The sequence below is a fragment of the Convolutriloba macropyga genome, chromosome 1, assembly GCF_964194025.1.
Source record: "Convolutriloba macropyga chromosome 1, txConMacr16.3, whole genome shotgun sequence".
Lineage (NCBI taxonomy): Eukaryota > Metazoa > Xenacoelomorpha > Acoela > Convolutidae > Convolutriloba > Convolutriloba macropyga.
This window is the reverse complement of record NC_134468.1, coordinates 74779468-75021967: the sequence shown is the minus strand read 5'-3', so window position 1 is coordinate 75021967 and position 242500 is coordinate 74779468. Positions and strand designations below refer to the sequence as shown.

At 36.0% G+C, this 242500-nt stretch overlaps 12 protein-coding genes and 1 long non-coding RNA gene across 13 annotated transcripts in view; 11 read left to right on the top strand and 2 right to left on the bottom strand.

Moving 5' to 3' along the window:
* Window positions 1–16054: 16054 nt before the first annotated feature.
* Window positions 16055–39042, top strand: LOC142342590 (uncharacterized). The gene is made up of 7 exons (XM_075393973.1): window positions 16055–16681; window positions 23403–27057; window positions 28291–28568; window positions 33930–34000; window positions 34240–34643; window positions 37157–37688; window positions 38325–39042. The coding sequence occupies exons 1-7, from the start codon at window positions 16085–16087 to the stop codon at window positions 38869–38871; spliced, it is 6084 nt and encodes a 2027-aa protein (XP_075250088.1). The 5' UTR covers window positions 16055–16084; the 3' UTR covers window positions 38872–39042.
* Window positions 20465–165140, top strand: LOC142342603 (something about silencing protein 10-like). The gene is made up of 3 exons (XM_075393998.1): window positions 20465–20474; window positions 163176–163388; window positions 163586–165140. Exons 2-3 carry the CDS (start codon window positions 163183–163185, stop codon window positions 164904–164906), a joined length of 1527 nt encoding a protein of 508 aa, XP_075250113.1. The 5' UTR covers window positions 20465–20474; window positions 163176–163182; the 3' UTR covers window positions 164907–165140.
* Window positions 54111–67253, top strand: LOC142342581 (uncharacterized). The gene is made up of 6 exons (XM_075393960.1): window positions 54111–54332; window positions 54897–55037; window positions 55374–55652; window positions 56290–56500; window positions 59517–59792; window positions 66064–67253. Exons 1-6 carry the CDS (start codon window positions 54115–54117, stop codon window positions 67003–67005), a joined length of 2067 nt encoding a protein of 688 aa, XP_075250075.1. The 5' UTR covers window positions 54111–54114; the 3' UTR covers window positions 67006–67253.
* LOC142351573 (CWF19-like protein 2) lies at window positions 73282–79409 on the top strand. Its single transcript, XM_075403670.1, has 2 exons — window positions 73282–74317; window positions 78502–79409. Exons 1-2 carry the CDS (start codon window positions 73315–73317, stop codon window positions 79143–79145), a joined length of 1647 nt encoding a protein of 548 aa, XP_075259785.1. The 5' UTR covers window positions 73282–73314; the 3' UTR covers window positions 79146–79409.
* LOC142351565 (CWF19-like protein 2) lies at window positions 82953–83855 on the top strand. The gene has a single exon (XM_075403658.1). It carries the CDS (start codon window positions 83025–83027, stop codon window positions 83589–83591), a length of 567 nt encoding a protein of 188 aa, XP_075259773.1. The 5' UTR covers window positions 82953–83024; the 3' UTR covers window positions 83592–83855.
* LOC142351555 (phosphomevalonate kinase-like) lies at window positions 91473–92583 on the top strand. Its single transcript, XM_075403645.1, has one exon. The coding sequence runs from the start codon at window positions 91624–91626 to the stop codon at window positions 92188–92190; it is 567 nt and encodes a 188-aa protein (XP_075259760.1). The 5' UTR covers window positions 91473–91623; the 3' UTR covers window positions 92191–92583.
* Window positions 134477–136092, top strand: LOC142351547 (citramalyl-CoA lyase, mitochondrial-like). Its single transcript, XM_075403633.1, has 2 exons — window positions 134477–135138; window positions 135447–136092. Exons 1-2 carry the CDS (start codon window positions 134571–134573, stop codon window positions 136046–136048), a joined length of 1170 nt encoding a protein of 389 aa, XP_075259748.1. The 5' UTR covers window positions 134477–134570; the 3' UTR covers window positions 136049–136092.
* LOC142351541 (GTPase Era, mitochondrial-like) lies at window positions 138101–154317 on the top strand. Its single transcript, XM_075403621.1, has 5 exons — window positions 138101–138464; window positions 145452–145724; window positions 152934–153382; window positions 153606–153773; window positions 154118–154317. The coding sequence occupies exons 1-5, from the start codon at window positions 138158–138160 to the stop codon at window positions 154271–154273; spliced, it is 1353 nt and encodes a 450-aa protein (XP_075259736.1). The 5' UTR covers window positions 138101–138157; the 3' UTR covers window positions 154274–154317.
* Window positions 165141–165201: 61 nt separating the features above from the next.
* LOC142342597 (uncharacterized) lies at window positions 165202–176847 on the bottom strand. Its single transcript, XM_075393987.1, has 7 exons — window positions 176485–176847; window positions 176044–176178; window positions 170100–170278; window positions 169417–169718; window positions 168669–168963; window positions 168109–168223; window positions 165202–165471 (listed from the first exon to the last, which is right to left on the bottom strand). The coding sequence occupies exons 1-7, from the start codon at window positions 176845–176847 to the stop codon at window positions 165202–165204; spliced, it is 1659 nt and encodes a 552-aa protein (XP_075250102.1).
* Window positions 176145–176987, top strand: LOC142342609 (uncharacterized). Its single transcript, XR_012759177.1, has 2 exons — window positions 176145–176278; window positions 176520–176987. It is a non-coding gene; the product is annotated as an uncharacterized LOC142342609 (long non-coding RNA).
* Window positions 176988–178032: 1045 nt separating this feature from the next.
* On the top strand, window positions 178033–180506 carry LOC142342571 (uncharacterized). The gene has a single exon (XM_075393948.1). The coding sequence runs from the start codon at window positions 178118–178120 to the stop codon at window positions 180503–180505; it is 2388 nt and encodes a 795-aa protein (XP_075250063.1). The 5' UTR covers window positions 178033–178117; the 3' UTR covers window position 180506.
* A 16907-nt stretch (window positions 180507–197413) lies between these two features.
* On the top strand, window positions 197414–216501 carry LOC142351532 (cilia- and flagella-associated protein 157-like). The gene is made up of 8 exons (XM_075403608.1): window positions 197414–197562; window positions 204264–204528; window positions 204852–205010; window positions 205537–205830; window positions 206693–206879; window positions 211576–211760; window positions 215316–215436; window positions 215983–216501. Exons 2-8 carry the CDS (start codon window positions 204328–204330, stop codon window positions 216480–216482), a joined length of 1647 nt encoding a protein of 548 aa, XP_075259723.1. The 5' UTR covers window positions 197414–197562; window positions 204264–204327; the 3' UTR covers window positions 216483–216501.
* Window positions 216502–219344: 2843 nt separating this feature from the next.
* The window catches only part of LOC142351522 (arylsulfatase J-like), a 33993-nt gene continuing 10837 nt past the window's right edge, over window positions 219345–242500 (bottom strand). The window contains exons 4-10 of the mRNA XM_075403595.1: window positions 234338–234555; window positions 232814–233012; window positions 228874–229035; window positions 228142–228355; window positions 224753–224848; window positions 222942–223066; window positions 219345–219710 (exon numbers count right to left, since the gene is read on the bottom strand). Coding sequence (XP_075259710.1) covers window positions 219544–219710; window positions 222942–223066; window positions 224753–224848; window positions 228142–228355; window positions 228874–229035; window positions 232814–233012; window positions 234338–234555 — 1181 coding nt within the window. The 3' untranslated portion in view covers window positions 219345–219543. The remainder of the gene's footprint in view (window positions 219711–222941; window positions 223067–224752; window positions 224849–228141; window positions 228356–228873; window positions 229036–232813; window positions 233013–234337; window positions 234556–242500) is intronic.

The window sequence follows — 242500 nt, the reverse complement described above, 5'->3', positions numbered from 1 at the left end:
CGCTTTCTAAAAAATTCCTTTAATTTGTTTTTAAAAACCAAGCCATGATTGTAGCCGATAACAGCAAAGATGATATGATACAAAAAATATAATTGATGTATTTGTTATGTGTAGCAAATTCCGAATCTATTCTGCTTTGCATCCCCCCAGCTTAGTAGGCTTATTTTTTTACTCTCCAGTTTCACTTGCTATATTTTGTACATAGTAAGTAACGTGCTGCATAACAACATATAGTTTGTAACTGGGGGCGTAAAAAACACTATGGGCGGTCAAAACAGAATAGATTTCAGATTTTGATGAAATACGTAATAAAATGAAGCCATAGCTGTGCTTGCTTTTAAAGAATGTATAATATTCATATACGTTTTTGTATAAAGTAGTATCCCTAGATGCAATTTTTCTTAGGTAATTATAGGAGGGATATTTGCATTTCATTGTAACAAGAGAGTCTGGGTAGATCAAAAGCGCTTTCTAAAAAATTTCTTTAATTTGTTTTTAAAAACCAAGCCCTGATTGTAGCCGATAACAGCAAAGATGATATGATACAAAAAAAATGATCGATGTATTTGTTATGTGTAGCAAATTCCAAATCTATGCTGCTTTGCATCCCTCCAGCTTAGTAGGCATATTTTTGTTACTCTCCAGGCTCACGTGGTATTTTTTGTACATAGTAACGTGTTGTATAACAACATATAGTTTGTAACTGGGGGCGTAATAAACACTATGGGCGGTCAAAACAGAATAGATTTCAGATTTCGATGAAATACGTAATATATTGAAGCCATAGCTGTGCTTGCTTTTAATGAATGTATAATATTCATATATGTTTTTGTATAAAGTACTATCCCTAAATGCAAATTTTTTAGCTAATTATAGGAGGGATATTTGCATTTCATTGTAACAAGAGAGTCTGGGTAGATCAAAAGCGCTTTCTAAAAAATTTCTTCGATTTGTTTTTAAAAACCAAGCCCTGATTGTAGCCGATAACAGCAAAGATGATATGATACAAAAATATGATTGATGTATTTGTTATGTACAGAAAATTCCGAATCTATTCTGCTTTGCATCCCCCCAGCTTAGTAGGCTTTTTTTTTACTCTCCAGTTTCACTTGCTATTTTTTGTACATAGTAAAGTGCTGCATAACAACATATAGTTTGTAACTGGGGGCGTAAAAAACACTATGGGCGGTCAAAACAGAATAGATTTCAGATTTCGATGAAATACGTAATATATTGAAGCCATAGCTGTGCTTGTTTTTAATGAATGTACAATATTCATATATGTTTTTGTATAAAGTACTATCCCTAATTGCAAACTTTTTAGGTAATTATAGGAGGGATATTTGCATTCCATTGTAACAAGAGAGTCTGGGTAGATCAAAAGAACTTTCTAAAAAATTTCTTAATTTGTTTTTAAAAACCAAGCCCTGATTGTATCCGATAACAGCAAAGATGATATGATACAAAAAATATGGTTGATGTATTTGTTATGGGCAAAAAATTCCGAATCTATTCTGCTTTGCATGCCCCCACAGCTTAGTAGGCTTATTTTTTTGCCCTCCAAGCTCACGTGCATTTTTTGTACACAGTAACGTGCTGCATAACAACATATAGTTTGTAACTGGAGGCGTAAAAAACATTATGGGTGGTCAAAACAGAATAGATTTTAGATTTCGATTAGGTACGTAATATATTGAATCCATAGCTGTGCTTTCTTTTAATGAATGTATAATATTCATATATGTTTTTGTATAAAAAACTATCCCTAAATGCAAATTTTTTAGCTAATTATAGGAGGGATATTTGCATTCCATTGTAACAAGAGAGTCTGGGTAGATCAGAAGCACTTTCTAAAAAATTTCTTTAATTTGTTATTAAAAACCAAGCCCTGATTGTAGCCGATAACAGCAGAAATGATATGATACAAAAAATAAAATTGATGTATTTGTTATGTGCAGAAAATTCCGAATCTATTCTGCTTAGCATCCCCCAGCTTAGTAGGCTTATTTTTTTTACTCTCCAGGCTCACGTGCTATTTTTTGTATATAGTAACGTGCTGTATAACAACATATAGTTTGTAACTGGGGGCGTAAAAAAACACTATGGGCGGTCAAAACAGAATAGGTTTCAGATTTCGATGAAATACGTAATATATTGAAGCCATAGCTGTGCTTGCTTTTAATGAATGTATAATATTCATATATGTTTTTGTATAAAGTACTATCCCTAAACGCCAATTTGTAGGTAATTATAGGAGGGATATTTGCATTTCATTGTAACAAGAGAGTCTGGATAGATCAAAAGCGCTTTCTAAAAAATTTCTCCAATTTGTTTTTAAAAACCAAGCCCTGATTGTAGCCGATAACAGCAAAGATGATATGATACAAAAAATATGATTGATGTATTTGTTATGTGCAGAAAATTCCGAATCTATTCTGTTTTGCATCCCCCCAGCTTTGTAGGCTTATTTTTTTTACTCTCCAGTTTCACTTGCTATTATTTGTACATAGAAATGTGCTGCATAACAACACATAGTTTGTAACTGGGGGCAAAAAAAACACTATGGGCGGTCAAAACTGAATAGATTTCAGATTTCGATGAAATACGTAATATAATGAAGCCATAGCTGTGCTTGCTTTTAAAGAATTTATAATATTCATATACGTTTTTGTATAAAGTAGTGTCCCTAAATGCAATTTTTCTAAAGTAATTATAGGAGGGATATTTGCATTTCATTGTAACAAGAGAGTCTGGGTAGATCAAAAGCGCTTTCTAAAAAATTTCTTTAATTTGTTTTTAAAAACCAAGCCCTGATTGTAGCCGATAACAGCAAAGATGATATGATACAAAAAATATGATTGATGTATTTGTTATGTGTAGCAAATTCCAAGTCTATTCTGCTTTGCATCCCCCCAGCTTAGTAGGCTTATATTTTTTTACTCTCCAGGCTCACGTGCTATTTTTTGTACATAGTAACGTGCTGCATAACAACAATTAGTTTGTAACTGGGGGCGTAAAAAACACTATGGGCGGTCAAAACAGAATAGATTTCAGATTTCGATGAAATACTTAATAAAATGAAGCCATAGCTGTGCTTGCTTTTAAAGAATGTATAATATTCATATACGTTTTTGTATAAAGTACTATCCAATGCAATTTTTCGTAGGTAATTATAGGAGGGATATTTGCATTTCATTGTAACAAGAGAGTCTGGGTAGATCAAAAGCGCTTTCTAAAAAATTTCTTTAATTTGTTTTTAAAAACCAAGCCCTGATTGTAGCCGATAACAGCAAAGATGATATGATACAAAAAATATGATTGATGTATTTGTTATGTGTAGCAAATTCCAAGTCTATTCTGCTTTGCATCCCCCCAGCTTAGTAGGCTTATATTTTTTTACTCTCCAGGCTCACGTGCTATTTTTTGTACATAGTAACGTGCTGCATAACAACAATTAGTTTGTAACTGGGGGCGTAAAAAACACTATGGGCGGTCAAAACAGAATAGATTTCAGATTTCGATGAAATACTTAATAAAATGAAGCCATAGCTGTGCTTGCTTTTAAAGAATGTATAATATTCATATACGTTTTTATATAAAGTAGTATCTCTAAATGCAATTTTTCTTAGGTAATTATAGGAGGGATATTTGCATTTCATTGTAACAAGAGAGTCTGGGTAGATCAAAAGCGCTTTCTAAAAAATTTCTTTAATTTGTTTTTAAAAACCAAGCCCTGATTGTAGCCGATAACAGCAAAGATGATATGATACAAAAAATATGATCGATGTATTTGTTATGTGTAGCAAATTCCAAATCTATTCTGCTTTGCATCCCCCCAGCTTAGTAGGCATATTTTTTTACTCTCAGGCTCACGTGGTTTTTTTTGTACATAGTAACGTGTTGTATAACAACATATAGTTTGTAACTGGGGGCGTAAAAAACACTGTGGGCGGTCAAAACAGAATAGATTTCAGATTTCGATGAAATACGTAATATATTGAAGCCATAGCTGTGCTTGCTTTTAATGAATGTATAATATTCATATAAGTTTTTGTATAAAGTACTATCCCTAAATGCAAATTTTTTAGGTTATTATAGGAGGGATATTTGCATTTCATTGTAACAAGAGAGTCTGGGTAGATCAAAAGCGCTTTCTAAAAAATTTCTTCAATTTGTTTTTAAAAACCAAGCCCTGATTGTAGCCGATAACAGCAAAGATGATATGATACAAAAAATATGATTGATGTATTTGTTATGTACAGAAAATTCCGAATCTATTCTGCTTTGCATCCCCCCAGCTTAGTAGGCTTATTTTTTTTTACTCTCCAGTTTCACTTGCTATTTTTTGTACATAGTAACGTGCTGCATAACAACATATAGTTTGTAACTGGGGGCGTAAAAAACACTATGGGCGGTCAAAACAGAATAGATTTCAGATTTCGATGAAATACGTAATATATTGAAGCCATAGCTGTGCTTGCTTTTAATGAATGTACAATATTCATATATGTTTTCGTATAAAATACTATCCCTAAATGCAAATTTTTTAGGTAATTATAGGAGGGATATTTGCATTCCATTGTAACAAGAGAGTCCGGGTAGATCAAAAGCACTTTCTAAAAAATTTCTTCAATTTGTTTTTAAAAACCAAGCCCTGATTGTAGCCGATAACAGCAAAGATGGTATGATACAAAAAATTTGATTGATGTATTTGTTATGTGCAGCAAATTCCGAATCTATTCTGCTTTGCATCCCCCCACAGCTTAGTAGGCTTATTATTTTACTCTCCTAGCTCACGTGCTTTTTTTGTACACAGTAACGTGCTGCATAACAACATATAGTTTGTAACTGGAGGCGTAAATACACTATGGGCGGTCAAAACAGAATAGATTTCAGATTTCGATTAGATACGTAATATATTGAATCCATAGCTGTGCTTGCTTTTAATGAATGTATAATATTCATATATGTTTTTGTATAAAGTACTATCCCTAAAGGCAAATTTTTTAGCTAATTATAGGAGGGATATTTGCATTTCATTGTAACAAGAGAGTCTAGGCAGATCAAAAGCTCTTTCTAAAAATTTTCTTTAATTTGTTATTAAAAACCAAGCCCTGATTGTAGCCGATAACAGCAAAAATGATATGATATAAAAAATATGATTGATGTATTTGTTATGTGCAGAAAATTCCGAATCTATTCTGCTTAGCATCCACCCAGCTTAGTAGACTTATTTTTTTACTCTCCAGGCTCACGTGCTATTATTTGTACATAGAAACGTGCTGCATAACAACACATAGTGTGTAACTGGGGGCGTAAAAAACACTATGGGTGGTCAAAACTGAATAGATTTCAGATTTCGATAAAATACGTAATATAATGAAGACATAGCTGTGCTTGCTTTTAATGAATGTACAATATTCATATACTTTTTTGTATAAAGTACTATCCCTAAATGAAAATTTTGTAGGTAATTATAGGAGGGATATTTGCATTTCATTGTAACAAGAGAGTCTGGGTAGATCAAAAGCGCTTTCTAAAAAATTTCTTCAATTTGTTTTTAAAAACCAAGCCCTGATTGTAGCCGATAACAGAAAAGATGATATGATACAAAAAATATGATTGATGTATTTGTTATGTGCAGAAAATTCCGAATCTATTCTGCTTTGCATCCCCCCAGCTTAGTGGGCTATTTTTTTTTACTCTCCAGGCTCACGTGCTTTTTTGTACATAGTAACGTGCTGCATAACAACATATAGTTTGTAACTGGGGGCGTAAAAATCACTATGGGCGGTCAAAACGGAATATATTTTAGATTTCGATGAGATACGTAATATATTGAAGCCATAGCTGTGCTTGCTTTTAATGAATGTATAATATTCATATATGTTTTTGTATAAAGTACTATCCCTAAATGCAAATTTTTTAGGTAATTGTAGCAGGGATATTTGCATTTCATTGTAACAAGAGAGTCTGGGTAGAGTAAAAGCGCTTTCTAAAAAATTTCTTTAATTTGTTTTTAAAAACCAAGCCCTGATTGTAGCCGATAACAGCAAAGATGATATGATACAAAAAATATGATCGATGTATTTGTTATGTGTAGCAAATCCCAAATCTTTTCTGCTTTGCATCCCCCCAGCTTAGTAGGCATATTTTTTTTTACTCTCCAGGCTCACGTGGTATTTTTTGTACATAGTAACGTGTTGTATAACAACATATAGTTTGTAACTGGGGGCGTAAAAAACACTATGGGCGGTCAAAAAAAATAGATTTCAGATTTCGATGAAATACGTAATATAATGAAGACATAGCTGTGCTTGCTTTTAATGAATGTACAATATTCATATACGTTTTTGTATAAAGTACTATCCCTAAATGAAAATTTTGTAGGTAATTATAGGAGGGATATTTGCATTTCATTGTAACAAGAGAGTCTGGGTAGATCAAAAGCGCTTTCTAAAAAATTTCTTCAATTTGTTTTTAAAAACCAAGCCCTGATTGTAGCCGATAACAGAAAAGATGATATGATACAAAAAATATGATTGATGTATTTGTTATGTGCAGAAAATTCCGAATCTATTCTGCTTTGCATCCCCCCAGCTTAGTGGGCTATTTTTTTTTACTCTCCAGGCTCACGTGCTTTTTTGTACATAGTAACGTGCTGCATAACAACATATAGTTTGTAACTGGGGGCGTAAAAATCACTATGGGCGGTCAAAACGGAATATATTTTAGATTTCGATGAGATACGTAATATATTGAAGCCATAGCTGTGCTTGCTTTTAATGAATGTATAATATTCATATATGTTTTTGTATAAAGTACTATCCCTAAATGCAAATTTTTTAGGTAATTGTAGCAGGGATATTTGCATTTCATTGTAATAAGAGAGTCTGGGTAGAGTAAAAGCGCTTTCTAAAAAATTTCTTTAATTTGTTTTTAAAAACCAAGCCCTGATTGTAGCCGATAACAGCAAAGATGATATGATACAAAAAATATGATCGATGTATTTGTTATGTGTAGCAAATCCCAAATCTTTTCTGCTTTGCATCCCCCCAGCTTAGTAGGCATATTTTTTTTTACTCTCCAGGCTCACGTGGTATTTTTTGTACATAGTAACGTGTTGTATAACAACATATAGTTTGTAACTGGGGGCGAAAAAAACACTATGGGCGGTAAAAACAAAATAGATTTCAGATTTCGATGAAATACGTAATATATTGAAGCCATAACTGTGCTTGCTTTTAATGAATGTATAATATTCATATATGTTTTTGTATAAAGTACTATCCCTAAATGCAAATTTTTTAGGTAATTATAGGAGGGATTTTTGCATTTCATTGTAACAAGAGAGTCTGGGTAGATCAAAAGCGCCTCCTAAAAAATTTCTCCAATTGGTTTTCTAAAAACCGAGCCCTGATTGTAGCCGATAACAGCAAAGATGATATGATACAAAAAGTATGATTGATGTATTTGTTATGTGCCGAAAATTCCGAATCTATTCTGCTTTGCATCCCCCCAGCTTAATAGGCTTATTTTTTTTACTCTCCAGGCTCACTTGCTATTTTTTGTACATAGTAACGTGCCGCATAACAACATATAGTTTGTAACTGGGGGCTTAAAAAACACTATGGGCGGTCAAAACAGAAAAGATTTCAGATTTCGATGAAATACTTAATATATTGAAGCCATAGCTGTGCTTGTTTTTAATGAATGTACAACATTCATATATGTTTTTGTATAAAGTAATATCCCTAAATGCAAATTTTTTAGGTATTTATAGGAGGGAAATTTGCATTTCATTGTAACAAGAGTGTCTGAATAGATCAAAACCGCTTTCTAAAAAATTTCTTCACTTTGTTTTTAAAAACCAAGCCCTGATTGTAGCCGATAACAGCAAAAATGATATGATACAAAAAATATGATTGATGTATTTGTTATGTGCAGAAAATTCCGAATCTTTTCTGCTTTGCATCCCCCAGCTTAGTAGGATTATTTTTTTTACTCTCCAGGCTCACCTGCTATTTTTTTTAGATAGTAACGTGCTGCATAACAACATATAGTGTGTAACTGGGGGCGTAAAAAACACTATGGGCGGTCAAAACAGAAAAGATTTCAGATTTCGATGAAATACGTAATATATTGAAGCCATAGCTGTGCTTGCTTTTAATGAATGTATAATGTTCATATATGTTTTTGTATAAAGTACTATCCCTAATTGCAATTTTTCTAGGTAATTATAGGAGGGATATTTGCATTTAATTGTAACAAGAGAGGCTGTGTAGATCAAAAGCGCTTTCTAAAAATTTTTTTCAATTTGTTTTTAAAAACCAAGCCCTGATTGTAGCCGATAACAGCAAAGATGATATGACACAAACAATATGATTGATGTATTTGTTATGTGCAGAAAATTCCGAATCTATTCTGCTTGGCATCCCTCAGCTTAGTAGGCTTATATTTTTTTACTCTCCAGGCTCACGTGCTATTTTTTGTACATAGTAACGTGCTGCATAACAACATTTAGTTTGTAACTGGGGGCGTAAAAAACACTATGGGCGGTCAAAACAGAATAGATTTCAGATTTCGATGAAATACGTAATATATTGAAGCCATAGCTGTGCTTGCTTTTAATGAATGTATAATATTCATATATACTTTTGTATAAAGTACTATCCCTAAATGCAAATTTTTTAGGTAATTATAGGAGGGATATTTGCATTTCCTTGTAACAAGAGAGTCTGGGTAGATCAAAAGCGGTTTCTAAAAAATTTCTATAATTTATTTTTAAAAACCAAGCCCTGATTGTAGCCGATAACAGCAAAGATGATATGATACAAAAAATATGATTGATGTATTTGTTATGCGCAGCAAATTCCGAATATATTCTGCTTTGCATCCCACCAGCTTAGTAGGCTCATAATTTCTTACTCTCCAGGCTCACGTGCTATTTTTTGTACATAGTAACGTGCTGCATAACAACATTTAATTTGTAACTTGTGGCGTAAAAACACTAAGGGCGGTCAAAACAGAATACATTTCAGATTTTGATGAAATACGTAGTAAATTGAAGCCATAGCTGTGCTTGCTTTTAAAGAATGTATAATATTCATATATGTTTTTGTATAAAGTAGTATCCCTAAATGCAAATTTTTAGGCAGCTATAGAAGGGATATTTGCATTTTATTGTAACAATCGAGTCTAGGTAGATCAGAAGCGCTTTCTAAAAAATTTCTTTAATTTGTTTTTGAAAACGAAGCCCTGATTGTACCCGATAACAGCTAAGATGATATGATACAAAAATATGAGTTATGTTTTTGTTATGTGCAGCAAATTCCGGATCTATTCTGCTTTGCTTCCCCCCAGCTTAGTAGGCTTATATTTTTACGCCCCAGGCTCACGTGCTATTTTTTGTACATAGTAATGTGCTGCATAACATTATTTAATTTGTAACTTGTGGCGTAAAAACACTATGGGCGGTCAAAACAGAATACATTTCAGATTTTGATGAAATACGTAATAAATTGAAGCCATAGCTGTGCTTGCTTTTAAAGAATGTATAATATTCATATACGTTTTTGTATAAAGTAGTATCCCTAAATGCAATTTTTCTTAGATAATTATAGGAGGGATATTTGCATTTCATTTTAACAAGAGAGTCTGGGTAGATCAAAAGCGCTTTCTAAAAAATATCTTTAATTTGTTTTTAAAAACCAAGCCCTGATTGTAGCCGATAACAGCAAAGATGATATGATACAAAAAATATGATTGATGTATTTGTTATGTGTAGCAAATTCCGAATCTATTCTGCTTTGCATCCCCCCAGCTTAATAGGCTTATTTTTTTTACTCTCCAGGCTCACTTGCTATTTTTTGTACATAGTAACGTGCCGCATAACAACATATAGTTTGTAACTGGGGGCGTAAAAAACACTATGGGCGGTCAAAACAGAATAGATTTCAGATTTCGATGAAATACGTAATATATTGAAGCCTTAGCTGTGCTTGCTTTTAATGAATGTACAATGTTCATATATATTGTTGTATAAAGTAGTATCCCTAAATGCAATTTTTCTTAGATAATTATAGGAGGGATATTTGCATTTCATTTTAACAAGAGAGTCTGGGTAGATCAAAAGCGCTTTCTAAAAAATTTCTTTAATTTGTTTTTAAAAACCAAGCCCTGATTGTAGCCGATAACAGAAAAGATGATATGATACAAAAAATATGATTGATGTATTTGTTATGTGCAGAAAATTCCGAATCTATTCTGCTTTGCGTCCCCCCAGCTTAGTAGGCTTATTTTTTTTACTCTCCAGGCTCACTTGGTATTTTTTGTACATAGTAACGTGTTGTATAACAACATATAGTTTGTAACTGGGGGCGTAAAAAACACTATGGGTGGTCAAAACAGAATAGATTTCAGATTTCGATGAAATACGTAATTTATTGAAGCCATAGCTGTGCTTGCTTTTAAAGAATGTATAATATTCATATATGTTTTTGTATAAAGTAGTATCCCTAAATGCAATTTTTTTAGGCAGCTATAGGAGGAATATTTGCATTTCATTGTAACAATCGATTCTAGGTAGATCAGAAGCGCTTTCTAAAAAATTTCTTTAATTTGTTATTAAAAACCAAGCCCTGATTGTAGCCGATAACAGAAAAGATGATATGATACAAAAAATATGATTGATGTATTTGTTATGTGCAGAAAATTCCGAATCTATTCTGCTTTGCGTCCCCCCAGCTTAGTAGGCTTATTTTTTTACTCTCCAGGCTCACGTGGTATTTTTTGTACATAGTACCGTGCTGCATAACAACATACAGTTTGTAACGGGGGGCGCAAAAAACACTATGGGCAATCAAAACTGAATAGATCTCAGATTGCGATGAAATACGTAATAAATGGAAGCCATTGCTGTGCTTGCTTTTAATGAATGTATATTATTCGTATATGTTTTTTTATAAAGTAGTATCCCTAAGAGCAAATTTTTAGGTAATTGTAAGAGGATATTTGCCTCTCATTGTAACAAGAGAGTCTAGACAGATCAAAAGCGTTTTTTGAAAAATTTCATTAATTTGTTATTAAAAACCAAGCGCTTATTGTAGCCGATAACAGCAAAGATGATATGATACAAAAAATAAAATTGATGTGTTTGTTATGTGCAGAAAATTCCGGATCTATTCTGTTTTGCCTCCCCCAGCTTAGTAGGCTTATATTTTTACGCCCCAGGCTCAAGTGCTATTTTTTAACATAGTACCGTGCTGCATAACAACATACAGTTTGTAGCGGGGGGCGCAAAAAACACTATGGGCGGTCAAAACAAAATAGATCTCAGATTTCGATGAAATACGTAATAAATGGAAGCCATTGCTCTGCTTGCTTTAAATGAATGTATAATATTCATATATGTTTTTGCATAAAGTAGTATCCCTAAAAGCAAATTTTTGTAAGATTTTTGTAACAGGTAATTGTAAGAGGATATTTGGATTTCTTTGTAAGAAGAGAGTCTAGGCAGATCAAAAACGCTTTCTAAAAAAATTTTATTAACTTGTTTTTAAAAACCAAGCCCTGACTGTCGCCGATAACAGCAAAGATGATATGGTACAAAAAGTGTGATTGATATATTTGTTATATGCAGCAAATTCCGGATCCATTCTGCTTTGCTTCCCACCCAGCTTAGTAGGCCTATATTTTTTACACCCCAGGCACACGTGCAATTTTTTTACATAGTAATTTGCTGCATAACAACATATAGTTTGTAACTTGGGGTGTAAAAATCAATATTGGCGGTCAAAACGGAATAGATCTCAGATTTTGATGAAATACGTAATAAATTGAAGCCATAGCTGTGCTTGCTTTTAATAAGTGCATAATATTAATATATGTTTTTGTAAAAACTTACTTAACTATTACAGTAAGTTCACACATTTATGAGCAAACAAACCTATGCATAGCTGTAACACAAATAAACATGTGTTACAAAATGCTTATGTAAAGTTTAGGCAAAAAGTGTGAACTATACTGAAATTACTTCTGCAGGCTTTACTCCAAAGTCAACTCTTCTACTTCTACATTTTTGTGCAGCTGCAAATTTTCACAGAAAGTCGATTGATAGCTTTTAAGGCTGAGCTATCAAAAAGTCATTTTCCTTCGTATTGGAAAAAAAGAAGCTATCCCCGGCTCCAAAGATGAAGAGCAAGCAGATGTAAAAAATACCGAACTATGAGCGTTCTATGCACTACATAAAAAATCTCGAAAAAATTATCTTCAACAAAATTTATGACACAGTGAAAGTGGCGCTGCACAAAGCACAGACTGGTTTCTATTACACAGATCAGTATTATTGCAGATATTGGTTATCTAAAATGTTTTTGAACAAATCTGTTGGTTAGGAAGAAGAATTTTAGTAATTTATATGGGTTTCAAAAGGCTTTCGATAGTTTTCCAATAGATTTACTACTACAACAAGATGAAATGCTAGGTGTTGGTGGTATTTTCTTGAGACAATTTGCCAGCTACGTAAAAGAACAAAATATTTAAAGCTTAACGATTGTAAAAACTGTGCCACGGACAAGTGGGGTACCGCAAAGTCCTCAAGTGTGTCCTTTTTCTGTTCACCATCATTTTTAATGCTTTACCTGGACAAGGTTCTAAACATGAAAACTTTGGTTCAAGCCGACGAGTTTGAGCCACGAACAGTGAAAAGATGCAATATGAAAAAAAAAAACAAAATTGGTGTTTGAACAATGAAAAGACATTAAACAAAAATATGAACTACCTCCTATCAAACTAAGATCAAGACAAAACATAGATAGGCCTGAACAACAAAATTTTAGAAAACCTAAGTGAACAGAAAGACGTTGGCGTTATATACAGGAAACCTAATGTGAAGTATGTGCTCTAAGGCACTGAAAAACTAAGAAACAACGGTCTCTACGAAACAAACTGCACAAATTAATACATATGCTGGGTATGTCGTTACAATAGTTACATTTGCAACTCAAGCCTTGTTCGCTAACAATGCAGAAACAAAGCAGATTGTGAGAGTTCAAAAGAAAGTTACGTGTTAGATTGTATGTAACTAAAATGAACTAAAAAGAACAGATATAACAGCTCAATGTGCTTCCTTTCTACTATTATATAGAGTTAGTTGATCTACTTTTGATTTTCTCTCTGTAAATTAAAATATCAACATTCTGATTGGCAAAAATCAAACTTGTGGTGATCAGTCAAATACCAGGCTCACCGAGCAAATAATTATAAGCCAAAAATTCAAACAAAGCAGATTAAAAATTCTGAACAATTCCAGAAAGCTGTTATATTGTATAATTCTAAGTTTAAGAACGAACTTTTTTGCTGTAAATAGCATCATTTAGTTGGCAACTTTAATCTTAGAGTGTTTTCAACCAAAATGCAATATAACAACACACCGACACTCAAGTATTAGTCTGAGGTGTGAGTTGGCTTGTTTGAGAAAAATTTTACCGCATTATATATGCAAAATTCCAAAAAACTGTCGGAAAACAGTCCCTGAAAAAATCAAAACCAAAAATTTTCAGCAAAAAGTTTGAAAAGTGGAAATCAAACTTTTCACGTTTTCAAAATTTTGATTTAAACAAGTGGATCAGTTCCATGAGCTCAAAAAATTTAATCTTTTTATGGTTTGCTGATATATTCCTTTTTGGTTGAAAACACTTTTAGAGTACATTTTATGACCTGACAATGCTAGTTATAGCAAAAACCTTCGTTTTTAAATCAGTATTAGACAAATTGAATTTTAATTTTTTAATGTCCACTAAGCGGGTTCACTATATATAGCCGAACAAAATGCAGTTCTGAAGTGTTCTTAGAATTGAAAACTGTTTAGAGCATCTTGAAAATTCTGGCGGCAAATTCTTCTTTTGAGATGCAAAAAATTTTATTATTGAAGAAAAATGGGGTATCCTAACTCACATAACAGCGAATAAAGGCTTGAATCTAAACCCTTACGCCTACAATCAAGTGTATAACGTCAGGTACCTAATACACCATAGCAGTTGGTTGAGATGACAAGGTGGTTTTAGTTATTTGGCCCGACACTTTTATTGATACCCTTTAAAACTACTGATCAAACAAAAAAACCTTTTCACCTTAAATAAAGCTCTGCACTTACTTACAACTGGAATCCTGATAATTCAGTACCAAAGCAGTTCATCTCACGAAGACAACAGTGATTCACGTAGTGTCTGAAGCAGTACAGAGACCTGCTTTAGGAGGTGTCACAAGACTCGCAAACCTTGGCAGTTGTGTGGAAGCACGCAGGTTATTAAACAACGATAGTGGTAAACGGAAAGTAGGTAAGAAACAGCGAAAAGCCAGACAAAAGCGTCATGCTAAGGAAGCCAGCCGGTTACTTACAGAGGCGTTGTCCGTACTTCTTGTGAATTTCCTGTGAGAGATGCAGATGTCTGCTCCAATAGTGCCGGTTGTTTGGATGTATTTTGTTCAACGAAAAATTGAAAAAAGGAAAGCATGTTAAAACACGCAGAATGTTTCGAAAAACTCCTGAATGCAACTTTGAGAATTTTTTTTTCTGGACACTGTTTGAATAACCATTTGATTTTGATTCCCCATTTTTTAAACTTTTGTGTTTTAAAATGAACGTTGTTTCTAAGCACGCAGTGCATAATTTCCAGCTAAGACTGTTAAAAGAAGAACGAAAGAATGCGAGAGAAAAAACGTGCTAAAGCAAAAGGGAACGTCGAAAAAGCAGGTTAAAGTTAATCGAAAACATCGATCGCATATGGCCGTTAGCGATTGTTTTCAATTAAAGCACAAAATGTCAATTCCAAAAGAAAAAACGAAAATTAAAAATACTTTGCAAACTGGATAATCTTTGGAAGAGACAAGATTAACAACTTCGTGGACAAACGGGTTTGCGATCTCAACACTCGATGTTACCTAAATACTGGTTTTTTTCAACGAAATGTTTTTTTAATAACCAGCGCATCCAGTCGAGGACAATTTAAACTTGATTCAATTTTTGGTGGAAGTGGATAAGCTTGTCCAATCACTGCGCGAAAACAGAATTTCCGTTAAAAACTGTGCCAAAGCAAGTCTGCGACCAAGTGTTTTGCTAAAATTGCGTCAGAAACGCTTTCAGACCGCGGCCTTGTAAAGGTAAATAAATACCTCAAGAAAAACAACATTTTAGCGACTTTCTGAGAGGTTACACGAAGAAAACATTGAAACATCCACACTTGTTGCACGCAAAAAACTTTAGCCAATTGTGTTTGATGACAACAAACAGATAGTCCCGGTAGACGTAAAATGTTTATACACGAATGTGTCTGTTTCCGAAGTGACAGAAATAGCTCTAAGATGCCACTATTCAAATACAACGCCCCAGGCATAGAAAGATCGACATTAAAACCTTTGTTTAATGGCCGTGACAAAGGTGCAGTTCAATTTTAACAATAAGTGATCATGCCGATTAGACGGCCTGGCAATGGGCGCATCTTTGGCGTTCATATTAGCAAACATTTGGATGAAAGCGTGCGAGGATACATTAAAGGAAGGAATTAAAGTTTAGGAGCAGGTTTCAAGAAAGTTTCCAGTGAGAAATAACCCGATTTTTCAACCCGAGTTTCCAGTGAGAAATAACCCGAAATAACCCGAAATCAGTCTGGAATAGTAGAGAAATTGATGATGAAGGATGCAGAAATTTGTTTTATGCGAAAAACAATAAAGATTATTCAATAATGGGCATAGTATGTAGTTCTGTAATTACTGCAACGAATTACCCGAAACCGAACTTACGGTAGGGAGAATTTTTGCGCAATATTTTGACAATAGTGTATGTACCACGAAATCAACCAGCGAAGTTCTGTTCTCTTGGCACTATTCAGAAATCAACTCCTGTACTTGGACCTTTTTGTGCCACTGCAATCCGGTACAGAAGGTCAATTTAGTCAACCAATGAAGGGATGCTAACCCTAGTGCCGTGACACAAGGCTAAACTACTACTACTAAGCGGCGGGGGGGGATTAGAATTGATCCGAAATTTCTATAACCTTACATATTGTTTTAAGGCGCTTGTTTGATGCGTTCAAAGCGGGTTGAACGGCCGCTGAGCCGACATTTATCGCCTCCTGATATAGAAGAAGTTGGTTTTGTACCTGTGCTCGATCAGCGAGGAAATTCGGAAAATTCTCAAAGTTTGTCATCGAAAATGCAATCCGTAGCGAAAGTCGAAGAAGCAGACATTATCGAAGTTCTGCGAGCGCCTGAGGATCAAAAAGAAAGGAGAGGTGAGAAAGGAAAATCGAAGCGTCTGGTGGGCCCTCTAGTGCAAAATGACGGCAAGTTGATTCGACCAGCATCCAGGGGCTCCAGTCAGGCGACCACTATTAGCTTGGGAAATGATGGTGCGTTGAGTGATTTCACATCTGCAAAACGACGAAATTCAAACTCGGGCCTTATCAATGAAGTGCATTCACAAATGGCACCTCCTGAAGTTAATACCACCACTATCACGAATTTTGCGGTTCCAAATTTGCATTCTTCTCAAGCTTTGATGCAGGCAACATCAAACGGCGGGGATTTTCCTAGGTCGTTTCCAGAAGGACGGAACATCATTATTAACACCAATGTTTTTACTTCAAGCTCTCCCGCAACTCCAGATGTTACAAGATCGCAGGTTAGCAACAATCTATACATAATACTGGTTCATTCGTAGTAGCGCATTTAATTGCTTTCGAACAAAGTTCGACTCAATTATTGTAGTCGTGCGTTTCTCTTTATAGATCCGAAGCTGTTAGCTGAGCGTAGCTGTATTGCGTGGGCTTTTTTACAACTCGAAGAGGAGTTTTGGTTTTTTGAGTTCTTTTGTACTATTTGTACAAACGCCTTTTGACCTAAAATAAAAGTAAATAAAATAGCCGTGTGAACTATTTTTTTTTTAGCGAGAGAAGTGTTTTTTTATGCACTGTGTTCAGTGATTGACTTTTCGACTTTGAAAAGTGTTTTAGAGGGAATGGAGGGATAACGGTTTTAAGCCGTTTTTTTGTCCATTTGGCTCAATTTTGTTTCTTTTACTTCGGTTTTTTGTTGAAATAATGGTTGATAGATGCTTCATCAATATGTAACACGCTGAAATTGATACCACAGTGTTTTTGAGAGCCTAATAATGCGTTTCAAGTGCAGAATCGGCAATTTTTGGATATTTGATAGGACTTTCTGTAAAGAATCAGTGTATATGGCAACGCGTCTTTAATAATTCATTCATTCAATGCTTCTTTTGAGGGGTTTTTTTAAAAATGAAATTCTAACATACCAATCCGTTTTTCGCGGTTTTTGTCCATTTTTTGTGAGTTTTTTTTGGATTTCGGTTTTAATTACTAGAAAAGCTCTTTCTGTGCATCGTAAGTGATCTGAGTTGCGGGTTGTTAGTAATTGACTGTGTTGACTTGCGTTAAGTCTTTGAAATTCATTGAAAATCAATTGATTTTTAATATTAGTTTGACAATATTTTCAGCAATTTAATGTGTCGAAAATTTGTACTGTCTCAAATTTTTTATTTGGTAGGAGGATGTCTATGCTATTTTGCCGAGCCTCGAATGCTAAATTTTTAAAAGGGCTTTTTAAAAATTAACTTTCCTTTAACTTAGAAAAATTGTAACCTGTTATTTTTCGATGTGGCTGTATTCTCCTTTTTCTTACATGTTTCATTCTAGCCTCCTAACAAGTATGGATCTACTTGCTCTGTCTTCAATAGTTGTAGCTTTTTGAAAAATGTTTCAATTTTTTCATTTGCAATTGAGTTCATACAATATATAGCAGCACTGAGAATTTGTTGGAATTTCAAAATTTTGTCTGCTTTTTTTGGTATGTGGCTAGTTTTGGTAGTAAACGATTTTATACCTTGAGTTATATTGTTTCGTTTGTCTTTTTCATGGATTATTTGGATTTTGATGGTTGACTTAATGTTGTCTCCCAAGAAGATAATTTTATAAGTATTTTCTTATCCCTCTTAGAATGCAGTGACATAAAAAATTTTCTTGCTCGAAATTTTCTTGCAGTGACGCAAAGTGTTTTCTTGCTTCCTCATTTTAGTTTTTTGAATACTTTGTTCAAGTTTCTAGGATTATTAGCTGCCTTATACTTTCACACTGTCTTTTTGGTCGCAGTGTTAATTGCAAAGTTCTATGTTTTTAAGACTGCTATCGAGAGTTTTTAATGACAATCTGTATCCGGGTAAAGTTCTTGAGCCTCTCGGTGTTTGCTCATCCTGAGAAGTCGAGTTTTTTAAACTCCTAAAGATTAGTTTTTGTAATACAAATTTTTTGCCGTATTAAGAGTTACAGTGAGTCTTTACTCTCAAAATTATATCTTAGGAGTTCACTCTTTGCGGCTTTGTTTGTATAGTTTTTGGTTGATGTTGTAACTTTCATTGAATGTTTCGATTGATAACTTTTTTGACAATCCGTGACTTATCTTATCACTAAATAATATGCTCTGAAAAAACTCGCACGGTATTATTGTACTTGCAATCTAAATAAAACAAATTTAATTTCAATTAAAATGAGGCGAAAGGAACTCATACGTGTAAAGCTCCCTAATGAAAAGGATTCTGAAGAATTAATTTTAAAAAGCTTGAATAATTTATTGAATGTTTTATAGCTTTTTCAGTGGGGTCAATATATTTTTTTTCAACTTATAGCTGTTTCTATTTTATTTCGGAAATGTGTTTGGTGTCAATAGGAATGTATGTAGTTTTCAAACCGAAATACGTGCAGTCATTGTTTCACTTCCGAATAAATCCTCGTCCAGTGAAGATGAACTTTGTTTTGTTAAGGCGGCTGGAACTGTTATCACGGAATACTGAACATCCTTAAATAGTTAATCGTTTCGTGAAGGAAATTTTTCCTTTGTGCCAAAGAAAGCAAAAATTTATCCCCTGTATAAGGATCGAGGTCGAATAGAGGAAAACATTACTAGGCCGATTTGTCTATGAAATGTTAGCAGTAAAATTTATCAGCAGGCTGTGTTAACAAAAGTTCATAACCGGGAAGTTAGTTATCGGTATTTCAAGAAAATTGTGTTCCGGAAAAATACCTATGCTGAAATAATGCATAAACAGATATAACTGAAAGAATAAGCACAGGGAAAGCTGAAACGTTTAATTTTTCATCTTTCTAAAGAAGTCGTTGGATTCACTAGATCATCAAATTTTGCTTAATAAACTGAAACGTTACGGTATCTGTCAAAATTGCTGTGGATGGTTTGGAAGCTTGCCATCTAACACAACCCAAAAAGAGTTATTATAGCCAGAATGAGTTCTAATTCTCTACAGAAAATTTATGGCGTTTGCCTGGTCTCAATACTTGGAGCATTTGTTTTATCATTTAATAAAAGTTTGCGATGAACTTTGTGTAATGATCTCCTTACTTGAGTGTTTTTGCGAAACGCAATTTTCTTGAAATACTGACAACTATTTTTGCGGTTATGAACTTTTGTAAACATAGCCTGCCGATAATTCACTGCAAACATTTAATAGAGAAATTGACCTATTTTTCTTTTTTCGTGTAATCGACTTCCGTATTTATACAGGGGATAAATTTTCTCTTTCTTTCGAACAAAGGAAAAATTTTTATTAAATTTTGGAATAAAATTTTGATTAATATACTGTTAAGTTGCGGTATCCGTCAAAATTGCTGGAGGTGGTTTGGAAGATTGCTATCTAATACAACCCAAAACAAGTTATTATAGCCAAACTGAGTTTTATTTCTCTACATGAATTTTATGGCGTTTGCCAGGTCTCCATATTTGGACCACTTGCTTTTAATTTATAAATCATTGAATAAGTGTGCGATGAAGTTTGTATCTATTTTTCGATAATAATGCAAACTTTTTTTGGATTCGTCTGTTCAAAACCATTCATTCAAAGTGAAGTGCACAATGTAGCAAGTTTGTTAAATGCTAATAAACTTAAGCTCTATGTTAACAACTATTCAGTTGAATGTAAATGCAAGTGCGTCCAATGAGCAGTTTTGCCTTGCATCGGACTTAGTTAATTTTGAAGGAACGTTTAAATGTCTAATCGTAATTTTTGGTTTAAAGCTATCATAATCTAATGTATTTGTTTTTAGAGCAAGTCTTGGGCAACGTGCTGATCTCAAATTAGACATTTTGCTTTATGGTACCATTTAATAAACGGAGTTCAAATCTAAATTATCAGGTTGTGATTTACGGGTGCTCTAATTTTACTTTTGTGACTCCAGTTCAGCTCCAGACATTCCATAGCGTACTGTTGAAACGTTATGTTCGGAGCGATGATGTAATTGGGACAAACAAGTGTCTTCAGTTGACTTTTTTTTTGAATTACGTATACTTCAGTCGCCCAAATTTGTTAGCAAATCATTGAACAATTTACTTGCTGAAGAGTATCTCAACAATGGTCCCTGTTTCCTCAGTTGTTTCTCTTATTAAATTTTGAAATTTTACGGAAAATTGTTGCGGCGTTTTTGTAAAAGGCACCGTGATTCAACTTCTGTTGCAAAAATTTTTTTTTCCAATCCTTATGATGTTTTTAATTGCTTTTTCATCTTCAAGGATATCACTTTTAAAATAAAAGAAATTCGCTTTAGTGAGGCATGATATTCTGTCAAAGTTTGGAAAACGCAGGGAGTTGTAAGTTTTTTTAGTAAAAATTTTTATAAAGTCTTGTTAGTGACTGTTAGGTTGTTGACGTTTTGCGTGATCTAATTTAACCAGTGGAACTCAGGTATAAGTCTAATAGAAAGTGCTTCAATTTTTTCAATTTAAATCAACAGTGGTCTATAATGATATAGTGATTTACATTATTTGAAGTAACTTAGTAAAGTTATACCCCGTGAGTTCCTTAAATCTCCTCACCTCGATTGGACGAGGATATGATAGAATCGAGCCCAGCATCGACGGTTCGAGGACAATTCTTTTGACTTTGTGATTACATTCTTTTTTTTGTACATGAATAATTTTCAATATAAATTGCGCAATGTGAAGCATTTATTCTTTTCCTGGTTGATTTTAATGAGAAATTTATGCTTGGATATTTTAACTGTTTCTGCGACTTTTACGTTCTGCTCTTTTCGGCTTTGACTTCTAAAATTGTCTTTCGGTTCACAATTTTGATCAACAGAACTCAATTGGAACGCAATTTAATATTAATTGTCAATTGAGAAGTGCACAGAATTTAGAAGTGCACAGAATTTAGAAGTGCACAGAATTTGGTTTTTCCTTGCTTTCAATCTTAACAGTCTCTAATAACCTCTAACGAGGAACGTCATTTGTTAACTTGACCTGTCCCAGCGAGCTACCTCCTGCACCTCTTGTCAACTTAGGCTATAGTAGAGTTGAAATCCCCATTATTCTTTTGTGAGTATTTGTTTCAACGTTAGTCGGTAACCATCTGTTCTTGTTATTGACCAATGTTAAATTTGAAACAACCACAAAATTTGAAACAATTATTGCTGTCATGTTTTTTTCTTTTTCACAAAAGTTTTTGCTTAACCATTTTTCGTTTTGATTTAAATTTCTGCACTATTCGACATCTGCATGATCTAAATGAGTATTGTTCACAATTTTCAACAGCAGAACTTAATTGATTGAATTAGGCTATGATATAGTCGATCTCCCCATCAGTCGTTGGAGAGCAATTCATTGGGCCATGGTCTATTACGTTCTGTTCTTAACTTTAACTCTAAGTTTTAATTACGAAGTTATTGTAGTGTGTTTGCTTTTATTGCAAAATTTGTTCTCGACCATTTTGTTTTTGCTATTGACCCGTTATGTTTAGCACTGTTTAATTGCTCTGAAACGAAGTTTGTAGCAATTATATTAGTCCTGTCGGTCTTTTTTATGCGATTTTTCGCTTGACCGGTTTTTGGTCCGGCCCATTTGACTTTTCGTCCTCATAAACGGCATAAACAAGTGGGCATTAATTGCTCTTAAAGAGTCTGTGAGCTCACTAGTCTCCAAGTATGCGATTCACAGAAACTATTTTGGAGACATACTTGTGGTGTGAAGTGCGGTTCTCAGAGGTTGACACCCCCACCCACAGCCCCCTCTCACATCACACCCCCCCTAATACTCACCCCTGCACATCGTTCATGCCGTAACGGCCCCGTGCAGCCAAAAAACCACCTCCCACCGTTGCCCCCCCCATGTTGCACTCCCTACCCCCACTGTTGCCTCACCACCATCAGCCCCCCCCCCCCCCCCGTGGACCCTCCTCCGCTGCGCTCACCTCACAGCCCTCAACCGTGGCTAGCTACTGACGAAGCCAACCGCTCGCCGGTCGTTTAAGAGCAATTCGCCAGACGTTAGTCGTTATGTTTGGGGTTTGCATGATTTGATTTTTCTTCTCATTCACGGTTTTAACCTTCAGAAATCAATTGGTGGCAACTTATTAATTACTACAAAGTCAGGAGAAAAGTGCGCGATAATTGGTTTCTTTTCGCTTTAATTTTAACAGTGCTCTTGTAATCTACATCCTTTGAAGCCCCGTAGTGAACTTAGTCCTCCCCTGGAATCTCTCTCCTTACCCTTACCCCCATCAAACGTTCGAGAATTCTTTTTCTATGGTCTTGTTTCTTGTAGATAAGCAATGTAGGTTTTAAATGCGAAGTTTGAAACAATTTATTGTCGTGTATCTTTTCAATGCCAAATTTTGGCTTGATCACTTTGACTCCAAGGGACTTTTACGTCTTTCATTTTTTTTTAGTTTTGTGTGATTAATTGCTCTTGAACGAAGTTCATAGAATTTATTGCAAACGTGTGTGTCTTTTTAATACAAAATTTTCGCTTGACGGTGTTGACTTTTCGAGTGACTTTTACGCCTTTGACTTTTTGCGTTTCGCGTGATCTAAAATTTTCTCAATCACAATTTCAAGCAGCTGAACTCAATTGGCGGCAATTTAATACTAATAGTGAAATGGAAAGTGCGCCGAAACTGGAGCCATTTGCACTTTAAATCTTAATTGTGGTATTTTTTAACCTCTGATGTGGTTATTTGAAACCCAGTATTGAACTTCTTAGTCCCATTTAGGCTCCCCCTCCCCCCGTACTGAGCAGGCTGCAATTAATTAGAGCTCCCACTAGTTGTTCGAGCAATTCTTCCGTCGTTTAGTCGGTTATGTTCTTAATTGCTATCGAATTTACAATCTTGAGCAAGTGGGCTCAACTGGTCGCCGAATTCTAAAACTTGAATTTTTGATTGTTTGTTATTTGAAATAAAACTTTAAAAACTATATTTGTATCAAATTCAATTGTTTTCTCCGATTCAATGAAAATAGCCGTTATTCGATTGTGTCCGTAGAACTGTGATCTGATGTGCTCACTGTTTTTACTCTCATTGAGCTTTTCACTTTTTAATTTAGACGCCTCACGATGTCTTCTCTATCCCTCAATGTAACACGTGTCAATGCAGCAGACGCAAAATGATCGACCAAGAGACGCAATGCTCAATTCTGGATGCTCAATCTCCTCTCCGACCCAAAATGGCCTCAATTGGTATCATGACAGAAGCTCCAGAACCTCAGATTGTTAATCTTGTTTCGAGTGGGGATTCAAGCGTCGCTGCACGTAAACAAACTACTACTGATCTGAGCAAGAAGACCTTTATGGAGAGTGAAGATGGGGAGGCAGATCAGACCATCGATTTCTTTGATGCTCTTTTGCCATCATCAGACGATGAACCCGAAGATGATCACCCGGGGATCCGAAATGTGACAGATGAAATGACGTATGATACAGCTGTGATTGATTCTACTGGTTTTGGTGAAAAAGTTCAGAGTGGTCAACAAAACAATGAAAAGGGGAGTGACGCAAATGAAGACAATTGCTCGGAAAATGGCGACTTGGAAGGAACGGATTTTGCTCCATTCAGAGTTAACAAAGAATTGTTCCCATGTGAGATTGCAGAGACGAGAAGTTTGGCGACTCATGATATGTCAAATTATATTTCGATTAAACCTACCACTCCGGTTAAAGATGTGATCAAGATGCTTTCGGAGACTCGAACGCGACAAGAAGCGATGGAATTATCGGTTGACAAAGTTGCTCGAACTATGTGCAATGAACCATCAGATCCAAAACCTTCAACTTCAAATGAGCCCGTTTCTACTCCGAAGCGCATGAATAATAAGGAATTGCGTGAGCGAATAAGCCAGCCTGTCATTATGTCTCCGAGGATCGACTATGAAAGTTTGGATGATCACGCAAAGGGTAGCTTTATTTCTTGTTCGCAGAAATCGAACGCAAGCAGCTCAAGTATCTCGCGACCAATTCGTTCGGCCACTAAGCGACACCGAGCGCGTATCATGTCATCCTCAAGCAATGATGAAAATAGTGACGGAGAAAAATTGTCAGAACTTAAGCGAAAGCGATGTGAGAGAAACTCACCAGCAGCGATTGACTACAAAAGGAAGAAACATTCAAGGGTCGATGATTCTAGAGAGGGTTCGGACACCGAATTTGACATGAGGCTGGTTAAGCCTCTTAAATTTACATCTAAGAAACGCATTAGTCTTGATTCAAACGTTGAGGGCGATGACGATGGTAGTCCACAAAATAAAAGTAAATTAAGCGCATTTGCAATGACAGGAGATTCTTTAATATCAGATGAAAGCGAGGGCAATACAGTACCAAGTCAATCTATCTTTAAAGCTTGTAAATCGCCCGCTTCGTCATCTAAGAAGAAATCTGCCACTGCTCCGAACTTGGACGAATTTTTTGAGGATGATAACGAGCCGCTAGGGCATCGAACATGGTCGAAGAAGTTGATATGCTCGGATGATTCAACTACAGAAGACGACGACGTGCCATTGGACGAAATTGGAGATCGTTGCACGTTGGAGGAACTCACATTGAACAAACCTCTAAAAGAGTTCAAGAAAGTCAAGCGCGGTAAAAGAAACTCAAAACCACCCGACAAAAATGTGGAAGCCGGTGTTCAGAGAAGTCCGAGTCCAGCGTCTACTGTGACTTTATCTTCGGGTGGAGAATCCGATGACAATGATAGAAGTCAAGTAAAGATAGTTCGGCTTCCCGAAGCCCTAAAAAGATCGACAATGCTTCTCAATAACGATCCGACAGTGTCTGGTGGCTCGCGACAAACAAAGCTTAATTTTCCAGCTGCTGTAAAAAGCGAGGGGTTGAGTTTCAAGCGCCAAGGTATTCCTAATGTTAAAAAGCACTACACGAGCAAAGTTACGAAGTACGAGAACTCAGAGAATGATTCTTATGATGATTCGTCGTCTTCCGATGACGAAGAATTGGAGATGTTACTGAGAACGTCAGCATCACGGTCAAGTAAATCCACTTCCAGCTCTGTTGCTTCTAAGTCAAAAACCACTTCTACCAAATCTAAGACGAACAATAAAATTAAGGACTATAAAGGGAAACAGACGAAGCGCAACAAGTCGGGATCTGAGTCTGACGAGAGTCTGAGTGACAGCGATGCCGAACTAGCTAGAAGGCAGAAAAGAAGAAGAGCTCTACAAGAGAATAGAAAGCAGAGGTTTAGAAAACAAGCTGCCATGGCTGATGATGAGGTTGCCGAGGTTTTGTCCCAGGAATCACGACGATCATTTAGAAAGTCTAACCACATATTGACAGATGCCGAACTGAACAAGCAGACTAGGAAAGCCTGTAAAGAAGAGAAAGATCGAGTTGCTAGGTTGAACAGGCGTGATCAAAGATGGACTCATGAGTTTGAAATAGTTGAAGATGCTAAAGTCTATACCAAAGTCTGGCTCGAGAAAATTACGAAAGACGGGGTTGACGAACCCTTAGTTGAAGTTCAACCGATTGTGGCATCGAAATTAAAAGAACATCAGATTGAGGGTGTGCAATTTTTGTACAACTGTACCGTTGAATCGGTTCAGCGATCCCTGAAATCGGAAGGTACAGGATGCATTTTGGCACATTGTATGGGTTTGGGTAAAACATTTCAAGTAATCGCATTTCTCGATGCGGTTCTCACGTCTCAAAACTTGGATCATTTTCAACGAGCAATTATTATAGCCCCATGTAGCACTCTGTTCAATTGGAAGAAAGAGTTCAGCAAGTGGCTGGGAAAAGGGAAATCAAAGAGCTTCGAAGTTTTGAATATCGATAACTACAAAAAGGAGAGCAAAGAGAAACAGATTCGTAAGCTAGAACATTGGAGCGAAGCTCCCGGTGTGTTAATTGTTGGTTATGAGATGTTTACAAATTTGGTCAAAAGTAGTGTTGACGAATCAAGCGATGACTCGAAAACGAACAATGCTCCAAAACCTAAAAGTAAAAAGTCGCTTAATCTGACCGCCGAACAGAAAAGGTTGATTCATCGAATCCTGGTTGACCCAGGAGCAGATTTCGTAATTTGTGATGAAGGTCATGAGCTGAAGAATGAGAAGACAGCCAAATCAATACACATCAATATGGTCAAAACTCAGCGACGGATCAGTTTGACCGGAACTCCATTGCAGAATAACCTTAAAGAGTACTACGTCATGGGAAATTTCGTGAAGCCTTATCTATTGGGTAACAAAAAAGAATTTAGCAATCGATTCACTACACCCATTACAAAAGGTCAAAAAAGCAATGCATTGCCGTATGAAGTTAAATTGATGCAAAAGAGGACGCACGTTTTGCACAAGCAACTTTCAGAATGTGTTCACAGACGTGATTTTTCCTACATTAAACAGCTATTACCGAGCAAGTTTGAATATACTGTGGAAATCAAGCTTGGCGATCTGCAAGTCGAAATGTACCGCAAGTTTCTAAAGATGTATGTCCTGGCCGGAACCCAAGAAAACCCTGAAGTTGATGATATAGAAGAGTACCAAATAACAAAAAATGCGGTTCGTAATATGTTTCGAAATAAGAACATGTTAACCAAAATTATTTGCCATCCAATTGCCACAACCAGAAGTCTGTGCAAGAAGGATGAGTTCGAGACTAATGCGGAAGGAGCAAAAGAGAATCCGAAACCTCAGGACATCGAGGATGAGCTGGGTACAATGGCCGATATATTTGAACGGAGTTTGGGTGAGCTTTTTTTCTGTAGAATTTTCTATGTCACAGCCCAACTATGTGCGCATCAACTGACTTTAAGGGAACGCTAAGGGAATCAATTGCGCATCAGGTACTTTGTCATAAGTTTGTCATAGACTACCATAATTTCGTGACGTTTCATCTTCAGAATCGGGATAAGCTGCTGAATCTAGAGGTCATTAAGTCATTGAGCAGTTCACTTGGAGCTGAAATAGTTGAGGAGACATAAATTCATGGCGTGAAGAGCGTTTCTTAGTGTTTGACCTTGACCCCCCTCCCGCCCCCTCCATTACTCCTCTCACTCACCCCCCCCCCCCCCCCCCCCCTTAGCCCCACCCCCTTCCTCGAATAGACCCCACCAAACTATATTGGCGTAAATTAAAGGTGTAAACGGAATTTTTGGTGGTCTAGATACCCTTCCCCCTTTCACAATTCTTCCTTTCTTGGCGCGACCTGACCTCACTTGGGTGCCTCCCCATCTCTCACCCTTAAGCTACCGACTACCACAAAGCCAACTCGATTCGTCCGACGCTATTGGTTTGTTTTGCGTATTTTGAAGAATCTAGAAGAAGCAAAAGAAAGCAGAGTTTAACGAAGCAGAGAACTGATTACGTGCTCTCAAACAAAGTTTGCAATTTATGTCAGTATTTTTTTGTTCTACTCATTTTTTCTGACCGTCTTTTCGTCTTAAAAGAGGATGAAGAAGTAAAGGCTGAGAGCAGAATGTAGCTGAACAGTTTTATAAGTCTGCGGTTCATCGATGCTTCTGAGAGGCTTAAAATAATGCTCTGCAGGGAAATTCATGGGAACTTGGCTCCTCCTCCACATTCCACCAAATTTGGCGGTATATTCATGAATGCAAAGTGTAAAGGTCTATTTTTTACCCCTCCCCACTTTTGGTCCCTTTTTTGCGCCCACCCCCATTTTTTGCTGACCCCTCACCTAGTCAGGCTAGCCTGCCTAAGCTTCTGGTATCTGCAGCAAGTAAATCCAGCCCCTCGACAGTCTTTTTTAGAGCGATTCGTCAGGCCTTACTTGGTTGTTTTGGCAGTTGAAATCAGATGAAGTAGTTCGGTTAATAAAATTAAAAACGGACTTATTTATTCGAGTTTACATTTTCCTTTATTTTTTTTTGCGAATTGATTTGAGTCCTTTGACTTAATAGATCACTCATTTTTCTGTAGCTAATACTTAACTCAGAAAGGTTTAATAATGTTTTTGTTTTAGCGGAAGCAGGAAAAGCAGATGAAAACACGGAAGAGTCTTCGGAACCGAATGCTAAAGAATGGAGAGGCTACCTGGAGACTGTGCTGGCTGATCAATTGACCCCTGGCGCTATATTTGACATTGAACAGAGTGGCAAGTTTCTGCTGCTGTGTGAAATTGTCAAGAGGTCCAATGCTCTGGGAGACAAAGTGCTCGTGTTCAGTCAGTCACTGGTTGTTCTTGATCTGATCGAGGAAATGTTTGCCATGTTTGTCAAAGCTCAAAGAGAAAAATGGAATGTATGTTGATTTTCACCAAAATCGAACTCGCGTAATTTCTACGACGAAATTTTTCTGAAACAGTTGCTTCGGTATCATACGTTTATAGACTTCAAACTTGATTTTTGATCTTAAGTGCCGAGCTCCATTTGAAACGTAATTGTTCCCAAACTTCATAAAAATTTGTATTACGTTTTTTAACCAATTTTGGTCAGACCGTTATTTTTGTCGAGAAACGGAGTAGATTGTTGAAGAAATATTCAAATTTTTTGAAATCTTTTTCGAGGAATTTTTGAAGTCTAAAGTTTACTTAAGAAGACTACTTTAATTAAAGACTCGAGTTTACGTGAAGATTACTAAAATTTTGTGGCCTGACTTATCAATTGTGCTGAAGTGCCCGAATTTGATACTCGATACCTGTATAATAGTAGAATAAATATACTTACGCGATATCTAATACTGAAAAATACTTCTAAAGAATTGTTGAAAAAAATACAAAAAAACAGTTTAAGTAAATGTTACATGTAACCTAAAATATTTGAAAAAAGGTGAAAGTTTTACAAAGATTGTCTCAAGTTTCTATGTAAAATTCTATTTTCGTTGAAGTGTGCTTATGCTAATCGGATAATGTATGTTTAATAACGTTTTTTGTTGGTATGGAGTTAAGGTTGAGACCAAAATTTGTTGATCTCATTTGTAATAATTTTTTTATATCACCTTTATTTTTCGTGGTGTAAAAATTCTTCAAAAAACTAGACTCAACGGCTTTTTATAGCGGTGAAACTGTAATCTGAGCGTAGCGACGCTACGTTTTTGCGACGCTACAAGTAGTATTGGTATTAAGAGGTTTTTAAGCTTTAAGGAAGTTTCTTCATGTCTCTAATTTTGACTTTTATTTTCGAACGTCTGTTTTTGAACGTTGAATTTTGTTTTCGTACATCAGACTTTAACAGTAGCGTAGTTTAATGTATGATATTTAGGAACTGCTGATTCAAGGTGAAAAGGTCATTTTGAGAATTTTTGATCCCATACAAGTACCTGCTACCTATCGGAACTATGACGCACCAAGCTCTTCGCACCATGCACCTACCGTCATCTATCTACCACCCCCACCTACCCACATCTCGAACTAAAAAATAATAGTTTAATTGATCTCAAACGAGCAATTATATTAGTCCCGTGGTTTTTTTTGAAGTTTTGCTCTTGACGGAATTTGCGTCTTCAGATCGGGATGAACAAGTAAAGCCCTCAGGACATTTGGGGCTGTTAGAGCCATGCGCCTCACCCACCAGTCTCTGAGAATGTGAAACAACAAAAATGTTTTGGGGAAAGGATTTTATGGCGTTAAGGGCTTTTAGCTGGTTGTGTTTAACTTTTTTGTTTTTGTTTGATATTTCTGAAATAGGTAGTGCTAGTTAAGAGTTTTTTCTAGCACGTTTCTTCAAGTTGTTTCTGGAAGTCTACCGGCTATGGTTTTTTGTAGTCAGCCGGTCTCCTTTTTTCTACAATTGGTCCAGAACATTCTTCTGCTTGACTTTTTCATTGCGTTTCTTATGCTTGATTTCTTCTTTTGGCGTGATCTAAAAATTCTCCGAAAAATTCTCGAAAAATTCTCCAAGATACAAGCCTTCTGAATTAAATGCCACCCCTGACGTGAAAAGATTTTGATTTTGCTGACCTATCTCACTCAACAAAGTAATTGCGGAGGTTTTAAAGCTAAAAGTTTTAAAAGTTTACTTAAAAAGAATTTTAAAAGTTTACTTAAAAAAGTTTTTAAGTTTCAAGTTTTTTTAATTTAAAATTTTAAATTTATTTAAAAAAAAATAGTGCAGTTTTTAAGACGCGTTGATAACTTTTCCAACTAATCTTTTTTTTATCTGTATTTTGAGGCGCTCAATTTTTTTTGCAGCTATTCCTGGAATATGTCAGATATGTAAGTGTCAAAAATGTATGGCAAAACTTCATATTAGATATTATAGTGTTTTCAAGATTTTTATGCAGCTGTGACTCATCATCAAAATTATATGAGGCCAAAATAATTTGTTTGATTATTCATAACTAATCTTTTTCAAGTATAATCATTAAAAGTAGGCTTTTAATTTTCCTTAGGATTCTGTGGACTAACAATTATATGAACTAACAATCGAAAGCCAATCTCTTGGTATTAGGAGAATTAACTTTAACTTAGAATTAGTTTCTGTTTTATGTTGTCGCGAAGCGATAATGAGACTTACTGGGCTCTTCGTGCTTTTTTAAATTCGCTGTCTCCTCAATTTTGTACAACCAGTTGATCAGGTGCCAAAAGATTAACTCTGACTTTTTGATTACTTTTAGCACTTCACAGACGCGTTTGTGTGAGTGAGTGATTTGTTGCCCTATTGGTAATCGTTTGACAAAAATTCGAAAGAAAAATTATTGTTTTTAACAAAAAAAAATGTTGTTTTGAAATTAAAATGAAAATCAAAATTAGAGTTTGGATTTGATTAGTTCGCAACTTTTTTTATGTTTGGACCCAGTAATTTTTTTAAAATAAAAGCCTCTTTTTCGCGACTGTTTTCGCGCTGAGATCTGCTGGCTATACTTGTATGTTTTCTCTATTGGTTAGAAGTTACAGTGATACGTTAGAAGCTAGTGACAAAGACAAAATTCGTAAATAACAACAGCAGGTAGGAGTTGTTAGATGGCAGCTGCAAATGGAGAAAAATTTAGCTCGTTAATCTGATTAAGAAGAGTTTGTTTTTTTGACAACGAATTGTCAGCTCATTGTTTTGTGTTCCTTTTTTGTTCCAAATTATGGAAATCAATGTGACTCAAATTAAGCATAGATTTCGAGATTTTTTGTCATTTTGAACGAAAATTGTTTTAAAAGCAGCAAAGCAATGTTTCGTCTATTTTTTTGCCTTTTCTGGGCTTCTTACTTTAAAGTCAAGATTTCTGTTGCAACCATATGAGGTCACGATCACTTCAAATTTGTCCTTTGTTCAATAATTCTCTAATTTTGACTTAATTGCGGTTTTTGCTCCAAGTATAGCGAGTTTTTTGTTCATTCGGGTGATTCTTTTTTTGGTGAGATTTAACTGACCTCACTCTTAAAAATGACTTTCATCAGTATTAAAATGTGCTTAATCCAATTGATAGAAAATTGTCAATTGAGTTCGTCGCTCAACTAAGGTTATTTAAGTGCTTCTAATAGAAGCAGCGATATGTTATAGAAATTATTAATCAAACTATAACAGCTCAGCTTTTTGTAAAAAGAAAAATTCTCTTTTCGTGTGTTTTTATCGTTTTGATGCTGTATACCTGCGAAGCTATCGCGACTATTTTCTGAAGATTTGCCAGCTGTTCAATTTTAGTCTTCACCATGTTTAATGGTTTTCGCTGTCTACTTCTTCTAATTGGATAGTACCTGTTTAAGCACGCTGCTAGTTGTAATTTTTTAGTTGTTGAAATATAAATTATTTCAGGAATATAAATTATGTTATAGAAAATACTGTCATTTTTGTTTTTCCGTGTTACAGAGCAAGCTTTTTGCTGGACTTCAATCTCGACAAAATATTTTTAATCCAAACGCATCGGTTAAGCTTTTGTCAAATCGGAACAAGTAGTCTGATATGGGAAATGGAAAAAAATCTTAATATGGGAAATGGAAAAAAAATGTAAATCGTGGGAATAATTAATTTCTTTCTCAACATAAGATCTAGCAATGACGGGATAGCAAGCCGACTCCAAAAAAATATGAAAGCGATTGTTCAACTTTCTCGTGTAATAAGAGGAAAACAATGTTTTGTAGACTATTGTTATTTATGTTTTTTCAAATTTCAGTAAAATTTTGACTGGACCATTGCCTTCGCACATTACTGGTCCTCTGCCTTGTTAATAGTTGGAGAGCGACAGCTGAGGATATTATTCGGCTTCTCTTGTTTTCTTTACAATTCAAAGAATTTGAATTGTATTGGGGCGCTGTCTTTTTTAAGATTGTTCTTACATTTGCGTGATTTTTGATTTAAAATTGGAGTGATGATTTTGATCACGGCGAAACAGGAAGTTGAGCAAAACAGTGCATGGTTTTGCGGCGTAAAGTTTTTTCTCTCTAATTCTAAAGTAAACTTGGACATTGATGTTTAGTGTTTTTTCAATTTTCTTTATCTGTTTTTTTTTCTAAATGGTTTTTTATTTCTTTCATAGTCCATTCTAGGTCTTTTTTTTGTTTAGTCAAAGTCAATTTCAATTGTAGGTCAGGACTTGTCCTGCTATGTTTTTTTATTTTGTCATCAGGATTTTTGTTAGGACGATATGACGTGTCAAATCGAACTGCGTGCGTGACGTCATTTTGCAATCTTTATGGCGAGCGGTTTGTTCATTCGCGTGATTAAATTTTTGGTCACACATGACTCACCTCACTCTCACAAATGACTTCCTCACTCTGAAATTAACTTTGTTGGTTTAATTCAGAGAGATAAGATCAAGTGAGTGCGTGTCACTCTTATTGAAAAATATTTGAGGGCAGCTAATGGAAGCGGCATTAACTCAAACAGATTCTTATTCAAAATATAATATCTCAGCCTTTAGTAAAAAAAAAAGTCTATTTTTTGGTTCGTTTGTTCTACTATCTTTTCCAGACTGCAGATCTACGAAGCTATTGCGACTATAAGCAATCTGCCAGCTATGTTTATTTTTCATGCTCTGATGTCCTTTATGATGTCATGAAAAGTGCGCTGAAAGAATTTATTATATTGTGAGATCTTTAATTTTTGAAGGCAGCAAAATTTGAAGCGAAGCAATGATGTTTTCTTTCCATTTCATCCTCAAGGCTTTCTTTTCATTATGCTGATATCTGCAGCATTTTGCTCAAGATTTTGTATCATTCACCTAGGTAGGAGTTGGAAGCAGCATTACTCAATACTCATTACTTCAATGAAAGTTTTTAGTTTAAAATGTTTTGAAGTTAAGTGTCGTAAGGAAACGTTTTTTTTTCTATTTTATTTATGTTACTCTGTGATGTGCTGTGTTTGTGGTTGTAAAACTAGAAACTCAATCATTTCTGATTTAAATGTTGAAAATTTTGTTCCAAAAAAATTTCTAATGAACAAGAAACCATATCCCTTTTGTGAGTATCAGAACTACTGGTTGCTTAGCAATTATCAGAAGTTCTGTTTTGTAGCTAATTGTTTTCAGAAATAATCAAAATTACTTTTTGGTGGTATCAAAAGATGCCAATGATTCATTACAATAGAACTACAAAAAAGCTGTAAATTTGCTACCAAATTGAGCAAAGGTTTGAATATTTTCGCGCACATTTTCAGTGGCCAGGTTTAATCGTACAGCTAGGTTTTAGAGAGTTTTAATTGTCCTTTTTGCGTCAATGTGGCTGATATGTTTTAGAAAGAAGAGTGCGGAGTGAATGGCCTCGAAGCAGGAGATTGCAAGTGGACAAAAGGAGTGAATTATCTCAGGTCTGTTTGTTCATGGTGTGACTGTAGCGTATATCGAGTTCTGTATGATGATAAGATAAATTCAAAAGTATAGGGAAAACAGGTTTTGCCTGTTTTTGATTCCAGATCTACAATGTTTTTAGTTCCAAAAAATTGATTGAATGAATTGCTCTTAAACTATATTCTGATTTATTCCAAAAAATATCTCGTTGTGGTCTGCGATATCATTTTTGAGTTGTTTTTTACGTTGGTTTGTTCAGACTTGATGGCTCAACTCCAACGGACGAACGGAAGCGTCGATGCAAAGATTTCAACAATCCAGAGAACAACTTCAAGCTTATGATTATTTCCACGCGAGCAGGCTCGTTGGGAATCAATTTACACGCTGCTAATCGGGTCATCGTATTTGACGCATCGTGGAATCCGACTCATGATATTCAGGCCATGTTTAGGGTTTATCGAATGGGTCAGCAAAAGCAGACCTTCGTGTACAGATTTATTGGGCAAGGAACTATCGAACAGAAGGTGTACTACCGGCAGATCTTGAAGGTGTCTTTAGCTGAGAGAGTGGTGGATAAGAACTCCAAGGAGAGACACTTCACTGACGATGACATCGGAGAGCTGTATCGTTTCAACCCATCATCGGAAGAGAGTCCATTGCAAGGTTGGTTGTTCTTTTTAATAGCCGCACAGCGATAGCTGGGGCTATTATTGGCCTTCTCTTGGTTTTTTTACAATTCAAAGAATTTGAATTGTATTGGGGCGCTGTCTTTTTTTTTAAGATCTGTTCACACATTTTCATGATTTTTGAAGTCAAATTGGAGTAGTCATTTTGGTCACGCCGAAACAGGAAGTGGAGCGAAAAAGCGAGTGGTTTTGCGGCGTGAAATTTTTTCGCTTTAAATTTAAAGTAGAGTGAGAAAACGGTGTTTGAACAAAAATTCGCTTTCTCGCTAGTGGTTTTTTGTTCACATGCGGCAATTTCAATTTGATTTTTACTGTTTTTTCGATTTTTTGAATCGGATTTTTTTTCTAAATGGTTTTTCCAATCCATTCATAGTCCGTTCTAGGTGTAGTTTTCTGTTTAGTCAATGAAAATTCTTTGAATTGTACGTCAGGACTTGTCCTGCTATGTTTTCTTATTTCGTCGTCATGATTTTTGTTACGACCATATGAAGTCACAGCCACTTTTTGTTCATTCGTTCATGCAATTTCAACTGAATTGCATGCGTGACGTCATTTTTCGCTCTTAGTGGAGCGAGTTTTTTTGTTCATTCGCGTGATTAAATTTTTGGTCACACTTGACTTACCTCACTCTCAAAAATGACTTCCTCACTTTGAAATTGACTTTTATTTACTTTAATTCAAAGAGATAAGGTCAAATGGGTGTGTGTCACTCTAAATGAAGGTTATTTGAGATCAGCTAATAGAGGCAGCAATAACTTATACAGATTTTTAATCAAAATATAACAGATCAGCCTTCAATGAAAAGACAAATTTTTTTGGTCTGTCTTACTGTTTTTTTTAGACTGCCGATCTACGAATCTATTGCGGCTATTTTGTTAGATTGGAATATTTAGATTGTCACTTTTTCTATTGGTCTTGGGGTTCATTGGTACTTCGCGGGTATTTTTTTTAAAGATAAGATAATTAAATACGAGCACGAAATATTCAGAATTGGCACGGAATTTGAATTGTATTGGGGCAATGTCTTTAAGACACTTTTTCACACATTTTCATGATTTTTGAAGTCAAATTGAATTAAATATTTCGGTCACGCCGAAACAGGAAGTGCAGCGAAAAAGCGAGTGGTTTTGCGGCGTGAAGTTTTTTTACTCTAATTTTAAAGTAGTGAGAAAATGGTGTTTGAACAAAAATTCGCTTTCTCCCCATTGGTTTTTATCGCTTTGTCGCAAATCGACTTCGATTTTTTGGATCTATTCTGTCCCCCCCCCCCCCCCCAGTGTTATCACCCCCAGTTACAAATTATATGTTGTTATATAGCACGTCACTATGCAAGAAAATAGCACGTGCGCCTGGGTGTCATGAAAGATTCATGCTCACTAAGCGGGGGGGGGGGGGGGGGGGGGGGGCGAAACAGAATAGATCCGGTTTTTTTTATCGGATTTTTTCCTAAATCGTTTTTCCAATCGATTAATAGTCCATTATAGGTCTAGTTTTCTGTTTAATCAATAAAAATTCTTTGAATTGTTTCAGGACTTGTCCTGCTATGTTTTATTTCGTCGTCAAGATTTTTGCTACGACCATATGACGTCACAATCACTTAAAATCTGCCTTTTGTTCATGAGTTCATGCAATCTCAACTGAATTGCGTGTGACGTCATTTTTCACTCTCAGAGAGTGGTGAGTGTTTTTTGTTCATTTGCGTGATTGTTTTGTCACACGTGACATTTCACTCTCTACTTTGACTTCCTCACTCTGAAACTGAATTCAACGAGATAAGGTCAGTGAGTGAGTGTCAATCTAATTGAAGGTTATTTGAAAGCAGCTAATAGGAGCAGCAATAAAATAAACAAATTCTTAATCAAAACATAACATCTCTTTGGTCTTTTTTGGTCTGCTTCTTTTAAGATCATTTTCAGACTGCAGATCTACAAATCTATTGCTACAAAGCTATTGCAGATTTACAAAGCTGCAGATCTACAAAGCTATTGCGGCTAATTTAATCGAAATATTCTTATATCTGTAATAATTCTGAACTTATTGAATGTGTTTATGGCAACCGCTCCAAATAATCGATCTGCCATAATTTTGTGTTTTGTTCTGTCATGTGTATTACTGTTTTGTGTTCTGCAAAGTATATTATTGTCTTGTGCTGCCATTATGAGAGGGTGATCTGAAAAGAGGAACTTGATGTCCTCGTTGATCATCGTTGATTTATTGTATTTATGCGAAAAAGCTAACTAAATCTCTCTCTCTCTCTCTCTCTCTCTCTCTCTCTCTCTCTCTCACACACACACACAGCTATGTTTCTATACGGCTGCAGAAATGAGAAGTGTATCTGCTAGTACAGTAGAATCCAGAGAGTTTTAAGCCATCTTGAATATCTTTTTTTGAATAGGAGTCAATTCTCACTGACCTCTGCCCAATGAGAGGTCTGCTTTAGCTTTCTTGATTAACCGCGTATTCGGTTTCAACCTAGTGTTTTTATTGCAGGTGTACCAGAGGATGGTGTTCTAGCCGATTTGGTGTACAAACACAAGGATAAATGGATAGGAAACTTCTACCAGCACGACTCCCTCTTAAAAGATGATGACAACGAGGATCTCACGGAAAATGAAAAATTGGCAGCTTGGGAAGAGTATGAAAAAGAAAGGGAACGAATGAGGTCACCTCCACCGCAGGGTATTCCACCTGCTAACTTAATACCTAATCTGCCCCATTTGTTGCCTCTCAGTGGCTTGAACCCAGCTCAAATTCCACCCAATGTTGCTCCTGGACAAGTACCTACCTTCAGTGACGCACCGGAAAGCATGGTCTCAAACTTTTCGTCCTTTATGTCTGGGCTTTTTTCGCGTGGAGCAACAGCACCTAACATTAACTCAACGACAATTCCTCTGCCGATAGACTTGTCTTTGGGTTTTTCGAATAATTCGGTTATTCGTCCAAATCCGACAAGTTCGAATCCAATGGTTCCAGCTGTTTCCGCAATTTCAAGTTTAGCAGGCACAGCTGCATCAACTACACAGTAGGTTTAGTTCAAGATATGCTGAACCATATACATCCTAGTTGCTGTCAAACGACAGTTGTGACAATTAATTGAGTCCTGTCTGTCTTTTTAATTGGTATTTGATTGAAAAGTTTAAAACAGTTATTGTAATGGTGTCGGATGAACATTAGACATTAACAATTAGAGGTCTTAAGTTTGTTTCTAATGTACAGTAATATGTCCCCTCTAGTAGAATCTTGAGCTCTTGAAAGCCCCCCCCCCCCCCCGCCCCCAACATATCCCAGCCCTACCACCCTGCTACCCTGAACCAACACCTTTTAAGTAACTATTGGTTGCGCTTATTTGCATCAGTATATGAATAACAATCAGGTTGAAACCCAATGAAAATAGTTTTACTAGTCCATTTGAATAAAATGAACGGTGGCCGATGAAATCTAATGCCTTCATATCGTGCGCCCTAATTATCCCTGCGAAGTGAGTTTTCAATCTACCACCTCTCCCCATCATAATAAAGCGAGCTACAATATCGAAGCGACCTCGTTCTCTGAGAGCAGCCGCTTATGTTTCCCTTTGGTGGTTCAGGAGAAATTTTGACTGAAAGAAAGTTTGTGACATTTGATACTATTTAAGTGACATTGTTTGTTTTTGGTCCAGAAACATGCGGGGTGCACCGTTGAGCCGAAGCAATTCACCGGAAATATCCGAAGTTCGCAGCTTAACTGAAGAGGAATTAGCAAACAGAACATCGACAGGGCGTCAAGCTAACTCGAGTTCAAGCGCACCGTCATCAAATTCTGACAAAGCACAACAGAACAAGCAGGCAAATAAATTATCAACTTCTAGCTCAAATTCGTCAGTTAAGAACCCAGTTAATGTGCCGCCTCCAAACCGTGATCTGAGCAGCAAAAGTAACGTATCATCGGAACCGTCAGAAGCTGTGAAATTGGTCACTTTGCCTCAAAGGGCTACTCATTCAATTGCGACCAAAACTGATATTCAGAGAGTTGAAACTGTAATCAAAAGTCAAGTTTTTCAAGCCAAGAAACAAGAAATGAGCGTATTTGAAATCAATCAGTTACTGGTCAAATACATGGACGAAAATAGAGATAAGATTAGATACAAGGAGGATTTGATTCGGTACAAAAGAGATGCTATGCCGTATGTTGACAAGTTTCGAAAAAGTGCTAACAATACCAAATAACTACTTTGAGTGCGTTTCCCTAGAACAGAGTGGACAAATTAGATTAGTGCTTTGGTTGCTATCTATTTATTATTCAGTACATTTGTGTTTTCTGGTGCAGTAGTAATTCTATTTTGCTAAATCGATTTTTAGATCTAAAAATTAACTCCATAAATAAAGTATTTCTTTATGTTCACCTGTATTGTGAGATTTTAGCTTCGCTGGGCGCCTATCAAATATCTAGTAGTAGCAGTAACACGGCGTAATAATAGACATACTATTGGTTTTTAATAGCCGCCCTCATCTATTCAGCCGGCTATTATAGCGCTCCTATTTTTTACAATTCAAAGAATTTGAATTGTATTGGGGCGCTGTCTTTTTTTTTAAGATCTGTTCACACATTTTCATGGTTTTTGAAGTCAAATTGGAGTAGTGATTTTGGTCACGCCGAAACAGGAAAAGGAGCGAAAAAGCGAGTGGTTTTGCGGCGTGAATTTTGTTCGCTCTAATTTTAAAGTAGAGAGAAAACGGTGTTTGAACAAAAATTCTGTTTCTCGGTAGTGGTTTTTTGTTCACATGCGGCAATTTCACTCTGATTTTTTGCTGTTTTTTCGATTTTTTGGATCGGATTTTTTTTCCAATTGGTTTTCCCGATCATTCACAGCTCATTCTAGGCCTAGCTTTTTGTTTGAATTAAATTTTCAATTGTCGCTAGTGGTTTTTTTGTTCACATGCGGCATTTTGACATTGATTTTCTGTTTATTTCTTATTTTTTTGTTCTGATTTTTTTAAAATGGTTTTTTACCAATTCACTCATAGTCCATTCTAGGTCTAGTTTTTCTGTTTAGTCAATGGAAATTCTTTGAATTGTACGTGAGGACTTGTCCTGCTATGTTTTTTTTACTTCGTCGAATAAAAAAATGTTTCGCTTTACCTCATTTTGCCGCCTTTTCAACATTTTGCGTGAAATCTTTTTGACTTCTCTAGGCTAGTTTCTCTCTTCTCTCATTCTGCTAAAAGTGATTTGAACATCAGTTGCTCAGCAAAGCAATTCAAAATGAACAGAGTTAGTACAAAAATGGATGTCAGAAATAGAAACGGGATAAACCCATGAAGCCCAATTTTAGATGCCCGCTATTTGAATGTCGTTCCTATAAGTCTTATTTACCATCTCTAATGCTTATTGTTATTGATAGGAGCACCTGTAGCCTCTCTCTAAGAAACAGAAGTATGTTCAACTACGGAATGCCTTCAAAATAAATCGGACTTAAAAAAATGTTTTTGTACAAAAATCTTTCTTTTTCAATATCTTCTGTTATTTCAATCTCAATCTTGCTTATTGGAATCAACGGCGGCTATTTTCCGGCAATCTGCCGGGTATGTTTGCTATAGCTGCGAAGCTGTAAGCTGAGCGGAGCTACATTGCGGTGCTCCTGGTTTTTACGACTCGAAGAGCGAGTATTGGTTCTCTTAAGGTTTTTACGACTCGAAGAGTAGTACTGGTTGTAAGTTTTTTCTACCGGAAGTACTATTTTTTCTGAGCGAGAAAAGTATTTTGATCATGGGTTTCAATCAGTGAATGACTTTTTGTCTATGGAAAGTGTTTTTTGAGAAGAATACAGCATATAGATAACGATTTTTAGCCGTTTTTTCGTCCAATTGGCCCAATTTTTGCATAATTTAGTTTTTTGTAAAATTAGTTTTTAATAGAAGCTGTATCAATATATCAACCTGCAATTGATGCCACAGTGGTTTAGAGAGTACAATTCTAAATGAGCACATATTTTCCAATTTTTTTAATTTGTGGGTCTATATTAATTTCTTCATTTTTGGATCTTGGAGCGATCTTTTTTTCAAAAATCAGTGCATATGATAATTTACCTTCGATATTTCATGCACTGAATGCATCCTTATAGGGTGAGTTGTCAGGGATCTTTTTTCACTATTTATTAATAGCCGCACAGCGATAGCTGGGGCTATTATTGGCCTTCTCTTGGTTTTTTTTTATTTCGTCGTCATGATTTTTACGACCATATGACGTCACAGCCACTTTTTGTTCATTCGTTCATGCAATTTCAACTGAATTGCATGTGTGACGTCATTTTTCGCTCTTAGTGGAGCGAGGTTTTTTGTTCATGTGCGTGATTAAATTTTTAGTCACACTTGACTTACCTCACTCTCAAAAATGACTTCCTCGCTTTAAAATTGACTTTTATTTACTTTAATTCAAAGAGATAAGGTCAAATGGGTGTATGTCACTCTAAATGAAGGTTATTTGAGATCAGCTAATAGAGGCAGCAAAAACTTATACAGATTTTTAATCAAAATATAACAGATCAGCCTTCAATGAAAAGAAGAATTTTCTTGGTCTGTCTTTTTTACTGTTTTTTTTAGACTGCCGATCTACATATCGATTGCGGCTTTTTTCTGGCAATCTGCCAGCTATGTTTGAATAATTTTGTGCCGTTCAAATTTTTGAAATTCTGCAAAATCTTTTAAATGCTATTTTAAATATTTTTGATAATTTTATCAAAATATTTTTTCGTTTCCAATCTTTGAACTTTTTTTCTACATTTGAATCTATACAGGAGAATATCTATATAAATTCATGCTAACAAAGGTAATGAAATTGTTTTTTTATTTTTATTTCAAACTTTAAAAAATCAAGCACTGTTTGTTTTTAATTGCTCTTAAACGAAGTTTATTGCAATTATATTAGTCCTGTTGGTCTTTGTTTTTTGTAATCAAAAACGGGATAAACAGGTACCGCCCAGCGGGCATTAAGTGTCTTTCAGCTCACTAGTCTCCAAGTATGCGATTCACAAACTGTTTTAGATTTTTATTTTTTGGTGTGATGGGCGGTTCTTAGAAGTTGACCCCCTTACCCAAATCAGCCCCCCCCCCCCCCCCCACTTCACCCCTGCACATCGTTCAGGGCGGCAGGGCCCCGTGCAAGCCAATAACCCCCGACCACCTTTGCTGCCCCTAACCCCCCACCACTGTTGCCCCCACACCCCATCAGCCCCCGATGGTGCACCCCCGCTGCGCTCACCTCACGCTCCATCATATAAGCCAACGTAAGCCTCACTGAACCGTGGCTAGCTACTGATGAAGCCAACCGGTCGTTTGAGAGCAATGCGCCCAACTTGAGTCGGTTATGTCTTCATGGTTTTGTTTCTGTCCTTATTCTCCAAATTCTAGCATGCATCAGTCTCATTGTCCTGAGACCTATAGTTCTAATCAGCTCCGCTTTTATCAGTTGTTAAGAAATAATGATTTTAGCCTTTTTCTGGGATTTTTATTGTTTTGCAATTGATTTCATTTGACATAGTGTAGAACTGAGAATTTTCATGAAATGCCGGTTAAACGTTTTGACTTCTAATTTTTTTTAAATTGTTTTGGGTCTTAATTTTTATTTCAAACGTTTTTCACTTCATTTTGTTTCTTTCGTCTTTTTGGCAATTAATTTGAAAATTTCTCGAATATTTTGCTGATTATTAGTCTTGCAATCTTTGGCCCATTGTATGGTTTTATGGAATTTATTAATAACTGCATTAAAGCCTCATGCTTCTTCTTTTCACTGTTTAGAATGCATTTTTTTGCTTGTCTCTTTAGGCAATTTGTTTTAAAACATTGAGAAAATATACCCATGCTTTTCCTCATTTTTTCACTTCAAAAAGAGATGTTTGAGCTCATTAAGGCTCGGCTAATATTTTTTTGTGGTTGGAAAACTTGCTTTCATTGCATTAAAGAACGTTTTGCGTTTGTATATGTTTGTGTACTACTTGAATATAAAATGAATTTCTAGTTTTTTATGTAAGTTTTTTCTGGAAATTTTTCTTTTTCTTTGTTTTAAGACTGTTTTTTTCTCGGCATTGACGCCTTCTGCAAGGAGCTATTAGCTATTTGGTAAGCCAGCTTTTTCGGAGGATAACAGTTGAAGTAGTTTCTGGCTCTTTTCCGGCTATCTTTTACCGGATTTACTATTGGTTCAGACGGCGTTTTGGTCTAAAAGCGAAGAAAAATTGCCGAGTGAACTACTTTTTGTGAGCGAGAATTTTTTTTCATGCGCTTCAACCAGTTGATAATTTTGTGAATATGAAGTGTTTTTTGATAGAATGCCGCTATAGAATGCCGAGTTTAATAGTATGTTTTGTATTCTAATTGAGCTTATATTTTGCAGTTTTATTCATGTGGCTTTTTAAAGTTAATTTTATTTTGATCTTGAAGCAATCTTTTTTCAAAAATTAGTGCTTTTGGCAATTTACCTTTGATGTTTAATGCATTGAATGCCTCCTTATAACTTGAGGTGTCAGGGATCTTTTTGTAAAATTATTTGAGGTTCAATAATGAAATCATTTTCCTAAATGCTATTTTGAAAGTTCTTTTGGCAATTTTATTGCAAAATTTTTTTGTTTGAATTGTTTGAACTATGTTTCTACCTGTTGATATATACAGAAAGATAGATATATGATTTTACGCTAATAAGAGAAATTTAGTTGTTTTCCTATTTCATGTTTTTTGTTTTTAAAAAAATTTGACTTTCGAAAATCAAGAACAAGTGTTCTTTTTTTAACGTTTTTCCGTCATTATTTTTTTTGCCAGTCTATCATTTTCTTGAGACATATATTTCTAATCAGTTATGCTTTTGTCAGTTGATAAAAAATAGTGATTTTAACCATTTTTAGGTTTTTGTTTGCAATTGATTTCATTAGAGAATTTGCTTGAAAAGCCGTTCAAATAATTTTTCTTCTTGTTATTTTCTAAGAATATTTTTTGAGACTTAGTTTTGGTTTTAAACGTTTTTTGCCTACATTTTGTGTTCCTTTTGTCTTTTTGGTGATTAATTTGATAATTTTATCGACTATTTTGCTGATTTAGTGTTTTTGCAATTTTTGGCCCATTGTGTTGGTTTTTTTTCGAATTTTTGGTAATTGCATTAAAGCGCTATGCCTGTAAGTTCTTTTTACTACAATGGATGCAAGTTTCTTTTGCTACAAAGTGTTCTCTTTCTATGCAATTTGACAAAAACTTGAGAAAGTTTATACAATTTTCTCATTTCTTTTCTTCAAAACTAGAGATATTTTGTGAGGTCATTAAGGCTTGGCTAATATTTTGTGGTTGGATTAATAGTTTTGTTTTAATTGCATGAGACAACGTTTTTCGTTTGTATGTCTACTTGTACATCATGAAAAAAATCGAAATTTCCTTTTTTTTTCATTTTGTCTGACAATTTTTCTCTTGTTCTTTGACTCTTCGGGCTATATTTTTGTATCGTCGTCTGACACTCTTTTTCGTTTTACATTTGTCCATGCAGCAAAGCGGAAAGTCAGGTTTTCTGAATTAGTTCTCTCTTTCGCAGCAACGGCATTTGCGTGCGTGACGTCAATTCTCACTCTCTCTCTCTCTCTTTAGCTAACGTTTTTAGCTCATTTGCGTGATTAGATTTTGATCATACGTGACTTACCTCACTCAATAAAATGACTTTTGAACTTCAGAGCCTAAGTTAAATTTGAATTAGTTTAAGGTCAAAGGAACTCATATGTGTAATAAAGATCCCTAATGAAAAGAATTCTCCGCAATAAATTTTCACAAGGATTATTACTTTATCGGTGAATTTTTTTCACATAGCTTTTTTAGCGTCGTCGATAACATTTCAACTCATATCTGTATCAATTTCTATCTCTATTATACGGCCCGCAAGTCAATTCTTTCGCATGTGATCTGGCAATCTGTCCGCTATGTTTTAGCGCATTTTGAAAAATAGTTCAACCCCCCTCTCGTTCAAATTAAAGTATAGTGTTAATTGCTATTAAACAATGGTAATTTTGGACAACACTAATTTCAATAAATCTGCAGTAAGGTTATAAGAGAAATCTTTTCCCTCTTTTGTTGTGTAGTTCTCTTATCTCAGAAAATAGGATGGAGGACAGAATTAGATTAACAAGCCTTTTTAATCGCCTCGTCAACTCAAGCGGCTTTTATTTAGACAGAAGTTAACTTAGTTCGCTTTGCATTTTCACAGTAACATAAGTGGAACAATCAAGATTGGCGGCACTCAATTTACGGCAATTTTAAATTTACGGAGATTTTTGTAAAAAAAAATGCGAAAAATTGCTGTCAAAATCAGATTCTTATCTAAAGCGCAGAAAAATTGGCCAATAAAACAATTTGTGCGAGGTTATTGTAACTGAGTGATACGTTAGAGCAAATATAATTGATTTGAATACTTAAAGTATCAAGCATTTAGCAAAATTAACTGACTGTTCTATAATTACCCACCAAATTAGACCCGTTATTAATGCTTTGAAAAATGCTGGTTCCTATCTGTAAAGACTTCAAAAGAATTTTTCATCTATTATTTTAGCTTTCGTTTCTGTTCGAATTTTGTTTCTTCTTAGCAAGAGTTTTACACGTTCGTGTAATGCATTCTTGCACGTTCGTGTCAATATACTAGTTGGATTCCGTTAAATTTTCTTCATTTTGTCTAAGCTATTAAGCTATTTGGTAATTGAATCATTTTCTTTAACGTGGAGGTGCATTTAGTTTTGGACCATACTCAAAAACGTTGTTTTTGTGTATTATGTCCTAAAATAGGTGATAGTTTATTATTTACTCTCCAAAGAAGTAGCAATTATGTTAATCCTGTTAGTCTTATTTTATTTTTTGCAAGAGCATTTTTTTAGGTCTGAACCATTTGACTTTTCGTCCTCAAAAAGGGGATAAACAGGTAGCGCTCAGTAGGCATTAAGTTGTCTTAGAGCCTTTCAGCTTACTAGTCTCCAATTAAGCGATTCACAGAAGCTGTTTTGGAGACGCATGTTGTGAAGGGTACTTCTTAGAGGTTGACCTCCTACAACTCCCAGCACACATCAGCCCCCCCCCCGCCACTTCAACCTCCTTCCAATCCCCACCCCTTTACATCGTTCAGGCCGGAAGGGCCCCGTGCAACCAAAGACCCTCTCCCAGCTTTGCTGCTCCACCCCCATCAGCGCCCCTCCGGTTCACCCTCTCCCCCCACCCCCCCCCCCCCGAAATGCGATAGAAAATGCTGTCAAAATCAAATTCTTGTTATCTAAAGAGCAGAAATTTTGCCAATAAGACAATTTGTGCGAGGTTATTGTAAATGAGTGACACAGTAAAGCAAATTTTATTGATTTGACAACTTTACGTATTAATCATTAGCATAATTGACTGACTGTCTTATAATTACCCGCCAAATTAGACCCGTTACTAATGCTTTGAAAAATGCTGGTTCCTATCTATAAAGGCTTCAATACAATTTCTTGTCAATTGTTTTAGCTTTTGTTTCTTTTCAAATTTTGTTTTTTCTTAGCAAGAGTTTTAAACGTTCGTTTAATGCATTCTTACTCGTTCGTGTAACGCATTCTTACACGTTCGCGTCACTATACTAGTTGGATTCCGTTAAATTTTCTTCATTTTGTCTAAGCTATTTGGAAATTGAATAATTTCTTTAACGTGGAGGTGCATTTATTTCTGGACCATATTCAAAATCGTTGTTTTTGTGTTTTATGTCCTAATATAGGTGATAGTTTATTATTTGCTCTCAAAAGAAGTCTGTAGCAATAATTCTAGTCCTGTTTGTCTTTTTTAATTTTGCAAGAGCAATTTTTAGGTCTGACCCATCTGACTGTTCGTCCTCAAAAAGGGGATAAACAGGTAGTGACCAGCCGGCAATAAGTTCTCTTAGAGCCTTTCAGCTTACTAGTATCCAAGTATGCAATTTACAGAAGCTGTTTTGGAGACTTATACTTATTGTGTGAGGGATGCTTCTTAGAGATTGACCCCCACAACTCCCCCACCACACACACACACACACATCAGCCCTCCTCACTTCAAACCGAACACCCTCCTCCCAAATCCGCACCCCTGCACTTCGTTCAGGCGGGAAGGGCGTCGTGCAGCCAAAGACCCCCTCCCACCTTTGCCGCCCCCACCCCGGTTCACCCCCACCTGCTGAGCTCACTTCAGGCTCCTTCAATTAAGCTCAAGCTAGCCTCACTAAACCGTGGCTAGCTGCTGACGAAGCCAACTGACCGCCGTTCGTTTGAAAGAAATTCGGCCGACGTTAGTCGGTTATGTTTACAATAGTAATTTTTACTTTTATTCAATCTGCTGCCTGTTACATTTCTAATGTAGGCAGAAGTCAAGCACTGCAACTGCTGGTAGTTTTATTCAAGAATCACAAATAGGCTAATTTTAGGTTACTAAGATGAAGTTGATTTATCTCTCTTGCGTGAAATTACTGTATTTAGTAGCAATATTTTACAGTTTATTGATTGTAACAATTATGGTAGTGCTGTAGGTAATTACGACTTGAAGAGGAGTATTGCTTTTTTACATGTTTTACGACTCGAAGAGAAGAGGAGTATTAAGGTTCTACAGATTCTGACGCAAAATTGTTCATGACTTGAACTTCTGTTTTAGAGCGTTGACTTCTGTTGTCGAACATTGGACTTTAACCGTCGCGTAGCTACTAATTCATAGAGATTGTGAATTATTAGTAAAACTCAATGTGAAATGGTCATTATGCGAAGTTTTCTTCCGATAAAAGCCTCTTCTCCCTATTCAATTTACAGACACCACGCCCCTACCCCTAAACTAAAAGCCGTTGCCTAATTTTTGAAAACCATGTCTTCAATTTCAATAGGCTATTGTTTTTGTTATTTTGATAGAGTTGGTTTTTGGTTTCTGATTTTAGGTAGGGTTGTGTTTGCAATTATATTGCGCGACTCTTCAAGTTGTTTCCGGTATTCGATCGACTCTTTTTTTAAGCTGAAGTAAGATTGTTCATGACTTGAATTCTGACTTCTTTTTCGAACTTTTACCTTCGTTTTTGAACATTGACTTCTTGTTTCGAATATTGGACTTTAACAGTAGCTTAGTTTGTAATATACAGTAATTAGGAACTATGGTTATATTCAAGGTGAAAAGGTTATTTTAAGATTTTTGATCCCATATAAGTCCCTCGCACCTATCCAAAGTACGGGCCAACCGCCTTCCCGCTCCCCACCTACGCCCCATCTATCCCCATACCCAGACTGCTGGTAAATTTCAAGGCCAAAAAAGGTAAATTTGAGCAGTTTTGGTCGCATAACAGTCCCCGCCCTATGCAAACTATAGAAAACTTCCTATCTCACCCACCCTCCACGCCGACTACTACCCATCTACCCACCCCAAAACTTAACCCACCCCCAATTTAACCTCCCCTTACTTCCTTCACCCACAAGCCTCCCCACAACGAACACTCCCCACAACCCTCGTTTGAGAGCAATTCGCCCGACGTTGGTCGGCTATGTTTTGTATAACTCCCAATTAGCTCAGATTAAACTATTATCATTTGACGCATTGACGCTTAAAACCTAATTATGTCGAAAATGGACAATCTTTGATCTGCAGTCAGCAAGTAGTTTTCTCTGATATATGCGACCATCAGTCAGCCATGGTCTTTAATTTAAAGTTCTCTAGTTCCCAGTTATACTCTAAAGAAGCTTGTATTAATTCGTGGGCGCTCAAACGGTTATTCTTTTGGCGCTATGAATGAGGTCGATTGTTCGTTTCCGATAAACAATGGAGGTTTGAAATGTAATTCTTTTTTCCTCATGAAATGTTATTCCTTTTTTGTTAAGAATCTATAATTTTTCTCGCGGTTGCTACGAATCAGGTCATGATAATTAAAAGAAATCTTAAACAACAATGCATCTCCATATGATTAAGCGGGCAGAATTGAGATTAATAAAAATCTGCTGTTCAGTCTGCACATCAATTCAAGGTAAAAGGCGCGTAAGGTAGCAATTAGTTGAGTCGATCCATAAACAATAACGTCTCTAAGTCAAATTTGTAGTTAATATATAACGGCTGCCAGAACAACTTCAATTGAATTAAATCTACATCCCTGTTTTCGTAGATTACTTTTGGAAGATCCACACAATGCATTTTTTGGTATTATGTGGATTTTCTTTGTTATGCAATTTTTTAAAATTCCTGTGCTATTTATCAAGTTGCTCAGTTTCATGATGAAAGTGACCAGACCCTTATATATGTGCGCAAAATTGAAGCTGAGTTGTTTTTGATCATTAAGAGGCAGGCAAACTCAGAAAAGATATCCAAACGAAATAAACTGATAAAAATTACAAGTAATTATTTTTTGTATTTTTAGCAGATAGGTTTCTATACCTTAGAACAATTTCAAATTTCTGCTCGGTTGCAGTAAATTGAATAGATTTTTAACTTCCCCATAAAATTGGTTCATTAAGATTTTCTCGTAGTAGTGGCTGTGCCTACTTTTTCATTGAGTCTGCGGTGCCCTTTCTTGCCTAGCCTTCTGTTTCAGAATTTTTGAAAATTTTTGAAAATGCGCTTGGCTATTTGGAGCTTTAAATTGTTTTTTGCACTTCATTAATTGCTCTCGATCGAAGTTTGAAGCAATTATTTCTGTCGTGTGGCTTTTATGCAACAATTTTGCTTGACAGTTTTGTTATGGAGTGTTGTTTCGCTTAGTGATTAATTGCTCTCCAAAGAAGTTTGTAGCACTAATATTAGTACTGTTTGTCCTTTTAAGCAATTTTTTGCTTGACTGATTTTTCGTCGGACCCATTTGACTTTTCGTCCTCAAAAACGGGATAAACAATTACAGCCCAGCGGGCATTAAGTTCTCTTAGAGCTTTTCAGCTCACTAGTCTCCAAGTATGCGATTCACATGCTGTTTTGAAGACCTAGACCTATACTTATGCTGTGAAGGGCGGTTCTCTGAAGTTAAACCCCCTTCCCCTGATCAGCTCAGCTCCCCCCTCCCCCCACTTCACCCCCCATCCCTAAGGGCTCCGTGCATCCAAAGACGCACTCCAACCGCTCCCCCCACGGTGCACCCCCTCCCCCCACCAGCTGGGTTCACCTCGAGCATCTTGAATCAAGCTAAAGCTAGCCTCACTAATCCTTGGCTTGCTACTGACGAAGCCAAGTGGTCGTTTGAGAGGAGTTCGCCCGACGTTAGTCGGTGATGTTTTGACATTCCCTTGCAGAAAACGATGTAAATTGGTAAAGCCCTGGGGCATTAAGGCCCGGTGTAGTTCTTTTAGGAATTTTGTATGCTCTAATTTTATTGTTCACTGAAATTGGCGAGGAAGCAGAGTATAGTGGTAGAACGGAAAATTGAGTTGGTTTGACCCCCTCCTCGACTTGGCTACCCCGTCCTCTTTTTCTGCCCTCTAATCCTATATGCGGTTGTGCTCTATAACGTTAAGTGAGCTTCGATCAAAGCCAACTTTTTTAAACAATAATCGGTTTTGTTTATCTTGTTTTTTAATGCATTATTTTTTATTGTGCACCTCCCCCGCACTTTTGCACTAGTTCTCTCACAAAGACACCATTATGTCTTGTGGTTCTTAAAAGCAAGCAACAATCATTTGAATTAGATATATTGTCTTTATTATCAACGTTTGTTTTCTCCCTGAGCGTTGTTTTGTTGATGCCAGCGGCAGTTTGCTAATAATTTTTTAACCCACTTTTTTTGGCCACAAGCAATATTTGTTTGACTGTTTTCCAATTTTACAGCTTCCTTCGCCAACTTGTACACTTGCACTGTTTGTTGCGCGTGTTGGGTTTTCCACAGTTTTTCCCGCGAGGAACGTTTTTATAGTGAGAATGAAGTCTTGCTGCTATTTTGAGTTGTATATGGCAACTGCCAAGACAAAGGCTTCTCGTAGCAGTCCCCTGAGCTAATCACAAAGAGGACGAAATCAAAGGTGTTCCAAGTGTTATCAAAATTTTGCAGTTCCTGAGAAAATATGGAGTCTTATTGGCTCGAAACGATTAAATAATGTTACTGCTCCCTCCAAGTTTTAGATTTGTTAATTTTCAATTAAAGTTCCATAGAATTGCGAATTGAAGTAAAAGATTGAAACGCCATGTGGTTTTTGCCGAAGTGTCTCACTGCCCAAAAAATTTGCTGTTAAATGTTTTATAAAAAATTGGGTCGTGGAAAATTTTGGAACAAAAAATAAACTCTAAACAACCGGAATGTTTTTTTTTGGAAAAGCTTTGAATTTAAATACTTTGGGCAGCACTACGCTAAGAGAAACCCTGAGTTTTTCTCATAGGTTTTTTTTCGTTTTCTATTAAATAAGTGAACAAAGAACAATAATTCTAACTCGAATTAAATTTCAACAGCAGTTATAATTTCAAGTATGTTCCTCCTACATAGAACTGCAAATTCAAATAAAAGATTGAAACGCCATGTGGGTTTTGCCGAAGTGTCTCACTGCCCAAAAAATTTGCTTTCAAATGTTTTTTTTTCAAAAATTTGAGTCGTGGAAGGTTTTGGGTGAACAAAAAAATAAACTTTAAACAGCCGGAATGTTTTTTTTTGCAAGAGCTTTGAATTTAATTTTTTTTGGGCAGCACTACGGTATGAGAAACCCTGAGTCTTTTTCTAGGTTTTTCTCGTTTTCTATTAAATTAGTGAACAAAGAACAATAATTTTAACTCGAGTTAAAATCTCAACACCAGTAATATTTTTTAAGCTTACTCATAATGAAACATTAGGGCAGTGCTACGCTCCGAGCAAAAAACCAAATGTTATTTTCAGCTTGTTGTTTTTTACATTAAATTTGAGAAATAAGGACTAAATTGAATTTCTTGGGCTCACTGATCTGATGAAATTCTTTGACACTGTTAATTGGCAATTTATTTAACAAGCAGTTTATTTTAGAACAGAAGTTTCGATTATATATTCAATTCATTTTCGGCCTCTAAATGAAACTATTAGAAACACTGATGTCTCTAAAATATGTCCGTTTTTGTGCAACAAAAAGGACATGCTAAACTTTGCCAGTTTCTCTAGACAGTATGAGTTAAGTCCCGTCAAGTAGGTTCCTCATACTTTCTCTGCGAGCTATTTTTGCTGAGCTTTTTTTACTTGTCAAACAAAAGTGTTTTTCTTTACCTTAGTGCACGGTTTGTTCAACGTTTTGTATGAAATCTGTTTGAGTTCTCTGAGGTAGTTTCATCTTTCTCTAATTTTGCTCAAAATGATTCTAAGATGCAGTTGCTCAGCAAAGCAATCAACGTTGAACAGGCAGTATCGAAGAGCGAAAGCAAAAAATATAAGATAAATAGATAAATACCAGATTTTGGTGCCGAGTATTTGAACTATGTTCTGACTATCAAATATGTGGAAACAGGAGAATGGTTTTTTGCCTATTTTTTGAGCTTTTGATGCAATGACCCAGGTCGAATTAAAATCCAGCATTATCAACAGAGCCGCATCGCCTACTTAAATTGTCCTTATCATAATGATCATAGAAACAAACTGTCATTGCAAACATTTTTGTTTTAATCAATTGGTGCCGAACTTTTGCATCTAGTCACCTTATTTACTAGGCGCCAGGCAATTGAGAAATAAGTTACGTGCTGCATGAGATAACAAATTTTATTCATTGAAGGGTGATCGAGTCAACTTTGATGACCTGGGCGACCAAAAGTTGTGTAATAACATTTGATCGAAATCCAAAGTCATTTTTACATATGATTTTTTATATCTGCGAAGCTGCAAGCTGAGCGGAGTTATATGCGGTGCTCTTGGTTTTTTACACCTCGAAGAGGAGTATTGGTTTTCTATCGGTTCTTTTTTTGTTTTTGTTTTTACAGGAAATGGTTTCATGCGGCATTTTGACTCAAAGGCAAAAATGATGAAAACTGTCATGCTTAACAGGTGTTTGCTACGCGAGAGAAGTTTTTTTGATCATACGCTGCGTTCATTGAATGACTTTTTGACTTTTTTGGATTGTTTTTGGTAGAACGGCGCATATAAATAACCGTTTTAAGTTGTTTTTTCGTCCATTTGGCTTCATTTTGTTTTGTAATTTGGATATTTGTTGAAATAATTTTTGACCGATGCTGCAATTATATATAAGTTTCTGCCAGAAGGTTTTATGCCAGAAGGTTTTGCATAGCGTAATACTTCTTGTGTAAAATTGGCACATATTTCTCTAAGTGTAAAATTGGCACATATTTCTCATGTGTATAGTTGAATTTTGGATTTTGTTTATTAATTTCTTCATTTTTGGATCTTTGAGCGGACTTTTTTCTAAGCAATCAAAGTAAATGACGACGTTCGTTTGGCAATGCTTGCTTTGAAAAAATTCTTTTGAACATGAAGTATATTTTTATAAAATTGTACACATACTAATCAGTTTTTTGAAACTTTTGTCCAAAATTCTTTGAAGAGCAAGATGTCTAATTTCGTGTTGTTAAACATTCATTTGTTTTTGTCTTTTAATCTTTGACTTTCAATGAACATTTATTTCATAATTAGAAGTTATATAAATTTTTGCAAAATAATTTTAATGTTTTGACAGTTCTTTGCAAAGTATTCTATTTTCCCGGAGTCTCCGTAATCTTTTTTCACTATTTTTTTGTAAGAAAGTATGTTGACTTTCTAATGTTTTTCGGTCATGATTGCCGAATAAATATTTGAACTTATTTTTTGATCGATAAGTTTTTTGATTAAGTTATCGCTGAATGTTTTATTAATTTATCGCTGAATATTTTTAATTGCTCTTGAACGAAGTTCATAGCAATTATTGTAAACGTGTGTGTCTTTTTTATGCAAAATTTTTGCTGGACGGTTTTGACTTTTCGAGTGACTTTAACGCCCTTGACTTGCGTTTCGCTTGATATAAAATTTGCTCTCAATCACAATTTCAAGCAGCTGAACTCAATTGGCGGCAATTTAATACTAAAAGTCAAATGAAAATTGTGCCGAAACTGATGCCATTTTTCATTTTAAATCTTAATAGTGGTATATGTTAACCTCTAATGTTGTTATTTGAAGCCCACTGTTGAACTCATTTAGGCTCCCCCCCCCCCCCCCCCCGACTGAAGGAGGCTGCAATTGATTAGAGCTCCCACTAGTCGTTCGAGAGCAATTCTTCCGACGTACAGTCGGTTATGTTTTTACATAGCTTTTTTGAGCGGCGTCGATAATTTCAACTTTTATCTCTGTCTGTTTCTATCTCTATACGGCAAACAAATCAATTCTTTCGCAGCTTTTCCGGCAATCTGCCGATTATGTTTTGATTTTAGACAAGATATTTTTTAATTTGTCCTCTGGGTCATAAATTTGTCAGTTTCATTCGGAGCTCGGAAGATTTGCATTGGAGTTTTCATTTATTTAAGTGCAGACTAATTTTTTTCATTTGGAGTAGTCATCCGCTTAAATGCTTAAATTTTTCAGACTATGTGATGCACAACCAGTCTTCGTCGACGGTGGTGGGCACGGGTGCCAGCGGGGGTAGTGGAGGGGCCTCTTCCTGTGCATGGCACGAGTTGGAGAGTGACCCTGGAGTGTTCACGCTTCTCATGGAGAGGCTCGGGGTACAGGGTGTGCAAGTTGATGAGATCTATGACATCGATGGAGATTTTCCAAGTGGAACAGTATATGGCTTTATATTCCTGTTCAGGTTCGTGTTAACTTGGCTACAATTTTTTTCGATTGCCACAGAAAAGGATTACTGAATGATTTTTTCCTTGTACTGAAATTCAGTAAGGAAATTAGTCGTTATTAGAAATGTAGAAACAAACTGAGTATAATTAAAAGTGGGCTCGAGAACTTCACGAGAGCTATTCAGGCTCTTACATAAAGCCTTCCCTTTCAGGAAAACGCTTAGCTGCTAATCGACGAAAACGAGATGTACTTGGGATTTGAGTCTGGTTTGGCTCGGCAAATTTTCTATATTTTTACAGTAGGAGTTTAGTGAAAAGTACAAATTTTTATTAAAAGGCTTTTTCTGCAAAAGTGTCTGAGTCAAAGTGGTTTGAGATTAGCTGGACTAATTTTAAGTACATTAAACTTTTCTACCAATTTGCTATCTCGAGTCACGGTTCTATTTTCTTTTACTAAGGTTTGTAATTTAACAGTTACCAACTTGTAACTTACATGTATATTACTAGTTACCCTTGTCCATACAAGTTGGTTATAACAGAATGAAAGTGATGCTATGTCTAGTTTGTTTCTTTTGTGACAGGTGGTCTCCTTCTGGTCAAACGCGGATGTCAAGGAGACAAGCTTACCACTTCAACTACGTCAAAGACCTCTCAGAGCTAGAGTCAGTCTATTTTGCTCACCAAGTCAAAGAGAACTCTTGTGCCACTCATGCATTGCTCAGGTTGGTAACTTTGACCACGTTCTCCCATAATATCTTAAGGTTTTCTATAAACTCGTGTTCAGATAGAATGTGCTTCGTTTTTCACTGGTACAAAAATATTTTTGTTCTCAATTGGTTATATAAACTTGTGCGCCTGAAAAAATTACATTTGAAAAAAAATGGCGTAAAAAAGTTTTACGAGTGGAGTTTCCAAAAGATTTAGAGTACGGAAACCTGAGAGAACTGTACCGTTATTTGCCAATTACACCCACATTAACAAGGCGTTCAGATTTTGTAAGCATCAAATGTACAATGAAGTATCGCGATCTCATAAAAAGTTGAGAATAAATGTTTCAGCATAATCATGAATTGTATGTCGAAGATGGAGGTTGGAGATCTGTTGAGTCAGATCCACTCCGAGACAAAGAGTCTGTCCCACTACCAAAGAGGAGTGTATTTCGGACAGCACCCCAAGCTGGAGCAATACCACAACAGCTTCGCCAACAAGAACATCTCATCTGAACAGAGGCTGCAAGGCAAGATGATGAGTCTGTACGCACCCGAGTTGGAAGCTGTGTCCTCAACCTCAACCGTGGATCAGTTTCATTACATATCTTTTGTGCCAATCAACAACAGGTGAGGACGTGGCGTGATAGCCGAGAGGTAAAGTGTGTGATTCACACGCCAATGATTGAGAGTTCAATCCCCTGCCTCCGTGAAGCTGTCTGTGTAAGGATGAGCTCTTACTTAACCATAGCTTCAGGTTGACCATAACCTGACCAATGTTGGCTGCAATGATGGTACCACGTGAAAGTTTCAGACGCAAAAAAAGTGGCCAAAGTCACCAAAAAAGAGCAATGCTGCTCATAAAAAGAACAGTCTGAAATGTGGGGAATAATAAGAAAAAAGGGCAGCGGAGAACAGGCTACTGTAGACCTAATGCTGTTTCGCTGCGATTACGCAGGAAACAAAATTATTAGTTATTATTAAGCATTAATAGCGCACCCAGGTTATATTTAGCTAAATATGAAAACTGTAGATATAAAAATGGTCCAAAAATGGTTGAAATGTGAAGATTTTCCGATTGTGGTGCCATGGCACGCATGATTGCAATTATACCAAATTTCAATGTATGACCATTAGTTAAATAAATATAGACAGTAACTCGCCAACAATTAAAATTATTGACGAGAAGTTGATGAAATATTTGGGCCTTAATTTCAGTTCTCATTGATGTATTAAGATGTACTAAAGCTGATAAGTTTCACAATAGGTTGTACGAGCTTGATGGGTTGAAGCCGCACCCTATCAATCATGGAACATGGACAGAGAGTAGCAATGGCGGAGGAAGTGGATGGGTGGACAAATTCCGCCAAGTGATTCGCGAGAGAGTGCAGACATTTGACTCTGAAGTGTGTTTTAACTTACTCTGTGTCATTCCAGACAGAAGAACTCAAATCAGAAGCAAAATACAATACCTCGAGGTAAGCATTTTTCAATTTTTCAAGGGCGAGATTTCTTGCTGCAACGACGTACCAAAGGTTGATAATTATTTTTCAGATGCATGTTTTTACGTGTCTTTTGTTAACATCTGTGGCCAAATTTATAAAGTAATTTTGTTCGCATCGAAGCAGTAACTGGAGACGGGCTCAGTTGAAAAGAAAAATGAAACTTATTTGAGTAGTAGGGAGAAAGTGGTGTCTGGAGTTTTTGTGCGCATCTGACTTCTTTTTCGGTATAATTTAAAATCTTAACATCAAATTCTGCATAGTTGGTTTTCGATAATTGATGCCAATTTAAAGTTTTTTTTTGTATTTGAAAAAGAGAATTCTTTTTTGCAATACTGGACATTGTTTTACAGCCGCAAAGTGATAGCTGGGGCTATTATTGACCCTCTCTTGGTGTTTCATTTCGTCGTCAAGATTTTTTACGACCACATGACGCGAGATGGGACATTAGGGAAAACTCGATTAGGCGAATGACATTTTTGTAGCCATTAGGCAAAAATACTGAACTTAAGTTTTGTTGAAATTAGGCTAATACAAATTAAAACACCTCAAAGAGATACTTCAAACTCCTTCGATAAATCCACTCTTATTAAGTTGTCAAGTGTCCCTAACAGTCGTCTGTAAATGCAAAAAAATTGTTAAAATTGCATACAAAATGTATGTGTCATAACGGCCCATGGTTTTGTTTTCTAGAACTGACAGGGAAAGAATGGAGAATGTTTAAAATACTTATCAATAGCTTTATTTTAAATAATTTAGAGCCACTAATGCAAAAAACACAAAAATTATGGGAGTTCGTGGTAAAGTACATGTTACAAAATGATCAAAATTTTAAAATTCTTTTCTTTTTTGATAGTTTTTACGCCCTTAATAGCCGCGAAGAGGTAGGGGCTATTATTGGGGACATCTTGGTTTTTTGCAATCCAAAGGATCTGGATTGTTTTAGTGTGCTGTCTTTTTTAAGGTGTGTTCACGCTTTTTTCGGCTTTTTCACTTCAGTGAGAATTCAGATTATGGTGGTGATTTTAGTCACGCTGAAGTACTAAAGGGAGAGAGTTTTAGAGTCGGTTTCGGGTGTGATTTTGTTCAAACTGCCTTTAAAGTGGAGTCAGAAATTTGTGTTTGAACAAATTTTCAATTTTTGAGATGGAGTTTTTTTCACGTGCGTCAATTTGACTTCACTTTCAAATTTTTTCCCTTGATTAGGATACAAATGTGTTCTAATTGCGCCTAGTTGAAATTGATAGAATTCTTCAAGGGGCAGTTGAAACTTTTTATGACCTGAACATTTTTTTTGTCAAAAAACATTAAAGAGTATTTGATGTTGCCCACTTTCAAAAATTGTTTCTGTTGTCTTATCACTTATTATCATCAATGACAGGTCTCATTGGCTGATAATGAGGTGGAAAGGAACCTAATTAATTTGCCTAGTTAATAGCTTATTAGTTTTCATTTCTTTGACTCTTATTTTTAAAAAAATATGAGTTAATTTTTGAGTATTGTTATACTTTGTAATATTTGTTTTATTATTGTTTATTCTCGTCAATAACAGGCCTCATAGGTTGGTAATAGGGGTAATTTAGTCGATTAAATTGTTTGTGTTCAAAGCTGATGTCTTCTATGTCTTTGACATCAACTGTTTTCAAGAATATTATAGAATTTTTAAATTTTGCGAGTTTTTTCTGTTAACTTTTTAAAATCTTACATCTTTGTCTTGTATTGAACTTATTGCTGTCTTATCACTTAACCTCATTAATTTTAGGTCATTTGCGTGACTTACTCAAAAAAATAGCTTTTGATCTTACTTGACGAACTTTTAATTTTTTTAACATTTACTGGTTAAAGATCAATAGTGTGCTTCTAAGTAGTGCCAAACGTATATGCACTAATTCTCTTTTTATGTCTTATAAAAATGACAGTCCGAATCTAACCCAAAAAGTCCAGTGGTCTGTTGGTTTGGTGGTCAGTCTGTCTATCTTATTTCTTTAGTTGTTTTGTTCCACTGAAGGCCACAAGCGTCTATCGCGGCTATTTTCCGGCAATCCGCCGGATTTTTTAGAAGTTATTTCTTATAGTAACTTACTTGCATTATATTACCCAGCAGATGTTGCAGTACCTCCTTCAAGTGTTTAAATTGGTATTCGCCTGAGTTCCACAAAACCTTAGTTCAGAATTTTCGCCTAATGACTACAAAATTCCTTTCGCCTAATCGAGTTTTCGCTTAATATCCTAAACCCCCATGTGACGTCACAATCTGCTTTTGCTCTTTCATGCAATTACAATTGAATGGCATGACGCCATTTTTCACTGTCAGTTGAACGAGTTTTGTTAATTCGCGCGATGAATTTTTTTGTCACGCATTGACTTACCTCTCGAAAATGACGTCCTCACTCCGAAATTGACTTTTCTTTACTTCAATTCAAAGAGGTAAGGGCAAATGAGTGTGTTTCACTCTAATTGAGTGTTATTTGAGAGCAGCTAATAGAAGCAGCAAAAGTTGAACAGAGTCTCAATCAAAATATATCATTTCAGCATTCAAAAAGTTTCTGTTTTGTCTGTTTCTTTTATTATCTTTTTTGAGACTGCTGCTCTACGAATCTTTTGCGGCTATTTTCTGGCAATATGCAGCTATATCGTGCTTTTATCTGCTCTCGGACAAAGTTTGAAGCCATTATTAAAACACGCACGTCCAATTTGTAAAATGCCGAGAATCGGAAGTGTCAGAAGTCAAAATACCAGAAGTTGCTATATTCATAGCGACAGGTTGACTTTCATTGATATTCTTCATTTAAAACGTGCAAGTTGCGTGTTTTAAGCAAGGTTAGGTAACTCAGCATAAGTCACTTTAAAATTTGGGCTTATCTCGATCCTATACGTGGTTTTAGATAAATTCCTGAACTTGTAAACGTGTGTGTTTTTATGCGTGTCACACTATTTGTGTGGCTGTGAGATTGTGTATACTACTTCAGCCGAAGTATTCCATTTCATTTAGGCAAATAAAGAAAATATGATGGAAATCACTCGCCAATTAGTTCGCAAATTTCATCCTTCGTTGACCACCGCCGATGACACAAGAATCCTATCACAGCTCAGGTGTATGTCACCTACCTCAGGCACCCTAATGCAGAAAGGCTTCTTCGACCTCCAGAAAAAGATCACCTGGTTCAAGACTTATCCGGACTTCCTGGCTTCTCCTTTGATCTCTAACCAGGAGAAGCAGCTGTACTTCGAAGTTCGATCCAATCTAGAGTCTCCCCGCTCCGATTTGGTGAGCATTTGAAAATTGTTTTCAGTATTTAGTTGGTGTTAAGAGTTGATGTTGAATTAAATTTTAAATTTGAGCCTCACGACATTGTTTCGAAGGGAATTTTCAGCTTCTTTGTTTAGTTTGATTCTTTTTTATCACCTTTTTTTTATCAGATAACATTTTTGAAAGCACTTCTCCAATTAATAGTTATGTTACTATGGAATTTATCAAGATGTTCTGTATTTCATTTAGTTTATTGTTTCAGGACGATAAAAAATAGCTTGCTGAGCTCTTTTTCCTGTTCAAAAACTTTTTTGACACGCTTGAGATCCATGTCGATGTTCGAATATTATGTAGCGCCTAAACTTTTGACTGGTCTTGCGCTTATTGAGTTGTTTTTTAACCTGAAAGACCTGTGTTTTTTGTTTGATTACTAGTTGATTTCCTAAAAGTTTATTGGCCACGTGATGATGATAATGATGATGATGGTTTATATCATAAAAATTCTTTCCGATTTTACTCATTTCAAAGTTAAGTGGAACAAATTAACTTTTGTGGTCATGGCATATGGTAGTAGATAAGAAATGCAAAACAAGGGCTTTTGCAAAATCCAACGGTCCTGGTATCAGTTTTTCTCGATGGAAATATATATCGGGACACACATTTTTGGAGCAAAAATTTAGAGGGTTTGCGTACTTATTTATGAAAGTAACTCGGAAAAATGACCATTCAAATATTATTCATGTCTACTCTTTTGAAGCCAGCTTATCACAGTAGCAGCAATTTGATAAGGATAGCAAATTTTTTTTAATAGCCGCACAGCGATAGCTGGGGCTATTATTGGCCTTCTCTTGGTTTTTTTACAATTCAAAGAATTTGAATTGTATTGGGGCGCTGTCTTTTTTTTTCAAGATCTGTTCACACATTTTCATGACTTTTGAAGTCAAATTGGAGCAGTGATTTTGGTCACGCCGAAACAGGAAGTGGAGCGAAAAAGCGAGTGGTTTTGCGGCGTGAAATTTTTTTGCTCTAAATTTAAAGTAGAGTGAGAAAACGGTGTTTGAACAAAAATTCGCTTTCTCGCTAGTGGTTTTTGTTCACATGCGGCAATTTCACTTTGATTTTTACTGTTTTTTCGAATTTTTTGGATCGGATTTTTTTCTAAATGGTTTTTCCAATCCATTCATAGACCGTTTTAGGTCTACTTTTTTTTGTTCAATGAGAATTCTTTGAATTGTACGTCAGGACTTGTCCTGCCATGTTTTTTTATTTCGTCGTCATGATTTTTGTTACGACCATATGACGTCACAGCCACTTTTTGTTCATTAGTTCATGCAATTTCAACTGAATTGCATGTGTGACGTCATTTTTCGCTCTTAGTGGAGCGAGTTTTTTTGTTCATGCGCGTGATTAAATTTTTGGTCACACTTGACTTACCTCACTCTCAAAAATGACTTCCTCACTTTGAAATTAACTTTTATTTACTTTAATTCAAAGAGATAAGGTCAAATGGGTGTGTGTCACTCCAAATGAAGGTTGTTTGAGATCAGCTAATAGAGGCAGCAATAACTAATACAGATTTTTAATCCAATTATAACAGATCAGCCTCCAATGAAAAGACGAATTTTTTTGGTCTGTCTTTTTTACTGTTTTTTTTTTTAGACTGCCGATCTACGAATCTATTGCGGCTATTTTCTGGCAATCTGCCAGCTATGTTTAAAATTTTTTTCGTTTCATAAGCCAACGCTTGGTGACAATTTGTCTCATCAGGGGCATTGTAAAATAGACTTAAGAGCAAAGTTGGATCATTCTGTTCGAGTTTTCAATTTTGTTGCCTTGATTTCTGAAACCAGTATTCATAAACAAGTAATTCTGAAACATCTATTTTTAGTGCTCTAAAAGTAGCAGCAGAAATTGTGCTCACTTTAAATATTGGTAATAAAAATTCTCGAACTCTAAAAACCGGAAAGTTATTTTTTGAACATTTTGCCGATTTTTTTCAGTTCTGAGAATAATTATTAACCGTTATTCTGTACGGAATTCCTTACTTTCTTATAGCTTGGCATCACCAGAATTTGGTAACTAGTTTATTTTAACCAGCAGAAGACGAATTTGCAAAAATGCTTTCCAAATCATGTTGCCTTAAAATAAAATATCGCTGACATGTTTTAAGTTAACATTCTTAAAAAACTTTTGATTCTGAGGTTACTTAAAGTCGAGATTTTATTGCATGAGTTTCCAGAGGACCATTCTAGATCCATTTAGCGGTTTTATTGTTCCAACCCCCACTTTAGTGGGGAGGGAGGAACTATATACTCAACTGGTTTTTTTTTGTTCAGTCAGATTTGGCCGATCGATATATTCATCGTAGAGAATTGTGAGTGGTATCATTAAAAAGCCCGTCCAGCGTAGAATACGGAATTAAAAAGATTTTTTCGATTTCTGTTTTTTACAGGGAGTTATCGAGGTTTAAAGTTTTGTGAACATTCGACTGTTTTTGTTCACATTTTCAGTAATTTTTGCTAAAATTTGGCACAATTTCGCTAATAAATTCAAAATAAGTCAAAATTTTTAACGTTAAAGTGTTGCTGTTACCATTAGAGATAGAGAAACGTTGCTGAATTGTTTGATTGAAGATTTTTTTTGGCTAAAATTTTTGATAAAATTTTCAAAATTCAAACTTTTTTCATCAAAAATGGCACAAAATATGCTTTTTTTGGTCCACTTTGTTAAAGTTTGCCAGACTTAGTGACCTAGAATCCTTAACACAGAATCCTTAATTTCAGAAAAAGCACTAGTTGCAACTGGGCGCCGTATGAACGTCTTCTGGAATTACAACTTTTCCGTTTTATGCAGATTTAACTCGATAATTATACAAAATGCATCGTTGTTTTTTTTAATATTTGAAGAATTCCACTCAACAATTGATCTAATTCGCAAAAACTTGGAACACTTGATCGGTTTGCTGGGCGCGCGACAAAATCAGGGAGAGCTTCGATGTTATCATGGGTTCTTAGAATCAGAGACTTTTTAGTTTTTATTTTGATGCTGCCTTTTTTCAAAATATTTTGCTATTGTTTCTTTAATGTTAATTACTGACATTTTTTATTCACGGCTCCGTTAATGACAGCTCCAATTTACGCAAATTTGAGGCGAAATGTAGATACAGTTTGTTTTCAGAGACCCAACGGGTTTTTATGGCTTTGAGGAAGAGTTTTAGTAAAATTTAACTGAATTCTTGTCTTTTGCCTTCAATTGTTATTCTTTTAGTAGTCTGATTTTCAAGTTTAACGACTCAAAGATCTAAATTTCTTCCTCAAGAGGTGCAAGTGGACCTTTTATATTCATTCGGTTGTTACCTAATGTCTCTTATGTTATTGATTGTATTTGTTTTACGGAAATTTCTGTGATTTTTGAACTTGTCAATTTTTTGTATTATTTTAGTCAACATTTTGCTTATTCGCATTAAGTAGAGGTCAACTTTTGGTGGCCGATTGTTTGAACAGAAGGTTTTCTTGTTTTTGGTAGTACGAGTTTTCATACAAAATTTTCTGATTTTTGTGCATAATTGCCCATTTTTGCTGTTGTTTTTGTTTCTTTTGTAAATTGTCACATTATTTGACAATCTAACTGAAAAAGCTTTAAAGCATTTGAAACTGAACATACATATTGTTTTTCATGGTTTGAGGGGCTGCGACACCGTTCTCTTAGAGAAATTGTTGGTAGAGTTTATTTTTGCCCTTTATTTGTTGCTAATTTTTGTTGTCATATGCCAATTATTGTGTAATTAAAGGTCTCAGTGGCCAACTATAGATAAACAAATGAACCTAATAGCTGATATCGGTAAATAGCTCATGTTTGTTTTGACTTTCGAATCAAATTTCTAAAAAAAAGTAATAGTATTCTTCAAATTATCCCTTTTTTTCTTGTTTGCAATTTTTTTCATATTTGCAATTTTACTTAGTTGTATCATTTTCGTAAATTAGCTTCATTATTTAGAGCTCATCTAAGTTTTTGTTCAATCAAACAATAATTTTTCTGTTGTTTAAACGTTTTAAATGATAACTTCAGGGCTTAGACAATTTGTTTCAGAAGAATTTTGTGAAGTTTGGATACTTTTTAGTTTTTGTGATTTTTTGTTGTCATTTTGTGATATTCGTTTGACAAAAAGACATTCTGATGATAAAAGGAAATATTATCTTGTAAATTTAATATCTCCAAAACTGTGGTTTCGTAAAGTTGTTTGTGAAACTTATTAGTTCAGCTTGTATTTAATGTTATTTTATAGTCCTTTGATTTGGTCTCATTAATAACAGTCGCAATCAGTTTTGCGAGTAGTTGCAAGACAAACTGTTTACTCTTTTGGTCGAAATTTTTTGTTTGATTTTTGAAAACATTTGTTAAAACAGAGATTTTTGATATCTAATTTTTGTTAAATTGTAGCTAAGCATCTCTATATAATACAATTCACGTTATTTATCTTTTGAAATACAATTTGCTCTTCATAGCGGTTGTATTTTCTTCAAATGGTCTTTCTTCTTGGAACAACCAGCTTTCTTAAAACCAATTTTCGTGATTTTTGCATATTTGCAACTTTTTTTGTATGTTTTTGTTTTCTTTTCACAGTATCACAATAATGGGCGTCATTTGATTTGCAAATGTTGTCACCTGCAAAAAATGCGAACGATGATCTTTATTGTTTTGAGTGATCAGCTTCAGCTTATTATTTAATTGATTGGGGGACATCGTTTTCGTGCATAATTCTTTGTATAAATTTTTCGTTTTTGCCTGTGTTTGTCGTTATTTTTATAGTCGAATGACATATCCTGGATAATGAAAGGCCTCAGTCGCTCATTTTTGAGGTATAAAAGACTCTCTCAATGATTTCGTTTGATGCGTATTGTTTCTAATCAGTTCGAATTTAATTCTTTTTTTAAGAAAGCAATGTTTTAGTAAACGCATTGAGGAAAAGTCCCTTATTTTGTTCCAAAAAAGTACCGGTTAATCTTCTTTGTATAAATTTTATCTGATGCCATTTTGATTTGGTTATTAGTGGTTTTCAAAAATGGACCAGGAGTTTTGGTCGCAATTAATATTGGTAACATTGATTTTATTGCCGTCTTTTCTGGTAGTCATATTATGGTAGCCACAGGTCTCATAGGCCCTCTAGAGTAGATTGTTTTATTCTTTTAGTAGTTTGTTGAACGATATCTTGATATGTTAATTTTTTTAATCTCATTTGGTAGACAATTAAGTGAAAACTGTAGATGTGCGGGGTCGGAACTTAATGTGCGAACGCACATTGCCGGGCCTCCTTGTTTCTTAAATGATCAATAACATCGGGATTGAGTTAGAGCGCATTCAATTTGTCATCAGTTACTGTTTCAACGGTTACTGCGTACCTTTGAAAGAAATTAGTTTGCGTTGAAAAGAGTGGTTTTTAATAGGCACCCTCATCTTCTCAGCTGGCTATTATTGCGCCGTTAATTTTATTTTTCAAAGGACTGTTTACACATTTGGCGAATAAGTCAAATTGGTGTAGAACGAAACATGAAATTGAGTGAAAAAGAGAGTAGTTTTGCGGCGTGAATTTTTTCGCCACATTTATTGTAAAGTGGAGTGAGAACACGGTATTTGAAGAAGTTTTTTTGTTTTTGAGAGCTAAATTTTGTTTACATGTGACAATTTAACTCTTAGTGTTTTTTGTTTTGAGATTTTATCATGGTGTTTTTTAGCAAATGGTTTTTAAATCGTTTCCAAGTGAATGAAAGGTTTTGTTTTTTGGTTTTGTCAATAAAAATTTCGAATAAAAATTTGTTTCGCTTTACCTCATTTCTTTGTCGCTTTTTTGGCATTTTGCTTGGAATCTTTTTCGCTTCTCTAGTTTAGTTTCATGCTTCGCTCAGTGTGTTCAAAGTGTTGTTAAATGGCAGTTGCTCAGCAATGGAATTTTGAGTGAACGAAGTCATGGAAAACGAAATCAAATATAGAAACGGGATAAACCAATAAAGCCCAATTTTAGATGCCTGCTACTTGAACTTTGTTCTCAGAGGTCTTAATTTCATCTCTAATGCTTATTGGTATTGATGCTGACACTTGTATCCTCTCATTGAGGAAAGGAGTATTTGTAACTACGAAATGAAATAAAAAATATCGCACTTTTATTAAACTTTTTTCGTTCAACTTTTTTTGTTCAAATTAACGGCGGCTTTTTTACGACAATCTGACGGTTTTGTTTTGTGGTAGCAAAAGTTAATTGATTTTGCACCAGATGAAAATTTTGTTTTTGTAGTCGGATACTGAGAATAAGCCAAGTGTGGAAGTCGGTCATGTCAAAATCGATCACTCTGATGCATCACGTGGAACAACTCCGAGTCAAGGACCAACTGATCCAAATGCATGCAAATCTGGCAGTCCCTTGATTAGTCCCTCGGACATAAGCGACAACTTGCCACTGAGCAGCTTGCAAAGAGAAGTGAAACGAGAAGCTCGCGGTTCCAGTCCTTCAGTCGAATTTGATTCGTCATCGGCTCACTCTGTTCACACAAACCTTTTAGCTTTAAACGGTGCCTCCAACTGTAAAATGGAACAGCTATTCGTCGACACCCAAACTCAAAGCAATGGCTCTGAGACACACAAAGATGGATCTGGTCATTTCTTCCTAGCTGCACCTAAGATTCGTCAGCTTATAGAGCTCATAGACGAAGAGGTTGAAAATTGCAAAAATAATTTAAAGGAAGAAATTGCAAGACGGCAGAAGTATGTAATTGATCAAAAACGTCGTAGTCACAATTATCAGCAATTTATTCAGAAGTACTTTGCCTATGCGTTAAAGTATGGTTTGATTGACATTGAAAAGTCTTCGGGCATGTACAGAATTAAGCAGAAAAGCAGCTCTAGTGATAGTAGTGATGCCTCTGCAATGAAGAATGATTCTTGTTTGAACAAGGAAAGAGATTCAGGTACTAAAAGTCAGAATTCATTGGCACAGAACACGGTGGTCAATGGAAGCGTAAATTCGCACAGTTCGTCGTCAACAAGTGTCACTAACAATTCATCCGCCAAGCAACAGTCCAAAGCGACCGTGACGTCAGGCGCTGTGACATCATCAAACGGAAGTACAGTGACCTCTACGAATAATTCTACAATGAATAGCACAGCTACTGTGCGGTCCGCTTCGAGTCCCGTTTTTTCAGAAAATAGGCGGAAAAGTAAAGTGCCCAAAAGAAGATAAATTTAATTTGAGAATTTACAATGTGTGATGAAATAGACATTCGCAATTTTATTTTTGCCATATACTGGTTCGTTTCGAAGTGTTATGTTGATGCAATCGATTGTTTGTTTCCTCAGTTTGTCAAAATTTTCAAATATATATCTTTTATACTGGCTATTTATATGTCTCTTAATGATTTGTCAAATTGATTACGAAATTTATCCTTCTCTCGTAGCAGTAGTCATTATTAATAAAATCTTCATCATAAATTGTGTTTGTTATTTCCTTGTGAAGTCCAGAGATAGCTGAAAACGACAGCCCTTTGAAGGTCCGCTTCAAATTGTCATGAATCATGTCATCCTGGGAGACGACAGGAAACAGTGGACTTTTAGTGCAAAAGTTAAAGCTCAAGCTCAGAGAAGGGGGTCCTTTGCACGGAGCGAACTGTTTTTGTTCAACAAAATGTCACAACGGGTAGATTTGTCGCTTTTTATCGCAATCAATAGCTCTACAATTAAGTTTATATCAATTATTCGAGAATTAGGATCGGGATGGGGCTTCATTTTTTCGTTTCCGTCGACGTTTTTCGTTTCCGTCGGCCCCCATCAGCCCACTGGTGCACCCCCCGCTGCGCTCATCTCACGCGCCTTCAATGAAGTTAATGCTAGCCTCACTAAACCGTGAATAGCTACTAACGAAGCCAACCGGTCGTTTGAGAGCAATGCGCCCAGCGTTAGTCGGTTATGTTCTTAATCTCTTTTTCGAGATTTTAAGGTAGACCGATCTGACATTAATGCAGTGAGCTTTTATTCTCATGACCTGTTTTTATTTAGGAGTTTCAAACTGCATTTAATAATCCGCATTTATTGAAACAAATTTGCAAAACAACTGTCTTAGAATACAATCCAAGAATTTTGACTTAAGAAATGTTTGTCTAGCAGACTCACCTCCCAAAGTAGTTTCAAACATGAAGAAAAGCCAACTGTGCAGTGGACAAAAATCACGAATCTTTGAAAACGTGTTCCGACAGATTCTTTATTTTAGCTGCGAAGCTGTAAGCTGAGCGAAGCTATATTGCGGTGCTCTTGGTTTTTTACAATTCAAAGAATTTGAATTGTATTGGGGCGCTGTCTTTTTCTTAAGATCTGTTCACACATTTTCATGTTTTTTGAAGTCAAATTGGAGTAGTGTTTTTGGTCACGCCGAAACAGGAAGTGGAGCGAAAAAGCGAGTGATTTTGCGGCGTGAAATTTTTCTCTCTAAATTTAAAGTGGAGTGAGAAAACGGTGTTTGAACAAAAATTCGCTTTCTCGCTAGTGGTTTTTTGTTCACATGCGGCAATTTCACTTCGATGCTTACACTTTTTTTCGATTTTTTGGATCGGATTTTTTCTCTAATTGGTTATCACAATCCATTCATAGTCCGTTCATGGTCTAGTTTTCTGTTTAGTCAATGAAAATTCTTTGAATTGTACATCGGGACTTGTCCTGCTATGTTTTTTTGTTTCGTCGTCTGACGCTTTTTACATTCGTTTTACATTTGTTCACACAGCAAAGCTGAAAAAGTCAAATTTTCTGAATTACTTTTTCCTCTCACTAACGGCATTTGCGCGCGTGACGTCATTTCTCACTCGCTTTAGCGAAAGTTTTTAGGTTATTTGCGTAATTAGATTTTGATCATACGTGACTTACCTCACTCAATAAAATGACTTTTGCACTTTAAAACTTAAGTTTAATTTGAATTTGTTTAAGGTCAAAGGAACTCATGTGCAGTAAAGGTCCCTAATAGGAGGCTTCTGCGGAATGAATTTTAACAAGCTTTATTAATTTATCGCTGAATGTTTTTTACCTAGTTTTTTTAGCGGCTGCGATTTTTTCAATTTAGATCTGTATCTGTTTCTATCTATTATATGGCACGCAGGTCTATACTTTCGCAGCTATTCCGGCAATTTGCCGGCTATGTTAAACAAAAAGTACACATTAAAAACTGTGAATCACTAGAACTGAGCATTGTTAGAAAATAATACTGAATTGCAATAAAATTTTCTATTCTTTACTTCAAACAAATTTTTTTTCGCTTCGCATAATTTTCTGGTTTTTCGACATTTTGTGTTACTTTTTAATTGCTCTCAAACGAATCTTGTAGCAATTAAATTAGTCCTGTCGGTCTTTTTTTTGCGATTTTTCGCTTGACCGATTTTTCGTCTGACGCTTTTCGTCCTCAAAAACGGGATAAACAGGTAGAGCCCAGCGGGCATTAAGTGCTCTTAGAGCCTTTCAGCTCAAACTGTTTTGGAGACTTATAATTATGGTGTGAAGAGCGGTTGTTAGAGTTTGAAGACCCACCCAACTGTTGACCCCCCAACTATTTCCCCCACCCCCCCACCGCGCTGTTGCCCCTACCCAACTGTTGCCACCCCCATCAGCACCTCCCCCCCATGGGCAGTTACTGAAGAACAACCGGTCGCTAAAAACACGCAAATTTATACAAATTTTCCCAATTTTTTTCAGGCTTTTTGAAAATTTTTGTCATTTTTGTAAAACTTTTGTCAATTTTTTGAGTTACATCAACCCTAGATGTCAAGGAACACACTCTATGGTTTGATAGTAGGTTACTTCACAGTTTCTAGTGGTAATAGAATGGTTTCAATTTTTCAACTTTGCGAATTTTTGCAATTTTTTGAAAAAACTTGCAAATTTTTTCAAGGTTTTTGAAAATTTTTGTCGGTTTGTAGGTTTATCCGGCCTCAAGAGCCAAGAAGCCTCCTCTAGGGTTTAATAATAGGATACTATATACTTTCTAGACGTAATGGAATTTTTTTTCAGGATTTTAACATCACGAATTTTATCATTTTTTTTGAAAAAATTAGCGTTTTTTATTTTTTTTCAACATTTATTGTCATTATTCAAGATTTTTCAGCCTCAGGGTTCAGAAAACCTGCTTAATGTTTAGATAATATGTGGCTACATAGTTTTTAGTGGTAATGGAATGGTTTTCAACTTTTTAATATCACAATTTTATCGGTTTGTTTATATAAAACTTGCAATTTTTTCAATTTTTGACAATTTGTTATTTTATAGGTTGATGTAGCCTCTGGAGCCAAGGAACCTCCTCTAGTGTTTGGTAATAAGTTATTACATAGTTTCTAGATGCAATGGAGTGTTTTCAAACATTTTAACATTTAACGAATTTTAGCATTTTTTTGAAAAATTTTCTGCAATCTTTTTTTTTGAAATTGTCATTTTTTGAGGTTTTTCAAGCCTCAAGAGCCAAGAAGCCTCCTTCGAGGTTTGATACTAAGCTGCTGCTTAGTTTCTAGAGTTAATAGAATGGTTATCATTATTTTAATGACTCGAGTTTTAGAAATTTTTTGATAACTTTTAATTTGAAAAATTTTTGAAAATTTATCATGTTCCAAGGATATGGATCTTTATGAGCCAGTGAAACTGTTTAAGGCTGGAAGTAGGCATACTAGATGGTATCTTGAGACGATGGAATGGTGTTCTGAAGATATTATTATCACGAGTTTTGCAAGATTTTGTTAAAATTTGCAATTGTATAAAATTTTTGAATATTTTTGTCCTTTTCTGAGTTTAACGATCATTACTGGTCAACGAAGCTTTTCAAGTCTTGCAGATGGATTACATGAAAAAAATCCAGAGACAAAAAAAACGTTTTTGAACTTGTTCTTTGCTGCGAAATGTGGAAACTTTTCTTTGGCATTTTGCGCTTTAAATTTTTTTCTTTATGATTTAGCTACAAGTTCAGAAAACTTGAAGTTTTTGAGTCGAATCTCATCATGGAAAAAATTCCTAGCTCTTTCTCGCTCTCTCTGTGTTAACTGGAGTTTGTTTTCTTCTCCTTCTCGCTCATGTTTAATCTCTCTCTCTCTCTCTCTCTCTCCTTAATTCTTTTGTTGATGCGGCTGTTATATTGCATCGTCTATTACCCTAATCTCAGGCCCCTTCAATCAAGCTAAATCTATCCTCACTAAACATTGGCTAGGTACTGACGAAGCCAACCGTTTGAGAGCAATCCGCTCGACGTTAGTCGGTTATGTTTTTGACTTTTGTAGGCTAGTTTCATTCTCCTCAAATAAGTGCTTTTAAACAGCAGTTGCTCAGCTAAACAATCTCAAAGGAAAATAGTCAGTATCGAAGATCGAAATGAAAATTAGACCTCAATTTTGCTGCTATTGATAAGCACTAATAGTTAGTGTTAAGCTCTAAGCTTAGGGACTTTTTTGCAAAAAGTCGTTTCATTCATATATTCGTACTTGCTTTCATATTTCATCAGACTTTCTTTCAAACAGTGAGCTACAGCGTGGTATGCATTGAACAAATCGAGCAAACTTGATGGAAAAAATTTTTAAAAGCCTTTAGGCAAGGCTCTGGGAAAAATTTAGAGAAGCCCAGGAATTTTTCGTTTAATTTGCAAATCAGTACAGGATTGACGTTTATACGAGAAGAACTGATGCAAATATAATATTTTGGGCTATTTCATACGGATATACTATTCAAAATCAATCAGAACGAGGTAGGTTTTTTGTTATTGTGAAAAAATGAATAATCAAACTGCCTAAATCTGATACCTAAAGCAGCAAAATGTAACTAAATAAGTTCCTCAAAATGTAATAAAATTAGATCCAGGAATCCTGCGACAATTCTAGCTGACTCGGGCGCCCTCGGTTCTAAGCTTTAATTGGTTTAGGCTTCCGTGAACTCTATACTAACATATAGAAGCAAGCGCGATAAGCCCTAAAAGTCCTGTTTTGGACGCGCGTTATTTACATGCCATTTTTTCGAAATAACAAAGCCGGTCTTAGTTACTGTTTTAATGTTTATTGGTATTGTTATCAATTTTTAATGTTATCACTAAGAAACAGGGATGTGCCTTTTCACGAATTCCAATTGAAAATGCAGTATTTTGGAAATAATTCAGTTTTTCCTGTGCTTGTTTCAATCCCGACTGGGGTCATGGGAATCAATGGCCGTTTTTTCGGCAATCTGCTGGTTATGCTTCATTAGTTATCAAATAAGCAAACAACTTACTGAACACTGGGAATGACAGATACACAAACAAACAAAGAAAATTAAAAACCACCAAAATTCTTTCAAAAAGATTAAACATATTGAAAGTGCTGTTTTCTTTGTTTTCGCTGCCAATCATTTTTGCTGTATACTTCACTTTAAGCTATGAAATGGGCACTGGTTTTGAACTATTGTTCTTCACTATCTTTTTCTGAGATCTTTTTCTGATATTCAAGAAATAATTTGTCTCAAAAAAGGCGATACCTAATACAATCTAATTTTTGGATTTTAAACCAAACTTGTTGATACGTTTAAAATGACTTTGGATATTCAACCTCACAACCATTGCTTACCCTCGATTAACGTTTGAAGCAATTTATGTTTTTATGACACGAAGAGAATTATTGGTATTGTACAGATTTTTTGAACCAAGTTTGGTTACGACGAACTCTTGACTTTTTTCGAATATTGACATCAGTTTTTAAATGTTGGGCAGTAACGTTTAGTTTACTCAGTTTGCTTCCGGTGTTTAGGGGTTAGTAAATTCCTATAATATTCAATGTAAAAGGTCACGAGATGTTTTTACCCCCTTTCTTACCTCCCCGGCTCCCCGAGCCACCTACCCCTTCTCTTCACGTACCACCAACCTAACCCCCCTTTTCCTCGCCTACACCCCCGCACTGTTGTTTAATTATAACTCCACGCCCTACCACAAGCCGCCTGGATCCCTCTCCAGCCGGGTTGAATAAAATCGAGGCACCTTCCCCACAAGTCCTTCGGAAGGAAGTGCTCTACTCAAACTAGATTTTCATCAGCCTTATTGGTCTTTTCTCCCAATCTTTCGACAACAATTTGCCCGACTACTTATTATTTGACTGCTCTCAAACAAAATTTATATTTCCATTAATTGAGATGATTTGTTTTGAATCCAAGCCGAGCAAAAATTGTTTTTACCATGGACCATCTTTTCGGCAATTTTTGGCTTCCGAAAGATTTTTTAACGTGAGAGCAAAAATAGTTGAGTTATGCGGCCCTGCTTCCCGTCCCAGAGCACTTGTTCAAAAATTTGAGATGTGAGGGAGGGGTGGAGAGGCGAGGCACAAAAGGAAAACCTATTATGTTAAGCCTCCTGTTTTCTGGGAGGTTGAAGGACCAATCTCTGCACTCAACTGTCATCTTCCCCCCCCCCCCCCCCCCAAATGTACAACACAGTTTGTAATAAAATCTATAAAAATCTTTTGACGCCCATAAGTTTTTTGTGTTGGAACTCGTCTCATAACTTTTTTATTTTTCAGAGAAAATGGGTAAAAAAGACAAAAAGAAAAAGAAAAGCAAGGGTAAAAAGAAATCCCGAAAGAATAGTGGCAGCGAGAGCAGTTCGGGGAGCGAAGAGGATCTGTGGGTAGAAAAACCAACCGTTGTGATAAGTCAAGACAACGAGAAATTTAAAATAGATCCTTTTGATCAAATGTTTTCCCAGCATGCCTCTGGTCGAAAAGAGCTGAGCGAGAAAAATAAAAAGTCTCAAAATGCTGATAATATGGAAAAGAGGCGTGAAGAGACGTTTGAAACTGAACTCGAGTCAACAATAACTAGTAGAGAACTCAATCCTTATTGGAAAGATGGCGGTAAAGGTCTTCCGGCTGAAATTTGCCCTGGTAAGATGATGGCGAAAACAGAATTGGACGAGGAACGGCACTCTTTTGAAAAAACCGTTTGTGACAGTGACGATTCCAACAGTGATTTTGACTATGATTCGAACTACAAAAGCAAACCGAAAGAATTAGCAGCTAAACAGATAGCAACAGCAGATCTGAACAAACTCAACGCTGAACTTTTGAAAGCAGAGCTGATGGGCGACAGCTCAAAGATTGCGGACCTTAAAGAGCGCATTGAAGAAGCAAGGAGGTCCGAAAAAGAAAGTTCTCAGGTTATGCTGACCAAAATTGGGCCTTCTGGTGCTGCATTCCCAGTTATAAAGGGTTCCAGGTCTTCAGATTATGGTCACAAGAAACGCCGAGGGAAGATTGAAACGCACGATAAAGATGGAAAACGTGTGCGATATTCTGGTGAGGATGACAATCAGTCGATAAATGAGATGCTTGTCCGGGAGAAGTCACAAACGGCATCCAATCAGAATAAAGCATTGATGAAGTTTATGGGTGGCAGAGGGCGCGGATTTGAGACTCTAGATGACATGTTTGTGAGTGCGAAGGCCCAGAAGAAGTCAGCAGGTGTCGAAGAGAGAATGCTAGAAGAGGATGCTAAGAGTGAACAGAGAAAAGCTCTACAGACTATGGATGGTAAGTTTTGAATTCTTAAGGCTATTTTATACATGATGTGAAGAAGCAAAATTCGAGATAGGTCATTTGTGCAGCAATCGGGGTAAGTTAGCATATAATGGTAGCTGTTTTTAGGAAATATTCCGACGTTTTGGCTTGTTTCTTGCAATATTTTTTTGTAATTCTTGCAAGTTACTTATTATTTTCATTTGTGATCAGTATGTTACGCATTTTTCAGCATGCAAACTCTTGGCAACGTTTTTTTCTAAATGAAGTCTTGACCGTGAGTTTCCCAAATAATAGTGATAAATATACATCACTTCGCGAAAATACATGACTTATCTCGCACCAAATAATGACATCTGCAGTTAGCAATTTTCTGTTACGAGTAGTAAATAGAGCTTTTGCTTGAAATTTGTAGAATTTAATCATGCCTACATTATGCTTACACAATCATGAAACAAGTTTTGCGAGTTTATTAGCTTTCTGACCAAACTGAACAGATTGCTTCACGTTGAACTAAATTTAAGGCTTTTACGTAAAACTGGCAAAATTATAATTTTTCCTTGGGTACATTTGTCATTTTTTAGACTTTTGAGAAATTAAGTTTTTTGTGGGCAATTCATATAACATTTAAGAGTAACAGAAATCAGAGGTTTACTGAAAATTCTCTTCAAAAACGGGTTTTTCAATGTTATTTTGCTATTCGAGCGTTTATTGCATTTCGAATCGCAACAGTGTTACGAACACCAAAAGAACAAAGCAGCTTAACCGTCTTTTTCGTGTAAAAATTGAAAACGATATCGAAATCTAGTTTTTCACGCTTCGGCGCAGGTTAAATGTTTTGATAAAAATAACGCTTAAATACCGAAAACCTTTGAGTTCCGAAAAATTTTGTTTCTTTTATTCATATTGTGAGTTGTAATTTTGTTCGTTTCTGATTATTTCTACCCTCTTTTCTAATTTAAGGTTACTTTATGCCGGCGTGACTTCTCGAAACAATTTTGGTCCGTCTATATATTTTGCGAGATGCATAAGTGGTATCACTAAAATAAGACGGAGAAACAAATGATTATTGATTTCCTGAGATTTTTCAACTTATTTGTTTTGACAAAAAGTTGCAGATATTCAATTGCTATTAAACGAAGTTTGTAGTAATTATATCAGCCCTGTGGTCTTTCGTCCCTCATTCGGGATCCACAGATAACAATCGGACGTAGCTAAGCTGCTTTCTTGGACCTTAACTAGTGTACAATTCATCAAGGCTGCTCAGAAGTCAATTTAATGGTGTGAAGTGGAGTTTTTGGCGATATGGATCCGCTTCCTCCGCTGCTACAGTTGCACTCATAACACCCTCCCCTCGCCTATTTTACAACCCTAATCCTTATGCTACACTCGATTACCTCACACCACCACTCTACGCACGCCCATCCTTACCCGCACCTATCCTTGGCCTCTAAACCGCAGCTTTTTCGACTACCTCGCTTTACCGTCTCTCATTTAGGCTTACACTAGCCTTCCAAAGCTAAGGTTATCTGCTACCGAAGAGATTTCTTCGGCAGTCGTTTTAGAGAAATTCTCCGGAAATTAGTTGATGTTTAAGACATCGACATTGGAATTTTTGACATTTTATAAAAAAATTTATGAACATTTTGAATTTTCATTTGACTTGGAAATTGTTAGTCTTTTTTATTAATAGCAGCCGCTAGTCTCTCATTTATTTAGACTCCATCTTTTTTATAATTCGAATAATTTGAATTGTATTGGTGCGCTGTGTTTTTTCTCTTTCTCACTTTTTTCTACCCTCGTCAGTCAGAAGTCTATTTGATGTACTGATTCTATCACGCTGAAGTGGGAAGAGCAGCGTGATAAGCGAGTCGTTTTAAGACGTGAAATTGGTTCAAAGTGCTCTTAGAATGAAGTAAGCAAATAGTACACCTATTTTCGTTTTTTAGATTTTTTAACGTGCGGCAATTTGACTTGTTTTTCGCTTTATTTTCTACACGAATAGTTTTCAAGGGCAATATATGTACTCTAATAATGCATAATTGAAGTTGTTTAAACTCTTCAAAAGGCAACTACTGATTTTCAAAGGCTTTGACGCTTATCGTCTTCATCAAAATAAAATCGATTTTTTGGAGTTTGCATGTTTTCATACCGTTTTGTTCTGTTATTTGGTCTCATCAATGTTGGATCTGAGTTGCTGTCGCTTGAGGCATGTTCAAATTACTTTTTTAATTTCCGTTGAAATTGACTACAATTGTTTTTGAAAAAAGTATTAATGATTTTTTGGGTTTTGCCATTTTTTCTGTCTTTTAGTGTTAATCTGGACAGCTCTAAGTGACTCTCTTTAGGCTACCAATTTGTTTGACTTATAGGTTTTTTCATATCTTACGGCTTTCACTACTTCGGCACCAATTGCTTTCAAAATATTAGTTTTTCCGACTTTTTTGTTGTTCTGTCACTTATTCTCATTAATGATAGGTCTCATAGGCCCCTTTAATAAGACGTATTTCAATATATCTATTTTTTTAATTTCAAAACTTCTGATTTTGGGTTGTCTTCAAAAATGAGTTTTTTTTCAATTTTGCAAGTTCTTGTTGCTATTTTGTCGTCACTTAGTCTAAATAATGACAGATCTCTATGCTTTCAAATGGGTCGTTTTTGAATCCATGTGATAGTTCGTCTTCATGTCTAGCAGTTTTCACGAATTTGAAACAACTTGTTTAAATAAAATTAGTGATGTTGTAATTGTTTTTTTGTTCTCCTGTTTGGTTGGTCGCATTAACGAAAGGTCTGATTTGCATTCTAATTATGCGTAATTGAATCCAGGTAATGTTTTCAGTTTATTGCTAATTGGCTTAGACAAAATTTGTTTTCGACAATTTTTAAACTCTTGATTATTTGCTGCATTTGTTAATACTTTTGTTGCGTGGTCCTCGGATTGGTTTCATTTAAATTGATAATTTATTTGTGTGGATGGATTGGACAATAGACGTTAAGGAGATCGAGTTTCATTGACTTCTTTAATGACGTTCGCAACAACCATTTTTCCTAGTGTGTTTTATGTCCTTCTACTTTGTCTTCGTGGTCTTTGCTGTCCAAACTTGCATTTTGCAACGGTTTTTTGAGGTTGAAGTCGTCAGGAACGATATCTTCGATAACCTTTTTTTTAAGAAATGAAAATTGTTTTCTATTTTTGTAGTGTTCTGTTTACTTTCGTGGACGTGTTGTTTTTTGACTTTCTTATTTCGGTGGCTGTTCTTTAAAGGAGGTTTATATTGCTTACTGCTTCATTTTGTTGAAGTGTTGTTCAGGATTGATCCTGCTATGTTTATAAATTTGTTTTACGGTTCGATCGTTTTTCTTTTTCCATAAGTCCCAACTTTCACGTTTGACTCGTGACTTAACTCACTCGCCATTTCAACAGAATGGATTTTAAATTTTTCACTTTTTGAATTACGCAGTGTAGTGAATGCTGTTAAGGTAAAAATTGCAAAAGCAAAACAAATTGGATTAATCGATAAAGCCCATTCATTTAGTCATAGTGCATTAAGTTAATCAAAGTCAGAGCGATATCTTGCCGCCATTACTATTAAGCTTGATAGCCTTTGGTTTAGAAGCTAAATTGAGTATATTTCTGCTATCGAACCGAAAATGTACACCAAATTTAAACACTTTTTAGCACTTAGAAACAATCTCATTTTTTACTCCTTGTTTATCTGTTTCAATCCCGATGTGCGTCAAGCGTGTCAACGGTGATTGTTTTCGGACAATTTGGCGCATATGTTTAAACTGTTTCTATTGAAATTAAAGTTTTGTGAAAAAGTGCTTTATCGAAGACAAAATGAAGGTATCTTTAACAGAATCGTCGCATTAAAAAATTTCCAAGCTTTTTCTTGTGATAAGAATTGAGAGGGAGTTTGTTTTCCTGAATTTTACTTTTCTTGAGCTGTTAGAAACCATATGTTTTTGGAAAACATTGTCTATTTCTAGCATTTTTAAACCGGACATTTCTAAACTGGCCTTTATTTGTCTTAGTTGTTATTAGTTTTTGTGTCGTACATTAATTTTCATCGTCGAATTAACTTTGACTGTCCTATAAGTCAGCTGCAGAAACTTCCGAGGAAGTCTGATTGTGACAATGCTTGGTAATTTTCTTCGAAACGTAAAAGGGGGATAATAATGATGATTGATTGTTCCAGAATGCTACCTTTGCTTCAACAGCTCAGCGTGTAAACAGCGACTAGTGGTCAAGTCAAATGAATACTGCTACATATCAATGCCTTACGACACAGCTCTTGTCAAGAATCACTGTCTAATATGCCCTGTGCTTCACTACAACTGCAGTACCCTTTTGGACGAGGAGGTTTTTGACACAATTGAATCTGAGAAACAATTTTTAGTGGAGCGGTTTGCTAAGTTGAAAAAACGTGTATTATTTGTAGAGACATTTCGTAATACAAAGAAGTTTTTTCACATGTATATTGAATGCATTCCAATGGGTAGAAGTGCGTTCTCGGAGGCGCCAATGTTTTTCAAAAAGGCAATAATGGAATCGGAAGAAGAGTGGAGTATGAACAAGAAGTTGGTGGATTTGAAGAACAACGATGTTCGTCGGACTATTCCGAAAGGCTTGTCATACTTTACAGTTCAGTTTGGTCTCGACCCTGGAGGGTTCGCTCATGTGATCGAAGATGCCACACTTTTTCCGAGGTACTTTGCGAGGCAGGTCGTTGGAGGAATACTAGACTTGGACGACTTCGTTATTCACAGGCCCAAAGCGCTGAGTAAAGAGCAGCAGTTAGAAAACGTGGACCGTTTCAAAAAAGATGTTCTGAACTCGTAAAGTGTTTGGTAAGACATCGTAACGCTGTGTGGGTTCTGCTCGGATCAGTGGCCGGAAATTGTTGCTTGTCTTCTGAATATAGAAGGTGTTCAGCCTGCTGGCTATCATTGGATTTCCTTAGTCGCAATATTGGAATCCTAGTATTTAGCAGATGCCTCGAGAAATGTTTTTGCAACTCTTCATTATTTGAGTAATCTGCAACTGAACATATTGAATTCACTAATATACAAATGTCAGTCTACGACAATTTAAAATATTAACGTATTTTTTTTCTCTCTGAAGTTTCAGTCTTATCCATCATGAGCATAGAGATACGGTTCGTGCGAACATTGTTTTTTTTGTGCTAGAATAGTTAATAAATTTGCCAATTTGTATCAAATTGAAACTAGGTAAAAGCGCAACCGGCAGTTTCGTGCTCCGCGATTTTCTCATAATAGTTGCGCTGCTTCGGTTTTTATTTGTTTACTCGACGTCGGTAATGAGTATTTGGTTCTTTTGATGACGTTAAGACGTGTAAAATTTTTGAAAACGTTTTTAAGGATGAAAATATAGCTGATCAAGTTGCTATTTTAGTCTTTTTGCCTATTTTGCAGTATATCAATTGCAAAGATTGTCATTGATCTGATTTTTTTTGGAGAGCGCCTCTTTAAAGTGGTCTGGATTTCATGTCCTGTTTTTTTTGAAATTTACATCTAACAAGTTTAAAGTTGAACAATTAAAAAGTTTAATAAACGAATTAAGAACAATTTTAAAATTTCATTCATGTGATCATTGACATAGTTATATAATATAATTATATCATATTATATTTCATATTAAATTTTAATCATAATGAATTAAACTAGTGTACAATTCATCAAGGCTGCTCAGAAGTCAATTTAATGGTGTGAAGTGGAGTTTTTGGCGATATGGATCCGCTTCCTCCGCTGCTACAGTTGCACTCATAACACCCTCCCCTCGCCTATTTTACAACCCTAATCCTTATGCTACACTCGATTACCTCACACCACCACTCTACGCACGCCCATCCTTACCCGCACCTATCCTTGGCCTCTAAACCGCAGCTTTTTCGACTACCTCGCTTTACCGTCTCTCATTTAGGCTTACACTAGCCTTCCAAAGCTAAGGTTATCTGCTACCGAAGAGATTTCTTCGGCAGTCGTTTTAGAGAAATTCTCCGGAAATTAGTTGATGTTTAAGACATCGACATTGGAATTTTTGACATTTTATAAAAAAATTTATGAACATTTTGAATTTTCATTTGACTTGGAAATTGTTAGTCTTTTTTATTAATAGCAGCCGCTAGTCTCTCATTTATTTAGACTCCATCTTTTTTATAATTCGAATAATTTGAATTGTATTGGTGCGCTGTGTTTTTTCTCTTTCTCACTTTTTTCTACCCTCGTCAGTCAGAAGTCTATTTGATGTACTGATTCTATCACGCTGAAGTGGGAAGAGCAGCGTGATAAGCGAGTCGTTTTAAGACGTGAAATTGGTTCAAAGTGCTCTTAGAATGAAGTAAGCAAATAGTACACCTATTTTCGTTTTTTAGATTTTTTAACGTGCGGCAATTTGACTTGTTTTTCGCTTTATTTTCTACACGAATAGTTTTCAAGGGTAATATATGTACTCTAATAATGCATAATTGAAGTTGTTTAAACTCTTCAAAAGGCAACTACTGATTTTCAAAGGCTTTGACGCTTATCGTCTTCATCAAAATAAAATCGATTTTTTGGAGTTTGCATGTTTTCATACCGTTTTGTTCTGTTATTTGGTCTCATCAATGTTGGATCTGAGTTGCTGTCGCTTGAGGCATGTTCAAATTACTTTTTTAATTTCCGTTGAAATTGACTACAATTGTTTTTGAAAAAAGTATTAATGATTTTTTGGGTTTTGCCATTTTTTCTGTCTTTTAGTGTTAATCTGGACAGCTCTAAGTGACTCTCTTTAGGCTACCAATTTGTTTGACTTATAGGTTTTTTCATATCTTACGGCTTTCACTACTTCGGCACCAATTGCTTTCAAAATATTAGTTTTTCCGACTTTTTTGTTGTTCTATCACTTATTCTCATTAATGATAGGTCTCATAGGCCCCTTTAATAAGACGTATTTCAATATATCTATTTTTTTAATTTCAAAACTTCTGATTTTGGGTTGTCTTCAAAAATGAGTTTTTTTTCAATTTTGCAAGTTCTTGTTGCTATTTTGTCGTCACTTAGTCTAAATAATGACAGATCTCTATGCTTTCAAATGGGTCGTTTTTGAATCCATGTGATAGTTCGTCTTCATGTCTAGCAGTTTTCACGAATTTGAAACAACTTGTTTAAATAAAATTAGTGATGTTGTAATTGTTTTTTTGTTCTCCTGTTTGGTTGGTCGCATTAACGAAAGGTCTGATTTGCATTCTAATTATGCGTAATTGAATCCAGGTAATGTTTTCAGTTTATTGCTAATTGGCTTAGACAAAATTTGTTTTCGACAATTTTTAAACTCTTGATTATTTGCTGCATTTGTTAATACTTTTGTTGCGCGGTCCTCGGATTGGTTTCATTTAAATTGATAATTTATTTGTGTGGATGGATTGGACAATAGACGTTAAGGAGATCGAGTTTCATTGACTTCTTTAATGACGTTCGCAACAACCATTTTTCCTAGTGTGTTTTATGTCCTTCTACTTTGTCTTCGTGGTCTTTGCTGTCCAAACTTGCATTTTGCAACGGTTTTTTGAGGTTGAAGTCGTCAGGAACGATATCTTCGATAACCTTTTTTTTAAGAAATGAAAATTGTTTTCTATTTTTGTAGTGTTCTGTTTACTTTCGTGGACGTGTTGTTTTTTGACTTTCTTATTTCGGTGGCTGTTCTTTAAAGGAGGTTTATATTGCTTACTGCTTCATTTTGTTGAAGTGTTGTTCAGGATTGATCCTGCTATGTTTATAAATTTGTTTTACGGTTCGATCGTTTTTCTTTTTCCATAAGTCCCAACTTTCACGTTTGACTCGTGACTTAACTCACTCGCCATTTCAACAGAATGGATTTTAAATTTTTCACTTTTTGAATTACGCAGTGTAGTGAATGCTGTTAAGGTAAAAATTGCAAAAGCAAAACAAATTGGATTAATCGATAAAGCCCATTCATTTAGTCATAGTGCATTAAGTTAATCAAAGTCAGAGCGATATCTTGCCGCCATTACTATTAAGCTTGATAGCCTTTGGTTTAGAAGCTAAATTGAGTATATTTCTGCTATCGAACCGAAAATGTACACCAAATTTAAACACTTTTTAGCACTTAGAAACAATCTCATTTTTTACTCCTTGTTTATCTGTTTCAATCCCGATGTGCGTCAAGCGTGTCAACGGTGATTGTTTTCGGACAATTTGGCGCATATGTTTAAACTGTTTCTATTGAAATTAAAGTTTTGTGAAAAAGTGCTTTATCGAAGACAAAATGAAGGTATCTTTAACAGAATCGTCGCATTAAAAAATTTCCAAGCTTTTTCTTGTGATAAGAATTGAGAGGGAGTTTGTTTTCCTGAATTTTACTTTTCTTGAGCTGTTAGAAACCATATGTTTTTGGAAAACATTGTCTATTTCTAGCATTTTTAAACCGGACATTTCTAAACTGGCCTTTATTTGTCTTAGTTGTTATTAGTTTTTGTGTCGTACATTAATTTTCATCGTCGAATTAACTTTGACTGTCCTATAAGTCAGCTGCAGAAACTTCCGAGGAAGTCTGATTGTGACAATGCTTGGTAATTTTCTTCGAAACGTAAAAGGGGGATAATAATGATGATTGATTGTTCCAGAATGCTACCTTTGCTTCAACAGCTCAGCGTGTAAACAGCGACTAGTGGTCAAGTCAAATGAATACTGCTACATATCAATGCCTTACGACACAGCTCTTGTCAAGAATCACTGTCTAATATGCCCTGTGCTTCACTACAACTGCAGTACCCTTTTGGACGAGGAGGTTTTTGACACAATTGAATCTGAGAAACAATTTTTAGTGGAGCGGTTTGCTAAGTTGAAAAAACGTGTATTATTTGTAGAGACATTTCGTAATACAAAGAAGTTTTTTCACATGTATATTGAATGCATTCCAATGGGTAGAAGTGCGTTCTCGGAGGCGCCAATGTTTTTCAAAAAGGCAATAATGGAATCGGAAGAAGAGTGGAGTATGAACAAGAAGTTGGTGGATTTGAAGAACAACGATGTTCGTCGGACTATTCCGAAAGGCTTGTCATACTTTACAGTTCAGTTTGGTCTCGACCCTGGAGGGTTCGCTCATGTGATCGAAGATGCCACACTTTTTCCGAGGTACTTTGCGAGGCAGGTCGTTGGAGGAATACTAGACTTGGACGACTTCGTTATTCACAGGCCCAAAGCGCTGAGTAAAGAGCAGCAGTTAGAAAACGTGGACCGTTTCAAAAAAGATGTTCTGAACTCGTAAAGTGTTTGGTAAGACATCGTAACGCTGTGTGGGTTCTGCTCGGATCAGTGGCCGGAAATTGTTGCTTGTCTTCTGAATATAGAAGGTGTTCAGCCTGCTGGCTATCATTGGATTTCCTTAGTCGCAATATTGGAATCCTAGTATTTAGCAGATGCCTCGAGAAATGTTTTTGCAACTCTTCATTATTTGAGTAATCTGCAACTGAACATATTGAATTCACTAATATACAAATGTCAGTCTACGACAATTTAAAATATTAACGTATTTTTTTTCTCTCTGAAGTTTCAGTCTTATCCATCATGAGCATAGAGATACGGTTCGTGCGAACATTGTTTTTTTTGTGCTAGAATAGTTAATAAATTTGCCAATTTGTATCAAATTGAAACTATGTAAAAGCGCAACCGGCAGTTTCGTGCTCCGCGATTTTCTCATAATAGTTGCGCTGCTTCGGTTTTTATTTGTTTACTCGACGTCGGTAATGAGTATTTGGTTCTTTTGATGACGTTAAGACGTGTAAAATTTTTGAAAACGTTTTTAAGGATGAAAATATAGCTGATCAAGTTGCTATTTTAGTCTTTTTGCCTATTTTGCAGTATATCAATTGCAAAGATTGTCATTGATCTGATTTTTTTTGGAGAGCGCCTCTTTAAAGTGGTCTGGATTTCATGTCCTGTTTTTTTTGAAATTTACATCTAACAAGTTTAAAGTTGAACAATTAAAAAGTTTAATAAACGAATTAAGAACAATTTTAAAATTTCATTCATGTGATCATTGACATAGTTATATAATATAATTATATCATATTATATTTCATATTAAATTTTAATCATAATGAAAATTTTGCTTTACATTCATTTAATAGAAAAGTTTGACATTTGTCGATTCTTTTTTAAGAAAAACCAAGTTTTGATTGCGATCAGTTAGATAAATAAATCTGCCAATCACACCCTTTTACTTTAACTTTTATTTTAAATTGCATTGATCCTTAAAATAAAAGTACTTATTAAGTTTGTAAAGGTAATAATACATATTGCTGTATCTAGGTTGATGGAGATCTGCTAAAATTTTTAGTTGCGCAGGCATTGAGTGACCATGGCGGAATCAACAATATGAACGAATGGACGAAATTTGAACATCTACGAAAATTAAATTCACGATAATTAAATGCAAGCAGAGGGAAAAAAGCTTCGAATTAAGAAGGAGCTGTTTTTTTTAAATTTTCTCACTCCACAGAATTCCACGCAAATAGATATTTTAGTTTGACTTCTTAAAAACAAAAGGTGGATTAATAAAACCAAATTTGTCGTATTTGGTTAATTTAGTGAGTAACAAATTGGAAATATGAGAGGAGCGTCATTATTGCACTGCTTGATCATATAACACTCCATCTTAATTACGGGATTGTAACTCAATTTGTGAATCCAAAGTAAAATCAAGATTTTAAGGTTGCCTGGCGATGTTATTGGCGAATGAGGCAAAAAGTAGCTGCTCCAGTGCATTTGAAACGACAAATTGTTTTAACTATTATTACTAAATCTCAATAAGAATTTAGCAGGAGAATTGACTGACATCTTTAAAAACGTGCTAAATAATATAAGGGTAATTTTAAATTTATTGTTTTTTACTTTTACAATTTCAATTATAATTTTTAGCGAGAGTGGAAAACGAAAGCATCATATGGTAATTTTTACAGCTGTTTTTATTTCTTTTTTAATGTCATATTTTTGTCAACTTGGAACAAGCTTGAAAGCAATAAATGGTTGATTTTACGTCACTTTTACTGCTTTAAGGTCGTTGTTAGCTTTGAATATTAACATCAAAAATTTTAATTCAATTTTTTGTCTTATTCAGGTGTTTTTGCTCTTAGAAATTTGTTTAGACAGAATTTAACAGGATTTTTAGTTATGACAATTATGAGAATTTCTGTCCTCTTGAAGTTGAATGTGAGATCTTATGATAGGAGGAACCGATAACGAGAAAGATTTTCCATTTGTGGATCTGTTATCCTGAGATATGAAAAGCTGAAACATTTCAAAAAATATGGGAAAGTTGCAATTCAATAGAAAATTGGTTGAAGTTTTGTTAAAATGAGTAAGAAAACAGCAAGAAACTGGCAGGAACGTATTTCCAGATCAATCGTGGAAACGCAAAAGAGGCCTCCTATTATATCAGTAAGATTGACTCAGAAGTGTTTAGGGGTATCGTTTTCACAAACTGGGAAAAAATGAGCTACAATTGGCTGGTTTTATGCAAGCAGACAGAGTTGCATCAAAACTGTTCAGCAATCACTGAGTAAAATTGAAATCAAAATTGTCATTGTGAGCAATTAACTTTTTCTGGGCAAATTTGGGAAAATTTGTTTGAGAGTTGCTAAAAAATGGAACGGAAATATTCAGATTTGACCGAAAGTTGGCAAATTATTGAACCTCGATATATTCTCGAAAGCGGTAACTGCAAAAGTTGTCCAACTAGATAATTCTAGGTTTAACGGGCTTTCTGCTAACGTGACCTTACTGACATCTTTATGTAGTATTGTAGAGGTGCTGGAAATGAAGGTTTCATTAATCCGGAAATCCAGCGATCATATCTACTTGCCTTAATTACCATCACTACCAGTACGTGCTAAACAAATAGTAATGCGCGTAGACTGACAACGTTTTGACTTTAACACTTTGCCCTTCTAAATAATAGACAGGCCACGATTTAGCAATAGATAATCTTGACTAGAACTGCGACGGCAAATACGCCTTCTTTCAAATAGGCTGCCTGATGTTTAATTAATTTCCCGATCTACTTGATGTTTGCAAAATTCTCCGAGTTCAATGAAGAAGCAGATTGCTTCGGGAGATTAAACAATAGATTACCATAAAAGCACCTTCGAAACCACAAATTGCAGCTGTTTTTTAAGAGAGGAAAAGCCGTTCACTGTAAAATAAAATTTGCGCGCATGTAAAATCAATAATTAATGCTTTTAGTTTTTAAAAATATTTAGAAGATTCAAAAAATATTCCTTGGCATAAAGTAGAGTTAAATCTCTCATAGTTTCCGGTCAATATGAGAATTAGAAATGATCTCACTATGAAGGTGTGATGTGCATCCCTTAGGCCCGAAACTGAGCTGAAAATTATTCCAAGTGAAGTAGGACGGAATAGATTTTTTGAAACTCGGAGCGGTGGTAGACAACGGTCTTTTATCTCTTAATACCGAATATTGTCAACAACTGTTTTGAAGACCAAGAACGCGAAACAGACAGCTCAAGCCGATTGAACTGGTAATTAGTAAGCGTGTATACATTTTTGTTGACTTTTATTAAATTTTTTAGCCCCCCCCCCCCCCCAGCATTTACTTTAAATACATACGTATGGCACAAACAGGTCTTCGTCATATATCCTTGCCGTTGATTTGCTATATCTTTTATCAAGTTAGACTGGCATTAATAGATAGATCTCGTAACGTGTTATCTGTAATAAGCCCGGCCTAATTTGATATTAACTTCAATTTTCGGTTGGGCAACAAAAAATCCCTGGTAAGCATGTAGTTCCTCGCCACTGAAGTGCGTCGGAACAATTATATGCCATGCTTGTTTCTGTCTGGTAACTTATAGTATCAACCTCATTATGTCTTTTTAACAGTACGTTAGAATAAATTTGTCAATATTGGAGACAATTGCTCATTGGTTCTTAATGTAATTAAAATAAAGTTGCTAATTTTTCCACTTGTGAACTGTCTCTGCGTCCTGAATTGAATGACATGATTAGTGTCATGTTAATTTAGAGAAAAGCGATAACTGTGAGCAACGTGTTTCCTTTGTGTTATACCATTGTGTCGCTCTGATTATGCTGTTAGTTTATAGGTTTCATTTTCGAAAGCTGTTTTCGGATAGCTTGATTTAGCTTTCGTTCGCATTTTGTTACAAATTTCTTTTGCTCTGCAACGTAAAATGCCGAAGGAAGTGTTCTTCCCTTTGTTTCTCGCTTTTTTCATAAAAAATATCACCCTTTTCTTCCTTGGTAAAACTTCAGAGCTGCAATGGTAATGTGAAACGTAGTCTCATTAAGAGTCTATCTAGTTAAGCTGCCTACTGAGTGCGATCTGACAACAGAGCTAGAAATAAAATCTCTCAATTTGATGTTTTCTTGGTTAAAACCAATTACTACTTTGATATTTGAGAGAAAACTTCGCACGATGAGACCATGCAATTGAAGTTGCGTCATTTAATGAGTGTTCAGGGCCAATAGAATTTGATTCGAAATTGGTTGCATGTTAATAAATGATTACCATTCGGATATTTGTTAGTTGCTAGTATGATAGCTAGACTTTTTAAAAAAATTGCGAGTTTCAGGTTTTGAATGGCATTTTTCTCATGAGCTGTAGAATGTAATTTTTGACATCGATGGCTTCAAGCGGTAGATCTGAAGCGAGAACGAAATGGTTCGGGGGGTCCGAATACAAAGACTACTTAGCTCACGCAATCCTCTTAAGTGCTTACAAAGAAGTCGCATTATTTTCTGAAAACGAAAATCACGATCATACGGAGAGAATTGCCGAGGCGCAGCTCTCGACTTGTCTTTCAGAATCTGTCAAATCAAAACTGATTAGAAAAAGCCGATCGAAAGATGAAAATTCACCTGTGAAACCTGCTGTAAGCATGCACAAAATAGAGGAGAGAGTAGAGATTATGTTGAACAATTTAATTGAATTATTAGGATGCAAAAATTCGGCGGAGGCGAAAAAATTTCTCTCAGAAACTGTCCAATTTAACAAAGCTGCTGCCAAAACGCTTCAAACTTTGAATGAGCAAGAGGCTGATATTCACAGAAAGTTTGCAAAAATGTCCGAAGAAATTAACGAAGAACTTGCGCAAGCTCAGCTGTCATTCGAAGAACAGAGACTTAATGCAAAGTTAGAAGCCGATATAGTTTTGAAGCGATCAGAGGCTTTGGAGTTGAGATCGCAACTATTGGAACTGGAAATCTTATCAGAGTTATACAGTGAAGAAAAAGTGAAAGCGCTTGAGCAAGTTTCAAATCATTTAGAACGAGAAATCAGAAGTGCAGAGGGGGAGTTGAAAACTCTTGAACAAAACTTAGCCCAGTACAAGGCACTGGGTCCTGAGTTTCATGCCATTGTGAGTGAGTATCGTAATGTGAAAAAAGTAATTGAGAGTAATGAGTTTGTTTTGTACAATTTGAATGATTCTGACTATGCTGCTACTTAAGCAGTTGTCAATCGATTTTCTCTTTGAAAACATGTTTTGCAATGTATGATTTAGATTAATTTACACTACATTTTTACTTAAAACTTTCTTACTTTGTAACTAAGAAATACCAAACAAAGCGTGTTCGCATTTTCACCCATATTGCTTTCATCCCTCAATCTTATAAACCCGATTCATTCACGCTTCTATCAGTTCACCCCGATTGTAATTCTTTATACAGTTGGTGCACTTAAGATTCAAAATTAGGATGAGGTGGTAATTAGGTTTAATTAAATTGGGGTGAAAATAAATAGAATCTAATCAAAGTATCCCTCGTTTAAATTTTGAACAAGAGTTCGAAGAATTTAGCTCTTACATTTTTGCTGGAAAAAAGGGGGGTCATTGGAATTTAGCAGGAAGTGCATGTGTATTGCTGGGCATTTGAGCACTTTTTGATCGCCTCTTTTCTGTGAGGGGGTTGAATTGTTGCCTTGGACGAAGAGCACCGTAATCTCTTAGAAGAACATGCTCACTGAAACGAATATTTGGTCTGTCTACGGGTCGAATGAAGTGGTTCATATCACGTTCCGATTTGTCAGGTAGTTCTTCTGCTACTTTTTTGAATGCTCTTCGAATTCTCTCTCGCTCCAAGAAGTCGTAATAGTGCTTGCCTGGTTTGGGTACAACCAGATTTGCCATAGCGTTACTTTCTGTAACGATATATGTGCGAATTAGAATTATTTCAATGGTTGTTTTGAAATTCCTGCTGTAAACGTTCAGCGCGTTTCTTTTACCGTGTGCTCGTTTGAAGTTTGAAACTGTGTGAGTAAAAATGGGTTTGACAAAGGGCTTAAGAATTGTTCCACCATCCAGTTATTGCTAAAAAGAAGCTTTAATAAAGATTTTTGGAAACATTGGGCAAAGAGTTTCTCCTAATTTTTCGATCCATAGTTGGAAGTGTATACTAGATTGTGAAGTGCTTACTTACTGCTTGTATGACGTTAAAAAGATGTACGTCAATTGCTCTATGACTTTTGACTGAAGTGTACGCCTTTTTGCTCCCTGCCTCTGTAAATAGCTTTTCCACAATGCTCCCACTGTCTTCCTGCCGTTTTGACGTCACATATGGCAAACTGTCCTCTTCTAGAGCAAATTGATGTGGGGCTAGAGAAAGTAGGAGGAGATTTTACCGAACATGCATTCTCATTATAATGCAGTGACTCCTTCAGAAAGGCTTTTCAGTTTTGTTCTGCGTTTGGACTTGTTGTCTGAAAATGTTGGAGTGATAGTGCGCCATGTGTTGCAATTCTGTTGTTTGTTTCTGTGCTGCTATTACTGCTGGGATCTCGACTGGCATCGTTGAATGTAGACTGTGGAAAAGTTACTGGAGTTTAAATGTTGAGCAAAATTTTAGGGGATTTGTTAAAGCGATTTCTCTATCAAAGCAGTCAATCAGTTTTCCGATTGGAATTGGAAAATTTTTCTTTGTAGTTTCTTAAAGCCTGATCTTTAAAGTCCTATGTTTACTCAACTTTTCCTTTTTGCGACTAAACAATGCAGCTCTATTAGTAATGGCGGCGCAAGTAATGCTCGAGCTTATCTTGTGCTGTTAAGTTGGTTTTTAAAATAAAATTTTACAAGCTGCTGTTCTTTGAACAGAACAATCCGCGGAAATGTTCAAATCTCTGCGATCACAAGTATTTCTGTCGTACTGCAATTTACTTAACCTGATGTTTTTTCATGCAAGGACTTTTTAAAAAGTTATTCAATTGAGCTTTTGGAAAAACTTTTCTGGTTTTTTAACTGCTGCTTTTTAAACCTAGTCTTATAGACTATTTTTTGTGGCATTTTGTAGCAAGCTAAGTTCTTTGGTGTCTAGTTGCAATCGATTAATATGGTTATGTGACAAAAATTTTAGTCAAACATCCTCTGTAAACTACGTGTAAACTGTACATGATTCCCTATGTGACATATTCTCAGTAAAATCAATCCCTGTTCAGCCAGTAAATAGCGACAATGATGTGAATGTGGTTGACAGATTTTGTGTGCAAAACCATTCGAGGCTGCTGGTTTCTGAATAAATTATAATTTTATTAAAGCTTCACGAACAAAATTTTTGAATATTTTAACAATTTCTTCGAAGTTCAGCTTAAGGATACTTTTACTATTTGTTCATGTTAACTGTTTTGTACAAAAAAATTTAAAAACATCAATTTTTAATTGAAGAACTTCACACATAAAATGAACACAACGTAATGACAAACTAAATGACCTCTTAAAATCGAAAAAGACCAGTAAACCGAAACTTAATCTCAGAAATTAAGAACAACGTTTTCTCAATCGTACGTTTTTGAAACTAATAGAGCTAATCAAAGTTGGCTCAATCAAAAGACAAAAGACCGCATTTTTCGATTTTTTTAAAAGTTGTAGTCTACTCGTCATTAGTTTTGATGTGGTACCATTCTATTGAGTGAAGTGATAATTCTAATTCGTATAATAAAATACGAGGAACCCTATACAACAATTTTCGATTTTATTCGATTTACAGCACGTTCTAACTTTTGCGATTATCAAGCTGATGAAATGAGCGACTGCATGAGCAACGTTATTTGGCTGATAAGTGATGGTTAAGTTACAATGCGAAGGGGTGCGAGTAAATGTATAATCAGTTGCTGTTTGCTTAAAAGTTTTCTTGATTGGTTTTAGATTTGAAATAGTTTGTCTTTCAAAGATAATCCTGGCGTCTTTATAGAGCGACAACTTAGATTGGTTTCTCCCATGGTACTGGAGAGATTAAGTGTTCCAATCAAATCTGGACGTCTTTAATTAGCCAACATGCCAAAGTTCATCGTAGTTTTGAGTGGGAAACGGAAATGTGGCAAGGATTATCTGAAAGACTCATTGGTCAGCTATTACTCAAATTCTTCTGTTTTGACCTTATCAGCGCCCTTGAAAAAGCAGTATGCTATAGACCATGGACTAGACTACGAACTGCTTCTTGGTAGCTCGGATTACAAGGAACGATACCGAGAAGATATGATCAGATGGGGAGAGCAGAAACGATCGGAGGACCCTTCATTTTTTTGTGATTTAGTCGTTAATACCATACCTGCGAAAGATCGTCATGATGAAACAAATATCTGGATTGTATCCGATGCCAGAAGGCCTTCTGATATTGATTATTTTGTGAGAAATTATGGACGTGAGAAGTGCATCTTGATTCGTGTCAGTGCCTCTCATGAAACGAGGATGTCGAGAGGTTTTGAGTTTCAACCGGGTATTGATGACGCAGATTCAGAGTGTGCGTTGGACAGCTTTGCTAATTGGGATTTGCTGTTTAGTAATAACGATCAAAATGATTTTGAGAATAGTTGGGCTGAGTTGACGAGTCTGGTTTCTTGAGTTCGGATGCAACGTTCTATTGTTTGTAACAGCAAAGCATAGAGTGAACGATTTATGATCGGCAAGGAATTGACCAGCCTTGGGAGACAACTGAGCGTGTATTTGCGGCAAAGTTTCATACTAATTGTCAAGTTTAACTGTTCATCCATGCACTCATTTTGGCGAATTTATTTGATCTTCGGCAAGCTTCATCGTACACCCAACTTCATTAATTCGAGATTTTTTGATGCTGTCAGCCCACAGAAGTGTCATCTTCTTCTTCGTGTGCACTCTACTGTTATTGAACAGCTATCTGTGAACATAAAACTGCAAATCTGAACTCATTCTTCTAGAGTATTATTATTCATTTGCTGGAACGGTTTGAAAACAAAGGGAATATGTTCTTAACACCCAGGGTGCTTTAAATTGGTATGCAACAGGGCAACTGGCAAGATTTTTGAAGTCAAATGGGAGTAGTGATTTTGGTCACGCCGAAAGAAGTCAAGCGAAAAAGCGAGTGGTTTTGCGGCGTGAATTTTCCCACTCTAATTTTAAAGTAGAGTTAGAAAACGGTGTTTAAACAAAAATTCGCTTTCTCGCTAGTGGTTTTTTGTGCACTTGCGGCAATTTCACTTCGATTTTTACTGTTTTTGCGATTTCTCGGATCGGATTTTTTTCTAAATGGTTTTCCTAATCCATTCATTGTTCAATCTAGTACTAGTTTTTTTGTTTGAACCAAATCTCTTGCGCCATTTTGACCTTGATTTTCAGTTTTTAAAAAAATTTTTCCTGATTTTTTAAATGGTTTTCCTAATTCACTAATAGTCCGTTCTAAGTTTAGTTTTTGTTTAGTCAATGAAAATTTTTTGAATTGTACGTCAGGACTATTTCTTCTATGTCTTTTAATTCGTCGTCTCCATCAATGATTTTTGCGACCTGACCTCCTGGAATTGACTTCTTCAATTTCAGCGATTTCTGCTGCTTTGCAGTTAAAATTGGTCTGCGTCACGTCATTTGTTCTGCTATTAGGTCGATTGCGTGACCTACCTCACTCAAAAGGTTGACTTCTGAACCCGCTTAATCAACTTTAAATTGTATGAGCCTTTACTAGTTAAAGGTCAGTAGTGTGCATCTGAGTAGTACCAAACGTATATACCTAATTCTTGAGTATTAGAGTCTTGAGTTTTTGATTTTTAATATTAATTTTGAAAAACCTCCATTAGGGTTTTTTTCTAATAAAGCGTATGTCTCATTATCTTATTTCTTTAGTAGCTAGAAGGCCACAAAAGCGTCTATCGCGGCTATTTTCCGGCAATCTGACGGCTATGGTCTGAATATATCAAAAAGTATTTTGGTAACGAAAATGGCTGGACGGTGTAGCTTAAGTATAAAGATACCTGAACAGATCCTTAAGTTGATAAGTTTTTGATTTCATCTTTTTGATTTCTTTTGAAATTAGCCTTTTCAGTTATCAGAAAAATGTGTAGAAAATAACTAGTGGAAACGCTCTATATTCAAGACTCATCCCCCTCTATTTCGAAAGTTTATCTTGCAAGATTCTGACAGAATCTTGAAAGATAACAATTTTTCTGCCTGAATCTTGCAACAACAATTTTTCTCCCAGATTCTTGCACGATGAACATTCAGTCTACCAGAATCGTACAAGATAGTTTATTTTCTGCCAGAGTCTTACACGATAACTATTTTTTCTTTTTCCTACTTCCAAAGACACGCCGAAACTGTCCTAAAGAGCTCTGAAAAAACTCAAAACATTGAATATTTCAATGTACAGATACCTTGCGCATGGACAAGGGCAAACAAGAGAAAAAAAACATTGGAAAATTATCATTCGGAGACCTCAGAAAAGATGTATTTCATATGTATTTCAAAATTTCAACTTTTGCATTGCTCTTTTTTTCTTGATTTTGAAATGGTTTGAAAATGGGTTGTTTGGTTTGAAGCTGTTTTAAGTGGGCTTGAGGACGAATCCTTGCTGCATTAATAACATATGTTTGCACTAGTTGTCTTTTATCTCTGTGTCTTTTTTCTGTGGTCGTTGCATGTCCTTTTCTGACCGAATCAGAATCTCATGTTTATGCTACAATTGTCTTCTGTCTTTGGGTGTCTTCTGCTGTCCTTGCCTTCTGGCTCCGAATGAGAAATCATTTGTTCCAAGTAGTTGTCTTCTACCTTTGATTGTCTTCTCCTGTCGTGGCTTGGCTTTTTGATCGAAATAGGATTGATTGTGTTTGCTGAGTTGTCATTTGTCTTAAGCTTTATTCTGTGGTCGTTGCATCGACATTCTTCTCTCGATTGAATTGTTTTTTATTAGCTTTTTTTTACCTTCGAGTGTCTTCACTTGTCGCTGAATCATCGTTTTATCATCGGAGAAGCGTTTTTTGTAGTTACCGATATTGTCATCTGTGTTTGGGTTTATTCTGTGAACAGTGCATCTTCAATCGCGTTTTGATTCAATTCTTTGGGTTTGTTTGCATTGGTTCTCTTCTATTTTCGGGTTTCTTCTCTGGTCGTCGCATTTTCAGTTTATAAAACCAGTCTTCATTGTTTTTGCTGTAGTTGTCTACCTTCGGGTGTCTTCTGTTATCCTTGCATTCTCGTTCCGCTGTAGCGGTCTTCTATCTTTGGTTATTTTCTTGTTAATTTTTCTTTGTTCTTTTTTCGAATCAAAAGCGAGCAGTCTCTTAATATCGGGTTAATAAAATTAGCTGCATTTCTGATTCAATACTTTCCTTCAGATACAAGTAACAAACACACTGAAAAAAATCAAGATAACGAACTGACCCGAAAAAATCAAAATAACAAAATTAACCTGACAGTGCAAATATGCCAAATTTTGTGGGAGGAAATTCTCGCTAGTTTGCCAAGCATACGAAAAACAATTCAAAACAATTTAAATTTGACCCTGCAGTGCAAATTTTCAGGGTAAAGTTGAGACCTTTCGAGTACAAGCAACAAACGACCCAATAATAAGTAGTCTTCAATCAAATAATCAATTATTATTTTAAAACGATAAAAGTGTTTTTCCTCAAACATTTTGATTTTCTCCAGATGGTAATGTTTTTAGCTTCAATTTTTGTTATTGTTTTCATTTTTTCAATAACTTAGGGGAATATTAGCAGCGATATTAACCAGATCACGATAAAGAGGTACTTTATGAACAAGTAAACAATAAACAATTGTTTTGAAACAGAAAAAAACGAATAATTACTTTCAACAGTTGACTTTTCTCCAATTATATAAATTGTTTTCTTAGTTTTTTTTTCATTCTTTTGTTTTCTGTATCATAAGATCATTTAAATCTCATTCTATAGTAAATGTCAATAGCTTAAGAGAAATTTAATCAAACAAAGAGGTTTTAAGTATGGCATAATGAAACTTGAAAAGAAATCTGATTGTAAATTTTGAAAGGCTGCGTAATAAATGTAAGAAAGAGGGCAAGCACTGTTCTTGCTATCTTCATTTTGATTGAACGTTGTCTCTCGTTTGTTCCTTTTGAAAATGATTGTCAAGCAATTTGCGCGGCCCTAAATAGCGACATCCCACAAACCATTGAAGCAGTTCGTTCCTTCCCGCATCGTTTGACACCTGCTTTGAGCAACTAAACCAATCACAGCTACTTCAAAGTTTTCGGCCCACAGGGATTCTGCATAACCACAGATCCTAGCAGCAGTTTTCATTGGATGTCGGGGCCCTAACCAGGGCTTGGTTGGATGAACACTCACGTCGATGCCGAGGCACACTATGCAATGGGTAAATCAACATCTTTCGAGTCATGTAATTTTGCTCGCTTTCGAGGTCTGCATTGTGTTGAAAAGCTAAACGTGTGCAGAAGTGGGTCCCGTTCAATTTCAAGCTCAAGTAGTTTAACCAAATTGCTATCACCAACAATGACAATTGATAGTCGGCACAGAAAATACTTGATTGGCTCAAAAAAGCTGGCGCTGAGACGCATCTCAGACCCTCAAAGTAACGCTGAAAAACAAAAAAATTTTTAAAAAGCCGGACCTGTCAGTGTAGCTTACAGAAAGAGCTTCTAATTGAAATTGGATTGATTTTGACGCCAAAAAATACATTAAATAATTCTGCTCAAAACCTTTCCGATTTAAGCTTACAAGAATTTGATTTTTGTTTTTTGTTCTTTAAAACCTGGTTTTTCATAAATAATTATGACGGGAAAAGCCCAAGGATGAAACCAAATAGTTTGTTGCCCCAGGTTCTTCGATTCTCCGCAATAAATTTTTGGAAAGTCGTGATCCTTCGAGTGCAAGCGAACAAGGACACAATGAACAGGTAGTCTAAAATCAAGTGATCAATTAACAATTATTTGAAAACGAGATTTTGCCTCAAACAGTTAACTTTTCTCAGTTAGATAATTTGTTTTCGTTTTTTTTTTCAGTTTCAAATTTTTATTTTTTTGACTAAATAATTTAAAGGGAATATTAGTAGTGATATTCAACAGAACACGATAAAGGAGTACTTTATGAACAAGAAAACAATAAACAATTATTTTAAGCGGAGAAACAAATAACTTCTTTCAAAAGTTGACTTTTCTCCAATTAGATAAATTGTTTTTTTTTGTTCTGTTCAGTTTTTATCATTTTTTTCATTTTTGTGTTTTCTGTTTCATAAGATCGTTTAAGTCTCATTATATAGTAAATGTCAATAACTTAAGAGATTTTATCAAACAAAGAGGTTTTAAGAATGGCATAATAAAACTTGAAAAGAAATCTTATTGTAAATTTTGAAAGGCTGCGTAATAAATGTAAAAAGGTCAAGCACTCTCTCCTTGCTATCTTCATTTTGATTGAACGTTGTTTCTCGTTTGTGCCTTTAGAAAATGATTAGATAGTACTTTTTTGACAACTGCAGTTGAGCAACTAAATCAATCAAGGCTACTTCAAAGTTTTTGTTCCTAGGACATTGCGCATAATCAAAGATCCCAGCAGCAGATTTTGTTGGATGTCTTGGCCCTTAGCACGGCTTGGTTGGATGAACACTCACGTCGATGCCGAGGAACACTATGCAATGGTTAACTCAACTTCTGAGTCAAGTTTTTTTCTCGCATTCCAGGTCTGCATAGTTTTGAAATGCTAAACGTTTGAAGAAGTGGATCCCGTTCAATTTCAAGCTCAAGCAGTTTAACCAAATTGCCATCTCCAACAATTACATTAGAAAGTCGGAACAGAGAAGAAGCTGTTTTAAGTGGGCTTGAGGACGAATCCTTGCTGCATTAATAACATATGTTTGCACTAGTTGTCTTTTATCTCTGTGTCTTTTTGCTGTGGTCGTTATATGTTCTTTTCTGACCGAATCAGAATCGCATGTTTATGCTACAATTGTCTTCTGTCTTTGGGTGTCTTCTGCTGTCCTTGCCTTGTGGCTCCGAATGAGAAATCATTTGTTCCATGTAGTTGTCTTCTACCTTTGATTGTCTTCTCCTGTCGTGGCTTAGCTTTTTGATCGAAATAGGATTTATTGTGTTTGCTGAGTTGTCATTTGTCTTAAGCTTTATTCTGTGGTCGTTGCATCGACATTCTTCTCTCGAATGAATTGTTATTTATTAGCTTTTTTTAAGCTTCGAGTGTCTTCACTTGTCGCTGAATCATCGTTTTATCATCGGAGAAGCGTTTTTTCTAGTTACCGATATTGTCATCTGTGTTTGGGTTTATTCTGTGAACAGTGCATCTTCAATCGCGTTTTGATTCAATTCTTTGGGTTTGTTTGCATTGGTTCTCTTCTATTTTCGGGTTTCTTCTCTGGTCGTCGCATTTTCAGTTTATCAAACCAGTCTTCATTGTTTTTGCTGTAGTTGTCTACCTTCGGGTGTCTTCTGTTATCCTTGCATTCTCGTTCCGCTGTAGCGGTCTTCTATCTTTGGTTATTTTCTTGTTAATTTTTCTTTGTTCTTTTTTTGAATCAAAAGCGAGCAGTCTCTTAATATCGGGTTAATAAAATTAGCTGCATTTCTGATTCAATACTTTCCTTCAGATACAAGTAACAAACACACTGAAAAAAATCAAGATAACGAACTGACCCGAAAAAATCAAAATAACAAAAATTAACCTGACAGTGCAAATATGCCAATTTTTGTGGGAGGAAATTCTCGCTAATTTGCCAAGCATACGAAAAACAATTCAAAACAACAATTTATATTTGACCCTGCAGTGCAAATTTTCAGGGTAAAGTCGAGACCTTTCGAGTACAAGCAACAAACGACCCAATAATAAGTAGTCTTCAATCAAATAATCAATTATTATTTTAAAACGATAAAAATGTTTTTCCTCAAACATTTTGATTTTCTCCAGATGGTAATTTTTTTTAGCTTCAATTTTTGTTATTGTTTTCATTTTTTCAATAACTTCGGGGAATATTAGCAGCGATATTAACCAGATCACGATAAAGAGGTACTTTATGAACAAGTAAACAATAAACAATTGTTTTGAAACAGAAAAAAACGAATAATTACTTTCAACAGTTGACTTTTCTCCAATTATATAAATTGTTTTCTCCTTAGTTTTTATTTTTTTTCATTCTTTTGTTTTCTGTATCATAAGATCATTTAAATCTCATTATATAGTAAATGTCAATAGCTTAAGAGAAATTTAATCAAACAAAGAGGTTTTAAGTATGGCATAATGAAACTTGAAAAGAAATCTGATTGTAAATTTTGAAAGGCTGCGTAATAAATGTAAGAAAGAGGGCAAGCACTGTTCTTGCTATCTTCATTTTGATTGAACGTTGTCTCTCGTTTGTTCCTTTTGAAAATGATTGTCAAGCAATTTGCGCGGCCCTAAATAGCGACATCCCACAAACCATTGAAGCAGTTCGTTCCTTCCCGCATCGTTTGACACCTGCTTTGAGCAACTAAACCAATCACAGCTACTTCAAAGTTTTCGGCCCACAGGGATTCTGCATAACCACAGATCCTAGCAGCAGTTTTCATTGGATGTCGGGGCCCTAACCAGGGCTTGGTTGGATGAACACTCACGTCGATGCCGAGGCACACTATGCAATGGGTAAATCAACATCTTTCGAGTCATGTAATTTTGCTCGCTTTCGAGGTCTGCATTGTGTTGAAAAGCTAAACGTGTGCAGAAGTGGGTCCCGTTCAATTTCAAGCTCAAGTAGTTTAACCAAATTGCTATCACCAACAATGACAATTGATAGTCGGCACAGAAAATACTTGATTGGCTCAAAAAAGCTGGCGCTGAAACGCATCTCAGACCCTCAAAGTAACGCTGAAAAACAAAAACTTTTAAAAAGCCGGACCTGTCAGTGTAGCTTACAGAAAGAGCTTCTAATTGAGATTGATTGATTTTGACGCCAAAAAATACATTAAATATTTCTGCTCAAAACCTTTCCGATTTAAGCTTACAAGAATTTGATTTTTGTTCTTTAAAACTAGTTTTTTCATAAATAATTATGACGGGAAAAGCCCAAGGATGAAACCAAATAGTTTGTTGCCCCATGTTCTTCGATTCTCCGCAGTAAATTTTTGAAAAGTCGTGATACTTCGAGTGCAAGCGAACAAGGACACAATGAACAGGTAGTCTAAAATCAAGTGATCAATTAACAATTATTTGAAAACGAGATTTTGCCTGAAACAATTAACTTTTCTCAGTTAGATAATTTGTTTTCGTTTTTTTTTCAGTTTCAAATTTTTATTTTTTTGCCTAAAAAATTTAAAGGGAATATTAGAAGTGATATTCAACAGAACACGATAAAGGAGTACTTTATGAACAAGAAAACAATAAACAATTATTTTAAGCGGAGAAACAAATAACTTCTTTCAAAAGTTGACTTTTCTCCAATTAGATAAATTGTTCTTTTTGTTCTGTTCAGTTTTTATCATTTTTTTCATTTTTGTGTTTTCTGTTTCATAAGATCGTTTAAGTCTCATTATATAGTAAATGTCAATAACTTAAGAGAAATTTTATCAAACGAAGAGGTTTTAAGTATGGCATAATATAACTTAAAAAGAAATCTGATTGTAAATTTTGAAAGGCTGCGTAATAAATGTAAAAAGGTCAAGCACTCTCTCCTTGCTATCTTCATTTTGATTGATTGTTGTTTCTCGTTTGTGCCTTTAGAAAATGATTAGATAGTACTTTTTTGACAACTGCAGTTGAGCAACTAAATCAATCAAGGCTACTTCAAAGTTTTTGGTCCTAGGACATTGCGCATAATCACAGATCCCAGCAGCAGATTTTGTTGGATGTCTTGGCCCATAGCACGGCTTGGTTGGATGAACACTCACGTCGATGCCGACGAACACTATGCAATGGGTAACTCAACTTCTGAGTCAAGTTTTTTTCTCGCATTCCAGGTCTGCATAGTTTTGAAATGCTAAACGTTTGAAGAAGTGGATCCCGTTCATTTTCAAGCTCAAGCAGTTTAACCAAATTGCCATCTCCAACAATTACATTAGATAGTCGGAACAGAGCAGAATTGATTGGCAGAAAAAAGCTGGCGCTGAAACGCATCTCAGACCCTTTGAGTAACGCTGAAAACCAAAATCTTTTAAGAAGCCGGACCTGTCAGCGCAGCTTACAGAAAAAGCTGCCAATTGAAATTAGATTGATATTGACGCCAAAAAAATAGACTACCAATTATGCTCAAAACTTTTCCGAATTGATCTTAAAAGAGTTTGGTTTTTATCTTTTAAAATCAGTTTTTTTACAAGTATGACGGGAATTATTTCCAACTCATTTAGCCCAAAAAGCTCAATGATGAAACCAAATAGTTTTTGTTGCCTCAGGATCTTCGGTTCTCTGCAGTAAAATTTTGGAAAGTCGTGATCTTTCGAGAGCAGGCAAACAAAGACACAATAAAAAGAAATTCTAAAATCAGGTAATCAATTAGCAATTGTTTGAATACGAGAGTTTTCCCCGAACAGTTTACTTTTCTCCAGTTTGATATTTTGTCTGTTTTTTTTTCAGTTTCAAATTGTTTACTTTGTTAATAAAGAATCTAAGGGGAATAGGCCATGACCAGGGCCCAACAGAAAAAAATTAGAGAATTTTAATCTCAGTTGAGGAGGTAGGTTAAATTTGTAACCAGATGGGCCCAACTGCTAATTTTATTTGATTTAACAAGCTGCATTTCACCCGCTCAAGTAGGCACAATGAGTGGACCACGAGCAATAGTTGAACCACGAAAATTAATACATTTTGGTTATATCTGATCAAAACTTTTCATTTTGGGTTTTACACAGCAAAATTGAGCATCGGCAAAATCAATTAGACCTTAGGTTGGTAAATCGGGATGGGCAAGTTTTCATTGTAAATTGGTAATTTTTTGGAATAATTCTAGCATTTTGACACCTTGGAGTTTCACATAGGCCTTTAAATTGGGAAAAAACGCTTTTATTGATGATTGTGACTCTGCAAAAAGTGGCACTCCCTTCTCTTGAAACTAAGAAACTTGATAAGGTTCAAAATGAGCAACATTCTCTTTTTAAGCTTCTGTTAAGTCCGATCTTACTGGAATAGTACTAAGGATATCTGTTGAATGATCTTGAACGCTTATTGAATTGGGCTCCATGGGTTGTACCCAACTTGGAGAAGAGGGCTTGAATTTTCGAGCTATTGAGGCGCTTTGTTTAGTAGGACTATGCGATAATTGATTCTCCAAAGACTGATTCGCATGAAAGATGTTGCTCCTTATTTTCAATGAATTTGTTCTCACTGGTGTTGCGGGAGATTCGACTTCCTCCAACTAGAGGTTTTTCATCCATTTTTGGCTATGTTTATACGAGCTTTACAAACGTCATTAAAGCCTGCGACAATCTCATGACCTGAAGTTTCAGCCAAAAATGCTATGACTCCATTTTTTGCAAGACCTTTAGCAACTTCCTTCTTTGGAAACTGTCTGATTTGAGCAAAGTTATCGCTTGGAGACTTTCGTACTTTTTTATACTCAGCCGAGAGTGTGCTTTTACCGTATTCAACGCCAAGAAAACCATTATTGCCACGATTATATTTTGGTTACTCCTCAGCAACAAATTTCTATGTGTAATCTATCGCTTTCAAGCTACTGATTCGTCAAAAGTGGGTACCTTTTCCGTTATTTGACGCCAGCTGAATTCTGACCTCGCAAAATTTTTGCTGGAAAATTGATGGAACTTCAAATTACAATACAGAGTAGAGAGGCAGTCGATGACACCAAGCTCTTTCCTGATTAACAATGTTTTGCTTGAGTCTAACTGCTCGCAGAAAAAAACATACCTATAGTTCTCTCCGGGAAACGTTTTTTTAAACTTGAAGAGGAGCAAAATAAACGTAAAACTTCGAATTAATTGATAATTTCAAGAGCTTTGGAATTCTTTTGTGACAAGTGTGGCGTCCCTGTGGAAGCGCGAACAAAATCAAAGGCTACAGTGTGATCTAAACAAATGATTGCTCACGAATATCGTGGCAAATGTTACACGTCAGAAGGAAATAGTTTTTCTTAATGAATTTAGAAATATGCGTCCCAGACCAACTAAAATAGTCACCGGAATTTGTTCTTTATAGGGCTCATTTGACTTTCGACAATCCTATCTCTCTCGAATGACTAAAGCGTTTGCACTGTCACGTAGGGGTATACATGCTATCGCCACAGAAGCGTTTAACAGCCTCTAATTCAGAAAAGTGTTTTTAGCTTACTTACAAAAAATCAGGAACCGCGTTAAAGCAACTATGCACAATATTCACAATTTAATTGATTTTAGTGTTAAAAGGCACAGTTAAAAGGCAAACCCCTAAAGAAGTCAGGATCCTCTGGAGCACGAAACCAACAAGTCCTCATCCTGTCTTGCTTAGCCCAAAGCAGACAATTGAGGTGCCTTGAAGGTGATCTTAGTGGAAGCAATTTTCCTGTGCCCCTGCTCCTGTGGTATTCTGATGCATTTTTGCCTTCATCCACAGCCGTGTTGATTTTGAGACCTCACAACTAATCTATACCAAGGTGTCTTCAAATTTTTAAAATTGAGCAGAACACAATACTAATAATTTAACGAAGTTTATAACATACGTCGATTATTTGGTTTCTTTAATCTAGCTCAATTTTGTTGCTGCGTCTCAATGCTTCTTCTTAATCTTTCATAATCTTTCAAACTGTCTATGCATGTTTTATTTTTGCCAAGTCGGAAGCGTTCTTGTGATTGTCTCCAAATAGAGGGATATCTATGAATTCTTGCTAATAAATTGTTTTTATAAATCCGATGAAAGTCTTTATTTTTCCAGCCGCGATTTTTGCATCTGTGCTAGCAATAAAATGGATCTCAGTTTCAGCATCTTTGTTTGACATAAGTATGAAAATAATGGGCAGTTTATGAATAGGGAGATTTTTATAAAACTTTGCCGACTAACGTCAAAAATTGCTTTCAAACAACTGTCAGGTGGCTGGGATCGTATGTTTAGGCAGGCTAGCGTTCGCTCGAGTGGGCAAAGGCGGGGACAAGAGGGTAGCGGTAGGGTGGAGAGCGGAGTTGGGTGAAACGTGTGGTTTCAGGGGTGAGCCTGTTTGTGGGTTGGAGTGGGTGGGGGTTAGGTACGAGGGAGCTCAAGTTATAGGAACCACACGCATCACACCATGAATAGATGCTTAACAATTTTTGGCTTGAGATTACCTGTTTGCAAAGCATACGTGTTAAACGCTCGGATAAAATTTTAATTACAATTGAAAGATGAGCAATCATATGAATTGAACACAGCGAAATAATTATGATAACTTCAGTTAATGAAATATTAGAAAAATGTTGGCTGTTGGAGCGTAAGCAAGACCAACAGATTGCCAGAAAATATCCTCAATGGCTTTTATTTGAATTAATTCATTTAGAGTGACAGAAACTTTCCTGACCTCATCATGAGTCATTATGGTTATCATTGAATTGCAGAAAAGTCCTTTTAAGAGCGAGGAAATAAATTAACGTCCTCTTCCGAAAATTGAATCTTCATTGATCGATTAACTTGTATCAATATGATTGAGTAGCTCTCTTCCTTGAACTGCTCTTTCATATGGAACTTCATCGCCGTTCTAAGACAACCTGCCCTTTCTTCATCAGTTCGAACCCTTTCCATTGTTCGATCTAACTGCTTCTTTGGACCGTATTAAGTTCGCTTCTCTGTCCACTAATGATTGGCAGTGGATAGGGCCATTTCACAAAAGCTGTTGCTCCCCAACTTCAGTAGATCAGTCCCTTCATACGTGAGGACTTCGAGAGTTCCTCTTTCCCCTTCATCGCAAACTCAATTTGCTCTGACGCAGCCTATTGATATTCAATCGCTTTTCTTGGGTTTGATTTTCTCATTTCTCCATCCTCATCTCCAATCTCCTTTAATCGTTTTTAATCTTCTGGTCAACCCTATCATCTCTCAGCTTTCACAACTTTTGTTTTGTGCATTTTTGCTTCTTTGCCTTGTATTTTAAATTCTCCCTCTAAGTGAAATTTGGTGTCGTTACCCCTTGTGCATTTGATCAACACCACCTGCCCTCACCCAGCAAAGTTTTAGCCGAATTTCATATCACTGGACTTTTTTCCTATTGATCAACATAACTGCTGTCGAATGCAAACGAAAATACTTGCCTAATTTTCAGGAGTGTCCACGTCCTGCAGAAGGGCGACATTCAGTAGCTTTTCTGTTTCAATTACACGTTTTGAACGTTTTCGATGTTTACTAATGATTGTTTAAAACAAATTCTATCAAAGATGTTGGCGTAACTAATCGGAAAACCCAACCAATTAACAGGTCAAGACTTTCGATTCAAGTTTCTTTAGTAAACCAATTGAGTTGCACTTCTTATCCAACATCCGACCAATAGACCAATACAGAAGTTAGTAGAGACAGGGGTCAGAACACAGAAAACCTAGCTGATAAAATACCGGAAAAAAGCCGCGATAGCTTGGTAGAACTATGGTCTCAAATCGTAAGTATAACAGACTAACGTCAGATAAATTGCTAGAACGACTAGTGGCAGTGTGAGTCTATTACAGCCTGTTTCGGTGGGGCATTAACTAAATTCGCTAAGGAGGGCATCAAATTCAAATGACGTCATTAGAGATTATCATATAGCAATATAAACACTTTTAACATTCGAAGTAAAGTGCCTTCATATTCGGCGCTTTTAATTTGATTTTTAGTAGTGAACTGCCGCTCATCGAGTTCAGCTGCCTGAACTGTTGATGGTGAGAAACTTAGAAACGTCAAAACGCAAAAAGTCACTCGGAAAACGTCGAGCAAAAATTTTGCATAAGAGACGAACACGTTTTCAATCATTGCCTCAAACTGCGCTGGAGAGCTATTAATGACATCTGGATCTACACTAACGAACTAAAATTCTCATCACCAGACCGCCTCAAACACATGTGACTTCTGAAAAAACAGTGGCAGACAAACGTCTGTCAAGACAACCCCAGGCCAAAGTGACCCTTGATCTGACATCACAGTACCAGACCAAAATGACGTCTGTTATGACCGTTTCAGGCCAGAATGAGATCTGAAACTACCGAACTAAAATTTGCATTACCAGACCGCCCCAGATCCCTGTGGCGTCTGAAAAAATTACAGACCGAGTAGACATCTGAGAAACTTTACAATCAATCTGAAAGAATTGATAAGTAGAATCAAGCATTCTTATCTGCAATCTGCTGGCTGTCAGTTCCCAAACTACCTCATTAGAAGTACATGTAGTAGTCTGGGCCTGGGAGCAATGACACGAGGTTTCAGCGTTGGATTATTTGACCCAATTGGCTGAATTGCTCTGCCGAATAATTGGCCTCTCATTCGAAATTACTTATTCGACCAGTGATTTGACGTTGCTACGAACTATCAACCCTCCTCAAACACACTGGTTACTAGTCCTATTACTAGATCAACAGATTACCAGAAAATATCCGCAATAGCTTTTATTTCAGCTTATTCAATTGGTGACACAAGCTTACCTGACCTCATCATGAGTCATTTTGGTTATCATTGAATTAAAAAAAGAAAGAAAAGTCCATTTCATGTCGAGGAAGTAAATGCACGTCATGCACCAAAAATTGATTCCTTCTTCATTGATTGACTTCTTCAATATGATTGAGTAGCTCTCTTCCTTGAACTGCTTTTTCATGTAGAATTTCATCGCCCTTCTAGGGCGTCAAACATTTATTGCGCAGTAATAATCATATTAAAAATGCAGTATAAAGTTTATAAATATTTAATCAATATTTACAATAAATTACACTTTAGTCAAATAAATGCTCTCCTCTTCAGCCCAGGATGAAATTAGTTTTAGCAACTAAAAAATTTTTTTTAGCGTATTTCTATCTTTTATCAGCTTGTTTATATTAGTCATGGGTAACTTTGATCTAATCGTTTCATCAATTGGACATTTTTAGAACATGTGTTTAAAGGTTTCAAACTCTTTTTCACAAGAGTAGCCTAATGGGTGGGTTGTAATGTTCTTCAACCTTTTTTTTGGTTTTTTCAAAATTGTTCACAAATAGCAGATAGATGACGTTTTTATCTAGCGGTGTCAATGTTTTCTTTTCCAAAAGTTTTTGACGAAGGTCATCAATGTGTTTGAAAAATCCTGATCTATTGAGTCACAAAAGCCCCGAATTCTTTCGTCAATTCTTGCATTAACTTGTGAGTGTGCTGTTAGAATTTGATAAATCTTTGCATGCGAATTGTTTGTAATGTTGATAGTCTTATTCACATAATATATACTGCTGCATTCCTTTGTAATTGACAATCTGACCAGCCTTAGTTCTTTTGCAAATTTTAGAAAATCTTTGTAAAGTTTGGATTTGACAATTGTTGTTATATTGTTAATGCTTTTAGCTGTTTTCGTTAGGTCTATCAGTTTACAAGCCAAGATTTGCGTTTTCAAAGTATGAAAGCCAATGCCGATTTTCTTAGTAGAATAGTTAAGAAGATTTTTGTTCCAAGAATATCTTTGTTTATTCCACAAGGATTTAATCATCATCATTTCTATGTCGTCTGTGAAGATCTTTTCAAGTTTTGTATGTCGAAACTGGTGAATCAGCTTACTTCGCTCAAAAGTTGAAATATTAATAGTTCCTGCACGTAATGTCCTGGAGTTTAGGCTATATTTTAAGAGTCTAATTTTGCTAAGTTTGCTTTTGCATGAGCTTCGTTTTCGTTTAATTTAATCACTATTCCTAATGTTTTTTAACTCATCTACCTTTGTTGTTGTTGGATCGTTTACCCCTGTCATATGCACTTTGGTTTTTTGTAAACTGAGTTTAAGTCCAGAAACTTTCAACCTCATCTAAAACTTTTTTGCACGGAGTTTTGGTAAACACTGATGTCATCAGCGAACGCAATGAGTTTTAACTTTTGATTTGTTTTTATCTGAGTGTTTCATCGTATAGCTTGAAGAAGCGGTTCTATATCAATAATGAAGAGAGCAGAGAGTGGACAACCTTGCCTAATACCGATCTCAATTTGAATGAAACTCGAGAGCTGATCATTGACTTTATTAGATGCTTTGGTATCTCTCTGCCAAGTCTATCGAACGCTTTACTGAAACTAATAGAGATCATGCAGTTTGATCTGCCTTATTTTTCGCTAGCCAGACGAGCTAGTAAGATAGCCGTGCTGATACTGCGGTTTTGGGAGGTAAGCAAATTGGTGTTTTTTTTAAAAGAGCATTCAATGGCTTTTTGATTCTAGACGCTAGAACATGTGATAAAATTTTAAGATCGGTATTAAGCAAGCTTATCGGTCTTAAGTTGTCAATAGTAAGAGTGAGTTAAGTTTAGGTAGCATCTTTATAATAGAGACGCAAATCGAACCCAGCACTTTTTCTTTTGCAGCTATTGAATTAAAGAGCTTACTGAGTTCTGGAGCAAAGAAGTCAATGTTTCTTTTGTATACTTCAGATGTTAATCCATCAGATATCGGGGCACTGTGGCTATTAAAGTTTGGAATAGCATATCTATCCTCTTGTTCTTTAAATTCATCTGACTTGAAATGCTTTTTTGATTAACTTATTATATGTTTTAGAAAACTGTTTGATGATTGTTTTGCATCCCTATCTTACAAGGCTTTTGAGCTTCTTTCCCGTTTAGGTTAATATTGGTTTTTGCAAATGAGTCTAATATTTCATCAATATCCTCTGTTACTTTCCCGTTACCGTTTATAATTGCAAAAATGCTCTTGTTAAGGTCTGTTAAAAAGATTTTTGGGAGCTTTTGAGTCTCCACAATTTAGATCTAGATAAAAGTTTTTCATTGAGTGAAATGTTGCCTTCAAGCGTTCGGTTTGGGCTGTTCGAGTGTTATCAATCTCAATGATTTCTTTCAACAAATCTATTTTCTCTTATCTCTGAAGTCAAGATACCTTAGACAATCCCTTAGTTTAGCTTCGAAGTTCGTGTCCTTTATCATTAAAATTTTGAGATACCTTTTCCATTAGTCCCGAAATCTCAAGCGAATTTTTGGATCATGGATAATATATCCTAGTTTCCAGTGCTTCTTTACGTAACTTGGCTGTTGGTTTTTTCTTTGAATGTTTTTAACTGCAGAATGTAATGTTGGCTGAAAGGTGTTATAATGGCTGTGACGCTTTCAACTTAATCGCATTCGTTGCTGAATATGTAGTCAATGCGAGACTCTTCGTTTTTCTTTTTATCGAAATGTGCTTTAAGTCTTTTGTTTTGTTTTTGAAAACATCAAAGCATCCCATTGAAATAAAATAAAGCTGTCGCTATCTTGTTGATATCTTTTCAGTCTGCTGTCTCCCGTACTAACATTACATGTAGCATCAATTGGATCAATTGCCTTAAAATCTCCTCCTATCCACATTGTGAAGTCGTTCATAAAATTTTCAACAATTCGGGCAAAGGATGAAATAATATCTGTACCTGGGTATGAAGGGTTCAGGTTAGTTGTTCCAGAAACCTCTTTTGTTAAATTATTCTTTGTTAAGATCAATGACGCAATTTTTCCCATGACTTCTTTTCTCCAATTATAGGGTACAAGTAAAAGGAGCCCACCTAATTTATCAATCAATGGCTCAAAATTGAACTGTATTTTAAAACGAGTTAAAACGGCTTGATGTTTCGTTCTTTGTCTATCTATTTTTGTTTCTTGAATGGCGATTACACATCTGTTTTGTTTTATTTTGTTCCTGAAATGGGAAACAGGCTCTAACAATTGCAAGTGGGAGCGCAGACCACGACAATTAAAGGTAACAAAAATAGTCATTTTTATATACAATATTTACAAAAAGTCAAATATGTTGATGGGTGGTCTGGCTGTTGATTCTCTGTACGTTGAATGTTTTCATTATTTAAGTATTTATTAATCTTACTTGGTTTGAGCAGAACCTCAAATCTACTAGGCGCCTCAATTGGCGATATGTTTCGTTGCCTTTTTTAGTAGCTCGTCTTCCTTTCTTAACTTGCTTCCAGAACTCCGCTTCATGATTGCGGTAACTCTCGTTTTCGTCTATTCCTAAGTTGTTAGGAGGGGATTTGTGCGGGCTTGGGTTTGAATCCCTCATTGGCGACTCTAGTACATTGGTCTCATATCAACGGCTCGATCCCGGCACTGGCTACTCTAGCTCATCGGGGCAGCTCGATTCCCGCATTGGCGACTCAGGCTCATTGCGGCGGTTCGATTCCCGTACTGGAATATTGCGTTCAATTTTGTTTGAGTGTCTATTCATTTGTGCGCTTTGTGCTATCTTTTTCAATGGCTTCAATCGACATCATTTTTTTTTGGTGGCCAATGGACACTTGTTTATTTGCTCACAATGCGAACACGAGTGCAGTGAAGGCGTGTGAGCATTGAAAGTTATGTCTAGCCAACAGTTTTCGGCCAGTGGCAGACTCGAATGAGCACTCTCGCAGCGCATTTTGGTCTTCTTCGTTTTTAACTTCTAAGAGAATAGACGCATTGCCATTGTAATGTTCTCCTTCAGGCAATTTATTTTTTTGGCGATGCAGTGGCTTTATAGGCTCGACATTTAATGGCAGTTCAAGTTTCTCGATGAGCGTTTCGTCATCTAATAGAAATGGAACCCTGCTCATTCTAAGCATTACTTTCTTTGGAAATCCTTCATAGTCAGCGTGCCAATATTCATCCATCTGCAGTAGGAAACATATTTTGTTTCAATAGATAAAGTCCGTTTATATGTTTACATCATCTGCCGTTTCGATCAGATTGGTATGCAGTTGTTCATCTTTCATAGCTGTTAAGGTCTTTGTCAATGTGATTTTGTGTCAATGTTTTGGCCGAAAGCCAGTGAGAATGCTGCTTATCACCTCACTTGAAGACTTCTGAAAGGTTTCAGCGTTTTTGAAGTGATGTTTTGTGAACGGTGTAATAATTTTCATCTTTAGAGTGCTTGGGTATTGCTTGGAATGCTTGGCTTTGGTATTGCGGCTGATATTGTTGCTGATCCATTTTGGACCGCTACCAGGGAGAAGGCGTTTTAATTGTTAAGTAGATTTGACAATGCACTATTGATTTCAATGAAGTAAAATGAAACAACTCTTTTAAGAAAAGTATCACTCCCAAAGGACGTTCTCACACAAATTGGAGAACTTGCTTGTGGCTTTCTTTTCACACTTTTAGGTACTGATCCAAAAGTGACATTATCAGCGTTTTAATCATAATCACAACAATTGGGCAATTCGCCCTTCTAAGGCAACCTGCCCTTTCTTCATCAGCTCGAACACTTCCATTGTCCGATCTAACTGCTTCTTTGGACTGTATTTATTGGGCTTCTCTTGCACTCGCTAGGGCCATTTCACAAAAACTGTTGCTCCCCAACTTCAGTAGATCAGTTCCTTCATACATGAGGACTTCAAGAGTTCCTCTTCATCGCAAACTTCAACTGCTCTGACGTAGCCAATCGATTTTTTCAATCGATTTTCTTAAAAAACTCTTAAATTGTGCCAGGATTTGGCAACTGACGTCCAATCGTGATATCATTCTTGTCATGAGATGCCGAAATTGATCCCATGAAACTTTAATTGGTTAAACAGAAAAAAACGGATAAAAGAAAATCGTTCAGAAAACCTTGAACTTAAGTCTACTGTAAGTGACACGATCATTTGAATGCAGCTAATTTATTTTGCTAAGTACACTTTTTCATTTTAACTTCTGTGTGGAACACTTTTGAAAAGTAATTTTTTTAGTGCAACTAAAAAGAAATGCGTCACATTAAGAGTGTTATCCTTTAAAAAAGTCTCACCTGGCAACCATTTGCCGCCGAGCAGCAGCAATGAGCATTCTTGTCCTTATATAAACCTAAATCTGCTTTATATTGGTCTTTCGGTTTATCATTTTTTACCAAATGATCAATCGAGTGGGAATTCGAGTTCACCATCAACTTATCGGTTCAAGACCTTTTTATTTTTGAGTCTTCCCTTTCTTATTCTCCCTGAATTTTTTTTTCAATTGAGTCACCAATAATTTAGTGTTTTTATCTTCTGGTCAACCCTATCATCTCTCAGCTTTCACAACTTTTGTTTTGTGCATTTTTGCTTCTTTGCCTTGTACTTCAAATTCTCCCTCTGAGTGAAATTTGGTGTCGTTTTTCCTAGTGCTTTCGATCAACACCATTTTGCCCTCGTCCAGCAAAGTTTTAGCCGAATTTCTTATCCCTGGACTTTTTTCTGTTGATCACCATATCTGCTGTCGAATGCGAACAGACACGCCAAGTCGTGAGGAATCTCCACGTCCGTTCTGCCAAACGTTAACATTCGGTCGCTTTTTTTCCATTACTCGTTCTGAACATTTTCGATGTTTACTAATATTTTTTTCCAATTTTTATCGAAGATATAGATGTAACCATTTGAAAACCCTAGAAATTTAACAGCCCAGCTTTTTTGGTTCAGGTTTCTTTAGCAGACCACCACCAATTGAGGTGCACTTCTTGTATTTTCAAATTGAGAGCAACTCAGCAAGAACCAAGAAGGCTTTCTTATTCGGTACTTATCAATTCTAAATTGAATATATCGAAATATCGGACAATATAGAAGACAGAAGTCAATGTAGTCGACAGAATTTAAAACCGAAAACGTAGCTGATAAATTACCAGAAAATAGCCGCGATTGCTTGGTAGAGCTGTGGTCTCAAAGCTAGTGTCAAATATAACAGACTGATGTCGGACAAATTGTTCTAAAACGGTTAGTGGCAGTCCAAACTGATTGCAGCCTGCTTCTGTGGGGGGGGGGGGGGGGTTAACTAATTGCACGAAGGAGGGCATCAAATTCAAACGATGTCATTAGAAGTGTCAATCATAACAGACTGATGTCAGATAAATTGCTCTGAATCGATTAGTGGCAGTGGGAATCTATTGCAGCCTGCTTCTGTGGGGGTTAACCAATTGCGCTAAGGAGGGCATCAAATTCAAATGATGTCATTATAGATTATTATATAACACTATAAACATTAACCTTTAAAGTAAAAATGCCTCCATTCTCGGCGCTTTTCATTCGACTTATAGTAGTGAACTGCCGCCAATTGAGTTCAGCTGCTTGAATTGTTGGAGGAGATGTGTTTAGTTTGCTCAAAACGCAAAAAGTTAGAGCAAAATTCACCCGGAAAACAGTCGAGCGAATTTTTTGCATAACAAAGACAAAAACGTTTACAATCATGGCCTCAAACTGCGTTAGAGAGCTTTTAATGACCTCTGCAGTTTCACTACCTAAATAAAATTCTCATAACCATACCGCCTCAAAGCCATGTGACTTGAAAAAACAGTCGCACACCAACGTCTGATAAGACAACCCCAGGCTAAAATGATCCTTGATCTGACATCACCGTACCAGACCAAAATGACGTCTGTTATCACCATTTCAGGCCAAAATGTGCATTGAAAGTACACCACCGAACTGAAATATGCTTTACCAGACCGCTCCAGATCCCTGTGACTTCTGAAGAAATTACAGAACGAATTGACGTCTGAGGAATCTCCTCGTCCGTCCTGCAGAAGGGTAAAATTTGGTAGCTTTTCTTTTTCTATTACTCCTTCTGAACGTTTTCGCTGTTTACTAATGTTTTTTTACCAATTTTTATCAAAGATATAGATGTAACCATTTGCAAACCCCAGAAAATTAACAGCCCAGCTTTTTTTGGTTCAGGTTTCTTTAGCAGACCACCACCAATTGAGGTGCACTTCTTGTATTTTCAAATTGAGAGCAACTCAGCAAGAAACAAGAAGGCTTTCTGATTCGGTAGGTATCAATTCAAACTTGAAAATATCGGACAATATAGAAGACAGAAGTCAATGTAGACGACAGAAGTCAAAACAGGGAAAACGTAGCTGATAAGTTACCGGAAAGTAGCCGCGATTGCTTGGTAGAGCTGTGGTCTCAAAGCTATTGTCAAATATAACAGTCTGATGTCGGATAAATTGTTCTAAAACGGTTAGTGGCAGTGCAAACTGAGTGGAGCCTGCTTCAGTGGGGGGTTAACTAATTGCACGAAGGAGGGCATCAAATTCAAACGATGTCATTAGAAAAGTCAAATATAACCGACTGATGTTGGATAAATATCTCTAAAACGATTAGTGGCAGTGCGAATCTATTGTAGCCTGCTTCTGTGGGGGTTAAATAATTGCGCTATGCCTGCTTCTGTGGGGTTTAACTGATTGCGCTAAGAAGTGCATCAAATTCAAATGATGTCATTATAGATTATTATACCACTATAAACACTAACGTTTAAAGTAAAAATGCCTCCAATCTCGACGCTTTTCATTCGACTTATAGTAGTGAACTGTCGGCCATTGATTTCAGCTGCTTGAATTGTTGAAGGTGAGAAGTTTAGGTTGCTCAAAACGCAAGTTAGAGCAAAAGTCACTCGGAAAACATTTGAGCGAAATTTTTGCATAACAAAGACGAACACGTTTACAATCATTGCCTCAAACTGCGTTCGAGAGCTTTAAATGACCTCTGCAGCTTCTACCTAACCAAAATTCTCATCACCTAACTGCCTCAAACCCAAGCGTTTAAAGAGAATTTCTCCAATCTGACTTACGGGCACGATTTTTGAAACTCTACACCCTCGGATGGTATCGACACGTAACCGATTCTGAGATGCGCTAAAATTCGAGGTATGACACGAAAACAGTATAATCCCCCCAACCAGAGGACTATTCAGAAAAGTAAAAACAATTCTGAACTCAGGAAATAAGCTTCAAAATGACATAACTTTCCTTAGTTATATCTCCGAATAAAAATTGGCGATTCTCTCCTCTGAGGGTCAAAATGGACGCACTTTGGCATCTCGACGAAAACGCTAAATGTAGCTGTTTGACCACATTTTTTGGAATAATATTTTTATATAATCGTAAGGGGCGTAAAAAAGCGTTACAATGAGCTATACTAATTTTTAGAACAAGGACTAAAGAATTTTTAAAATTATGAACTTTTAATTGTCGTTTTTAACCGATTTTGGTGAAAAGTTTGGCTGTGTGAAATTATAGCAAGCTTTATTATATTATATTATCTAATCAGAACGTCATATAATAAGCAAGATGTTTTGCTATAGAATTCATAGGTTAGAGGACTTTGTAAAAAAACTATTGGCTGAAGATTCGCAAATTGATGTCATATATGGGTTTGTTGAATACTTTCGAAAAAATATATTTTGTCAATTTTAAAGCCCATTATGTTACCTTGCTAGAAAGAACAAAAAACAAGCTTTGATGTGGGTCAAAAAACTTAACTTTTCACGCTTTAAACGAAAATTTATTGGTGAAAGAAATTCCCTTTTGCGACGTATTTGCAAGGTATTTGCTGCTTGATTTGAGTGTAGTCAAGGTAATATCAGTACATCCGGCTATATATTTCGTGAGGAGCGACAAAATAAAGAAACAAAAATTTAAGACCGAAGTTTTAGACATTCTTAAAATTAATTACTCAAAAGGCGTGTATGTTTTTGAGATATGTACAAAAAACAGTCTATGTAGCAGTGGTAGTTCACGGTTCCAATATGTTTCTTTTTGAACAACTGCGTGATCCGATGAAATTTCTCTTTTGAGATCGAAATATATATTGCCACTATTTGCAGCAATTCTTGAGTGGCCATACTTGGTGATTTGCAGTCTTCGTAATAATGGTAGTCTAGGTTTTCAATATAGTTTGCTTCAAACAGCTTGATCCGGTCAAATTTCTTTGAAAATTAAATTTAGATTTTAAGCGAAAACACGAGATTATCCAACTTCCTTTCTCGTAAAGATATTTGTCGTTCTTGAAGATACAGAGACTACGTATTAGTGGAAAATTTGGGCTACAATATGGTTCAATTCGAGCAACTCCTTGGTGCGATGAAAAAATCTCTTTTGCAATATGAAATAAGCAAAAAGCTGCTTTTTTCATGCAATGCTAGAGTGGTCATGCTTTATGATTTACGGTCTGCATTTTAATGGTGGTCTAGGTTTACAAAAGGTTCATTTGGAACAGCTCCTTGCTCCGATACTTTTTAAATACAGTAAGCGAAAGAGACCTAAATCAGTTTATAACGCCATTTCATCAGTAACAGTGGCCATACTTGATGATTTGTAGTCTACATTTAACTGGCAGTCTGGGGTTACAAAATTAAAAATATATACATTGAGCGAAAACGAGATTAAAAACAACAGACTATCCAATTTTTTTTCTCGTAAAGATAGTTGTTGTTCTTGAAGATCTAGATTTTATGTATGAGTGGCAAATTTGCTCTAAAATATGGTTCAATTGGAACAACTCCTTGATCCTATAAAAAATCTCTAAAAAAAAGAAATAAGCGAAAAAGAGACCAGAAATAGGAGATAAGGCTGCTTTTTTCCTGCAATGTTAAAGTGGTCATACATGATGATTTACAGTCTACATAATAATGCTAGTCTAGACTTACAATATGGTTCATTTTGAACAGCTCTTTGATCCGATAATTTTAAAATTAAGTAAGCGAAAAAGAAACCAAAATCAGTATATTAGCCACTTTTTCAACAATGCTTATGGTCATACTTGATAACTTGCAATCTACGATTTTTTGGCAGTCTAGGGTTAAAAAATTAAGACGATATATATATATATATATATATATATATATATATATATATTTATATATATATATATATATATATATATATATATATATTTATATATCAGGTAAAATCTAAAAAAAGAGTTTATCCAACTTTCTTTTTCGTAATGATAATTGTCGTTCTTGAAGATCTCGATTCTACGTATCAGTAGAAAACTCGGGCAACAACATGGTTCAATTCGAACAAATCCTCGATCCGATCAAGAAATCTCTTGCAAGTAGAAATAAGCGAAAAAGAGGCCAAAAATAAGACATAAAGCTGCTTTTTCTGCAATTTTAGAGTGGTCATTCATGATGTCATTTACAGTCTACATAATAATGCTAGTCTAGACTTACAATATGGTTCATTTTGAACAGCTCTTTGATCCGATAATTTTAAAATTAAGTAAGCGAAAAAGAAACCAAAATCAGTATATTAGCCACTTTTTCAACACTGCTTATGGTCATACTTGATAACTTGCAATCTACGATTTTTTGGCAGTCTAGGGTTAAAAAATTAAGACGATATATATATATATATATATATATATATTTAATATATATATATGTATATATATATATATATATATATATATATATATATATATATATATTATATATCAGGCAAAATCTAAAAAAAAGAGTTTATCCAACTTTCTTTTTCGTAATGATAAATGTCGTTCTTGAAGATCTCGATTCTACGTATCAGTAGAAAACTCGGGCAACAACATGGTTCAATTCGAACAAATCCTTGATCCGATCAAGAAATCTCTTGCAAGTAGAAATAAGCGAAAAAGAGGCCAAAAATAAGACATAAAGCTGCTTTTTTCTGCAATTTTAGAGTGGTCATTCATGATGTCATTTACAGTCTACATAATAATGCTAGTCTAAAGTTGCAATATGGTTCTTTTTGAACAGCTCCTTGATCCGATAATTTTCAAATAAAACAAGAAAAAAATCAAAACAGTATATTTGTCGTACAGAAATCGTTTTCTGTTGTCGAGAGTGTTTGATGAGAGAAATTACGATTTTAGTTAACGCGAAATGTTCAGTGATTTCGCGGAGCGTTTCCACTACTAAATTTGTATTTAATAGACTAATCTTTCTGAGCCTCACTTTTGAGTTGTATTCGCGTCGCGATTACAACGTAAACTTTTAGACTTGTATTTCGCTTAGTGAAATTAGGATTAGATCAGATATTTTGAATTGAACGATCTGCGCAGCGAAATTCGAAATAAGAGAGAGTCAACTGAAAATAGAATTTAGATTCAGGAGAATGAATATATATGAACTAAAGAAATTTTGATCAGCGATTTGATCATAACATATCATAACTTTAAAAGGAAATCTGCGGCAAAACAAATTTACAGACAGCATGATCAGTCAATTAAACACGACATTACAGTAAACAAATTAACAGGCATGAACAAGGAATATTTGATCTTCACATCAAGATTAAACAAAAATAATAAATGACTAAACTGATCTAAATTTAAGGTTAAATGAAATTAGAGGATTTAGCACTACAATTGTCAATGACCATTGTATGACTATCACATTTCCCCCTCGACAAAAATAAACAAAGAAGTATGTTTTCGAGAAAATTAATGAAATATGTACTGGTTACTATAAATAATACTATAATATTTGTGAAGTGTTATTTAGTCAGAGTCACTTTCATGAGTGCATTCCGCTTCACGAACTGTCATTGAACGTTCAGATCCTTCATAATTCGGAGACATAGTATTGTGTCGGAAACGTTTGGACTGGCAAGCAGGGGCCTACTGAGAAATCCGTTTCTTCATTTTGATTACGAGCAGCTGTTTTTTGAATTTTTGACACAATGGATTTATTTTGTATCTTGCTGCTTAATCATTTGCCTTCGCTTTTTGTCTCGAGGGTGCAGAAGTGGATGATACAGTCGGCGGACAAGTCTGTGTTGATGCTAGTGATTCGTCCGACTCTGTTATAGATGGGGACGAGCGGTTACGTTTATGTGATGGTTGTAAGGCTTCTGTATCTTTTGAAGCTGCCTTTCGTTTTTGGTCGTGTCGGCGGCTCCGCGATTACGATAGATGTCTGTGGCAGGGTCATTGGTGGCGCGAAATTGGTCACCGTTTCTCTAGGTGGCTGCGGCGGTGCGGGGACTATCGTTTTATTTGGTTTCGTCGGCATGCGTACCCGTAATGCTCTGGAAACATTTGAATGGATGGACGAAACTGCACTCATGTCATCAGCGATTCTTTTATGTTTAATCTTTTCGTTCCTTTTTTGTTTTCGTCTTGCTTCTTTGGCGCGTTGGTTAATAAGGTCTTCCGTAATTTTTCCCGTTGGTACTTTGGGTCGCCTGTCAGCGTAATTTTTTTGGTCTGTCTGCCTCTCTGCTTTCGTTCCAAATTTAGCTAAATCAGAGTTTCTTATTGTCACCTCCCGTTTTCCTGGTTCCTTTATTAATGATGTGTATGAATCGGATTTGATCACAGAGGAACCGGGTACTAGTACCTCGTATAGTCCGTCCAGATTCTTTTTAAAACGCTTATTCTTTGGCTTTTTCTTCGCTAGTTTCAATGTCAGTGAAGCCTCAGTCATAGGTACTGCTTGACCAACATCTGGGTGTGTGATTACTCTTGACTCTTTATTAGGGTCTTCGTTGCACCTTCTCACTGCGTCCTTGCGGAGTCGATCTCTACTCTTTTCACTATCGATACCGCTCCTTGCATCATTGTCCCACTGCTCATCTGAGATTAAGTCGTCCCAGCGAACTGTCTCCATGTCTAAATATTTTTTCAAAATTGGTTTATATGTGAGAGTACCAGGATCAGGCTCAGTTGAGATATTACTTAGTGGAGTATTTGCTTTGCTACCAAAATGCGCTTCAAACGGTGAAATATTAATTGTCTTTTGGCGACATATGCGGAGTTGATAAATACTTGAGTTTATCGTTGCTTTCAAATAAAAGCGGTTTCGCGCCGCCGTTTTAATACAAGCTAAACGATTCTTGATTGTTTGTATTAGCCTCTCAACAAGCCCAATTGCTCTGTGGTCGTGTATTGGAGCTTCAATTAACTGTATATTATTTGGATTACAAAAGGCTTTAATTTGATGGCCAATTCAGCACTGCGCTTGATCTAATCTAATCGTACGGGGAATTCCGTGTAGCAAAACATACTCTTGAAGAAATTTCAAAATGTTTTCGGCGTTTGCTCTGTCAAATACCTCTACTGTTGGAAATAGAAAACCCATCTATGCATATGAGAAATAAACTTCTTGATTCTTTTCATTATAAATTAGTCCGTCAAAGTCAGTTTGATTTTCTTCATTTGGTACTTTACATAAATTTAATGGTGCCCATTTGATAGAAGGAATGATAGACTTTAAATTTTTGCCGATTTTGACGCAAGGGTTACATTTGGCCTTTTTTGTGATGTCACGATGCATGTACGGCCACCATGCATGTACCGCCATGTCCGTCATCCCCCAACTCCCGGGATGTGGCATGGATCGCTTCCACATAAGCGTCCTTCCGAGTAATCCGGTCGTCGATACACACACAGCCGTTTTTGTCGTGGAGATCTTTCCAAAAGCTGTGTATGTAGGTACTGATCTGACGGCACCTGTCCTCGTTGTCTGTTAGTATGCAATCGCGAATTTCCTTGAGGGTTGCATCCTTTGAAGTGAGACTTGCCATGAGTGTACTTGAGAAGATTTTCGACAAGGCAAATTGAAAAGCGTTGGTGTAGAGGTCGTCTGTTGAGGGTGATGTCACTGTCTTTGTATCCGTATTTGGGGTAGAAGGTGTAATTGCTACTGATGGGGCTGTAGATGGGCCTGCTTCATCGGCGAAGCTTACTTTGGATGGAGTAGAGTGCTTAATTTGCAGAAGTGTTTCCTCATCAGACTGCGGCATCATCAAAACGTTGTGAAAGCTATTAGCAATTCGTTGAAAATTATTGAATTCTTTATCCAACTGATCGGTAGATTGATTTAAGGCAAAAAGCGAGTGAGGAATGTTTTCGATTTTGTCATTAGAATGGGAGTTATTTGGTGTTAATTCGCTAATTGTATTGCTATTTTGCGTAATTTCAGAATATTCTCGATTTCGCGGTGCAAATGCGCTGCAAATTTTGTCATTGGAATGCGGATTGTTCGAGGCCGGTTTTAAAAGTGGATTTCGAGCCGCAAAATCAGTATAATTTTCTGCATTCAATAAAAAGCATTTCGCACTGCGTTTAATTGCGTCCAATTTGGCAACTATGAGTTGCTCATCATAAGTGGAAATATTAACAGCTTTTTGTTGTAGCTCGCGCGAAATATAATCTACCAGTCCCATTTTCGAGCCAGGAAGATGATCTATTGAGAAATCAAAAGGTAAAAGTCTATCGACCCAACGTGTAAGAGGACTATTATACGATTTGTTAGCTCTGTTTTCTCTCATTATAGATAATAATGCTCTGGGATCCGTTATAACGGCGAAGGGCTTACCATAAAGGTTGAAATATTCAATGGATCAAACGACACCCAATAATTCCAGCTCATTAATGCTATATCGATCTTCAATTGAATTTATGAAACGCGATGCAAAAGCTACCGTGTGCCATCCGTTCGGAGTTCGCTGTTCTAATGGACAGCCCAAACCTTTTCGAGAGGCATCGGATTTTATCCGTGTTTCCAAATCCGGGTTAAATTGTTTACTTTCCGTTGTTTTAATTTTCGTTTTTATCAATTTAAAATGCTGTTCATGCTCATCTGTCCAAACAATTTTTGTATTTTTCTTAAGTAGAGGTCTAAGTGGATGACACATTTGAGACAAGTTTGGTATAAATTTGCCTAGATGATGTACTGATCCCAAAAAAGATCGCAAATTTTTGAGATTTGAAGGTGAAGATAATTTTTCAATGGCGTGTTTTATTTGATAATGGTGTTATGCCCGATTGAGTGATACGATGTCCGAGCCATTCAATTTGATCTTTCGCAAAATGGCATTTTGCTAAATTAATTCGAAGATTTTCCTGGTCAAGTTTAATAAACATTTTCGTACAAGATCGAGATGGTTTTCAATTCTACCTCAACTCACTATCAGAATATCGTCCAGAAAACAGAATGTATTAGTCAGGCCGGCGAGCGTAAAATTGATTGCTTTCTGAAATTCGGCAGGCATATCCGTTAATCCATAAAACCCCGTTTTAAAGCGGTAAGTGCCAGTCATATCCCCGCTGAAAATATTAAAATTACAATGGTGGGCCGTATCATTATCCAAATTTAATTGGCTATAAGCGTACTGCAAATCTGATGTCGTAAAATAGGGCGTTTTTTGCGGTGCGCTTGACAGTGTCTGTGAAATGGTTTGAATCAGAGAATCGTTATTTGGCATCTGGTACCTATTTTTATTGATTTGCTTTGTTCAAGAGCTTCGAATCGAAGGCTTTTTCGATTGATTGGTCCGTTTTGACTGTGATAGCAATTGGGGAAATGAAAAACTGGTCGGAACAATTTGATAATTTTTCAATATGTCCTTTATTTAGAAATTTTTCCAGTTCGATTTTTGCTTTTGGTTGAAGATGGATCGGTATTTTTCTCCCTTTTTGGTGTGTGACACGATAATTTCTAAGAAACTTTGAGTTGACAGTATGATGTTTTTATTTTCCAGTTCTCGAAATTAATTCCGGAAATTCTTTAGCTAGAGAATGTTTCATTACACAAGGTGTTTCGACTGTATTTACTTCTGTTTTTGGTCAAGTCTTTTGTGAAATAGTTATTCCTAATTGATCAAATAGATCAAGTCCAAGAATAGGTCTGAAACCGTCTGCGACTACCGTGATTTTTGCTTTTTGAATTTTCCAATCATTACAGCTAACTGCTGTTTTCAATGTTCCGAGCGTTTCAACTATATCGTAAGAGAAGGATTTAAGTTCGAGTGGTTTTTTCTCTGACCATTGTGCTTGCATACAGTTAAACATTATCTCTTTAGCAAGTGACATATTTTTGATAGTGCACTCACTACCAGAATCGAGAAGCAAATGGCAGCCTGTATTTCCAACTGTTATTGTTATGTTTTGCAAAGCGATCGGGGGTGTATTAAGGTTTTCCACCATTGCAGCAAAATTGTCGTCAGAAGAGTCGTTTTCAGAATTATGCTGTTCATTGTAATTTATAAAATTAACATTTTGACTTTCCGATTGTTCTGTTTTTTCAGAATTTCCTAAATTATTGATGCCAGTATCTTGACAAGATTTTTTTGTGTTATTTACTTTTTTCGACATACCGCTGCGAAGTGATTGAGCAGACCACAGTGATTACATTTCTTAACCAGAGCAGGGCAAACCTGACGATGTGTTGAAGTCCAATTCTGGCCACAACCTCTACACTGGCTATTCGCTGCTCTATTGAATGAAATTATTCCTGACTGATTTACACGGGCATTCGCGCCGCGGAATCTATTGAATGATTGTATTGCATTGATTGCATTGACATTTGCATTTTTGTTGGACGATATTCGTTGTTGGTTTTGATATTCCATCTTCATATTGACAGCTATACTGATGGCTCTGTCCGGATCTACTGTATGACGAAGGAGTTCTCGTTGAATATCGTCATCCAACATATTGGTGATGAAAATGTCTCTGATTATCACTTCCTCACGATTTTCGAAATCACAATTTTCTGCTAATTCTTTCAAAATGCTGTAGAATTGTTCTACCGTTTACGCTCGCTTGTTTCCTCGAGAAGAAAACATAGCGATCGAAAGTGATGTTTCGAGGTCGAATGAAAGCTATTTCCATCGTTTCTCAAAGTTTGAGAGTAGAGAGGTCGTAGATGTTATCATGGGGAAATTTTTGCGTTAAAAGACGTCTTCCTTCCGTTCCAATACTGAGGTACGGAAGTGAAACACACTTTTGATCGCATAGGGGCCATTGTCTTTCACCACACAAGACACCTACCTCCGTGATTTTTCGGCTTTTCAATTCCCATTGAAGCTTCAACTGACTGTTGCGGATTTGACTATCCCGTTCTGTTTGCTCTGTTGCATCCTCGATGGTCATTTGATATTTCGGCTCTGCCGGTAGTCATACGTGTGTTGGCTTTGGTTGATGTAGTGTGTCCAGCGTTATGTTCTCTTTTGCGAGAATTGCTAGCTTCACTTGGATTCGCCACTTCTCCATCTTGTTGGAGGGTCCGATGTAGCCCGTTCCCAAAACGGTTCAATTGAAAGTGGGGTCTTGCGTGATTCGCGAGCTGACTGCGCCATGCCGTAAAGAAATCGTTTTCTGTAGGCGAGATTGTTTGTTGAGCGAAATTACGGTTTTAGTTAACGCGAAGTGTTTACTGATTTCGCGGAGCGTTTCCACTACTAAATTTGTGTTTAATAGACTAATCTTTCTGAGCCTCAGTTTTGTGGTATTCGCGTCGCGATTACAGCGTAAACTTTTAGACTTGTATTTCGCTTAGTGAATGTTATACTGATACACAATGAGTATAGTCAATTGAATTGCAAATGCTCTCGTACAAGTTGAGATAGGCACTTGCGCCGCGAATGGCAAGTTTAGTCGTTACGTTCAGTTGATTATTTTCTAGAATGGGCAATCGCGGTGCGATTGACTATAGTCGAAACTACATAGCTCAAATGAGAAGCGTTTGCAAGAATTAAATTAAACTGAGCGTTAGCGCTGCAAATTGGAGAATGAAGATTAAGAATGATACAATTTAAGAAAGAAAGTTTGTTCAAAGTTTAATCACACATAACGGAAGCAACTCATGGATTTGTTTATATCGTGAACGAATGTATTTCCTTTACAGACAGAGTGAACAGACAAAAACTGCTAAAATGGGAGGAAGTGTACATCAACTGAATTTAAATGGCATTTGCCCTTCAAATGGAATTTACAACAACTAAATAAAATTAAATACGGATATGGATACATGAAGGGTATCCATTGCCGTATGACATTTCCCCCTCTTGGAGAGAAAATAAATTACTAATTAAAATCAGAAAATTAATAAATATTCACCGGTTACTAAGTAATAAAATATTAAATAATAGATAAAACAAAAACTTATGAAAGTTTTGCTTTATTCAAGTTTATTCACTATCGCTGTTTTCTGCATTTTCTGCCTGGAGAACAGTCATCTCCCGTGGTAGATTTTGGGGTTCCTCAGCCCATTCATTAGAATCTCTCGCAACTCCAATGTCCTGATTATCGGTGTAGCCTTCTGTGCTTCGAACTTTTTCAATAATTGTTTGACTTCTGGGTCTTCTTCTTCAAGGTTCGCTTGCTTTTCCGAATTGAAGAAGTATCGGAATCTGATGTGTCGCTAATTGTGAGTTGGCGTTTTGAAGTTTTCCGCAAAATGGGTGTAGGCTTTGGTTGCACTGATGAGGCTATTTGCGCCCCAGATGGTCCTGCCGTATTTGATGTAGCCAATTGCGGTGCGATTGGGCTAAATCTAAGTATTTGCGTTAGATCGGGTCTATTCAGGAATGCCTCGTCGTGTTTCGGATTTCTCTTGGGAATTCTCATTTTTAACGATCTTGCAAAATTACTGGCGGTAGAGATACATGACCGTCTTGATGAAACAACACTCACATCATCCGTTTGTCTCTTATTACGTTTAATCTCTTTGTCACCAGTGTTTTTTCGAATAAGATCTCGCTTGTTTTTCTGGATTCTTTGTTCGAGGGTTTTTTTGTTGACCTTTTTCGGACGTCGCTCTATATATTGTGTGAGTTCCGTTTCTCTTTCAGCCCGTGTCCCAAATTTAGCGATATCCGAGTTCCTAACCCGTACTTCTTGTTTGTGCGGCTCTTTTTATCACACTCGTCGTGGGGCTTACTTTGCACACAGTGCTTCCTGGTGCTAGCACCTCATTTAGGCCATCCAGGTTCTTCTTTTGACGTTGGTTATCGTGTAGTTTGCGAGCCAACTTCACCTGCACGCTACGTTCCGAGCAAGGGATTGGGCGGCAAACGGCGTCTGAACTAATGAAACGTTCTTCTCCGTCGTTTCGTTTCTCTTGCTCAGTTCTTGCAAGGGTACTTGCGGCGCAAATGACACGCTCAATCTCCGTGTCAGAACATAGAGCCGTAGCCGCCCACTGTGCTTCTGTCAGGTAAGAGCGGCCCGGAATTGTATCTTCATCTAAATAATAATTAATTATTGTTTAATAATTGAGATTTTTACTATCAGATTTTGTTGTGATATTTGATATAGGTGTGTTACTTTTTCTACCGAAGTGTGCTTCAAATGGTGTGATATTTATTGTTTTCTGTTTTGATATTCTTAATCGTTGTATTATTGCTTTTAGTGAAGTTTCTAAATTAAATTTTTTATTTAATTGTGATTTCATGCAAGATAATTGTCGTTTGTTTGAATAATACGTTCTACTAATCCGATTGCTCTATGATCATTCGCTGGTGCATATATAGGTGTAATATTATTTTCAGTACAAAATATCTCAAACTTTTTTCCTGTGAAACATCTAGCTTGATCTAATCTAATAGTTCTAGGTACTCCGTGTTGATATATATAATTATTTAAGAATTTGATTACATTTGGGCCTGATGCATTATTTACTATTTCTGCTGTAGGGTCTTTAGAATATCTATCTATACTTGTAATAAAATATTGCTCTATGCCTTTCTCATTTAAAATTGGTCCACCAAAGTCTAATTGTATTTCGTCATTTGGTTCACTACATTTAGGTAGAGGTGTCCATTTGCGGTGCGGAATCACTGATTTGAGATTCTTACCAATTTCCGTGCAAGCTTTGCACTCACTGGCTTTTGCCAGTATATCTCTGTGTATGTAGGGCCACCAGATATTTTGGGCTAGGGAGAGCATGGCGAAACTTCCTGGGTGTGTGGAGTGGATATCTTCCAGCACCGCGTCCTTGATTGATTTCGGTATGGCAATTCTTTCATTGAGGCAGACACACCCATGTTTGACGCTTAAATCTCTCCCATATGAGAAGAGATAAGGGCTTATCTCTTGTAACCGATCCGCGTCGTTTCTGATCACACAGTCCCTTACTTCTTTCAGTATCGCATCCTTTCCTGTCAGTATGGCCAAGAACTTCTTACTGAACACTTTATTGAGTGTCTCAGTAAACATAATGTCGTCGGCCTCCTCTATCATACTACCAGGTGGGGTTTCTGTGTGTGATGTTGTATTGGATCCAGGTGTTGAAGAAGTCGTGTCTGAGAAGGTTACTCTCGCCTTTGTGGGGGTTGGTTTAGAGTGGGTTGCTTTGGCCTTTGACATTGTTTTTATACTGTTTATTGAATTTTTTGATGTGAGAGATTTATTGTGTTTATTCACAAAGTAGTGTTTTGTTGGTTGAATTTGGGCAAAAAGCGAGTGATTTTTGTGTTGGTGGTATTTATACTTAGGAGTTTGTGCTTTCGCGCTTAATTCAGTGTTGTTAGGTGGATTACTCGATTTAATACCATTAATGGGCTGTATTGGGGATAATTGTTCAGATTGTTCACATTCTTTACTGTCTGACATCTGCACCTCTTTTGCAGCGAATTAATTAATAGAATGTGAATTAGTGACTTTACGATTATTTAGTGCAAATTGTAATTTTGTAACTTTAAGTGGCATTTGCGACGCAAATGGGTGTTCAGAATGTGAAATAATTTTAGAATTGGGAAGTGTTAATTGCGGTACGAATGGTGTTTTCAATGGTGAAGTAGTTAATCGTGATGCAAATGCTTCCTTACAATTAGATAAATTAACACTTAGTGATGTGGGTAATCGCGGTGCGAATGGTCAATTACTTTTTGCAAAGGCAAATTTGACTTTAAAATGCTTTTAAATTTTTTAGTTGCTGTCTGTTTATTTATAATTAAGTGTTTCTTTGAATCCCGGATTTTTGAAATTGTTGCTACAACAAAATGTTCATCATATGTAGATATCTTTTTAGCTCTAGCAAATGGGTTCCTGGAAATGTAGTCGACGAGGCCCATCTTTGCACCTGGCATATGTTCAATTGTGAAATTGTACGGAAGTAATCTATCGATCCATCGAGATAGTCGACTATTGTATGATTTGTTAGATCGATGTTCTTTAAGTATAGACAATAGGGCTCTATGATCCGTTACTACCGTAAATTTTTTTCCGTACAAATAATTAAAATAGTCAATTGACCAAACTATCCCCAACAGTTCCAATTCATTGACACTGTAGCGTTCTTCCGTGGAATTAAGAAATCGTGACGCGAATGCTATTGGCTTCCAACCATCTGGTGTGTTCTAATGCTGCCCCCAATCCTGAACGTGAAGCATCACATTTTACGCGGACATCCAATTTTTGATTGTAATGGCTATTTTCTGTACTGTTTGCGATTTTTTTTAATCAGATTAAAATGTTTCGTGTGTTCATCTGTCCAGATGAATTTTACAGATTTCTTTAAAAGTGGTCTAAGAGGGTGACATAATTGTGCTAAGTGTGGTATAAATTTACCGATGTAGTGTACTGACCCTAGAAATGATCTAAGTCGTTTTAGTGTTGTTGGTGGTGGTATTGTTAAAATTGCTGCTGTTTTGCTCTCTAAAGGTGATATTCCAGTCTGTGTAATCTTATAACCTAGCCGTTCTATTTCCGATTTAGCAAAGTGACATTTCTGGAGGTTAATTCTTAAGTTATCGTCATCTAATTTTTTGAGACATTTGTAAACGTATGCTTAATGGTCTGCTTCAGTGCCGGTACTAACGATTATGATATCGTCCAAGAAACAGTATGTGTTTTGCAAGCCTATGAGTGTGTAATCCATGGCTTTTTGGAATTCTGCCGGCATATCTGTAAGTCCATAAAAACCAGTTTTGAATCTATATGTACCAGTAGATTCGCCACATATGATGTTAAAATTAGTGTTTTGCTGTGTCATGATGCATTTTTAGTTGACTATATGCATACTTTAAGTCTAATGTGGTGAAATATGCGTGTTGGCCGTTTTGTGTATTTGTAAGATGTTGTGAGATGGTATCAATTAACATTTCGATATTAGGCATTTGGTATTTATTTTTATGTATTGCTTTATTTAGTACTTTAGAATCTAATGCTAGCTTTATCGACTGATCTTTTTTCACTGTGATTACGATCGGGGAGATAAAATGTTCGTCAGAGCAACTAGATAGTTTTTCGATATGACCTTCAGTCTGTAATCTTTCTAATTCTTCTGACACTCTAGGTTGGAGATTTATCGGAACACGTCGACCTTTTTGATGCTTTGCTGTAAACTTTTGATGAAACTTTGAATTCGCTGCATGTGTTTTAGATAAGCCAATTCTTAAAATTAGATGTGGAAATTGCGTCGCGGTTGTCTCTTTAATTTTACATGTAGAATTATTGATGTCATAAACACATTTACCAGTTTCTGGTTGTTGTTGAACAACTGCAAGTCCTAATGTAGTGAACAGATCTCTTCCGATGATATTTTTGTGCCCATCGTCTACAACAGTCAGCATCGCTGATGTGTCTTTCCATTGATTGTAGATTACTGTGGTTTCCAAGTGCCCAATGACTTTGATTGGTTCGTTTGAGAAAGTTTTCAAATTCCTTTTTTCTGTTGTATCTGTTCATTTGGCTGATTTTGTGGATCGGATGATTTTGTTCGCTAAACTTTTTGTTATGATGCTGACGGCACTTCCAGAGTCAATCATGGCAGATGTTCTTATTTCCCCCATTTGAACTTCCACATTCAGTGGTTTCAATTGATGAACTGAATCAGAAGAAATCGCCGCTACATAGTCATCGGAATCACTATCGTAGTTTGAATCGTACACCTGTTCATACAATTGTTGATAGCTTGTTATATAGTTGACGGATTCTTCATCATCACTTTTTTCCGGCGATTGATCGATTTGGTTTACATTTGATTTTTGAGTTTTCTGTATCGGATTCTGCGACTTTTTCGGTTTGCGGCATTTTCTGGCGAAATGACCTATAATACCACAATTATTGCATTTCTTACCATTCGCGGGACAAATCTGCTTATGATTGTGACTCCAACGGAGACCACAATTCATACAAACACTCGTAAATTGATAATTTTGAGGGACAGTTGGGTAGCTTGTGAAGTCTCGTTTTGTTGAAGATCCATTCGCATTGCGATTGCGTACTGGGTTACTATTAATGAAATTCACAGAAGTAGTACCTGACATCAAGTTTTGGTTTATTTTTTGCTGATTCTGCGCTCCCATTTCCATTTGTATGGCTATCTCCAATGCTTTTGGTGGTTCTATTGTTTCCTTCAACAATTCCTTCTGTGTGTCGTGATCAAGCATATTCAATATGAATGCATCACGGATCAATGTAGTCTCTTCACTACCCAGAGTGCAATTTTCCGCCAATTCTATGAGACGACCATAGAAACTTTCCACCGACTCTCCTTTTGGTTGCTTACACGAGTAGAAAACGATGCGATCGTAAGTTATATTACGAACCTTTGTGATTGAATCCTCCATTGCCCGCCACAAGTCTTTAAAAGGTTGTTTCTCTATCTGAAAATGAGGGTATTTACTCTTGAAAATCCGCCGTCCCTCTGTACCAATGCTCAGATATAGCAACGATATCGTCTTCTGCTCACAAGTTCCCCACGGTTTGTCTCGACAAAGAATCCCAATTTCTTCAACCTTTTTACAACGGTTTTGCCAGTTTACTTTCAACTGCTGATTTCGAACTTTACGATCTCTTTCCGTTGCCTGTGTGTGGTTTTCTACCGGTTCTTCGTAGGTAGGTTCAGGCGGGTAAGTCACCGTTGCAGGGGGATCATTTAACAGGGTGTCTAATTGTATCCCTTCCTTAGCAAGTAGAGCCAGTTTCCATTGCTGCGTCCATTTTTCCCACGTCAGAGGAGGTGTTGCTGTCGGTTTCTTCCAAAAGGCTTCTATGTGCAGTGGTGTTTTCTTTGAGTCCGCTGCTGGCTGCGCCATGTTATACTCATACACAATGAGTATAGTCAATTGAATTGCAAATGCTCTCGTACAAGTTGAGATAGGCACTTGCGCCGCGAATGGCAAGTTTAGTCGTTACGTTCAAATGATTATTTTCTAGAATGGGCAATCGCGGTGCGATTGACTATAGTCGAAACTACTGAGCTCAAATGAGAAGCGTTTGCAAGAATTAAATTAAACTGAGCGTTAGCGCTGCAAATTGGAGAATGAAGATTAAGAATGATACAATTTAAGAAAGAAAGTTTGTTCAAAGTTTAATCACACATAACGGAAGCAACTCATGGATTTGTTTATATCGTGAACGAATGTATTTCCTTTACAGACAGAGTGAACAGACAAAAACTGCTAAAATGGGAGGAAGTGTACATCAACTGAACTTAAATGGCATTTGCCCTTCAAATGGAATTTACAACAACTAAATAAAATAAAATACGGATATGGATACATGAAGGGTATCCATTGCCGTATGACAGTGAAATTAGGATTATATCAGATATTTTGAATTGAGCGATCTGCGCAGCGAAATTCGAAAAAAGAGAGAGTCAACTGAAAATAGAATTTAGATTCAGGAGAATGAATATATATGAACTAAAGAAATTTTGATCAGCGATTTGATTATAACATATCATAACTTTAAAAGGAAATTTGCGGCAAAACAAAATTACATACAGCATGATCAGAGAATTAAATCACGACATTGAAGTAAACAAATTAGCAGGCATGAACAAGGAAGATTTGATCTTCAGATAAAGATTGAACAAAAATAATAAATGACTAAACTAAACTAAATTTAAGGTTAAATGAAATTAGGGGATTTAGCACTACAAATGACTATATGACAAATTACCATTGTATGACTATATCACAATATTAGCCACTTTTTCTTACGCTTATGACAATGCTTATACATTGATTTTACAATGCTTATGGCCATACTTGATAACTTGCAGTCTAAGATTTATGGGCTCTTTATGGTTACAAAATTGAGGCAGTTTAGTGTTACAATATGGTTCATTTTGATCAACTCCTTGATCAATATTTTTGGTTACATGAGATAAAGCTACTTTTTCTCAGCAATCACAGAGTGGTTATACTTGATGAAATACAGATACAGTCTACATACTGATGGTGGTCTATGATTACAATTTGCTTCACTTTAAACAACTCCTTGACCCGATAAAATTTCTAAGTTTTCGAAATTAAAACAAAAAAGTCGATTTTTCCAGGTGACATTCAAATGGACATACAAATTTGTGACATAAATTTTTTCTAAGGCTTGTATGTTGACCATTGTTTTTGTTAAACAATCTACATACTACTGGTTGTCTGGGATATCATTTTGTTCACAGCTCCTGGACCCATTAAAATGTTTCCCTCAAAGACAATATAAGTGAAAAAGTGGTTTTGATGATATTACCAATTAAGATATCAACTTCTTTCGAGGAACATTAGGTTTACCATGTTTTGTTTACAATGTTTTGTTTGTAGTCTGGGATAACAGTTTGTTTCCCCTCAAACATTTCAGTGACTCGAAATAATTTCCCTTTTTGAAATTGAAACAAGCGAAAAATTTGATTTCTAAGTGACATACTTACTTTTTTAGGAATGTTAACCCGACCATTCTTTTTGATTTGCGATCTACGTACAATTAGTAGTATGTAATATCAGGCTGGTTCTGAGCCGCAGAATATATTGTTTTGATTCTGAACAGTATGTTCTATTTTGATTTCACAAAAAATGTCAATTGTAGGAATTTTTTAAAATTATTACCACATTTAGGCATTTAATTATTTTTTTGTTTTTGTTGAAATATGGCAATGTATATATACGAAAATAGTGTCTGAATAATTCTTCATTTTTTCATAAATATTTTGGCGCTGTTTTGAACTTTTCAACGACGCGACTTTTTTCCTTGCACTTCTTCCTACATAACCATTTTTTGCCACATCTTGCATGATAACCTTTTTCTGCCATAATCTTGCAAGATAACCATCCAGTCTCGCCTGGGGATATCAAAAGATGTATAATAACTTGGTCTCCAATCAATTTTTGCTCATTATGATTGCATTGCTGCCTTACAATGAACAGACTGATCGCTAACATGGAATGAAATATTGGTTATTACTTTACTATTAATTTAAAACTCTTTCGTAAAAATAGGTGTTATTCATTATTAAAAAAGTAGATATTGGTTTTTAACTTTTCTTTCCTAGCTACAGCTCTTTGTTATCTAGCTACAAATCAGACAAATCAGTCTTCTGTAACCGATGAATAATCGAAAAGCTTGGTTAGATTTGAAGTATCTAAAGCTGAGACCAAAAAGACTTCAATTGCTCTCAAACGAAGTTTGTGGTAATCATATTAGTCTTTATATTTGATTTTTCGTCTGACCGGTTTTTCATCTCATAGGGCGCCTAATCAGTCTCTAAGATTGTGATTAAACTACACTGTTTTAAGGCGAGATTTTCATGGTGTGAAGGGCTGTTCGTAATCTGAACAGTTTGAGCACCCCCTCCACCATCGACTCAATCACAACCCCCCATTCACCCCGGGGCGCTTTTTTCCACCTGATGGTTTGGACCCCATTTTCGTCCACCATCCCTCCCAGACCTACTCCCTCAACCCCCACCGCCCTCAATACTTGTACCTCTGAGCCCCAGCTGGGTGCTACTGAAGCCGACCACTCGCCGGTCGTTTAAGAGCAATTTTCCCGACGCTAGTCGGTTATGTTTGAATAATTTGCGGGTTATTAATGTTTTTTATCAGATATTTGTTTGCACTACTGACGCAAGTGAAAATAATTGAAACTTTGATCTATTACTTTTTTGTGAAAACTGTCTATTTATTTTTCATGTGCAAAGCATTTGACAGGTTTTTCGATGCAAATTATCAATGCGTCTCAATGCCGCTTTACTCTGGGATCGACGGCTGAAATCTGCAACAGCAGTTAATGAAGGAGCTTTTAATTTATTTTTTGGGAAAAGCAAAATTTTTAGAATTTGCAAAGTACGCAATACGCGATTTCTAATTTTAATAATAGAAAAATACGCTTGTTTACATGCCTCTATTTACTGTTTCGTCCAATGACTGTAAACTTGTAACTGTTTCTGCTCTAATTTAAATTGCTACCTTTTATTTTTTATCTGAATCAGTCTTAAAGTTTAACGGTTTATTCGTTGTTCTTTTTTAACAAAACTTTCCTTCCAGTTTTTTTTACATAACGTGAGCTCCGTATTTGGGCTTAACGTTGACGCTGTTTGTATTTAGATCGAATATCGTTTCTGTTTTTAGCAAAGATAAAAAACAGTTGTTGTATTTTTAACGATTAGATTTGCAAATACTTTGTTAGGCAACGAAAATAATGCTTTGAATCTGTCTTATCCCAGTGGTTTCTTTGTTTTGCTTAGTTGTTGCTGCTAGAAAAGTCCAATTTATTGTTTTGGAGTTTGGAGGGCTTTCGGTTTTTGGAACAGCAAAATTCTTTTTGAATGTTTTCTAAGCGTCGTTCGGGAATCATTATTAATGGTTCTTTATAGCTATAACGGGTGCGTTTCTTAGCTATGGAATTGATCGCGCAATCTCTTGAAAAATTGCGATAAAGATTTTTGAATTGTAGGGCACGATGTTAATGAACTTTGAAAGAAGTTAGCAAGATTTTTCTTATTTTTTGACATAAAATGTTTCTACTGGAATTTTTGTTCAATTTTCTTGGATGGAATCATTTAAAATATCTAAAGAAAAGTATCAAGCTATTCTAAAAAACTTTGCGGACTAAATTATTTAATTGTAAAAAATCTTAAGTTATATGGCAGTGTGAAAGGGTAATTTTTAAAACGTGAAGTAGTTTACTCTACGATTCTTTGGTACTTTTTCTAGATATTTTTGTAAAGATATTTTACTTGGTTCTCAGAAAACAAGCAATTGGCGTTTGTTACCTTTATTGTCTTAAGAGGGGGTGCATAGATTGTATTGCATTTCTGGGTTTGTTGATCAATTATATGATAATTGCTATTTGTTATCTTTAGAAAAATTTGAAAAAAATATTAATGAAAAGTCAGCAGAAAATATTTAAAACTCACTTATTGCAGCGAATTCTTTATTTTTAAGAATTTTTTTTTTCAAAAAATAATTTTATTTTTCGCATATCTAAAATTCTTTTAATAAGCATATCCTTAGTTCTCGAAATTTTGTATGAGCTTGGTCCTGTAGTTTTCATTGTGGAACAGCTCAAATGATAGATTATTTTAACAACTGCGTTATGGTTTACAAATGGCGCACTCATGTGTGTTATCATATTGCAGGAGGCAATTGTTTCATATTTCATTTAAGTGCTTGCTATCGTTTCAGATTTTTGTATGGGTCTCGTGCTAGATATGTACCTCTCTATGATTCCTATATAGTTGAGCACTGTAAACGACCATGAGTGCGAAGATTCCCGGTTTTGTATTTGCCTCGACATGCTGTCGTCTTGCTAATGCTTTTGGGTCAAATCATATATCTGGAAGATCCAAATTCCTGCATTGTCTGGAAAAACGGTTCAGTAGCTCAATTGTTGACAGAAAATTGAACTATGCGACCGAATTTTCACAACGTAATAGTAATAATCTGTCTAGAACCCATGTTTCTTCGTCAAGAAGCTTGAGCTCTGCTTCTACAGATCCAGGAACCGAAGTTTCTTTGCTTCCTAGAGCAAGAAGGGCATTCATGTACGTACCTGGAGATAGTGAAAAGATGATCACGAAAGCTTCGCAACTAGTTGTTGACTCCATATGCTTAGACATAGAAGACGGAGTAGCCGAATCAAGCAAAGATAAAGCGAGAGAATTGATTGTTCATTCGTTAGATCACGTGACTTTTCAACCGAACGTTGACGTGTGTGTTCGGATCAACCCAGTTTCGAACCCGCGAGCTGTTGATGATTTAGATGCGTTGTTTACTGCCCAAAATGCACCTCAGTCTATCTGCGTGCCTAAAATTGAAACACAAGGTAAGCGAAGTGTGAGAAAATTCTTCGTCAGTTGCGATCGTTTCTATCACTTGTTATTTTGTCTAGTTGTTATTGAGCTGATTTTTTTCCCGAAAGTAATGTGTTAATAAAGTTATCAGAAAAAGATTTAAAAGCAAAAAAGATGCAAATTGTTTGCGTCAGAAATGAAGACATGTATTTGTTGCTATGTTTCAGTAAAGGTTAATTCAAGCAAGTGTAGCATTTATGGTAATGGAAATGATTATTTTTTCAACGACGGCCCCTTTTAGAGGCCCGATATTAATTGTAGATTGCATAAACGTTTATAGGCGAAGTCGAGTGGCTGATGAATAAAATATACGGACTTGCAGTTGACAGACCCCCAAATTACAAAGCCCATATTGTGCTCATATGCGAAACACCTCGAGCAATCCTCAATCTGGTCAGCATATGTACTGAACTGAACGAGCTATCAACTATTCTCAACTGCAACTTGGTCCCGGACTCAATAGTTTTTGGTTCTGATGACTACAGTGCAGCTATTGGTGCAACCAGAAGCGAAGACGCTACTGAGGTTCTTTACGCAAGGCAGAAGTTGCTTATGATCGCTAAAATGTTCTCCCTTCAAGCAATTGATATGGTCTACACTGATTTGACCAATGATGAAGGTCTGACCAAAACCTGCTTAGAAGGAAAGAAAATGGGCTTCAATGGGAAACAGGTTATAAATCCGAAGCAGGTAGAAACTGTTCAATCTTGTTTTTCGCCCTCTCCTGAAGAATTGCAGTGGGCAACTGAGTTGGTGGCTGAGTTTGACAAAAGATCAAGTGAAGGCGTGGGGGCTATTTTGTTTGAAGGCAGGATGGTCGATATGCCACTGGTCAATCAGGCTAAAAATATCCTGCGAGTTAAACAGAAAATGAATTTGTAGATGCTTTGTATTTATTATGTAATTAGAAATTATTCAAATTTCAATTTCTTTATGATAGCCGCTAAGCGATAGTTGGGGCTATTATAGACTTTCTCTTGGTTTTAACAATTCAAAGAATTTGAGTTGTATTGGGGCGCTGTCTTTTTAGGACTGGAAGAGGCGTAATGGCGATTAATTCCCCTCGAACGAAGGTCGAAGCAATTGTTGTAAACGTGCTGGTCTTTCTTCGTGCAAAGTTGTTGCTTGACCGTTTTGACTTCTCGATGAACTCTTTCGCCCTCGACTTTTTCGTTTTGTGTGAATGTTCCAAATTTCTCGTTCAGAAGTTTCAGCAGCTGAACTCAACTGGTGGAAGTTCGCCAAAATTAGTGTATTTTTTCACTTTAAATTTTATTAGTAGTTATATTGCTATATAATAACCTTAAATGGCGTCTTTTGAAGCCCCCTTCAGTGAATTTAGTTGGCTGATTTTTGTTAATTCATGCATGCAATTTCTACTGGATTGCGTGAGTGTTTTTAATAGCTATTATGGGCCTTCTCTTGGATTTTTTAAATTTCGTCAAGATTATTGTTACGACCATATGACGTCACAATCACTTCAAATCTGCTTTTGATTCATTCGTTCATGCCATTTCAACTGAAGTGCGTGCGTGACGTCATTTTTCACTCTTATTGGAGCCAGTTTTTTTCGCGTGATTAAGTTTTTGGTCACACGTGATTTATCTCACTCTCAAAAATGACTTCCTCACTCTGAAATTGACTTTTTGTTACTTTAATTCAAAGAGATAAGGTCAAGTGAGTGCGTGTCACTCCAAATTAAGGTCATTTGAGAGCAGCTGATAGAAGCAGCAATAAGTTATACGGATTCGTAATCAAAATATAACTTTTCAGAAATTGACAAAAAGAAATGTCTTAAGTATGTTTCTGTTTTTATCTTTGTGAGACTGCAGATCTACGAAGCTATTGCGGCTATTTTCTGGCAATCTGCCAGCTATGTTTAAAATAATTCTCGTGATTAACTTTTGAATCACATGTGGCTTTCTTTTCATGTCCCAAATGACTTTACTTCATTCACTATCAAAATGGTTTTTCCTTTGCTTTCAGTCAAGTAGATATTGATAACTAAGTATCTGTGAGTCTGATTGATGTTTATTTGAGAGCAGCTTAAAGAAGCTGCAATAATCAATGCAGATTCTTAATCCAAATATAGCATCTCAATTAATAAAATAAGACAAATTTCTTGGTATCTTTGAGACTGCAGATCTATAAAGCTATATCGGCTGTTTTCTGGCGATCTGCCAGCTATATTGTTAATACGGAGAACGAGATGTCGAGTGTTTTGAGTAAGAATCAAAGGCGCATTTTGAATCTGTTGTGTCTCCCTCTCTTTTCATGATCAGCCATTGCTTCCATCATTACATAGCATGGTACTCTAATTTAGCTTGAATAGGTGGGGGCGTAAATTTTGTATGCACTCTTAAGGTTTGAGCCGAAACAACAGGTGTCTTCCCTAGTTGATCTATAAAGCTATATCGGCTGTTTTCTGGCGATCTGCCAGCTATATTGTTAATACGGAGAACGAGATGTCGAGTGTTTTGAGTAAGAATCAAAGGCGCATTTTGAATCTGTTGTGTCTCCCTCTCTTTTCATGATCAGCCATTGCTTCCATTATTACATAGCATGGTACTCTAATTTAGCTTGAATAGGTGGGGGCGTAAATTTTGTATGCACTCTTAAGGTTTGAGCCGAAACAACAGGTGTCTTCCCTAGTTGATCTATAAAGCTATATCGGCTGTTTTCTGGCGATCTGCCAGCTATATTGTTAATACGGAGAACGAGATGTCGAGTGTTTTGAGTAAGAATCAAAGGCGCATTTTGAATCTGTTGTGTCTCCCTCTCTTTTCATGATCAGCCATTGCTTCCATCATTACATAGCATGGTACTCTAGTTTAGCTTGAATAGATGGGGGCGTAAATTTTGTATGCACTCTTAAGGTTTGAGCCGAAACAACAGGTGTCTTCCCTAGTTTAATGATGAATTTATGGTAGAGCTGTTTCAATAATTTTATGACTTTTGATTGATTACGTTTCTCCCCCTTGTTTCAGAAGTATGGTTAACCCATTTGAATTGTATCGAACATCTCTAACCCTTCTCGGCAAACCTCTGCTAACTTGCCGATTTTGTCAAATGCCTGTTACTCGAAAGCTAACAACGCAAGGTCATCATGATAAAGATGCCAACGATTTGCAAGAAAACTCTCAAAATGTAGACACTAAAAGATTGGATATAGCGATTATTGGTCATCCAAATGCTGGAAAGTCGACTCTAGTTAACAACTTGTGTGGCAAAAATATTATGCCGGTATCATCTAAAGTGCACACAACTCGAGCTGTCATGCATGGATATGTCACTGAAGGTAATGAGAAAATTTGCAGATCACTGGATCTTTTCCGTTTGTGTCCCCCAACCTAGTGGGTTCATATTATTTGCAACCCCCCCCCCCCGGAAAAGGTAGTTCGTAATAAAAAGATAAGTTCGTTTTTTTCTGATCGAAGTGACAATTTGTGTTCCTGATCTTTTAACGTGATTTTCCTGTCTAATATTTTCATTCCCGCTTTTTCTCGTGATACATCGCTGAAACTCATCTTCATTGAACCACTACTAATGGCGGACCTTTGGTTACCTTAGAAAATGTCATATAAACCCTCTGCAAAACTGAGGGACGCACTGCAAAGTTGAGCAAAGCCCTTATTTGCGACAAATTTGTCATCAAATTTCGGATTTTTCTCATTTTCAACGCTACGAAGACACCTTTTGTGTGGTCATATCACTGATCCGTTTTCTGAAAGGAGGTCCAGTGGATCAACCTCTTTTAAGATTTTTAAAAAGCTTAAACTTTTTCAACGCCATAATTATTTTGATCGATGCCTAGACTAGTCAAAGAAAGAAAGAAAGGAAAGAATTTATTTCTTTGATCAAGTACCAAATAAGTAACAGCAAGTACAAAAAATAAATGTAAATATTGACTCGTACAAACATGAGCCAAGTGGACAGGAAACTGGGTATTTAAACCCACACGCCCTGCCCTTAGAGACTCTGTAAACCAGGCATTAGGACTATTTCAACAAAGAAGTTGTTCCTATGATAACAAAAACATAGAAAAATGAAGAACTGGAAAAAACTTAAAACATATTTTGCTACATTCGTCAAAAATTAACAGCAGCCTAATTAAAGCTCAAAGCTCGTTAAAACTTCTGGAGGCCTCCAAAATAAATTAGGTCTTCAAATTTTTCTAAGTTTTTCAGAAGCAATTTTAGCGGGAAACTCGGAAACTAGAAGGAATTGAGAGCTCCAATTTTTCCACAAAACTCCCATTCTCAAAAGAGATGTTTGATAGCATTTATCCAAGACGTCGTTTTAAGATTTTCTAGAAAAATTTTTCAAAGATGTATTTCACTATATCATCCTTATTAACGAAATGGACTTAAAAAAACAAAAACCTATAAAATATTTTTGCTAAAGTTGTCAAAATTTTATTAGCAGCCTAATTAATTCTGCTGGAGGCATGAAATAGGCCTCCAAAATTTTTCGGTTTAAAAAAATTTTTCTAATTTTTTCTTAAGCAATTTTAGCAGGAAAAATTCAAAAATTTTGAAAAATTGCGATAACTCGGAAAATAGGAGAAATTGAGAGTTCAATTTTTTCACAAAAACCCATTCCCAAAGTAGATGTCTGATAGCATTTATCCATGGGGTCGTTTTTTTAGAATTTCCTAGAAAAATTATTCAAAGATGTATTTCACTAAATCACCGTTATTAACCAAAAATGTATCCTTAAATTTATGATAAAAACTTTTTATATCTTCTTCATTTGATCCAATAATGTTGTAGGAAAGAACATCGGCTTTACTCAATGATGCATTAAAGAGCTTCGAAGCTCTGAAGTTAACTGATCGTTTTTCAATCATTCGCCTACAAGACGGTTCCATTAGCAATGTTTTTGATGCACTTCGCGTAGGTCTCAATGGCGAAAACGAGAACAAAGAATTAAGGTAGCTTTCACGATGTAATCCACTCATTTACTTCATAACTACCTTCAATAACTTGTATATATGAAGCTGGTAGATGTTGAGTAAATTATTTTTAACAATGCTGTCATTAGTACTGTCGGATTTTCTGAAATAAATAAGTTTAAGTATTTTCTTTTGTAAATTGTAAATGGGCAACAGATTGCTATAGCTGCTGCACCCATAGACTAGTATGCCATATTGGATAATAGAATTTATGCTCGTTTTATAATCAATAAGCTTGTTACGCGGGGCATAATGCCTAAGTCATGAAATAATACCACATTGTTTAGAGAGTCTCGATTTCAGCACCGATAAATGAGAGATAAAGGAAAACTTGAAGTCAATTAAAATGCCGAGATATTTACATACGGTATCAATGGAAATGTACTTGTTATCAATATCAAACCTATTTTCGCTTGACTTCAAATTCATTTGAATGGTCTTTTTATTCAAACAAAGTTTATTAGCATCTAGCCAGTGTTTAACATTATCAATTTCTCTTTGCACTTCCCCGCAGGATTTATCAAGAAACGTAAGATTTGTTTCATCTGCAAAAAGGAGGACTTGAGCATGTTTACAATGAATTGGTAGGCCATTTATGTAGATAAGAAAAAGCAGGGAGCCTAGTATAGACCCTTTTGGTACTCCTTGTTGTACTTTCAACCATTGCGAGTAAATGCAATTGATTTCCACTCTTTGCATTTGGCTTCAGAGATAAGATTTCAACCAACACAAAACATTACCTCTTATTCCTTATCTTTCTATTTTGTGTAAAATTGTGTGTTCAAGTGTATCAAACGCCTTCCGTAGATTAAAAAAAAAGCAGTTTATGTTCTTAACATTCCAGTTTTCCCTTATTTTCTCCATTAAGTCAACTAAAGCATCGATGGTACTAAGCTTGTTTCGCAAGCCGAATTGACAGGGTGAGAGGAGCCCGAATTGCTCAAAATTTGTATAAACTTGTATACATAGCACGTTCAAAAATTTTACTCCATACATTTAAAAGTTAAATAGGGCAGTAGTTATTTTCTTTTAACTTACTGCCTTCTTTGTGTAGGGGAAGTATTTTTGCATTCTTGAGCAATTTGGGGAAGAAGCCATGAGTGAAGAAACAATTAATAATGTATGTCATTAAGGGAACCGTAACAGGGTCTGATAATTTAATTACTATATTACCTAAGCCATCATCGCCAGATGATGCTTTGTGAGCCAAGCTATCAATGAGCTCCTCAACTTCAAACGTTGAGACCGTGTATAAAGACAAAGACTTGTCATTGTCTGGAATGGGAATAGGAAGCACGTTATTGATCGACTGACGAATATTATTAGGAACAGTGACAAAATATTGATTGAACTTTTCTGCCACGTCATCGAGAGAGGGTGACTGGTTCGCTTCATAACAAGAGGAAAGAATAGGAATCTTTTTTGAGTGCGAACTTCTGCCACTGATTCCTTAAGTAAAGGATAAGTTTGTCTTGAATAACCAATGCAAGACTTAAAATTATCTGCATAGTAAGAGTTTTTTTTGTTTTTTGTATGGGTTTTCGAAATTTTTACGCTTAATGTTGAAATTCGCCAGATAATCGGGATTATTGTGGTTACTTTTCCATTTCCTCTGAGCTTTGTTACGCTTGTTTTTAAGATTTTTCAAGGAATTTGTCAACCATTTAGGTTTGTTATTTGATTTGATTTCCTTTTTTTTGCATTGGGGCAAACCTGTCAAAGACCTTAATAAAGCGCGAGTGAAAGATTTCAAAAGCAATGCTTGGATCACGACTACTTATTTTTCAACTTCCCTGAGACTCAGGTGTTCTTGGAGTTCATGCACGAAGAGCTGTCTCCGACATGCATGACATGCATGAATTTTTGTTTTTCGAAATTTACACTGCGTCAGTCTGATCGAGGTCGTTGACCGACCAACTAGCTAGAATAGAATAATGATCTGCAATCTTTTGATGGAACAGCACATTTGATTTAAATGAAGGAATATTTTGATAGATGAAATGATCAAAGCAGGTTGATGAATGATCAGTCTCTCTAGTTGGACGATCTGAACTATCGAACAGACTGAAGCAGTTTGCATTTATAATATCAACGTAGTTACTGCTAATCAAATTCTGAGATTTTGTATCGATGTTAAAGTAACCGCTTATTATAAATTGCAATGTGGCAGAAGTATTACCTTGCAGATATTCATCAAGTAACGCAATGAACTGGTTTTTGTTAGTTCTAGGTTTACTGTAAATCACCAAGGTTTTAAAAGTGTACGATTGGCAGTTGATTTCAACACATATTGCCTTTTCGAATTGTAATTTGAAAGGTTTTGTTTATCGTCGCACTCTCATGGACTTGAATCATCACCCCTCCGCCATACTTGTTACTATTTTTCACTTCAATGTTCGGGTATCCAGGCAAACGAAAATTAGAAGTATTATCATCATCTAAGTGTGTCTCCGTAAGGCATATGACTTTGGGAAGTAATTCAAGTCCATATATAAAAGATTCCAATTCCAGCAGTTTGTTCCTGATTGAGCGGATGTGTAAATACAAAACAGATATTATCTGGATGAGTTGAGATGTAGAGGGTTTATCACGGGACGGTAGGGGTTAATGGAGCGGTTCAAGAGACTTGTGAGTTATTGTTTGGGGGAAAACACCAGTGAAACGGGCAAGAACGCCAGAGAGGGGGTAGTTAAGCACTGAGCCACCTTCATACAACCCGAAAATTTTGATTCATGGACTTGAATTTATGGAGGGGTGATGATTCATGGACTTGAATCATCACCCCTCCGCCATACTTGTTACGATTTTTCACATCAATGTTCGAGTATCCAGGCAAACGAAAATTAGAAGTATCATCATCATCTAAGTGTGTCTCCGTAAGGCATATGACTTTGGGAAGTAATTCAAGTCCATATATAAAAGATTCCAATTCCAGCAGTTTGTTCCTGATTGAGCGGATGTGTAAATACAAAACAGATATTATCTGGATGAGTTGAGATGTAGAGGGTTTATCACGGGACGGTAGGGGTTAATGGAGGGGTTCAAGAGACTTGTGAGTTATTGTTTGGGGGAAAACACCAGTGAAACGGGCAAGAACGCCAGAGAGGGGGTAGTTAAGCACTGAGCCACCTTCATACAACCCGAAAATTTTGATTCATGGACTTGAATTTATGGAGGGGTGATGATTCATGGACTTGAATCATCACCCCTCCGCCATACTTGTTACGATTTTTCACATCAATGTTCGAGTATCCAGGCAAACGAAAATTAGAAGTATCATCATCATCTAAGTGTGTCTCCGTAAGGCATATGATTTTGGGAACTAATTCAAGTCCATATATAAAAGATTCCAATTCCAGCAGTTTGTTCCTGATTGAGCGGATGTGTAAATACAAAACAGATATTATCTGGATGAGTTGAGATGTAGAGGGTTTATCACGGGACGGTAGGGGTTAATGGAGGGGTTCAAGAGACTTGTGAGTTATTGTTTGGGGGAAAACACCAGTGAAACGGGCAAGAACGCCAGAGAGGGGGTAGTTAAGCACTGAGCCACCTTCATACAACCCGAAAATTTTGATTCATGGACTTGAATTTATGGAGGGGTGATGATTCATGGACTTGAATCATCACCCCTCCGCCATACTTGTTACGATTTTTCACATCAATGTTCGAGTATCCAGGCAAACGAAAATTAGAAGTATCATCATCATCTAAGTGTGTCTCCGTAAGGCATATGATTTTGGGAACTAATTCAAGTCCATATATAAAAGATTCCAATTCCAGCAGTTTGTTCCTGATTGAGCGGATGTTTAAATGCAAAACAGGTATTATCTGAATGAGTTGAGATGTAGAGGGTTTATCACGGGACGGTGGGGGTTTATGGAGGGGTTCAAGAGACTTGTGATTTATTGTTTGGGGGAAAAACACCAGTGAAACAGGCAAGAACGTCAGAGAGGGGGTAGTTAAGCACTGAGCCACCTTCATACAGCCCGAAAATTTTGTAAACGCGAAATAGTGTCGTTGTTCCACATGTAGTGCAGTACGCCTTCACGCACCCAGGCACTTTTTATGCGGTTGTCAGTTTTCATAATGTTCAAGAATTTCAATTTGGGTCTGGTGATGTCCTCAACCACACTTATATAATTCATATCGTCCACCTCTTTCTTCTTCAGAAGGTCCAGTTTTGCCGACCTTCTATTGAACTTATTAATGATAGGATTGCGTTTTACTGGCAGGTGGTGAGCAATTGAAATCTCTGAGGCCTCAAAAACTCGATCAATGACTTCCAGTACTTTGTCAATGGTCTCATTGTACTCTTCGCGTGTTTTGCCCTCGTCCATTTTGAGATTGAAAATTTTTACATTATCTCGCCTGTTGTACGACACTCGTGCACATAACTTTCCGACAGTGTTTTCAAGTGGCATCTATTCTCGAGGTTGACCATTTCTGTTTTGACCTGTTGTTTAAAATTCGCCAGGGAATCTTGAACAGCACGTGCGATTGATGCTTCAAGTTGCTGTTGCACTTTGGCCATGATGTCGGGAATGGCATTTCTAATGGCATTTTGAATTATAGCTTCTAGGTTGGCGTCGGGGTTTTCGGTTAGAGGACTCAATTCTGTACAGCCTCGATAGGGCCCTTTTGCAACCGGAGTTTTTCCCAGATAGCTCAAAGGGGAGGGATAGTTTGATACGCTTGGCTGTGGCTGTTTTCGTGTCCATTTTTCATCATCATTGCCAGTTTGAAACTTTTAAATAAGTTTATCACAACAATTAGGCTAGTCAAGGCCTTTCTTGAGTCGTATCTTTGCAGTTTGTGACCCCCCCCCCCCCTCACCACAGTACGTTATGCGCCCCCCAGTTAGAGCACGCACCATTACATAGTAAATCATTATGTAAAAATATGGCACGTTCTTCGGGGGGGGGGGGGGGGCACCCACTAAGCGCGGGGGGGGGGGGGGCACAAACGGAAAAGAGCCCGTAAGTCAAATGAAACACATGTCGGTGATAGAAGCCTCATTTTGCCAATCCTCTTACCCCATCACCATTTTTTTCCACCAATTTGTTTAGTGGTCAATTTTCCTCAAATATCTCACACCCAAATGGCGGGAGATACTTTTTTTTTATCTTTAGAGCTATTTCAAACATATGCACCCCAGCAAAACTCGTTTGACAAAAACATTAATGTGCATGAGACTTTTTATGACCATGGTGTTAACTTTGTCAGCTAGTGTTTTTGTCTTTTTAATGTTAGTATTCTGGTAACATGTTTTCACTGCAATATAGAAGCTACCAAACTCTGATCAGGTGAAATGTTGATTGTTTAGTGTAGATGACACACAACTGATATTCTGGGACACTCCTGGCCTTGTGACCAGCAAACAAGCCAGACGTCACAAATTGCCAAAATCAATCTACGACGACCCTCGCAACGCCTTCTTACAATGTGACGTCATTGCTCTAATGGTGGACTGCGTCGACCACAAGCATACTAACAAGATCCCAAAAGTTGTGAAAGAAGAGTTGGCGAGCTTATTTTCAACGCCTTCAATGCTGCCTGACAAAGAAGTTGTGTTATTGCTCAATAAAATTGACCTTTTCAAAGGTGAGTGCAGCGTCAACTTTTTAATATCAGTAATTGTTTTCTATTATTATAGCTGCGAAGCTGTAAGCTGAGCGTAGCTATATTGCGGTGCTCTTGGTTTTTACGACTCGAAGAGGAGTATTGGTTTTATCTCGGTCTTTTTACGACTCGAAGAGGAGTATTGGTTTTCTTAAGGTTTTTTTTTTTTTACCGGAAGTACTATTCGTTCAGACGCCTTTTTGACCTAAAACCGAAAGTGAGTAAAATTGCCGTGTGAACTAACTTTTTCTAAGCGAGAGAAGTTTTTTGATCATGCGCTGCGTTTAGTGAATGACTTTTCGACTTTGAAAAGTATTTTTGACAGAATGGCACATCTAGATAACCGTTTTTAGCCGTTTTTTCGTCTAAGTGGCCCAATTTTTTTGCTTGTAGTTTGGTTTTTTGTACAAAAAGTTTTTATTCGTTGCTATATTGAAATGTAAGCCTCGGAAATTGATACCACAGTGTTTTGTAGAGGCTGAAAATGCGTTTCAAGTTCAAAATTGACACAAATTTCTTAGTTAATTTTGGGCTTTTTTCAATCAATTTCTTCATTTTTGGTTCTTTCAGCCGTCTTTTTTGTCAAAAATCAGTTAATATGGCAGCTTCCTATTGATAATTCATATACTTAAAGCCCATTTCTACGTCGATGTAATTTTGTTTTATAAAATTGTACATTTTCCAATACGATTTTGGTAGTTTTTTTTCAATTTTTCTCAGTTTTTTGTTTGTAATTTGGTTTTAATTACTAAAAATAGTCTTTTTGTGCAACGTGAGAGACCTTAGTTTCGTTTCAATAGAAATTCAGTAGTTTTATAGTGTTAAATTTTTGAAAACGTTCAAAATTTTTTTCATAAATGCAGTCTTAAAAACTTTTTGATCATTTTTTTTGCAAAATATTTCAATGTTTCGTGTGTTTGAATTCTGCTTTTTCTTTTATTTTTCTCCTCAAGAGGAAGGATTTTCTTTTTGGGACGACTCGTTGTCTTTTATATGTCTCGAATGCTGAACAATTAAATTCAATAGTATTTGCAATTCAGCAAGATTTTTTCATAAGTGCAATATTGAAAAATTTTGACAATTTTACTGCAGTACTATTTTATTGTTTTCATTCCTTGAACTGTGTTTCCACATTTTAATCTATACAGGAGGATAGTCACATAATTTTATGTTAAATAAGAATGTGTGAATGTTTTTCTTCGTATTATTCTTAATTTGTTTTTATTAATTTGTTTTTTAACTTTCAATATCCAGAACAGTTTTATTTTTTGTGTTTGTTTCTGTCCTTATTTTCCACAATCTAGCATGAATCGGTCAATCGAGACCTATGGTTCTAATGAGGTCTGTTTTCATCAGTTTTTTAAAAATAAGGATTGATGCCTTTTTCTTAGATTTTTTTTGTTTGCAAATCATTTTATTTGGCATAATGCGGCACTGAATTTGCTTAAAATGGTGTTTAATAGTTTTGGCATGTATTTAGTTTCTACGAATAGTATTGGGGTCTTAGTTTTTTTGAATTTTTTTGTTCTAGTATATATCCTGTTTCTTTTGTCTCTTTGGCGATTAATTTGTAATTTTTTTTACCTACTTTGCTGATTGTCAAGTCTTTTTTGCGATTTTTGGCCCATTATTGTTTTATTGAATTTATTATCAATTGAATGAAAGCCTCATGACTGTATCTGTTTTTTTGCAAAGGATTCAAGTTTCTTTTGCTACAAAGTTGTCTTCCTATGCAATTTGACAAAAATTGAGAAATTCTGCGCAAATTTTTGTATACTTTTTTTTCAAAAACAGAGATGTTTGTGAGCTCATTAAGGCTTGACGGAAAGTTTTTGGTTGTATAAATAGCTATCATAGCATGAAACCACGGTTTTCGTTCGTATGTCTACTTGAACTACATGAAAATTATTTTGAAATTTCCTAATTTTTTTGTGTATTTATTTTGCCGAAATTTGCTTTTGCTGGTCTTAAGGTTGTTGTTTTTTCTGCACGTATGCTTTCTGCATGGAGAGACATTATTTATCTGAAAAACCGGTTTTCTGGGTGTATGATATCAAGTCGTTTCCGGAATTCTTCCGGCTATGTTTTTTTTTACAGGAAGTAGATTTGTTCACGCGGCATTTTGACCTAAAAGCGAAAGTGAGAAAAGCTGTCTTGGTGAACAGATTTTCGCTAAGCGAGAGAGGTTTTTTTATCATGCGTTGCGTTTAGTGAATGACTTTTTGACTTTCAAAAGTAGTTTTTGACTGAATGGCACATATTGATAACCGTTTTTAGCCGTTTTTTCGTCTAAGTATCCAATTTTTTTGATTTATTTGGTTTCGTGTAGAAATAATTTTTATTCGATACTATATTGAAATGTCAACCTCGGAAATTGATGCCACAGTGTTTTGCAGAGCCTGAAAATGCGTTTCAAGTTGGAAATTGGCACATATTTTTTGACTTTTTAGTTAATTTTTGGCTTTTCTTTTAATTTCTTCATTTTTGGATCTTTTAACCGTCTTTTGTCAAAAATCAGTTAATATGGCAACTTTTCTGTGATAATTTATATACGCAACGCCTCTTTCTACTTCGATGTAATTTTTTTAAAACAATTGTACATATGATAATCCGATTTTGGTAGTTTTTTTCAGATTTTCGTCATTTTTTTGTTCGGATTTTGGTTGTAATCGCTAGAAAGTCTTTTTGTGCAACATGAGGGACTTTAATTTCGTTTCAATAAATATTCAACCTTTTTTTGGCGTTAAGTTTTTGAAAAACAGTTCAAACTTTTTCATAAATTCAGTCGTAAATGTTTTTTGACCATTTTTTTTTTTGCAAAATGTTTCAATGTTTCGTATTTATGATTTCTGCTTTTTCTTATTTTTTTTGATCTTTTCGGGAGGATAGATCTTTCTATCGGATGACTAGTTATCTTTATGTCTTGAATGCTGAACAATCAAATGTATTCGTTTTTTTTTATTTTTTTAGATTGATTTTTAACTTTCAAAAATTAATGTGTTTTAGTTACGCTGTTCCTTAGATTTTGGCCATATTCCGCACATTCTAGTGAGTATCATTCTAGCTTTGTCCTGGCACCTACATTTATTTTCGGTGTCTTGATTTTTTCAGTTGTTAAAAATGAATGATTTCAGCTTTTTCTTAGATTTTCGTCATTTAATTTGTTTGCATTTGATTTCATTCAGCATAAGGCAGTACTGCGAGTTTGCTAGCAAGCTTTTCCGAAAATTTCCACTTATTACTTTTTACTGCAACATTTTTCCGGCCTTGGTGTTAACTCGAACGATTTTTTGGCTTTATATATTCTGCTGCTTATGTCTTTTCTGATCAATTTATGATCAATTTAATTTTTTAATTAGTATGAAAATATGTTGTCTAGCTTATATACAAGAAGTAAAAAATGTATGTTGTTTTTTGTCTTAATTGCAGTGATTAGAATTGTAATTATAAGTGTTTTTTGGTTCTTAAAGTTGAGCTTTCTTTTTGAAAAGATTTAACTTAGTTTCTAAGATTATTATCTGCCGTTTGCTTTAGCGAATAGAATCATGAATTATTAAAGGGCAATTGTTAACCTTGTCAGCTTTTTCAGCTGATCAGTTTTGTGACCATCTTAACTATTTCGGATTTTTTAAGGTTACCAAACGATTTCAATAATATTGAAATTTTCTGCATTTTGTTTCTCTTAGTGACAGTGGTTTAAGTTTAAATTTTTGAAAGCACATTTAGAGCAGACCTGAGAGGTAATGAGTTAATTGTTTAATACAAAGTGTAGTGGCTCCCGCTTCAATTACGGTTTTGTTAGTGAAAGTTTGACGCTTCGAGTCGCTTCCGGAATTCTTCCTGCTATGTTTTTTTTTACAGGAAGTAGATTTGTTCACGCGGCATTTTGACCTAAAAGCGAAAGTGAGAAAAGCTGTCTTGGTGAACAAATTTTCGCTAAGCGAGAGAAGTTCTAAGCGAGAGAAGTTCTAGCGAGAGAAGGAGGATAGATTTTTGTATCGGATGACTAGTTATCTTTTCTAGGTATCGAATGTTGAGCAGTGAACTGTATTTGTTTTTCTTGAATTTTGTTTTTTTTGACTTTCTAGCTTTGTCCTGGCACCTATTTTTATTTTTGGTATATTGATTTTTTCAGCTTCCATTTTTCATGAAAGCAGTATTAAAAGTTTTTTGACCTTTTTCTGTAAAATATTTAATGTTTCGTATGTTTGATATCTGGTTTTTCTTATTTTTTTTGTTCACTTCAGGAGGATAGATCTTTATTTTGGACGACTAGTTATCTTTTCTATGTCTCTAATGCTGAACAATGAAATGTATTCGTTTTTCTTGAATTTTGTTTTTTTTTTGACTTTCAAAAATCAAGAATGTGTTTTTATTACGGTGTTCCTCATATTGTGTCCATGTTCTTATCATTCTAGTTAGTATCATTTTAATTTTGTCCTGGCAGCTTTTTATGGCACATTTATTTTTGGTTGTTTCAGTTGTTAGAAAATTGAATGATTTCAGCATTTTCTTAGATTTTCGTCATTTCTTTGTTTGCAATTGATTTCATTCAAAACAAGGCATTACTGAGAGTTTGCTAGCCAGTTTTTTTCCAAAATCTCTACTTAATACTATCTACTGCAATTTCCTTCCGGCCTTGGTGTTAATTTAAACGATTTTTTGCCTTTGAACATTTTCCGCTGCTTGTCTTTTCTATGATTATTTTAATTTTTGAATTAGTTTTAAATCATGTTGTCTAGCATATGCAGAACAAGGGAGAAGTATGTGCCGTTTTTTGTTTTAATTGCAGTGATTAGAACTGTAATTATAGTGGTTTTCTGATTCTTAAATTTGAGTATTCTTTTTTTAAAAAAAAGATTTAACTTAGTTTCTAAGATTGTTATCTGCCGTTTGCTTTTCTAATCTTTTTGAGATCAGAATCATGAATTATGTGAGGGCAATTGATAGCCCTTTCAGCTGTTTTAGGCCATCAGTATTTTGACCTGCTTATCTATTTCGGATTTTTTAACGTTATCAAACATTTTCAACAACATAAAATTTTGCTGCATTTTTTTCTTGGTGACAGTGGTTTAAGTTTCACCAATTTTTAGATCAGACCAGGGGAGGTTATGAGTTAGTGGTTGAATTCAAATGGTAATTGCTTCAGCTGCAATTAGGGTTTTGTTTGTGAGGTTTTGCGGCTTCGAGTCGCTTCCGGAATTCTTCCGGCTATGTTTTTTTTACAGGAATTAGATTTGTTCACGCGGCATTTTGACCTAAAAGCGAAAGTGAGAAAAGCTGTCTTGGTGAACAGATTTTTGCTGAGCGAGAGAAGTTCTTTGATCATGCGCTGCGTTTAGTTAGTAGTTAGTAGTTTTTGACTGAATGGCACATATAGATAACCGTTTTTAGCCGTTTTTTCCGTCTAAGTGGCCCAATTTTTTTGCTTTTAATTTGGTTTTTTCTAGAAATAAATTTCATTCGATACTATATTGAAACGTCAACCTCGGAAATTGACGCCACAGTGTTTTGCAGAGCCTGAAAATGCGTTTCAAGTTGAAAATTGGCACATATTTCTTGATTTTTAGTTAATTTTTGGCTTTTTTCTATTAATTTCTTCAATTTGGATCTTTTAACCGTCTTTTTGTCGAAAATCAGTTAATATGGCAACTTCTCTGTGATAATTCATATACTCAACGCCTCTTTCTACCTCGAGGTAATTTTGTTTTATAAAACTTTACATATGCTAATCCGATTTCGGAAGTTTTTCTCCGATTTTCGTCAGTTTTTCTGTTTGTATTTTGGATGTAATTGCTAGAGATATTCTTTTTGTGCAACATGAGGGACCTTAATTTCGTTTCAAAAAAAATTCAATCATTTTTTGGCGTTGAGTTTTTGAAAAACAGTTAAAACTTTTTCATAAATGCAGTCTTAAAAGTTTTTGACAATTTTTTTTGCAGAATGTTTCAATGTTGCGTATTTATGAATTCTGATTTTTCCTATTTTTTTGTTCTCTTCAGGAAAATAGACCTTTGTATCGGATGACTTGTTGTCTTTTCTATGTCTTGAATGCTGAACAATGAAATGTATTCGTTTTTCTTGAATTTTTTAAATTGAATTTTAATTTTCAAAAATCATGTCTTTTTGTTACGGTGTTCCTTACATTGTGCCTACTAGCATATGTACAACAAGGAACAAATGTGTGCTGTTTTTTGTCTTTATTGCAGTGATTAGAAGTGTAATTATAGGTGTTTTCTGATTCTTAAATTTGTGCTTTCTTTTTTGAAAAGATTTAACTTAGTTTCTAAGATTATTATCTGCCGTTTGCTTTCGCGATATTTTTCAGATTAGAATCATGAATCAGTTGAGGGCAATTGATAACCTTGTCAGGTTTTTCAGACTCAGTTTTTTGACCAGTTTATTTATTTCGGATTGTTTAACGTTACCAAACGTTTTTAATCATATAAAATTTTGCTGCATTTTGTTTCTCTTGGTGACAGTGGTTTAAGTTTCACCAATTTTTAGAGCAGACCTGGAGAGGTAGTGAGTTAATGGTTTAATACAAAAGGTAGTGGTCTCCGCTGCAATCACGGTTTTGTTAGTGAAGTTCTGACGCTTCGAGTCGCTTCCGGAATTCTTCCGGCTATGTTTTTTGTTTCGTCGTCTGACGCTCTTTTTTCGTTTTACATTTGTTCACACAGCAAAAGCTGAAAAAGTCAAATTTTCTGAATGACTTCTTCCTCTCACTAACGGCATTTGCGCGCGTGACGTCATTTCTCACTCGCTTTAGCGAAAGTTTTAAGGTTATTTGCGTGATTAGATTTTGATCATACTTGACTTACCTCACTCAATAAAATGACTTTTGCACTTTAAAACTTAAGTTTAATTTGAATTTGTTTAAGGTCAAAGGAACTCATATGTGCAGTAAAGGTCCCTAGTATGTGGCTTCTGTGGAATGAATTTGAACAAGCTTTATTAATTTATCGCTGAATGTTTTTTAGCCTAGTTTTTTGAGCGGCGTCAATTTTTTTTTCAATTTAGACCTGTATCTGTTTCTATCTCTATAATATGGCACGCAGGTCTATTCTTTCGCAGCTATTCCGGCAATCTGCCGGCTATGTTTTATGCATATAAATAGTATGGCAGTTGCCATTAAACAGCAACAATTGTGAATTGGACGAAATTGAAGTTTTCTTGGTCTGTTTTCAGGATCACCCAAAAAACTCAGAAGTGTCGTTCAAGTTTTGACAGAGGGCGTTATTGGAGGAAAGTCAATTGAACGCAGATTAACTCAAATCAATCCGGGGAAAGGTTTACTTTCTAGTGATTTTTCATCACATCTCACCGACAAATTTAAAAGGCAAATGAATATTCCGCAAGATTCGGCTGCTGAGTCAAATGAAGATTTGGTAGCAAGTGATGGAGTAGCCGCTGAATACATCTCAACCTCACCAGAGGATAGTCTGGTTTCTAAACCTTCTCTTGTTGACGTCTTAGACCGAGACGACGACGAATATTTCGCACAGTTAGCTTTGTTGAAGAAACGTCGAGGCTTTAATGGGTTTTCGGCAGTGTTCCAGCTATCCGCTTTGGAAGGATACGGAATTGCGGATCTCAAATCGTACTTTTTCCAGAGGGCAAAACCTAGTCGCTTTGAAGTAAGTCCATGTTAAAAAGTTGAGAGCATTTAAATGTAATTTATATTGGGAAACTTCATAATGCAAGACAACGTTTTTACATAAACGCATTTATACAAATTTTTCACTTTGTGTTTTTTTTTGCGGAGAATAACGACAAAGTTTATACCGTGCTTAGTGCCCTCGAAAATGCTATTAGTTCACTCTCAATCAAGAGATATAGAGCTGGTCTGTTTTCATTAAGGTGAAGGATGGGGTGTATACGAATGCTAGTCTGGAGAAAGTGGTGAAGAATGCAATCATTTCACGCGTGTTTGAGAACCTCCCTCACCACCTGCCCTACAAAGTTAACATTGAGCTGCAAAATATATTTGAGACGGAAAACCAGCTGGTTGTTGTGGCTGTCCTTGTTGTGAGTAATTGCCGTAACGTGCAAGCCATCTTCAGTCTTTAAAAAAAACGACAGTTATGACTTGCGATGCTATACAATATTTAATTGTCGAAATAGTTCAGGATTAGGTCAATAAATATGGCGGAGTTTGGACTTTTCCGTTTAGTCCAACCCCCCCCCCCCCCCCCCCCAGCTGAGTGGATCCACGCTATTAGCACCCACGGATGTGCTATTTTATGAAATAATGATTAACTGTGGAAGAGTGCGTTAAATAACTTTGGGGGGGTAACGTAAAATATCCAAATACTGTGCACGTTAGGAATGTTTATGCAAATTAAGTTGGCATCCTCTGCGTGTGCTTTTAGACGCCCTATCAGATGGGACTAGTTCTGGGTCAGAATGCCAATACTCTCAGAAAGATTGTGGCCGAGAGTAAAGAGCTAATTGAACACATTGTGGAAGTGCCTGTCAAATTGTCACTCACTGCAGAGGAGCGATTTTACGTCAGTCGCAGAAACTGAAATTACAATACATTTTGAAAAGAATACATATTCTTAAACATTCATTGTTTACTGTCACAAAGCTTGTCGCAAAGCTAATAGAAGCTTCCAACGCTGAATGCACCGTCAGGGATTTCAATTTCGGTTTCCTAATAATAGTTTTCTGAAAAAAGTGATAAATGGCGTTGAGTTTTTGAAATACAGTGAAAATATTTTCACTTAAAATTTTTTAAAGATATTTTCAATTTTTTTAAGATCTGGTCACACATTTTCATGATTTTTGAAGCCAAATTGGAGTTCTCGCTAGTAGTTTTTTGTTCACATGCGGCAATTTCACTTTGAATTTTACTGTTTTTTCGATTTTTTTTGGATCGTATTTTTTTCTAGATGGTTTTCCTAGTCCATTCATAGTTCCTTCTAGGCCCAGTTTTTTGTCTGAACCAAATTTTCATTTTTCGCTAGTGGTTTTTTCAAATGCGGCATTTTGACATGGTTTTCCCAATTCACTCATAGTCAGTTCTAGGTCCAGTTTTTTCAGTCCAAAAATTTCTGAAATTTCATTGAATTGTGCGTCAGGACTTGTCCTGCTATGTTTTTTGTTTCGTCGTCTGACACTCTTTTTCGTTTTACATTTTTTTCTAGAACATTCTGTCGCTTCACGTTTTGAGTCACTTTCACGCTTGATTTCTTGCCTTTTGTGTGACCTAAATTGCTCGCATTCAGAATTTTTGTCTGTTGCTAAAACAGAGTTGTTTGTAATATAAGAGAGAATAAGGGACATCTAGCCTAGTGGTTAATGCAGCCGGTTTGTACGCCGAACCTCTGCTTCGGTAAACGTTTTTGCACCCAAAATTGTTCTCAAATGTGCATCCCCATTGAATAAAAGGGCAGCAAAAACTTTTCCACATCTGATTCTATCTGTATTTTACGGCAAGCGAATCTATTCTTTCGCTGCTATTCCGGCAATCTGGTTTTAAGTTTCAAAATTAAGAGTTTTTTCAAAGAATGTGTTTTTATTCTCCATTTTCTAGCATGTGTCATTCTAGCATTCTATTATTTTAGTTTTTCTATTTTTATTTGCTATGACTTTATCAGTTGTTTAAAAAATTGAATGATTTCAGCCTGTTTTCTAGCTTTTTCAAATTTATTTGTTAGCAATTTGTCATTTTGTTTCTTGCAGATCTTTATTTCTTTATTTCTCAGTTTTTGCTGAAATGCCATTTAATAGTTTTGACCGACTATTTATTTCTACAAAAATCTTGAGGCCTCAGTTTTGCTATTAAACGATTTTTTGTTTTGTATTCTTCCCTTTCTTTTGTCTTTTTCTTTAAATTTTTTATTGCAAAAGTTATAACTTGTTTTTAGGTAAGATATGTCCAACTAGTGAATCTATATATTGATTCAACGTCGACAGAGCCATTGAACACCACCTTTAAGCGCCTATGTTTGCATGTTTTAGCGACATGAAAACGTGGCGTTCTGCAAGAAAAATTTTGTTTGCTGTTGGATTTGAACCTCGTAGTGGTGGTTATTAATGAGATGTTATAAAATTGATGTTAACCACTAGACTAAGTAGGAGGGTGGGAGCTCTATATAAATTACGTTAGTGCTAGCTACCTATTTCGTCTCAGGTGCTTTCCATTCTGTGCTCGCTACGTAATTACGGCGACTGCAAAGTAAGCCGATAGGCAAGCAAGCCGACAGAAAAGCAAGCCGAAAGTTATGTAATAGTTATGTAATCTACTGCGCGTAGTATTATAGTGCATAATGTATTCCAATGCACCAAAGAAACAAATGCGTCAATTTTAAGACATCTAGTGGTTACGGGCCTCAGCAGACCGGTGTCCATGGCCATGCCTCTCATCCGCTGTGGGATGTAATCCGGAAATAGCGGGCCGGTTATCGCGGCGAAGCGCGCCCACCGGCCCGCCAGGGGCAACTTAAAATACGGGTATCCGAAAATTTTTCGGCTTACTTGACCTCATTTTCGAATTTCGGCTTGCTTAACTATCGGCTTGCTTGACCGCCACCCGTGTTTACACTACTCTGTACTGGTTTTCTTCTCTACGCTAGATGCGTGTTTATTCTCTTCGGTGCTAGCTGCGTGTTTATTGGCGGCCGCCGAATTGGCCGACAGGGCGTTTAGCCGACAAACAAAAATGAGAAATTTAGCCGACAAATAATACTGCGATCTGATTGGTCGAAAAATACCGCAAATTAAGATGCTATTTAGAAATAGCAAACAATGTGAATGAACTTATAAGCAATAAAATATAAATGCGTTCAATTAAATTGGTTAATTCTTGACTCAATTATTGCGTAATCGGAATGGAATTTGAGTTTATAGACGCAAAAACTCGGGGGAAAAACCTGAAAATTGACAACTTTTTATTAAAAAAAAATAAATCAAGGGAGAATTTTATTGACTTCAAGTGTTGCAATAAGGACTGCAAATCAACATTATCAATGAATGGGACCGAGACCCAAATTTTAAATAATCCGACACCCCACAATCACCCCCCGCCGACTGAACAAATTGAATCAGAAAATTTTCGAAAAAGAGTTCTGAATAGTATTGAAAACAACCCTACCCGTCCTCTGAAACAAACATATGACAATCAAGTACAAATTTCCAACACAGAAGAGTTTATACCACCGAGATACGACCAAATTCGAAGGAGTATGGGTGTGACAAGAAAAAATTCTACCATAAATTCCAAAAAATTTTGATGAAATTTTTTTACCAGAAGAATGGACAAAACAGAAGGCAGCCAAAGATTTTTGTTACTTCAGGAATCGGGTATTTTACTTTTTGTTACCGATCAAGGACTCGAATTTGGGCTGCGGCAAGGAACTTCAAACTTGCATCCCAAATTTTTGGACAGTTATCAAAAAACTATTAAGAGAAGAAAGTTATTCGCGACTAGAGATTCGCAGACACGGTAGGGGGGAGCCTCCACCCTCTCAAAGAGGTCAACAAATTCAATTAATTGAGCAAATTCTCAGACTTAAGGACTCATACTTGAACGCAAGTATTGGCGTTGAAAACTACTGGAACTCAATTGCTGAAATATATGGTAATTTTTAATCCATACTCAATTGAATTTTTGACGAATCAGAACGCTTGTCGGCTAAATTGCTCATTTTTGGCTTGTCGGCTAAACGCCCTGTCGGCCAATTTTCCTAGCACCGTGTTTATTATTCTTTTCTGTAATAGCCGACAGTGCGTGGGTTTAGCAGACTGTAAGCTGTTATCAAGTGAGTGCCTTCATCTTGTCATTTGATGAGGAGGTGGTGGAATGGGGGAGGGGGCCTTTAAGTTTGTTTTCGAACCCCCCATCCACTTCCAAAGTCGTTCAGTCAATAAGGGAAATAAACTTTATATTTTCTTCTTTAATGCATCTCTCCTCAGTATATAAGTGGGTGCGTGGATGGATGGATGGATGGGTGTTTGTTTGATTTACCAAGTGATGCAATAATGTGAACCCCTCTAGTCAGTCAATCATCTTAATTACGTCTCTCTTTGGTATTTATTTAACGTTTTACAGGCGTGAATGTGTAGCTTCTGTATGGTTGTTTAACCTTCGCCATTGCTAGACGATCGTTGCTGCTTTAAAGTTTTGTTTTTATATCTTTGTTTGCACACGGACTGAACAAAAACGTCGGGGTTTTTGAAATCAACCGATCGGCGCGTGTTTCAAATTTACTACACCGGTTTAATTTCGCTGCATCAGAGTAACCGTTTGTTGTGTGATCTATTTTTAATCAAGGTTTGTGCGAAATCATTCACTAGCTGTGCTGAATAAAATGCTTTCTTCAACTTTTGCACTTGTTTTTCTGCAAATTAATTTTAAAAAATCTTTTGAGAGCGTTGAAGAAGATGTCGAGCTTGCTATTAAGCACGTCAAGCGCGCAGTTGGAAACGAAATAGGCGCGCCAGAATTCTCAGCGCTGCGAACAAATTCAGCGAGGCTTTTTCAAGTCGTAGTTCAATTCTTCCGCGCTTTTTTATTGGGTTAAATATCGACCATTTAATCCCAATTTACATGACTTGGTATCTGACAGCAGAGACGAACTTTACTTTTTTTCAAGATTGAAACGAAAGAAGTGCAGCGAGAAGGAGTCGCTGAATTCTGCAATATCAGATGGAGCGGCTCCACTAACCAAACGGCGACGGGAAAAGAAAGAAAACGGAACTGGTGGAAGCATTAAAAAGGGATGCCAATCCATTGATGTTGAAGTTGAGGTTCACGTTTGTGCTGGTAGTTTGCGTTCGGGTCGTTATAACGAGGGTTTGCCCACTGACGGAAAGAAAGCGGGTGCCAACAGTGAGACATTAAAGACATCCCATACGAGTGTTGTTAACCCTGCTACGGAGCAAAAGAAGAATGCAGAAATTTGCTCCACTGGCGCAGACATTGAGATCTGTCCAGGATGTGGTTGTCAATACATTTGAAGCTGGAGAAAAAGATGATGGTGTGGAAAGGGAATTTTTTTGACTGATTGAGCATCTTAAATTATTATGGAGTCATGTGCTTTGTTGATCTTGTGAAACTAGATCTTTGAGTTCTCTATTTGTTATCTCTAGGTTTTGAAGTTAAGCTGAAGTTTTTCTGAAAAAAGTAATTGGATTTCTTTTGGTTTTGATATCCTTTGAACTGAAGTTCTGTCCAAATTGTTTTTCTTGTCGCCCGTTTCTAAGCAGCCATTACTGTTTCATATGGGTAAAAAAGAATTTCATTCAATGGCCAACAAATTATTAAACTTGGTTATGTTTGGGCATTGGAAATGGGGTTTTTAGTGTGCGCATTAACTTTTTCTTGGGAGCTTCAAAAGATAATTTCATAATTTAACATCAGATTGTATTTTCTTAACTGTTTTTTTATTGGATTGGTTCATTAATGCTTTTGATCACCCAATTTTCATTCTTTAGATTTTAATAGTACACACGACTTGATAAGTCTTTCTAAACTGGATTTGCAATGTCAGCAGATTTTTACTCATGAGTTCTCGGAAAGGCTAATGTTGACATTTGCCCAAAGGAAAACTTTTGAGTTAGGCTTACTTTTCGATGAATTCTTAATCAGTCTTCATCGATGAATGCTTCATTCTTCTGCAGAGCTTGTTTTTGTCATTTGGCCATTGTTATCCAAAAAAAGGACAATAGCCAACAATGTTTCATGTTAAAGCCAACAGATAGGTTCGTTAGCGTGACCTCTTTGTTTCAGTGAGTTTGATGTGCTAAACTCTATTTCCGTATTGCTAAATCTGAGACATGTGTGATAACATGTTTTAAAAATTTGAGGAGCTCCTGAAACATGTTGATTTGTCTCTTGATTACAATGATTAAAAATGAGAAAAAAACATTCCTGCTCCGTTGATGATATCTCAATACATTGATCAAATTGAACAGCCGTAAAGCAGCTTGTTATATCTAATTTGTCTCAATTTTCGTGACTCCAAAAATTCTTGTTTAAGTAACCTTTAGTTTAATTCAGTTTTAGTAAAATCAGTTTCAGTAGTAAAATTCAGTTTTATTTTTGAAGAGTTTTATCTGCCTTATGGTTTCACATCGTTTTGGCGCGCAGAGTTGATTGTGGAGCTCTTATTTCTTGAGACTGGTATTGTTTTTTTTACAAATTTTTAGCACTGTCAGTGTTTGACCATCCTAAGAATTTTGGCTGGTTTTCAACGCTGCCAATTATTTCATGAAACTTTGCAGTATCGCGATTTCAGTGCGTTTTTTGAGGCGAAATTCTATGTATTTTAATTCTATGTGGATGTTTTTTTTACCGAATTATGTGATTGTTTTTCTTAACTTGTTCCAATGACGCCACTGCTCAAATCTTTCTCATTATGACAGCCATGTGAACTTTTGAATTTTTTAAATCAAATCTGTTGGAGTAAAATGTTCAAGTCAACAGGCATTCGTTTTGGCTGCCAGTATGGTTCTTTGTTAAGTTCTGAGGCTTCGAGCTGGTTCCGAAATTGTTCAGGCTATGTTCTTGTTTCGTCGTTTTGATCCGCAAAGGTGAAAAAGTAAATTTTTCTGAATGAATTCTTCCTATCACTAACGGCGTTTACGCGCGTGACAATTTTTCTCACTCTCTTTAGCCAACGTTTATAGGTCATTTGCATGATAAGATTTTGACCATACATGGCTAACCGCACTCAATAAAATTGCGTTTGCTTAAATTTAAAGTAAAGTAGTTTAAGGTCAAACAACTCGTATTTGCTATAAAGGTACCTAATAAAAGTTTCTGTGGAATGAATTATAACAATATTTTTTAAGTTGTAGCTGAATGTTTCGCACATAGCTTTTTGAGTTTCGCGGCAATCTACTGGCAATGTATTTACCTCCCTCAAAAGATTTTTTAAGGTTTCAGGTTATTCTAAATACTTTCAAAGTCAATAATTTTTTTCACGCATCATAGTTGAACTGACGGAGAATTTGCATAAATTGTTTTTGTCAGTAAAGAATTGTTAACAGTTTATTTCTGTAGTTTCGTATGAAAAACCAGTTTCTATAAAAGAAAATTGTGTCTCGTTGCTCAAAGCTTTTGAAAAAATTTTGAATCAATGCGTTCTTTCTCCCAAACTCTTCCTAAATTGATTTTTTTCTGTCCCAAGTCTTGAATCAATCTCCCTGCTCAGTTCTTATGTTCAAGACCCTGCGCTCTGAGGAAATTCACAAATTCAATCGGCATTTTTCCTCGAAAATAGTTCTTGAACATTGCTCCGTAGTTTTTGTCAAGAACAGCACTTTAAGGTTCTGTTTGGTATCATTTGTGTGTGACAGTTAACTCAGGCGTCTTAATCGGAAAATATTGGTGGCGAGAAATGAAAAATAATTGTTATAAGTAAAAGCTTGTTAATTTTGTTCAAATTGAAACAATGCTTCGGCAATGAAAGGTTTCCTATATTTTTGTGGTAGAATGAAATCAGTAAGCAATGCTGGTTTTGAATTGAAAAGTTATTTTGATATTTGTAGGCTACACTACCCGGGTAATTTGTGGACCTGACGGTGAGTTCTACGGAGTAAATTAAAATTTAGCAATTTCGCACGAAGCTTTTAAATTTTGCTTCCTACAATTTGGTTTTGACTATTGGTTTGATTAGCAACAACGATTGGTGGTTAAAATGATAGTAAAAATTAAGATTAGTAATTGATTTTTAACAATGACCATGCCCACCAACCACTTTCTATCCGTTAACGTTGTGCTAGATGATTAATTGCTCTCAAACGAAGTTAGTAGCAATTATTTGAGTCCTTTTGGGCTTTTTGCGATTTTTCGCATGACCTACTTTTTGTCTGACCCATGTGACTTCGTCCTCAAAAACGGGATAAATGGATAGCGCTCAGTGGGCATTGAGTTCTCTTACAGCCCTAAGCCCTTATTGTGCTCTAAGAATGCGATTCGCCAAAAGTGTTTGGAGGAGATAATTTCATGGCGTGAAGTGGGTGTCTTAATCTTAATAGTTCGACCCCCTCAGTCACCCCCATTCTGCATCTGTCGATTTTAACCCCCGCTCATATAGCCTTCGTAACCCTGCCCCCCATTGCGTGACCCCCCCCCCCCCCCCCCCCAATGCTTGCCACCTCTCTCATATACATTCCGGTCGCTTCCCTAATGCTAGCATCCCTAAGCCCTAGCCTCTTTTCTCTCGTGCCAATTTTCCGACTGTCTACTACATGTTTGAGAGTTAATAAAACAGTTTTTCAGTTTACTTTAATTACAAGCTTTAATATGAAGCTTAGCTTGATTTACGTTTTCATTGTCAACTGGAATATATAATTGTTTTTTCTGGGTTTTGTCTTTTCGTTACCTAATGAAAATAGCTCTTCTCGGGAATTTGTTTTTGTCTAGATACTGGGCGTGGGTTTTGTCTGAGATCAATGTTCGTTTGCGAGTGAAATTTTTAATTATTCTCGAATGAGAAGCAATTATTGCAAACTTGTGTGTCTTTTTGTTTTTATGCAAATTTTTTGCTTAACTGTTTTGCGCTTTTCTTCTAGAATAATCTTTGACTTCTCAAATGACTTTTTCAGGCATTTCTTTTTTAATAACCGCACAGCGATAGCTGGGGCTATTAATGGCCTTCTCTTTGTTTTTTCTTTTATTTCGTCGCGATTTTTGTTACGACCATATGACGTCACAACCACTTCAAATCTGCTTTTTGTTCGTTCGTTCATGCAATTTCAACTGCAGTGCGTGCGTGATGTCATTTTTCGCTCTTAGTGGAGCGAGTTTTTTTGTTCATTTGCGTGCTTGTATTTTTGGTCACACTTGACTTACTTCACTTACAAAAATAACTTCCTCACTTTGAAATTGACTTTTATTTACTTTAATTCAAAAAAGATTTTAGGTCAAATGGGTGTGTGTCACTCTAAATGAAGGTTATTTGAGAGCAGCTAATAGAGGCGGCAACAACTTGTACAGATTTTTAATCAAAACATAACATATCACCCTTCAGTGAAAAGACATGGTCTGTCTTTTTTACTGCTTTTTTGAGACTGCAGATCTACGAAGCTATTGCGGCTATTTTCTGGCAATCTGCCAGCTATGTTGATTGTTGGGTGATTTCAATTGCTTGCACCCCGAAAAAAAGTTTGTTGTTCCAACAAAACCGCTTGTTAGAGTGACGAGGCCCTAGTGTTTCATCCTTCTGTCGAGGTGATAAAATCGGACTCAGGAGGTCGGGGTTCGAACCCGACATTAGTCTGTTTTTTTTTTTGAAGAAATACATCCCATAAAGAAAAACTTATCTGGGCTACAGCCCCTGAAATAATTTGCAGGAGAGCGCAATTTGTCCAACGTTAGTCGGTTTTTGTTTTGTGTACGTGGGAGCTCGTGAAGCGCCTAAAAATCTATTAATAACTTCCGATATTTATTTAAAACCTTCATAAGTACTTTAAATTTTCAGGTATAATGGGCAAGCGCAAAGTACGTAGCGAAAACAGAAAGAGGAACCGAATTTTAAAACAAAAGCGTGAGCAGGGTTTATTAGTAAAAGATGATCCAAAATTGCGAGATGAATTCGATGGCGTCGCCGAGGATGAGGTCGACAACTTCGATCTGGACAAAGACCAAATCTTCTTCGAAGGCAGAAGAGGCCATGAGGAAGATTTTGAAAGGTAACATTGAATCAATGGTTAGCTGGTTTTGACCAAGGAAGTTTTATAGTTAGCTTTTAAAAATAGAATTCAACATATTTCGAGAGAAATTTAGATGAGGCGGAACAATTATGTTAGTCGTGCAATCAAAATAAAGCTTATAAGACTTAAAGGTTAGACATCGATTCACAGGTTACAGACTTATTTTTTTGTTACAGTGACGAAGAAGAAGTCTATGGACTTGATGGAATCGACTCAGATGACGAATTTGATGAAGGTGATGATGACGAAGACATTATTGATGATCAAGAAGGGGACGAGGATTACTCCGATTATAGTGAAGCCGGCGATCATGATGAGTCCGAGGTGCTCAAAGACGAAAGAAGAGACTTGGGATCTGCGGATGATGAGGACTTCGACAGTATGGCCTCAGATCTTGAGGACCAGCGCAGGTTCTCTGATGATGAAGACGGTCCTCAGACTCTGCGAGCATCTAAGTCTTGGGGAAACAAGTCGACCGCATTTTACGGATCCGATTACCAGCGCCAGAAGAAGAAAACGAGAGAGGAAGCGGATGCTTTGGAGGACGAGGAAGAGGAAGCTGCTATGATGCACAAACGTGACTTGGTCAATCAGCTGGGAGAAGACGATTTTCAACTGGATCTGTTTGTCGGCCAAAACGATGGTTCCAAAGAAGTTTTATTTGACGGCTATGCATCAGTTAAAGTCCAGCCTTCACTCGTCACAAAAGAAGAGAAAATATCAAATTTGAAGTTAAGACATCCTGAGTTAGAACACATGATTGACGAATATAATTTGATTAATGAAGAATTGCTCTCCGAGGTCAAACCGAAAATTGGCAAAATTAACCCATCTAAGCCAGATAATCTGACAGAAAAACAAAAAATTGCTCAACTGAAGTTTACAGTTTACACACATTATTTAATGTGCTTGTCTGTTTACTTCATGCTCAAAATGAACAAAGAGTCAACAGAAAATCACCCTGTAATGGAAAAATTACTCGATTTTAGACGCTACATAAGTAAGTTAAAGAAGCTAGAGAAAGGAAACTTAAACATATCCAAGAATGCGTCTGTTAATCAAGTGAGAAATAATGAACAGGTTGAAAATTACGAAGAAGATGCGTTTGATTTGTATGAGAAGCTAAAGATGTACCAGGAAAGCAAGAAAACAGTAGCCAAAAATGAGATTGAAGCACGTCGAAAAGCGCAGGAAAAAGAACGAGATAAAGCAATTGAGCGTAAAAGGAACGAGGAAACTAAGCTTCTTGTCGAGAAAGACGGTGTGTCCAAACGAAAAGTTTCGAAACCGATCCGAATTAATAAGTCAGTCGTGGAGGTCAAAAACTTAATGGCGAGGAAAGACAAGAATCCGCGAACCAAGAACAGAAAGAAGTCATTGGTTGCCCATTTGAAGAGACGAGGACAAGTTAGACCCATGCGAGATGCATCTGTAAACTACGGTGGTGAAACTACTGGTATTAATGTGAACGCTAAGCGAGGAACAAAATTAACATAAAAGTTTTCAGTCTGTTACAAGAACCAGGTTATGACGTGGATTGGAGCGCCGCTTGAATATGAGGTTTGTCTGTCCTGAGTCATGTTGGGTCATTGGAGGAGCAGAAGTGGATCTTGAACGGATCTGAGAGCTCGAATTGCTATCTTGTTGTCTATCTGTTGAAAATGACTTCTTTGATTGATTAACTTAAATTTTGATATTTACAGGCGACAAAAATAAAATTTTGAGCAGAGATACTTATCTATAAAAGAGCGAAAGAAGATGTATTCGATTGCGATCAAGAGAGTCGAACATTTTAAGAAACGGTGATAGAAGATAGATTTGCGGGCTTATCATCCTGATCTGTTGTGAGGTCATTGTAACAGTTATTAGATACTGTCATTGAGTTTTCAGCGTCTTCGTTTATTGTAACTCCAGCCATAGTGTCCTCAAGGTCGTCATCGAGGTTAATGGCGACTTCGTGTTCCAGCATATCTTGAGTGCTGCCCTTCACATGCGTATTGTAGTCTGTGGGCAAGTACTGATCCACGACTTCCTTTCCAAAGTCGAGTTCAAGATCAGTGACCTATGAAGAATATACATGAAAAATAACTTCACCGCTTTGCTCTGTAACATCTCGATTTCAATCGTCTTCAAAAATTTTGCGGTAATATAAAGTTTAGTACGCACAACTGTGCAGAACTTTCACGGCAAGCCTGGTTATTATCAGCTGAATAATGTTTAACGGCTGACAGGAAGATGTATTAGAATTATCAATTGCTCTCGAACGAAATTTGAGGCAATTATTGTAAAAGTCTCTAATTTTTTGCAAAATTTTTGCTCTGCCGTTTTGTTTTCAATTTCACTTCTCGAGTGGGAATTTTTTCGTTTGAATGCTTAATTTTGGCGTGACCTAGCTTGGTCCTCAGAGATAAAGTCTGTCTTTAAAACAAAATTAATTTTAAGATAAGAAAAGGAAAGGGAGTAATAACTCAGTGGTTAAAGCTTCAGTCTCTTACGGCAGAGGATGGGGGTTCGAACCCCTCCTTGGTCATAAAAAATAATTTAGGCTACCTCGCCCTCTAAATTAAATAGCCCCGCCTGTCGTTTGAGAGCAATTTGTCTGACTTTAGACGGATTATGCTTAGGTATTGGTAAATGCAATTTTATTGAACAGCTGTAAACCTTCAGCTTCAACGATCTCACCGAAACTACTCTCTGACCTCCCTCTGCGAATCTCCGTGACGCTCTACGCTGATTAAAGGGCTCTGTTAGATTTGAAAAAAATCAAATTTACGCATTTTGAATTGAGAGCAAGGAAAGCTTTCAGAGTAAGGCAAGTGTAAATAAGCTTAATAAATTGACTAGTTCATACTAGTTAACACAACCTAGTTCATGCTTTTTTGCTACTTTCTGAAAAATTATAACTTTTTTTTACCGAGAAGACTCATGTTCAACCAGGTTTAGAGTATGGGGTTTTGATTAACTGTACAGCTACAAAAATTTTCAACTTGCAGTCAGTTTTTGCTAAAGAAGTGACAGAAAATCTTTTTCACTCATTTGTCGGGACTCATTTTGATCACGAATCAGACTCTAGTCTTCTATAATTATATTTGTGCGAATTTTTTTCTGTTGGAAAAGTCACAAAAAGCCTGGGCAACACGGCGTTTTGGTGTGCGATGTAGCAATGATAACACAGTTTTTATCTGTTGTAAGAAACCTCCTGCAAATATTGATAATAAATTAATGCAATTGATAAAAGATACGCCCTGGAAGTCAGTAGAAAATGTCGCATGTGTTGGTTTCTTGAAGACCTGCTCTGTTGTTGAATTCTTAAATTGTTAAATTCTTAAATTGTGAAATTCTTTGAAGACGTATTTTTTTATCAAGAGGAAAACCTGTCAATCAGTGTTCGAAGAAAAATTTGTCTGAATTTTAATTTTCATTATTTGAATTGTTACATAATTGTTGTTTATTTAGTTTTTTAATCATTGCAGAGAGGTTTTGAGTTTGCGACAGCCTATGAGTTATTTTGCTATATTTTCGTGAGAATTTCTTGCAACCGTTTGACCATCCTGGAAAAGCTAATGGCAATAGTTTTTACCTCACTTTTTTGTAAATCAATTAGCATTTGTAACTCTTAAGGGTTGAGGTTTTAGATGCCTTGGCTGAGCAGTGTTAAAATTAGTTCTTACTAATTTCATTGAAAGAAGAGATGTACAACTAATCTGACGGGTAATAAAAACTGAGTCGCATCTTCAGTGAATAGAATTTAAACCAATCATATAGTTTGACAAAAAAGAGACGGAGCGACTTTTTTTCATTGGATTCATTGAATTTTTTCACCTGCGACTCAGTTCACTCTCAAAAATGAGTTTCCTCACTTTCAAATGGATTTTTCTCTACTTATTAAAGGAGATGAGATTCACTGTGTGTGCCCTTCTAATTGAAGATTGTTTGAGAGCAGCTAATAGAATCAGCTATAGGTTATAATGATTCTTGATCAAAATTAATCTGTTTTATGATATTCCCGAAAATTCATATCTACAAAGCTATCGACGCTATTTTCTGGCAATGGTCCTTTTTTCATCAAAATTTTTGTTACGACTGTTTTGCTCACGCTCCCTTCACATCAGCTTTCGTTAATTCTTTTATGCAAATTCTCAACTGGAAGATCGCATGTTTTCATGCTGTTATTTCTATTAGTATTGTTATTTCTCATTCGCATTAAGACGTTGGCTTAATCAATGAGAGGACAAAAGATGATCTGCCATTTTGATTATTGGTTTTTGGAGACGTTTTTTGAACACAGCTTTTTCCTGATGCAATTTCTTCTAATTTGAGAGATCAGCTAATAATAATGAAACATTTTTTTCGGATATCATCGTTTGCATCTGTATTATGATGCTGCTGTTCTGTTAGCCATATACAGTGTCTGCGAAATAGTTCTGATATTAATTGTTTTCAAAATATTTTCTAAAATTCAGTAATTCAGTATCTATATTGGCACTCCTATATGTTGGTATACGGGTTAAGACGAATCGTTGAAAAAATTATTTTACTTTTGAAAACACGAACTCACAAATTGCTGCATCTCAATTTTTCCGGGTAATATGGCGGTTGTACTCTCTACTCTAAGTGGCTTTTAAGAAGCTGTGGCAGGATTAGTTATTTTATCTTCAGTGGAAAATACATTCAAAAGAAGAGAGTTGTAATAATGTACCTGTGCTACAGAGTGGTCTCCCTTTCTGTCGTATATCTGCTGGTGGTGTGCACTCCATAGTCTCCGAGCACTCTCCACTCTCTCTTCTGTTGTCTCCTCACTGTTCACAGGCAGCCTGTGCAATTTTGATTGATAATTTTCAGACGATTTTGGTCAGTTCTCTTGGTCCTTTTTACGGCAGCGTTGCTGTTTTTTTTAAAAAAAAGTAAGTTGGTGTTTCAATATAAATAAATTTATTATAGTTTAACCTAAATGTTTAAATATAGTTTAACCTAAATGTTTAACCAAAATGTGTTTTGTAAAAACTATTTCTTTGAATAACCACGGGAAAATTTGAATGGGTGAACAAATTGTGTTAAAGGTATGCGATGCAGACATTTTTTTCGGGGGGGGGGGGGGGGGGGGGCTCTATAACATTGACGAATGTACCTTAATGTCGAGATATAATCCGAAATACAGTCCTACAATATATAATAATAGAAGCGACATAAAATTTTTGCGAAGTTGATACAATTGAACCGTTTGTTCGGTCTGCGAAACTTTCGATTTTAGTCAATTACCTTCCTGCTGCAGCACTTTTTGTGTTTCTGCTTTTGACCCTGGAACTTGCGGCGCTCTTGGGTGGAACAGCAAAAGATACCCGATTCCTCACTTCGGCAGTCTTAGCTCTCATTTGAGGGTCTATGTACAAACCACCCGCACTCCTGGACAATTGATGTTCTGTTGGCATTTTGGCCATTGCTGATTTGGATCTTAGTTTGGTTTCATGTTGGGAAGCGGAAGTGAGTTGTTTCTCAAGTGCATGCACTGACAGTTGGAATAGTCTGGTTGTGGTCCTAGGAGCGTACTTCGAATCTAAAATAAGCAGTCTGCTCGTTCAAATCTGATTTTCTTGCCACGTTAGAATTTACGTCTTTAAAGAAAGAAAGACTTGCGCATGAGAAATGATTGAGCTTGTTGGTTAATCTCTTTTAGATCAACCATTATATTGCACATTCATAGTCGTACTCTGACAAGAATCATATGATCCTTATACAAATGAATTTTCGAACAGACATAATTTCGTAAAGTTTCTGTCGTGGCTCTGTCCGTGAGGCTTGACTAAGAACTGGAGATTTCTTCCTCAACAAAATCTTAGATTTTCGAGCCACTGTGCAAAGTAGTTATGCATTAAGCTTAATTTTTGTAAATTAAATCATGTTTTTTACTGCTTTTTCCTTCTGTAAAGATAATTTTAGTACTGTGAAAAATTCTTCAAAGGTAAATTCAAGTCTTTTACTACTATTACTACTACAATATTTTTTATACCCAGTGGTACTGCCGTGACAGATCGAAGGAGCCAATCCAGAATGCCCTCGTCTTCCCTCGGCGTCTCTGATGTCCGTATACTCATCTGCTGTTTCCTCTGTTTTGTGTACAGCAGTTCCCTTTGGAACTCACTCTTTCTATCAGATATGTCCATGGGTCCCCTAGAGGCTGTGGGTGTTGGCTTCCGAGTGTGTTTCATATCCCATGTCTCATTCAGAGTGCACATTTGGGGTGGTCTTTTCTGACCACTGGAGAGAGACCTGGCTGTTGAGTGTCCAACTCTTGCCGAATGTTTGCTTTGCCTGTTTAAACAGAATATCTGATTTGACTTTGAATAATGTTTCCTTTGAATAACGAGTGCAAATTTGAGTGGGCATTAAAATTGTGGAAAGGTACATGGTGCACAAAATCTGGAGGCGGGGCACTATGGTGGTCTAAGTAAAGTAAAAAAAATTGACAAATGTACCCTCTAATGCCTCTAGCTCCGAATTAGACACAAGTCTTACGCTTTCATTAAAGAAATTTAAGTAAAACTGATAAATTTTTGAGGTTTTGGCACAAGTAAGCGAATGAAGATTAGAGTTCATAAGAATTGTGAACCCATGTATCCGTCGTTTCGCACGTTGAAAATAAACTGGCTATTATCAAAAATGAAAAAAAGCAAACGATATGAAGGTACTAACTGTATGCGTTGTATACTGCTGTCGACCCTCCTAGTGTGTGTCTGTTTGTCGTGGTCTTGTTGGTGTCTCAGAGATCTCAAGTAGAGCATGTAATGGTTCTGAGTACCTGCCATGTCCCTCCCTGTTGAATTCTTGCCCCACTCTGGCATCTTGTGCTGGATGCGCAGTTGTGACGCTACCTGTTGAAGAATAGCTCTTATTACTGTCGTTATGATACAATTGGCTCCTCTTCATCCGAAAACTCAGTCTTAAAGTTTTGGAATATGATTCCACAAATTGATCTATTGGAATCCTTATTAATATTGGAAGGTTCCCAGTATTTTCAATAACATCAATTAGTTTTGAGATGTGTTCGGTATTTGCACCCATAAACATAGCAGTATTTCTTTTCATTAATACCAAAGATCACGTCGGCAATGCAGTATTGCCTGTCATGTCAACTTTGATGCAGTATTCGTTATTGCTTCAATTGCCCAATAATTGATAAGAGTTATGGATAAAACCATTAATGGACGTAATTTTTTAAACAAATGAATGGTTTTGTTTGTATGAGAGCTACATTAACGCTTGCAATAAGTTAAGTTATGCATATTGAGATAGATAGAGTACTGTTTTAGACGCTCTTTATTAATGTTTCCACTCCGCCTGGCGCACTAGTTTCAACTCACTAGCGCGATGGTACGTCGAAAAGGCGCAGTCATATATGTTTGGTGTACTGATGCAGTTAAATGCTCTTATGAACAGCATATGAAAAATAAAATAGCAAAATTTAATTTTGAATAGTTGATTTGATTGAGAACCTATTTTTTGCCGTATTGGGTTGGTTATGCGAACAGCAAACTGCCGTTTAGGTAGACCAATCAGCTGGTGGATGCCGGCGTATGATGTTTTCGTTTGGAAAAATTGAAGATATATGTTTATTAGTGAACCAAGCATCAGTTGATGAGAACGTTGGTGTTGTGAAAGATAACTTTTGTTCGTCTTTTGTTTCACTAATTCCGTTTTCTCTGTTGTTACAAAGTTCCTATACGTGACTAATTCAAGTATAAATCAAATAAAGCCCCTAAATACCAAGGCGGACATTGTTTTGGATAGTATTTTGCAAAAACTAATTTTCTGCAAAAGTCGCCTGTTTCTATTATTCCAAGTGAAAACATCGATGAAATGATTCCTGTAGAAACACAAATTTTTCTTTCTCTTCTGTTCTCAAGTATCCATTATTACTCCATTTCTGTGAGTTTTCAATGAAATCAATTTAAGTGCCCACGTGAATTGGCAAAACTAAATTATACCTATAAAAAATCCTCTGATCTTCGTGCTGCTTGCTAAAATGAAAAAATGTTCTTATATCGCCTCCGTTGAATCAAATGGTCTTCAATATAGAAACCCTGGTTTGCACACAGCCTTGATTGATCAAGATGCGAGTAGAAAGATGAATTTTGTATTTAAATTAAAAAAAAATTTTTTCGTTGGATTCGCTAGCAAAACCATTTACCAAGTTTTCTTGTACATCTGTAGTATCACATTTTTCATTTGGATTAGTTTCGGTTAAATAAATTTACAGAAGTTAAGTATAAGGTGCTGTTTTTTAAAGAAGAGTTTTAGAATTCAAAGAAAAAAGATTGAATGATTTTTTTCTACAACTTTTTAATTCCACATTTTTCAACACTTCTGTCTGATCGGAAAGCTGTTGAGCTAGCAAAAATCTATTTAAAATTTAAGGAGGAAGAGAATTAACCCGTGTTAAGTGGAAAATAAGTGTCATTTTTCTTTCATTACCTGATTTTTTTAAAACTTCATGTAGAACAATTTACTTTCTATTTTTAAACACTTTGGTATTATTGAATGTGATGTTCTATTATCAAGTTTTAATTTTATCACAACTACATTACAATTATTCAACCCCCCTCCCCCATTTTTTTCTTTTCCCGGTTTTCCTTCCAATTTTTAAACAACTCCTTTTATTCAATCTGCGATAAAATTCTAAATTTCTTTATAAAAATCAAATGTATCCTCTAAGATCTACAGAATGATGGTCTTCTTTTTTATAGTGTTCTATTGGACATTTTCAAAAGTCTGGGCACTAAAATGTCCCAGCAGCTGTGCAGTTACAACTGAGGGTCAATTTGTTGTCATATGCCTCACTAAAACCATTTACCGCGCTCATGGTCAAATTGGTAATCGACAGATTGTAGGAATTAAATAACGGCTGCGATAAGTGCAAATATGGCGCCTTATTACTACTGAACGAATGCCTTTCGAAAAGCAGTCTGTTTTGAACTTGTTGTTTTTTTAATTTTAGGGACGTTAGACGGCGAGCATGTGGAATTATTTTGCACAACATTTTATGTATTTTATGGCATATGTGGGTACTGTGTCTTTTCGTTTGTTCATTTTGCGGAAAATGTCAACATGGTACCAAAAAACGTTAAGTAATCCCGTTTCGCAAGTGCTACCCATCCGGTGTTTTAGATTGACTCTAATTTTGCTCTGACTCTAAAGTGCAGACGGAGCATGGTATATGGGGAGCTTGCTCCTATTACTGACATTATTAGCTCTGTAATTTGATTTCATCAGGTGCTGCCTGGTGAAGTTTGTCAACGGGTGAAGATTCTTTGCCTTTTACTCGGTTAGATTTTGACAGACATTTTGGAGTCCCAATTGCAACCCTTCAATGCTTCCGATCGGGAATAATGTCTTTTTATATGATCTACTGCGTCCAACTTGTTATATATAGTGCAAAGAATGTTTTTAATAGCCGCGAAGCGATAGCGGCTATTATTGGGCACACCGTGGTTTTTTTACAATTCAAAGAATTTGAATTGTATTGGGGCGTTGTCTTTTTTTACGACTCGAAGAGGAGTATCGGAGAAGTCCTTTTTTACGAATCGAAGTCGAGTATTGGAGACGTCCTTTTTTAATAAATTTTATTGGAGTGAATTTTCAAGCAAGAAGTGAAACACGTAAAATTTGGATTGATTTTGTTGGTGAACTAAATGAAGAGTGGGGCGAAAAGAGAGTAGTTTTTGTTCATATCGCTGCTTTCTAGAGATCGAGAAATTGAGGTGTAAAAAAATTGTAAAAATCCTTTTTAATTTGAGGTGTAAAAAAAAATTCTGTAAGCGAGCAAAATTTTTTTCACGTGCAGCATTTTAAAGCAGATTTTGGTTAAAGAGGTTTGGTTATAATTTTGTTTTGGCTGGTTTTGGTAGTGTTTTGAAGGTTTCTGGAAATTCATATGAATTTTATGCTAATTCGGAGGTTTTTCATGTAATTTGCTGATTTTTTAGGCTAATATTGATCAGCCCTTTTTACTTGAGCATTTTTTTGAGAACAAGTGCTTTCAGTTTTGCGGATATAAATCATTTTTATGTAGAGAAATATGACAAAAAATGGCGAAAATTGAAACTATTCTTCTTAATTTTCGTGAAGGTTTTTCGTCTTTTTTTCTGTTTTTTAGACAAGTTTCTTAGCCTATTTTGACTTGTCTATTGTTTTGCGAACATCTGGATACCCTACTGGCTGAAAGGAACTTTTCTTTGGATTAATGCTCTTTTGTAATATTAAAAAAAATTATTAACATTATCCACCTTTTTAGTCCAAGTTGTTAAAGCTTATTTTTTAATGATTTGGCTTTAAGAATTTGATTTTTAACAAAAAATTCATAAGTGGTTTTAGAAAGTACTAGTTGTTTTGATGAATTAATGTGGGCAGAGATAGTTATTTCGGAATCTAAATTCGTGACGAAATTTGATCAGATTTTTTATCATTATTTAACAGATTGGATTGTCTTGTTTTTACTTTTTTGTTTTATAGATTTGTTTCAAGATCATAATTTAGTGGAGGATTTAGTGACGATCATTATTTTGTCTGATGAGTAGTAGGATGGCGTTTAGGTGGATTTCAACTTCGAGTCGCTTCAGGAGCTCTTTCGGCTATGTTCTTTAAGATGTTTTCACACATTCTGCAATTACTTTGATCTTTGGAAAAGTGGACTTTATTATTCCCTCAAGTGCTTAGAGTGGCGCGGTTTCTGTGCTGGCCTTAATTTAAGGTTAAAAAGGTAATTTTTAGGAGTTTTTGTGCTCAAAATGGTGCAGTTTTTCGGTTTTTTTTGTAATTTTTGAGTTTTTTTGTTTGATTCGTCTTAGGTTGAACTTTTGAAAAAATGATGAAGGTGTTTTGTGAGACAAAATTACTTGTTATGACCTTTTCATGAGCTATATGTTTTGGTACTACAAACACAAACACGCAAAATGATACTAATTTTTGCAATTTCAAGTTTTCCTAAAATTTTTTGGCAATTTTTGATTTTTTTTGTCCAACCTCAAGGGCCAGAAGAACTATTCCACGATCTCATAAAAATTTTTTGCATGTATTTTATTGTCAATGGAATTAATTCCAACAATTTAACTTTCGAATTTTAGAAATTTGTTGATAAAATTCGCTTTTTCAAGTTTTTTTGAAAACAATTGTTTTTATTCTGTTTGCTTCCGCCTCAGTAGCCTGGCCACCTCCTCCAAGGTGTGATAGCATGTTGTGGCATAGTTTCTAGGGGCAATGTTTTGTATTCCTAATTTTAAGAGAACGAAGTTTAATTTTTTGATAGAATTTGAAGTTTCTGAAAATTTTCGTCTTTAGACTAGTTTATCGATCTTTCAGCAAATGAAATTTTTAAGGCTTGGATATTGACTACTGGATGTCCTCTAGATTCACAGAAATGTTTGTGAAGATTTTGATACAACTTAACAATTTTAGAAACATTTTATTGAAATTTGCCATTGATTTCAATTTTTTGTTGAATTTTTCTGTCATTTTCTGAGTTAATCGATCTTCGAGGATCAAAGAACTTTTTTCAGGTCTTGCAGATGTAAAACTGGACCTATTTAAGAGATAAAAATTGGTTTCAAACATAATTTTGAAATAGGTGTATTTAAAGTGATCAAATTTTGCCTTCGGGATAAAAGCTTCAAGAGTTAATGCGTATTTTTTTTGTTTAGTTTGTTTGATTATTTCAGTTTCTCAACTTTTTGAGATGATTTTAATTGTGTTTTGGCTGGCATTGTTCACTTGATATGCTGGTCATGTAGAGTACTTCTTTGTTGTTCATTGAATTCTTTGGATTGTATTCAGGACTTGTCCTGCTATGTTTTTATTCGTTGTCTGCATCGATGACTCTTACGACCTGACGCCTTGGAATTAAATTTTAGTGACTTCTACTGCTGTGCTGTTAACATTTGTGTACGTGACGTCATTTTTCTGCTTTTAGATCAATTGGGTGACCTCACTAAAAATTGACTTCTGAATTCACTTAATGAACTTTAAATTTTTTCAACATATACTGGTTAAAGATCAATAGTGTGCATCCAAGTAGTGCCGAACGTAAATGCCCTAATTCTTGAGTATAGAGTCTTGAGTTTTTTATCTAGAATACTAAATTTAAATTCTGTTGGGTCTTTTTCCGTATAGAACGTATGTAGCTCATGAAAATGACAGTCCGAATCTAACCCTATAATCTAGTGGTCTATTAAAGCATTGGTGGTCAATCTGTATATCTTTATTCTTTAGTTGGTTCAATTCCGTGGAAGGCCACAAGCGCCTACCGCGGCTATTTTCCGGCAATCTGCCGGCTATGTTCGTTAAAGCAATATTGCGACCATAAAAGGCTCTGGTTTGAGATCGAACATTCCGATATTACTTTGTCCTCAGATATGTTTGGCTCCCTCGTGGCTTACATTTGCGTGGTATTTAATGTGCAATATGGTCATTTCTGTGTCTGAAGTTAAAAAATAGGTTAAGAACTTTTTGATATCTGAGATCAGTTGACAGATGACATAGGAGAAACATGATTTTCTGATGCAATGAAAAATGTGTGCGAATCTCAACATAATTAACATGTTTATAGATATGACATAATGGTTGACAGTATTTTAATGAGTCGAACCTGAGCTGGTTGTGAGGCTGGATATTCTGAGAATGGTTGCAGTTTCTGCAACGGAGGAGTAGCCATCCGCTTGGGCTGGCTATACTCTTGGGCTATTGCCAGTTCAGAGCCACGCAGGTTGTCTCGCGTTCTTAGCTGTACAAAAAGACTTTGAAAGAAACTGTAATGCAATATATTTCTCTATATGAGAAACAAAACAATTACTGTTCCCATCCAGGTGGAAGGACGGACTAACGTAAGCAATTTTTTCCACTCTCATATTGGTTTAAAATTTTTAATTGCTAGTCCCATTCTTTATTTGTAATTCTGAACAACGCGTTATTGTTTTGATCACACATTCAAATGAAAACAAAATTTTTGTTCTCGAGAGAAAAGCTAGACACACCAAATGAGGCTGTGGCAGAAAATGGTTGAGGATCAAGACATATCTTCTGTTCTTACATTAAAAACTAATTGTTTGCTGAATGGTTGAACAGGATCGCGGGGCGTTGTGACCAGCTTGTTAGCTTCGTCTGATAGCTCAATATGTTTATTCCCAGAACTGTTCTTCACATTGATCTTCATGACTTGTTCTAAGGCCATCGAAATATTCGATTCTCTTGGACTGAAACTCCCAATTTCATCTGGAGGCTGAGATGGTTTCAATTTTGGTGCCGGACTTGAAATACGACTTGAAGTCTTCTTGTAGTTCCATCCGGTTTTGGGGCGACCTTGTTGTGACTGGTTGCGTTGGGAGTAATAATAATCTGGTTTCGATCCAGGTAAAAGAGAGTTGACGGTTAAGGAAAGCTCCGGAACAGTCATTTTGGACACTTCAATCTTGTTACTATTTACTTTACATTAATTTGTATTCAGCTGTTTAAGTTGTTCATTGCAAATTATCAATTGATGATAACAGTAGTAGTAGATATTTGAATAAATTTAATTGAGAAAATTTGAAATTAGATTGGTTTTTGCGAGTTGTTGTAGCCAAAAAAGCAAACGCGTTAGCTTGCTGAGTACGTGCATTTATTTTCTCTATATAGTAAACGTATTTGATCAGTGCTGCTAGCAATAATTTTGTATATTTTGATTTTAGATAGCTGTACAGCCAATTTTTTTGGATACGTACTATGTGTGTTTTGTCTGCGAGTGCGTCCAACAGTTTCAGGTCCGATAGGTACAGCACAATGACAATCAGTGAAGCGTTAACATAATCGATGTTGATTGTTTTTAAATGCAATGATTGGCGCCACTAATTTCTGTTTTTTTTGCTCCTCTCTTCGCCCATTTGTTGATGCTTTTTGTGTTCAGCAGTGCGTTGTGGATATATGGCGTTGGTTTGCTATATTTCTTACGTTGAAACAATTCTCAGTTATGTTTGGGGAGGGAGGATTATAGAAGAGAGGTGTCATCAACATGGCCGCCTTAGGAACTTTGTGAGATTTATTTGATTAATTTATACTAAACCAATGTAATCCTTTATTAATTCAATAATCAAATAAATCTCACAAAGTTCCTAAGGCGGCCAATGTAACAAGAGGGTTGGGTCGATAGCATGGGACAGGACATATTTTTTATCGAGGTAACACATAGTTATCACGCAAACTATAGATAACGCATAGATATGTGTAGATATCGTGAGAGTTTAAATAATCAAATTGCGGAAATGAAAGACTATACATTGTTTAACTTCTTCCGTTCTCACGCGAACAACTTTCTTGATGAGACCAAAAAAAAGTGTTACAAATGTGTTTTGTTCTACTAGTGACTCTTACAGCTTAGCAGACACTAACCATTTTTTAAACGGCTATCTTGCTAACCAAAAGGATTTTTCTGACCCAAAAGTTTATTGCAAGATCTTGGGAGCTAAACTTATCGCTCCCAGCAAGGTTGTAAGGGGTTGAAATTATTAGTTATAGAATGTCACTCGAACAGGTTAACATTGCAAAACGTATATCAAACACTATTAAGTTCTATCTGCATACATGTCCCAGTTTTACTTAAACTTTGTTGTTTCATCTGAGTGTATTTTTCAGGTTTATTTGTTTTTGTCGTGTTTGATTGATGTGGATGTTGCCACTCGGCTTTTAAGATGAACTTCAACAATCTATCCAATTCTATCAGCAACTCTGGCCAACCGGCCAGTACCCCTGGATCCAATGTCTCTCCCTTCAACGAGTTGATGCACAACCCAGAGAGTGTCCACCTTCTGTCTCAGATGCTACAGGACCCGTCTGTCAGGGCCAAGCTTCATTTGCCCAATCACAGCCAGCAACCTGTGCAAAGTGCTATGTCTGGAACCTCTGTCAGTTTGGGACAGACACTTCCAAATGACAATCGGTGGAATGAGCCAGGATCTACTGCTGCAACCCATAGTTTCAGTTCAGGTTTTAACGGCAGTTTTGTTGCTCAACAATCTGAAGTTTTCCGACAGCAGGTATCAAGAGATCACAGACCGTCATCAGAGAATAACTTTTTCAACCTCAACAAGGTATCGGGAACTACGAGTACTCAACTGATGGGGCAACGCAGTCCAACTGTTCAGCAGCCAACTACGGCGCTGCCCAGTCCTGCAAAACAACCGGCCAAAGAAGTGTCAGTGCCGCCTCCTTTTCCACCACCTTTTCTTCCGCCTCCGCTCCCTCCTCCGGGATTTCCTCTTTCTCTTTTGCCACCGATGCCAAACATGATTCCAAAACCCGACACTGAGGTTGCTGTAAGAAGCGATAGTTCAAATTTGAACGACAATCAATCATCTTCTGGACTTCAAACTGAATCGCGTGAAGAAAGTAGCGATAGTTGGATCTCTCCTCGTAGGAAGTATCCCGGAAATAGTAGTGTCCGGGAATCGAGGAACTCACGGGCACATGCTCCTTACATTTCGCCTATGGCTTTTGAAAGCAAAGTAGTTGGGGGAAGTGCACCAAGGTCTTCGCAAAAGGCGACGGTCGAAAAAGAACATTGGACTACAAATGCAGCTGTAAAGCATCTTCAGAAATCGTCAGAAGTATTAGCCCAGTTCGCCAAGAGTTTGAACCAGACACCCGTTTCGTCTATCTTGCCTATGAGTGAAAGTTCATCGTCATCGACTAAAGCTGGAGGGATAACTGTTTGGCCCAAGGAAGAGCCTGGTTCTAACTGTATAATACAGGAGATGAACCAGAGTGGACACCTAAACCATCATGGTATTATGATTAATGCCCAACGAAAAAAGTGCGATGAAGCTGTTGCAAGTTCTGTATCTACGAGGAATGCTAGTAGCAGTATGTGTGGCATGTCATTTCCGGAGACATTGCCAAAGTGTATTGACAAATCTGCCGACAGAAGTTTCACTTCTGCTGTGGGCCCTGCTAACGCTTCATTGACATCTTCAGATAATGCTCTGAAACCTACTCCCTTTCCTTGCAGATCACAAAATGTCGCTACTGAGAAACCTGCACCGTTTCGTTCTCAAACACTAGCTGTCTCTACTAAACCAAAAAACAACGTTGTCTTAGCTGGCAATGAGCCTTCGAAGGTATCGAAGCCTCCTTTTCAGCCAATTAAAAGGACAGCAAGTTCGTTTCAAGGGGATAATGGATCAAATAGCTATACGGAAAGTTTTGCTTCCAGAAGATTCAACGGAGGATCAACTGCAGTGGGTAATGGACTAGTGCATGATGATGATAGATACGAATCTCTGATCTCCTGTGATCCTTGCAACAAAGTGTTCTGGACTAAGAGGTCTCTTGAGGAGCACAAATTTGAGCACAGCAAATGTCCGCATCCTGGTTGCTCTTTTTCAGCCAATGAGGAAGCGGTTGAGAACCACTTTGCAAATACGCATGCTCGAGGCATCCATTTGAAACTTGACACACCTGAAGAAATCAGAAAGTGGCGTGAACAGCGCAGAAAACACTTTCCGACCAAAGCTAATATTGAGGTTAAGATGAAGCAACAGCTTGCGAAACAGTCTAGAGGTGAAACTATTGAAACTGTTTCGTATTCGAATTGCAAAGCCAGAGGCCAGAACAATGCACGTAACAACGGACCTAACGATGGTAGTCAACAAAACGGCGAATCGCATCAAGTCAAGCATGAGATTACAAACAACTCTGGTTTTTCCAGACCGCCAAGGTTGACCAGCAGACAAAAGTACCTCTCCAAGTTCACGAGGCCAGGTGATGCACCTAAACGACCCAAATTTATTGAGATCAAGAAAGAGGAATCGGATTCAGAGGATAGCGATGCTCCACCTATGGAAATCCCAACTGGGAAGGTCGATCCTATTAATGTTCCTGCGCCGAGTGAGTCAGGAAACAGGAATGAAAGATCACCAGTGAAAGAAGTGAACAATAATGAGACTGTGCAGAGAACTTACAAACCGAGGCCTAGAAAGGCAACTTTGCTAGAAATGTTGTTGGCTCCTGATATTCGTCATGAGCGAAATGTTTTGATGCAGTGTATGTATTACATTGAGCAGAATAAATTCTTCTCGTGAATATTTTGAAAGCAACTTTAACAGTTCATAAGAGTTCAGTTTCAATTATCAGATTTCAACAGTTAAGTTTAAATTAGTTGAGCAAGTATCAAAATTCGCATGTTCTGACGAGCAACGAAAGAAAGAATTGATTCCTCAAAAGCTACGGCACAAATTTTAGTATAATATATTGCATTGAAGGGGACAGACAACGAGATTTTAGACACCCACTTTTCAGTCTACCCCGGAATTGGATACTATAGATCAATAAGATGACAAATAGACATTCCGAAACGAAAATTAAATATAAATCTTGCAAATTCGTGATTGCAAACTGAAGCCATTTGAGCTTTATAAAATTTTTTTCTCTGCAGCATCCATTAATGTTCCTGGCTGAAATTATTAGGCCAGAAACTGTATTCTAACGTGTCTTTGTGAACCATGAGTATGCATTCAATTGCGAAGAAAATATGAAGAAATTATTTTAGTCCTGTATGAAAAATAGTTGCTTGGTCGTTTCGATAATTTGTTCTGCAGTATTCTTTCGCTGGTTTGACGTTTCGTACTGAAAAACGGGATGAACCGGCAAAGCTGGGGGGGGTATTAAACTTGTGTAGCTCTCCGAGGAAGAAGAACTGTATGGGCTGAAGGGGAAATTTGAAATTTGGTAGGTCTTGGCAACCTCCCCCCCCCCCCCATTTGTATCCATGAAAACTTGAAAGAAGACAGTCACATACTATGCAAAGTTGACGCTGATTGATCTCAATTCAAGATTACCAAGAATTCAGCGGCTTCATTGGGCCTGCCTTTAAAATATGCAGGCTGGAGAAGATGACTACGATGTTGTTTGAAGGTACAAGGCAACTAATTTCCTAAATCAAAAAGAATCCTTTTGATCAGTCATCATCAGTTTTAATCGCTTTCCCAGTGTAATGAAACATATTCTAGACATTTGGTTGCTCTTATTTGGTTGCGACTTCTTGTCAAATGTTTTCGGGAAAGAGTAACTCTCAGGTTTTTGGCGGTAGTTTTAATCATCAGCAAAATGTCATGCTTTTCTTGAGTTTCCAAGGTCATTGGGAACATGCTCCAAGAAGGAAGGCAGGGGTTGAAGATCATCTTGATTGTCGTTTGATCCGATATCCTGAACCTATATAATTGGAAATGTAAATACTGTAAGGGTAATAACATCAAAGGGGGTGGATGTAGCTCATGTTGCCTGAGGCCGGAGCGAAAAATTTGAATTAAAAAACTACGGAGAAAAAACCCGTGCGAGGCCGGCGACCGGACGCACGAACGAGCCGTAAGCCGTTTTTACTTTGGCAACTTGTACTTCACCGTCTAGTCCAGGTGATGTTTCCACAACTCTTCCAAGGGGCCAGATTCCTCGCGGCGTCAAGTCTTTGAGTACCCACACAACATCTCCAACTTTCAGAGGAGGCTGGTTGTTGTCTGTCCATTTACGTCTCTTGAGTAATGTCGGCAGGTATTCCTTAATCAAGCGCCGCCACACGTGGTTCATCAACTGCTGCACGTGCTTCCAGTTCTTGAAACTAGCTGGCTGTTGATCTCCAAAGTTTCCGGGTGGCAGAGAACTGTACGGGCGTTGAATGAGGAAATGGTTAGGAGTGAGTGGTTGTTCGTTTTAAGGCTGATAAGCAACGTTTGTCAAGGGTCTGGAATTCAGGATTGCTTCGACTTCAACAATTAATGTCTCAAAGTTGTCGAAGGAGAGACGCTTAGATCCTAGAACGATAAAGAGTGTCCTCTTGGCGCTCTGAATCAATCGCTCCCATACGCCACCAAAATGAGGGCCGGACTGTGGGTTAAATTTCCATGTGGTTTTGGCTGCAGCTAGGCTTTATAAAGCTAGGTCTTTGTCTAAAGCCTTAACCGACTTCTTCAGCTCTTCGGAGGCGCCGACAAATGTTTTTCCGTTATCGCTGTACAATAAAATAGGTTGGCATCTTCGGCAGGTGAACCGTCGATATGCATTGAGGAAGATTTCTATTTAAATCTGGACATGTTTCTAAATGGACTGCTCGCGTAACGAGGCATGTAAAAATAAGTCCATAATGTTTCTCGATTTTGCCTTGATTGTCTTCAATATAAAACCGGCCAAAAAAAGTCCAGTCCTGTGTTGGCAAACGGAAATTTGGTTTCTTCTGTGGGGAAGCGAAATGCAGGAAGTGGGGCCATTATTGGTTGAATATTCTGATTGTGAAAACGGCTACACAAAAAACATCGGTATTTTATTGAAAGTAGTGTTTTTCGAAGTCCGATGACGGAGTAGCGTTGTTGTACGAATGCTTTGACTGGTTCTGTTGCTTGATGAGCACAAATTCTGTGCGCATGTTCAAGGTATAGTCTCGCGATCTTTTCCTTTGCGTCCAAGATTATTGGACATTTTTCGTTCTCCAATTCTGTTGGAGCAAATAGGAGACGGCCACTAGATCGTAGGAGTCCGTTTTTGTCAATTATTGGATTTAAGTTTCTCAATTTGCTCTTGGCGTCTAACTTTTGTGTTCTTTTTAATGCGTTGATTGTTGAAGAGAAAGCATTGTTTTGAGCCAACTTAAGCAGAAAATTTTGAGATAAACAAACATCCTCTTTAGTGTATTGACATTTGTTGGAACGATTCTTTAGCTCTGTAAATTAAATTGAAGACAGTTGCGAGGATTAAAAGTAGCTTATTCCAAGTTGAAAAGCGGTTCGGGTCTAGAACAAGTTTGATTGGTGTTTTTGTGTTTCTGGTTACCGCACCCACGGTTGAAATCTTTTTCATATCTTTCCAAGATTTTTCAGTGTCTTGCAAAAATTGTGGTGCTCTAACCCATTTCGGGGGATTTCCGATGGCTCAAGTGCACGCGTTCCATGGTCGGCTGGATTAATATTAGTTGGGACATGATTCCACTCATCAGTTTTAGTTGTTTCCTTAATTTCTTCGAGTCGATTCGAGACAAAAACGTTTTGTTTCTTAGTTGAGCTGATCCAATCTAAGACAACACGACTATCTGTCCACAAGTAGAGTTTTTCAAAATTTAATGTCATTTCGGTTTGTATCAATGTGCGGAGGCGTGTACCGAAAACGGCTGCTTCGAGTTCTAATTTTGGCACACTAATTTGTTTTATTGGTGCAACTTTGCATTTTCCAAGAAAAGAGGTTTGAAAGATTTCGTCCTGTTTTTAGGTGCGAATGTAAGCAACTGCTGCCAATGCAACAGTTGAGGCGTCAACAAAGACATGGAGCTGGTGATTATTTTACTGATTCGTTGAAGAGTTCAACCATCTGGGGATTTCGATATCAGGCATTGCAAAGTAACTGTCGAGCACTTTTTGCAGGTTGGATTGAAGTTCTGTGGGAAGTGGTTCAGCCCACTTCTTGCCTAGCTTCCAGACTTGTAGTAAAAGCATTTTGATTCTAATTGTGAGCGGAGACAAAATTCCTAGGGGATCGAAAATGGTTGATGATAAGCTGAACATTTTCCTTTGTGTATACTCACTTGCATTTCGGGGAAATTGTTCTAATGTCTTCACTAGAAAACAGTCAGTTCTGGTATTCCATTTCTGACCGAGGACTCTATTGATCTCTTTCAGTTCATCTCGATCTTCTTGCTCAATGAACCTTAGGGCTTCATGTTTGTTTGACACAAATTTTGTCAAGCGAAAGCCACCTTTATGAAGGTTACTATTAGTCTGGTTAATGGTCTCAATTGCTTCTTCTATAGACGGCAAAGATTGGATATAGTTGTCCATATAAAAATGGTTTTTGATTGCAGAAACTGCTTTTGGAAATTCAATTGCATTATCTTCTGCGCAACGGTTCAGCAAGAAAATTGCACAAAAGGGGGGCAGGTTGCTCCTAAAATTAATCTGGTAAACTGGTATTAATTAACAATCTCTTAATTGGGCCAGAGAAAGCGTGGTACAGATTGGTCCTCATGCCTTATTGCTATCTGCATGAACATGCCTTCAATATCAGAGAGAATAGCAACTGGGATTTCACGAAACCTCAGGAGGATTCGATTCCTAACCAGCAAATTTGGTCCTGTGATCAAATTGGAATTCAAAGATTGGCCTTTAAACTTGGCCGCAGCATTTGCTACTCTGCGCGCTTTTCCGGGCTTGTTTGGATTAAACACCGGGTGATGAGGCAAATAACAAATTTTCTCGGGTTCTGGCTGCTGCATTTCAACTGGCTTGACATAAAATTTTTGAAGATCTGTTGTGAGAGTTTGCTCATACAACTCTTTCAATTGGATGTCATTACTGAGTCGCTTATGAAGACTTTTCAGCTGGCTGAGAGCTGCGAAATAGTTATTTTCTATTCTCAATGGCCTTCTCCAAGGGAGTCCAACTTCGTACCTCTCACCATTGTAACTGATTGTCTTTTTCAATATGTCAAGGGCTTCCTTGTCAGTGGGATTTGAAGATTCACTCTGGGGTTGAGTTCCTTCGGCTTCAATTTTCCAGAATAGCTCAAGCAATTCATCGAGGGGCTGATCGTCGGAGCTTTGTCGTGATACGTGGTACACGTACTGTTTCTGCTGGTGAGATCTTTGTTTGGGTTGCTTTTGCACTCTTTCGTACTCTCCAGCTAGGGTCCATCCAAGCCTCGTCTTTACGCCGAAAGGCTGGTTTTTAGTTGCCGGGATAACTTCAACTGGATGTTTGAAAGCAAAAGTGTTTATTCCCAAAAGTGCACCAATTTTGCCTTCAGCTATTTCTGGGAAGTCAATGTGACGCGATTCTTTGAATGCATCGCAAAGCTGGTTGAGTTCAAATGTTTTATCTGGTTCTACATTTAAACAAGGAGTGCTATAAGTTGTTGTAATTTGAAACTTTTGATCCAAATTTTCGTAGGGTGCAACTGTCACTTGTTCAGAAGTTTTTGAAATTGGCATATCATGCTCTGTATTAAGATACTGAAGCGTAGCAGTTTCTTGATCTTCGCATGGAAGAGCAAGGAACTCTGTGATTTTGTCAAGTATGAAAGTAAATTGGCTTCCTGGATCGATCAGAGCGTACGTATCCAAAAGCTTTCTTGCCGTTTAGAAAACATACTGGGATAACTGAAGTTGTTTGAACCATTTTTTGGTTTTTTGGAGTAGACTGTAGATGATTCACTTTAAAATTTTGGTTGGCATTGTTCAAATTAGCGCGCTGAAATTGATTATGATTTTTGTTTGCAAAAGACTGTCCTTAGCGGCTCTTTTGTGATTTGGATGAGATGCTTGTGTTGTTGTTACTTCCTGGTTTATATTGCTGTTTGACAGGCTGATTTTCTTGGTTGGTAACATTTGATCCTGTGGAATTGCTGGTGGCAAAAGCAGCTGGCGGACGCTGGATAATTTTGCCAGGGTCATGCAGTGTTGTGTGGTGGTATCCGCTGCATGTTTGGCAGCGTTTTGTTGATGGGCAGTTTTGCGTCTTGTGTTTATTGCTCAAACAGTTCGAGCAAAGATTGCTCTTGCTTACATTGTCAAATCGCTGGTTTGGGCTTCATTTTTGGTAATCGGGGACAGGTGGCTAGTTTATGGTTTCCACGACATTTCTCGCAAAAACGCTTTGGCTGATTTATGTTGTTTTTGGGGTGGAAATGGCGGAGCGCTAGGTGGTTTTACAGCATCGCTACTGCTTATTGTTGTTGACTGATTTTGGTTAGTCGGCTGTGCTGGAGAGCCTGAACTTTGGGTACTTAAATTTCTTGCTTGATTATCGCTGACGTTCGAGTTCCCAGATTTAATAAAATTGATTATACGAAGGTTATTTTGCTGGAAGCTTTCGCGGTTTATCTTATCGTACACATGAGCTTGAACTTCTAACCATTTCTGGAATTCAACTAAAGTAGTTGGTGTTTCGATTGATGTAACAGTGTGCTCTGTCCATTTGAGGAGGATGTTATGCGGGGCTTTTTCTTTAGCTTTCTTCATAAGTGTTGAGCTCTGTAGGTCCGCTGTGTATCCCAAGTTTTGGAATGCTTGCACTAAACGTTTCAAGAACGAAGCAAAGGCTACAAAGTTTTGTTTGTTATAGTCATTAGTTGATTTCCAGTTTTCCAATTGATTTATGAAGGCGTTCACCACTATTGTAGGATCACCAAAATATGACATATGTTCGTTTAAAGCTGTGCTATAATAAGCAGGATCACATGACTACGCTTGGATAACATCTTTTGCTTTGCCAGTAACTGCAAATTGCAAGTATGTTATACGATGTGTGTTAGTAATACTGGTGTTGTTATGTACGAGGCAAAAAAAATTGTTTACCCATTCGTGGTACTTCAATGGGTTGCCATTAATCGTAGGAGGTGGTAACTTGATTGAGTGTTTACTTGTTGGATTCTGCCAAAATGGAGCTGTGTTTGAGGTCCATGGTAAAGAATTGATTTCAAATGAAGGGTTTTTGGAACTTTCATTTGATATTGGATGTAATACACTGGAAATCTGATGTGAATGTGGAAAATGTTGTTCGGGCTTTTGCTCTACTGAAGGCAGTGCTTGTGGCGGAAAAGTTGCGATTGACGGAGCAATGGGAATACTATCAGTTAATGGTTTTGAACAGGTGGTTTGTTGAACACCAAATGGGTTGAGAGGCTCAAAGCCAACGGTATCGACGTGGGACTGCGGCTGGAATTGAGTAAAGCTTCCAGGCAAAATTTTATTCTCTGTGTTTTTCAATTCCTGTCCAATATGCAATGGTAAAGAAGTTATGTTAGACGTTTGAAGGTTGTTCGCGTTTTGGCAGGAACTTTCATAGAACTGATTAAAATTTGTCATTGTTACTCAGTTCAAATGTTTGCTTTGTCCGGGGCAGATCAAAATCTAGGTTCTGTGGGTTCTGTTGACTGTAATTTTCGACAGAAATGGGATTTATCAGGCGCGGATTATGTGTTCCTTGGTATTTGGAACTACCTATGCTCTTTGGTTCAAAAGTATGTGTCTGAAAACGTTCCTCGGCGATATCTCGAGAAAGTTCAGATATTATGTTTTTTGACTGAAATTAAGGTTTTCCTGAGGAAAATGGTTTTGAACTTATTTTGCGTGCTTACAAAACTAAGCGGCTGGATTGAATTATTGTCTGATTTAAGCTGCTGCTGATTGACTGTAAAATTATCAACAGCAGATAATGTTGTATCACTGAGATTAAAACGATCGGGAGTTTTTGCGACGGTCGTCTCAGTTTTCGCAAAATTTTTATCCGAGTGTTTTACATCTGTTTTGGATTCAACTGTGTTATCGATGTTAATTGGTCTGAATGAACTAGATGTACTCATTCCAATAGAAAGGGGATTCTCGTCGTTGCCATTTAAAAACTTTGACAACATTGGTTTGGTCCTGTGGCATTCGGACAAAAACATTGATGGTTTCTCCGGTCTTGGTGGTAAAGGCGGTGTTTTGTTGGAGAATGATGAACGTTCTGGGTTGCTTGCTTCTGGAGTCTCGTTCATTGATGGTGAGCATCTCCGTGGGTTTGGATATCTGGCAGTCGTATGAGGTGTTACACTGAAATCATCGCGTATCCTAGTTGAAGATTGGCTGAGTAGTCCATCGTCATCTAAACTGTCAATTTCGTGTTCAAAATTCTTTAGACGTGACAGAAGGTTTGAATATCGTTCCATGACAGATGAAGTGCTGCTGGAGTTCGGACTTTCTTTTAACACGGCATCAAGTGTTGTTTTCAGCTCGTCAACATTTGCTTTTGCTTTATTGATGAGCGATCTTTGTGATTATTGATGAGCTTTATTGGTGAGTGATCTGAAACTCTTTCGCTGATCGATAGCAGATTGTAACAGGTCGAACTTGCTTTTCAAACTGAGCTCTGTGATTTTGAATTTGTTTAACGCGTACTGACAACTCTGACTGTCCTTCTTTGTCATCTTGCTCTTTTTGGTCTTTTTCATATTAACAGTTAAAAAACGGCTTCGAAACCAGAGCGACGCAAATTTCAAAGTTGAAAAACAATGTTAATGGCACTGTGAGGCTAATCAGCCCCAGGTTTTTTGTTGTTGAAAACATTGACGCAACTTTTCTGAAAAAATTAAAATCCTTGTGTTTTTTGTTGTGCTAAATCTAGCTAGTTTTATCTCTATAAAAGAGAAAAAAATCTTTGCGCGCGCTTGTTTCGTTATTACAATAAACACGACCAAATTATTGTTGAACTCAAGAAAATCAAAATTTTCTCTTCAGTAGTATAAGTGTATGGCTTTTGAATGCTTTTTATTACAAACTTATACAAGAACAAACACCTTTTTTTTGAAAGGGAATAAAAATTGCTTAGAGATTGCTACTCCTTAGACCCTGTATTGGGAAAAATCAAAACGATTTTTTTATGCGGTGCGATTAGGCAACGTGAGCTACAGACAAGCAGACAAGACAACTCGATTTGTGCTGAAGCTCATTTGAAATTCCTTCTCTTTAAGTTGAACCGCTTGTTTCTTGTTTTCTTTTCAAAACTTTTGAAATCTTTACTTTGAAAATTCTTTCCGCTTTTGTGAATGCTGACACTAAGTTTTGAAGATCATCTACAATGTTAACTACTGACACCAAAAAAGCTCTCTTCTTCTATCTGGTGACTACTGAGACCGAAAAGTGGCTAGTGGACTTCTTTCGGCAACTTCTGAGACCGCAGACAGAAAGGAAGAGACGCTTACGTTTTTCCAACTCAAAGGGATTTTTTAAATGAGCAAATTTGAGTGGGGAAAGATTTCGAGCTTTTGATTTTCTTGCTTTTCAGCTAAAGAAAAGAGAGTTCTTAACTTTCCTTTTTTTGAAGTTTTCAGTGCATACTACACGATTAACTAGGCGCCCGGCTATTAGTATGCACAATTTGAAAACAGAAATTGTGATTGTCTTGTTTTTTTTTAAGAAGTCATACTACCCCATTAACTAGGCTCGCGGCTAGTAGTATGCAATTAAGATCAAAGAAAACACAAATTCCCTAATAAGTTATTTTTAAGAAGTGTTTTAGGAACTTTTCTCTGCGTTCTTCACGGTTTTACAAAGTAGTTTAAAAAATAAAATTTCTTAGCTTGTTTTGCAATGAAGTGAGGAGGCTGATTCAATAAGTTTTTTAAACTTGGTTGATATTTTTAAATAAGCGTTAGAAAAAAATGTGTTTTGGTTTCTATAAGTCAGAGAAGCAATTTTGCCACTTTTCTGTTGCTTCTTGGCAGTTTTGCGAAAATGATTAAAAATTTATCAGCTTCTTTTGAAATAAAATGAATTGGTGCGATCAATAGGTTCTCTTGGATTTAATAAATGTTTTAACGAAAACGTTTTTAAATTTTTCTTTTCTTTTTTTGAAAGAAGCAATTTTGCAAATGTTCTGTTGCCTCTAGATTTTTAGCTTGTTTCAAACCAAATTGAGGGGGCTCAATGAATAGGTTTTCTAAGATCTACTAATTGTTAATTTTCAAAACATCAAGAAAAGTTTGTTTTTGAATTTTTTTTAGTCAAAGAAGCAATTTTGCCAATTTTAAGTTGCCTCTTTTTTAAAATGCAAAATGGATAAACAGTATTTGATGCTTGTTTTGTAACAAACTGAGGGGGCCCAATCAATAGGTTTTCTTGGACCTACTAGATGTTTATATCATAACGTCAAGAAAACGTTTTTTGAATTTTTAAAGTCAAAGATGCAATTTTCGCCAAATTCTAGTGGTCTCTTTGCTAAAACGCAAAGTCGATAATCTAACTATTAAACTTGTTTTATAGCAAACTGAGGGGGCCAATCAATAGGTTTTCTTGGATCTACTAATTGTTTATATCATAACGTCAAGAAAACGTTTTTTGAGTTTTTAATGTCAGAGATGCAATTTTTGTTAAATACTATTCGCCACTTTCTTAAATTGCAAAATCTATAAAATAACTTTAAAACTTGTATTATAGCAAACTGAGGGGGCCCAATCAATAAATTTATTAAAAAGTTTACATTAAGAGGTTGGAATAACGTTTTTTTGATTTTTGACGCTCAACAAAGCACTTGCGACATTTTCGTTTTTTGAGCAAAAATTTTACATAAACAACTAGACTAAAAAAAGTCAATTTAAGCTCCAACTGAGGTGTTCTATTCAATTAGTAATTATACTGTCATGTAGATTTTTTGCGACAAATTCAGAAAAAGGTTTTTAAATTTTTCTGATGCAAAAAAATCTATATCCTTTTTTCGTACAATCTGTGTGGTTTTTGTTGCTAAATGCTGACATGTGGGTTTTCATGGCTATTTCTTTCATAAACCATCGACAAAAGCTCTTTGGGGGACAATTTTAATGTTTTTGAGATTTTTGTCGCAAAAAAATTCAAGTTTTTTGGATACATCTAACCGGGGAAGGGACTTCTGAGGTGACTTCTGGAACCTCGGGCAATCATCTCTTGGTGACGTCTGCAACCAAAAAAAGTCATGCCTTCTTGATCGGGTGACGTCTTGAATCCTTGAAAAAAAATCTCCTCGTCTTTGGTAACGTCTGAGACCAAAAAAATATCGTCTTGTCGGGCTTTTCTTGATGCTGATTGAGTGGGATGAGGAAGTCCTTATATAGTTGTCTTCTCGCTCATCGGTCCCAGTCCATACTGATTTTTTTTATCTGCACAGAAGTAGAGTCGTCTTATTGAGTGAGACCAGTCTGTATAGTTGTCCTCTCGAGCGAAATGTGGGATCGCTAGTCTGTTGCTGACCTTATCCGTCCAGGGGGAGAGGGGAGGACAACTTGGCACTGTTTTTTGTGTCTCTGGGGGCGAAAAATCCGTTTCAGAAGGTTGACTATGTTTCTTAATCACGGAGGTAGGTCTCCATTTTATGTAATGAAACATATATTCTAGACTTTTGGTTGCTCTTATTTGGTTACGACTTTTTGTCAGATGTTTTCGCGAAAGAGTAACTCTCAGGTTTTTGGCGGTAGTTTTAATCATCAGCAAAATGTCATGCTTTTCTTGAGTTTCCAAGGTCATTGGGAACACCCAAAATGTAATGAGTTTGTTTTTTCGGGGTTTAAAAGCATTATTCGTTTCGTCTAAAAATATTTGTGCATTCCTCGGACTGACTGTTTTGTCCGGACACGAAAAAACAGGTACATGACAGTTGTATCATGTCATGCTTTTTGCTGTAGGATTAGAGCTTCTTTTGAGGTAAATTCTGTTTTGCATTTACGGTGGGATTATTCTGCGGTAATTTGGCTTTTTGTTCTCTAAAAAAGTTGATGTACCTTGGTCAAGCTTGGTTGAAAAGAGGCAGTTAAATCTTTAATGTTGAAGTTTTCCGTCCTATTTGGCGAAATTTACCTAACATGATGATGACTTGAAGCTCACATAAATTCAGCGTTTAACGAAAAAAAACAAATAGAAGGATTCTCAAAACGTTTTTAGTTTAATAGTTTAGTTGTTGGGATTTCACATCTTTTTCTCAAAAATTCAATACGTTGGACGAAACGAAGACTTTCCTAAAATTTTTTTTTGCTTTTAATGCAAACGCGAGTTTTACTGTACGACTGTGCACTCATTTGAGTTAACACGAGTTAATTGATTCTATTTTAACTCGCAAATTATTTTATCAACTCTTGCTTAAAGCAACAGATTGCAACAAGATATCTAATTGAGTTTATGAGTTTAATCATGAACCGAATTTTCTGATTATAAGATCTTGGCTATAAGGAAATGGTGCATACTTACTTTGATATGTTTTATTTAGCTCAATTGTTTGATTATTTTTTTAAGTTATTGCTCTAAGCCATAATCTTTGAATGTTTTAGACTGTGTTGTCTTAGATTTTTCTGTCTGTTTCGACAGTTTCTTGTCCAGGACTCTTTTGTCTGGAATGTTTTTTCAGAGACGAAGAAAAGAAAACCATGAAAAAGAGGCACCAACAAGCAATGACATTCAAGATGAATTTTGTTTAGCTTAATTTTGCTATTCATATTTCTCAATTATTGCGGTGAGCCGTAATCTTTAAATGTTTTGAACTGTGTTTGTCTGGGATTTTTGTCTGTTTTTGACAGTTTTTCGTCAAGGACTTTTTTCTGAAATGTTTTTTCGGACAAAAACCCGGAAATGGGAGGCACCAACAACATCAATAGTTGTTATTCAAGGATGAATTTTTCTATAGCGTATTTGAGTGATTAATAATTCTAAATTTTTGCTGGAAATAATCTTATTTGAACTGTGTTGTCTGTGATTTTGTCTGGATTTTTTGTCAGTTTTGAAAGAGTTTTGTCGGACTAATTTGTCTGGGATGGTTTCTTCTCGACACGGCGAAAAAAAACAGGAAAAGCGAGGCACCAAAAACATCAACGCTTCATAGAAGCAATAAGTTAGAGAGATGGCTGTTGCCAAATTCAAATCCCTTAGTAATAATTAAAGATGACATGTCAATTCGGGAGTGGAATTGAACATTATTCCTATTAATCTTTTGCACTAGGAGGGTTAATTCGATTTTTTTTTCACTGATTTCAATTAGAATTCGAATTAGAATTTTTTCAGATCAAATTGGATTAAAAAAAATTTTTAAACAGAAAATTGAAAAAAAATAATTTTGATTTAATTCTAACAGATCTTAAAACTATCTTTTGTCTGTTGTTTTGCTATATGAATTAGTTTTCTTTAAAGATAATGTTCAACATGAGCAACCAGATGCGTCAAATTTATCTTAAACAAACAGACAGCAGTTTGCTTAGTCAGTTTACACACTTGGTTTTAGCAAACAAATAAATAACATTTTTTCTGATCAAATTTTTTGCTAGCATTATATGTACTCTTCTCATTGAGACTTTTATTCAGTATAACTCATTATTGGGTTGGATTTAGTCTCAAAAAATTGTTACCGAATAAAAAAAATCAAAATATAAAGCAATGAAAATTTGTTTTTTTTTTCAAAAGGCGTTTCCGTCAATTTAGTTAGTTTTCGTGTCCTGTAATAGGACAGTTAGTCGTATACATTTAAAAGTAAAACGTTTAATAATATATACTTGAGAAATCAAGGAAATAACATGTTTTTCACATCTTCAAAACTGAACTAAGCTTGTGGATTCTAAGAACTAAGAAATTATGGTTTTTCTTGTTTTTTCTTAAGGACATTTTTCTGTTCTTTTTGATAGAATCTCCCCAAACGTAAAACATATACGGCTATATGTAGTTTTTAAACTAACACTTAGTTATTCCAAAAGCTCCTTTTTTGGCCAGTTTTTTTTAGCAATTTATCAAACATCTTTTTCTCACTTTACTCTATTATCAAACAACCAAAAAAAACAGGAAAGAGTTAGATGGCACAAAGTAAATTTTCATGACATGGAACGGAAAATTATAATTTTCTGCCTCTCTAAAAATGATTTTACGAGTTCAATTTTTTTGAATTTTTCGAAAGCAAAACATTACTAGAGACATTTTACATTCTTCAGGTTTTGCGTTCTATAAACTTGATAGCCATCTGGAAGCCAACGGAGAGTTTAAACAAATCAAAAATGGTTACCAAGAAGAGAACCAAAACTAGCTTTTTTCAGTATTTTATTCCTTACAATGCTTATTTTCTTTTCAAAAAAATTGAAATCTTTGTTTTTTTAGTACCCTGTAATTTCAATATTTGAATTTATAATGAAACAATAAGACTCGTTAATGTGCGTTTGAACATGAAGTTCCGACCCGAGATGATCTACGTTTTTGACTTAATTGTCAACCAAATGAAGAGATAACCAAAAATAGATGTTTGAGTTTTAAAAAATCGTTTCACACCCAAACTACTAATTGAATAAAAAAAAAACATGCCTCATTACAGAGTTTACAAGATCATACAGTAAATAGACAACGAGAAAAAAAAACAGAATAAGCAAAACTAAAAAATTTAACGGCAAAAACTCAATATCTAAATGTAAAACCACTTAGTAAACAACGTCAAAATGCAATCAGATAAAACTTTAACTTCACAATTTTTTATCTTGACTATATAACAGATGGGCTTTTTTTAATGAGAGAAGATAGCAAGTAAAGAGAAAAAAATATTGAGGTGGAATTCAAAAATATATCAACATTTTTTAAACCAAATAATATGAATTGCCTTAAAAATCATTAGCTTTTAACCAAAAAATTCTCGATGAACTTAATAAAAAGTCATTACGAAACGGATAGAACCCGTTTTTGGTTAAACTAAGCCATAGAAACGGATTAAAGATGCAAAAAAGATCGGGAAACTACAAACAATCTGTGAAAACACAAATTATTGAAGCCATTAAAGTCATTAGATATTATCTTAACTTTGTTTTTTTTTCAACTGTTATCTATTTTATTTCAGCTAATATTATACTGAACAATTAAATAAGTTCACTTGGGCCTCATTTGAAAAAAATTGCGCTCTCCTATTACGCGAAAGTGGTAAAAGAAGAGAAAAAACACACAAATATTGACTGATCACAAAACATTTTAAAAAACGCATTTTGTCCCACTAACAAAACATCAGTTACGACGAAAGATCTACAGAAAATTTAGTTTTTTGGAAAACAAGAAGCTAGGTAGGACCTCTCAATGATAATAATAAGTTACAAAGTGATCAAAGTACAACAAAAAATAAACAAAAAATTATACAACAAAAAACGAAAGAAAAAATTAAAACAAATGATGTCTTAAACTCTAGAAATAATCGCAATGAACTGAGTGATTGGAGTTTTGTCATTCATCCAATCCTCATTCAGAAGCCTATGAGACCTCTCAGCATTTTACGACTATATAAAACATAAACAATAAAAAACAGCAAAAACAAGTTCTTAAAAAAATTAGACAAATGAGTTTTTCTGTACAATGTTTCTATTTTCAATTAATGTTTTCACTACAATAGGATTCTTTTTTTTCTTTAACTCAAAGACTTTAAAAACTCTGATTTTTTTTTCTTCAATTATAGGAGTCCACAATAAGATCATTTTTCTTTAACTATAAGACTTCAAAAACATGAAATCTTTGTGAAGACAAGTAGTACCAATGAAAAAAAATTCAATAGCTTTCAAAGGAAGTCAATAAATACGCTACGTTATGCCTCGATGGCAACAGAATAATGTTTGTTGTTGACCAGCAGTCAACAATAAGATATCACCATGAGTCTTATGACTATGAGAACCATAACAAATACATACAAAAATCAAAACTTCATTAGAAAAGTGCAAGAAGAAAGTGTCAAAGTCAATTAATTCACAACTTGTTCTATTAATACTTTATCTATGAATTTTTTAACGCGTTTTCTGAGCCAATGGAAACAATGAATTTTAGGATAATGTGATAAGATTCGAAAAAAAAACAAAATTATCAAAAAATTATCCAAAAATTTAAAAAATATGAAAACTCGTCGTATCGAATTCATAAACGCAATATTTGAAGATAAAATAGATATCCATTTAGTTCTGATTGCATTAAAAATTTGGGGGTCCTGTCATTACTCAGACTGAATTAGAGTTTGCAAAATTAAGTTTAAGATCGGCTGACAACCATAAAAAAATTTTTTCTAGATTTCTTTTAGTCTTAAGAGCCATTAGATGTCCACACAAAGCACTATATAGGCTCACTTAATGCTCAATCGGAAAACAATTGTGTTTTTAGTCAATGTGTTCATGGCATAGAACTTCGAAAAGTCAGTAAAATCTCAAAAAGAATTAAAAATTTAGGATCTATTCTGTTTCTCCCCCGCCCCAGTGTTTTTTATGACCCCCAGTTACAAATTATACGTTGTTATGTAGCACGTTACCATGTAAGAAAATAACACGTGCGTCTGGGAATCACAAAAAATTTATGCTCACTAAGCTGGGGGGGTGCAAAACAGAATAGATCCAAAATTGGAATAAAAATAACCTACACTCATAGTCGAAGCCAAAAATAATATGAGCGATTCCTTGAAAGCTAATTTTGTTCATTGGGCATCCTTGTACTGTAAATGAGTTTTGTAATTAACGGAACCTCGATAAGAAAGGTGACTATTCTCTTAGTGACTTAAAAAGCAAAAAAAAATGTGAAAATTCCTCTACAAAACAGAAATAGAATTTATTTTTTAATGGTAAATTTCCCTTTGAGACCAGAACTAGTCTTTTTATCACCTTTTGTGTCTTAGGAACACCAAATTGATGCATTTTGTAGTGTGAAAGGTAATTTGAATTAAAATTTTTATAGAAAAAAATGTTAATTCGAACAAAAATTAGCCTAAAGTGAACAAATATGGACCAAATTTACAGTGTTGACATGAAACTTTAAACTCCTCGAAAAAAACGAAATTCATAAAATCTTTTTAATTTCGAATTCTACGCTGGTCGAGTTTTTTAATGATACCACTCACATTCCTCTGCGATGAAAATATTGGTCGGCCAAAATTGTCACCAAAAAAACCCATTTGAGTATATAGTTCCTCCCCCCCCCCCCCCCCCCACAAGTTGGATCGGAACAATTATTGCTTGGCTTTGTTTTCAAACCAACATCTATAATCCAATACAATTATATTCTTATAGTTTTATAACTATTTCATAACAATTATGTTGTTAACATTAATTATTATCCCCGCCTTTCAAACCCCCCCCCCCCCCCCCTCCCAAAAAAATCTCTTTTCCTTTCCTTGTTTTCGTTTCACTTTTTGAACAGCTCCTATTGCTTAACATGAAAAAAATGTAGAGTTTTTTAAAATCGAAAGTAGGAACAAACAGAATTCGTCCCCTTATATACCCTACATTATGGTATATTTGAGGAAATGGGAGATATTTACGGTACTTCACTGTAAACACCTGTTAACTTTACAAGATGCTTAAATCTTTTTATTCTTTAGTCGGTTCATCAGTACAAAGCGTAATGGTACGGCTTTCTTTATTTCTTTTTTGTCAATTGTCAGTATGATACCCTATAACGCAATTTTATTCAATTCCCTCATTTGTGAATATGAATTTGGAGTGAAGTGTAAAATCACCATTGCTGTTCATAGTATTTCTCGAATATAAACGCACGTGCAACAAAAAGCATGTTCAATTTTTTGATAATTCAAATACGCGTACATTAAAGCGTATGATATTGTACGCTGCTCAGTTAACTATTACGTAACAGCATCTCTTATCATTATTGTATCTATCTGCTTTACAGGTATGTACTTTTTTTCTCATCGTGTTTCATTTCTCTGAAATAAAAACAGAACCCGAACACTATAGTGGGAAAGACCGATACTTTTGGGCGTTATCACTGCAGGGTTATCCTTCCAACATTTCTTTGAAATGTGGCTTTTGTTAGAGCCTCCACAGGATTCAAATTTTCTGCTTGTTCCACTAACCCAGTGTGAATAGCCTCCTCAAGTTTGATCTAGATACAACGAAAACCAAACCATTGCCTGCCTTCTAAATACAAATATTCCATTTCTAGTCGGATACGCCAAAAATCAGGCTTAATTTAGATCAGTGATCAGTTTGAAAGTAATTTTTGGTCTTTCCCGTTATAGCCCCCAATCATGGTAAACTTACCATAATAGGGGTGCTATAATTTTGTGGGGGCTATAATGGGAAAGACCCAAATTTTCAATGAAACATGCAAATAATGCAGGAATTTTCTAATTAAAATATAGACAAAAACTCAAATAGTCAACATCTAGATTGCACATTTACTCATCAACTATTTTGCAAGCCTATCGGGTCATCAAAAAATAGCAACTGTATAAAATGAACAAACTTTGTTACTAGTGCTTACATTGAAAAAATAAGTGCCTTTAAAGTTCTAAAACAACCGGGAAGCTGTACTTAATGATTTAAAGTTCAAACTCAAATGCGCACTCTCAATCAAAACAAGAGCAAATAATTCAGCTTGCAGAAGGAAACTGATCTCACGGCGTCAGGACAATTTACCCAATTCCATTTTACCCAATGCCATTATACCCAATGCCATTTTACCCAACCTGCCATTTTACCCAATGCCATTTTACCCTATGCCAACTTACCCAATTTACCTCATTGCTAAATTAACCAGAACGACTATTTAGCCGACTATAATATAAATGGCCCGTGGGACTTGATATGAAACTATCACAACCGAACATGGGATTAGCCAATTATATAATTAAATGGCCCGTGGGACTTGATATGAAACTATCACAACCGAACATGAGATTATATTGTCCACAAATATTTTAAATCATCCTTCTAATAGCGACTGCTAATTTGTTATCGGATAATTGAACGAAAAGATCAAAGAGCATTGGGTAAGTTGGTATTGGGTAAAATGGCATTGGGTAAAATGGCATTGGGTAAAATGGCAGGTTGGGTAAAATGGCGTCGGGTAAAATGGCATTGGGTAAAATGGAATTGGGTAAATTGTCACGTAACCGATCTCACACTGCTCTTTAAACAGTCAAAAACAATAAACCTAGACTTTGAAAAATAAAATTCAGTTCCATTTTCGGGTCTTTCCCATTATAGCCCCCCATTAAATTATAGCCCCCCATTATGGTATAATTACCATGATTGGGGGGGCTATAGGTTATCTGACCACTAAGCTGGGGGGGGCTATAATGGGAAAGACCCCCATTTTCGGACATAAAATAGTCAAAAAAGACCCATTTAAACTAAAATAGGTTTAAAAATTGGGTCTTTCTTATTATAGCCGCCCGTGAAATTACCGCCCCCATTATAGTATAATTACCATGATTGGGGGGGGGGAGGGGAGGGTTATCTGACCACTAAACTGGAGGGAGGGGGCTACAATGGGAAAGACCTTCAAAATCTTTTGGATCTATTCTCTTTCGAGAATTTTGTGGCAGGGAGGGCAATAATGGGAAAGGCCCGAAAAGCATTGTTGTTTTGTTTTTCATTCGGGTCCTTCCATCAACCAAATTATAAACAATACTATTTCTTCGACCAAACTTTATTTAAAATTTTTGAAAGCAAAATTAAAAACAAATATGTTTTGAAGCATTTTTAGAGGACATTTAACAAAACTTAGCACACATTTTGGCCAGCTTGAGAAATTACTTAACAGTGTTGTTTGTTTTCTTTTTTCAAAGGAGTTTATTGGACCATGAACTAAAAGCAACAAACCTTATTTAAAAATATTGAGGGAACGCACATTCTGTGGACAAGAAGTCGATCCGGCAAATATTTGTCGGGTCTTTCGCATTATAGCCCCCCGCTTAGTGGTCAGCTGTGCTATACCCCCATCATCGAAAATATACCATTATGAGTGGGCTATAATTTCATGGAGGGCTATTATGGCAAAGACCATATTTGTCAATGAATCACCAAAAACTAGTTCGCATTTGCAGCACAAATACGATCACCGAGGAAAAGACGCCTAATTGAGAACCTGGCCATTAAAGTGTCCAAGTACTTTCTGACTGGAAAAAGACAATTCCAAAGTTAAATAATAATTGACAATCATAACGTAACGTCTAAATTGTTTTTAAAATGACAAGTTCTGAAGAAAACAATACCAGAAAAATTGAAATATGCGAAATATCCAGAGCTTCCTCGAATAAAATCTTCGGAAAAGAATAATTGGCTGCAATTAAAGTTTATCAGCAATTTATAAAATTGTTATATTATTAACCACTAAAAATGAAGAGATTGCAGATTAATATTAAATAGTCATAAAGTCAGACGCAAAAACTAATTTTATTTAAATCAATTTTAATTTTTTTCTTGAAACTTTTCTGCATCTGTAACACTTTTGGAATCCTTTTCGTTTGTGTGGCAGTACGTTACGAACCCCCCCCCCCCCAATACAGAGCTCGCTTCATAACGTACTAAATCATTATATAAAAAACTGTTACGAGTGCATCGGGAGGTGCAAATATTACACACGCACTAAGCTTGCGGGAGCGAGGAAATGGAAAAGATCTCACTTTTAAAACAATTTTACGGTTAAGAGGCACATGTGATCACACAGCCCGTTTCCAGTTTGCTGCAAGACTTAAATTATGTGCAGTAAATTGATTGAGGACTAATTTTTGGTTTTTTCCCTACCCAGGTTCATAATATTTAGTAGTAAAAGACTCAATTCCAGGTCTACGGCTGAACAGTTATGCACAAACAAAGAACTGCAAAACCTTAAAAACAAATATATTTAGGAACTGCAATGTTCACAAGTACATTTAATAACAAGAATTTCTCAAACTAAATAATGGAAGTTTCTCTTGGAGGTAACGATCGAGGGCATTTTTAAAGTTGGCCTTTTCTAAACTCACTTTTTTTTATTCCACAGAAAAATTTCCAAGTTTTTCGAGTGGTTTAGGATCCAGCGAGCAGCGCGTCATTGGGGTTTTTCCAGTTTTTGCATAGAAGTTTTTGAGTAACACTATGAGAAAGTTGCGTAGAGGAGCATTCAAAAAACTTAGAGAGGTATAAAGTAGCTTCGTACAACAGAAAGAAACGCAAAACGGTAAACTTTACTTGAAATTTAAAACGCTGTTCCACTTTGCTATTTAAATATTTATAGGTCGGTCCCATGAAGTTTTTTTTAACAAACTTCAACATTTAATTCTCAAATGTTTGTAGTATTTTTCAATGGTTAGCTTGAGAAGGCCAGCTTGAGAAATTACTTAACCATGTTGTTTGTTTTCATTTTTCAATGGGGTTTATTGGGTTTTGAACTAAAAAGAACAAACTTTATATAAAAACAATAAGGGAAAACTCATCCTTTGGACGAGAAGTCGATCCTGCAAATATTTGTTGGGCCTTTTTGGTTATAGCCCACAACCAGCTTAGTGGTCAGATAAACTATGTCCCCCCGATCATGGTAAATATACCATAAGGGGGGCTATTATTTCATGGGGGCTATAATGTTAAAGACTCCATTTGTCAGTGAATCACCGAAAATCTAGATTGCATTTGCAGCCCAAACACAATCACCGATGAGTTGATGCCTAATTGTGAACCTGGTCATTAAAGCGTCTCAGTACTTTCTGACTAGCAAAAGTTAATTGCAAATTAAAATACCGATTGAACATCATAAAATAACATCTAAATTTTTTTAAAATGGCAATTTCTGAAGAAAACAATACATGAAAGAAATTGAAATAAGCGAACTGTCCAGAACTTTTTCACACAAAATCTTCGAAAAAAGGTATAATTGCTTTATATGAAGTTTATTAGAAATTTGTACCATTGTTATTTTATTAAACACTAAAATGGAAAATGGATCGCTGATAAGTCTTCAATAGTCATAAAGTCTGACGCAACAATTACTTTTTTTTAGAAAATCAATTGCGATTTTTTTGCTTGAAACTCTTCTGCATCTGTAACATTTTTGGGATCCTTTCCGTTTGTGTATGTTACGTCCCCTCCCCTAGTTACAGAGCACGTTTCATAACATAGTAAGTCATTATGAAAAATGTGGCAAGTGCTTCAGGGGATGCAAATATTATGCACGCACTAAGCTTGAGGGAGAGCAGAATTGGAAAAGATCACACTTTTAATGTATTTTGACTGTTAAAAAGCACATATGATCACAAAGCCCGTTTACAGATTGCTGCAAGACTTCAATTACGTGCAGTAAATTGATTAAGGAGTAATTTCTGGTTTTTTCTCTACCCAGGTTCACAATAGTTAGTTGTAAAAGGCGCAATTCTTGGTTTACGGCAGAACAAGTATTCAAAATGAAAGAATGATGATACCATAAAAACAAATATATTTAGGAAAGGCAATGTTCACCGGTACATTTAATAAATAAACAAGAATTACTCACACTAAAAAATGGAAATTTCTCTTGGAGGTAATTCTCGAGGGTTTTTTTAAGGTCGGTCAGTGTAATTTTAAAACTCAATTTATTCCGCAGAAAAACTTCTAGCTTTTTCGAGTTGTTTAGATTCCAGCGAGAAGCGAAGCTCGTTGTTGGGGTTTTTCCTGTCTTTTCATAGAAGTTATTGAGTGATACCATGGGGAAGATGCGTAGAGGAGAACTGATAAAACTAGAGAGATACAAAGTAGATCCTTACGCCGGAAAGAAACGCAAACCGATACATTTCACATTAAAATTTTAATATGCTGTTTCGATTTTGCTTTTTGAAGGATTTAGTGCAATTTAAAAAAAAAGTCTTTGCTTTTGCTGGGGCAAATTTCAAGAGCACTTTCTTTGACCCTAAGTAACAGATTGTCACTATGGGTTTGAGTTATTGAGAGATCGTTCGTGGTTAATAATTTCAAATCATCTCCATAAAGATAGAAGTGTCTATAATTAATAGATTGTGCCCTACGGTTTTGAAAACAAATGAAAAACAAAGTTAACAATACACATCATTGTGACACACCGGATGTAATGCATGACGGAAAAGAAGTCATCTGCCTATTTACTTTGACCATCTGAGGTGGATTGCTAAAGTAGGAGCACATTAAAATCAAGAACCAAAGGATTTCAATTTCTTGCGCAAAAACAAGTGTAGAACTAATCGAGCGCGTTCTTGATATCAGAAGAAACTGCAAAGCAGTCATTGTTGTACTCATATATTTGTAAATTTCTCTAACAATTTCAGCGACTGGGTTACGGTACTTCTTGAATCCATTTTTCTTGAATTCGTGTTGTTCATACAATACTAATTATAAACATAAACCGACAAATGTCGGAAAAATTGCTCTTGAACGACAGGAAGGGAATTTAATTCAGGGGCTGTAGCCCGGATCAATTTTTCTTCATGGGTGCAAAAAACCTTTCCCCTGACGGCATCAGAACCACTGACCTCCCGAACCGTGACCCCAATGACTCCAACTGCGCCATCAGAACCTTATTCTTGATTTGCTGCAACCAATTTATATCAGCAACAAGCTTTACGTCGGAATGAGAGCAATAGAGATTACTCAAAAATGAAGAACGAAAGCGTGAAAAAGTCACTTGGGAAGTCGAAGAATGTTCTAGAAGTAAAGCGCAAAATTGTCAAGCAAAAAATTTGCATAAAAAAGACACACACGTTTACAATTATTGCTATGAACATCATTCAAGAGCAAGTAATAATTGAAATGTTCAGAAAGAATATCATGAGTCGTTTATAGCCACTGTTATTTTTTTTGAGGATAGAAATTGAGTATTATATGAAAATGTATCACTTTAAATGTATGGTGGTATCATAAGCCGTGCATCGAAGCGGTGAAAATAATGACAATAAAAAAATCAGTAAAAACCTGTGATTTCATCAAAAACCAAGATATTTGCAAAATTTCTTTACAACAATTAATTCAGCTTAAGAGCTTTTCAATGATAAGCTTTCATGTTTTCGAGCACTTTCTAGAGCAAGCTATTTACTCTCTGCGAAAGATACTAAGATCCAAAAGATACTAACGACCCTAAGTACTAAAGATACCCCCAATACGCTATGCTTACCTTGCGCTACGCTATCTCCCCTGTTATATAGCATGTGCCAGTACATAATAAATCTTTACGTAAAAAATTTGCACGTGCGTTCGTGGGTGCAAATATTATGCAACTACAAAGCGGGGGCGGGGGCACAAGGGAAAAGATCCGATATTACTCTACAAAAGTTCTCTTAAGAAAATATTCCTGGATGAAATAGATAGTTCTAAGTCCCTATATGTATATTCCATACTTAACTACAGTTTTTAATAGCAGAGGTTACCCAAAACGCGCAAACCATAAGAAACCGGCACATTTATCGGGTCTTTCCTATTATAGCCCCAACCCCAGCCTCCCAATAACCTATAGCCCCCAATCATGGTATACCTATAGCCCCCAATAATGGGGGGTTGGCTATAATTTCATGGGGGGCTATAATGGGAAAGACCCCAATTATCATTTGGCCAGTAGCGGCGTTGGTGAGGAGTGTGACGTGAATCTACCTGAAAATTGTTTTTGTTTAGAACTGTATACTGATCCCAGACACAACACCCCATCATAATAACCAGCTGAACATCCAAGGCAACAATGGTGAAGAAGAAGGGTGGGGGCAAGAAAGGGAAGAAGAGCGGGGGAGGGAAGAGTGGGAAGAAGAGCAAGGAGTCTGGAGGAGGGGCGGGAGGGGCTGACGACAAGGTCAATGAGGTCACTAAAGAGATGTTTGTGATCAAGATCAGAGACCTTGAGGAGAAAATCATGCGATACGAGGAAAAGTGCAAGGAGCTGCAGGTTAGAGGGACCATTGTTAAAAGTTAACTTTATATTAACCAAGACGCAAACATTTTTTTAAACTTTTTTTTGCTTTTGGTAAGAAAGACAGATTTATAAGAAGTTCTAACGAAAATTGTCAATGTGAATCTAGTTTAAAACTTTCTCAAGGAAATATTTGACAGGCTCTCACATTGCCTGGATTTCACTCAAAAAGAATAAAGCTGGCGCTCCTAGATCAAATGAACTTTTTCTCATGCCCAAGAAATTCTTGTCAATGAGCGCGACATCAATGGCCGGACTTTTGTATGTTTTATGTTTTTTTGTTTGTTTGTTTGTGACAGGATTCGAGTAAGGAGATCGGAGACAACTACGAGAGACTGAGTGTGGAACAACAACAGTTTGTGAAGACAGTGGCGGGTACTGTGGGGGACAAGGAGGACGAGGTGGCAGACTGTAAAGACCGGACTCTTGGACTCCAACAGGCCAAAGATGCCGAAAAGGTATAATTATACCGCCAATATTATCAGTTTAAAAAAACTGTTTTCAGGATACATTTGTCACACAAATTTGATATAATGTGCTCCGCCCCCGAAATTTTTATTCCAAGCTGGGAGAGGCCGAGAAAAATTGATGCACCAAAATTTATTTGAAAAATTATGGGGACTACTTTTGAAGTTCCTCTACTGGGAGACTTATCCCATGTACTCTGAAGTTACACTTTTCCATTGAAGTGATTCTCAGAGACTTTGGCGCTTATCGTCCTGCAGATCTGTTGTTTTGAGCACTTGAAGTTATGGCCATCTGATGTTTTTAACAGATGTACAAAAGTGACCGATGATAACAGCGAATCAGTCTAGTCACGTCATTCTGACCAATTTCTTTATTAAATTCATTGTCTCCTTTGCAAATTGTGAAACAAAAACTAAAATAGACCAAACAATTAAATCTTACAGAATCTCATTATATTTGATTAAATCGCGACTTGAAATAGAACAGTTGTATTATTTTTTGCACTTTTATTTCTAGGAATTGTACGAAGGTAAGCTAGCATCCCTCCGAGGAGAGTTCCAACAAACAAAGGATGAACTGACATCCAAAAACATGCAGCTGGCCAGTCAGCTGGCATCGCTGGAAGAGTTCAAAGTGCAGAGGGAGGAACTGGAACAGAAGTATTCTCAGCAGGAGGATCTCTATAACAGGAGAAACTCTCAACACAAACAGCACCTGTCAAACTTGGAGGCCAAGTCTCTCAAGGACAGAGATCGACTCAAGAAGGACATGATGCACAAAGTCAACATCGTCGCATCTGACTTCAGAAAAGTTAGTTATCTTGTCCCTTTTTTTAATGTTCAGGCACAAATAAGGTGTCTTCCCTGGACGGACTTTCCCGGTAATCCTACAAGGATCATACATGCACAGGCCTAGGCCTCGACTTATGAAAATACTTTTAAAGTCTAGTGGGGGGGGGGCAATATTGACTCTAATTACACGGTCGAGCTTCCTAGTTAAAGCCGAGCTAATATCCTTTCATGGGTCGAGCGAAAGTCTTTAAGTCTTTTCATAACGAAGAAAGTCCAGCTAAGGTCTTTTCATGGGTCCACCATTAGTCTTTTCATAAGTCTGTTTTTTTCAGAATTCAAAAATTTTGTTTTTTTTTCTGCATCATGATGTATTTCCTAGTACAATTTTTGTATGTAAATGGGAATCATATATGACCTTGTATGATTACAAGGAAAGTTGTATGATGGGAATCAAGTTAAGTTGACAAGCTTGAGTAGCTGTAATTTTCAATGTCAGATTTCAATGATCATTTAGCTTTTTTACTATCTGTCGAAAAAAAGCGAATTCCTTTTTTTTCGTTTTTTTAATATTAAGAGAGTTCAAAGAATTAGAGAAAACTCCATAATGCACAAACGGGCTTCTCATACTTAGAGTCGCGTTGGAAATTGGGTTTTTGATAATGAAAAATTTGATCATAATCTTTGATTCAAAATAAAGAACATATTTCCATTTTGTTTGCAAATGATTAAATGATTCATTGTTGATTAATCGAACCTTGTAATTTGAACTCTCGTCTATCTGAGAGGAATTAAAGAACTTATGTGAAGTCTTCCTTTAACCTGCTGAAATTTATACGAACCCTATGCATCATACGGAGAACTCGTCATTTTCTTCTGTTTAGGTGTCTAATAAGATGATGGCAGAGACAACTAAGCGGACGATAAGAGAGAATGTGTCCATCAACTCTCAGATCCAGAAGATGTCTGACAAGAGCCAGGAGCTGGATGTTGAGAACAGTGAGCTGAGAGACCTGGAGATCAAGAGGATACAGCAGATCAAACAACTCCAGATTAGGGAGAAGGATCTAGGTTAGAGCTGCTTCCCCGGAGAAAAGCCGCTGATAATAACAAGTCATTTATTATTGTTGTACAAAAATCTTAAAAGTTGATTGAATGCAAGTAGCATTCAATGCATTTGGTGTTTGTCTATGACAAAAATTTTCTGCTTAATTTTTGCCTGAATTTACGTAGTATAAAATAGATTGACTAAATTTGAATAAAATCACAATTTGTAACGGCTGCTCTCCTATCGAAAACAAGGAAAACTTTTACACCGCCAGTTCGTTTCAGCAGTTTCAAGTCGGTCCGGATAATACATTTTGCAGTTACCTTTTGAGAACTGTATTATCCACTATACTGCAGATCACCGTTCCATTAGTTGATACTCAATCAGCCCCGATAACATTGCTGTTTTAACCCACTTTTTCCCTTTAGAATATCAAAATAAATCCAAGTGGAAACAATTAAAATTTTTTTGAGTTTTTGTTATTAAATCCAAAACTGAACCAAAAATAGAAAATCTATCCCAGCAAGTTTGGCCCTACTGTTTAGCTAATGCTCATACAAAATTTCAGATTCAGGCTTGTGCTAATAAAAAGTGTTCTTCGAGGACCCTTTTCAAAATTCCAAAGTTTCATTGAATGGCTTCAATAACATGAATATCAAAATGGCTGGGCTTCGCTAAGTCCTTTAAAGAAACCGTGTATTGTACAAAGTTTTTCGGATTCGAGAACTTTGTGCACCAGAAAGAAGGTTTTGAGAACATCAAAGTTGATTTTCTCTTGACAATTCAGTTAGCTAAGCTGTACAATCACTAAGATAATTTACAGAAACACGAAACATCAACTTATGATTCGCCGCTCCAGAATTGTTCTTCAAAACGTTCTGTATTTGCGTTTCAGAAGACAAAATTGACTAGTTTCAACTGACTTTCGGTAGATTTTCAAGCTCTTTTATGTTGATAGTCACGTGTTTACAAGTCAAAAGGTAAATAGGTCAACATTTTTTTTTCTAATTTGGTTGAGTGTGGGGCTCATAATAATTCTCCATAATTTTCCATACCAATAATTTTCCATACCAATTTTCCATACCAATACTCATAATTTTCCATACCAATTAACATGGTGCCTCAAGTTCTCTGAATTGGTATAATTATCACAAAATTCACTAAATTTTCCATACCAATTTTGATCTCTCATACTCTATTTAAGCTTGAATCCCTGGAATATATATAAATTTTGTAGTTTGTGCAAAGCTACAATAGTGGATTGGTGATAGTGAAGTAGTTGGAGTTCGAGTTGAGTTGAAGTTTGATTTCACGTGTGGTGATCAAGTACCAATAATTGTTTTAAAAAAAAACTTTTGACAAGCGTGAAAAAATTTATCATTGAATTTTGTTTTTCATGCTATTCTAACTCTGCTGTTTAATTTGGCCTTGAATTTATTCATTTGATAACCCCGGCTTCAACACTTTGTTTCTTACTTTCATGTAACTCTTCCAAATAGGTATCAATTTTTGAACATGAAAATCGAAGAACGTTCAAAAATTTGAAGTTTTTAAATTGTTTTACTATTCTATTTTTCTACTTATTGAGAAAAATGCAATGTTTTTTGGGATCTATGGTGGTCAGTGTTTTGTTTTGTGGATCCATATGCATTAATATGTTCAATCAATAAATCAGGATACTCTTCTCCGATAAAAATTAGTTTACTCCCTGAAATTTTTGCTTTTTGCTTTTCATTTGACGGATTTGTAGGCAGATTATCCTGGTAAGGTTACAAAGGCACATTCTTTCTTGTTTTTTATCACTTATGTTAATTGATATCAATTATTGTATATTGAGTGTTCTGACTCAATTACTGTATAACAAAATCATGCGAAAAACTCAGTTATAAAAACACCCACCAGGTCTAAGGACTTAACTGACAGGGTACGATAAAAGATGGGAATGTACTGACGCTGTCAAGACTCCTAATTGATTTTTCATAACTCATTTTGCTAGCTCTGATGGCTCTGTAAGAATGTACTGTTTTGATCTTTCTTCTTTTTTATCTCACATGTCTTTGCTAGTTTTCCTTATTTTTCTCTCGAAAGTGAATTGAGCGGGAGACCAGAGCACAAGTGGAACAACTCATGGACCAACAGGAACACCTCTCACAAGATGCACTCCGTCTCGAGGAAGAGGTATATGGTCACAACGTTTGCGTATTTCCTACCCAGAGGTTCTCGTTCAAAATTTCTTAATATCAGACCGCTGCATTCTAAAAGGCGGTGTGAACCGACCAGGGTGTCAGGACCAGTGAGCAAATATTGTTCTGACCCCTCTTGAGGGGGGAGGAATTATTTACTCATATGGTTTTTTTTGTTCAGTCAATTTTGACCGATCGATATATTCTTCGTAGAGAGTTGTGAGTTGTATCATTAAAAAGCCCGTCCAGTGTAGGATATGGATTTAAAAAGATTTTTTCGATTTTCGTTTTCTAAAGCGAATCATCGCGGTTAAAACTCTTGTGAATATTAGACCGATTTGCTGTATTTTTTTCACATTTTCCGAAATTTCTGTCTAAAATTTCGTCAATTTCGCTAAATTATGAAAAGGTTCTTAACAATAGTACTGTTGATTTTCTTTTTAAAACTTTTTTTTGAGAACTGTATTATCCACTATACTGCAGATCACCGTTCCATTAGTTGATACTCAATCAGCCCCGATAACATTGCTGTTTTAACCCACTTTTTCCCTTTAGAATATCAAAATAAATCCAAGTGGAAACAATTAAAATTTTTTTGAGTTTTTGTTATTAAATCCAAAACTGAACCAAAAATAGAAAATCTATCCCAGCAAGTTTGGCCCTACTGTTTAGCTAATGCTCATACAAAATTTCAGATTCAGGCTTGTGCTAATAAAAAGTGTTCTTCGAGGACCCTTTTCAAAATTCCAAAGTTTCATTGAATGGCTTCAATAACATGAATATCAAAATGGCTGGGCTTCGCTAAGTCCTTTAAAGAAACCGTGTATTGTACAAAGTTTTTCGGATTCGAGAACTTTGTGCACCAGAAAGAAGGTTTTGAGAACATCAAAGTTGATTTTCTCTTGACAATTCAGTTAGCTAAGCTGTACAATCACTAAGATAATTTACAGAAACACGAAACATCAACTTATGATTCGCCGCTCCAGAATTGTTCTTCAAAACGTTCTGTATTTGCGTTTCAGAAGACAAAATTGACTAGTTTCATCTGACTTTCGGTAGATTTTCAAGCTCTTTTATGTTGATAGTCACGTGTTTACAAGTCAAAAGGTAAATAGGTCAACATTTTTTTTTCTAATTTGGTTGAGTGTGGGGCTCATAATAATTCTCCATAATTTTCCATACCAATAATTTTCCATACCAATTTTCCATACCAATACTCATAATTTTCCATACCAATTAACATGGTGCCTCAAGTTCTCTGAATTGGTATAATTATCACAAAATTCACTAAATTTTCCATACCAATTTTGATCTCTCATACTCTATTTAAGCTTGAATCCCTGGAATATATATAAATTTTGTAGTTTGTGCAAAGCTACAATAGTGGATTGGTGATAGTGAAGTAGTTGGAGTTCGAGTTGAGTTGAAGTTTGATTTCACGTGTGGTGATCAAGTACCAATAATTGTTTTAAAAAAAAACTTTTGACAAGCGTGAAAAAATTTATCATTGAATTTTGTTTTTCATGCTATTCTAACTCTGCTGTTTAATTTGGCCTTGAATTTATTCATTTGATAACCCCGGCTTCAACACTTTGTTTCTTACTTTCATGTAACTCTTCCAAATAGGTATCAATTTTTGAACATGAAAATCGAAGAACGTTCAAAAATTTGAAGTTTTTAAATTGTTTTACTATTCTATTTTTCTACTTATTGAGAAAAATGCAATGTTTTTTGGGATCTATGGTGGTCAGTGTTTTGTTTTGTGGATCCATATGCATTAATATGTTCAATCAATAAATCAGGATACTCTTCTCCGATAAAAATTAGTTTACTCCCTGAAATTTTTGCTTTTTGCTTTTCATTTGACGGATTTGTAGGCAGATTATCCTGGTAAGGTTACAAAGGCACATTCTTTCTTGTTTTTTATCACTTATGTTAATTGATATCAATTATTGTATATTGAGTGTTCTGACTCAATTACTGTATAACAAAATCATGCGAAAAACTCAGTTATAAAAACACCCACCAGGTCTAAGGACTTAACTGACAGGGTACGATAAAAGATGGGAATGTACTGACGCTGTCAAGACTCCTAATTGATTTTTCATAACTCATTTTGCTAGCTCTGATGGCTCTGTAAGAATGTACTGTTTTGATCTTTCTTCTTTTTTATCTCACATGTCTTTGCTAGTTTTCCTTATTTTTCTCTCGAAAGTGAATTGAGCGGTCTAGAAAAATATTTGGAGTGCATTGCAGCTCTTAGAACGACAGTTATGGAAATGCCGAACTAGCTGGATAGTTTCTGTTAATTTCGGTCGTTAATGGCAAAATTGATCTAACAAGCGTATGATCATGCTTATTAAATCCTATTTAGCCCTGCTGTTTTTCTCATTAATGTGAAAGAGTATCTAAGGCAAAAATTAAAAATCAAGCCAACAGTTTTTTTTTAGTTTTGTTTGTTTGTTAGAAAGCCCAAACGTCTGCATTTTGTCTTTGTTTCTTTTCAGTCTTAAGTGATAATTTTTGGATGTTGTAGCGCGAAAGAACCAGAGTCACAAGACAATAATGAGTATGTTGAACGAGAAGAGTGGGGGGTTAGAGGGCAGACTGGGTCTATTCCGGGAGAGGGAACAAATAGTGGGGGAGACCAGAGCACAAGTGGAACAACTCATGGACCAACAGGAACACCTCTCACACGATGCACTCCGTCTCGAGGAAGAGGTATATGGTCACAACGTTTGCGTATTTCCTACCCAGAGGTTCTCGTTCAAAATTTCTTAATATCAGACCGCTGCATTCTAAAAGGCGGTGTGAACCGACCAGGGTGTCAGGACCAGTGAGCAAATATTGTTCTGACCCCTCTTGAGGGGGGAGGAATTATTTACTCATATGGTTTTTTTTGTTCAGTCAATTTTGACCGATCGATATATTCTTCGTAGAGAGTTGTGAGTTGTATCATTAAAAAGCCCGTCCAGTGTAGGATATGGATTTAAAAAGATTTTTTCGATTTTCGTTTTCTAAAGCGAATCATCGCGGTTAAAACTCTTGTGAATATTAGACCGATTTGCTGTATTTTTTTCACATTTTCCGAAATTTCTGTCTAAAATTTCGTCAATTTCGCTAAATTATGAAAAGGTTCTTAACAATAGTACTGTTGATTTTCTTTTTAAAGACGAAAAAAAATTGTTGACTATTTTGATTCAATTGTTTTGGCTAAAAATTTGGCTAAATATTTCAAAATTCAGCCTTTTTCATCAAAAATTGCCCAAAATAAGTTTCTTTAGTCCACTTTGATTAAATTTGCCGGAAGTACACAACCAAAAACAACTAACACAATCTTTGAAAACTACAAAGGGAGCTATTTCTTTCTCCATTACCATTGAGAGTAGTCTGGAATTAACGTTTTGCCGTTTTTCGCTAACTTTACTCCATGAGTATTAAGAAGGCTGCTATTTTTTTGGTCTTTTAACTAACAAATTATCAAGATCTATAACATCAGAGTATTCTTCATGCAAAAACAGCAATAGCAAGACTGGTTTTGATCCAATCTTTAACCGTTACAACCCAAAATTAACCCGCATTGTAATCAGTTGGTCTTTTTCAAAAAAATTCGATCATTTTAATGTTAATTAAAGAAAGAATTATTCAGTTCAAAGCTCACTGTTGTTAGGTCCAAATAGCTTCCTAAGCAGCTCCAATTTAGTGTATATAGTTTCTTTAGTTAAAAATTATGGTCGCTTTGACTATTATAAATGTTTGATTATAAAATAAACTAAGGCTTATTGAATTTTGCCACTATTTGTCTCCTAATTTGGTCAACTTGTAGTTTAGTGTCAGAAGAAACAGAATGCTTCTTCCTCTTTTTTTCTGCTGAATTAAAATTTAATCTTTCCTGCGGTTTTACGCGTTAAGTTATGGTTTTCTGGCTTTGGTGCTACTAGATTCCACATTTAAAAAAATTTAAGCATTGGCTAATTTTTCACGTATTTTCTTTCTCGTTTAGTCACGTTTTCATATTATTGAAAGTTCTCTTATTACATTTTTGGCGTTCAATCTAAGGTACAATTGAACATATGAAAGCCTTTAAAAGCATTGTCTTTGGTTCAAACGGCTTCGACACCCCTTTCTCGAAGAATTTAGTTGAATTTTTAGTGGTATGAAATTTCCTGAAAAGTGACAGGTCTCACTGGCTTTTTATGGAAAAATAAATGAGCCTAATTTCTGATTTTAGTAGATTACTTATAGGATTTATGACAGAAGATGCAACTGTACAAAATCTAAGGTTTTTAAAGAATTCATTATGAATTTATTGGCTTCGGCACAGGTTTTTCACATAAAATTTAAACTAATTTTTGATTTTTGTCTCTATTTGAAGTTCTTTTTGTAGATGTAAGACATATTCGGAGTAATTACAAGTCTCAAACTCTTCCTTGGGACGAATTAGTTATTATATTTAATAATTTAGTTTCGCATCTAATGGCTTTCATTACTTTGAAAGCAATTGTTTTCGGAAAAACAAGTTTTTCTTAATTTTGCTCCTTTTTCTTTTTTTGTCTACTTTTGACCTATTGTCGTTAACAAAAGGTTACCTACCACATTACTGGCGCTCGGGGAAGGCTCAAAGGAACTTATTTCGAGGGGAAAATTATGGCTTTACGGCTTCGACAGCATTTTCTCTCAAGTTTTAATTGAATTTTTGTTTGTTGTCGCTATTTGTTGTTCTTTTTGTAACCGCTAAAAATGGAATATTGACAGGTTCTAATGAACTCCTATAAATTGCATGTGATTTTAAACAAATTGGATGTTTTCAAATGCTTTCTAATTGTTTTCATTACTTTGAAATTGATTGTTTTTAAAAATGTAACCCAATTTTTCAACTTTGCCGGTTTTTTGAACTTTTTCGTCTAATTGTTAGCGAGGCTTATTAGGAATGGTCCCATGTTTTTTCCAGTAAAACAAACGTTTTTTGTTTCGTTTGTTTTCTTTTTGACGCCGTTTTGACCTCGTTAATGAGTTTTTTAAAAAATGCGCAAAGTTTTTGATGTATTTAATGTCTGTTGTTATTGTTGTTTGAGTTTGTTGTTCGTTTTGAATTTTTTAAATGAGGATTGATGTCATCAATCATCTGACTAATGCGGCATATTTACTCCACTGAGTTATTTGCGGTGGAGGCAATCTTTTTGCTCATACATATATCTTTTTGTTCATACACATAGTTTTCTATCTTTTCTTATTTTGGTAGACAAATATACCAAAAATGTGGATGAGCGGGGTCGGAAATTTATGTGCGAACGCACAATACCGAGCCTCCTTGTTTGACTGTTTCTCGTCCTACCTCGTCAAGTTATTACTCTGTATAATTTGATAGTTTGTACCCCAATTACTGTTTTTGTAAATTGTCATTTTTAATTTGTATAATTTGATAGTTTGTACCCCAATTACTATTTTTGTAAATTGTCATTTTTAATTCAGCTTCCCGGGTGGAGGTATGGCGGTGATTTTTTGTAAGAAATGCGATGAAATGCGGTGGAACAAAATAATTTCCACCGCGTATTTTTTAACATCTTTTAGCGGTGAATGCAGTGAATCGCAGTGAATTAATCCTTTTCACCTCGTTCTCAATGTTCTTACAAAAAAGAAGCTTCCTTACAGGGATTTGAACCTCCTACCTACTGCATGCCTACAACTTCTTTTTCCACTGCGCAAGCTGTTATTTACTTCTATGATAATTCTTGTGAATTTAAATCAGATTTTGTAAACGTTGGAAAGCAGATGCGATGATTTTTTGTAAGAAACACGGTGAATTTCGCGGTAAAATTTTAAATTTTTGTAAGAAATGCGGTGAAATTCAGTGAGTTAGTTTTTTTCACCGCATTCACCGCCTTCACCGCATTTGTTACTTTAATTTGCCACAAAAGTAGATGCGGTGAACTTTTGTAAGAAATGCGGTGAGTTTCGCGGTTAATTTTTGTAAGAAATGTGGTGAAATGCGGTGAAATATTTTTTTCACCGCATTTACCGGAATCACCGCATTTCTTACGAAAGTTCGACGCATTCATCGCATTTCTTACAAAAATTTACCCAAAAACCTCGACCTGGGGTGTTAGTTCTGGCTGGGCTACAATAACTCTTATCGACGTAAAAAAAACTTCTCCAATTTGATCAAAAAAGCTCATGAAAATTAAAATTTATTAGCGGTTGACGGGGGTGGCGAGTGAGGTTAAAAAAAGATCCCAAAGTGCTTGTCAGTTATGTTTAATTGTGTGTGTTTGTTAGAACGCAGAGATGCAACAGGAATTGGTTGCTCTGATAATGGAGAGAGATGAGGAGAGAAAGAAACAGAAGATTCTAGAAGATATCCTATCAGAGTCTGCTTACATGCTCAAAGACAATCTCGGTTGGTCAATAACACTATTTTCAATTTGTATCTTTCGTATATTATGATGCATTAATCGATGCAGATTTTATTGACGATTTTTTCGCCGCATATGTTCTAGAGAATTAAAAATTGATCAAAATACATTGCTATCATCGCAAAGTTAAGTGCACTGTCGGATCATTGAACAGAGTAAAGGAGAATAATTTTTTTCATAATTGGGCTTAGCGGCTTCGGGCATTTTGGCACTTGGGTATTTATCAGCATTTAGCAATTGAATTTCGTTTAATCATCTCTAATGTATAGTAGTTAATGAACGCAGTTTTGTAATTTAGGGGAACCTTTTAAATCGCTGGAAACACTATAGTTTATGTCACCTGATTTTTCTAATCAGATTTCGTACGATTTTATTTGAAACTTATCAAATAGAACAGCATACAATGTTGACAGTTAAGTATATAATGTTTATTTATAAATCATATAGTCCATAAATCATAAAGTTTTTTTTATAAATCATAAATCATAAGTTGGAACAAAGGTTATTTAATTTTTTTAACACTGTTTCAGTGAAACTTACCATGAACGACAACAAGAGCCCTTTTGAAGAATCCCCTCTCTTCTACCGACTGATAGACACCCTTCTTCTCGCTGAGAACCTCGAACATGCAGCAGAAGTACTGGCCAATCAGGACTCAGATCACCCCGCCGCAAACTTCCGACGATCAAGTCGACCCTCAACTGCCGGACAAGCAGACACGACTCAAACGATGTACGAAGCACCAACGAGTGCAATGTCGGAACAAACATACGCGAATAAGGAATCACACTACCAGCTCGGAGATATGGGCATCGTTCCAAGAGAAGGCCACCATATCCCGACATTCCTGGAAAGGTCACGTGCCAAAATGGGAAGTGCCAAAAGTGTTCAGAGCCGATTAAACAGAAGACAAAGTGTGTTAATGAACTCTAAAGGAGTCCAAACCGATAACCGAAAAGAACTGCTGGCGGATCAACTTTTGAACCATATTGAGTTTTATTCTCAGGACGAATTAATTAGCCAATTTTAAGTTAATTTTACCTATTAAACATCATTTTTCTAGTTAAGTTTTGCAGTCTATTCTGCAACAAGCCCCCTCTCCCTCTTTCTCCATAGTGTTTTTACCCCCCCCCCCCGGCCACAGTACAATCTATGTATTGCTATATAGAAGAGGCCAGTAATTAGAAAGTAGTATTTGGGTGTAAAAGTTTTCTATAATAGGTTCAAATTTTGCTCACTTCAATGCTCACTTCAATGAATTTATATCCTTCATAATATCCAACAAAATCCGTCTTATTGATCAACTCAGTTTATTCCGAAACCCCATTAGTTACTCCGTCTCTTTTCACGTAATTTTAGCTCAGGATGTTTTTTGTGGCATGGCATGCGATAAAGTAAAAAATAATAATCAAACAAAATTTCAAACTCGCTGCGCTGAATGCAAAATTTTAAATTAAGAAAAATTTTAGAAATTTTCACTGAGTAAACACCACTCAAAATGACTGATTAAATTTGCTGAAATTGTATTTAATTAAAATTGATCAAAAAAGTTTATAATTTAAGACAATTGCAACCAAAAACAATATCTTTAGTAAAACGATTGAAAATGTGCAAATCAAACTATCAGTATTTAGTGATTTTACAAATCTAATATTTTTTTTCGAAGCTATTTCGTTACTAAGCTATATTCTCGGTAATTCGCAAAATGTAATTCAGTAGCAAATTGGTTAAACTTTGTCGGGTAACTTGTTTATTTTTTAGTCAAATTGTCATTTGTCATTTCTATCTGCCATCGTCAGAAACGAATTACTAGTCATTTTTCTTTCCAATAATTTCCATTGATCAGAAACTTTTAATTTTTTGAATTTATGTTAAGGAGTACTGAATGTTTCTAACAGTTTTAGTGCAAAATTGATGTTCTGCATATCATCTTTTCATATCGAAAAACTGATTTTGATGTGTTGCAGGGTTGTTTACTGAGATTTTTCTGTCTTTTGTTTCATGACGAACTTGATAATATTATTGGTTGAAAGAGTTTCAGTGGTTCAAAAACAGTAATGTGTCACATTAGGTCAAATTGTTTGATCTTTTTCAAATGAACCTCAAAGCTCTAACTATTTCACCGAAATGCCAGTGGCTTTCTAAGGAAACCTTAAATCATTGTTTCCCCTTCTGCGTATTCAACTGGCTCATTACAAAAAGTTGGTGAGTTCGTTTAATTCCGTGAAATTGATCTTCTAGTGAGAAAAAAAGTTTTTCCATCAATTAAACATAAACATTCCAACAATATTCAAAATATTTAAGAAATTTGATTCCTTTTGTCGATGAAATTTTTAGTCATCAGAACGCAGAAAAAATACAGTTCAAAATTGCCTCTAAACGTATTTTTGCTTTGTAGAGTTTTATTTCAGATTTTAGCTTTTTAGCACACATTTTTACACCAGCTTAAAATGATGATTGATATTTTCATATAAAGCAGACTCCTACAGTCCTTTTTGTTATGTTCTCTTGAATGAGTGCGCTTCTTGCCTTTTGTTATGAGATTTGCATAGCTAAAACAATCATCTATTTTCATTGAAATGTAGGTTACACATTTTTTTTTCTAACTTTGCAAAATAGAACCTGAAACAGTTTCAATTTTATTATACATTCTTGCTGGTTGCGTTGATGATCGAAAATGGGTTTAAACTATAAAATTCAGTATTTTTAGGGGTTTAGACTTTAAAATTCAGTATTACTTTAACATTCATGATCATTCTGGTCTGGTGGGTTATTGGCTGGTGGGAAGCTTGTATATGCATTCTCGAATATTCACACTTTTTTGTTCAAAAATTTCTCACTGGCCTTCAGAAAGTAGCTCACTGCAAAAAAACTCAGCCCTAATGCCCAAAACGCCGTTTGTAAACGTAATAAAAATGTCGGTAGGTTTGGTTTTAGTCATACAAAAACGACAAAAGCCGTACGTTTTTTTCTTCGAATTTATCGGTTTGTTTGGTTTTAAACGTGCGAATTTGTCTGTATGTTTGGTTTCTGAGATTTGGTATGTGTGATTTTAACCGTAACATTTTTGTTGTTAAGGTCATTTTCAAAACCACTGGAGATAATCAAAAAATGACTTTTTACCTGATTTGTTATGATTATATCAAGACTCAGTGATTTTAATTTAATGAATTGAATTACCATCAATGTTCAACCAGTCTGTTAAACTGTTTTTCTGAAGAATAAAAAAAATAAAATTTGTTCAAATAGTTGTATAAATGAGTCAATCAATTCCACTTTTCATCAAAGAAATCGCATATTTGAAGCTCCCGCGATCAGCGAGTTATCATAACATATGACTGCATTATTTTAAAAACGACATCAGTTTCTTACGTTTCAAACCAAACATACCAAATCTGAGAGACCGAACGCCTCCTACGATGTCCTACGGTGCCTCCTCCGAACGATTTCCTACGATGAAAATGAATATTCCAAATCTAAGATACCAAACATATGGAATCTAAGAGACCAAACACATCAACGAATTCTCACATTAGAAACCGAATATATGAAATCTAAGAAACGGACGATACTGACTATAATCTTAAGTTTAAAACAAAATATTCTGAATATACGAAACCGAACATACCAAATTGAGGAAACCAAACATTCCGGTTTCTTACGTTTGAAATTAATTATACCGAACAGACTGATCATACCAGCGATTTCTTAAGTGGAATCCAAACCGAACCTACCTTGCATCGTTCGAAACCAGACTAGATACCAGACTACATCGATATGTGATTTTAGACCCATAAAAAGTGGTTACAATAACAATCAAGGGCTTATTATAGAAACAGCCTCTCAGAACTTAAGTTTTCAAACAACAATCTGGCTGTCATTTGATAAAAAACCACCATAGAAAACTAAATTCTACAAAACATGACTTTCCCAAATAACTATAATTTGTTTTCACTCATTGTTTCTTTAATTACTGATCGGATGTCAAATTTTTCATAACAATCGACAGCAATGCTTAAATTGACTTTTTTGCAATCTGCCATCTTCAAGATATCTCAAATGTCTGTGAATATGGGGGAGTTTCTAGACGTTTATTCCCATGGACCCCAGACGTTGTCTCTCAGGGCAGGGTTTGATTGGTTGTCAGATGGCTTTAGAATTGAGGGTACCATAGTGCTGTTGAAATAGGCCAGCCTCTCCATTAACTCGTCCACAATCTCTACTTCACTATCTGCTATGTTATTGTACTCACACGGATCTGGTTAACAAATAATTAGTTCTAGAGAAAATCAGAGACGATTTAAAAAATTATTACTTCTGAAAGTTTTTATTTAGCACATTTGAGCAAAAAATTCGCGGAGAATAATCTAAATTTGTGTCGCAGTAATTGGCTTAAACTACCGAAACATAGCAAATTTAGCACATTTGTCGGATGGATTGCAAGACTGCATCCCCAGTGAAGCGAAACTTGATACACCTAGAGAAGACATGCATGACCTTGACATTTTTTACAAACCCGAAACATCTTGCCAAGAATTTGAAATACCAACACTTCATGGTAAATCTTGATGAGATCTCGTCAAAATCGATCAAGAAAATTTCTTGACAGCTCTTGACAAAATATTGACAAATATTCATAACACTTATTACCTTTTATTACCAAAAAGAAATCAAAATTTTTCTGAAAACTCAACAAACTAAAAGTAAGCGTAAATTTATCTTAACGAAGGCAAGTTAAACTTTTGTTAAGATAAAGTTAAGGTAACGTTTATCTTAACTTTACCTTAAATTAAGTGAGGGTATAGATTTGCCTTAACTTTGTTAAGGTAAAAATACCTCAAACTACCTTCAGTTTTTGAACGTTCTGCAGTATACAATTGCCTATTTTTAGTAAAATTACCAAACAAAAGTTGACGCAAAAAAGCTGTTTTTTTTCTGAGAAATTAATTAATACTCCACACTTATTAAAGGTTGTTTACATTGAAGGAGTAAACCATTAATCGCGCAAGAGTTTCTCCCAACTATAGCCCACCAATGTCTTTCGCTGAAAGATACAAACAAGATTGACGTAGTAAAAGTACTTGAAACACTGAATCGATGGTTAAAAAGTTTTGATCAACTTTCAATTTTTCGAAAGAAAGAAAATTAGGATAAAAGATTTCGAACTTTCACTGAATTTGCATATACCTTTTATTAATTACTAAACTGCCAAGGAATTGAAATTGATCAAACATAGCTGGCAAATTGTCAGAAAAAAGCCGCAATAGCTTCATAGATCTGCACTCTCAAAAGGAAGGTAAAAAAGACAGACCAAAAAGAAAAAAAAAATAAGTATAAAAAAAATACGTCGTGTAAAAAAAATTATATTATACATTTTTTTAGACGTATTTCTTTAGACGTAAATATATTATTTATTTATTCTTTACATTAAGGGCTGAGATGTTAAATTTTGATTAAGAATCTGTATAACTTATTATTGCTTCTATTTGTTGCTTTTAAATAACCTTCAATTAGAATGGCAGCACTCATTTGATTATATTTTTTTTGAATTAAAGCAAAGAAAAGTCAATTTCAGAGTGAGGAAATCATTTTTAAGAGTGAGATAAGTCAAGCGTGACCAAAAATTTAATGCAAAGGAACAAAAAATTGCTCCATTAGGAGTGAAAAATGACGTCACGCACGCAATTCAGTTGAAATTGCATGAACGAATGAGCAAAAAGCAGATTTGAAGTGCTTGTGACGTCATAGGGTTGTAACAAAAATCTTGACGTCGAAATAAATAAAAAAACCAAGAAGCCGTGGATAAATTCTACCGTGGAGAAATTCTAACAAGAAATTTATATTTTGTACCTTTTTGTCGCCTAGTTGAAATTCGATTAAAAATTAGCAAAAAGAACAAAAATTGTAGAGGAAAACCTAGTTTTTGTTTATTGATATTCCATTGAGAGTGTGTCTGTTCTTGCAGGAGTTACCAGTTGCAAATTTTGGACGGCTACAAGGTTTCAAATCACGTCATTTTTGGTTGAATTAAAAATATTTTTGATATGTTTGATTATGCAGAGAATTGACAGTCAATTATTTTTTCGAAAAAAAGGTTTTTTTCCAATAAATACAAATAATCTCCTTGTATCTGCATTTGAGCTTCAAAAGGATGTTAATATCAGGATTTTGCGTTTTGTTGCCTTCTTACAATCAATAATTCTATCTGAAACCTTTTTTAAAAAGTATGAAAATGTTTTTGAAGCGAATTAGATATCAATATTGAACTCTTAGCTTCTATAGGCTGATCTTTCCTCCTAACGAAACTAAAATGGGTGACTTTTCAGCTGTCAAAAGGAATTGTAAAACTCTATTTATAAAAATATCTCCATTATATTTTTTTGTCATTCCCTAGGAGGTTTTCAAATATTTCTTTTGTTTTACAGTCCTTGATTTTGCATACAATGATAATCTGGCTGCAAAACACAATTTGAGATGGCAACAGGTTTTGCAATTGTTGTCTTTTTATCGAAGAAGGCCACTAATATCATTTTGAATACAAGCGGCATGTGGTCAAAATAAGTTAAAGCTAAAGGTCATCCGGCTAGTGCAACATTTTTTGATATTTTCTATTACTCAACTGAGGTGAGCGTTGAGGATATATATCAAGTTACTAATTTGTTTACGTATAGTTTACTGTTAGAACGGTTCAAATATTATGTGAAAACGCATATTATACTGATTCCAGTTGTATCATGAGTTTGATTATTTACTCAGGATGAACCTTCTTAGTAATATAAATAACATATATGGCTCCATTTAAGACAAAAATAATTTTTATTTTAATCTTGCAATGATTATTAAGAATCATATATGATCTTCTGATGGTTAGTAAGAACCATGTATGATCTTTCTTTTGTTGCTAAAGTCCACCCTTTCTGGTGTTTAAAGTATTTTCTTCTAGTTAGTACTGCTACTGCATCACTAAGGAGCCACGAAGAAATTCTCCCAAGACGAAATCTGCCTGAACAACAAAAAGTAACCAAAACTTCTTTGTATTGATATGAAGTAGGAAAATTTGTCTTTAATTTTTGTTTTTGGCTATTGGGGGATACCGGTACACAGGTAGGTTTCGCAAAAAGTAGAAAAACTAAAACACAACAGAAGCATTGCTTGGAATTGATTTACTGTAGAACAAAAGTAATGAATCTATCAATTTCTGCTTAAGTTTCGACGCATTTTTGAGACAAAAAAGTTTTGAACTGCATAACGAATCCGTTCTTCCGAGACCATAGTGACATTTTGTGCTCGTAAATGTGCCATATATAACTACTATGAAATGACAACCACGTTTGATTTATTTTTACTAAGAACCCATTAATGATATTTGTATTTTGATAAGATTATTGAAAACCATATCTGACTTAAAATGATTTCTAAAAACCATATTTGACATAGTATGACTGAAAATATTCGTTTAGGGTGTTCAACCCGGGTAGTACTTCTTTACCTTCCTTGATATTGAACAGACATACTGATTCCTCTTTTGGATTGAACACACAAGCAGTGGCATCATCAGGCTCTGAACAGTTAACCACTGGCAGAATCCACCCATCCATCTCGTAGATTCTGTCTCTGTAAACAATAAAATCAGTAAAATCAGCTTAAAGTTAGCTTTATAAAATTTTCTATTTTTTCCAAAAAAAAATATTTGAGGCTGACCTGCAGTTTGACTCTGTTCGTTGAATTATGGTTGCTTCAAATTTCCACAAGGTTCAAATAAAGAGTAAGTTGATCTTGCAAGAGGACCAATTCAAGATAGCAACCACTTCAACCAAATTGATTTTGAATTAATTTTGCAAATCGTTTCCTATTCTCTTTGCGCTTAAATGTTTCCTGGTATCAGTTTTCTAAAATTGAGCTTAGTTAAACTAGTGAACCTTGTCAACCAGTGAGAGGGGTCAATTTTTCATTCTAAAATAAACTTATTTGTGTCATCTAATAACGGGAATAACATGTGCATGGAGGCTTCAGACCCAAAGGGCCCCATGAATTTTTCATCAATTTTGACATTTTTTTAATACCTGGTCCTAGTCCCAGGCAAAATAGTCCCAATTAACCATCGGAATAAACTCATGCAGAGCAATATACAAACATACTTCTTGAGTTAAGCATAGGATTGGGAGGACGCCTGTGGAGCCGAACGGGCGTACAGCAGAATGCCATAAAATGAGATTTAGAGCCCAGTAATTGCCGTGATCTGATAGGTGGATCATAACCTCATTACTTCAAAAGCATTTTTCTGTGAAAACTTACTTGCAAAATATAGTAACGTAGGTCTTTTCTTGGTTCCCCCTCCCCGCCTTTCATTCCTATAGGACTAATATTAAGCTGATTTATGAATCAGACGCTTAACTTGTAGATTATGCTCGTTAGTTGGTTGTGGATTTTTTGTGGAATTATTCCAATACTATAATCTGGGACTACTTTCTCTGGGACTGTTCTGCTTTCCACGGGTTTTTTGTATGGGAATATTTTTCTGTGGGAATATTTTGCAATTGGCACAAATCTTTTCTGCTAGCACCCCTGCCCTATACAGCAGCTATTGTAGCACCCTCCTCCCCCCCACAAAAAATCTAATTTTTTTGCGAATTGTAAGAGCGATATTTACATTTCATTGAAACAAGACAAATTGAAGGAACTTTTACAATATTTTCTCAAAGAATAAAAAAATCGAGCCCTTTTTGTAGCCGATAACACCAAAAATGGCACAATACAAAAGTGTTTACTGATGCTTACTCTATATGAAAAAATTTTCATTAAAATACGTAATACTTTCAAACCGTAGCTGTACTAGTTTTTAATAAAAACATATTGTTCGTGTAAGTTCATGTATAAACTTACTTAACTTTAACAGTATGTTTAAACATGTATAAAGGGGGCCGTAAGGGGGGGGGGGGGGCAGAAAAGATCCCAGTTAACTAATAGATGTGATTTAGTTTGGTCTGATATTTAGAGTGAACTATTTTTTTAAATGTTTCATTTGTAAATTTGTACAAACCAGATGTGCTGTTTCTTAGGTGAAAAAAAAATCTGCTGAATTTTATAGGTAAATCTGTTAGGCAAATCTTCGGTATGTTTTTACGCAACTTTTAGGTAATACATTTTAGGTAAGTTGAACGCATTGTTACCTGAATTTATGCTTACATGCAAACGTATCAGGTGAATGTACCTTTTCAGAGTATTTATATTTTTAGAGTATTTATACATCGTCGACCCGCTGCCAAAAATCAATTTTTGTTTTCGTAATATTTTACTCACCTGTCTGTGTGATTGAGCGGACCAGTGGAGTAGTACCAATCAGAGGCAGCCCCCTCGTGCAGACCTCCAAGTACGTAATGCAGTTTGTAGTCACCCCTGAACAACAAACCCATTTCTGTAACTTTTTCGATCATACTTCATTAAGTAGGTTGTGGGTTGCATTGTTGACATGACTGGTGTCAGGTGGGATAATATGATTTGCTCTTAATATGAGAAACAATTTTCTATGCCCAACCCCCCCCCCCCTTGGTAAGATTATGAGCCACTGAATCACCAAAAAGTGATATTTTGCATCTCTACAATGGTTTTCATAAATCTAAGAGGGAAATCTCACCCTACCTCTTACGCCTATAGAAACCATTATCGCCTCAAACACAAGCATCGCTTCCGTCACACAAAGTAATGAAAACAAAAAAACTCATTCACAGGATGGGGAGAGAAATATAAATCGAGCTGTTAGAATTTCAGATAATCTTCTACTTAATGAAGTGAAGGGCAAACTTCATGAATAGAGTTTGTATAAAATGTTTTTCAGGTTAGAACAAGAGAGATACTTTCCGAAACATCTTTTTTGCCATAACTTGAAAAAGTATATGCGGGATGGGGCAAAATGTGAAAACCGCCCTCCGCACCACAAAATTATGTCTCCAAAACCATTTCGGTGGGTTGCATACTTAATTTCTAGCTCTAAGAGAGCTTAATGCTCTCCAGGAGTTACCTGTTATTCAAATTTGAAGGACCAGAAGTCAAAAGGGTCAGCTGAGAAATTGGTCAAGCAAAAAATCGTATTACAACAGCACCACAGAACTAAAATAATTGCCACGAACTTGGTTTGAGAACTATTAACAACGCAGAGATTTATATATCCCTTTCTAATTTTTTGTTATTGCTCTATCGCTTGAAATAACTAATTGTTTAGAAAAAAGTTTGAGAGACAAAAAAACAGAATTTTTTATGCCAACGAAAATTTTTTTTTTCAATCAGTTCGATAGAAAATAAAAGTCAATTGCACCATGTGAGATTTCAAAAGTTCCAATGAAAAGACTTTTCATTGTGTTACTCATGAAATATAACCAACATAGCTGGCAAATTGCCAGAAAATAGCCGCAATAGCTTCATAGATCTGTAGTCTCAAAAAGAAGGTAAAAAAGACAAAACAAAAAAGAAACTTACTCTTTTCATTAGGGGCTGAGATGTTAAATTTTGATGAGTAATCTGTATAACTCACTGCTGTTTCCATTAGCTGCTCTTAAATAAGATTCAATTAGAGTGACAAGCACTCATTTGACCTTATCTCTTTGAATTAAAGCTAAGAAAAGTCAATTTCAAAGTGAGGAAGATATTTTTGTAAGTGAAGTAAGTCAAGTGTGACCAAAAATTCAATCACGCAAATGAACAAAAAAAACTCGCTCCACTAACAGCGAAAAATGACGTCACAGACGCACTTCAGTTGAAATTGCATGAACAACTGAACAAAAAGCAGATTTGTAGTGGTTGTGACGTCCTATGGTCGGAACAAAAATCGTGACGACGAAATAAATAAACATAGCTGGCAGATTGCCAGAAAATAGCCGCAATAGATTCGTAGATCGGCAGTCTAAAAAAAAGTAAAAAAGACAGACCAAAAAAATTCGTCTTTTCATTGAAGGCTGATTTGTTATATTTTGAATAAAAATTTGTATATTGCTGCCTCTATTAGCTGATCTCAAATAACCTTCATTTAGAGTGACACACACCCATTTTACCTTATCTCTTTGAATTGAAGTAAACAAAAGTCAATTTCGAAGTGAGGAAGTCATTTTTGAGAGTGAGGTAAGTCAAGTGTGACCAAAAATTCAATCACGCGCATGAACAAAAAAACTCGCTCCACTAAGAGCGAAAAATGACGTCACACATGCAATTCAGTTGAAATTGCATGAACGAATGAACAAAAAGTGGCTGTGATGTCATATGGTCGTAACAAAAATCATGACGACGAAATAAAAAAACATAGCAGGACAAGTCCTGACGTACAATTCAAAGAATTTTCATTGAATAAACAGATAACTAGACCTAGAAAGGACTATGAATGGATTGGGAAAACCATTTAGAAAAAAATCCGATCCAAAAAATTGAAAAAACAGTAAAAATCAAAGTGAAATTGCCGCATGTGAACAAAAAACCACTAGCAAGAAACCGAATTTTTGTTCAAACACCGTTTTCTTACTCTACTTTAAAATTAGAGTAAAAAAATTTCACGCCGCAAAAGCACTCGCTTTTTCGCTCCACTTCCTGTTTCGGCGTGACCAAAATCACCACTCCAATTTGACTTCAAAAATCATGAAAATGTGTGAACAGATCTTAAAAAAAAAAGACAGCGCCCCAATACAATTCAAATTCTTTGAATTGTAAAAAACCAAGAGAAAGCCAATAATAGCCCCAGCTATCGCTGTGCGGCTATTAAAAAAACCAAGAGAAGGCCAATAATAGCCCCAGCTATCGCTGTGAGGCTATTAAAAAAGTCATGCTATACAAATCACATCCTAGTCTCCTTGAAAAGATGTGTTCCTTTTACTTAACAGCCAGTTTAGCTATGGAAACACGAAAAGTTTGCACAATACTGTTCTAAATTAAAATTTGCTTAAAAATTGAACATAAAGGAAATGTTTTTCTTTATGATTCCGCAAACATACAAAATAAACAGTTTCCAAAACTTCTGATTAAAAATTCTACTTGATCCTGGTTCTTTTTTTGGTAAAAATAGCACAAGAGAAGCAGTAACCGATTATCACCTGCAAAAGAAGGAAATGAAAATCAATCATTTAATCACAAAAAACTTCCTCACAATTATATTTGATTTGCAAAAGATTGAAAACAGTACTGGAGTTTACCGGTAATTGAAGCATCAATGTCTTTTGGCCTTGAATTAGTAAACTACGCTAATTTTGGATGGGCCAAACTTGTTTTCTATTCAACTCAATCTTATTAACGTGTAACAAAACATGGTCCAATATGCTTTGAAAACTAGAGAAACTAATAAGTGAAACACTTTAATCTGAAATGAAATGCGTTTAGTTGTTTTTTTTTCTGCAGCGCGATAGCTGCCACGCTTGTTTGGCCTCTTAGCGCATTGATCTTAGCTGTTTAGAGTTTCTGTTTTTTCTTTGGCGGCTAGAACAGGTTCGCTCCTTCTTGAGCCCAGTAATTCACAGGCTCTAGTTGTTAAAAAAGCTAGTTCGTTTTATATAAACAACAACAGATCACTGATAACTTTTAAAGACAAAAATTCAAAATCGCAAAATTAAATTTGTTGAAAGAGATATCTCTGAAAATTAAAATTAAAACGCATGATGAGCCAAATAATAACGTTCTATTTCTCCTTGCTGTGAATTTTGTAATCACACACTTACTTAATGATAGCAGCTTCTCCATACATGTTGTGTATATTAACAAGTATTTCGTCTCTCGGCCCTTTCTCACTTCCTCTCCGGTCATCACTTGAGATGGCATCCCACTGACTGATACCATCCACATCATCCGGGAGGTCTCTGGTGTCACCGCCAACTGCATCCATAAGAGTGGGAAGCCAATCAGTTATGTGGAAGTAGTCAGAGTAAGTTTTACCTGTATAAATCACCGCATTAGTGGAAAGAGTAGCTGGAAACTTTACTCCAAGCAGGTACTATTGTTCTTTTCGTTTATTATTTATTTTATTTTATTGGTTGCATTTGGCTATTAAGCTTGATTTAAATATTGAGTCACTCGTGCAAGATTATACGTTGTTTCACAAGATTCTTGCAAGATCCTGCAAGAACCTTACAAGATAACCGTCGGTTTATGACTAGGGTAATTATCACAATCGTGCCCCAACGACAAATGAGAAAGCAGCAATTTTAGCCTGAAATTTTATAGAATGTTTTCCTAATTGCGGAAAATTGCAATTGAGCTCAATTTTTAGACTATTTTTTATAGTGTGAAAATAGGAATTTTGCCAGAAACAATTCCGCTTAAAATTGAGCTAACTGGCAACTTCTCGCATGCTGAAAAATAGGATAAAATTGATTCTTTCTATATCAGGCTCAATCTGATTTATGGTAGGGGGCAACATTGAGGTAATTAATCTGGTAATATTGCTTCAATACCTGACTGTACCCCGGGACCCACAATGAGAGCCGGTGTTCTGACTCCCCCTTCGAAGTTGGTGTTCTTTCCTCCTCTCAGAGGGTAGTTTGACTGGCCACAATCTTGGCATATTTGGCCGCCATTGTCAGACGCAACCACCACTATCGTATCATCCAAGATTCCTGTAACATGCAGATAGGAATCTAGGAAATACGCCCCCATGGAAACAAGTCCCCCCCCCCTTTTTGAATTTCGGTCTTGACAATTTGTTTGGTTGTGATTAGTTTTATATCAAGTCCCAAGGCCCGCGAGACGAATACGCTAATTGTACAACTATTCAAAAAGTTGCGTAGGGGTTTATGCACGTGGGGTTATTTTTTTCCTGGGGGTTTGTTTCCTATCTAAGATTAAGTGGGTTTTTTTTTCATTGGATTTTTTTTCCGAAACCGGAAAAAAGGGAGCCGCATCTCTGCTAAATTGTATCTGATTCGATTTTGATACATTATGTCTCACTCATTTAATATTTCCAAGAATATTAGGGAATATTTCTTGGAATATTCCAAGAATATTCCAAGAACAAGTTGCGTAGGGGTTTATGCACGTGGGGTTATTTTTTTCCTGGGGGTTTGTTTCCTATCTAAGATTAAGTGGGTTTTTTTTTCATTGGATTTTTTTTCCGAAACCGGAAAAAAGGGAGCCGCATCTCTGCTAAATTGTATCTGATTCGATTTTGATACATTATGTCTCACTCATTTAATATTTCCAAGAAAAGGAAACAGAGTAGAATGATCTGTGTAAAGATACGAACTTATACAAAAATGTTTGCAGGCAACCAAAGCTCCTTTTACTCGTCGCATAACTTACTAGTTTACTTATACCTTAATTTATCAGCCAAAATACTATCTGAGTTTCAGTCGGTTATATAAGATTGGAATTAACGAGCTTTCAAAAAACATATAAAAATGCGTTCAAATTACAAACATAACCGACTAACGTCGGGTGAATTACTCTCAAACGACCGGAGAGCGGTTAGCTTCGTCAGTAGCTAAGCACGGTTTAGTGAGGCTAGCTGCTAGCTTTAGCTTAATTGAAGGGGCGTAAGTGAGCGCAGCAGGGGGGGGGGGGCTGATGGGGTGGCAACAGTGGGGGAGGGGGAGTCAATTTCTAAGAACTGCCCTTCTCACCTTAAGCATAAGTCTCCAAAACAGATTCTGTGAATCGCCTACTTAAAGACTAGTGAGCTGAAAGGCTCTAAGAGCACTTAACGCCCGCTGGGCCTACTTGCTTATCCCGTTTTTGAGGACGAAAAGTCAATGCGTCAAACGAAAAAATGGTCAAGCGAAAAATCGCATTAAAAAGACCGACAGGACTGATATAATGGCTCAAAAAACTTGGTTTGAGAGCAATTAAATACGCCAAATAGATACGACGATAATTATAAATTGAGCTAAAAGAAACGAGAGAATTTTCGTAAAAAGCGGATTTTGCGCATTCATCAGAATTCAGAGCCCTCTTCACGTATCTGTTTCAATACATCAGGTTATCTAGCTCCTTTTCTTAAAGTAGTACAATATGTCAACATGTGTATTGTTACTTTTTACTGAGACAGCCAAAATAAAAAGTGCTTTTGATATATATTTTCTTTTGTATATATTGTTCATATACCATATTCTTTTGTTTTTTATATATGTATTTATCGCCAAGCTTTTCATTAACATAGCTGGCAGACTGCCAGAATATAGCCGGTATAGCTTTGTAGATCTGTAGTCTCAAAAAAAACAGTAAAAAAGACAGACCAAAAATTTGTCTTTCCACTGAAGGCTGATATGCTATGATATAAATTTTTGCTACCTCTTTTAGCTGCTCTCAAATAAACTTCATTTAAAGTGGCACATACCCATTTGACCTTATCTCTTTGAAATAAAGCAAATAAAAGTCAATTTCAAAGTTAGGAGGTCATTTTGAGAGTGAGGTATGTCAAATGTGACTAAAAATTTAATCAAGCGCATGAACACAAAAAACTCGCTTCACTAAGAGCCGAAAATGAGGTCATTCACGCAATTTAGTTGCTATTGCATAAACGCATGAACAAAAAGCAGATTTGAAGTGGTTGTGACGTAATAAGGTACGTACCAAAAACCGTGACGATGAAATAAAAAAACAGAGCCGGAAGAATTCCGGAAGTAATTCGAAGCGTCAAAACTTCACGAAGAACCGTTATTGCAGCTGAAGCCATTAACTTTTGTATTAGACCATTAACTCCTTACCTACCAAGGTCTAGTTCAAAAATTTGTTAAATTTAACTCACTGTCACCAAGAGCAATAAAGTGCAGCAAAATTTTATATTATTGAAAACGTTTGGTAGAAATAAAAAATCCTGAAATAATTAGGATGGTCAAAATACTGATAGGCTCAAAAAGCTGACAAGGCTATCAATTGCCATCAAATAAATCACGATTCTAGTTTCAAAAAGATTGCGAAAGAAAACGGCAGATAATAATCTTAAAAACTAAGTTAAACTTTTCAAAATCGAATGCTCAAATGAAGGAAACAAGAAACCGCTACAGTTAAATTTCTGATCACTGCAACTAAGACAAAAATAAAACAAACTTTTCCTTGTTGTATATATGCTGGACACTATGATTTCTTACTAATTCAAAAATTCGTCCTTCAAAGGCAAAAAATCGTTTTAATATAATACCAAGGCCGCAAAAAAATTGCTATGATTAGTGAGAAGTGGAAATTTTGGGAAAGGTTTTCTAGCAAACTCTCAGTACTGGCTTATGTTCAATGAAATTGATTGCAAAGCAAAGAAAAGATTTGTAAACTAAGGAACAGAAGAAAAAATCAATATAACGAATATAAATGTAGGTGCCAGGACAAATTTAGAATGATACAAACTAAAATGTGAGGAATATGAATACAATGTAAAAAACACCATAACAAACAGACTAACTCTTGCTTTTTGAAAGTTAAAAAACAAATTAAAAAATAAAGAAAAACAGGGACATTTCATTGTTCAGCTTCAGAGACAAAGAACTATCCTCAAGAACAGCACAAAATAAAGCAAAAACAAAATTCAAGCATCCGAAAAAATGAAAAATGTTGCAAAAAATGGTCAAAAAACTTTTAAGACTGCCTTTATGAAAAAAACTTTAACTCTTTTTCAAAATTAGCGCCTGAAAAGGATTGAAATTTCATTGAAACGAAACACTAAAGTCCCTGATTTTGCACGAAAGACTATTTCTGGTTTTTAAAACCAAAAAACAAACAAAAAACTGAGATAAAACAACTACCTAAATCGGATTAGCATAGGTACAATTTTATAGAGCAAAATTACATCGAGCTAGAAAGAGGCTCTGAATATATGAAATATCGAAAGGAAGTTGCCCTATCAACTAATTTTTGAAAAAAAAGACGGCTGAAATATCCAAAAAGGAAGAAATTGATAGAAAAAGCCAAAAATTAACTTTAAAAACTTAAAAATGTGTGCCAATTTCGAATTTGATACTCATTTTCAGGCTCTGCAAAACACTCTGGTATCTATTTCCGAGGTATCTATTCCATGCTATACATTTCAATATAGCATGGAATAAAAATTATATCCACAAAAAAAACCAGATTACAATAAAAAAAAACTGGGCCACTTAGACAAAAAAACGGTTATCTATATGTGCCATTCTGTCAAAAAAAACTTTTCAAAGTCAAAAAGTCATTCACTAAACGCAGCGCATGATCAAAACGGCTATTTTACTCACTTTCGCTTTTAGGACAAAACAGCGTCTGAGCGAATAGTACTTCCGGTAAAAAAAAACCCGAAGAAAAAGCAATACTCCTCTTCGAGTCTTAAAAAAACCAAGAGAAGGCCAATAATAGCCCCAGCTATCGCTGTGCGGCTATGAATAAAATTATGGATATTTATTCGCATTAGTACAGTAAGCTTCTTTTTTACTTTTTTACCTTCGCCCTCAAGCAGTTGAACCAATTCGCCCACTGAGTCGTCCACAGAAGCGACCTGTGCGAGGTAGTTCCTCCTGGTCGCATTCCAGACTCCTCCGAATCTGTTTATGAGTTCAGTGTCACATTGGGTTGGGTGGTGTACTGCTCTATGTGACAGGTAGATAAAGAAAGGGTTCGTCTCGTCTCGTAACTCTATCAGCTGGAACGACACATCTTTCAATTTAACTATTCGATTTCATCGTTATACGCTCAACTTAAAGCCATAATTCTTGTTCACCGAATCAAATAAACTACAAAAAACTTTTTTATTGCTTAGTTTCAGACAGAACAGGAAAATAGATTGGCATTGCAAAAATGCGACCTGCAAAACTAAATAAGGTGAAAAATAAAGTAAAATTGACTGAATGAAACAGTTGGTGACGTGAATATATGTTCGTTTTGCCTGCAAAAATTGACTTTCCCATTATAGCCCCCTATGAAATTTTGCATTTCCATTATGGTTGGGGGGGGGGGGGGGGCTATAGGTATAGGTTATCTGGCCACTAAGCTCGGGGCTATAATGGGAAAGACCCCAAAAATTGGTGCCTTGAATTGCATTTGGACGGAAATGTTGGTAATCTCTATAGCTGGTTACAACTAATTTAATGTTCCCCATGCCATGCTACAAGTTTCTGTTACATTAACTTAATTGTTTTAAGGTATCGCGTTGTTCGTATCTTTTGAAAGACGGTAAAAGTTTATAAATGCTCATTGATCTTGTTGTTGTTTAGAATTAAGACAGCAAAGGGTTTTTCGAACAATTTTCTCATAACTTACATCTGAGAGTTTGTGCCAATATTTGTGCAAATGATTCCACTTTTCGCATCACAATATCGGGGCTGAACAAAGATTGAAAATGTTTGAGCCATAAAAATATGCTTCAAAAAATACTTTCTATACGCCAAATACAGGTGAAACCCAAAGTACATCGAAAATTCAGCCCTAAATAATAAGCCACTTTTTGTTGCTTTGAATAATGAAAGAACTTAGACGCTCTTAGATGAAATGAGAGGTACGTAAAGAAAAAATTATAAGGTCTTTTCAAAGAATCTGCAACATTTTTCTTCTATTTATTAACAAAAAATTAAACATTATGACTATTTCTCATTTTCGCTTAAAATCTCGAGAAGTTCAAAACTTCATATAAATAACAAGAGTTTTTGTAGCACACCGGAGTATCTATTAGGTTTTCACATTGTTTTAACTCGAAAATTACCGGATCAGATAATGCTGTGCTAAAAGTAAAATATGTCATGTGCATATTGTTTCCAACTAGCGTACGTATTATATATACCGACCGACAAAAAATTCCATTCAAGGATGCATAGTTTGCGGGGGGGGGGGGGGGGGGTGATATGATAGCGTATTGGAAGGGGGAGATGACGTATCAGGAAATACCCTTTCTATGCGGGACTTTAATAGAAAATATTCAAATTGTGCATCAGAAGAGACTGGTGAACTAAATAATCATATCAGTAGACTTACATTCTTAGCGTGTTGTGTTAGCATGTCGGTGGTGTAGTTGCCAAATAGTCCCCAGATTGGCTGAGAGGTGTTGGATGCAGCAGTGTCCCAGTGCAGATCCAGTCCGAAGAAGTGGTCAGTGAAGCGTGAGTGGGTGTAGTAGTCAACTCCACTCTCATAGAAGCCAAAGAATGTGTCAAAGCCACGTTTGGTGGGCAAGTACTCATTTTTGTAGTATCCTAAACAGCTGTTTTCTCAGAGAGTACCCTACAAAAGTTTCTCGCCAGATCCAAAGTTGAAACGTATTCAGTTTTCTTCATTCGTCACAATATACGTCACTTGATACCTCTCAACTTGATGACGTAAGTCTACCAGCATAGACTGAAGGCAAACCAGCAGTGCTTGACTGAAGAATGCGGTCTAATTCTTCGATTACAATCGCTGTTTGAGGTTACAATCTGGTTTCACTTATAGTTGTCAAATGGATGCCCGTGATGCGGATTGTCCAGAATTTGGTCAATTTCCCTGTGTCTTTTGATCTTTTGAGGTCTGTTATACTTAATCGTATTGAATACTTTAGGATTCGCGTTGCGAATACTTGTGTTGAGATTACGATAGGAATTGCTAGGCGAATACACAACTACTTGTGCAATACGAATTCTGATTATTGGAAACGCGGCGCGAATCCGTTGTTAAGTCTAGCTTAAGATTATGAAGAGCGTTTGCAGAGTAACTTGAATTCAGATAACTAAATGAAATTATGATTACTTATGATAAACTAGTATGAACAAAATATGAAATAATTTAGTAGACTTACGGGAATATTAATATAGGTGAATAAATAGAAGTCATAACTTTTAGTTATAAAACGCATGATATAATTATAGATATAGAGGATAAATAATTTAGTACACATAGGAGTTTCGATATATAATAGGTATCCATACGTATAACATTTCCCTCGTGACAAAAAAAATTTTAATGTATTTACAATTTTTAGATCAACACAAAACATGTAACCGAGTTGGATGAACAAAACTGAACTCAAAGTTGTAGAAGTACTACGAATGTGAAATTTAAGAATAATTAACAATGAAAATTTTAGCATATGCGAGGCTTATACATCTAAGAACATTCAATTGCACATAAGCTGTGTGAGTTAATGCATATAAATTATCATCACTTGACGGATAATTACTGCACATAAAATTCTCAATGTTTAATAATTTTGGAATTGCAAAGCGAATACGCTTCAAAATTCTGAACATGGAAACTGCGTACATGAAATGAAATAAATTTAGCGCACATACAGTAATGAATGGATTCGCAGGGCAAATACTTGAATAAATGTAAAACTGACAATAGGAAAGCAAATGTTGTAAATTAAAGCGAAGTTAACATTAATTTTAGATTAAAAGTGGAAACAAGGTTAAATAAATGAATTGAGTTTTTGACAGTTTTGTTGAGTTTTTAACTTAAATCTCATTTTCTGCATCCCAAACAGATAGTTCTCTCTCTTGTTCATATTCATGGTATCGAACTCTTGAATCTGGTGGCGAAACTTGGCCGATTTGAATTTCCGGTCTTGGGGGAGATGGGATTCTTGAATGTTCCGCATTTTGAATCATGGCTACTACTGTATTTGTGGTTGCTGCCTCTTGCTTCTCTTTTTTCGATTTACGTTTTTTCTGTTTACCGGAACTGGTAGAAGTCAAGGAACTTGTAGGCGAAATATCCGCGTCCGTGAAACCGTAGAATTGGGGTCGATTTCGTTTTCGGGTTCCTTGTTGTTTTTGTGGTTCGGGATGTGTGTCTTGAGACTGTTGGTTTTGAGAGGAAGACGTTTGCGGAGCGGGTACTATTGATATTAATTGTTGTTCCTGAACTGTCGCGTTATCATTGTCGTTGATTGGAGCTGCATTTCGACGACGTTTGGGCTGTGGTTTTGTAGGTTTGCGTACAGTGAGGGCTCTAGACACGTTTGAATTGACTGAGGAAACAACTGAGGTGGTGTCTCGATGCCGATGTCGAATTTTGATTTCCCCTCGCTTTTGTTTTTTAATGTCGTTGCTGTGCTTGGCAATCTTTATTTCAGTTGTCTGTTCATAAGGCGCAGGACGCCTTTGTGCGTACGTCCAGAGATTTGTAGATCTGTCAGCCTTGGTGCCAAACTTTGCCAGATCACTATCTCTGACTTTGACTGGCGTTCGCCCCGGTTCATTAATTATGGTTGTCGTGGGGGAGGATTTAGTGACGAATGAGCCGGGTTTTAAAACTTCATAAAACCAGCAAGTTGTCGTATCGCCCTCTTTTTGTTTGGTATTTTTCTGGCCAGCTTCACACTTAATGATTTTTCTGTTCTCGGAATGGGGTTCGTGAGTTTGGGGTGGATTATGAACCGCGATTCCTTGTCGTCTGAGTCTCGGTACCGGAGGCCTGCGTCTTGTTGTGCTTTATTCATTGCCGTCTCAATTTCCAGATCGCTTCTCTCCGGATTGACCCATCCAGCATCATCGAGGTATTTGGCTACAGGAACTGTATCAGCATCTAAATAGTGATTAATAATTTTTTCATATGTTAAATTTAGACTTGATGGACATGTGCTAATATTACGCAACGGAGTATTCACCAGACGACCAAAATGAGCTTCGAATGGAGTTATCTGTGTTGTTTTCTGTCTTGTTATTCGTAAGTCAAAAACTATCTGTTTAATTGCTTTAGATGTAGAAAATGAATCTTTATTTTCAGTTTTCATACAGGATAACCGCCGTTTAATTGTCTGTACCATTCGCTCCACTAATGCAATTGCTCTATGGTCTCAGACTGGCGCGTCGAGAATGTTAATGTTATTTTCATTACAATAGTTTGTAACTTGTTTACCTACTAAACAAGTAGCTTGATCTAGACGGATTGTTCGCGGGATTCCATGAGTATAAGCATAATCGCGGAGAAATTTTACCACATTTGTCCCATTTGCATGTTCAAAAATTCGAGCTGTTGGATACTTTGAATAACTATCTATACATGACAGAAAGTAAATATCTTTATCTTTATCATTTGTTATCGGGCCCCCAAAGTCAATTTGAATTTCTTCATTTGGTTCTTGACAAGCCTTGTGAGGATACCATTTAGATTTTGGTATAATAGGTTTCAAATTCTTACCAATATCTGTACATGGACCGCAGTCTGATGCTTTGGCTAGAATCTCTCTATGCATATATGGCCACCATGCATACTGAGATAATGAAATCATGCCCCAACTACCAGGGTGGGTCATGTGTATGGATTCCAGTACCGCTTCCTTTATCGAATTGGGTATGGCCACGCGCTCATCCACACACAAACAACCGGACCTCACGTGAAGGTCCTTCCAGAACGAATATATATAGGGGCTAACTTCCTTACAGCGGTTCTCGTCATCTTGGAGGACACAATCTCTAATTTCTTTTAATACTGCGTCCTTACTTGTTAAGACGGCTAAGAAGGATTTTGTAAATAGTTGGTTTAAGTTGCTTTCAAAAATTTCCTCTTTGGACAATTCAATGTCTTGGATTTCGGGTGATGATGAAATTGGGGTGTGAATGTTAGGGCTTGTACTGGTTGTCGCTATAGGGGTTGATTGGGTGCGGAAAGTTACTTTGGGAGCAGTAGTAGGAGTTGGGGGGTTAGATTGAGGCACTTCTTTTGCGGACATTGTTATGTGGTTCACTTTATTTTCTGTTTTTGCGGCTGAATTACAATTAAATTTATTTGACTGGATTCGTGATGCGGATGCAGTAGTGTTTTTAATCAATTGATTTGCAAGGCAATTAAAGTTGGAAATGAATTCAGAATTGTAATTGTTTACTTGTGCTCGAGGAATGAGTGGATTAATTGAGGTATTTGAGTTATTCGTGCTAATTTTAGCAGGTTTGCAACTGTGGACGCGCGTCTTGTTTACTTGTTGGTTATAATTACTGGTTATGTGCCGATTTTGGAAAGGAATTTTATTCGCGTGACTAAATAAAGATGTAATTGCGTCGCGAATACGGGAAATTGTTGCTACCATGAATTCCTCGTCGTATTGATTGACACTTTTAGCGTTTTGATTTGGTTGACGCGAAATATAATCAACTAAGCCCATTTTGGTACCAGGAATATGTTCGATGTTAAAATCAAATGGTAACAAACGATCAATCCATCGTGTTAATCTACTGTTGTAGGATTTATTAGAACGGTGTGATTTTAGAACTGAAAGAAGTGCTCTGTGGTCTGTTAAAACTGTGAAAGTCTTCCCAAATAAATAATATTTAAAATATTCAATGGCCCACACCACCCCAAGTAATTCGAGTTCATTTATACTATAGCGTTCTTCGTTGCTATTAAGAAAACGAGACGCAAAAGCTACTGTTTTCCACCCTTCACAATCTAATTGTTCAAGCGCAGCGCCTAAACCTTGGCGAGATGCATCGCATTTGATTCGCGTTTCCAGTGTCGGATTAAAATGAGTGTTTTCCGTAGCATTTGCAATAACAGTTTTGATGTGTTCAAAATGTAATTGATGAGTTTCATTCCAAATAAATTTTTCGTTTTTCTTTAATAATGGCCGAAGAGGATGGCACATTTTGGCAAGATTGGGTATAAATTTGCTTAAGTGATGAACACTACCTAAGAATGATCGTAATTGTTTCAATGTTTTTGTAGCCTTGATTTCCGCAATTGCCGCTGTTTTAGATTCTATAGGTTTAACACCACTTTGTGAGAATGTGAAACCAAGCCAATTTATTTGATGTTTTGCGAAATGACATTTACTCAAATTAATTCGAAGGTTATCGGATTCGAGTTTTTGGAGACATTTGTACACGTATTTGAGGTGCGATTCCTTGGTACCTTTGCTAACTACAATTATGTCATCCAGAAAACAGTATGTGTTAGTTAGTCCAACCAATGTGTAATCCATTGCCTTTTGAAACTCAGCCGGCATATCCGTAAGGCCATAAAATCCCGTTTTAAAACGATATGTGCCAGTTGCATCGCCGCAAAAGATATTAAAATTGCAATGACGTGCGGTATCCGGATGCAGTTTTAATTGACTATAGGCATATTTTAGATCAATCGTTGAAAAGTAGACATTATCTCCTAGGTTTGAATTATTAATATGTTGTGAGATTGAATCGATAAGACTATCTATATTTGGCATTTGGTAATTGTTTTTGTGGATCGCTTTATTTAATATTTTTGAATCAAGAGCTAACTTTACAGATTTGTCCTTTTTGACCTTGATTACAATGGGAGAAATGTAGTTTTTATCCGAACACTCTTGTAATTTTTCGATGTGTCCTTGTTCAGAAAGTTTCTTTAGCTCAGCAGATACTTTGTCTAGTAAATTTATAGGAACACGACGGCCCTTTTGGTGGGATGGAGTATAGTGTTTGTGGAATTTTGAACGAACTGTATGTACTTTGGACTTACCAATTCTGGAGATTAGATCGGGATAATCAATAGCAATCTGTTTTTTGATTGGGCAATATTCTTGATCTAGCTGATTAATTGTTACATTGTTACTTGATTGATGTATTGAGAGTCCAAGAGCTGGAAACAGATCTCTACCCAATATAGAACGATGTCCGTCTGCCACTACTTGAATTTCTATTGGATTTGCGTACCAATTACTGCTTTGAATTGAAGTTTGAAGAATGCCCACCGTATGAATGGGTTCGTTTGAAAATGTTTTCAATTGTTTAGGATTCGCTTCGCGTATCCACTTCGATTTTGAATCATGGGAAATGATGGAGTTTGCCATGGATTCGTTTATTATTGTGCATACGCTGCCCGAATCCACCAAAACATTTGTTGATGTTTTACCAAGGATTACGGGGAGATTGATTGCATCCACTGAAGTTGTGGAATCTGTTGAAGATACTGCTGCTACACAATTATCTTCATCTGAAGAATAGTTTGATTCCAAATCAGGATCAAAATTAGCCGAAATCTGATTGACATCTTCATTTTGATCGTCCTTTTCTACGTTATTGACCCGCGGTTTAGGTTTTGGGTAGGAATTGGGATCTTTAGGCTTTCGGCAAACTTTTGCGAAGTGGTTCTCAATACCACAGTTATTGCATCTTTTTCCCCGAGCGGGACATTTATTTCGGTGGTCAGAGGTCCAATTGGATCCACAGAAATGACAGGTTGTTGGCTTTTTCCGTGCTGTTGTATTCATATTGGAGAAAGGGGTAGCATTTGCGATGCGCATCCGTTGTACTTGGTTAACAGTTGAATGGACTCGGTTTTACTTGCATTCATTTTTAATTGGTTGAGCGTACCCATCTCGATATTGATCGCTATTGCCAATGCTTTTTCCGGGTCTACTGTTTCTTTAAGGAGCTCCCTTTGAATGTCTTCATTTTTCATGTTTGCGATAAAGACGTCCCGGATGATTGTGTCTCCTTTATCTCCAAGGTCACAGTTTTCCGAAAGTTCTTTGAGATGTCCATAGAACTTCTCAATAGGTTCTCCCTTTTGCTGTTTTCGGGTGAGAGAGGTGTCTATCGAAGGTTATATTGTGGATCCGAATGAAGGTTGTATTGAGAATATCCCAAAGATCTTTCGTTGAAATTGTTTCAAGATTGATGGTCGAATTCTTTGAGTTGAATACGCGCCGACCTTCCATGCCTAAGCTCAAGTACATCAAAGAGGATGCTTTCCGATCACATAACTTCCACGGTTTATCACCGCAAAGTATACCAACTGCTGTAACTCGTTGACATTGATTCTTCCACGCTGTTTTTGCTTGTTCATTGCGGGTACGTCGGTCTCGCTCTGATTGTGCCGTCGGGTTGTCAACTGCATCTTCATATGCTGGTTCAGGAGGTAAGAGGACATGGTCTGGGGGGTCCAATAAGAGGAGATCCACTTCAATTCCTTCTCGGGCGAGAATTGCGAGTTTCAATTGTATTCTCCAAAACTCCCAGCGAATTGGGGGTTCTAGTGTTGCCTTTTCCCAAAAGGGTTGAATTCCAAGTGGGGATTTGCCGCTGTCCTTTGTCGCTGATTGCGCCATGTTATACTTAATCGTATTGAATACCTTAGGATTCGCGTTGCGAATACTTGTGTTGAGATTACGATAGGAATTGCTAGGCGAATACACAACTACTTGTGCAATACGAATTCTGATTATTGGAAACGCGGCGCGAATCCGTTGTTAAGTCTAGCTTAAGATTATGAAGAGCGTTTGCAGAGTAACTTGAATTCAGATAACTAAATGAAATTATGATTACTTATGATAAACTAGTATGAACAAAATATGAAATAATTTAGTAGACTTACGGGAATATTAATATAGGTGAATAAATAGAAGTCATAACTTTTAGTTATAAAACGCATGATATAATTATAGATATAGAGGATAAATAATTTAGTACACATAGGAGTTTCGATATATAATAGGTATCCATACGTATCACAAGGTCTTTGGCGTTTAGCCGGACATCTCGAAAAGAATATCCAAAAAGAATGCGCTTCTTGGAAGCGATTGGAAAGGTCTAGTCATGCAACCAACGTTATTCCAGTTAATCTTAATTAATTGATAAGTGGTAAAGTCAATAAGAGTGTTGAAATATCATTCATACTATTTTGGCGACCAAATTGGGACATTCAAAACTGGGTTCGTTCCCATTATACCCCCATCCCCACGAAAATATAGTCCCACATTATGTTATACCGAGTCGAAAACAAAACTCAATCTTGCAAGATCTTGCAAGACTAACTTTGTCTCGAAAGATTTTTGCTTAGCAGCAATTGCGAGTTCCACCTTGTGGATCTAATAAAACTGGGCTCACAAGATTCTTGAAAAACGCAGGTAAAAGTTTTTAAATGAGAGATTCTGCATTGCCTGAAAATACAAAGCCAGATTTTTCTTTACACTGCCAGATCTGAAAAGCCAAGTTTGTTTTTGAAGTTAAGTGACTCCTATTTAAATCAATACGATAATCCTATCCACATCTCAAACTGTTACATGGTTTTCAAACTTGAAAGACTCGCATTCTTTTCCCCGTTAATTTTCGGTAAAACCCTCGGCCTGGGTAAAGTTACATCTTGCTCACATCTCGGACAGCTATGCGGTTCGCGACGAATATTAGATTTTCTCATTGACTTCTCAGAGTCCCGAAGACTACACAAGCATTACTCTTGGGTTTTTGTAAA

Coding starts and splice junctions, on each gene's coding strand:
- LOC142342597 (XM_075393987.1), bottom strand. CDS start 176,847: ATGACTGTTCCGGAGCTTTCCTTAACCGTCAACTCTCTTTTACCTGGA. Junction 169,719..170,099: donor AGCAGTATACAACGCATACA/GTTAGTACCTTC, acceptor CTGTTTAAACAG/GCAAAGCAAACATTCGGCAA. Junction 168,224..168,668: donor AAAAGTGCTGCAGCAGGAAG/GTAATTGACTAA, acceptor AAAATTGCACAG/GCTGCCTGTGAACAGTGAGG.
- LOC142351573 (XM_075403670.1), top strand. CDS start 73,315: ATGGGTAAAAAAGACAAAAAGAAAAAGAAAAGCAAGGGTAAAAAGAAA. Junction 74,318..78,501: donor AGCTCTACAGACTATGGATG/GTAAGTTTTGAA, acceptor TGATTGTTCCAG/AATGCTACCTTTGCTTCAAC.
- LOC142342571 (XM_075393948.1), top strand. CDS start 178,118: ATGAACTTCAACAATCTATCCAATTCTATCAGCAACTCTGGCCAACCG.
- LOC142351565 (XM_075403658.1), top strand. CDS start 83,025: ATGCCTTACGACACAGCTCTTGTCAAGAATCACTGTCTAATATGCCCT.
- LOC142351541 (XM_075403621.1), top strand. CDS start 138,158: ATGGTTAACCCATTTGAATTGTATCGAACATCTCTAACCCTTCTCGGC. Junction 145,725..152,933: donor TAAAATTGACCTTTTCAAAG/GTGAGTGCAGCG, acceptor GTCTGTTTTCAG/GATCACCCAAAAAACTCAGA. Junction 153,774..154,117: donor TTGTTGTGGCTGTCCTTGTT/GTGAGTAATTGC, acceptor GTGTGCTTTTAG/ACGCCCTATCAGATGGGACT.
- LOC142351532 (XM_075403608.1), top strand. CDS start 204,328: ATGGTGAAGAAGAAGGGTGGGGGCAAGAAAGGGAAGAAGAGCGGGGGA. Junction 206,880..211,575: donor GATTAGGGAGAAGGATCTAG/GTTAGAGCTGCT, acceptor TGGATGTTGTAG/CGCGAAAGAACCAGAGTCAC. Junction 211,761..215,315: donor CACTCCGTCTCGAGGAAGAG/GTATATGGTCAC, acceptor TGTGTTTGTTAG/AACGCAGAGATGCAACAGGA.
- LOC142342581 (XM_075393960.1), top strand. CDS start 54,115: ATGCACAACCAGTCTTCGTCGACGGTGGTGGGCACGGGTGCCAGCGGG. Junction 54,333..54,896: donor GGCTTTATATTCCTGTTCAG/GTTCGTGTTAAC, acceptor CTTTTGTGACAG/GTGGTCTCCTTCTGGTCAAA. Junction 56,501..59,516: donor GCAAAATACAATACCTCGAG/GTAAGCATTTTT, acceptor CATTTCATTTAG/GCAAATAAAGAAAATATGAT.
- LOC142342590 (XM_075393973.1), top strand. CDS start 16,085: ATGCGTTCAAAGCGGGTTGAACGGCCGCTGAGCCGACATTTATCGCCT. Junction 16,682..23,402: donor CAGATGTTACAAGATCGCAG/GTTAGCAACAAT, acceptor TTTTTAATTTAG/ACGCCTCACGATGTCTTCTC. Junction 28,569..33,929: donor CTCAAAGAGAAAAATGGAAT/GTATGTTGATTT, acceptor GATATGTTTTAG/AAAGAAGAGTGCGGAGTGAA.
- LOC142351547 (XM_075403633.1), top strand. CDS start 134,571: ATGAGTGCGAAGATTCCCGGTTTTGTATTTGCCTCGACATGCTGTCGT. Junction 135,139..135,446: donor GCCTAAAATTGAAACACAAG/GTAAGCGAAGTG, acceptor AAACGTTTATAG/GCGAAGTCGAGTGGCTGATG.
- LOC142342603 (XM_075393998.1), top strand. CDS start 163,183: ATGGGCAAGCGCAAAGTACGTAGCGAAAACAGAAAGAGGAACCGAATT. Junction 163,389..163,585: donor CATGAGGAAGATTTTGAAAG/GTAACATTGAAT, acceptor TTTTTGTTACAG/TGACGAAGAAGAAGTCTATG.
- LOC142351555 (XM_075403645.1), top strand. CDS start 91,624: ATGCCAAAGTTCATCGTAGTTTTGAGTGGGAAACGGAAATGTGGCAAG.